General features: G+C 37.9%; 21 protein-coding genes across 54 annotated transcripts; 12 read left to right on the top strand and 9 right to left on the bottom strand.

Annotated features, from left to right (window-relative positions):
- The first annotated feature begins 6,337 nt into the window (after window positions 1-6,337).
- ccdc80 (coiled-coil domain containing 80) lies at window positions 6,338-17,573 on the top strand. Its single transcript, XM_056754084.1, has 7 exons — window positions 6,338-8,604; window positions 8,677-8,833; window positions 12,725-12,861; window positions 13,754-13,905; window positions 14,859-14,962; window positions 16,251-16,334; window positions 17,191-17,573. Exons 1-7 carry the CDS (start codon window positions 6,934-6,936, stop codon window positions 17,493-17,495), a joined length of 2,610 nt encoding a protein of 869 aa, XP_056610062.1. The 5' UTR covers window positions 6,338-6,933; the 3' UTR covers window positions 17,496-17,573.
- A 97-nt stretch (window positions 17,574-17,670) lies between these two features.
- slc35a5 (solute carrier family 35 member A5) lies at window positions 17,671-24,894 on the bottom strand. Of its 2 annotated transcripts, XM_056754087.1 has the most exons (8): window positions 24,865-24,894; window positions 24,025-24,132; window positions 21,312-21,468; window positions 20,691-20,789; window positions 20,454-20,572; window positions 20,242-20,309; window positions 19,384-20,152; window positions 17,671-18,577 (listed from the first exon to the last, which is right to left on the bottom strand). In XM_056754087.1, the coding sequence occupies exons 3-8, from the start codon at window positions 21,451-21,453 to the stop codon at window positions 18,509-18,511; spliced, it is 1,266 nt and encodes a 421-aa protein (XP_056610065.1). In that variant the 5' UTR covers window positions 21,454-21,468; window positions 24,025-24,132; window positions 24,865-24,894; the 3' UTR covers window positions 17,671-18,508. The 2 variants fall into 2 exon arrangements, with proteins under 2 accessions (XP_056610065.1, XP_056610064.1); XM_056754086.1 differs by lacking the exon at window positions 24,865-24,894 and having other exon boundaries at window positions 24,020-24,134.
- A 1,268-nt stretch (window positions 24,895-26,162) lies between these two features.
- f5 (coagulation factor V) lies at window positions 26,163-36,987 on the top strand. Its single transcript, XM_056754085.1, has 25 exons — window positions 26,163-26,406; window positions 26,674-26,756; window positions 26,897-27,019; window positions 27,384-27,596; window positions 27,792-27,953; window positions 28,041-28,262; window positions 28,450-28,615; window positions 28,713-28,893; window positions 28,987-29,083; window positions 29,217-29,422; window positions 29,677-29,827; window positions 30,379-30,591; window positions 30,817-33,448; window positions 33,536-33,704; window positions 33,787-34,023; window positions 34,392-34,608; window positions 34,782-34,961; window positions 35,043-35,159; window positions 35,236-35,307; window positions 35,384-35,469; window positions 35,550-35,705; window positions 35,791-35,935; window positions 36,031-36,182; window positions 36,265-36,447; window positions 36,530-36,987. Exons 1-25 carry the CDS (start codon window positions 26,261-26,263, stop codon window positions 36,671-36,673), a joined length of 6,453 nt encoding a protein of 2,150 aa, XP_056610063.1. The 5' UTR covers window positions 26,163-26,260; the 3' UTR covers window positions 36,674-36,987.
- A 297-nt stretch (window positions 36,988-37,284) lies between these two features.
- gpr161a (G protein-coupled receptor 161a) lies at window positions 37,285-43,723 on the top strand. 2 transcript variants are annotated; one of them, XM_056754997.1, is made up of 6 exons: window positions 37,285-37,641; window positions 38,376-38,784; window positions 40,486-41,204; window positions 41,293-41,400; window positions 42,344-42,463; window positions 42,704-43,723. In XM_056754997.1, exons 2-6 carry the CDS (start codon window positions 38,423-38,425, stop codon window positions 43,144-43,146), a joined length of 1,752 nt encoding a protein of 583 aa, XP_056610975.1. In that variant the 5' UTR covers window positions 37,285-37,641; window positions 38,376-38,422; the 3' UTR covers window positions 43,147-43,723. The 2 variants fall into 2 exon arrangements, with proteins under 2 accessions (XP_056610975.1, XP_056610974.1); XM_056754996.1 differs by having other exon boundaries at window positions 37,285-37,535.
- Window positions 43,724-44,117: 394 nt separating this feature from the next.
- dcaf6 (ddb1 and cul4 associated factor 6) lies at window positions 44,118-64,591 on the bottom strand. 6 transcript variants are annotated; one of them, XM_056754992.1, is made up of 21 exons: window positions 64,173-64,591; window positions 61,544-61,605; window positions 60,290-60,382; window positions 59,193-59,378; window positions 58,930-59,043; window positions 57,811-57,946; window positions 57,376-57,587; window positions 53,577-53,670; window positions 51,922-52,038; window positions 51,481-51,834; window positions 50,044-50,217; window positions 49,170-49,229; window positions 48,400-48,631; window positions 48,129-48,235; window positions 47,722-47,989; window positions 47,247-47,288; window positions 46,169-46,307; window positions 45,848-46,004; window positions 45,508-45,596; window positions 45,047-45,152; window positions 44,118-44,947 (listed from the first exon to the last, which is right to left on the bottom strand). In XM_056754992.1, the coding sequence occupies exons 1-21, from the start codon at window positions 64,258-64,260 to the stop codon at window positions 44,889-44,891; spliced, it is 2,889 nt and encodes a 962-aa protein (XP_056610970.1). In that variant the 5' UTR covers window positions 64,261-64,591; the 3' UTR covers window positions 44,118-44,888. The 6 variants fall into 6 exon arrangements, with proteins under 6 accessions (XP_056610970.1, XP_056610968.1, XP_056610971.1 ...); XM_056754990.1 differs by having other exon boundaries at window positions 47,698-47,989; XM_056754991.1 differs by having other exon boundaries at window positions 44,120-44,947; window positions 47,698-47,986.
- An 891-nt stretch (window positions 64,592-65,482) lies between these two features.
- Window positions 65,483-68,051, top strand: mpc2b (mitochondrial pyruvate carrier 2b). The gene is made up of 5 exons (XM_056754960.1): window positions 65,483-65,814; window positions 66,515-66,555; window positions 66,639-66,723; window positions 66,810-66,921; window positions 67,588-68,051. The coding sequence occupies exons 1-5, from the start codon at window positions 65,715-65,717 to the stop codon at window positions 67,631-67,633; spliced, it is 384 nt and encodes a 127-aa protein (XP_056610938.1). The 5' UTR covers window positions 65,483-65,714; the 3' UTR covers window positions 67,634-68,051.
- Window positions 68,052-69,825: 1,774 nt separating this feature from the next.
- On the top strand, window positions 69,826-77,414 carry nxpe3 (neurexophilin and PC-esterase domain family, member 3). Of its 3 annotated transcripts, XM_056755451.1 has the most exons (8): window positions 69,987-70,098; window positions 70,335-70,373; window positions 71,736-71,897; window positions 71,991-72,760; window positions 73,140-73,243; window positions 73,851-74,051; window positions 74,463-75,023; window positions 76,472-77,414. In XM_056755451.1, the coding sequence occupies exons 3-8, from the start codon at window positions 71,805-71,807 to the stop codon at window positions 76,507-76,509; spliced, it is 1,767 nt and encodes a 588-aa protein (XP_056611429.1). In that variant the 5' UTR covers window positions 69,987-70,098; window positions 70,335-70,373; window positions 71,736-71,804; the 3' UTR covers window positions 76,510-77,414. The 3 variants fall into 3 exon arrangements, with proteins under 3 accessions (XP_056611431.1, XP_056611429.1, XP_056611430.1); XM_056755453.1 differs by lacking the exons at window positions 69,987-70,098; window positions 70,335-70,373 and adding an exon at window positions 69,826-69,900; XM_056755452.1 differs by lacking the exon at window positions 70,335-70,373 and having other exon boundaries at window positions 70,001-70,098.
- A 611-nt stretch (window positions 77,415-78,025) lies between these two features.
- On the bottom strand, window positions 78,026-84,190 carry me3 (malic enzyme 3, NADP(+)-dependent, mitochondrial). The gene is made up of 15 exons (XM_056754839.1): window positions 83,992-84,190; window positions 83,256-83,437; window positions 82,402-82,535; window positions 82,052-82,201; window positions 81,344-81,419; window positions 81,105-81,266; window positions 80,895-80,998; window positions 80,701-80,810; window positions 80,463-80,560; window positions 80,175-80,288; window positions 79,924-80,029; window positions 79,308-79,450; window positions 79,045-79,218; window positions 78,868-78,966; window positions 78,026-78,798 (listed from the first exon to the last, which is right to left on the bottom strand). Exons 2-15 carry the CDS (start codon window positions 83,430-83,432, stop codon window positions 78,637-78,639), a joined length of 1,809 nt encoding a protein of 602 aa, XP_056610817.1. The 5' UTR covers window positions 83,433-83,437; window positions 83,992-84,190; the 3' UTR covers window positions 78,026-78,636.
- Window positions 84,191-85,943: 1,753 nt separating this feature from the next.
- ildr1b (immunoglobulin-like domain containing receptor 1b) lies at window positions 85,944-93,100 on the bottom strand. 2 transcript variants are annotated; one of them, XM_056755832.1, is made up of 9 exons: window positions 92,946-93,100; window positions 92,740-92,866; window positions 91,184-91,354; window positions 89,952-90,101; window positions 89,729-89,848; window positions 89,492-89,638; window positions 89,030-89,155; window positions 88,100-88,935; window positions 85,944-87,053 (listed from the first exon to the last, which is right to left on the bottom strand). In XM_056755832.1, the coding sequence occupies exons 2-9, from the start codon at window positions 92,786-92,788 to the stop codon at window positions 87,015-87,017; spliced, it is 1,638 nt and encodes a 545-aa protein (XP_056611810.1). In that variant the 5' UTR covers window positions 92,789-92,866; window positions 92,946-93,100; the 3' UTR covers window positions 85,944-87,014. The 2 variants fall into 2 exon arrangements, with proteins under 2 accessions (XP_056611810.1, XP_056611809.1); XM_056755831.1 differs by having other exon boundaries at window positions 92,740-93,020.
- Window positions 93,101-93,799: 699 nt separating this feature from the next.
- On the bottom strand, window positions 93,800-107,374 carry ildr2 (immunoglobulin-like domain containing receptor 2). 5 transcript variants are annotated; one of them, XM_056755852.1, is made up of 10 exons: window positions 107,265-107,374; window positions 104,754-105,083; window positions 103,278-103,397; window positions 98,879-98,935; window positions 98,102-98,248; window positions 97,744-97,914; window positions 96,760-96,873; window positions 95,859-96,057; window positions 95,125-95,764; window positions 93,800-94,655 (listed from the first exon to the last, which is right to left on the bottom strand). In XM_056755852.1, exons 1-10 carry the CDS (start codon window positions 107,308-107,310, stop codon window positions 94,620-94,622), a joined length of 1,860 nt encoding a protein of 619 aa, XP_056611830.1. In that variant the 5' UTR covers window positions 107,311-107,374; the 3' UTR covers window positions 93,800-94,619. The 5 variants fall into 5 exon arrangements, with proteins under 5 accessions (XP_056611830.1, XP_056611829.1, XP_056611831.1 ...); XM_056755851.1 differs by having other exon boundaries at window positions 95,859-96,060; XM_056755853.1 differs by lacking the exon at window positions 98,879-98,935 and having other exon boundaries at window positions 95,859-96,060.
- A 460-nt stretch (window positions 107,375-107,834) lies between these two features.
- Window positions 107,835-111,833, bottom strand: gpa33b (glycoprotein A33 (transmembrane), paralog b). The gene is made up of 7 exons (XM_056755642.1): window positions 111,696-111,833; window positions 110,718-110,881; window positions 110,368-110,581; window positions 110,106-110,270; window positions 109,909-110,025; window positions 109,295-109,421; window positions 107,835-109,145 (listed from the first exon to the last, which is right to left on the bottom strand). Exons 1-7 carry the CDS (start codon window positions 111,739-111,741, stop codon window positions 108,524-108,526), a joined length of 1,455 nt encoding a protein of 484 aa, XP_056611620.1. The 5' UTR covers window positions 111,742-111,833; the 3' UTR covers window positions 107,835-108,523.
- A 1,221-nt stretch (window positions 111,834-113,054) lies between these two features.
- Window positions 113,055-130,370, top strand: pou2f1b (POU class 2 homeobox 1b). Of its 14 annotated transcripts, none has more exons than XM_056754367.1 (14): window positions 113,055-113,100; window positions 117,113-117,178; window positions 117,545-117,636; window positions 119,041-119,220; window positions 119,902-120,034; window positions 120,123-120,214; window positions 120,553-120,726; window positions 120,939-121,080; window positions 121,352-121,497; window positions 121,679-121,858; window positions 121,939-122,032; window positions 122,270-122,609; window positions 122,702-122,802; window positions 124,129-130,370. In XM_056754367.1, exons 1-14 carry the CDS (start codon window positions 113,055-113,057, stop codon window positions 124,419-124,421), a joined length of 2,079 nt encoding a protein of 692 aa, XP_056610345.1. In that variant the 3' UTR covers window positions 124,422-130,370. The 14 variants fall into 14 exon arrangements, with proteins under 14 accessions (XP_056610345.1, XP_056610355.1, XP_056610348.1 ...); XM_056754377.1 differs by having other exon boundaries at window positions 122,702-122,790; XM_056754370.1 differs by having other exon boundaries at window positions 121,682-121,858.
- Window positions 130,371-130,422: 52 nt separating this feature from the next.
- Window positions 130,423-137,406, bottom strand: cd247l (CD247 antigen like). Of its 2 annotated transcripts, XM_056754378.1 has the most exons (8): window positions 137,216-137,406; window positions 133,411-133,508; window positions 133,239-133,319; window positions 132,728-132,778; window positions 132,477-132,509; window positions 132,259-132,315; window positions 132,104-132,133; window positions 130,423-130,850 (listed from the first exon to the last, which is right to left on the bottom strand). In XM_056754378.1, the coding sequence occupies exons 1-8, from the start codon at window positions 137,271-137,273 to the stop codon at window positions 130,788-130,790; spliced, it is 471 nt and encodes a 156-aa protein (XP_056610356.1). In that variant the 5' UTR covers window positions 137,274-137,406; the 3' UTR covers window positions 130,423-130,787. The 2 variants fall into 2 exon arrangements, with proteins under 2 accessions (XP_056610356.1, XP_056610357.1); XM_056754379.1 differs by lacking the exon at window positions 133,411-133,508 and having other exon boundaries at window positions 137,216-137,310.
- A 1,395-nt stretch (window positions 137,407-138,801) lies between these two features.
- Window positions 138,802-142,754, top strand: lamp1b (lysosomal associated membrane protein 1b). Its single transcript, XM_056754970.1, has 6 exons — window positions 138,802-139,084; window positions 139,480-139,676; window positions 140,210-140,332; window positions 140,429-140,495; window positions 140,581-140,745; window positions 141,161-142,754. Exons 1-6 carry the CDS (start codon window positions 139,018-139,020, stop codon window positions 141,298-141,300), a joined length of 759 nt encoding a protein of 252 aa, XP_056610948.1. The 5' UTR covers window positions 138,802-139,017; the 3' UTR covers window positions 141,301-142,754.
- Window positions 142,755-143,666: 912 nt separating this feature from the next.
- On the bottom strand, window positions 143,667-147,737 carry grtp1b (growth hormone regulated TBC protein 1b). The gene is made up of 8 exons (XM_056755382.1): window positions 147,428-147,737; window positions 147,080-147,210; window positions 146,804-146,962; window positions 146,552-146,676; window positions 146,177-146,273; window positions 145,317-145,489; window positions 144,983-145,168; window positions 143,667-144,890 (listed from the first exon to the last, which is right to left on the bottom strand). The coding sequence occupies exons 1-8, from the start codon at window positions 147,565-147,567 to the stop codon at window positions 144,795-144,797; spliced, it is 1,107 nt and encodes a 368-aa protein (XP_056611360.1). The 5' UTR covers window positions 147,568-147,737; the 3' UTR covers window positions 143,667-144,794.
- A 798-nt stretch (window positions 147,738-148,535) lies between these two features.
- On the top strand, window positions 148,536-159,793 carry med14 (mediator complex subunit 14). Of its 2 annotated transcripts, XM_056755791.1 has the most exons (30): window positions 148,536-148,933; window positions 149,344-149,370; window positions 149,453-149,558; window positions 149,658-149,831; window positions 149,912-150,041; window positions 150,425-150,553; window positions 150,641-150,748; window positions 151,015-151,147; window positions 151,225-151,375; window positions 151,816-151,927; window positions 152,150-152,275; window positions 152,358-152,436; window positions 152,523-152,682; window positions 153,286-153,480; window positions 153,571-153,705; window positions 153,789-153,865; window positions 153,968-154,128; window positions 154,212-154,358; window positions 154,989-155,080; window positions 155,161-155,313; window positions 155,871-156,140; window positions 156,215-156,431; window positions 156,773-156,898; window positions 157,267-157,449; window positions 157,829-158,067; window positions 158,183-158,362; window positions 158,451-158,558; window positions 158,645-158,770; window positions 158,917-159,106; window positions 159,187-159,793. In XM_056755791.1, the coding sequence occupies exons 1-30, from the start codon at window positions 148,764-148,766 to the stop codon at window positions 159,258-159,260; spliced, it is 4,278 nt and encodes a 1,425-aa protein (XP_056611769.1). In that variant the 5' UTR covers window positions 148,536-148,763; the 3' UTR covers window positions 159,261-159,793. The 2 variants fall into 2 exon arrangements, with proteins under 2 accessions (XP_056611769.1, XP_056611770.1); XM_056755792.1 differs by lacking the exon at window positions 156,773-156,898.
- A 751-nt stretch (window positions 159,794-160,544) lies between these two features.
- Window positions 160,545-163,132, top strand: si:ch211-218d20.15 (uncharacterized). Of its 2 annotated transcripts, none has more exons than XM_056755190.1 (8): window positions 160,545-160,813; window positions 160,927-161,045; window positions 161,355-161,409; window positions 161,495-161,559; window positions 161,655-161,757; window positions 161,927-162,045; window positions 162,222-162,367; window positions 162,448-163,132. In XM_056755190.1, the coding sequence occupies exons 1-8, from the start codon at window positions 160,750-160,752 to the stop codon at window positions 162,554-162,556; spliced, it is 780 nt and encodes a 259-aa protein (XP_056611168.1). In that variant the 5' UTR covers window positions 160,545-160,749; the 3' UTR covers window positions 162,557-163,132. The 2 variants fall into 2 exon arrangements, with proteins under 2 accessions (XP_056611168.1, XP_056611169.1); XM_056755191.1 differs by having other exon boundaries at window positions 161,361-161,409.
- A 93-nt stretch (window positions 163,133-163,225) lies between these two features.
- Window positions 163,226-181,702, top strand: si:ch211-269e2.1 (cohesin subunit SA-2). Its single transcript, XM_056755189.1, has 32 exons — window positions 163,226-163,330; window positions 164,131-164,197; window positions 164,294-164,378; window positions 164,470-164,634; window positions 164,796-164,892; window positions 165,194-165,270; window positions 165,351-165,422; window positions 165,550-165,754; window positions 165,842-165,993; window positions 166,532-166,605; window positions 166,681-166,804; window positions 167,073-167,168; window positions 167,690-167,769; window positions 167,994-168,101; window positions 168,188-168,296; window positions 168,611-168,728; window positions 168,972-169,075; window positions 169,205-169,297; window positions 169,384-169,470; window positions 170,048-170,248; window positions 170,346-170,422; window positions 171,336-171,423; window positions 171,508-171,588; window positions 174,210-174,302; window positions 174,839-175,016; window positions 176,314-176,453; window positions 178,461-178,562; window positions 179,355-179,509; window positions 179,822-179,950; window positions 180,070-180,275; window positions 181,202-181,259; window positions 181,351-181,702. The coding sequence occupies exons 2-32, from the start codon at window positions 164,157-164,159 to the stop codon at window positions 181,463-181,465; spliced, it is 3,510 nt and encodes a 1,169-aa protein (XP_056611167.1). The 5' UTR covers window positions 163,226-163,330; window positions 164,131-164,156; the 3' UTR covers window positions 181,466-181,702.
- Window positions 181,703-183,821: 2,119 nt separating this feature from the next.
- LOC130427102 (endonuclease G, mitochondrial-like) lies at window positions 183,822-184,667 on the top strand. Its single transcript, XM_056754149.1, has one exon. It carries the CDS (start codon window positions 183,822-183,824, stop codon window positions 184,665-184,667), a length of 846 nt encoding a protein of 281 aa, XP_056610127.1.
- A 1,416-nt stretch (window positions 184,668-186,083) lies between these two features.
- Window positions 186,084-223,947, bottom strand: ppp2r3b (protein phosphatase 2, regulatory subunit B'', beta). Of its 4 annotated transcripts, none has more exons than XM_056755824.1 (15): window positions 223,773-223,947; window positions 223,297-223,402; window positions 201,526-201,918; window positions 193,501-193,689; window positions 191,714-191,817; window positions 191,227-191,329; window positions 190,274-190,348; window positions 189,901-189,987; window positions 189,650-189,806; window positions 189,083-189,131; window positions 188,881-188,970; window positions 188,596-188,771; window positions 188,302-188,420; window positions 188,109-188,215; window positions 186,084-186,972 (listed from the first exon to the last, which is right to left on the bottom strand). In XM_056755824.1, the coding sequence occupies exons 3-15, from the start codon at window positions 201,874-201,876 to the stop codon at window positions 186,831-186,833; spliced, it is 1,749 nt and encodes a 582-aa protein (XP_056611802.1). In that variant the 5' UTR covers window positions 201,877-201,918; window positions 223,297-223,402; window positions 223,773-223,947; the 3' UTR covers window positions 186,084-186,830. The 4 variants fall into 4 exon arrangements, with proteins under 4 accessions (XP_056611802.1, XP_056611799.1, XP_056611800.1 ...); XM_056755821.1 differs by having other exon boundaries at window positions 223,282-223,402; XM_056755822.1 differs by lacking the exons at window positions 223,297-223,402; window positions 223,773-223,947 and adding an exon at window positions 202,526-202,645.
- Window positions 223,948-266,680: 42,733 nt separating this feature from the next.
- shox (short stature homeobox) lies at window positions 266,681-274,973 on the top strand. Its single transcript, XM_056755151.1, has 6 exons — window positions 266,681-267,052; window positions 268,393-268,601; window positions 270,857-270,914; window positions 271,117-271,205; window positions 272,692-272,907; window positions 273,197-274,973. The coding sequence occupies exons 1-6, from the start codon at window positions 266,800-266,802 to the stop codon at window positions 273,284-273,286; spliced, it is 915 nt and encodes a 304-aa protein (XP_056611129.1). The 5' UTR covers window positions 266,681-266,799; the 3' UTR covers window positions 273,287-274,973.
- The last annotated feature ends 10,889 nt before the right edge of the window (window positions 274,974-285,862 follow it).

The following is a 285,862-nucleotide window of genomic DNA, read 5'->3' on the forward strand; positions in this document are numbered from 1 at the left end:
TTTTTTATTTTTTAGCGATCAAAAATCTGAGGTGGCCGTACATGAGGGGACTAGGCCCCTCAGGACCCCTCGTGGCGCTATTGGTTAAAAGGATGCAGGTAGTTTACCCAACAACGACATTTCCTTTACACCAATTTGATTCTGTTTGTCTTGGAAATGTAACTTAATTCAGACGTGGACTCCAGAAATCACACATGTATGGAAGCAAATAAGAGACATAATGTTTTGAAATTTAACAGTCTATGAATACTTGATTTTGAATTATTTTACTTTGGAAACCATGTATCTGAATTTATTTGTTTCGAATTTACCTCTAAGAAATTTAAATATGAAAATTCTTGATTTCCAATTTAAAAACCTGAATTTTATGCTCACAAATTCAGATACAAAAAAAAAAACTTACAGAATTTCAGATAAAATACATTCAGATTGATCAAATTCGATTGCTCTTATTTAGATCTCAAATTTCAAGTTAATACTTTTCAAAGAAAACATGTCTAATTCGACTGCTCAAATTCAGATCGAAAAATTCAAGTTAATTATTCACATGGTAACATCCGGGCTACCCAGGATAGGAAAAACAGTTGAGCCCAGAGCCCGTCTGCAATTGAACCGAACCATAGAACCGAACCAATGAACCGAACCGACGTCGGAAAATTATAATAATAATAGTTCCAAAAAATAATTAGCAACAACATACTTTTGTTCTGTAGAGTCTGATTGTACATAAACAGCAAACTTACCGGAGCGCCTTCGTTTTCCCTAGAAGTCATCTTCTTGACAGGTTTTATATCCGTGCCTTGACCTCTTCTTGGATCATGACAGACAGTCAGGTTGTCGTGCTCTGATAGGCCGCCCGACGTCGGTTCATTGGTTCGGTTCAGTGGTTTGGTTCAATTGCAGACGGGCTCTGGGCTCAACTGTTTTTCCTATCCTGGGTAGCCCGGATGTTACCATGTGAATATTTAACTTGAATTTTTCGATCTGAATTTGAGCAGTCGAATTAGACATGTTTTCTTTGAAAAGTATTAACTTGAAATTTGAGATCTGAATAAGAGCAATCAAATTTGATCAATCTGAATGTATTTTATCTGAAATTCTGTAAGTTTTTTTTTTTTTGTATCTGAATTTGTGAGCATTAAATTCAGGTTTTTAAATTGGAAATCAAGAATTTTCATATTTAAATTTCATAGAGGTAAATTCGAAACAAATAAATTCAGATACATGGTTTCCAAAGTAAAATAATTCAAAATCAAGTATTCATAGGCTGTTAAATTTCAAAACATTATGTCTCTTATTTGCTTCCATACACATGCACCATCTTTCCCATTTTGGCTAAAGTGGAAATGAAGAACATCTGTTCCTTAAGGTTTTGTGCATGAGTAATCAATTACACTGGCTCTCGGTTTATTGCCCCACTGATCCAAATATAAGGATGTCTCACCCGTAACTGTGCTATCCTTTAATGTTAGTCTCAATAATTAAGTTTGTTTTTAAAAAGAAATTTGATTAACAATGTTTTTATTAAGGATTTAATATTGTCACCCTGGTCTTTTCAGCGAGGTTGGTTTGGCCGTGTGCTATAGAAGTAAAAGCAAGGTGATGTTGTTTTTCTCAGTGGTGATACTGAGCCCTCGTAAATGCATAACATTTCCACAAAACATTAAACGTGTGAAGTAGATTTTAAAATATTTACAGCTAAGCAAAAATTGATATTCAGTCGTTCAACTTGAATGTTAAACTGTCATGGCATAACACTCATTGTTTCCTTTTCTTTCCAGTTATAGTAACTTGTTGTTGAGGGTTGTCTCACCGCTAATAATAAAACTCAGCTTTGGTCCACCGCACACACACACACACCAACACATAGAGCAAATGCCTGCCTGTCCATCGCAACCACACAGGAAAACACTGCTGATGGTTCTTATTAGAGAACTAAAGCAGACGATGCCTGCTTTTAACAGTTACTTAAAATATTCTACACGTGTCAACATGCGATTTTCTCATAAATTAATTGCATTATGGATTTTAAAAGACATTACTGTAAAGGTATTGTTTGCCCAAAAAAGAAAATACGGTCACCATTTACTCAACCACTTGTAATTTCAAACCTGTATGTTTTTATTTACTCTTCAGAAAACAAAAGAAGATATTTTGAAGAAAGTTGGTAGCCGAACAGTGCTGGCACCCATTCACTTCTATTGTATGGACACAAAACCAATGCAAGTAAATGGGTTCGGTTAACAACATTCTTTAAAATATATTTTGTGTTCTGTCGAACTTAAGAAAGTCATACCGGTTTGAAATGATGGAAACAGATTAGATCATACATTTTTCAATTGCTTCTCCTCAACAGCAGTGGATGAAATGGATAGCATTTATTTGTCCTGCATTTCAGATGATTCTTCTAAAATCAATGTATAGCTACATTGAATGTACAGTACTGTAAGTTTGTTCAGATAAAAGTGTCTGTCAAATAAAGGAAACCCTAAAATATTAATTTTAAAACTGTCAATAAGGAATAGCAAGGTGTTACACCGGTGTTAAACATACTGTTTGGCTTTGTCATTTACTCCACTAACCTATGTGACATGATATAAATAAGTGACCTTGGTAAGTGAAAATGTGCAGACACAGTAAGTTTAAAGTTAACATTACAAGCCGACTGACTGGACCTTTTGTTGCTGTGTCCACAGGTAACCTTGGCCTTTTCTGAATGCTTGTGTGTGCATTTGTATGTGGGCTTACATGTGTGTATTGCAGAAAGGAAGTGGAAAACAGGAGAGCGGTGAATGTGTGTGGGAGAGGAGTGGGCGAGGTAGGTCAGCCCTGCCTTGAGCTCCACACAGAATGTTGTTCTAATGCCTGAATGTGGAATGCCTTATTCAAACACAGTAGTCTGGTCTGGCTCCTTAAAAGTTTATTATAAAATAGCCGGCTGTCCTTCTTTAAACATCATTCTGAGGAAAACATTTGATGTTGTGGCGAAGAGTAAAAGGTACATCAAATAAATAACAAATAACAAAATTTTAATTATTGTTATTAAATAGAGGAAGTGATGTAAACAAGCACCCTTTTGCAAATAAACACCTTCAGATTAATTGAAGAGAAATATTTTATCTAATGTTAATAAACTACTACAGTTACAAATTATCTGACAAGATAGGTCCATATTGTGATTTTTAATTTTCTGTTTGAAGTAGAATAGTTAGTTTGAATTAGAATCGTTGACAAGTCGTGTGAGGTGTTCAAATTGAAAGCCAAGACACTGTTTGTCAGGACAACCCCTGTTATTTAAACCAAAAATAGGTGCTTTATTCAGTAAAACCCAAAATGGTCTGGATCACATTATGTACAGAGAGTGTGGACAAACACAGAGACTGAAAATGGTCTGGAGCAGAGCTGAAATACAGTTCGAAATTTGTGTTCTTACAATCTGGAAGCACATGGACTCACAATTCAAAAGAATTCAGAGTAAGTCGAACATCTATCATTTTAAGTTTCTTGATCAAAAAGACATTACCATGCTAAGTCAAGCATTACATTTACTATAGGGTATGTTAATAGTTCTGTTAATGGAGAGACCTGGGGATGAGCTCAATGATTTGACTTACCAAGTACTTCCAGATATATACACAAACAGTGATTGATGATGGTTTTAATAGAAAACAGATTATTTTCCTGTATAGTCAGTTTAATTATTATTTTGACTTTTATAATACAGGACAGTGGAGAGACAACAAGGGATCATGGGAACAGAAGTTGGGCAAGGACCACTAGCTGGAATTTGGAGTTATGTTACAGGAAACACTACTGTCACCCGAAATGTTGGCATATCCGAACAGATTGTTGACTTTGTTTTGCTTCCTTTTTTAATATTTTTTAAAAAAGTGAACATTACTTCAAATATAGTCAGCATGCTAAGATTAAATGGGGATACAGAACATTAGATCTGCAGCAGTCCTGGCCCCTGTGCATTTTAGACACACTAAATACTGGATCATTTAATGCTGATCGGAGCTTTCACGCATGTGGCAACACTTTGGACCGTTTCATGGCCCATTCACCAGTAGCTTTTCCTCTTGACTTGCAGCATTACACAACCGCATTATCAAGCCTTTAACCAGCAAACATGTAGACAAAAATAAAGCAACTCATTGACCCTAAGAAATTTCTGCACATCCAGGATTGTTGCTTTTAAAAAGAACATAAATTATTATAAGAGTAAATAGTTTGATTTATGCCATAACTTCACAGTCATAAAATTAATTGATTTCTTAATTTTGATTTTTTTTAATGATTTAGTAATGTTGTTATATTCATACATTAGGTGTGCAAATGTGGCCTTTTCTGTGGGAAGTAAGAGATAATTAAAGTCTGGTCTTTTTTGGTCTAGTCAGGGTCAAATAGTTTTCATTTTTTGATTAATGTCTCAAATGCCCTTTTCATGGTGCATGTAACCTTTACCCTCAATTTTACAACATTCAGAGCAGCTGGGCAACTAAGCGCTTTGATCAACCATGTTGAATTTTATGTGTTCATAAATTAAAACGTTCATGACATGCATAATCACATAAAATTATGAAAAACCCCATTGTGGTTTAAATTTAACATCAAACTGTGAATATTTTTTAATATATTGCTCTCTGTGGTAGACACCATTCATCAGATGGTTGAATTTATTGTGTTTGATCTATACAATTTTTAACTAAAGATATTTGAACACTATTATATCACATAATTACAGTAGACTGAATTCAGGCCACGATTACTTTAAATAACAGGCCATTCTAAATGTTTTGTTATCTGTTAAATAACAGAACATTTGTCCACACATACACTTTTGCAAATGTCTTTATCGTTTACATATTTTCATCAACAGACAGCCTAATCCTTCAAATAAATTTATCAATTTCACAATTTTTTCAGAATTCCACAGACTCCCCCCTCACCAAAATCAGTGTATAATATCTATCATGTTGATACCATGATATAAAGCATTATGTTTTCAAGTTTGTTTCTGAGATTTGTAAATTCAACAAGTAACAAAACATTGGCATATTCTCATCATCTTTAGAGCTTTGTATACTTGAAGTGATGGTATTTGTTAACTGTTTACAGAAATACTTTTCATACAGCTTGATGTTCTGTATTAATTGCATCCACATGAAAATGAAATGAAGGATTGTGGGCCAAAACAACAACCCAATGCATCCACTGCGTGGATGATAACATAAAAATGTGACCAACATCCTTTTGGCTGTGCAAGACCACAAATCCTCATTTATCAGTGACCTAGAAAACAATGGTTGAATTGTAAAAAATGTACAAGCTGTAACTATGTCTAAAGTAAATATTTCATGTCTATGGGGTATACTGGTGGAAGCCCTAAGGGTGTTTCATGGTGATATATCTTACCTTGTTTTGAACATGTTAAGAAATAAAAACAAGCATAACGTACCCCTGGATTCTTTTAAGCAGTCATCTAGTTACATCATGCATGCCTAGTATGTCAGGGGCCATTTAAGGGGACTGGGCCAAACATCTGCTCAGTGAATACATGTCAAAGAGGCCTCCACGTGAATTTCATTTTACATTGTAAAGCTCTATTGTTGTATTTGTTTGCAAAATGTGATTAACCAATTAATATTCATTTCACTTTTTAAAAACTAATAATAAATTGGACAGTAGAAGGTAAATAGAATCTATTTTTAATGTTTTGTGATGATGAAAATCTGTTTTTTGGGTGGGGGTGTGAGAAATTTGTAAATACTAACAAATAAGGCCAGTGTGATAGATTAACAGTGGAAACTCTTATTTCGATAAATAAAATGTAACAGATATTAGCAAGTATATTTTCTTTTAACTTTTCTCGGGGTTGCCAGACATCTCTTCGGGACTATAAAACGTCTTAATATATAAGATTTAAATATTATATTTAAAATCTGTGACAACAAAGTCATTTTAACAACTAATGACATCGTGGGTTGTACATTACAAAATGATTTGACAGAAAGACAAAGCCTATACAAACTTCAGACCCGCATACCTCTTTCATCCTTTATTGATCCTTAGAGGCATAATTATTATTAATTGCTTTTGTATGTTTTTTGACATGGAGCGTGATGAAAGATAGAAAGTGTATATATATATATATATATATATATATATATATATATATATATATATATATATATATATATATAATGGTGAAAATCCGTCCAAGATAACGGTACAATTGAACTGCACTAGTAGAGTAAATTATTGCGCACTGGCAACCCGCATCTGCACGGGCTCATTGGGCTGGTCCTCTGTACGCAGAGGTGGCAGTTACTTTCTGACATGTCTGGGAAAGCTTCCAATGATAAGAAGTCGCGCAGAGAGGAGTTTCGGAACTTTCGGAAGTATTTTTGCTCGTTTTCGGGGAGCGCCTCGTGTTAAAGTTGAGCTTGTCAAACCTACTGTAAGACTACAGTATCAAAGATCGCCGTTTTCCAATTGATTGAGGACCACGTCTTAACTTCATGGGCTTTATTTTGAGGTGTTTTTTAAGAGGTCCGTGTAGAAGGGATGAGCTCAGGCGGCACTAAATTGTCTTTTCTTTGAGTCGTGGACCGCGCGCGGTGAATGAACGCTCCAGAAATGCGCTTACAGGTAATTGTGCTAAACGTTTGTTTTTGGCCGAAATCAAAGGCCGATCAAATATGACCGATTAATAAAAGAAACCTCAGTCGCCTGACATATTTTTTTTTATAAGTTGAAAAACGTGTCCAAAAAAATGTAATGATGGTTTTAAAAAACTTACGCACTAATCTAGATTGATCACTAGAATTTTAACTGTTCGCACGTATCAAATTAAATCAGGTCTTACCGCGACTCTTATGCCGCTTGACTGGATTGTGTTACATCTTTGTGTTACTGACGTTTTTCAACATGAGGGGAAGGTACACGCTTGGTTTTGCCGTGTTATGTTTGTTGACATTGGCCGTTTACGTGTCAGAGAGCAGCCCGACCGACAAACAAGCCAAACTCAGACTGATTTCCATAATGCGAGCAAGACTCAATAAATCACGACAGAGCCAGATCTTAAAGACACGACAGGGATCTACAGTGAATAATGACAGACGCCAGCAAATGCAGGCGGATGAAGGTATAAACCCCAGGAAGGCATTGGCACAAAAAAGACCACGGGGTGGGACTAGAAATCCAGTCCAGCAAGATGATGGAACACCTGCATCCAGAGTGTCCCGTATCCCAACCAGTGCGGGTTCTCAAAATGTGTTGGCCTCATTTGGGGGGAAGAATCGCCTGCTGGTCATTTCCGCACCTCACGAATCTGACGGTTACTACAGGTTAATGATGAGTCTGCTCAAACAAGAGGTTTACTGCGAGTTAGCAGACCGCCATGTGCATCAGATTGTGATGTTTCACCAGGATGGGGAGTTGGGTGGGAAAATCAGACGGATTACTAATGAAGGCAAAGTGATGGAGGAACCTTTAGACACCGCTCTTATTCCCAGGCTTATGAACTATCTTAAATTAGAAAAAGGAAAGTTTGGAATGGTCCTGCTTAAAAAGACTCTTCAGGTGGAGGAGCGCTACCCATACCCGGTCAGATTGGAGGCGATGTATGAAGTTATCGATCAGACACCTATGCGTAAGATTGAGAAGGTCCGACAGAAAGGCTTCGTCCAAAAGTGCAGAGGAGCTGGGGTGGAGGGTCAGGTGGTGGAGGGCATCCCGAGCACTGGTTTGGACCCACCAGTAGAAAGGAAACCAGAGAGAAAAGACGTCCGAAAACCGATTCGCAGGCCGTCTCAGACGGCAACTACAGCCGCCCCCGTTCCAACAAGACTGATAACCACTACAACCACCACAACAACTAAAGCAACTACCACAACCACCACGCGGCCCACTACTACGACAACCCGTTCCACTACGACCAAAACAACACGACCGACCACAACAACGCGACCCACCACAACAACAACTCAGAGGACCACCAGAGCTCAGACCACCCCGCAGTGGATCCCGGCCGCCAAAATCACAGCTGATCCACACTACTACAACCGTAGGGGTAGATACCAGACAAAAACGACCACCTCACCCACCACCCTTCCTGTCTATTACAGCAAGGCTGACACGGGGAAATACGGTGAAAACCGCACAGATAGGAAAGAAAACAGTAACAAATATACTAATGTCATACCTACGCAACACAAGCCCTCTAAAGTTAAGCCATCTAAGAAAAGCAACGGCAATAAGGGAGTAAGTATCGCTTACGAGGATAAATATGATGTCAGAGAAACTACCGAAGTCTATCCTGAAGAGAAGGAGGAAGAGATCGTGCCCGCTAAGAAAGGCAAGGGCAGGCAGGACAAAACGGACAAAAAAAAGAAAAAGGACAAGACGGAGAAGTTCGCAAAGAAGGATAAAGCGGAGAGGAAAGGAAAAGGCGGTAAGAAGAATGGGAAGAAGGCTTCAAAACACCACGATAAAGAAGAGTATCAGAAACCAACAAAGAGACCACCGCCTCCCCCACCACCACCTAAAGGAACTCTGGGAACATTTTTGGACTATTTTGAAAACAAAAGAAGACTTATTGTGAGTACTGTATAATACTTTTTTTATGTTTTTGTGTTTGTATTTGGTGTTCACTTCTTCTTTTTTCTGCAGTTGATTACCTCTCCAAAAGAAGAGAGCAACATGTATGTTCAGCAGAGGGATGAATACCTGGAGCATGTGTGTGAGATGGCCATCAGAAAGATCTCCATCATCTCTATCTTTGGCGCATTGACAAACAGCACAATGAAGATAGATCATTACCAGCTTGGTAGGTCACTAAATGCACTCTTTAAAATTAAACATATAGTTTTATAAAGAACCTTTAGCACACACAAAACCTATGGTTCATAGGAGTGATAAAAGGGTTGTCACATTATAAAAAGGTTAGGCATTAATAAATCTTTTTGCTTTGGGGAGCAAAAAGGGATCTCGGATGGCATTGCTGTAAAAAATATTATTATAATATATTAACTTGAAAAATAATACTGTGGAACTGCCTGATATTATGTGTATGTTTGTATTTCATCCACAAACGGCATTTGAAGTAAAACGACTCGAGATTTCTATTGTATTTCTTAAAGGGATAGTTCACCCAAAAATAAAAATTCTGTCACAATTTACTCACCCTGTTATCATTTCAAACCGTTCTTTCAAAGACTTTCGAACAGAAGTGAACAGGTACCGCCATTATTCGGTTTTCTTCAAAATATATTCTTTTGTGATCTGCTGAACAAAGAAAGTCCTACAGGGTTGAATTGACAAGAATGTGAGTAAATGATTAGAGAATTTACATTTTTGAGTGAACTATCACTTTAACTCTCCTAATTTTTTGCTCCATTATCTATCTTGCTTTCTTTTTTGAGCAGCCACTTCTGAGAGTCCATGTCATGTGTAGACATATGGGCATTTAAACACATGTTATAGGGTTTTCGGTCAAAGCATTCCATCCATTCTCACTTTGCCGAAGGGAACTCTGGCATCCCATCGTAAAATCCCGCCGCCTATACAAAATAGAACAACTGTTTCCTGTTCTGTGAGAGTTTTACTAGTTTTCACATGGAGCTATGTATGATTAGACCAAAGTGGCACATTTTCTCTCTGTGTGCTGGAAATTAACAACTTTTAATTACATGGCATACAAAAAGTGCCTTTTTTCTGACAGTTGGCACTCACTTGTGAGTGTGGGAGGACTTTTCCAGAGCTTGACCTCGCATGACATAAAACCTCATAGTGAAGGAACTTGAGAATGAAGTAAATGGTACTTGTTCAAGTGTCACGGAATCCTTCAGGATGAATCAAATGGAACAGTTGGAGCAGAGTCTGCCTTGGCGTGTTATACCCTGAAGTTCTCTATCCAAGACGTGGGACAAAGTCTGTTTCCTTTGTAGCTGATACTCTGACTGGAGAATTTTAGCTCAGCCGTTCTGGGCAGGATGTGTAGTTGAGCATTCATTGCTGCTGGAGTCTGACAAGGACTTACATGTGCTTTTTGATGCTCTGCTTCTGGTTAAGAAAAACAGAAGGGAAGCCTAAGGGATAAATTCCAAAACCTGGAGTGTAAATAATGGATTTGAGATCATGGGTGGAGATCTTAAGATGTTTGATTTAATATACAACATCCAAAAGTCCTCTCTTCCATGCTGAGATAATTCGCAGCAGATTTGTTTAAAAGTCACCTATAAAGGTTCACGTAAATTTTGCTTTTAAAACAGTACTGATTGTTGTCACTGTAACGTCGCCATTTTACGTCACACGATTATATGAGTGTAAAATTGAACAGACGTTGAGACAAAATCTGATGAGTGGGTTTAAAGTTGACATCATCCGGACTGACTCTGAGTGACTCACTGCTTACATTGTTGTTCCATGCACTCATCAGTCTGTGTGTGAGGGGTCCCTTTCACTGGAAAAATGGAAGCAAAACAGTTGCTTAGATGACTTCACTGTCCACGAACACATCAGTTAAGTGAATACACAGCCTCTCTGTGAAGGTGTATATCAGTCCACCATGTTCTGAGCATTTACAGACTGCCAGCTCACTCTGACTGGTAGTAGTACAGCTGAAGATATTAGAAGTACTGGAAAAGGAAACATGACTGACTGTATGTTCGGTGGTTCCTAAACCACAATTAAAGGTCCTGTGGTGTGGCTATGGTAGGCACACTAGCCCATACAGTATATAATTAGGAGCCCGCTAAGGCAAAACCAAATCTCTCTTTTTCCATTTGTTACGCCTATTATGTATCTGCAGGATGGGGATTTTTTTATTTATAGTGAAAATAGTTGTGTTTTGAATTTCATATTGAATAAACATGTATACAGTTTGGGTTTAAAGGAGTAGTTCACCTTCAAAATGAAAATTCTGTCATCATTTACTCACACTCTTGTCATTTCAAACCTGTATGTGTTTCTTTCTACTGTAGGACACATTTTTTTTAAAGGTTGGTAACAGAACAGCAATGCCCCCCATTTCACTTTTATTTAGCCCAGTGCAAGTGAATGGGGGGCTGTTAACAAAATTCCTCAAAATATCTTCTTTTGTGTTCTGCGGAAGAAAGAAAGTCATACAGGTTTGAAATGACAAGTGAGTGAGTAAATGATGACAGAATTTTCATTTTGAAGGTGAAATTGTCCTTTAATGAAAGCATGTACCCATCATTGTGAAGGTGCTTCGACTCGCAAGTGGGCAGGAAAGGGTGATCTTTTAAGAAATATTTATTGGCAATCTCAGTAACAGTCATGAAGTGGCATTATAACTACCATTTATGCAGTACTAGTACTAGATTTTTTAATGTTCAATAGTTATATGTGTTATGTTTCTATTAATGAAACACAAATGAAATATAGTTAAAGTGTCAATTCATGTTTAAGGGGATAGTGAGGTGATCTATTTAGATTTAAGTATATCACAATTTATACAGAAATGAGATTCAGTTCTGTATTATTAATAAATATAAAAATGTATTGACGTTCATCGTGGAGGGGCCCCACACATTACCTTTGCGCAGCGCCTGAGATTCTGTGCTACGCCCCTATCATTGTGCCTCAATGGATAACTTATTGTTAACCCCATTTCTGTGTTACAAATGGTTCATAAACAAGTAATTTACCTCAACATTGGTCCCCGTTGACTCTCCAGAGTCATGTTTATTCCTACAATGGAAAATAAATGGGGACCAATTTTGATCGTAAAGTTCTACTTTAGGTAGGTATGGTTCACCCAAAAGTGGAAATTCTGTCATAATTTACACACGCTCTCGTAATTTCAAATCTGCATGGCTTTCTTCTGCAGAACAGAAAAGAAAATATTTGGAAGAATGTTGGTAACCGAACAACAGAGGTACTCATTGACGTGCATTGACTTTGTGTCCATAAAATAGAAGTGATTGGGTACCTCCATTGTTTGGTTACCTTATTATTAATCAAGAAATGTATCAGAAACATATTTGTTTGTATTTTTTTATTTATATTTTTCCCCTCAGATGTTTGAACCCTGCTGTTTTCTTGTTGTACTTTCAATAAGGTTGAGTTGTGGTTATGAGCCTTGGTACAGAAAAAACTCCATAATATTCACTTCTTGCAGTGAGAGATAAATAAAGACTATATATTTATAGACAGAATTACCGTTTAGCCTCAGCTTTTGGTATTTTTTTCTATAATGACAGTGGATTGCATTTCACAAGGGCCTCCCATGTTGAAGTAGAGCTTTAAACCTTCCTCCCAGCATGTCCGCTGGAGATCAGAGTGAGAAATTCTTTGAATTTTGGGGAAAGGAATTCAAATACTCTGGGTCGACCGTGTTGTCCTGTGCTGTCTCACGAACTTCTTTCACACGAGTCTGCTTTATCAGTATTATTTGAAGCAGAGAAAGCCTTGTTCCCAGAATAAACACACAGAGCTGTGCTAGACCTCATGTCTTGTGACTTTCCATTCAGATAAACCGCAGAACAGCATTGAGATACTCATATAGTGGAGAACTCTGTGTCTTGAGTTGTTCCGTTGACCTCGGCGGATAGGTCACCACGCATTCTATGTTATGAAAGACACATGTCTCGTAGAACTCCAATCAAAACAAAGGCTCTCTAGCTTTCTGTAATCTTCTGCATTTATCTCTCTTGTGGTTGATCAGACTGTGGGATTTTGTGTGGCGTCTTTGCAGAGAATGACAAACCCATGAAAGGTCTGAGACAGGAGGATTTGGAGAACCAGGATCTCATCACGGAACTGAGGAAAGCGTACGGAATGATCTACAATGATTTCTACGTCGTCCTCACAGATGTCGACATGAAAAGAAAGGTAAACATATTACTCACGAATTTGATGGTAGTGAACTGGGATGACTAGTTGAAGGTGTAGGTGTGTTTTGTGTGGGGAAGGATAACATTTAAGCCTTTTAGGGTTTTTCAAACAGTACAGACAATCTCAGAGATCAATGTCTTTGTTTTTTGACCAATCAGATTTGATTCGGTTGATGAGGTTGTCTATGTGACTGCATTTGCATCACATTACATTATATTATTATAACGTGTCACATATTATGCTGGTAAATTGTAATGTCACACATTATATTTTAAAATGTGATACAGTACATTAACAAATCATAACATGTCACACATTACATTTTTCACTGATTTTAAAGCTTTCCTCAACAGTCGTTTGCATGGGTATGTGAGTTGTGCCAGGGTAAAGCCAAGTTCTGTTTGCAGACAGCTGGAATAAACAAAGAGTCTACTGTGCAGTCAGGCTGGATAGGAGTTTATAATCTAATGAAAATCCTCACCCTTCCTTTTAAAAAACTAAAAAGTTCATGCTGTGCAGCTAAAGGGATAGTTTGCTCAAAAACTCAATAAAAAGTCTAAACTGAACTTTCATAATTTTAAAAAGAATGTACTGCTTAATATTTATTATGCTTAATATAATTAAACATGTACTGTAAATATTTTATATTTCAATGTCCCACTGAATCAAGAACGTCATGGAAAATCCATACAGTTTTCCAATATAGTACATATACATGCTTATACATCGTATTCTGGCTTGCAGCTTGTATTTACTGTTGAAAATGTCAGGAATTCTTTACAGCTTTGTCAATTTAACACAATTTAAGGTATAGCACTCTTGTCCGCTCAAAATGTATTTCGAAAATCAAAGGGAATGGTATGATTTTATCTCTTCTCTTTTTATCCAGCAAAACTATGATGTCCCAATTGCAATGAAAGCTGTGTTTGACTATGTCGACACGTTTTCCTCACGGATCAGAGAAATGGAACAACAGAAACGTGACGGGGTGTCGTGTAAAAAAGAGGACAAGCCAAGATCATTGGAGAACTTCCTCTCCAGGTACCTCATAGCCCTCCTCTAGTTCAGGATATTGGTGCTCAGTTAGGGATTCGTTTCCACTGACTTAAAGTGATACTTCACCCAAAAATGACAATTCTGTCATTTACTCACCTTTGAGTTGGTCCAAATGTGAATACATTTCTTTGTTCTGATGAACATTGTGAAAGATATTTGGAAACAATGCTCATAACCAAACAGACCTCAACACCCTTTGACTACCATAGTAGGGAAAATAACTTTATTTAATTTTATCATCTGTTGGCACAGAAGAAGACATTTTGAAGAATGTAGGACAGCAAACAGTTCTGGGGCACTTGTGACTACCGTTGTTTTTTCCCGACTGTGATAGTCAATGAGTGTTGAGATCTGTTTGGTTAAAAGCATTATTCCGAATATCTTTCTTTGTGTTCATCAGAACAAAGATATTTATACACATTTGGAACACCTCGAAGTTGAGTAAATCATGACAGAACTTAAGTTTTGGATGAAGCATCCCTTTAAGACCATCACGGTGGCATCTCATAACCTACCCACAAACAAACATGGCTCATCCTGGCCCTTTTTTATTCAAACATCTAAAGTCATTCAAGTCAGTATATTTATGCCATCACAAGTTAGCTTCCATGTAATGGTCCATATACGTATAATGAATAAAATGTGTTGTGAGTGTATACATTCATTGAGCATCATGTTTGTTTTGAGTTTTTGTTTGGAAAGCTTTACATAAAGAGGCATTCAATGAAAACAGTACCAGCATCTGTTCAGATTTTAAAAGTTGTGTATATTCAAGCTATCAGTTAGATCTTTCAGAAATGTCAACATTTGGATAAAACGTTATCTGTGAAAAGCTTTTTTTAATGATTTTACTGCATTCCTTAATACCTCTGGATAAACAAACCTGTTTCTAGTCTTACAGTCTGGTAATAATTTGACTCTGGGGGATTCTACTGTAGGTTCCGCTGGAGACGCAGGTTGTTTGTCATATCTGCACCAAATGATGAGGAATGGGCTTATCAGCAGCAGCTATACGCACTGACCAGTCAGGCGTGCAACCTGGGTAAGCAAGATAAACCTTAGCATTTCTTTGAAGAGTAACTCTGATATGAATGCCAGATATAATTATTGCATAAATACACAGAATAATTTGGTTTAATGCTTCAGGGACTCTACATGCTAGGTCTACTGACCTCTTTTTTCACAATTCCGTTTTTCTTTTGCATATCTCACGTTCCCCAAAATAATATCTGTGCCATATGAAAAACTCTGACATTGATTTCCTCTTGTCACTCAGCGAAGATTATAACCAGTTAACAACTTTAGTTCATACCAAACCAGATCACATTAGGTCCACAGCGTGAGGGAATTGGGATTTTCTTGGTGTTATTCCAATGAACAATGTCTATTCCAGATGTTGCTTATAGTAGGTAACATTTATAACAAAATACACTTGACACAACAGTGCGGCGCATTTGCCAGATTGAATCTTGTCCCTGAAGTCTTGACAAGCAAATCATTCATTATACAGTTTTTACTGACTGGATTAGCCATTTTTATTGGTAGTAGTTAGTAAACCAGTTCCACACCCATTAGTCATAACTCATAGACTAGACTAGTTAGTGATGATACTTGGTGGTCTCGTAGTAATAGTTGCTTTATCTAAAAGACACAATTTCCACATGCAATGGCTATGGAAATCATAAAGGGCTGAAATATCAGATTTGATGAGACAGCTGAGGTAATGTGATGTCCAAAACTATTGTCACTTTCCTAAAGGTCCACTGTATGAGTTTTTGCGGCCTCTAGTGGTGAGGCCGAGAATTGCAACCAACAGCTCACTGAACCCCTCTCTTATGAAGCACTAAGGTGGCTGACACAGAACTAAGATGTCGTCACCTTACACTTCTTTGCCGAATGAGATAATGTATTCATGAAAGATGCTCTGTAGAGCAGTTTGTCCGTTTAGGGTTACTGTCGAATTCCATGTAAGGGGACCTGCTGTGTATGTAGATAGAAATAGCTCATCCCATGGTAATAAAAGCATAACGCTTCATTGTGTTAGGTCTTTACACATCTCTGAAGACATAGTTATGTATAGTTTATTGCATTTCTATCAACAGATCCTCCAAAAAATGACACACAGCACCTTTAAGATTTGGTGATCAAGATCCTTAAAAGCATTATTGTGAGGCAACAAGAGATGAAGAATTAACAAATGACTTGCTTTCTTATCTATTTAAACTGTTCGTTCTCATATATCAACTGTATTTTCTATCAACAGCCTGAAAATCTTAAACGTGCATTAATGTCAACATGAAAACACAAAAACTCTTGAACTTGATTTTCAGGACTTCGCCACGTATCAGTATTGAAGCTGATGGGGACAGACCTGGCAGACATGGGGGGAGTGTTGGAGCTTTACCCCATCAATGGTAAGAATCCTACCTCAGAAAAACTGGCAGAATAGCTACATTTCTGGCAAATTAGACTTACCAATAAACACCTAAAATGCGGTCTAGACTTTGAGGTGCGAAAAACGCTATTTTTAACTTGTGTACAGATATTTGGAGCAACTAGATTAAAATACCAGTTTGCAGCCTAATAATCTATCATACTGTAGTCTTAGTAGACAAATTATAGAAAGCTTATTCACTATTTTACATTGTGCAGTTTTAACAACATCCATGTAGTCTAAAAATGTGTGTTTTTGTTATGTAAACAGTTTTTTCGTTGTCAATCAAATAGCTTTCTGAATCAGGCCTGTCCTGGTCTGATTCAGCTTCTCCAGCCCAGCAGGGTGCTGAATTGACCAAACAGTTCCCGCAAGAATAATATTTTGCAGGTCAAGAATGAAAGGGGGCTGAGGTGTTTGCATATTTTCCATCAGACAGCTTCCTGTTCACTGCCAGTGAAGCTCCTGTTTGTTTTGAAGGGCTGCATCACCAAATTGGAACAGTTGCCTGTCTGATGCGTTTAGAACAAACGTTGATTTCAATAAACCATGTCTGGAGCACTGACACTAGTCTTTGTGTGCTTCAGTGTAAACAAGTGAATCTTTGTAGCAATCCAGCAGATCCCATATGTACGAAAGAAAAAAGCAAAGTCAATATTTTATGGGATTTACAAAGATAGATTTCTATAAATACGTACCATGACTGTTGTTGTTTGTTAAAAAGGATTTAATTGTGTTTAGCACCCTGTTGATTACATTGGTACACACACACATTCCAGAGAATCATTAAATATGTGCGCGTTGCTTTTTTCTGACTACCACGTGTATGTGTTTAGGGAGTGCAACAGTGGAGCGCGAGGGCTTATCTGCCACTCTGGTCAAAGACATCAGAAACTACTTCCAGATCAGCGCTGAGTACTTCTCCATGCTACTGGTGGGAAAAGATGGAAACGTCAAGTCCTGGTATCCCTCTCCAATGTGGTCCATGGCCATTATCTACGACCTTATCGACTCCATGCAACTACGTAGACAGGAGATGGCCATCCAGCAGTCTCTAGGCATGCGCTGCCCAGAAGACGAGTATGGTGGCTATGGTTACCATCATGGCTATCATGACGGTTACCAGCAGGGCTACCATTAGGGTTATTAGGGTTTATCCATGAACTCTGTGTTTCGGGGTAAGAGAAAACTCTCAGAATATACCTTTAAATGGTTCTATCATTATCTAAAGTTAAAAGATTCATATCTCTGCATTCATGTTTGGTGTATATCATTTCACATCTATGGACAATCTTTTGTAGATACAAAAAAAACAATTGTATTTATTGGATTTTTATTAAGTGATCGTTTTTAAAGGTCATAACTGGCTTTATTTCTTTGTGAAACCATGTTTAAATTTGTCACTCTATTGTAAGGAGCACTGCCACATGCTGAATGTCTTATTTATAAACATTTAAATTGTGCTTTAATATCAGTAAAGTTATATTACCATCATACGTCTGCAACCTGAAAATGAATGTTGGAAACTTTACAAGTCATATTTTAAATACTGGTCCATAAAAAAAGCGTCTGCCAAATGACTAAATAAATCAACGTTTTTAGCTGTGCACTACAAGAATATCTAATATCTATTCATCAAGCTCGACTTTTTTGTTTTGTCCCCCTCTTCTGGTCAGTGATATATTGCCGCTAGATGCAAAACAGTTTTTTGATGGTTTGGGAATCTCAATTAATAACTGTGCAAATATTTCAGCAGATATGATTGAAATGGATTGGTCAAGAATCTAAATATATAACGCTTGCATTTGTAGTATGGCACAATTACCATGTTTTTTTAAATGTGATTGTGTAAAGGCAAATGCTCCCGTAAGAGAACTAAAAAAAAACTAATAAATTCCTCAAAATACCTTATTACACTCTCACATCATGTCCCTTTTATGATGAAGCAATGAAGAAACCAAATAATTCAGAATATGATGACAGAAATACTGTCTTGCAAAAGTTACACATGCTCATAATGGCAATATAATATAATAATATAATGATAACCATATGCAATATGTTTCTTTATAATACATAAAATAATCTGTTTTTATAATACATACAGTATAAAGGCTTATTTTAAAATATGTCAACAATGTACAGAAAACACATTTAGAAAGAGTTATCCTCTGATTCGCTTTCTGTATTGTCCTTGGTTAGTCTCTCCAGCTCTTCTCCATCCTAAAATAAAATGCAATCATGAAGAGTTTCATACCAAACAATAATGTACAAAATAGAACGAGCATTATGCCTCTTTTCACAATGCAAGTCCTTTAGTAGCATTTTTGAGCTTTTTAATATTGTAATTCCATGCAGAATATATTACATTTGATCTAAATAATTTGGTCCCAAAGCTTGCTTTGAATAACTGCATTGTGTTTTCATTATAGTAGTCGAGTGTTCACCCCTCCACACAAAATCAGATTGGTTTGACCTGCTTCACAAAGAGCCCCTTGTTTAAACTGTCAATGTGTACACACTAAGAACTAAGGTGGAAGCATTTCACCCATACATGGTGATTTTGACACTACATCAGAACGAACTGTAGTCTATACTGGTAATGGGTAGTTGACGAATAAATCGTACCTATGTGTCCTATGGTGTGACATAGCAAAATATTGGGAAAAAATACATTGTTTTATCATTTATATTTAGCAAATAAGAGAGATTTATCTTCATTGTTTTTTTCTTCAAAATTTTTGCCATCACACCATGAGACAAATCTGCATATTAGTCTTTCAACTACCCTTACAGACTTCAAATGCATCGCTGAAGTTTAATGTTAGTTTGAGTTTTGTCCTGTGTCCTCACGGGGGCACTCAGTAGTGAGTTTAATGGGAAAATGGTTGTTTATGTTGCTGTTGGAGAAGAAGACTCGCATGTTTTGTGTTAGCTGTGTGTTTGCCGTGGATGGTGGACAATTAAGTATGCAAAAAATGTTTTCTTTGTTGTCATTCGGATTTAACATTTAAAGCCGAGTCCCTTACCCCTCTTGACCTTTCAAAGACTTCGCCATTGAAGACCCTGAGCCTCTCCTCTTGCAAAATGTACTCTGGATCCTTCAATCTGCTGCTGTGGTAGATAAAGATGGCTAGCAGTACTACAGGCGCCTGCAGGAAGAAATCCATCGATGGTTGAAAGTCAAAGAGGAAGAAAGACAGCGCTGTGATTATGACTGTGGTGATCTGGCCCGTCAGCACGTGAAACATGTTATCCCGAAACTTCAGGATGAAAGCCACCGACAGACCCAAAGCGGCGGTGACGAACGCCAACGCAATGGAGAAGATATTGTGGCCATAGAGGAGGCCGCAGTGCAGCGTCAGGTCCCGGTAATCAGAGTGAAGAAGCAGCGTGAGGCTATTGAAGATCAGACCGAAGAGGTATAGCTTGCTGTTCTGGATGAAGATGCTTTCCGCCAGCTGTTCCCCCTCCTTGAGGATCTTCTCATTGTAGATATTGGCCAGAGCAGAGATGAAGCACTGAAGTAGTAGCAGGATGTAACCCAGGCCAAAGCTGTTCAGCTTCTGGATGAGCTGGCTGTCCCACAGCTCATGTGGCAAGTCACTCATCCAGTCTGATGAATTGTGAGGTTTAGGGTGGGTGTATTTCAGACAGCTGTTTGAGGGACTTGAAATGCGGGCCCGGTGGATGATGTGTACGGCATTGGTGTGTTGCTCACTGTTTCCAGTAGTTAAGGAGACAATAGACAGGAACAGGATGATCAAAGATGCCCACTGCACCCAGGACAGATGCCTCCTGCAGGTCAAAGTATGCATAGTCATTAATATAGTATTTCTTTGTAATAGAAAAAGATAGGTTAGCAAAAACGTGGTGTCAGCACTTACTTTAAAACAACCCGGAAAAGAATGGCTGTTGTAAAAATGACAATATTGGAAAATAATACTGCCATGGCCTATTAAAAAAACGAGGAATAAAAAAAAGTGTGATTAAAGAATTAATTGCTCAATTGTCTGTATTCATAAATGGACTAAAAATAATCATATTATATAATAATCAATTAATATTTATTAAAGAATTCCTTTAAAAGTCCACGTACAGGTTGCAAGTAGGTCATCACATAGAAGATTATAAGGTTGTCAATGAAGTAGAGGAATGCAGGAACAAACCATTTCAGGTAACTAAGAAAAGATCCAAAGGCAGTCCTTGAGCGGCCCTCTGAAAGACAAAAAAATATATGTTATTTATGTCATTATTTCAGAATATAACAAGATTGTATGTTTACCAAGCTAATGAGAGATGGTATTTTGGGACTCATACGTTAAAGCTGGCTCACCTCGAATGACCACCCGTGCTGACATCACTAAACAAAGTACTAATTTAATGGCCTCTGCCATTAAATTCACAGATGCAGGAAGAAAGTCATATTTGTTTTCTGCAAGTATAAGAAACAGGCATGAGACAACACACTTGTCTTAAAGCGATCATTCACCCATAAATGAAAATTCTGTAATCATTTAGTCACCTTTAAGTTGTTCCAAATATGTTTATATTTCTTTGTTCTGATGAACACAGAGAAAGATATTTGGTAGAATGCTTATAACCAGACAGATTTTGCCTTCAATAGACTAAAATGGTATGAAAAAATACAATGGTAGTCAAAAGTTCCCCAGACCGGTTTGCTGTCCTACATTCTTCAAAATGTCTTCTTTTGTGTTCAACAGAACAAAACATTTATAAAAGTATTTTTCCTACAATAGTAGTCAATGGGGGCAAAATCTTTCAGGTTAAAAGCATTCTTCCAAATATCTTTGTCTATGTTTATCAGAACAAAGAAATGTATAGAGATTTGGAACAACGTGAAGGCGAGTGAATAAGGACAGAATTTTCATTTTTGGGTGAAGTTTCCCTTTGAGCAGCAAGACAGAGTTCAAGTCGGTCTATTATGGTGCAATACCTTCATTAGCTGAAAATTTTAGTAATAGGATGCGACTAGTTCCCAATGTGATGAATCCCAGTCCCAGAGCCAAAGTGTGGACCGAAGACCTGGAGCACACCCGGGAGATAGGACCGCCACAACAGGAAGATGAAGGGGCCATTATGAATAACACAACCTAGGGTCAATCACAAAATATAGAAAAAATGGCTCAGTTAATTAAATTGCTAAACATAATCACAGAAGATAAATCATCAAGTATGTAATAATGTTTTTATTAATAAAACAGAAATATTTGTGTCTGCCATCTACACTCCCCTAATACCACATTTGCTACACTGAAATTTTAGCCAAAGCCTGCATTGAGAACTGCTCAAAACATTGAGAAGAATGTGTTTGACTAATACAAAGCAGACACTCGGCAAATATAAAGCAGTCAGGACAGTCAGTTACGTTAATGGACTACTTTGGCTTAAAGTTCAGTTGAAAAAGAACATGAACACTGTGTGATATACTTATAGGTGAATGGCTACTGCAGGTGTAATACATACACGTTAAATAATATTTGAACATTAAAGGGATAGTTCACCCAAAGATAAAACGTATCTGTATCGTGACATCCACTATCATGGTAGGAAAAACAATGTTTTATTTTGTTGTTCTGTTGAACACAAAGTGAGATATTTTGAAGAATTTTGGAACACAAACAGTTCTGGGGCACCTTTGATTACCATTCAATTTTTCCTACTATGGTGATCAATGATGTCACAGAATTGAAAATTGCTGACATTCTTCCAAATATCTTTCTCTGTGTTCATCAGAACAATAAAGATAAACAGTCAAATCATATGCAAATATTGTAATGTGTTTCATTGCTGTATGGGATCATACAGAAATATAAAATTTTTACAGCTCAATATCAGTTTATCTTAATAAATATTAATAATTTCAAAGGTGTGCATTATAGCTGAACAATGTACAGTTTTGTGGCTTTAAAGTCATTCCCTTAAAATGCTATTAAAGTTGGAAACGTGTATTTTAATATGCATGTAACTTTAGAGACGGCCCCTAAATTCATGAATATCGAACATTAAACCAACTTTATGCAAGTCCATGTTTCTTACGCACAACCAAACAATCTGTCTTCTGCAAATAGAAGACTTTATTGCAACATATTTTTTTTATAATTTTTTGTAACAATCCATTACGTCTAAAGTTCTGACGAGTCTTGATAAATGAATTTGAAATAAAACTGACCAAGTTTGGATGCTATGCAACATTATAAAATATTTCAGGAGCATGTTTTTGGATGATCATATAAAATATGACATTAAATTGCTTTATAGAAAATTATACTGAATGTTTAATCTAATATTGAATAAAAATATCAAGGGGAATCATTAAAATGAACCTTTATGTTTTTTTTTGCCATTGTGCAGCTCTACGGAGAGCAAATAGTTTCTTCTTTTTCTAATAAAAAGGGGTCCTGACAGTTAAGGTTTGGCACAGATAACGGTGCGTCACAATCTTCCAAAGTCCATTTGTAATGTAAGATCACAAGGACTTGAAGAATAAAACCAAATCAATGTTATAATAAATACAGAAAAGCTCGAAAGACAGAAATCACACATCTTGTTGCGTGGTTCTGCTTCAATATTCCAATGTGAAGCTCAGGCGCATTGACTTGTGTGCGTTGTTTTTGCATGTGCATGTTTTTATTGTTTTAAATAATTGACGATAGACAAATCCGTACAATTTACTAATAATTAATCCAATAAATACTGACATTTAATTAATAAATATTTATTGAATTAATGAACATTAACATTCTTATTTAAGATGTTCATATATTTTAAATGTTTTAGGTCAAATTAAGGTCTAATGGAGAGGCTCAGAGATTACATATTTTTGTAGGCTTTTCAAGAATTAAGTGCCATGCTATGCACTTTCCCCATAGACTTTTGGAAGATAGCATAAAATAAGCTCTGAGATTAACTAGGTTTAAAAAATGTACACATTTTGTCTATCAACATAATCTTTACAAAAGAACACAACATTTGAAAATATACAAACGGCAGAAGTAAAAAGTCACCACCACCAAGCCTCCTACAACTCTTTCGAACTTCATTAAAAATGTGTTCCCTAGTAATAACTCCATGAATGAATCCGCATCTACGTTATAAGAGATTTGTGCCCGTTATTTGTGAGCAATCAATCAACCCTTTGGAGCAATGGAGCCGGAAGTCCTTAAATGCTAACTCGCTTCCGGGATTTGCATACAAAAATACGTCATCTCTGAACCTCTCCATTTGCAAAACTGTGCACACGGTTTATAAATTTGTGGGTTTTTCAAAAATTGAGGGCACCGTTCACTAAACTGAGGGCACAGATTTGAATGTTGTGGGTAAAGCTTATTAATCTGGGAGCACGTTTGGTAAAATGAGGGAACAGTTTTAGAATCTGTGAGTACGTTTTTTTAAACTGAGGGAAGGAATTACAAAATGGCCACAGGTCTGTGGCCGTTTTATAACACAGCCGGTGACCAGGCAGGTTCCACAGGTTTCTATTGTCTTCAGTTAAGTAATTGAATTGGGACTACACCTATCACCTGTGAAAGAATGTCACAAAGGCAGCAAAAGTTAATAAAGAAATAATAAAGAAATAGCTTTGCATTGTTGTCCTGTTCCTTAACAGTGTTGTGAAGCAAAAATACTTAAAGGCAAGTATACTTTACTCAAGTCTTTATATTTCGGCAGACTTCTGCTTTTACTCCACTTCCACTACATTTCCTAAAGAAATGTATACTTTTACTCTGATGCATTTCAGCCAAGCATGTTCGTTCCTAAAAAATAGAAGCATAGAAACAGAACTGTAAATGAATAAAAGTACAATTTATAAAGTAAAGTTATCAAGATGTGGTTTCTGAACTTGTATTTTGATAGTTCCAGATAAAACTACTGAGCTTAAGACAGAGCTTTTTCAAAGTTGTAAACTTCTATGTAAGCACCATTTTTGATCATTATCCTAAAAAAAACATTAAAAAAAAACTTTGCTTGAACTTTACTTTAAATACTTCAGAATATTTTATACAAAAAGTACTTTTTAAGTACTTAAGTACAATATTTATCTGTTACTTCAAGACTTTTACTCAAGTAATTTTCCGGCAAGATATTTGTACTTTTACTCAAGTAATGCTTAAAGGTACTTCATACACCACTGTTCATTAATAGAAATCTTTAGATTTTTCTATTCCTCACAAAATAAAATGTTAAGTGACCAGTTCACAATCACGTCACAGGTCGTCTACATGAGCCTCGCTTATAAACTTACAGGACTCGGAGACACAAGTTTCTGTGAATAACTGCATATGCTGATTGAAGCACATTCATAAAAATATTGCTTGTTCCGTTTATTGTTTCTTTTTTCCCTCACTTGAAGGCTAAGCCTCGATGCTTCGCAAAGCTTGATTTCACTATCACTTAGCCCTAGCCTACTATTTGTTGTTTACGACATGTATTTTAGAAAATGCAGGAAGAAATGCAGAAATAAAGACATTTTAAGTTGTTTTGTTTACCTGTCCATATGTGCTCACGAAAACGTACAACCGGCCCACTGCTTCCGCCTTTTGGCGCATGCGTATTTGCGTTCAACGAAGACGCAACGTCATTGCGTGGCTACGCGGCTATAGGCAGGACCTTCACAATAGTAGAGTTAATCAATTCTACCTGAGAGTTGTTTGTGAGATTGTGTGTTTGACATTAAACACAAACGTTTCTTTTGTTTAGGAAAATAAAAAAGAAGAAAATAAATGCATTGAAAATGAAAACCGTGCTCTTTCGTTTTAAAATATCTTAACTTTTGATGTTTTTTTTTTGTTGGTTCGGTGAGTAGTTTTGAATGAATTACAGAATAATTGAGTGTATTGATGCCTTCGTTTCAGCTCAAACCCAAGACACAATTTCTTGTCACGTGTGCAGTTTGTTTTTATGATATATCAGAGTGTTTTTCTGTAACTGTCTAAAAACAGAAGGAGAATATTCGTCATTCTAGCCAGATCTATTTACCCAAACATCTTTAAGGAAAATGTGCAGTTCACGTGCAATTTGACATAAAGCTCATAATACAATTTTTTATTATTGTGTGCACATCCAGTTTGTGGAGTCAGGCTCATTCTCAAAACAAATAGAAGGAAATAAGGGATTATGTTTAAATCCCTCATAATGAAATTGTTGTCTGCGATTAAAAAAACTGAAGGTCAGTTTCATTTTGTTTATTTTTCACTATCAGTACATTTATCTTAAAAATGTGATCTAAGTGCATCCAATATATATTTATGATTTAATAAAAGCCTGCATATGTTCTACATTCTTTTAGAAAAACTAAGGTGAAACCCCATCACTAACTTTTTTGTAGAAAACAAATGACCTATAAAATATTAGACCACTAATATTGACAGTCATTTCATTCATCTTTTTTAATCTTTTAGTTCAGATGAAAAAAACGATCATGCTTTTAGAAAGCAACAGAACAGAATCTTCCTTTTAAATATCCGACATTCAGCAACTAAGTAGCCTTGCCTGTCTCAAAACAAGTTTTTAATTAAGTCGTCTGCCAGTATTTACAATGGGAGGGATTAAACTGGCTATGACAAATGTGTAAGTGCTAGAGAGGAAATTTTTCTCTTCAACAGAACATCTTGTTACAATTTAAAAAATACAAAAAGATTTTCATTGTCAAAAAAGCTTCATAGTACTAACGACTGTACAAAAACAAGAAGATTACGTTTTATATCATTATAGATAATGATAGAACATTTCCCAGAACAAAGTGTTTAAAAACGTCGCTGCGATGTGTGCGTGTGTTTGTATTTGTGTAAAAGGGAGTGGGGGGAGATAAAGCTCACTCTGCGTTTCTCTGGAAGTTTGTGATGCCCTGCACTTCAGAACAGACCATTACCTGGACTTTCAGATATGCAGCTCTGCTTCTGGCCAGGGGGTCCATGTGGTTTGGCCCTTCTGGCATTTCTGTCTCATTGTTCTGTCTCATGTTTGGAAAGACGCTATCACATTGCAGCTATTAATATTGACTGGGATTACACGTCTGATGTACAGCAAGGGTATGAAAAAGAATACTATGATTATATAGAAATATTTTTCTCAAATAACTAGAAAACTTGATCTGTAACTGAGAAGCAGTACTACCAAAAATGTTTTATTGATTACATGAGCAAGGAAAATATTTTTATATAAAACCTGAAAATGTATATATGAAAAAATGTGCTAATGAAGAAAAAGTTAGGAGTATATCCAACTTTTAAATATTATTTTTTATTAATTATTTTTACATGTTTCACGATACCTGTATGTGTTTTGTTGTATTCCAGGGCTATACCAACATATAGAAAAATTGTATACAGGGAGTATGATGCAGGATTTACAAAGGCTAAAGCACAACCCTTGTCCTCAGGTATTTTAAACATTTTAACACTGAAATCTATGATTTAAGACCTACAGAATGTATTGCATTTTTTCATCTTGTACATAATGTTATAAATCACAATTAAAACAATCCTGTACAAACAGAAGGTTTTATAATGCATTTACTAGGGCTACTTGGGCCAACGTTGCGTGGACAAGAGGGCGACACAATTGTTGTTACATTTAGGAACATGGCCGATCGTCCTTGCAGCATCCACCCACACGGCATTGCTTACGGAAAGCAGTCAGAGGGTGTGTATACTGATGTCATGAATGTGGTAACAGTTTGATTAATGCTACAGCGTGTCTTGTACGGTACAGAAACAAACAGACACTCTTCTGGAGCCTATGATACATTTTATTTCTAAGGGAACATTATGGATTATTTGAGTGTTTGTCATTTAGTTGTGTAAACAACTTGTGCAACACAAACAGCTGTGTTTGATTTCTCTGAAAATATTAACCCAAGGGACAAATGAACCACTGGCTGTACCTAAGTCCAAAGCAGGCTGCTGAATCATCATACCTAAAGTTAACATTTTTGTTAATAAACATTTTGTTTATTTCATATGTTCATGAAACATGAACATTTACAAGAACCTTTTGTTTCCATTAGGAGCTTTATACTTTGACAACACTTCACTGTATGAGAAAGAGGATGATGTCATTTTGCCTGGAAAAGAGCACACGTACTATTGGGAGGTAACATCTGAGGTGGCTCCTCTGGCTGCGGACCCCCCATGCATCACCTACACGTATCTCTCCCACATAGACATCGTCAAAGACTTCAACACAGGGTTGATTGGAACAATGCTGATCTGCAAGAAAGGTTAAGCAAAAGATACATTGTTATGATATCATGAAACAGAAACTATTACTTCTTATAACAAAGATAATTAGAATACGCTCATTTAAATTGTTTGAAATCTTATGAATCTAGTCTTATCTAAAAAATTCGGATTGTTTCACATTATCTTCTTTACGAAGCCCATTTAAGGAATTTAAATCGATATTTTTCTCAAAGGTGCGCTAGATGACTCTGGAAATCAGACTCATTTCCATCAGGAGGCTGTGCTGTTGTTTGGTGTGTTTGATGAAAACAAGAGCTGGTACAGCACTGGCGGCCCTCCACAAGCACAGAACGTGAAATACACCATCAATGGCTATACAAATGGATCTGTACCTGGTTGGTTTATTATATACTTGTAAACAAACACTATTTTCTTCTTTCTAATAGCTGCTTATGTGTCGGACTCTTTCTTGTGTTCTTCAGATCTTGGCATCTGTGCTCACTCTAAAGTCAGCTGGCACCTGCTGGGTATGAGTTCAGAGCCAGAGCTCTTCTCTGTGCACTTCAATGGTCAAGTTCTTTTGCAATATGGACACAAAACCTCAGCCGTTGGCATTATTAGTGGCACTGCCACTAGTGCCAGTATGAATGCTGTCCACCCCGGCCGCTGGCTTTTCTCCTCTTACATTAGCAAGCACTTGGAAGGTAAATCTGCCAGAAACACCACAAGGTTCATGAATGAAACACATAAAATGTCTCTCAGATTGTCAAACCTTTACTGTATAGTATAGGTTTTATTTCATAGCTTTATGCTTAGGTTTCTACTTGTCAAAAGTGAGTGTTGAAAGCCTCAAATGTGAGCATCACTACTAAGAGATTTTGTATTCTGTAGCTGGTTTGCACGGTTACCTGAATATTACGACATGTGAGAAGTTCCCAGCACCTAAAAGAAGGTTAACCATCCAAGAGAGGGCGGAAAGTCAAGAGTGGACTTATTTTATAGCAGCAGAAGAGATCATCTGGGATTATGCACCGAATATGCCAGAAAACATGGACGGGTATCCAGAAAATTCTGTGTCATGATGATTTATCAATAGAAACTGGATGCTTGTGTGAGCTCCATTCTCACGTTTATTTCCAATGTTTTTCACTTAGGGATTTCCGCTTGAAATATTTAAAGCAGGGACCTCATCGCATAGGTAAAAAATACAAAAAAGCTGTGTTTACACAGTACAAAGACGGCACATTTAAAGAAAGAGCAGAAGATAAGAAAAGAAAAAAGGAACTTGGCATTCTGGGCCCTGTGATAAGAGCACAAATCAGAGATGTCATAAAGGTACATTTATCACATTATTATATTTTTAGCTGTCACTTTAGTATTAAAGGTAAACAGACTTTTTAAATGTTGCAGATTTTTATTTTTTCATAGATTGTCTTTAAAAATAAAGCATCGCGTCCATATAGCATCTATCCTCATGGACTGACCATTGATAAATCAGCAGAAGGAGCCAGTTATCCGGAGGGAGGTTAGTCCAAATCAATCTTCACCAAAATATATTTATATCTCATTTTTCCCCCCCAAGTCACCGAATAAAAAGTATGTTTGAATAAATAGAATAAAATCCATTTAGATGAGGTCATTGAACTTTCATTTAAAAGGGAACCAGACGCATGGCATCCAGCCTGGAGAGACCTACACATATGTATGGAATGTGGGGGAGGAGGATGTGCCAACAGATAGTGACTCAAGGTGTCTTACAAGGATGTACCACAGTGCAGTCGATACACCTAGAGACATTGCTTCTGGTCTTGTAGGTCCTCTGCTGATATGTAAGAGTCAGTCTCTCAACAAAAAGAATGTCCAGGTAACTGTTTTCTATTTATATTATATCAGGCCACTGAATTGAAATCAATTTAAAGTTTTAATACAATAGAATTTTATGGCACCCCAGATGTGCTTTTAGTTTAAAGACTGTTTTAAACAGTAGGCAACAAATGTATGGTGGCTCATACTAATGATAAATATTAAAATGATATTGTTTTATAATGTTAACATTGCAAAGTATGTAATTTGTAATATCAGAAATATTCATTGTTAAATTATTCTGTTTTTTTTAAGCTAAAAGCAGACAAAGAACAACATGCCATGTTTTCAGTTTTTGATGAGAACAAGAGTTGGTACATTGAAGAGAATATCAACAACTACAGTAATGATCCTACAAAGGTCAAAAGAGAAGATCCAGAATTCAGCCAATCAAATGTTATGCATAGTGAGTAGAGTATTTTCCTGTATTGACCTTACAAACCAGCGCTTTGTCAAAAAGGGCCGCACCCAATTGACTGGGTTGTTTTAACCCATCATTGGGTCAAATATTACATTTTCCGGGTTTATTTAACCACAATCCGTTTAGGGAAGTCGTGCAACTCCGCTCACATGTTTGCAACGCGCCCCTGGGCAGTTTTTTCATATTTCAAACAAGACATGAATTGGGAATACTGAATTTTTTTACAGTTGCTGCCTTAATCCCAATTTAAAGACATATTTAAAAACTAAGTTAACTGTACCGTAACGTTTGTTTCCAATGACCAAATTGCGCTTAAACAACATTCTTTTTCATATTGCTTTAAATACAACACATGCGCAAAGCTTCGCCAGGGCAGTCATAATGAGCGCTGCATTCCTCCCCATTCATTTTTAATGGCAGTGACGCATCTTGTTAATATTAATATTATATTAATATTTTTCCCTTTTTAACCCAACGGAGTTAAAAATGATCCAGCTTTTTAAGAGTGTATAGATTTATTGCATAATTTTTTACAGCAATCAATGGTTACGTGTATGAAAGTGGCCAAGAACTGGGATTTTGTCATGGTGAAATTGTGACGTGGCATGTGTCCAGTGTTGGGGAACAGGATTATATCCAGACCGCAACCTTTTATGGACATACGTTTGAGCTGAAAAACAGGGAAGAGGACATGCTTGCTCTCTTTCCCATGACTGGAGAAACTATCAGTATGAACATGGTTAATATAGGTGAGTATCTAAATATTACATAAAATGAATAGGCCACAGCAGGCCATGGTGCACAATTATTGTGTTTCGGACTTTTAAAAACACAACAATACATATAATGAAAAATATTAAAAATACTTCCTCTGCTAATGTTTTTTTTAAATCATTATCCTAACTATCAGAAAGTCTGTGGGTTTCTTACATAAAAAAACAATGAATACAACTTTGGCATCCTCTGTTTTATAGGTCTTTGGCTTTTAGCCTCCATGAACTCTCACGATTCCAATAAAGGAATGAGGGTGAAATTCAAGGATGTCGAATGCTTCAGAGATTACGTCATGGAATACGATTATGACATACCCGATAAATTCACCGTATTGAAACCTCAACCCATCAATGAAATTTTTAAAGAAACAGCAAAGCCAACAAACCCTAAGGAGGTTGACGAAGATACCGACTACTTTGCTGGGCTTCTTGGCATTAGGTCGTTTAGAAACCAGAACTCGGCTGTTAATTCATCCATTAATGAAACCACAAAAGAAACAGCAAACTCAATAAACCCCAATGTGGACGACGGAGAAACTGAATACTTTGCTGATCTTCTTGGTCTGAGAACGTTAACAAATCAGGATGTTGAGCCGCTGGATCTTTCGTTTCTAGATCATGATGATGGTTTCTTTCCAACTGCTGAGGAAAAGGATAAATCACATAGTGCTACTTCAGCCACCTCCAATCAGACTGTTACTCCTCATTTATCAGTTTATTCGGCTGGTTTGGATAAGTCACATATTTCAATTCAAAGTATTACGAATGAAAGCACAGCAGATGCATCACAATACATGACCAGTTCTTTTGATTCTGAATCAGAGATCATGGCAAGCAATGGCACAGACAGCATTGAATCAAAAGTAAAGCGAAACATTGCAACAAATGCAATTTATCTTCCACCAATTGTCCGAAATGCCTCTTTAGCAATTTCATCATTCAGTTTTTATGAAAATGTATCACTGGAGATGGTGAATGAAACAGACAGTGTTTCTACTAATACTACTCATCTTCCAAATAATCTAAATAATGCCTCTTTAGCAATTTCATCATTCAGTCTTTATGAAAATGTATCACTGGAGATGGTGAATGAAACAGACAGTGTTTCTACTTATACTACTCATCTTCCAAATAACCTAAATAATGCCTCTTTAGCAATTTCATCATTCAGTCTTTATGAAAATGTATCACTGGAGATGGTGAATGAAACAGACAGTGTTTCTAGTAATACTACTCATCTTCCAAATAACCTAAATAATGCCTCTTTAGCAATTTCATCATTCAGTCTTTATGAAAATGTATCACTGGAGATGGTGAATGAAACAGACAGTGTTTCTACTTATACTACTCATCTTCCAAATAACCTAAATAATGCCTCTTTAGCAATTTCATCATTCAGTCTTTATGAAAATGTATCACTGGAGATGGTGAATGAAACAGACAGTGTTTTTACTAATACCACTCATCTTCCAAATAATCTGAGAAACACAACGCTGGTAGAACCAATGAATGAAACACACAGAGTCTACTTGAACACCAGTGATGGTAAGAGAAACATCACCATAGATGATGGTGGCAGATCTTTGGATTCAACTGAAGAAAAATTATTCAACCTATCCTCAGAACATTTTAAGTTAAATAAAACAGATGTAAATAGCACAGAAATTGCAGATGTTAATAGTGATGCTTCAGGCCACATCTTCACTTACCATGTTCCTAGTTCTGACTCTCTCTCCAACGCCTCAGAACCAGCAGAGTATTTTCTGCTACTAGATAATCAGCAAACGTTGGAAAATTCCATGGACGATACCTCACCTACGTTTCTCAAGAACACCACAATAGAGCTTTTTGAGAACACTGTTGATCCAACTGCAAACAAAACAGGCATTGAGGAACTCGGGACCACACGGGGGAATGATTCCAATGTGGTTTATTCTCTGATGAACTCACTTGAGAGCACTTTTTCTACACCTTACCTCAATGTTTCCATGCCATCCAGAGACAGCCTTGTCAGACCGAACACAACTTCATCAAAAATTCATGAAATGTTGGAATCTACTAGTGAAATTCTCAATAATGCATCATTGCTCTTCCAGGTAGACAATATGAATATTTCCGTCAATGTTTCATATACGAACAGCTCAGAAAGTATTACTGAAGATAGTTTCGAAGAAGTGGTCATCTATCTGAAAAACAACCACAGTGAGGCTTTACTCAGCTCTCCACTCAACCCAGATGAAGAACACTGGGGTTATGAGAGCACACATAAACTGGTTCCTATGGAAATCCCTGATCATGTAAAGAAATACATCACAGATGAGCCGGAAGCAACAACAAATATTGAAGCCCAAAATCCAAAAAAGAAAAAAAAGGTAGTTCACAAGCCAGTGAAGCCCAGAAAGGGTCATGCCATGAAGACAAAGAAGAGGAAAGAGTATAAGCCACAAGCCCTTTCTGAGATGTCTTCATTGGGTCCGTCTCCACGAGGATTTGGACCTGCCGTTTTCAGTCCAAGGGGAACCAGACCTGTTTCAAGTGAGGAGGACCTGTTGAGCAAGCCCATTGTCATAGGAGTGCCAAGACGGGAATTCAACGATTATGAATTATATGTTCCAAAAGAAGAGCAAGAAAATGAAGTTGGTTTTCCTGAAAAGACAGAAGAATATGAATTTGTGGAGTACATGGATCCTTATAGGAAATCGGTAAATTTTCAGAACACGCTGTTTGATACGACATCTCAGCATTTCTTAAAGAAGGCTGAGGACAAGGATACCAGGACCTATTATATCGCAGCAGAGGAGGAGGAATGGGATTATGCTGGCTATGGCCAAAGGTATTCCAAGCATCCAAAAATTCACATTATCACAATGTTACAAGACAATCAAATTGTATTTTTTTTTATTGTTTACCCTTTGTAAAGGAGGCTTTATAAATCAAATCTAAATGAGAGGCCCATGTCTTTTAAAAAAGTGGTGTTCAGGAAGTACTTGGACATCACTTTCAGCATCCGCGACATCCGGGGAGAAATGGACGAACATTTGGGTATTCTGGGTCCGGTCATTAAAGCTGAAGTTGATCAGACTATTATGGTACGCCATCCAATCTGCACACACAAAATATAGTATGTGAAAGTTTGCAACTACATTCCCACTGCTATCTGTGTTATTGTAGATATTTTTCAGGAACCGTGCAAGTCGTCCATACTCTATGCATGCAAATGGAGTGACATATCTAAAACAAATGGAAGGTCTGGGTTACGACGATCAGTCGCCTTACTGGTACAAGCTAGACGATGCAGTTCAACCCAACAGCTCTTTTGTCTACATGTGGACTATAAATCCCAAATCTGGACCACAAAACAATGAATCTGACTGTCGAACATGGACATACTACTCTGGAGTAAACCCTGTAAGCATTCTTCATATCAAAACTTTGAATCTACATATTTTGTGATTTTTATTATTAGTAATCTTTATGTTTGTCACTGGGTTTTGCAAACATCTAACCAATAGAAAATATAAAAAAGTGCTTGTCAACTTGACAACACACATTTAATCACTGAAAAGTACAACGTTTTTTCCATTTTATGAAAAACTGTAAATTTGGACATCCAAGGTTTTGGAAGAACAGAGACAATATGTTTGTATGATGATGGTGATGGTTTAGATCTAGGCATGAATCATCAACGTTGGGTTATTTGTCAAGGCAAAATGATTTTTTGTAATGAGTGTATAAAATGCTATTATGACTGACCTTTAAATTAATTTATTTCATAGGAGAGAGATATCAACTCTGGGCTGATTGGACCTCTTCTTATCTGTAGAAAGGGAACATTGGTTAAACCAGCTATGGATAGAAGAGAGTTTGTCCTTCTCTTTATGACCTTTAATGAGAACAATAGCTGGTACTACGAGGAGAACCAGGCGAGAATCGAGAGGAAAAACAAAAGAACAGCCCTGGATCCAAACTTCCATGACAATTTAAAATTTGACGGTAGGAAAGTTTTTATTTTTTCAAATAGGTCAGTCCTGATGGATAACATCAACAGCCTTTGGTTATGGGTAACATTGAACATTAAAACATGAATTAATACAGAATGTATTTTAGAATTACTTATAGTGTTTCATTATTTGATCAAGCACAAAATAAAACAAATTCTCTTTCAGCCATCAATGGTATTATCTACAGCCTCAAAGGACTCCGGATGTACACCAATCAGGTAGCCAAGTGGCACCTCATCAACATGGGCTCCCCTAAAGACCTCCACAGTGTCCACTTTCATGGTCAAACGTTCATAAATAAGGAATTAAGGGACTACCGTCAGGGTGTTTACCCACTTTTACCAGGTTTGTAGTGATATTAGAAAATAAGCTCTTTAGAGCTGTACGATCTAAAACTCTCATTCACACCAAACTTCTGTTGTTCAGGTGGATTTGCTACACTAGAGATGTTGCCCTCAAAGCCTGGTCTCTGGCAGCTGGAGTCTGAGGTCGGACTCTCGCAGGAGAGAGGAATGCAGACGCTATTTCTTGTGTTAGATAACGGTAACAGATAAAGATCATTTGTAGTGCTACTGTTGTTATTATTTGGTCAGTTGTCAGAATCTTGTCTGTTTCACAGTCTGTGATCACCCACTCGGTCTCATCTCTGGTACTGTGAAAGACAAACAGATTACAGCATCTGACCACACAGGTATGATCTCAATGAATAAAAGCATCTGTCAAATGCATAAAATGTAAATAATTTACATCTATGTTATGTGTCCAAGGACAATGGTATCCTCACTTGGCTAGACTACGTAACACAGGGATATACAATGCATGGAGTACAACAAAGACGGCACAGTATATTCAGGTGACCTGTCAGAATGGTGTGCACTAGATCATAAAATGCTAATGACAAGTTACAAATTGAGACTTTATCCTGCATTCCAGGTGGACTTCCAGAGGCCGGTGGTGATCAGTAAAGTCGCCACGCAAGGAGCCAAGCATTTCATGATTTCGAACTTTGTGCTTAACTACACCATTTCCTACAGCACAGACAAAAATAAGTGGTTCTTCTATAAGGGGGACAGCGATGCTGTCAGAAAGGCAAGTCGATATTTTAGTGCCGTTGTATGTTGAATGCATATTTCAACACATGCAAGCACTAATTTGGCTTTTTTATGTTCAAAAGATTTTTGAAGGAAACAACGAGGCTCATGTGGAGAAGGAGAATATATTTTTCCCACCTTTGATTGGTCGATATGTGAGGCTGCATCCTTTACAATCGTACAACAGTCCAACTGTTCGTTTGGAGTACTTCGGCTGTGAGCTTGATGGTATGGAGGAACAGATTTTATTTTTTACGTCACCTATAAAGACGCAATAAAAATTCCATTCACATATATACCAAAAATCCTTGTTGTGATGGCAGGTTGCTCTGTGCCAATTGGAATGCAAAGTGGCATTATTAAAGACAATCAGATCACGGCAAGTTCTGTGGCTTCAAGTTGGCACTCAGGACCGTGGCATCCCTGGTACGCACGCTTGAATAAACAAGGAACCATTAATGCCTGGCAAGCCAAGGTACAAGACATACTTTATAAATCACACACTTTTAACAATTATTCCATGGACCAAGTCTAAGTTCACAGTCTGTTATTTACAGAATAATGACATGCAGCAATGGATCCAAGTGACACTCCCGGTTGTGAAGAAGATAACTGGGATTATAACACAGGGGGCCAAATCATTCAGGACAGAGATGTTTGTGGAGGAATTTACTCTAGAGTACAGTGATGATGGCAGGAGATGGACAAAGTACACTGATGATAAGGATTATGCGCAAACGGTAAGCATCAAATTTCTACAAATATTTTAAAAGTGTTCTGTACAGTGTTCTTGCGTCTAAAGAATCTCCTGTACTTCCATAGACTTTTAAAGGCAACACCAACAACAATGGCCAGGTGAAAAACTACATCTTCCCACCGATATTTTCCAGATTCATCCGGGTTGTTCCCAAACAATGGAAGAGCTCTATCACTATGAGGATTGAACTGCTTGGCTGTGATGAATAAATACTGTGTCCTCTTTCACTGAAATTACAATATTTTATATTTCGTTTGCGTGGATCAACTTTATTAAATACATTTATTTTAAATGTCATACATGAACGTATAACTGTACTCAGAGTTAAAATGGTTTTACACGAGTTATAAGGGATTTTATAAAAGCGCGACACCTAGTGTTTGTAACGTGTATGTCAACCCAGTCAAATATTTTTAAACGTAATGTAAAGCGTCAATCCTTTTCAAATGTGTCGCTCACATTGAGCAAACCAATGAGAGTTGATATCTTGATATAAATAAAATAAATCTAAATATCTAAGTTACATCTTGAATATTTATTTATCACGTTCTGCTCCGCACTTTCATGTTTTTATCTTGTATTTGTATTCCGCTTCATTTGTTCATTTTTAACTTATCAGTCCTAGGCAACTTTGGTAAACTCTCACTTACATGATAGATAGATAGATAGATAGATAGATAGATAGATAGATAGATAGATAGATAGATAGATAGATAGATAGATAGATAGATAGATAGATAGATAGATAGATAGATAGATAGATAGATAGATAGATAGACAGACAGACAGACAGACAGACAGACATACCCAACTCGTCACGACGGAGACTAACTAAAGTACAGCAGTGTTGTGGTTGAGACCACCCTCTGGATGGCTGTTCCTGTGAGGGATGGAGGGAAGTTTTCAAGACGCCATTGTGACGTCAGTACAGACCCTCTTTCTTCCCCGCCGACCGCAACACATGAACATCGGCGGAATCGTTCTGATATTTTGTATCTTTGTTACTTCAAACGCGCGACTCCTGAATGTGTCTTCTGACATGCGATCGTGAGTTCCAGCATCCTGCAAGAGGTGAGAACGTTTCAGTGGGAAAAGTCGCCGTTCACTAACAAAGGCAGCAGGCGTAGAAAGTTACGAACACACCAACGTACGGGATATTGCCTGGTCTTTAGAGCCGGTATGATATCCCGTGAATCTGTGCTCTTAAATGCAGCTCTGCATTATGCGGTCACTTGTTCCGGTGTATGTTTATTGTGCAATGCAAAAGTGTGGCTGTAGTTGAGAAATTCGGAAATCTGTTTTGTCAGCCGATCGCTTGCTGATCGCATTCGTGTGGTCGTTCATTAGACGTGCATTGTAAACATTTACTGGAGAGACTTGACAAACTCTTATACATTACAGCACAAAGCCAAATTTAAAGATATAAAGTTGCAGCATTAGAAAACGAAAAGCTAAACTAAGTGTTCTCATTTTCTTTTAACATCCATTGGAAGTTTTAGTGTAGCCTACTTACGTTTAGTGGTTGTTTTACCTTTAACACCCAAATGGTGTTCAAATCAAACCAGACGACTTTTTTCTGTGTTGTTTCAAGTGTGCTTGTGCAGTCATTAAAATAAAAGCAATGACACTCATACATTTGTAAGCCAGGCTTACTTTCAAGAGGAGAGCTTACACACTGTAGAACGGTATGTGAAATTTCAAGATTATCTTCTGGTCACATTGTAATAGTGTGAACGTGTAGGTGTTTTATTCATAGGAAAAATCAGAGCCCAACTGGTCTCAGAATTCTTCACGGCTTACATTCTGTACAAATTTGAGTTATCCTTTGGGCTTTTGTAATGAAATCTCAGTTGCGAAGTTCTCGGTTTCCTGGCTGATTTGATGATAAGCTTCTCTTTTATCTCTTTACAGTTTGTCAACATGTCTGTCCAATTCTGCATATTCTGCATCCTCCAATAATGAACAGCAGTAAGAATGGGACAACGCAGGCAAACACCACTAACGGTCCGGATGATGATGGAGCCGTGGCGCTGGAGGCTGTCTCTATCATAATCATAGCCATATTGGCATGTCTGGGGAATCTGGTTATCGTGGTGACGCTGTATAAGAAACCCTACTTATTGACTCCCAGCAACAAGTTCGTCTTCAGCCTGACCTTGTCCAATCTGTTGCTTTCTTTATTAACTTTGCCTTTTGTGGCGGTCAGCTCGGTGCGCAGAGATTGGATGTTTGGGGTGGTGTGGTGTAACTTTACGGCACTGCTTCATCTTCTCGTCAGCTCATCTAGCATGCTGACATTAGGGGCCATTGCTATTGACAGGTTAGTTGTATTTTTCTTATGGCATTGAATACTTGATTCTGATTGGTCGGCTGCAGCATCTGCAGTCAGAAATGTTCGTGAAACAACTGCTAAACTGTCCAGGCTACTGATTTAATATGCTGTGTTAGTTGAACCGTGTTCCTGTAACACTGTATAATCTCTTTCTTTTCGCATTATAAAATCATTTACCAATAAATCAATATTTAATGTCCGTTTAAATTCAGCCTGTGATGATCACAAAATAAACATCTACAGGATCATACAAAACTCAATATTGCATCAAAATAGTCAAGAAAATGTCAACATAACACACTCATGGTCATGAATCACTTCACTGAATGATTGAAATCATTACCTTACATTCCATGTTTTCATATGCACATCATTAGAATATCAAGACATTGATATCTGTCAAAAAGTAATGTGCTTAAAGGTCCAATGTATGCAAACAAACGCTCACTCCACAGCTCGCCCCTCCCATTCGAAGCACTACGGGGGCTGACACAGAACTGAGATGTCATTATGTTTTTGCTTCTTTGCCGAAAAAGATGACGTATTTACAAAACATGCTCTGTAGAGCCGTTTGTCTAAAGATAATCTCGCGTAGGAATTTATCGCCATTTCTTTGACCAAGGCCCGCCCTAGAGGCAATGACTGACAGGTAAAGCAACCAATCACATTTCGTTTTGTGCCGCATCATGTTTAGAGGCGTGGAAATGTCCCCGCAGTAACAGACCGTTACATTTACAGTGTAAATTCACTAACGTGAGTTAACAGAAACAACCAGGATTATAACTTAATGCCATGAACCTCCCATACTTTTAAAAATGAAGCCTTTATTTGATTGTGATGAATTCTTATAGCAACCGTTATAAACACAACGGCTTACTTCTTAGATCAGGTGGCTTCGTGTTGTGTCCAGGCGGACCGTTAAAGAATGAGGCATGCACATCTCCCAGAAATCCTGTAAAATTCAACCAATCAGATGACGACTTCGAACACGCTGAAGTGTTTCCTGAAAAGTATGCATCAGACGTTTAGCCAATGGTCTGTGGGCGTGACATCTGAGGCTGAGACTACTTTAGAAATAACATGGCGAATTCCATGCTAAAGGATCCGGTGCGTATGTTAATAGAAATAGCTCATTCTAAGGTAATAAATAATGCTTAAAAGAGCGCTTGATTATGTAAAGTCTTTATACACCTCTGAAGACATAGTTATGTATATTATAGTGCATTTCTGTCAATAGATCCTCCAAAAAAATTACACTTTGGACCTTTAATACACAGAAGTATTTATAAGCAGCATTTGAAGCATATCTGAGTTAATCTTATAAAAATCTCTTTCAGTTGATTCATGAACATGCTCAAATATTACTTGTTTTGCATGACCATTCTGTACTCAATTGAGATTACATGAGTTAAACATGACATTTAGATATCTAGTCTTTCTTCAACAGTTTCACTGTAATTATAAATTAGACCTACTTTCTTCTAATACACAAACCTAGAAATCACCCTCTCAGGTCAATCCGATAAACTAAAAAAACATTCCGTATAGATGCGGCGTGAACTTTATTTTTTCCAGCCTAAACATCTTGAAGAAAGGCCCCCTTGTTGATTCATTCATACGTCATGTGATTCTCAAGAAGCACTTATGTTTTATTTTTTCAAATGAAGAATGTCTGTCTCTCATTCTTAGGTACTATGCTGTATTGTTTCCCATGATCTACCCCATGAAAATTACTGGAAACCGAGCCGGCCTTGCCATTTTTTACGTGTGGCTCCATTCTTTGGTTGGATGTCTGCCGCCGCTCTTCGGTTGGTCTACTTTCGAATTCGACCGCTTCAAATGGACCTGCACGGCAGCATGGCACAAAGAGATCAGCTACACTGCCTTCTGGGTAACGTGGTGCTGCCTTCTACCGCTGGCGGCAATGCTGGTCTGCTACGGGGTCATCTTTCGCGTGGCCCGCATTAAAGCGCGCAAGGTTTACTGCGGTACCGTGGTGGTACAGCAGGAGGAGTCTGGTTCTCAGAAGAACGGCCGTAAGAACTCCAATACCTCCACCTCGTCGAGCGGTAGCCGGAGGAGCCTTATCTACTCGGGGAGCCAATGCAAGGCCTTTGTAACCATCCTTGTGGTGCTGGGAACATTTCTGACCACATGGGGTCCGTACGTGGTTGTGATTAGTACTGAAGCACTGTGGGGTAAAGACAATGTTTCACCACAGATAGAGACGCTGGTGTCTTGGCTGTCTTTCACCAGTGCCGTGTGTCATCCACTTATTTATGGACTGTGGAACAAAACTGTACGAAAGGAGTTGCTGGGCATGTGCTTCGGCGATCGATATTACAGAGAGTCTTTCGTTATACGACACAGGAACTCTCGTCTGTTTAGCATCTCGAACCGGATAACGGGTGAGACATTTCATCTTTTTTTAGTTTGGTGGATTACTGTAAAGTGCACAACCGTAACCTGATGTTTGGATTGGACATTCTTTAACAGATCTGGGGATGTCTCCTCACCTGACGGCCATGTTTGTTGGCGGTGGGCAGCTCCTGGCACGTGGCAGCAGCACGGGAGACACAGGCTTCAGCTATACACAGGACTCAGGTAGACCTTATTCTGTTTTTTTTTCACATAAGTCAAAAGAAAGAGATAGATCATACAAAATTAAAGTTGTGGTGTCATTGACTCGCCCTAAATGACATTTTCTTCTGTGGAGCTCATAACAAGATGTTTAGCAGATTGTCACATTTGGGGATACATGCTTTACAGTGTCTGTCCTGTCAGACCTGTTTTAAGATTTAAGTTTTGTTTTCAGATTTACTATTTTAAATAAATTAATTAATAGTTTAGATTTTATGTATTTTCAGTTAATGATTTTAGTGCCTCAGTCTTAACTTTTTTCAGTATTGGTAACATTTCTAATTTTCATAAAAAAAATCAAATAATATTTAATTTACAGAAATGTTTTAATAGGGTAACTTTTAATAAACTATACCTAGCCTCTCGCTGCCATCTTAATTCTCACAATAGACTGTTTCAAAGCAACAATGTTAGCTTCCGCTGGACCTCCGGAAAGCATCAATAATGGTTAAGTAGTTTCAAAGTAATTTAATAAAATGAATACACAATAAATATATATATATATATATATAAATTAAAAATGAAATTAAACGCGTCCAATGAAATAGTCTATAAGAGCTTCATAAACATTCTACCAAAAATCTCATTTTGATATTTCATGTAAGAAATTCACATGGCCTTGAAACTACCCAAGGGTGGGTGAGAGACGATCTTACATTTTCAAATTAACAATGCTTCTGAATATTTTGAAGTTATATTAAAAAACATAGTCAACAGTTCCAGCAGAGGTGGATATGTGCCTTGCAGGCTGTTGTTATCAGGTTGTGCCATTTGAGGAAACACAGAACCCGTCACTGAAAATCACAGGCGGCGGCACACCGGCTCCCCCACAGTCCAGACTGGTGTGGGTGGGTGGTGTTAAAATTGATATTTGATTGAAAGATGCCTGCTGTGATTTACCCTCTAGCTACAGACGTCATGCTGTTGGACAACTACACATCAGAACTCTCCCACTCAACCCACTGTGCTGCCAGTAAGAGACGAAGTTCTGTCACATTTGAAGACCAAGTGGATCAAATCCCTAAAGGTATCAAATATGCTCCTGTTTTGCTTCTGACTAATGTCCCTAATTAAAGAGGATCCTCACTTAAATATGTTAATTGTATCTATGTTCATGAACTGCCATATATGTTTGTATAGTATAGTATAGAATGTGACAGTTGTATTGTGTATAAAAGATACAAATGAAGTCGAAGAATAAAGAAAGTGTATGTTTAAGATGAACCATGGGTCAAACTGAGATTTTTATGCTTTGTTTCGTCTGAAGGTGATCCATCAATAGTCCAGGTAACGGCAGACATCCACAAGTCTTTGGACAGCTTTGCCTCATCTCTGGCCAAGGCTATAGAGAACGATGCTAAGATTCAACTGTTTGGGGAATGGACTGATATTCCCATCAGTTTGTTTAGTGTCCGGAACACACAAAGAGGTCCACGTTACATGGATGGCCAGAGACTCAGGATGGAAAGCATCGATGAAGGAATAGTTAAAGATGATGATGACAATGAGGAGGAGATGAGGAAGAAAAGGAGCATCACGAAAAAATATGTGATAGTTCCATGTAGTTCCTTGAACGACAAGATCATTGCGTTATCTGCATCCTTAAGGTACAGAACATCATTAAAGATGTCAACATGTTGGCAAGTGTTTACAAATAATTTGCACACGTTGTTTGTGAGTAATTTACATAAAAGGCAAAGAATGTTTTAGCAGCTGCTGCTATTTGTCAGGGTGAGGCCAAAGATCTCCAGTGTGGATGTCAGGAGGTTTGTTTTCATTTGTAAAGTTGCAAAAGGTACTGTATATTGTACACCTTGTAAGGTCCTCTTATGTTATGTATCTTACCATTCTTGAATATTGTATTGTTTACCTTTATCCACTGTAACCACTTTGCTTTGTGTAATAGTTACATATTTGTTTGCAAGAATGATCCCAGTGAAATGTATTGAATTCTTTACAACGGTTTCACAAAGTTTGAGGAAAAAGTTGAATAATAGTTTAACATTTTGATCGTGGGGGACTTTTTTTTTTACAAAAAACTTGTATTAACACCCTCAGACCCTTAATGTAATAGTTCACCCAAAAAATTAAATTTCATAATTTGCTGACCCTCATGTGATTGTTTAGAATGTTCAAAAGGGTGCATACATGACAGATTTGTCTTTTTCAATTTATGAAAGATTCATATATATATATATATATAAACATGATTAGGATGCTGGACATAACAAACCTTCATGTCAAAAATGGTACAGTATAAATCAATTGTATTATGTTATTGATGTATTTCAGTGGAAAATCTGAACTCTTGTATTTGTGAAAATGACAACATTAGTCCAAATCTGCAGTGGTGATTGAAGATCAAGAACAATATTTATACTATTTTTGCAGTTTCTAAAAAAATAAAACATTTTGGTACTATTGAACTTAAATTTACTGATTACACTACATTTAATCTTTATGTTGAAAACATTTTCAAGCATAATTTAGTGTCCTATTCTACTAGTTTCCTGTGGAATCTCTGGAATGGTTGTTTGTGAAAGTCATTTATATTATATCATTACATTACAACACTGCCTGTTATTTACAATCCACAAGTAATGTTGATGTGACATTAAAGTCTATGAGTACTCAACAGGCTTTCAGTCACTGTTTGTTAAATCACAACACATTTAATGCTTACACCGTCCTCAGGTACATGTTTAAAAAAATTGGAACTCAATAACTTAACACACATTGAAAAAGATGGCTTGCATTCCTTAACAGTTCTGAATGAGGTTAGTGTAGAATGGCACACTAGATTAGATGAAGACATCATCTGAGTGTCTCCAGCAATCGCAAGCCACTTAGCAGAATGCTCAAGCCGACAGCTGCCAAAACAAAGGCCATCTGTGCTGCGAGAAATGCATCCTGCCAACTAACCGTTTGACTAAATAGCTGCAGGTTATATATATGTTGACTGATCAGAGCCAAAACCATATTCATTTGAATAATCCTTTATAAACATTTTCAGTGTAACAGTGCCTGTTTTGAATTGTGAAATATTGCAAGTTGTACCTGTGCAACATCAAGTAATGACCAAAAACACAACAGTTATTAACTAAGTGAATGCAATCATGTTTGACATGCATATTGTCTGGTACAAATATTTGAGTTCTCCTTTTGAGGCTACAATAAGATCCACACCGAAAAACTCAGTTCAAAACTCAACCGTTTGCTTTTAACAAAATTAATATTGCACTTAAATACTCAAACATCAGTCATCATCACTCATCTTACATTTCTCCTTGTTTGCATGAACAGCCCAGATGCAATTTACTCTCATTTAGAGTAATCGGTAAGAAACGTCTTATTAAAAAAAAACAATCCAACAGAACTAATAAGGAAATAGTCTATTTATATGTGTATAAATCTTGAATGCGCCATAGCAAAAACCGCCTCTAGTGAGAGGGCTACTGTTCGTCATCATTGTCTTGACCGGAACCTTCTGAACGGTCCCCTTCCACACGGTCTGAGGAAAAGAAATGTCAACATTACATTCAAGGTCTGACAATGCAATAAATCGTATTTAATCGTATTTACATTTAATTTCTACCTATTGGAATATCACCTGTTCTGATGTGATTTAGTGACGCCAGCATTCTGAGCATGAAGGAAGCCGGGACTGTGATGGTGTTTCTTGTCTCTTCCAGCATTAATTCATTACGAGCAATTACCTACAACAAAGAAACAGATCACAAAGCACATGTATAAGTGAGAATACTCAAATTGAATGCAGAAGGACACCTCCTGATGAGGAGATTAATATTTCCTATCCACATTACATCATAATGTGTCATTGTTTCAAACCGTTCAAAATCCCTAAACATTCTCTTTGTGTCCAGGTTTAAATAAGATTTAGTTTCAGTGTAGACCTCCTCAAGCAGTGTCAACTACTGACAGTAACATGCATGGAGCTCTGGCTCCCTCTACTGGACATTTTAGTTATATCTCACAATAAAGAATGTACTGTTACTGCATGTGCAAATGTATTTTACACAGTTAAACCTCACAGAATCAGGTTTGCATTACCTCTTCAGCGAGTCCTTTGTTGAATGACGTTGACTGCTCTAAAGGAGACCACAGCTTGATGTCATAGTCAATCCCAGATGATGCAAGAACTGCAAAAGAGACGATGTCTATCAACAAAAGCTTTAATCCAAACTTACATTAAACCTATATTGTACATTTTTACTTAAGAGCATTTGTTCTTTGGGAATCGGAATACATGACATTGGCATTGCTAGTGCTACGATCTACCACTTCAGATATTGGAAAGTCAGTTCAAAGGATTTCACAGAGGAGCCTCTTAAAATGCCAACACTGTTGTTGATTTCTATTGTTTTTTTACAAGGTTTTTAATTTTGCTTACTGGGGTCATAAGGGTGTGGCTGTAGGCAGTTGACTACGTGGTTGTCGGCCTCGAGTAGCATCAGGTGTTCTCCTGTATGCCTGTCCCAGATGAAGATGTGGCCACAGTCCGAGCCACTCATCACAAAGTTATTTCCCCAGAAACATGATTCTTTAATCTACATGTACAAACACGTCAACAAGAGAAACATTATGTGAACAATTCAAAAGATGCACTCTCATAAAGAGAGTTATTAACATTTTATTCTGGCCATGTTGGTCAGATACTGCATGTCTTCAACAGTGTTTTGTAAAGTTGTTCTCTTTAATATTGCCAGTGTACCATGGTTCTGGAGTTGCGGTGACCCTTGTACATCATCTTGACCGTTGGTCTTCTGATGTTCTGGGTCTCACTTTCTTCCATCTCACGCCTTTCTTTTCTCCTGCGGAACAGCTCCTGGATGCGAGCCGCGGCTGAGCGTCTATGAAACGGGGAGCACAAGTAACATTGTTTGCGAAAAACAGCAGAACTATTTATGCACAATAACAATAAACACACTACAACTTCACATCAAAACACAACATTAATCCAGAACTCTGCTAGACTGGCAGTATTTTGTGCAGAGACTTTAAATGTCTTTTCTAAGGTTTCTTGGGTAGGGATTGAATGGAGTCAAGATGTTCTGAGGGGACATTGCTAAGTGTTTTACTAAGGTGTTCTTAGTGCTTGCTGAAGTGACAAAAGCTCTCCCCAAAAATGGGATATTCTGGTTTCTACATACAGCTTGGAAGGGACCAAGGCCATTTTAGTTTATCAAAACTAAAACTATCAAAAAATATTTGTTAATTAAAACAAAATAAAATGTAGTCCTAAAAATCTTTCAAAAAGGAAATGTGAATTGTTGCCTTTGCAATAAACTTAAATTAAATATTTATTTATCTATTTACTGAAAATGAACTTAAACTAAATTTAATTATATAGCAATATAAAAAAGACCATCGCACAAATGAATATAGAAACTAAACATCTAATTATTTATGAATATATACAAATAATTTACATAATTCAAAATATTATTGATTCATTTTAAACAATAAATCTAAAAAACTAAAATCTAAGTATGAGTGGGACAAAGAATGGGTTTGCCATTTGTATTATCCACATAAGGTTACTTATAAATGCATGCACAAAATGATTACTCTATTAATTTGTTATGTTAAATAAATGACCCACACATTATACACTCTCAAGCAAAAGTAAATAGGAACTACTAAATAATACAGTTAATGGTATATTTCACAGCCACAGCATTAACCAGTAAAAAGAACACACATTTCTCAATAAGGTTAATATAATAAAATAATTCTGCAACCCTTGCAGTTAAAATATATTAGTAGTCACTGTAGCACTATCACAGTACCTTATCATTCTTTCACCTACTGCTGATCCTCTGAAATTAAATCTAATGGGAAGAGTATTACTTTACTTGAGGTTCTCAAAATCTCCATCTTAACCTTGTGTATAGGTGCACTCAGTTGTCCCTTATTAAAAAGCTATAAAAATCACATTAACATATATGAAATGAACAATCCAGATATATTAGTGACAATATTCGAATTGTTTTACTTTACGTAACCGGGTCCCCTCATGGGAGCACATACAGTATTCAAGTCACATGACTTGCTTGACTACTGCCTCCTTTATCCCAGTATATTCCTTAAATATAAACTATTACTGAGAGGACCTTTTAACATTAACATAATCGTGGACCTTTCCATCTGTCTTAGCCCTTGCTTAGACATGGTGATAATTTGCAACATTCTTGAAACCAAAAACACAAAGTTACATTGTGACATGGCGAGAGTCCATACCTCTGTCCCTGCCCTCGTCTATACCTGGCGGATGGGATGAGGATGGGGTCGTCATCGCTGTCATCCGAGTCCTGATTATTGCGAGAGGGTTGAGTCGAACCCTGACCGCCCGTTCCAGTGGTATCGCTTCTCCTGGTCTCTGATGACCCGGCAGCCTGGATCTCCTCCGAGGCAGAGGGGGCGCTAGCACTAGCTGTGTCTCCAGGAGATGAACCCTCTGCTGACGTCTGAAGCGGTGAGCTTACCGGGGCCTTTTCTGTAGGAGGACTCGCTAAGGCCGGGCTTGACCCTGCTTATTTGAAATAAATTCAATTAAATAATTTAGCTGCATAGGTTTTGGAACAGCCTTTACATTAAAAGTCCATTTCTGATGCATTGAAATGCTGCATAGTGCTATGTTTTTAGCAGTATGCATGGTATTTTTGTCTTACCCTGTTCTAAGCTTTCTCCTGTGGGTTCTTCATTGGCCTGGCTCTCAGCAACCTCCCCAGTCTTATGTCCTCCAACGCTGCTTTTGGTGCTGGATGTCGGATTGCTCCTATCACAGTTACCCACAAAATTAGTCATGTGTTCACATAATGGAAAGTGAAGTCAAGATTGCATTCAAAACGCAGCGGCACTATGATTTAAAAGCGAGGCTGTTTAGACACTTGTCTTAATGATTTGTGTGCTGGAGTTGAGGCCGACTCGTCGCCTACTCACCACTCATCCGTGAAGTCCAATTTAATGGTGCTGGTGGTGGTTCCCTCAGTGCTATAGTGCAGACTAAGGACAGGTTCTGCCGTTCCTGTTCGCCCTGGTGGAGTGTTGCCGCTGTTGGCAGACCTGGTGCCAAGTGAAGGAACTGAGGTGGATGGCACGGATTCTGTGGTCTCTAGGGAAGCTTCGCTGACACCTGGACTCTGAATCACATTTCCTGGCTCCTCTGATCCGCCTAGATAGAAGACGGAGAAAATTGTGTCAGTGAAGAGATAAATAATGCATCGACTTTGGAATGCCATGTTTAATGCTGCACTGAAATTCAGACTGAAGAACACATTCAAAATGTATGTGGCAGGATGAGATGCACACACATGCTTTAAGCAATCAAGATGAAAGCGACAACTGCAGGTTGCAAGTAACTCAATGCAAGCGGTTTTAGTGCAACACGAGGGAAAATAACCAATGTTGTTAAAGCTTTCTTTGGACATCTTGTCGTGAAAGGTAAAACGTGCAAGCAAGATATATGGACATGGAGTAAGGAGGAAATGTGTCCAAATGTTTTTTTTTTTTCAAAGTCTGTCCATGGACTGATGATGCTTCCGAGAAAGCTTCAGTATCTCTCTTAAGGTTCTCTGAGAGATGCATCTGCGGGGTCCTCCTAATGAGACTGAGGTCGAGATGTTTTCCAGTAAGGGATGCAGAGAGAGCACACACAAGGAGGTGCAAGAACGTGAGAAACAGTGGGAGGTATAAAAAGAAAAAAGACGCACCCTGCTCCTCATCCAGAGTCATGGATCCGAGCTGTTTGTTTACCACAGACGAGGGAGAATCTGAAACAAAAATAAGACGTACTGAGCAACCGGTAACAAAGTGCAGATGATTCATCCACAGGAAACACGCCAGAGCGCGGGCGGGGTGAAAGAACCTTCTCACAAACTTTGAAGCCACAAACTCTATAAGTATGAATGTGAGAGGCTTATTCTGAATAAAAGACAAAAGCCAGAGGTTACAAATCCGGTGAGCCATTCATCAAAACCTGTGAAATGACATCCGGAGAGGTGAGCAAATAGAACAAACAGATGCTCTGGCTTCTTTAATGCGGCATTTGCTCTCAAGCAGAATAAACAATCAATTAATTGTACCGTCACAGCAATAGAGAGTATACGAATACTCATGCAGGATAAAGTGTGCCAGCGCAGCAGCCTGTCAAACACTACTCAAGTTAGTCAGACTTTGCTGTAGTTAAATTATTAAAGCCTTATAATCAGAAAGAGGATTAACAGACATTCTCTCAAAGATTTAATTTATTACTTACTGCCATGTCTGACTAGCATTAATGATAAGCATTACCTGTCATCTACAATTTGTATGGCTTAAAACGTCTGTCTGGAAACTCTATTCAAAGGTCGCAATTTCAGTAACACAATGTTTTGAAAGTGATCTCTGCTGTTGATTAAATATTGTACTGTATACTGTAGGAGAGCACTTATCAGGGACCATGTGAGCATGAATGGCCAGCGGATAGATGTGACAGAGGACAAGAGGAACACACTCCACAGTCAGAGGTGCAGTATCAAACCAGAACAGCCGTGAGGTTAGGAGGTTAAAGGATAGCAGGGATGCAGCCTGGCTAAAGATGGTAACCTGCAGGCGGGGCAGAGTCAGAGGAAGCAGCCTGACGGCCTGAGCTCTGTAGGCTAGATGTCACGGGTACACTGGGGACCGTGCGTCTGCCCTGTCCTGGGGGGTCGGATAAGTTAAGTAGCCTCTGCAAACGTCTACACACTAAACTTACCGGCAGCCTGTGAGGACCATATTCTGACAGGGTAGGTCAGAGAGAGAGAGAGAGAGGGAGAGAAAAAGCAGCATGTAGAAATAAATTTGACTGGGTGAAAGAAAAGAGAGGCAAATCATAGATACGAAAGAGGCATGAAAGACGCAAATTAAGGACAAAAGCTAGTGAGGTCAAACACGACTGCACGGTTTCATCACCAAATGCATCAAATGCACGTGTGAGTACACACTCGTTCTTTAGGCAATGATATAACTAATTTACACCATCATGATCAAGTCCAACAACAAAAAACACTAGAAAGGACTAGGATAAAACAGGTTTAACAGATTAAATCACTGAAAACTTTACACACCAATCATATGAACTAAATATTGTTGGTACAATCTTCAACAACTGAAACGTTGTTTCAATTGCCCCCTTCACAAAACCCCGCCCCTCTTCGTTCCTGTTGCTCTGTCCGACAAGCTTTCAATATCAGCCATGCGCTCCGAGTGAAAATTTGTGCATTCTCTGAGGAAATAGCGAAGAATTTCTGGAAAAATGACACGCTGATTTCAAACAGAAAGGTATGCAATGTGCATTCGAGGGATGCATTCAGAATTTGAGATAACTGTAACAATAATTATACAATATTAAGTATTAAAATTATTATTTTTAAACACATTTTGAATGCAATACAATTTTCTAAGAAGTCCTTTTACATGTATGAATTGTTTATTGTTTCTATAACAAAAACCTTAACCAAATATGTCGATCTTGTTCTGCAATTCCAATGTATCATTTATAATATCATTATTTTTTTATTTACTAGCCGTTTTCATAATAAAGCACACGTCAAATTACTATTAACATTTTTTTTACTTTCTCGTATTCTCATTCAACACTAAATAATAATGCAAGTAATCCAGACAGGTGTTGAAAAAGTTTTAAAACACCACTTCCCGAACACTTCCGTCTCTCATGATTCTAACAATATCGTGTCTAGTATCTGTATTGGTATAGTTACGATGTGAACTCCGCTTTTCTCCTTCATTTATAATGATTTTTATAAGTTATAACTTAGTTATAGTATATTGTTATTGTATGAACATCTATTAGAGGTGAGTATATCTCTCTGCTATTTTTTCATATTAATCACCAAAGCTCTACTACGGCAGGTTTGTCAGACTAGTTTGTTTGTCGGTCTAAGTGGCGGTTTGTCATGGGGGCACATAATATAGGCATTATGATTGGTCAGATCGCCTGTCAAACAAACTGCTTCATAGGGTCAATCGTGTCATTCTTACCAGATGAAGCTGCCTCTCTTGAGGGGGTGGGTGTGGCTGAAGGAGTGGGCGTGGCCGAGGGAGTGGGCGTGACCTCATCCTGACTCCTCTGCTCTGTGTCTGGGGAGGAGAGAATAGAGGAGGAGGTAGCACTTCCCATGGAGGAGGTAGAAGGGGGCGGAGCTGTAACAGTGGAGGAGGAGCCTGAGGAGGAGGAGGATGAGATTGATGAGGGGAGAGGGTCTGCAGGAGTAGCAGACGCAGAGAGAGGAACAGACGAGGTTGTTGCCACCTCCATCGCTCCCTCAGCGGGTTCCTGAGCCAGGGCGCGCGTCTCTGATGTCGCTAATACCCCTTCTGGTCGGGCTGCTGTACCTGGGGCCAAATCATCAGAATTTATACTTAAAACTGTTGTGAAAAAATTGTAAATTCACATCCCCAAATAATCCTAATATACCGTACCTCTGGGTCGAGTTTGCGGACGTGCTCTGCTGCTTTGCGCCTCACTGGCCTCCTCAAACCAACGCGACAGCATGTCCGACATCCTTTGCATGAGCGACACGTTCGGACTCTGCTCTCCTGCAAACACAACAAACCACGTCTTCATAATCAATATTACGCCAGATTAAAACCTAAAATCCTTTAACCCATAGAAAGTGAGGCACTAAAAAGCTGCTCACTTAAGGGGAGCCGGCTGCAAAACACAAGGATAAAGTAAAGTAGTTTTTTGACAACAGCTTCATGTAAATTTAATAATCTCCCTTTAGACGGACTAAGTCTTGTTAAAGCTCATAATCAGAAGTACTGTGAAGATTAAAGACTTAAGAAGTGCTAGAGACTAGATGCTAGGGGACTCTAATCATTAAAGGAGACAGTTGTCGATTAAGTGGGTGTGCATATGAGCAGAGCCGATTCTTCCTATATGCAGACTTTGCAAGGTGTGTAGGGCCCCTGCACCACCAGGGGGCCACCTTGAGTATCAAACTCAAAAACACTATTGTAAACAAGACGTTATTTTTATTTGTTGCGGATTTCATTTTAGTGGAATCATTTGGAAATGTCCTTTTTAATACTTACTATATTTAATTAGTGATACAAACTTGGATATCACACTGTGGCCGGCAGGTAATGACTTGCGCATAATGTGCTCATATGCATCTCTTTATATACGACCATATAGCTTTAAAACCGAGCTATTCGTATGGAGCGGGGGAAAAACGGCAACAACAACAGTCTTATTTCGCTCTGCCAAATTAAGCAATGAATTACTAACGAAACAATTCTTCAGTACAGATTTACAAATTCAGTATTTGTCCACTGTGTTTGGTTGCCCATGATAAAAAGTAATTTTTTGTTTGTGCCATCACATTTAGAGAATTAATGATGTGTTTTCGTATGCTCAGCTTTCTTGCGTAAACTGTATTTATTGTGCATGATTGTCATTAGTAAATCACTAATTTGGTTAGAAAAAACACACAGCCTAATTTTTTTTACAGCTAAATGGTTCCAGAATCACACGTTACTTTAGGTAAAGATTTATTTACAGGTCAATCAAATGTTTCATTTAATTTTATACTTGATTGTTTTTACTGTCAGTTTAATGTTATTTTGTATTTCACTTTTTAGGTAAATGTGTTTATTCATTTTGTATTTTAATGTATCAAATGTATTTTACATTTTTTATTTCTTTTATAGTTTACAGTTATGTTTATATACATTTTAACTGTTAGTATAAGGGCCCCCCAGATGTTTGCTTATGGCCCACAGAGATCTAGGATATGCACTGCATATGAGTCATGTTAATTCAAAGAAAGCAGATGTGTTACTTCTTTGAGAAACTCTTAGACAATGAAACATTGAAGTCCAAACACTAATCACTATTTAAAATAGCCAAACAGTCAATCGACTATTCAGGTCTTACAGTTTTTCAGGTTATAGGGGTCCGAATATATTAAATCAAAATAGTGATATTGACAATGATGTTTGCCTCACATTCTGAGCACAAGAATCTATTCATCTTTTTTGGTTGAGTAAGCCCTCTGTGTCTATTTGCTCCTGTGTGTGTACCACCTATTTATGTTGGTGTGTGTTAAATATTTGTGTGATCCTCATCTTACCGTCACGTTCCCTCTCGCTCTCTGGTCGAGCTCGGGGTCCCGTGTCTGACCAGTCCCCCCTCAGACGCAAGCGTTTCACCGGGGGCTGCCTCAGCTGTGGGAACACAGATCAACAGGCTGTCAATCACTGTTTCAGACACCCTAAAAATAACCTATCCGGACATCATATCTTTCTGCTTAGGATGTAATTACACGAAATTATAATCAACAAACAATTAAAGGTCAAGTCAAGTTTATTTATATAGCGCTTTTTACAATGCATTGTTTCAAAGCAGCTTAACATGAAAAAGAAAACACAAAAGAGTTAAATTAGTGTAAGGAGTACAAACAGAGAGGACCATCCTAATAAAAGCAATATTAATCGAATTTGCAACTGGGGGGCAAAAAAACAAATCTCCAATGATGAATAAATGGAGAGAAGATCTCAGAATAAACCAATTTCAGACGGGAGTGCTAGTTCTCCTCTGACATTTTACAGCTGCACTCATTCCCTTTCAGCAGCTGCGGAATAACGGACAGGCTTGCCTTGGCTGCAGCCTAGGGGGCCGCCTGTTTATGGGCCTCTGATTGGCCAGATGTTTTATTTTAAATTTACTTCAGCGTGAACAAAAAATAGACCCTCATTGGCCCATAAGAAATATAACAAAAAATAAGCCAGCGATTGGATAGATGTGATATTTGAGTCACATCTGTCCTATCAGCTGCTGGTGAAATCATGTCAATCATTTTCAATTACGTCACTGCTATTGCTACATTTACATTTACATTTAGGCATTTGGCAGACGCTTTTATCCAAAGCGACTTACAGTGCACTTATCACAGGGACAATCCCCCTGAAGCTTTCCTGTAGCTCAGTGGTAAGAGCAAGGTTGTGGGTTCGATCCCAGGGGATAGCAAATACCTATGTAAAATGTATAGGATAAAGCAATGTAAGTCGCTTTGGATAAAAGCATCTGCCAAATGCATAAATGTGAATGTGTGATGTGGAGCAACGTGGAGTAAAGTGTCTTGCTCAAGGATACACTGGTGGTGGCTGCTGGGATCGAACCGGCAACCTTTTGATTTACCAGTTCAGTACCCACTAGACCACCATCTCCCCTACTAGACGACATAGCGCCAATATGTCTGAAAGAAAGTACAATAGTGTAAAGGGGACTGGCAGCTCAAAGCCATTGGTTAACATGGGTGCTGAAGTTGAAACCACTCAAGTGGTCATCCTCCACAATGACACGCATATTATGCAGGTTGGTTTTTAATTATGGCTTTGTTTTATACACCGTTAACGTAAATGCACAATTGTCTCAGTTAAGATCCATCAAGGCGTTTTTAGGGGCCGTTCATATTTTGCGTATAGTTGTAGAGAAAACACTCCCGTAGTTGCAGTCTTAATGTGTGTGTATCCCAGTGCGATTGTTCCCAACGCACCTTGCAGCGTTGGTTTGGTGTCTGAGATGGATTCTATCTAAATACTTTTAAATCTGGAAACCAAGTATTACCATTCATTTGCGACGATCTGATTCCACTCACAGCACTAAAAAAAAGGAGGCTCACTCTTGCTCAAATCCAAGGTAAATTACCAACGCTACCATCTCTTACGTTTGTTTTATTGAAGTTAATACATTGTAATCTGCTAAAGCGCATGCGCATGGTACCATGGTGTGCATCTAAGTTCGCAAGACGGCTTTTACATTATCGATTGTTCATGCAAACCTTGCCCCATTCCGAACTTAACTGCAAGCGTGAAAGGGCCCCTGAAAGCTACCTAAGGGGGCTCACCCAAAGAGTAGCCTAGGTGCCCCTGACCAGCCTAATCCGTCCCTTTGCTTTTGAGTAATAGTTACTGAGTAAATCTTCATGATTTACAGTGAGTAAGTAAGTACATTTTTATGATTAAGAAGGGTCTAGGCACCTGGGGACATGATCCCCTCAGATTCATTGTGGCCCGTGGCACCCTCACTGTATCTATGAAATGCGACAAACATCGCTAAAACTGAAAGTAAGTCAGGGATTCCGCTATCTAAGTTACATTTACCTAAAAGCCCCTTAATTATTTTGCCGTCAATGCTTCAGAATCGGGTCGGGGCAGACACAGGTTGATGCACAATAATAATCCACAGTCCCCTTTACCTTGTACCCATGTTCTCACATTCTAACGCTATTCTGCCGTCAATAAACACAAACGATGGTGCTGCCACTGACGTTTACGTTCTCTGTTTACGTTGAGGGTGGGTGATTGCCATACTAGACAAATAATACTTTGCTAGTGTTGATCAATTAGGCCTTTGTGCATTGTTGTTAATCCATGACTTCAAATAACAATCCTCCAATGGCTTTTAAGTTCAAAGCATTAGCCCAAAGTACGCAAAGTAACTACTTGAGCACTAGTAAAAGCCCAAATTACACAAAATTATGTTTAAATCATTTGCTGACTGCTTGGTCCCCCCAGTTAAAGAAATCCATCTGCGCCCCTGTGTAGATCATGGGATCAAAGGGAAGATCATGATGGCTAAGAATACAGTAGTTGGGCAATGTAAGTGTGGTTAGGAAGGCGGGACGAGAGCCATGAGGCGGGGCCGATGGCGTGAGTTGGAATCAGCTGTGCGCATACCGGTCCCGCATATCTCCCGGAGGAAACCGGGAGCATAAGAGGACGAGCAACGGGACTGCTGACGAGAGAGGACCGGGCCCGGACATATGTTTAAGTTTGTATTTATGTTCGACCATGAGGTGGCTGCCGGCCTTTTACTTCCATGTTATTGTTTTTGATTAAAATAAACAAACTTGTACTGTCTTACAGTAAGCATCACAAAGTATAAAGCAAGCTATGTAGCAGGGGATTTCCTCTCTATATCCTTGAGTTACATGACTTTAATAATCCCAATATAAGTGATGTTGATGGGATGCACTATAGAGATCTACCTTCCACGTCCTCTCCTTTTACATTTTTACCGACTCTGGTTCAGTCAGGATAGTCTATTCTGGGTGCAAGTGAGGATTAACAAAACAAGCATAAACTCTATCAAGCTTATCTCTACTTTAAGTGGAGGGATAAATTCAGCGATTCTTTTCTTTCTTGGTTGAGATGTTTCTGAGAAGCTGCACTGTGTTGTACTGTAATACAAAGTTGCATTTTTAGCTATCTTAAATGAACTAAACACTGCCGCAGTACTCTGATTGGCTCTCTTTATGCAGTTGGTGAACACTCAGAGAAGACTTTTACATTTAAATGTAAAAATATTTTTTGCATATCAACAGGAGACCCTTCAGTCTTGCTAGCAGTTATTGTGAAGAGCTGGTCTATTTGTGTCTCGGCAGTGGAGGTCTGCGTGCGTCTGCGGCTCTATTTGGAAAGGAATGTGATCGAGGGGATCCAGACACAGCTAATCACACTGTGCGACAGCTGAAGAGAACGGAGCGGTGACCCAGCACATTTCACCCCCTAAAATCCCAACACAACACTCCAGGAGTCTACTGATCGGTTTAAATCGAGGAGACGCAATATTACATTCTTGTTTAGCAAGATTTAGGCACCAGTGTCCAGCAGAAACCATTCACACTTCGTAATCCTTTTTCTAAATTGTAAGATTACAACAGAACTAATGATTCTAAATGTCTAACATTTAACGTCATTTAATAACCTTTAACATTTAAACCTGGTACCCCGGACCACTGGACTGTGGTTCCTTTGCAATTACCGGTGTTTGAAAACAAATTTCCACAAATTTAAATCTGATTCCAAATTGTAATATCTACTCCTAGTATAAAAATGTCCCAAGAGCATCCCTAGATAGTTGCTTACCTCCTCCCTCCGTTCCTCAGAAGGGCCCTTGAGCTCTCTGGCCTGGTCATCTTTGGGGTCAAACAGGTAAATGTAGTCTGAGGAGTAACTGACCAGCACTTCCTGTCCATCTTCACTGTAACACAGAGAGGTGACGCGGCAGGATTTCGTGGACAGGTGGGGAGGGACGAAACGCACACACATGCCTGTCGTCCCTCTTCCCATGTAGTTACCTGGAGAAATAGAAACACAATTTGCAAGACAATGACTTTATGAACTTAACAAATTTGTGAAGTTTTTACTAAACATCTATTTTTTTTGTAGAGAAGCTCAGATCCCATGACAATAGTTCTACTATGTGTTCATTATACACAAAAAGTGTTCATTGTGGACCTCTGGTACATGTTTTTAGTCCTTTATGTTTCTGACACAAAGAAAAAAACATAAAGTTCCCACCCGTAGCTCTTGTTCCAAGCATTCGTCTGTCATAGATCCTCACAGAGCTGTCAGAACAGCCCACAGCAAGATAATATGGGACCATGGGGCAAATGGATATTGAGGTAGCGGCTCTCCGGCAATTAATCAAAATGTCCTGATTAGAGACGGCAGAGAGAGAAAGTTCGAGAGATGAGGATGAGACAAAAAAATATATGTGAAAGGCAACATTTCAAAATCACAACACAGGTTATCAGAAAACCTTAAAAACAAATAGTAGCACGTCAAATAGACAAATAGATGAGCAAGCACTACAGTGTTTTTTAAGGAACATCATCAATTTGCCAAAGTAAACAATTATGCAATAATTCAACATTTTGCTGGTGTCTTCATTTCTCAAAATCTCATAGGTCCAAAATTAGCCTCCAGGTAATTTAAAATCATGCATGTTCTAATTCACTTTATTTGGCGGTTTCACAGAGCATTTGTAAAAAAAAAATTACTTCACTTGACCCACTTGAGTCACATCATGCCATAACCCAGAGCATGTGTCCTTGAAAAACATATGAATAATGCCTCATACAGCCTTTTAAGAGATCCTCAATTGGATTACACTAGACAAACATCAGCCAGATGCAAAAAGCACTTTCAAAAAGTACATTTTCTTTTGCAGGCTTTAAAAAAGAAAGGGATCCTGCCCGTAAGCAAATTTCTCCCTTAGCACACACAATATGTGGATTAAGAAATCAAGGGTGGAGGCTGCTTTCTCATCGTCAGGAATGTTTCTGAGGTGCAGTTCGAGCATCAGTGTAATTCAAAAGCTGTAATGATAATACTGACAGCTGTGGTATGGACACCTGATCTCAGATCAGTACAGCATCCTTTCCCTAGAGCATGATCAGGAAGACATGCTGGCTTCCCTCCGATCGGATTATGTAAATGAGAACCAGAAAATGACTAAAGAAACGAGTAACAGAAGAAATGTAACATAGGTCTAGAAGCCCAAAACCGAATGCATTCGTAAAGACCCTATTTATTATGTATTGCAGAGAGCTGTTATGGAGAACATGAATCAAGGAATCATGTTCTTAGAAAAAACAACCAAGCAAGCACACACACACTGGTTTCTTCGACACTTACATCTTTACAGTCCTCTTTCGTGCAGCTGGTCTTCATGCGCAAGTCAAACCACCTCACCGTACCATCTTCTCCACAGGACAAGAAGGTATAGGGGTCATTTGGCACAGTCATTATCTACAGATGAAAACAGGGACAAATATGTCAAACTCCAATTTCACCAAACAAAAGCCCAAAAACATCAAAAGCTGACGCTAAGAAATGCATTCCTATCGTCCACCGCTATTCTAGTTTTGCACTGCAGTCTGTTTAAACAACCCCTGTACCTCATAAGCAGTGCCATAGTGACAGGTGAACTGGCACTGTCTGTTGATTTCCTGGCTCTTTTCTGTGTGTGTGTAATAAATAATGCCGTCTCCGGAGCAGGACACGATCTGTTGATCGTTAGTATGGGGCATGAACTTTGCGCTGAAGATGTTGGCCCGGTGTCCCGAGCGAATAGTTGTCTTGACCTAAATGAAAAAGTGAGACCATCAAAAAAAGGGACAGTTCAGTAAATGAAGTAAATGAAATGTCTTCATTTACTTTTTACAATTCACTCAAGTTGTTCCAAATCTGTATAAATGTATTTTAGTTATCTATTTTATCTGTATCAAATTTATAAAAAATATTTGGAAGAATGCTTATATCCAAACTGTTCTTGGCCACCATGGACTACTATAGTAGGAAAAATTGCTTTATGAATGTATTTGTTCTGTTGAAAACAAAATATTTTAGGAAGATTGTATGAAAGCAAACAGTTCAGGGGCACTTTTGACTACCATTGTATTTTTTCCTACTCTGTTAGTCAGTTTTGGCCAAGAACTGTTTGGTTACAGCATTCTTCCTTCTTCATCTTTCTCCATGTTCATCAGAAAAAGAAATGTATACAGATTTGGAACAACTCAAAGGTGAGTAAATGAAGACAGAATTTTCATTTTTGGGTGAACTATCCCCTTCAAGCTTTGACAAATGTAGATAATCGGCCTAATAAATGTAATTGATAGCTCAATTGGTAAAATATTGGCCATGGGTTTGATTCCCAGGGAAAACAAATACTGATCAAATGTTTACTTTGAATGAACTGTAATTTGCCTTTTTGGATAAAATGATCTGCCTCATGCATAAATGTAAATGCAAATGCAATGGAAGATGCTTAAAAGCACCTGGCAAAAATTAAATGGACTTGACATTAATTACAACATACTAGAGCAGCAATAATCCGGCACAGTCAGGTTTAATCACAGCGTAATACAAGTACTGCCGTCTGCACCAATAAAAGTGTTTCAGTTCATTCGCTCATCCTACTCCAATGATTCAACAAAAACAGCCTACACTTGTGTGCAGTTTTACTTGATGTGTAGTGTTTCTGTCTTTAACCCACCTTTCTGTTGTAAGGGTTTGTGATAACCAGGTTTGTATCATCTGAACCTGATAATATGTATTCCCCTGTTTCATTCCAAGATATGGTGTTAACCTGTTGAGAAACATAACAAACAAAAGCGTAATCATTACAAATTCTGTGATCATTTACAGTCATAAAATCCTGCTTTGAACAGGAAGATGGACAAAGAAGAAGGACAAAGGTCCCATGTGCGCCTTAGCCTTTAAGAGTGATAGATCAATATTTCATTAACTCAACGCTGATATGCTCTTTCCCTCCTCTTTCTACAGCAGCACAAGCCTCATCACACTGGGTCAATTTATTGTGACCTCTGCTTCTCCACAATAACGTCATCTGTTGGGATTAATCCCTCAATCTCCAGGTTTCAATCGCTCTGCTTTTTATAGTCGAGATATGGAATTAAATGAGGTTTTTAAATGCAGTATAATGTCTCATCGGCACTGAAAGCAGCTTGAGCAGTGTCATCTGTGAACACAGGGAGTCTGGTGTAAATAAAGCAACTGTGTCACATCGGAACAGAACCTGATACGCTTCCTCAGGTGATAAAAGACACCCATCTCTCCTTGCAGCTGGTTTTCAGTGCTTTTGTCCTTGTTTTACACATCCACTGACATCAGTGAAAGAGAGAAAATTGATCAGAAACAAAAACAAACCTTTTCAATGGCCTCCGATGGCACTATTTATAAATAGGATATAAATTGGTGTGTAATATACATTTTTACATTAACCAATTGAGACTGAGATCCAATGGTCTATATGGAAAGAGATATAGTATATGCTTGTTAGATAATGGTTTATATTCAAACAAAACAAGCAATTTGTCAGTTCACAATGACCGATCATGTGTCAAAAATTATCAATCAGAACATTGCTTGGCTTGGCTAACAAAACTAAAATAGAGCACAGCTTTGTTGGATGTCCCAGCAGTAAAGTAGCATTGGCAATGCACAAAATGACATGCCCAGTGGTGGCCTGGCCCCTATCAGCCTCAGAGTTTAAATCACTGACAGATAAAGAACAGGAGCCAAGTGATAAGGGAGTAAAAAGACACACACGACACTCACTCACGAAGCAAGTACAGCCATTCTCCAGAGACAACATAACCCAGACAGAAACATTCTCCCACAGACAAAATAAACTAGAAAAGAAATGACCCCCCCAAAAAAACACGTCTGAGCATCACAGACAGAAATAGATCTTTAGTACAGGTGAAGTTTGTATTAAGCAACTTACGCATCCATCGTGCACATTGAGAACGGCTTCAAGCTTCAGTCGTTGCACAAACTCTCTTCTGCCTGGAGTGAGAGAAAATAATATTTATTGGTGTGACATGTCTGTTTACATTCATCTTCTGCCATAAATTCACAGTTATGTGTCAAAAATGCAAGAGTGTATGCAAACTGTTTACGTTTATCAGGAAAAATCAACTGACAAATAGCTTATGACTGTCACACTTTATCTTATCATAAATTAATATTTAATATTGAAAACAACACACTTAATCATACATTTATACATCAAGCAAAAGCAACTGTGATAACGCCAGAGAGAACAAATTAAGACTTTGATTTTCATTTTGATTTACAGCTGCTGTAATCTAAAGTTGAACGCCTACCCATAAAATTTAAATCTGAGCCGAAGACTCAAATCTGTATTATGTGGGTGAGGCGGGTGAAATGATTGTCAATGACCAGAGATATCCTCATTAGTTTGGAAAAACGTCACAACATTATTACATTACACCCTGACTGTATTTGCTGACTCAAAGCAAACACTCTGTCATGCTGTGATGGAGTAATGTAATGTAATGTCAACCACCCTGATTTTGTTTGTTGATGCTCTTGTTTGTGCTGCCTTCTAATGTATTCGATAAATAGACAGCACAGCAATTCTTGCCCACTACAATGACCGTACCAATACCAGATTATTTATTCAATCCTTAAACATATATGCCCGGTTTCACAGACAAGGTTTAAAACTAGTCCCAGACTAAAATGAAACTTTGAGCTGGCTTAATTGAAAATAGATTCCCCTGACATATCTTAAAATATGTCAGTGACATTGTTTCGTCTCAAGATGCACACCAGTAATGTTTTTATCGAAGGCATTTTAATAAAAGCGACTTAAATATTCTAATATAACTAAGTCGTAGTCCTGGCTTAAGCTAAGCATTGTCTCTGAAACAGGGTCATACAGTTTTATTTAAATGTAGCCTATAATAAAAGTTTCTAATCCTGACATCAAGGACACATTTTGTGCCTGGTAAAAGATAGATCTTTTCCTGCCTGTGTGTTTTCAGCCTGAGTAATAAGGAGCTACAAATAGCAAGTGCCACACTTAGGTCAACCATACGCAATGGTACAAGTTTAGAGAACAGCGGTAGCCGGGGCAGACATTTTTCTGTTCAATGCTTGTTACAACCTCGACAAACTGACCATCGATGATACTGCCAATGGGAATCAAAAGCCAAAATTCAATTGCATAACTCAAAATTTCAGCATTTTCAAAGGAGCTTCATTTTAAATGCTTGGCTAATAAAACATTAACATTGGCATATGTCACATTTCATAAACTATAAAACTCTTGCTCCACTGTTTGTTAACAAATGCATAAAGCGTGTTACTTTTATTTTCCTTAAAGTTTCTAACCATTAGAGCTGAAGCCTGTAGAACATGAAGATGTGAGCTAAATATGGCACACTCTAAATCATATGCTGTCATCACTTCACTATCTGACTGTGAGATTCAGAGTAAAAGCGTACTCACACCAAGAACATTATGATACTTTTAATAAATCTCTTTTAGTGCAGAGAACAAGCGTATTGTCTGGAGGGTGGCTGAATGGCATTTTTTAATTACATCTTAGTGTAAAGGGTGCAGAGGGAAGTGAAGCTACAAATGAAAGTAAAATATCACAAGACTACTGTGGGTAAAAAGACAAGGTGTTACAACTGGTTTTAACTTTAAATTACATTTAGAAAACACTAACAGATAAAAGAAGCCTTGTTGGAATTGTCTTTGCAGCCAAATGCTTACACTAAAGTAGTGTAACATTGAGTTAAAACATCCCTGCTGCTTTTGTCAGTCCTGATATGAGGGAATTCGAGGCTAGATGTCTAAAAGGAAATAAGAGATTTGGCAATAAATCAAGGATGTCAAATAATGTAATTCTGTTTCACCACTGATAGCATTCTGAAAACTAAAATTAAGTTTTGTGCTATTGGCTATCAAGAGATGATGTACTGTTTGTACTGTCAATATAAGAACCTCAAAATAAAGCTGACATAAAATTAAAAAAGTACATAAATACAGGACATTTTGCTCAATTATATACATTTTGTGTATTTGCCACTGAAACAAACAACCACTAAAAAAACACAATGTTTTGTTTACATTGTAATTCTTTACACTACTTGATCAATTCAATCGAGTTTTATCAAACAAAAGCATCTACTGATTATAAAACATGCAATTGTTAATCCCATCATAGCAGTGACACAATTTGTGGCATTTTCTACAACAGGATATAATGGGGATCTATCTTATTTCTGATAAAACACGCCAATGTGTTACTTTTCTGATTTTTGAACCTGCTTAGCATATTTCGAAAGTTTAAATAGCCACAAATAAGGAAGAAAATGTGTAGCCTACAGGACCTTCCCTTTAAATGTGTAAATCAACTCAGGGTCTTTTAAACTAATGCATCATTGTGACTCCGTTACGTGGTTCTCGAAACAGAACAGCATCGAAGTAACAGGTCAGATGATCTTTAACCGGTGGCTAGTGTGCGTGCAAGCTCGGATGACAGCTGTCAACCCAGAAAGTCTTTGTAAACACAGCTGATTTAACCAGCGATTTCTTACCTAAATAATTTGTCCTCAATGAGTATGGATCAGTGCATCCGATGGCGCGTTTTCTCACATCCCAAATGAGGTTGCCAGAGCAGGACATGGTGTTTAAACCTCCACCATGGAAGGGGAAAGGCGAACAGGCGCTTTTCGTGTGTTTCTATTCCTTCCGTGGCGTTTGGTTATTATTATTATTTCACTGCCCAGTGCCTAGTAGTCGCGAAGTTAATCGACAAATGGTACTGCATTAATGAGTTATACATGAATATTAGTCCGTAATAAAGACGCACTTGCGACGATCGGCTTCCGACACTTTGAGCATGGTTGCTTTGAGGTGTATTAAATATATTATGCTTCTTGTTTGGCTTTAGCTTCTGCTGTTGTACGTCAAATTCATCTCGAGTCCAAAGCCAATGAAGAGGCAGACGCGCAGTTTGTTGACGGTAATGAGCAGTTCGGTCTCGAAAGGGTGATGTCTGCGCAGTAGATACGCAGAATGCCCAAGATTGGCTTCATTCAACAAACCTTTTGTTTCATTTGAGAGTTGTGTTCGCTATATGTAGCAATAATAACATTTAAGATATATAAACTAACGTACGAATAAAGGCATTAAACACTATAAAATGTGTATCAATAATCATTTGCATTCACAAAAGACTGCGATTGGTCAATGCTGCCCAGCGCTGAGAAACGAAACGAGAGCAACGTGACCACGCTGTTTCGGAAGCAATCTGGATTTACATTTTTATTGAAAATACATTCGAGGGTTAAAATAGTAGAACTATTATTTACACTACTCGTATACATTTTAGACAATAATTAAGTATACAAGCATAATAAAGCCAAAAAGAAGACTATATTTTATATGCAATGTTTGTATATGCAAATGTTAAAATTTGTGACCCATTGTATCATTGCTCCTGTATGATATATCGTTTATTACTCCCTCAACTCTCTGTAATCTCGCTTTGGATAAAAGTGTCTGCTAAATGAATAAATGTATGTGGTAAATTACATTTTGTGCAGGCTTTTTTAACTGTGCTCTTTATTTTAAGAAATACAAAAAAGGTTCATGAAAATTGTTCTACGTCCTCCACGTCCAACTTTGTCATATTTTTCCACGACAATTATTTTGTGTTGAATGTTTTAGTTCTACCCGAAACAAGTCCGCCCATTTTGTGAAAGAATCACGTTAAAGGGGCAACATTCTCAGTCCCACGTCCCATTCTAACCAATCATTATAAAGGCGTAACAAAATCAACCAATCTCATACCGCAGGCGTTCTTGCGTCATGACGCAGCGTCCTTGCAGCGCTTTGCGGCGTTTCTAGTGAGTGACACTTCCCAAGACAACAGAGTAGGGAACTGTTTTAGCAAGGTCGAAAGTAGGACGGCAATAAAGACTTTGTGCTTTATGCTGGTCCAAAGGTATTGTTTTCTTACTTTCGAGCCCTTGCCTTTTAGAAACCTCACAGGTCAATAAAAGTAGAGTGCTTTGAACGACCTAGCCGTATTTTTGTACGTACATTGATAGCATTTAGCTTGTTTAGCAGTCATCATGGCTATGGTGGGGCTGAGAGCTTCTTACCACAGAATCCTCGACAGGATTGGGCATATGCTGCCGGCTAAACTACAACCTATTTATAATCACCCTGCAGGTAACACAATTGAAATTACCTCGATACCTTATTTGTCACCGATCCATTTAACCTCTTGAAATGGTAACGTCAGCCTGTCTGTGTCCTGAGCGTCTATAGAACTGCTACCTCATTATATGTCTCTATTGTTGTATCATGCATGTGAGTTAAAAATGTTTTTGATATAACATAGAGAAGTAGAAAATAGAATAGAATAATTGTCCAGAAATATGTTTGAGTCCTTCAGGTAAGGTTAACTGCATGGTAATGGAAACTAAAGTTCCAGCTAATAATAACACTGTTTAAATGTTTATTTGGTGCTGCATGAAACCTGGTTCCTGGTACTATATCGCATATGCGTTGTTAACAAAAGTTTCATTTTTTTAAAGCATTTATGCACAGTAGCTCATATTGATTTTTATCCTATAGTACTGTATCTGAAGCGCTGCTTCTTGCAAGTATACTTGTAACATTTATATAATATATACTGATAACATTTCTTATAGTATACAGGCACTTTGAATGTGTGTCTTTATTAATGGAACCGGAGATTACTTTATATCTTAATAACCTGTACTACTGCTTTTTACCTTACCTTACTGAAGGTAAGGTCTCTTAAAGGTCAGCATATAGTTTCCCTTCCCTAAAGGTGGTATAGGTATTGGTGGCAAAATAAATAAAGCAACCATCAGTTCATCAGTATTGATTTTATTTTATTTAGGTCCAAAGACTGTGTTTTTCTGGGCACCAATGTTTAAATGGGTAAGATTCATGACACATTAGAATTTTCTCTGGATATGTTAGTTTTTTCAAAGTGTTTGAGTCATATTTCTGAATTCACACAGGGCCTGGTCATGGCTGGTTTGGCAGATATGACACGTCCAGCTGATAAACTAAGTCTATCCCAGTCTGGTGTATTGACAGCTACAGGTAATTGTCTTTGTTAACATTGTAAAGTTACAAAGATCTGTTCAAAACTGTTCACATCTTAATGTCTCCCACTACTTGTTTTTCAGGTTTAGTTTGGTCCAGGTATTCCCTGGTTATAATTCCCAAGAACTGGAACCTCTTTGCTGTAAACTTATTTGTGGGAAGCGCAGGAGGCTCACAGCTGTACAGAATATGGCAGTGAGTATTTCTTATCAGTTTATGTGTACTGATAAATATAATTTGTGATCTGAGAAATAAAACCGTGAATTAATTTTATAGTTAACTGAACTCAACAGCATGACAGGAAATGCCTAAGGATGAAAATGTCAAAGGAGTTTTGGATGGTGGAGGTGTTTGGATTTGGCTGATTTCCATACAACACTTAAGCCTCTGTGAACCCAACATCATGTTTGCTTCACACTCACAGCCATTCGATATCACAGTAGCTTTAGTGTTCTCACTTAATCCCTGTAACACACATTTTTGGATCTGTCAACAGCTCTGACTGATCAGCAGGGTGGCAACTTAAACTGCGTTGTCTATTTTCAAGTTAAACAACATTTAATAAAGGTTAAAAGATTATCTTTAAAAGGGCTTAGGAAACATGTGATGTTTTCTGTTTTGAAAATCGCAGTTTGAACCTGCAAACAAACGACTTTCACACTGATATTATGTCTGGATTTAACTTGTAGCTTGTTTTTCTACAGGTTAATAAGACCCTCAACAGGGGCCATAAAGCAGACTGGGTCTCCCAGCATATTGTGTAGTTTAGAATCGACTCGGTTGAGAGCAGGACAGTTATGGAAAGCAATAAGAAGATGCGCAGGTGGATTTTTAATACATGCACTGTCCCATTCTCCACAGGTATAATCGGGAACAGAAGGAAAAGGAGAAGGCTGAACAGGCTTGATTGCAGTGCTGCATATAAAGTGCATCCAGAGGACCCAATGGGACTCCCACTGACTGGTACCCTAGAAACTTCACATCATTATCAGTCAGCCTTAGAGCCTCTTCAGTTTTTTTCATAAATAGATAAAACAGTTGTTTAAGAGTTCAGAGCCCTTCATTGTACTGTGCCACTGGCCTCATGGCAACACTTACGGTTGTTAACAATGCACAACATGTTACATCTTCATATTAGTATGATTGAATATTTTTTGAAATGCTTTGTCTTGATTAAGGTGCATTTTCATGTAACATGATTTAAAGCTTGTATACCCAGCCTATAACATACTGTTAAAGAAATGTCTCTGAATACATTTTAAAATGGTAACTTTCGTTACATGTATTTCTTAGGAAATATTTATTAAACAACTGTAACAAATTTATTTTTGTTTTAGTTTTTGACTTCTCAGTCATATCATGAGTACCAATCAATTCACTTAGATCGTTTTTATTTTTTTAAGCCTATAAATCATGAAATACACTGAACTGTACTGTAATTTTTTTAACTGTTTAATTCACGCCAAAATAAAGTAAATGAAAAGTTAGCTTACTGGTTTGAAATAGGTCTGTACATTCACAGTGCATCTCTCTGGTTATTCTTATATATCCTACATTTTAAATAAACAAAATGTGTCTCAAACTTACTTATCATTGGAGGGTATGAGACGACTATTTACAAAATAGCCTACTGCCGTACTATTTTGCTGTATGTGTTGTGCAGGCGTAACACAGAATACACCACTACATTCACAAAATGTCCAGGATAGAGTGCAAAGTCACTGACCTTCGTCTACAAGTGAGCGTTCTCATAGTACACATCTGCCCCCGTGTGGTGATTAAAAAACAGTACACGTAAATGATTTAAGAAAAAATATTTCACGCAAAATTAAATGTGCAAATGTAGTTTGTAACAGGATTTTTTACGCAGACTGAACTGCGTTGTAAATTCAAATTTTTACCAACGTTAAAAACACGTGAGAACCTTACATTTTGACGTCGTTGACGTAAATTATAGATATATATATATATAATTACAAATGTTAAAATACCAGATTTAGTATAGTGTTTATTTAAATATTTCTTAATTATTTAGATATTATAAAAAAAAATATTTTATTTTGATGCGCAATATGTCACATTATAATATCATTTGAAATTATTTTAATTTAAAAATAGACACTGACTTAATATAAGCTGCGTCTGACAGTACTGTCGCGGACATTCGACATTACGGTTATTTTACACCTGTGTGGCTTCATGGATTGGTTAATAAAATGGTAACGTTAGAGTTAATTTTCACCGTATTTGTCTCGTTTTTGTATTAGTTTTTAAAAAGACAACAAAACAATTGTTTGCCACGTTAATTCATTTCAACATTTGGTACAATTATTTAATATATATCAAATAAAGCACCACTGTCTATAACATTAATTTAATCTGGTTATTCTCAAAATCATGAAAAGAACTGTCAACAAGAACAAACACATGCGCATTCGTGGCATTAATTGACACTCTCCTCCATCTAATCAAAGCGGTCGTCGCGTGTTGTATCATGGGATATAGTAAGTGAACATCGAACGTACACTCAAAATCAGAGTGCATTGTGGGTAAAAAGGGTGAACGAATGTAGGGATTCAAGTAGTTCACTCAGGTTCAGACGCCACTAAATATAGCGAAAGTAAAAATCTCAATTCTGCACAGTGTCAGCACCCACCAGAGAGAAGCATTTGAAGACCGCACTTAGCATGATATTCGCAGTTTGTATGTACTAACAATGTTTCCAAGAACTATTTACTTATTGACCTTGTTTGAGCATTTGATTACGAAACGTGATGAAGCGCCATGACTATAGACGTGTAAACATGAACACAGACGGATTTTAGCTGTTCAATGAACATTGCTGGTGTGTAGTTTAAAGGGGTTGAATTCACTCACTATTACATAGTTTTTGTTGCCTGCCAACAGAACACACAAAAATATAACTTAAGAACCTATTCATAGAATATTGTTTTAATATAATACTATATACGATAGCTCAGAGAGTAGAGATGTGATGCAGAACTGAAGACCTTAGCTTGTCAGATACTACGTGATGACGTCGCTGATATGCAAATTAACGTGTGACGTCATCTGGTGACGTTTAGGCTTTAGGAGCTAAGCAACGGTAACATTTCTAAAGTTAATCAAATAAAGATATCGGGGAACCCCAATGCGGTGTTTTTTTGTCTAAACGTAAGTACAGATTAATTAATTTCTCATGAATATATAACGTTTGTACCGACGCCTAGAGACAGGTTTATGTTGACACGTCATAGGTCAAGGAGAATACGAGTCACATGACATTAACACAAGCGGATGCAGTACGCCTGAAATCTATTCTTACTACCTCCACACATACTATAAAGAACGTACTGTTTCAACGGTCAATAGGTAGGTACTACCTGTAAGGGATAGAGCTACCGCCGAGTTTATCTCATTTGTTGAAATTTGATGGCGAGATTTTGCACCATTTCTGAACGTAACGTTAGCGGTATTCCGTCTTGCCTAAACCTCGTGCCTGTTCTTCTCGGAGTAGCTGCTCTGTAACTCGGTCATTTCGTATTTTACCATATTTGATCTGAATGTTTTATTTTTGTTCCCAAAATTTTTATTTAAAAAACCTGCAGGATCGGCTGCAGCATGCCAGGACTGAATCATCGGTGCAGGTAACTTAAGCTAGATTCGCATGTTTTTTAATTCATCCAAATCCTCGATAAGACACAAATAAGTGAATAACATTTTATTGTGTTTGTGTGTATCCGTTTAGATCCGTAACGGCAATGCGTATTGTATACTAATCAAAACATTTCTTAATAAAACCGGGTACATTTCCTAGTTAAATGGTTAAAATATCATTTAAATCTCATTTGTTGTAATCGATCAGTTGGGGACAAACATTTTGTCTTTTTTTATGCACATAATTATTACGTTTTTTTACTATAAATTACAATCGTGTACTATTGTTTGCAATAAAGTTGACCAAAACTCGATGAAAAAAAATTGTCACTGTAGAAATAGTAAATATTGCAAATGAGCAAAACAGTATTGGATGCATTAACCCAAAATTCAATTACACTATAACAAATATGAAAACATATGACAAATAATACTTTAGTTACCGTTTTTAACATTCTCTAATTGTTTTTTATATTTCCATTTTCACAAACTGTATACAGTCGTTGCAACCAGTAACCAGTAATTAAAACTTAAAATAACTTTCAATGTTTGTGCTCTTGGAAATGGAGTTTACATTTATGCTTTTTATTTGCATTAAGGCTCATTTTGAGCACATGAGCACATGTCTTTCTGCGAATGATCATGAATTAAATGGTTGTCAGTGTTATTGCTATTGCTCAGACACATTTTTGTTTGTTTGTTTACTCCGCTGTGTACTTTCACGAACGTATGTGTGTATATTGTGACGACCGAAAATTATGTGCAAAACAATCCAGCTCCCTGGCCTGACACTGTTATGTAACACATACAAACAGTTTAACTTGAATTTAACACAAGTAGTTAATACCTTGAGTCTAGTCTTTTGATTTTCAACAATCACATTATTTGATCGTAGCGTTTGCTATTGTCAGCATCGATAAACTTCTACAAATCGTTGGCGTTCAGGCCATCAAGACCAAAGTGCTTTTTAACGCCTTGGTTTATATTGAAAGCTCATATGTAGTGTCTTTGTAGTCAGACATTGATCTGAGAACTAGTTCAAGCTGGCGACACTACACTGAATCCAGTGATTTCAGGTTTTGGGCGAAAATTGAACCCTCATTCCCCGTCGTGGTAAGATTTAGGAATACCGTGGGTGCTGTATTTTGTTTTGATAATTTGTTGACCAAATTTAAGGTTACAGGAGTAGTTTTGAGTTGACAATTTGCCATGTTTTGCATGAATGTTTTGCGATTATTGATAAAACAAAAGAAACAAGAGAACTGTTGGATGAAAAATAATAAAATGAAAAGAACCATAAAAAATATTGTTTGTATTTTCCTATTTTGTTCTATTCTGTTCTTATTTATAAGTGTGTGGTAATGGCCAGCCATGGACCAATGTAGTGCCGGTCAGGAGGATGACAGAGACGAACGGAAACCATGGATAAACACCTGTCCAAATATGTCCTTTACTTCGCCCTGTTGGCACTGTCAGGACTTGTATTACTGCTGTGGAATATCACCACAGTGGAAGTAGGTAGAAGTAACCTGTGTTTAAGCTTTTGACAGTCTTTCTGTAAGTTTCAAAGTTTTGTGTAATAAAACCTTGTCCTGTCCACCGTGCAGAACTGGAACTGTCAGACAGCATCTACTTTCTATCAGCTTCAAAACAACATACAGTCAGTCTTGAAGACCTCTGAAAGGTTGCTTCCTGTGGCATTGAACTACTCGTACTGTTCACGCTTTGGCCAGCAGCCCATCAAAGAGGAGGCCGTAGAGGAACGTTATCTTCTCAAATTCATCTCCTGGCCAGAGGCACCAGTTTTGGGACTTCCATTGCCTCAAAGCAGCGATCCTGCACAAAGCTATTTTATAATCCAAGACTCTTTGGATCTGCATGTTGGTGCGCAGCTGGTAGTAAAGGTGTATGTCAACAATTTTTTGGGTCAGCCTAAGAAACACGGAGGGGACTTCCTAGTAGCACGACTTCATACACCAGAACTGGGGGCAGGTGTAGTGGGGCTGGTACGCGACCACCGAAATGGAAGCTACACTGTGTTTTTTCGACTGCTTTGGCCCGGTGTGGTAACGGTGGAATTGACAATGGTGCACCCCAGTGAAGCTGTGATGGTCCTCAGGCGACTGAGAGAGGAACAGTCGGACCGAGTATTCTTCAAGAGCCTCTTCCGTTCCGGATATCTCTCGGAGACCACCGTTTGTAATTTGTGTCTGCCGGTTAAACAGCAACCGCTTTGTAACTACACAGACCCCCAGACCGGAGAACCTTGGTACTGTTATAAGCCCAAATTGTTGGATTGTGACACACGAATCAACCATTCAAAAGGAGGGTATAAAAAGTACCTGCTTAAGCTATATGAGTCACAGTACTTTCAAAGGTAAGTGAGAAATGTAACCTTTATTATATATATATATATATTATTATCAAGCATTATGCAAAGCTGGGTGAGTGTCTTGTCATCAATGTGTTGCCAATATGTTATTAATGATACAGTTCAGTGATCACAATGGAAACTTTATTCAATTTCATTTTTTTATTTTCACAATATTTATATCATTCACAAAAACATGAGAATTATTCAAACAGCACTGAATTTTCTCAGTTTTGTGTCATCTATATACGTATTGATTACTTTTTCTGTACTGTTTAAGTGACCTTTTTAGAAAAAAAACACAACATACAATGCAACATAAACAACAAATGATGCACGCAATTTAAGATTGCTTTTCAGTTATTCATATTCTGTTTTGTTCTAGTGATGTAAATATAAAAATTCCAATACGCGCTGCAGGGATAGAGAGTGTGACAGTTCTTCCTGCTGTCAAAAGTACTGTGACACGTGGAATCCCATACACATATGGTATGTATGTTATGTTATCACGTCGTCATACAAAGTTTCAGTTACCCTTATCCAACCACAATTCTAAGCGTTCTGTTTTAACAAATTTTTTGTATATACAAAATATTCTTAATGCGTCACCGTGATTTAAAAAAATGTGCTCTAGGCAATATAAGGTGTTATTTGTAAACGTGGGCAGTTGTGTGTATATATTTGCGGAAGCTTTGAATAAACTGGTTCTGTAGCATGGTTTTAATAGTAAAGAGGTTCTAAAATGTTTATTAAATCACCTCCTGTTCTGACCAGAAAAAATTGTTTCATTATTAAAAGATCATTGGCCCTGTTTCACAGACAATGCTTAAGGCTAGTCCCAGACTGAAATTAATATGTGACCTGTCTTAACTGAATATAACTTGCCAAGAAATATCTTAAAATATATCAGTGCTATTGTTTTGTCTCAAGAAGCACACCAGTGATGTATTCTTCTAAGGCATTTTTATAAAAGCGACTTAAATATCTTAAATCAACTAAGGCATAGTCCTGTCTTAAACTAAGCCGATTGTGAAACCGGGCCATAATGTTGACGTTGTACCTGTAGTACACTTAAGCTTTTTCTGTTTGCTTTCAGTAAAAACTAAAAAGAGACGACTTGAATATAATCCCTCTGGTTTCTACCTCCGGGGGTTATGGAGGCCTATGAATGGCGTTGTCATGCGTCAGTTTAATGACTCTTCTGCTATAACTCAATGTCTTCGAGGGAAGAATGTGTACATGTTTGGAGACTCCACTGTGCGACAGTGGTTCGAGTATCTTGTTGCCCGCGTCTCAGGTCAGCAATATTTTCTTTTAACCACACTCAAAGTTGCTGAAAGGGATTTTAGCCATTTGATTTTCGGCTTCCACCATTGTGCATTTTTCTGAGTAGGTTTTATGATAAAATATGAGCTTGAGTTTGGCTGTGTATTAGAGGGTGACATGGGAGTGGAGTTTCAAACCTCTCCCGTCCCAGCATGGGAAAGTGACGTCAATGCATATCCTATATTGTCTAGTGAGTGAGTGCACGGGGAAGCTGTCTTGTTATTTTTTAAGGTGATTTTGTTTCCCATGCCTCGAGATTCCCTTGACCGGCGGTAATCCTAATAAAATGTCAGCCTCTACTGTGTATGATTGATATAAAAAATCACTTCTATCACAAATAATCACTTTTTTATCTAATCTCTCTCTCTCATAAACACTACAGAGTTTAAGGAGCTCAATTTTCACAGCCCAAAAAATGTTGGTCCATACATGGCAGTGGACACCGACCACAACATCGTGTTGCGGTACAGCTGTCACGGTCCACCGATCCGGTTCACATCTGTTTCCTCAGCTGAACTGCACTACATCTCTAACGAGCTGGACAGTTTACGAGGGGGATCGGACACTGTGGTCATGATTAGCATCTGGTCACATTTCAGCACTTTCCCGGTACAGGTGTACATACGTCGGCTGAGACACATCCGCAGAGCAGTGATGCGGCTGGTAAACCGTGAACCAGCGACTTTGGTACTGATTCGCACAGCCAACCCCCAGGAATTGGACCCAGAGTCTAGCCTGTACAACAGCGACTGGTTCTCCCAACAGCTGGATGTGGTCCTGCGGGTTATGTTTAAAGGTCTAAATGTCCGTTTCGTGGATGCCTGGGAGATGACACTAGCCCACCACCACCCTCATCAGTTACACCCTCCACCTGCCATCATATCAAACATGGTTCACTTCATCCTGTCACACATCTGCCCGGTTAGGAAAAAGAGAAGGCGGGGTAAGCTAATCCAGGGCTAAATTTCTCTTGCAGATTTTGGGAAGTGCTTCTTGCTTCTGGCAAACAAGGCAGAATATAATATTTTGAGTTATGCAATAATATGGATTATTTTGAGCTATTGCCGTAGTTTTGGTCTTGCAAAAGAAACCGAACGCAGTGTAAAACGTCTGTTTTGGTATGTAATGTACATGTAGACACATTTGAGAGTTGTAGTTTTTAATTTGAGAGTATTCTTTATATGTATATGTGTGTGTATATACACATACATACACTCACATAAAGGATTATTAGGAACACCTGTTCAATTTTTCATTAATGTAATGTTGCAATTAATGTAATTATGGTGGTGGTGTAATGGTGTGGGGGATGTCTTCTTGGCACTCTTTAGGCCCCTTAGTGCCAATTGGGCATCGTTTAAATGCCACGGCCTACCTGAGCATTGTTTCTGACCATGTCCATCCCTTTATGACCACCATGTACCCATCCTCTGATGGCTACTTCCAGCAGGATAATGCACCATGTCACAAAGCTCGAATCATTTCAAATCGGTTTCTTGAACATGACAATGAGTTCACTGAACTAAAATGGCCCCCACAGACATCAGATCTCAACCAAATAGAGAATCTTTGGAATGTGGTGGAACGGGAGCTTTGTGCATCCCACAAATCTCCAACAACTGCAAGATGCTGCAAGATTGATTCACCTTGTTGAATCAATGCCACGTAGAATTAAGGCAGTTCTGAAGGCGAAAGGGGGTCAAACACAGTATGGTTTTCCTAATAATCCTTTAGGTGAGAGTATATATATATATATATATGTATATATGTATATGTATATTTATATATGTATGTATATATATATTTATAAAAAACGGTTTATACATTTAGATTGGGTCAGTTTTATCGGTACGCCTAAATGTCTACTCACGGTCAGGCAAGTCATTTTTATAAATTGTCGCACTGCGTAGAGTCTTGTGTTGGTTATGATATGCATCCTTAAAACATTATCATAAGGAAGCTTTTCAAGCACTTTTATGACGGTTAACGGATTGTGGCAGACCTCTTAATATAATAGCCCTTTTACTCTGCAACAAATGGATTTTAAATTGAAAGGATTCTGCACATTGAGTTACCAGGAAAAAGGCACAATTAAAAAATGGTAAGAGAGAGAGAGTTTAACAAAAGATTACGGTAAACACTAATCATTGTTCAAATTGTAAATGCAGATTACTTTATGGCTAGATAGTTTCACATCATCTCAAATTTAAAGGCAATAAGCAGATCAACATGGGATATGTGCACACAGAACTTGACATGGAGGTCGACAGAGTTGGAACGCACAATCATTCATACGTCCGGACATCTTTCACCTCTTGTGCTTTTGTTCTTAAATTTATTTTGCTTAACCTATTTTTCTTCATCTAACACCATGTTTCATCCATTCTGCAGATTTCCTCCCAAAGGCCAACTTCGAAAGTATCTCATGATTAAGAAATCCGAGCCATCAACACTAATTTACAGATGTATATGAAAAGCATCTTTACATAAAAAAACTGAAATTCCATATGTATAGAGAGAAATGATTAATAAATGGAGAGTGTGCTATGTAGAGTATTACAATATCTACTGTATGTGCAAAAGGAGATTTTTTCTTTGCCTTGCTAAACAAGTATTGCTTTGTTGTAATGCTGCATAAGCTTGTGGCTGTACAGCTAAATATGTACTCGCATGTCACTGTATGTTTGGAAGTTTGTTAATTTCAAACAACTATATTTGAAAACTTTTGCAGGTATTCTTTTAGATTCATTTTTCTTTGCAGATATCTCATTCTGTGTTTACCTCTGTGTCATGCAAAATATGTGATTATTATGTGAAAATGTGAAAATCGTGAATATGTGAAAATTATTATACTATATTGTTTTAAAATGCTATGTACAAAATAAGCAATTCACACTCTGAATAAGTGAGATCATTCAGATCTGTGATATTCTGAAAGCATTTTTGTTCACAATCAGTTTCATGTGCCTTATTTAACATGTTTTTAATTTAATTTGTCCACTCTGTTGAGTGATTTACAGAACAGTATTGACGGAATGTAGGAAATACTTGAGACTTTCAGCTTTCCTGTGGCTAAGTGGTTAGAGCATGGCACAAATAAATCCAAGGTTATGGGTTCGATTCCAGGGGATTGCACCTAGTCAGAAATAATTTAATGCAATGCAAGTCGCTTTGGATAAAAGCATCTGCCAAATGTGTAAATGTCTCACATTTGAATGAAATTTTATAGTCTCTTAATCTTGTATCTTAAATTTACATATCTAACACATTGTTAACACACTAATAACAAATTTATGTGTATTTATTTCAAGAAAATAAATCATTCTCAAGCATCTATCCTTTATTTTTTATCTGACTTTGATATACCAGTTTTTAAATACCAGGTTTTCTTCCAAAACCATGTTTAGGAAGCGCACAATTGAAGTAATTTTAACTTAACTTTGGGAGTCACAGTCCAGTCTTGGTGCAAAAGCGTATTTGTTTAGGGAAATATGTTTGACAGGTGCTCAACTTCCTGTCTGTAAGCAGACTCATCACCATCCTGGATGAGGCAAGGATCCTGGGCACTGCAGTCATTTGTGTACAGGGAGAAGAGTGTAGTTCACTTACTACATGAACATTAACAACTTATTTTAAACTCAATATCTGAGCTACTCAATATCAGAGCTGTATTTTCTCTAAAATAAATAAATACACAACATTTATAAATTGTGTATTTTTTGCACTGTTTTAAGATTGATATTTTCATATAAGACCCATCAAGGAGATGCATAGGCAACAGCTATTTTGTGTGTGATCAGGCAAGTTACAGTATAAATGACAATAACATTTCAATAAGTTTCTAAAGAATTCCGTTCACTTAAGAACGAGTCGAGTAATGTCGTAACCATCAAGGGGTAAAGATAACAAAATCTCCAATACAGTCTCATTGCAAGAAAATGAGACGCAGCACTTTTTTTAAAATTGTTTATTTAAAAGTAAATGTCCCTTCAAAATCTGCTTGAATATCTGAAAATAGAAATCCAATTGTGCGTTACTCAAAAGCAAAGCATATTTCTAAACACGGCATTAAACACACATATATCTTGCGTCTCCTTTCTCATTAAATAAAATAACAATGTCCAGTTTTCTGCTTGACAATACATTTAAAACAAAGATAAGCTTTGGCATAACACAACAGGGAAAAATTAATACAAAAAAACATCATAAAAGCACTCTATTTGCATGGTGGTCAACTGGATAACAACCCTACATGCCTAATTGAGGAAAAATCCCCTTTATGCAAACATTCAGTTTTGGCTGAACTGACACTCCCATGTAAGATTCACTGTAATAAGATAAGTAGGAGTGCTGAATTTCTGGAGTGGATAACTGGTTAAAAAGCAATTGCTAAAAAGAGCTATTATAAAAAGAAAGCCCGCTGGGGAAATGCATTATGGGAAAAATGAATGAACAGTGTTGGCTTTCAGCTCTTAGACCTGGGGCGCAGTGTAAACGGATGATTATGACCCAAGAAATAAGCCATGTGACTGATATGAGGCTGAACGTTGAATGATCTACACATCCTGGACATCCATGGCCTCTTTTGGCCAGCTGTATGAATCCAGGTTGAAGGAGTCGTAGTCAGAGTTGTAGACTTTGGATAAAACAAATGCTTCTTTATCTTTGGGTTCAGGGTACCAGGAAGCAGTGCCTTGCTTGTAGGCGTGGTCAACAATCTGAAAGAGAAAGAGTAGTTTTGGATTGAAAGTACGGGGGGAGTTTACAATACGGAAACTGATACTCACCTTAACAGCTATTTTAAAGGACACTTCTCTGATGGTTTTCAGAGGAGGGTACAGGCGACCCTCAGCCAGATGTTCCTCAGTAACCATGTCAGAAATAGCCTGAAAGAGAAAAAAACATGTATTATATAAGCTGTTAAAAGAAACTCATATGCACATTTACGCTACAAGCATCTTCACCTCTGCTGTGGTGAGGAAAATTTCGTCCGAGATGTGGCGCACTCCACAGGCGATGACTCCTAATGCTACACCGGGAAACACATAAGCGTTGTTTCCCTGACCAGGGTAGAAGGTGCGACCATCTGCCAAAGTCACCTTTGTAAAGGGGCTTCCACTGGCAAATATTCCTCTTCCCTGTAAGACAAAAACTGTTTTTTTTTTCATCTGTCACACACGTATGGGTATATTGCTGTGTGATTTTGATGCATATGAGGGAGTTTTACCTCAGTGAGCGTATAACATTGCTCTGCTGTGCACTCAGCTTTGCTTGTAGGATTGCTGAGGGCAAAAATGATTGGCCGTTCATTGTAAGCTGCCATGTTCTTGATGATTTTCTCAGTAAACGCACCACTTATAGCAGCCACACCTGTATATGGAATCACAGACACCAAACTTTAGAACTTTTAAAAATACGTTTTTTCATTTATTTATCCTCATGTCATTCACAAAAGCCCATGTCATACTCATGTCTTTCTTCTGCGAAACACAAAATAATATATTTTGAAGAACAATACTTGCCCATACGGACTTTTATTGTATGAACACAACATTTCTCAAAATATCTTTTTTGGTCTTCCACAAAAAAAAAAAAGAGTCATACCCAAGGACATGATAGTAAATAAATGATGACAGGATTTCAGTTTTTTAGTGAACCATTTCTTTAACATGCGCTTATGTAAAAGTAATAAAATAAGTCAATACTGCTCTCTAGTGGCCTAACTGCGTAAAAGTTTGCAAACGAAAACCACATTTGAATGGGGAAGTGAATTCAGTTTGTGTTTGTATTACACTGGCATAAATAACCAAACGGTTGTGCTAGGAACAGGGTTTAACTCTTACCAATGATAGCTGTGGGCTTCACGGTTTCCACTACTTCCTCCAGAGTCATTATGTGTGGATGATCCTGAGCAAATTCCTGCTTCTCGTGATTAATATGACTTCTACCCTAAAGGGCAAAGAAATACAAATGCAACTTTTAAAAACAATTTATTTGTTAAACTTAAGGGATTTTTGCTTTGACATTGTCATGTTGGAGGATAAAAAAACAGTTTGACAAAAAATAGCGTGTACGGAGGTGGGATGATTGTTACCTTAACAATCAGGCCTTTGGAATCCACCATCCAAATTCTTTTCACGGCCTCAGCATGTGGTATACCCTCCTTGGCCATGGCCATTATGAGTAAGTGAGCAATTCCCAAGGCAGCCTGGTCATGTGACAATCAATGGAGTAACCAAAAATCATATCAGTTTTATTGTTTGCTTTTCAGCACTTCAGACTTATCTAATACTTCTCATTACTAAGAACATGGGAAAATATTCTGATTAATTATAACTGGATTTTCCAAGTTTGTAAAAGGTTTTAATTGAATCTGCATTACCTCTCCTGCTCCTTGAAATACAAACTTATGGTCAGAAAGTTTGTTCTTTGTGATTTTTAGAGTAGAGAGGATCCCAGCCACAGCAACTGAAGCTGTGCCTAAAATGGAAGAAATTTGCTTTCAGTTTTAAGACTCAAATAATAAAAAAACAATTGCATCACGTGTGAAATAGTCATTAGATGATATGTCTGTGCTGACCTTTGCATTGTCATTTCTTATTATACGTGTGTATACTTACCCTGGATATCATCATTAAATGTGCAGAATCGGTTACGGTATTTATTGAGAATACGAAATGCATTGCTGTTGGCAAAATCTTCAAACTGAATCAGACAATTCATCCCGTACCTAAAACAAACACACACAAAAATTAACAATTTTGAAAATGTGTTTATTTTGCATGCCTGTATTTCACACCCCTAAATAACATACTTGTCAGTGACGGCTTGCATGAACTCATCAATGAGGTCATCATATTCTTTGCCCCTCACTCTTTTGTGCTTCAAACCAATGTACAAGGGATCATCCAAGAGGGTCTGACCAAAAACAGATTTTTTTTATTTAATAAGGTTAAATCATGTAAACATAACAGCAAACATTAAAGTCACACATTTTATATTACAATTATAATTTGTCTTATACCTGATTATCAGTGCCCACATCTAGCAGTACAGGCAGGCACTGCTGGGGTGGCACTCCTCCACAAGCTGTATACAGAGCCAGTTTGCCCACTGGGATGCCCATCCCATAACCTCCCAAGTCTCCTAATCCCAGGATTCTCTCTCCGTCCGTCACCACTATGGCCTTTTAATGCACAAATAATTCAGATCTATAACATTTAGTAGCACTGGATTACATAAAGATTGTTGTCCTCCACAAACCTTAATGTTCTCCTCCGGCCATGAGTTTAACATGCTGGCAATATGACCCTTGTCATGGATTGTGATAAACAGCCCTCTAGATAAAAACACAAATAATCATGTGAACTAATCAAAACTAAAATGAACTAATCAATTCACGCTACAAGTCTAAAGCTGGCTGCGGTGTTATTTTTTTAATGGTCCATCCATTTTTAATGATGTTATATAAAGGACCATTGTATGAACTTTTGTGGTGAGGTTGTGAATTGCAACCAACGGCTAACTCCACCCCTCCCTTTCGAAGCGCTACAGCGGCTGACAGAGGACTAAGATGTCACCCCGTTTTCGCTTCTTTCCCGATGGGGATAACGTATTCACGAAACACGCTCTGTAGAGCAGTTTGTCCGTTTAGGGCTACTGTAGAAACAACAAGGCCAATTCCATGCAAGGGGACCAGCGTTGTTGATAGAAATTTTGATAGATACAAGTCATTCTTAGGTAATAAAAACATAACGCTTCAATATGTGAGGTCTTTATACATCTCTGAAGACATAGTTATGTTGAATTTCTGTCAAAAAATACACATTGGACCTTTAAGGTGGAGTCTTTCAATGCTATACATGTACAATGAAAACAGGTTGGACTACTCTAGGTGTTTATAATGCACTTGCTTTAGCATTGCGCTGCGTAAACTAGTCAAACCAGGAACAGAGTGTGCAAACAGCTCACCTCGGTCTTCGGAAAGCCAGGCCGTACTGTTGGCAGGCCAGGCCCACAGTCGGAGTGTACACGATAGGCATAAATTCCTCAATGTCAGAGGTCAACACACGATAAAAAAGTTTTTCATTCCTGTCCTGCAGGGTCATCAGCAGTATGTATCTAAAGGGCGAGATTAGAAAGCAAAATTGGAGAGTACAAAATGTGCTTTTTGAATGCCTTAAATCGTGTATACACATTGCATTACATCTAAATCGAACCATAATATTTGTTTTAGCCGTGTCCTATCATACGACCCCTTAAGGCATTTGGATACGGTTAAGATGAGTAAAGCAGGACAGTTTTGATCAAAGTGTGTTTACTTGTCGAGAGCGCTGCTGCGTGTCTCGTAACTCTTCATGACTCGAAGCACTTGTACATCCTGAGACAGGAAACAGGGAGGAAGCAGGCCGTGGATACCCAGCTGTAACCTCTCTTCCAGAGTGAACGCCATGCCCTGTTAACATACAATATAACGCGGTTAACACCACGTGACAGCTGTTCATTCCAAAAAAAGACATCTCCGCTCATTCTACAGCCTGGTTTGAATATAAACGATCTCCCTGCTAACTCGGCCTGCCTCTGGGCAAGTTCCCAGCTTAGGGTGGGCATATCACATGCTAGGTCTATTTATTTCTGACCAATGGGAGGGATGCATGGCCACCCTCCCCTGTAAGATTCTCCACTCACTGTGTTTACGTCTTACAGTTTCCATCCATGATGGCCTCCATAGGCAAGTTTATAAAGTACTTTTATGGCCTGTAATACTTACTCATACTTAATCTCAGTTTATAAATGTTTGCAAATAGGACATAGATTGTGAAAGTAACATTCAAATAGGCAAATTTCTGCAACCCATCCAAAACTAAAAATGTTCAGTCCACATGGAACCCAACCTTAGAACATACATCATCCATTCCAACCTGAGGATATCACTAAGCTACATCTTCAAGTATGTTGCACGCAAAGATATTATTAAACTTACTGTACATACTCTCTTATCTGTGGGGACTTTGGCATTAAGGCATGCTATAAAATCATATTAAACAGAATATGATGACAACGCATTACCATTGTCACGTAGGGCGTGAATTTTGAACATCATTTTGGACAGAAATCAAACATTAAATGACTCTCCCCCTCCCAGCATCCACGTTTTGGACCTAACTGTGTTTACCTTGTTCAAGTGGGGGTTCCTGGTGATATCATAGCCTCGCTTTTTAGTGAAGACGACTTTGGAACTCTCGCCTGCATGACAGACCCTCACTGCCCCTACAAGAGCGGCTGGAAGACATGGTGGACCGGAAAAAACCCTGCATAGGGACAGCACACCTTTACCTGTGAGAGAGTTCATGATTCCTGCAATCAAAAGAAATCAGGTTTAAAGGCAGACTCCATGAAAATGTTTTTCTATGGTACCAAAACGCCATTTACTTCAGTCATCACATTAAAACATTAAAACTGTGTCATAAAAAGGACATAAAAACTAAGATGACAAAAATTAGTTTAGTTTATTATTTGAAAGCCAGTGAAAGGTTTAACCAGAAATGATCGTGGTTTTTATATTGAAAACTATTAGAAAACAAATCAGCATGAGTGCATTATGTATTGATGAATTATGCATTTACAAAAGTAACCATAATTGCCGCAAAAGCCATGGCAATTCGTGGTTGTATTGTTAAAGGGTGTCACGTTGCAACAAAGGAACAAATATGACTACAGCTATGTAAGTTCAGCAAGTTCGTCCCGTAAACAAGGCCTTTGGGTGGGACACAAATAGCTGCGACAAATGATCGGTAAACTCATAATGAATTGCAATGTGTAGATATTTATAAAGCTTTTCAAACTTTGCGTTCAAGGCCAACAGCACATTACGGATTTTAATAGTCATAGTTGTTGTTTTGTGTACGTACCTGAGAACAGCCCGACTCTGTGCTGATCTGTCCGCCGGCAGGTTCTGCTTCACTGGGTTAATACAAACGCTGGCCTGCTCCTACCTGTCTCACGGACGAGCGTTATCTGGGGATGAGGATGATGTTGCAATCGGTTGATACAAACGATCCAGGTTTGTATGACATTGCCACTTTCGCTGCCAAACGCTCTTGCTTTAAACCCTCCCCTTTTTTGTGTGAACGGGCCAATAGGGTGACGCGCTGCGAGTGACGGGGTGTACATATAAAAAGAAGATTTGAAGGCCTGTGTGCTGCACAGAGTAAGTAATACCAAGAAGCGAACCTCAATTGAACAAAGGTTCCATGCAATTCTCGTTCCCAGTAGCAGCCCTGAGTTTCCGCCATTTTGGAGTGAATGAGCTGCAGTGTTGGGTGTAACTAGTTACTAAGTAATTAGTTACTGTAATTTAATTACTTTTCCCTTGAAAAAGTAAAGTAAGGGATTACTCATATTTTTTCTGTAATTTAAATACATTTACTTTTGATGTAATTAAACTAAATACTTTATTAAATATATGCGTGTGCAATAGCGTAATTGACTTCAAAATTCAAAGTCTTACTTTAAAATATGTGCTTTATTGTATAATTCTCACATTTGTAATACTTTGGTCAGTTAATAATATTATTTGAATGAATTCAATAAGCCGTTTCATGTATATTCTTGAATCACTTTACTAATCAAGGTTGATGTAGGATATAGAAAGTAATTAGTAATGAGTAACTAAATACTTTTTGGACAGAGTAATTTGGACAGTAATCTAATTACACTTTTGAATATGTAATGAGTAACTAGTAATTAATTACTTTTTCAGAGTAACTTACCCAACAGTGATGAGCTGATTTGTTTGAAAAAAATAAAGCTGAAATCCAACCTGAATGATGAAAATACACAATGATAAATGATTTGCTCTCTAGAAAACATGTGAATTATCAAGTATTAGCATTTTAAACACGTTATACATACCAAGAAATTAAGGAAATGCTTCAGAATAATCGCTATTGTTGAACCATAAATGGGTGGTTGATGTATAAATCGTGTAATACGGTGACACATCAAACAAACTGTTCATGTTATATTTTATATTATAAACATTTATGTTTGTGATATAAAATATTATTAGAACGAATTTTCTTCATTGTTTTTCCTACATTTGAGCTGTCATACCATATGACTATTTTGTATATTTAGTCATATACCAAAATTTTAATGGAAAAAGTTAATTGTTCATAATTGTATTTTAATGGAAACCGATAGTATAGGGTTTCTATTGTTTTCTCAGCAATGCATCCTTGCAAAAAAAACTATAGAAAGCATCACAGAAATTCTAATGGTTACCTATACGAACCATTACCATAACCATTATAAAATACCTTATTGTAGGTTTGTTTTTGGATTTAACATTAATACCATTAAATCCATTATTATTCTTTTCAGTGTGGTTCTAGAAGATCATCATGTTTGTAGAGTTCTTTTGAGCACTATTCATTTCAGACATAGTGGAGTAATATTAACTAATAATAGTAAGTGAATGTGTAAAGTTGCATAAAATGAAAATAGCTCAATAAAGTAGGCTAAATGGTTGGATTCCACAACTGAAAACATAAAACAATGCAAAATTTACTGTAGGTGTCAAAAAACTACTCATGACTTAATTTGAGGATATTTCTATTGCGCTATTATTTATGTCTGTGCTATTGTCCAGCTGGCATTTTCACTCCAAAATGGCGGCCGCGCTACCGAAGCGCCACCTAGTGGCTCATTACCAAAAAGCACAAGAGTTTCGCCTCTTGGTATTCTATACTCTTTGTCTGCTGCGCTCCCCCACATGAGCGCCCCTTTGTTTCGTAAAACATTTAAGTAGCTTGTTATAAAAAGTAACATTCAAACTGTTTTATTTATTAACATTGTAGCACATGTAGAGGGAAATATTCCAAAAATGTTCCAGGACAAAAATTGAAAGCATTCAAAGAAACTTTATTGCAATTTCTATCCAAGGTCTTTACGTTACACCAATTTCAGCATGACAGTACAAAGACCATGAATGCTCAGATTGAACAGCAAACAACAAAATAATGAGTCTGTTGTTTCTGAAAATGCACTGCAGTATAAAACCCAACAAAAACTAAACAGGACAAACACCAAACATAGGTAAACTAAAGGATTTTTAATACACTGTACAGCCTTCAATAAAGTGCCATCTTTTCAAGTTGGCATTAAATCAAAATTGACCCCGTTTATTTTTATAATGCATGTTACATGGGATTTTAAGATATATGTATATTTGAATGTATGCTTTAAAATATTTCTTTTTCTGCAGCAAGTGTTGTTTTTTCTTCTGAACTGCAGTTATGGACATCACATTTCTTTTATTCTTTTTAGTCCGTATGAAATACCCGCTTTTCACAAGGGATAAAATCAAGTCCAGTCCTATAAACCACTGCGTAATGTAAGCACTGGTCCAAAGTTTTATAATTAAAACTGTGTTAAACATGATTTGGTCATACATGTCATACATGTTCTGTTGGTTGTATTCTGTTCAAATGTTTGTGCAGTGTTAAAAACTTAAAAAAGGATTTTTTTATGGACCAGCATTGTTTTTGTCTTCAGACTTGGTCTATATATTGTTTTTCTTGTTTGATAACTCTTTTCACTTTGAAGTATGTAACAAAACAAAAGTTACAACACCTGTGCAATTCCATTTGTCATGTTTGGAAATTAATCAAATACTACAAAACTCATTGCTAATATGTGAGGAAGGAATGGTAAAAAACGTTGCAGTATAAAATAAAGAAATGATCGCAATCTCAAACTTCTCAAAATACGTAAAATAAAAACAAAGCTGCATTAACTGTGTTTCAGAGGCAGTTGCGCAATAGTGCACCATTAGTCCCAATGATAACTGTCTGCTCCTGTAGATATTCAAATGCAGAGGAGTAGTAGAAATAAAGTGGGTTGGAAATGAAGGACGAAGAAGGGTAAGAATTCAGATCACAACGCTTCTACCACTGCGAGAACTCTTTTCCTGTAAGAGCGAGATAAATTATCATTGGACAATCAATAACATTTATTTAACAGACACTTATCAAAATTAACTTAACAGTAAGTAATTGTAAACTTAAAGGTCCAATGTGTAATTTTTTGGAGGATCTATTGACAGAAAACAATAATTGACAATAAAATAAACATCACTATGTATTCAGAGCTGTATAAAGATCTTGCATAATGAAGCGTTATGTTTTTTTTACCTTACAATGAGCAAGTTCTATCTACATACACAGCGTGTTCCCTTGCATGGAATTCACCAAGTTGTCTCTACAGAAGCCCTAAACAGACAAAAATGCTCTACAGAGCGCATTTCCTAAATACGTTATCTCCTTCGGCAGAGTCAAAACATGACGACATCATAACCCTGTGTCAGCCACCGCAGTGCTTCGAAAGGAAGAGGTGGAGTGAACCGTTGGTTGCCATTCGCAACCTCATCACTAGATGCTACTAAATTTCGACACGTGACCTTTAAAATATTTTCTATATATTCAGTTTATGTAAAAAAGAGTTACTAGAAAAAAAGTAAATGGAAATCAAATAAAATGGGACAAGATTATAAAATAGATCCAAATTAGTTCATCTTCGGATACAGTGTTTCTGAAAAGTATTTGGACACCAAAGTCACAATTAAAAAGAATTATTTTATAGGATATTAATGCTACTTCTAACCATCAGGTCGCATGATTTTTTTTGTGGATGTCAAGATCACAGAACTAAGGCTAAACGATATAAAAGATAAATACAATATGTGAGAAATCGCTAAATAATGCAATATACAAGATAAAATATGTTTTTTTCTTTGAGTTTAAGCTTAAAACTTTTTTCCCTGCTATCTGCATTGACCTAACACTTTAAAAACTTTAAGAATTAAAATGATTTAGTTTTTGCAAATCTTTGTGATGTGCAATATTTTGATCATGTCTATATACTTGGAACCTTAAGCATGCATATTTTAACTGTCCAAATACTTCACTGGTCAATGCATTTAATCACAGCATTTAAATCATGGATCTATATTCTTACAGAAAATTGGTCGTTCCTTCTGCTGTGGCCAGGCAAAATGTCAATAGTAGAGTAATCTGGTGGTTTCTCAACCAACTTCCCTTGAGATCGCGTTTCTTTCCTATAATTGTCCTCATCTGAACTCCAGGAGTTTCTGCGTGGAGCAGGTGAATAGCTCCTGTCCCTCCAATTAGCACGCTCCAACTCCTCCAGCAGCTCCCCTTTACTGCGAGCCTGTGGACGAGACCACTCTGAACCTGATCCTCCCCTGCGTCCCGAGGAACCTCGACTTCCACGCCTTTCACCCCAGTCTGACTCATCACTGTAGCTGCGGGGGATCTCTCTACGTGAAGTAGCCGGTCCCCTCCAGGAGTCATCACGATGATTACCGTTGCGATTAGAGCTACCGCTGGACTGTCTAGACTGCCTGGGTTTCCCACGGGCACCGTCATTGGCCCGCCGTGAGCTCTGTCTTGCTCGTCCCACGATTGGAGGAAGCTGGATGACCCTGCGCTCCACACCTTGGACGCCCATTTCATCCAGGGCTGACAGCATGCTGGGTGCCCTGGCTGGATAGGATACAGCCTGGGATGGCTGATGCATATATTGAGGTTGATGGTTCTGAAGCGGGACTACTGTGTGATGCTGAGGCTGGAGCATCGGGGCTGCCACTTCCATTCCTCTAACCTGGTTTTCTAGATATTCTAACATCTGCTTATTTCCATGTCCACTCCCATTCACGCTGGCGTTGGTATGGTATCCATGGGGAGGCATGAAGTGTTGGCCAGTCTGAGGGGGAGGCATGGCCATCGGGCCCATGGGATAGTTGTGTTTGGATGGAGGTTCAGAAAAAGAGCCTGTTGGAGGTAAGAGACACATTAGTGTTGTTCCATCGTTCATTATTAAAGCGTATATATGTATTAGCAGATGATTAGAAATAGTCATCTTAACCCGAATACAGTAGAGGGTTTCCTTGAGAAGATGGATTGGAGGCAATAGGAGCATAGATGGGCTGACCATTAAACCATGGCACCATTGCCTTCTTAGCATCACGCATCATCCTGTGGTGCATGACAGCTAAAGACACAACGAACATAAACAATTATAGAAAAGATGAAAATCTGCACAATTTCTTTCTGCAGCAGAATAACAAAAAATATATATTTTAAATGTTGGTAACCAAACACAATTGCCCTCCAGTGACTTCCGTTGTATGGACACAAAACCACTGACACATGTTTCAAAATATATATAACATATAAAGGTTTCGAACAACATAAGGGAGGATAAATGATGAGTTTTTTATTTTTGGGGTAAACAAGAGTAATAGTCAAACAGTCTTGGAGTCAATAAAATTTTACACATTCATACACAAACAGACACAACAAGGACAGAGTTACTGGAAAAAAATACCCTCTTCCGGACAGCAGCAGGTTCGAGGACAACACGGGCAGCGCACATAGCAGCAGCAGTTCTGAGGACAGCACTGGCAGCAGCACACCCCAAACAATATGATCAGAAGCAAAGCTCCAAGAATGATTAACATCACCGTCAGCCAGTCTGAGAAACAGGAAATGTGACCTCATTATCATCTACATGTAAAAGTTTCTCTGGGCCTACAATATTAAAGTTCAATCTGCTAATACTTACGATACACAATGAGCCTGATTTCCTTGTCGGAGTCCCCCACAACATCACCCGCTGCATCGATTGAGCAAAAATACATGCCGTTGTCCCACCACATGACCTCATTGATAACTAGGTCTGCATCTGTAATTCACACACATACAAAATCGTTTTAAATCTATATATAAATTCAGTAGATTATACTGTAATTAAAACATCATGTTCAATGTTCAAGGTCCGGACTCACTGTTTTGTATGTAGATCTTGCGATCTCGATACTCGGGTCCCAGCGTAGCTTCATTCATTCCCCTCTTCTGAATCACTGTGCGCACAGTCCGCTGACTGTCTTGACAATCATTGGCTGGGTCCTGCTTCAGGGCCAGAGCTGCTTGGTACGCTGAAGGAATAAAGAAACGTATAAAAGTCACATAGACTGTCGCGTTCATTTACAGTTGATGTCAAAGGTTTACAAACACCTTTGTAGAATCTTGAAAATGCTGAAAATTTTGGAAAGCTTAAGAGATTTTTTTTAATTAACGTTCATTTTCAGTTTAGTCCTGCCCTGAACAAGTTATTTTACGAAAGAAATGTTAACATGAAGTTCACACCAAAAAGAATTTCTAAAATTAGCTGAGGTCAAAAGTTTACATCAACCTGATTATTAATACTGTATGGTGTTATCTGCACATTCAATGACATTTTTTATGTTTTGTCATAATGTTGTTTAATGGTTTCTTGTTTGTGCGTGGTCATTAAACTATCCACTGATCTTCAAAAAAATTATCCAGCTCCTCCAGAATCTTTTTCAGCATTTCTGTATATTTGACTCATGTCCATCAGTAACAGTTTGATGTTGAGATTCATCTGTTTACATGGAGGACAATCAAGAGACTCATACACAACTATTACAATAGATAGAAACATTCAGTGATGCTCATGAAGGCAACACAATTCATTTAAAGTCAGGTGGGTATAAAACTTACAAAAAATTGTGTGTAAATTGTTATTGTTTTGTTAATATATTTATTTTTTCATTTAGTAGTGTTTTTTAAAACCTATCAAATATACACGTTTCTCAGGAAATTAAATATTATCCATTTACACCAAAAAAACATTTTCAGAGGTATACATCCACCCGACTTTAAACGAATCGTGTTGCCTTCATGAGCATCACACCAACGATGACAAAACATAAACACTGTCATTGATTGTGCATGTTACATCATACAGTCTTAATAATCAGGGGGATGTAAACTTTGCACCTGGAATATTTTTAGAAGTTATGTCATTACTTTTTGGTGTGAACTTTATGTTAACACTTCTTTCGTAAACTTCGTAATTCCTCTTATTTTCCCAAAATTTTCAGCATTTTCCAGATTCTGCAAAGGTGATTGTAAACTTTTGACTTCAACTGTAAGTGTAAGCTTTGCAGGTATATTTTTGATGCATTGAAGCATACAGTACAGGTGTAGCTCTTACCAGTGGAGTAATACTCCAGCACTGGATCCAAACAGAAGGACTTAAATCGCCATGTGACCAGAACATCTTGTGTGTTCGCAGTTGTTGAGTAATCACACCGCAGAAGAACTGAAGCAAACAGAGTTGTGCGTCTCTCTGTCTCAGGAACTGAGACTTGAATAGACAACAGCTCTGAGAGAAGAGAGACAGAGATTGAAATAAACACAGTTTGGATGAAGATTACCTTTTGACCAATTCTTTTTGATGACTTTTCCAAATTATTTGTCATTTTAGGTAGTTCGGACATGTGATCCTAGGGGAGGTATCTATTGGGGCAGAGACCCCACGGCAGACCCAGGGCACGCTGGAGAGATATCAGAATCCCCCAAGTGGAGCTGGAAGATATGGCCAGGAAAAGGACTTGTGGCCCTTCCTAACCTGTTGTCTTCACGAATTGGTCCATAATAAATCAGATGGAGAATGGATGGACAGATGATTGGACTTTTTTGGTGATTTCATGAAGCTTGCACTTGCAAAGAACAATTTTTAGCCATATCTTTTAGCACTAGAACATAGCAAATATAATTGATTTAAGGTTTAATCCATCTTAAATTGGTAATCCTTAACATTGATTCAACATTAAATAAACAATTTATCTACTTTTATCTGGTGAAAATAGACATTTTAATTACACACTTTATTTTAAGAATTAGACGAAAAGGATGTTGATTCTACTTTATCCTCTCTATTACATATTGAATATGTTGCAAATCCGAGTTTATGTTTTCTTAATGTTTTCTCTGATCTTGACGTAGGTCCAATAAAAAAGAAAATGCTGTTTGCTGGTTTCACATCTGCTAGAAAAGCAATGACACAGAATTGGTTCACACCAACTATGTGTAAAAAAACATATTGGATTCACAATCTTGTGAATATAATGTCCTTTGAATATACAACAGCACGTCTTAATAAGGTTAAACCTGTTACTATTGATACCCGGCACCATTTTTGGTCCGATATACTAGAATATATGAATAAATTATAGTCACTTATTTTTTCTTTCTTCTTTCATCACAAAGCAGAAAGCAGGTCTGTTTCCCCCTTTTTATGTCTGGATGTTTTCTTATTTATTTTTATTTATATTTTGCGGGGGGGGTTCGTTGCATTTTGAACAAATAAAAAATGTTGATCACACACACAAAAAAATCCCATTCATGGAAATTTCCTGATATTTCCAGCTTTTTCATGAACGTGGGAACCTGCTGATTGAGTCAATACATTAATCTCTGAACAGAGAGATACCAGATACAAATTATTTGTGTAGATGTCTCTCTCACTACATCCTACAACCCGATAGAAAATGCACACAAGTGACAGAATTTTAGTCAACACAATACTTCATAAACTTGTAAAGTTAATCCAGTTTAAACATTTGTATTTGGTCACGTGATCTGCTTTTTGGCCTCATGTTTGCACCTGTTGCCCATTAGGTACAATTAACAGTAAATACATTCGCCAACTCAGACAGACCATAATAGAAACAAGCCTCCTGTTAGTAACCTTAAATGACATCTTACCTATAGGAAATACGACGAGCACGAGCGCGATCGCCTGGAGCTGCGGCATGTCTCTTCCTTACACGGAAGTTTTTTTGCCGTCTGTTTTCCACCAAAACGCAACAAAATCCACAGTACCATTCAAACGCTAAAACAGGCATACGTTAGTACAATAGCCGTCATGTCATCGTAAAAGGTCTAACGCTACCCAAATATATTCTTCTTACCTATCTTTATAGGAACTCAATGTAAATACACCTTTGCTCTATAGAAGTCGGATTCCCTTCCCCCATCCCAAGATGATGTCACCCAGGATCACACCCCTGAACAGGTGCATCACACACAACAACAGAGGTGTGTCTAGAACAGTACGTGTCAATAAATGCTTCTTTATAAAATATTCGTTTTGTGTGTCCCCTTCGTCCTCTTGCAAATGTAAGTCATCGTTTTAAAGGAATATTGCATTGTTTATTTTGAAGCGTCAAAATGTAGTTTGTCAATAATCCAGTAGAGGGCGGCATTTCTACAAACAGTAAACTTTGTATCTCTGCTTTTATCATTTTATTGTGCAGTGGGTAGTGTTTGCTTGCTATGGTGAGACATTTAGAAAAAAACTGTTAGTATTACATTGTTTTATAATTTTCTTATTAATATGTATCATATAAAATAGCACAAGAAAGATATATCTTCATTGTTAGTTTTTTTTTAACACACCAGTGGACAAAATTGCATATTAGTGTGTCAACTACCCAATAACAAACGGTTAATGCAAGCTTACCCATATTCTTAGATGAGCATTTTTAACTCTAAAAAGTCATATAGTAAACTTTACTAAGGCCATTTTAATTCTTATACATTGTTCCAACTACAATTTCTGAGATTATTATCCGAGATTGAAATCTTGCACATAAATAACGAACAAAATGAGAATAAAGTTGCGGCATTAGCCTACTTATTAAAACAAACGGTCTACAGTAACGTTATTGAACTTGAATTGCTTAGTTATTATTAATAATAATTTCAGTTTAATTCCAATTCCAGTTATTATTAATAAAAAAATGTGCACCGAATAACTATTAATTACACTGTGAGAGTGTGTTGAAAAAAGGGAAATGCAGATGATAGAGCAAAACAGTTTGACCACTAAACACCTGTGATGCCTTGTATGCTATAGTTTCCTTGTATTGTAATCTCATCCTGGCAAGAAGCATCCTTTCCTTTACTTTGTCCTGTCCAGTTTCCTGCAGGGGCTCTGTCTGGTCATTATTGCTGGAAAAATCTCTTATTTGTTGTTTTAAACAGGTTGAAGCAAGAGTAAAGAGTCTTTGTAGTTTGACTTAAACTTGAGTGATAAGGAGCACAGACAAGTTATCATGAATACACAGAGGTTATCAACCGTACTAAAGAAAACATACAGAGAGAAAAGGTTTGTATCAAAATCATTATTTTAAATCATGGAATACAAATGAATGGCACATATTCCCTTGAAAAGCTAAAAGTAGACAGAGTCATTTATGGTACAGTGCAAACAAATACGGAAATATCAGAGACAGTGTCCAGTTACAGTACTTAAGGCATACAAAACATCAAGGAATGTTTACAACACAAACGAGCAAAATAATAAAAACATTATTTGAATATTTTGGAGTCTTTATGTAAAATGTAGTTCACAAAATTCAAGTGCATTGGTAGAGAAGACTACTTTTTACCTAATAAAGTATGAAATGTAAAATTGTAATTCAGGTAAACACAAACACGTTCATACAATAAGTCCCTCCCCTTGATTCTCCATGTCTTTGTAATCCTGTATAATGTGTCCTGATAGATTCTTGGTGTCTGGTGCATTTCTCTTCAGCTTGATGGTGATGTTAACAGTATGATGTCAGTTCAGTCTGATGATGTCACACAATTAAAGTGTCTCTGCTTAGGTGAGTGGTCTGTTAAAAAACATTAAGAGCCACACATTAGACACCCATTAGCATGAAGCGTTTGCTGATGCGTTGTTAGTGCGGCAGTCTTGTGCAGTAATGCAAGCCCATTAGAGTTAGTATGTCAGTCAGAAGATGCCTGAGACGTTAACAACCGTTTTCATAATTCAATGTGGACTTTGACTTACATACATTCTTGTAAAGATGGTATTTACATATCAAAATAAAAAGATGAAAAGTACAAAAATAGGCGGGTAGAATATTTTAATTCCATCATTTAAATAAACATACTAACTTTACTACTGAAACATTTTTACGTTTTCTACTTTGTCACTGCACAGTTGGTTGAAATGGGACCACATGGTGGCATCTCAGTAAACTCTTTTCTTCCTTCCAATGAAATTTTCTCTCTTTCGTCCCCCCTTTAAAGTACAAAAACACCATACACCAACAGGGCAGAAGTTCACAAATAACTCACCAGTTTCCTGGGTTTGTCTCTTTCCTCCCTGCGCTCCTGCAACGTATGGGCAAGCCCGTGAGCCGGCCGTGTGTACGAAAAAGGGCGCATGGCAGGGTCAGCTGTCCTGTACCTTCCATTTTTAAACCTCTCTGCCTCTCTTTCAGAGTACGGAGGTAAAGGATCATCCTCCTCGGGCCGGTTGCTAGGTGACCTGCTATTGTAACAGTCACTGCTCTTCTTGGAACTGCCTTTTGAGGGCGTGTCACTGTCATTGTCAGCCCTCCCACCTCGCTCTCCTCGCTCGCCCCTGGCCTTGCGCTCCAGCAGACTGTTCAGGTAGGTGTCATCATACGACCTCTGACGGGCAGCGTAACGCTCGCTGGCACCGCGCCTTTTAGGCGGTGACGGCGGAGAGTCTTGCCGACGCCAGTCATCGTCGTCTGCATCACGGGAACAACGAGGGCCGTCTCGATAGGATGTGTAATGGTCGCGTGACCTCGGGGCCATTTCGAAGTCTCGCTTAGGTCCTCGAAAGTCACCTCGCTGGCGACTATGTGGGCCGTATGACATGGCAAACTCTTCAAGTTCATCTAGCGACCCCGTACGGCCTCTGGTGTCAAAGGCTTTGCGAGGCAGGTACTCGGAGCGACAGTTCCATCTGGAAAAACAGCCATTATGTTACCATCATAGCCATCATTATGGTTAAGTGTTAAAATATTAGAGCATATTTTGTTCACACACTCAAATTGTACCTGCTGTCATGCTCATCCAAAGAATTATTGCTTTGATAATGTGAGGGGCGAAGCCCATAGCCAATTGATGCAGTTCGGAGGCGTGGCTCATCGCCATGGTCACTGATGGGTGGCAGTGCTTTCCTCTGGATCTGCCTATAGGTCTGCCTGAAGTCTACATCAGCATCATGCAGAGAGCTCAGTTCTGATAGGCTGCCAGCTGCTGACACAATGACATCATTTTAAAGACTTTGAGACTCTTAGCCATTCTGGTACAATAACACCCATGTAAATAACACAAACTCACTGTCATCACCCAGAAAAAATATGTGTCAAGTAAGAAGTTTGGCACTTGGTTAGCATATTTTGAATTCACATGGGCAAGTAACATTTCACTGAAGATGTTCATTCTATATGAATGGAAGGCAATTACATTTACATGCTAAAAAACGACAGCTCCAGGGCATGTTCTCAAGAATGTCATGCCATGTTTAAGTTCAGACCTGGAAGTGCAGCTTTCATCTAGAACGTAGCGGAAGCAAAGGTCGATATCAGGCTTTTCGAATCACTTCACAAACAGTTGGCATTGATAAATTATATACTGTACTATTACAAAATCAAACGTTTCTGATTTGTACTTATGCAACGATTTTATTTCATCTGACTGCACAGCTACTTTAAAAAGCAGAGGAAGGCTACTTTATTCAGTTACAGTATCTACCAGCAGGGGGTCACAAAGAACTATTTGAAAAAACATTCGCATTTGCAATTCTGCAGAAATGACACACTTCCCCTTTACTGGAACATAGATGATAGTCATCATGATGTTATTTCAGATGACCATTGTTTAAGGGTCCCACTAACTGAACTTCACAAATGCCTCCATTCACACACGGTATACAAAAACTGCATACAGGCTTACATGGATGACTGGCCCCCTTGGCAGGGTGGAACTGCGCCAGGTCTCTCTCTACGTAGTACACAACCTTCATAGCGTCCTGACCCTGACTGGCATGGAGTCGATAGCCACTGCGCACTGTGGACACACACAGGTGATCTGTGTGTTGTAGCTATGTCCGTGTTATCACACATCATTCAAAGTTAGTGTACTGTACATTTAGGACACCTACATAGCTTAACCTTACACAGTGCTTGGTTACATAATTATGTGCAAACACTACTGTATACTGAATACTACATAATGTATCAGTAATGAACTTTAAAATAGCCAGGGAAGAATTACACTACCCACAATCTCAATGTGAAATACACCAAATTGCAGAAAACATTTAACAGATTGAGATGTGTTTGCCTACTCTTTCTACACTCTTAAAGGTACTGTGTATGAATTTTAAACCAAATTGCAACTGCAACAACTCCACCTCTCCACCTTTCCTTTCGAAGCACTACATTAGCTGACACAGGGCTAAAATGTCGTCACGTTTTCGCTTCTCCGCCGAAGGCGATAATGTATTTATGAAACGTGCTCCGTAGAGCGGTTTGTCCATTTAGGGCTTCTGTAGAAACAACATGGCGGATTACATGCAAGGGGAGGAATCTGGTGGGTGCCTTTTTAAAATTACGTTTACCAACATAAATGCACAAAAAAGGCTCTCTCTTATCCGACCACAATGACAACCTGATTCTTTTCAAAACCAAGGTGTATGTTACCAGCTGAATGTGAATGTTTAATTTTTTAAGAATGTTGGAAGACTTTGATAATGCATTTCTATAAAACTTCTGTATAATGCCAAAATACTTTCGCATTTGAGAGACGGGGAGGCCAAGATAAAAAAATAAGCCAAGGCATTCCAATAATTTTTGGCATAACATTAAATACATATTGTTATAAAGATGAACAGGACAACGAGCATGTAAAAATGTTAAAATCGCTGTTATCTCTTACCTCCGGCTATATTGTTTTCTACAGAAGGAGGGACAGCAGTTGGTATCAGCTTGGGATCAATGAGAGATGGTGCAGCTGAAGGAACCACAGGAATACCAGGAACGTAATAAGGTTGATACATGGCAATCTGAGGAGCTTGGCTACTCTTTGCCATCTTCCCTGCTTCATATACTGAAAAAAATACATTTTAAAGTTGTATTATTATTTAAGAAATGTGTGTTTCTTGAGGAAAACAGTTGGAGAAAAACAGCAGATGGATTCTTAAGGCTCATTGGGCTTAAAATGACGCTTTGTAATTGCATCACTGAAACTACGTATTGAGATATTGCAGACATGTCATTTGTTTTTTATTACTTACAGTGTTTTGGACAACAGCATGTATCAGGACAGCAGCAGCAGCGGATGTAACAACAACAGGAATGAGGGCAACACTGACACCAGCAGATCCCAACCAGCAACAGAAAAAGGATGCTACCGAGGACGACAACTCCCACAAACACCCATTCTAAGACAAAGACAAGACAGACAGAAGTCCATGTAAAAAAACGTATTTATTCAGACATGAATGCCATGATGACATAAGAAATATCAGGATGTGATGCATCTGAGAGTGACACATAAAACGCATCAGGAAGCTTGGTTTCTGTAGCGACAAAAAGCAGATCCTAAAAGGAAATGCTGACCTGAAATCATTTTTGCCGACAGGATGTAAAGCCTATGATCGTGACCAACCGCAAGGGAGCGTGTGTATGATTAAGACCCCGCTTATCAGGACTTTATACAAAACAAATGACAAACTTCCTCTAGGTGTGGTCTTAAAATTCCAAAAGCATACATTGCAGATAACTTTCTTAGTAAACAGACACATTCTTAATTCACAAGAATGTCTCACAGTGCTTATGGAAACTTCAAAGTATACATTTTGGGAGTATACTGTATATAAATGTTGCACATGTACATTTCCAAGCAAGCTGTGTCCTCAAAATGAACGATATAATTTTGCTGTTTTTTAAATGTTCGGTTATGTGTGGTCGGAGCAGAGGATGAAGCAAGTGAGTTAAAGAGGACCCATGTGAGAGGACCCACTGGAAAGAAAAGAGAGAGAAAAGGGAAAGAACTGGTATGGCAGGCGTACCTGGCATAATCTCCAAATCAAACTCAGGCAGGATGTCATCCAGCACACCTGTCCTACCTGGAAAAGGGAGAAGATCAGACATAAACAGAAGCAGTGGACAGAGCGAGAAAGTTTAAAGAGTCGTGGGCCAAAGCACGTGTGTTATGTGTTAAGAGTTACTCTGTTAGTGGCTGGGATTTTCGCAAAAGTGTAAGCTGAAAGCTGATTTAACACTTGCATGATTTCTGGTTTTAAACTTTGATCTGCCTTTTTGCCTGTTTAGACTAAATCAGGCGCAACGTAAGTTTATCTCATCTCATTGAGGAATGTTACAGCTAAACAAAGAGTGCATGCTGAAACACTATCGGACAAATGGTGTCCACACCTAAATGTAAATTGTATAAAAAAATATTTCTTAATCTAATTGTCGTGAATTGTTTTGTCAATCTCTTTTTATTTATAAACGAATTCTTTATATAGCTCAACGACAGAAACTAATGATATTCTGACATTGCAGATTCCCAGAACATGATTTTGTTGATGTATGCATACAGTATTTATATCTGCCCTGAGCAACAGATCAGGTTCTCCAATATGTACGAAGGGAAGTCGAGGTGCACGGGGGTTTAAAGCAGGGAGACAGCGGAGAAATATGGGAGACTAGACTAATTAATCACACGGCCTCATTGGCCATCCTGAAAGGGGGGAAGGGTTACGGCATCACCACGGAGACAGTGTTGGCATTGTTTGGCATTAAAGAACTGTCCAATCGGCTTCCAACAAAGATCCTCCCTGAGAGAGAAATGAGGGGGTGTCCACAGACGTACAGTCTATTTTACAGAGTATACTTTGTCAATGCCTGAAACGCTGCCAAAAGTAAAGTGCATTCTCACCACCTACCTGACCTTCATTTTCAGTATAAAGCTTGAAACTCAAGAATAAAGACAAATGCTTGGAGCTTGTTGCATTCCAAAATGTGCCAGAACACCACATCCAGAAAAACATTTTCTAAATATGTGCAAACCAAAGAAGAATTTTGTTTTCAACATGTCCCTCCCTGAACAAGAGTGTCACACACAAATATGACCACAGTCAGGGAAGATGTATCCCTGAGTGACAGGAAGTGCTGAGCTGGCAGACAGGAAGAGGAAAAATAGTATCCACGTCTCTGTGCTGTGTGTGGGTTGCCATCGGCTTCTCTACTCTGCTGTTACCTTTAATTAAAGCAACTGTAACCTGAGAGTAGCCTAGAGGAAACCTCACACTGATTCTGAGAGGTACAGGGAATGGGAACAGATAAAGAGACATATATAAAGATCCCTTGGGAGAACATTCAGAATTAGTTTATTTATTTTTCTGAAACATGTGCAGAAGCTGTGTGGTGCATGCCCCTTTAAAACTCACTGCCTTATTTTTTGGGTGATGTGGGAGGTTGCGTGGATGTTCATTATGAGTCTCAAGAGTTTCTCCTCCATGTCCCTAATGATGACCTTCAATGTAATTAAGCTATTTTTTGTCTGACAGCTAAAAATCCCAAATCCAATCATTTAAAAAGTAACAGAACGATTTAAAGGGATAGTTCATCATCATTTATTCACCGTTGTGTCATTCCAAACCTGTATGATTTTTTTCTACTGTAGAAGACAAAAGAAGATCTTTTGAAGAACGTTGGTAACCAAATACCATTGTACCTCATTGACTTCAATTGTATAGACACAAATCCTTTTCTGACATTTCTCAGAATATCTTATTTTGTGTTCAACAGAAGAAAGAGTCATCTACAGGTTTTAAATGACATGAGGGTGAGTTAATTATGACAGAATTTACATTTTTGGTTTAACTGTCCCTTTTAAGGACCCAGTCTTTGGCTGTTTTATAGGCTTTTATTATGTTTTTTTTAACAATGGATTTGGATGTTTCTAATTTAAAAAACTCACATATTTCAATTCTTTTGTTCATCGCTGTCCCACTTCAACCACTTCCCACTTCTTCCAGTTATATAAAGTCCCTCCTTCCAAAACGCTCTGAATGGTAAAGCTGACCGGATCTTTCGTGATTGGCTTGCGCTTCTCAGGCTGTTGTGATTGTTGGTCCCCCTCTCAGTGCACGTGAATTCATAAGCCTTGGTTTTCAGCAATAAACAGCAACAATGCCGTCAACATCACTTTATCAGTTTAAAACTAGTGCATGTGCAAACGTCTATCTTTGTTAGCACATTTTCTTCCTACTATGGTGAGGGAATGACACCGGACCGAATGGCGTCAGACCGGTTATATTAATTTACACCAATAACAGAAGCTTTAGTTTTGCTTTTTTATATCAGACCCGAGTTGGATAATAAAACAAGAAGATTGACTAGGAGACTGCAAACAGGATTTCAGGGGACGTTTCATAGAAGTGTTTTGGACAGAGGTATCAGTGTAATGCACAGAACAGCTTTCACAGCCGATGTTAAAAATTGGTTATTTGACCGTTGGTTATCTTAGAATGTGTGTTGCATAATTTCTTATTACCAGCTGTAGGACTGTGTTGAAAGTGAAAGTAGTTTTGCGCACAGCTCAGTCAAATGTTTACATTTCTGATAATTGAACACTACTCCAGCGGCTCTTCTTCTCCTTTAAGGAAGGCCCCGCCCCTTTTTTGGCGTATTCCTTTGGGCAGAAGTAATTAAAAGCACTCGGTATAGTGACATCATGTACCCAGGAAGTGGAAGGCTCTAGTCAATTCCAGCCGTTCTCTGTTGTCATTGACAAGCAAATTCTGTTAAAGACAATATCTCGCTTGGCACTGAACTTAGAGCTTTGTCATTTTGCAGGTATTGTTTATTCTCTAGCAGCAACATTAAACATTAACTAAAGGTTGAAAAATGGGATCGCAGGGAACGTGCTCTTTAAGGAAAATTCGATCGAGCACGTGATGAATTACATATTACTTATATTACATATAACTGGCACTAGGTATGCATCTTCTATAAATGAAATAATATCTACGGTAAACCATAATTTATTCTGAAACAGGGAATAGTTGATAAATTGTAATCTTACATTCTGCAGACAAACCTTAGAAAATAGACAAACTACATGGTCTGTTTGGAATCCATCTAGATGTAATGAACATTTAATACTTTTATTTACACATATAAGTGTCAAAGTGACAAACCTCTCCATTTATTTGTTTATTTTATTAACTAGCGTGTTTTAAAGCACGCCTGATTCATGGCTGATTGTCTTTAGTAATATTTAAAGATTTGCTTGAAACAAATGATACGTTGAAGATGTTAACTTTTATTTTTAAGCATGTAACAATTACATTTTTAAACAAAGGATCTATTTGCAACCACAGAGCTCTGGACTTCGCTTCCAACATCCCCTAAACTAAGAACCGCCCCTGGTTATTTCTGAATTCAAAGGGGTGTGTTCAAATCCCTAACCCTCATTTTGAGAAACACCCTTATTGTGCAAAATTGCGTAAGCGAATGATTTAAAAGCTCAGCATCAGGGCAAACTGTAAGCAAAAGCAAAACTGAAAGTAGTGACTGGTTGGAATGTATGATAGATATAATAGGGAGTGTCTGATTTAAAGTCTACAGCAGCTCACACTCAATACACCAGATTTATTTTAACCCACGGAGATCCATTGATATTCCTCCACTCCATAAACCAATTAAATTTTGATTACTCAGTGTACACAAGTGGCTTGCTGCACTTCTAAGTATAAACAAAACACTCTCGTTGATCCTCCTGTCTAAGATTAGCTCTAACCCTCTCTCCGTCTCTCTCTCTCTTTGTTATTGTATTTTTCTTTTTTTCTACACCACACAGGGCTGTACTAGAGGCCCCTGCATCTTCCGTCCCTTGAAAACCCCTTTGCTACCATGGTAACGGCTTAAGACGCAGCTTATATTGCTCACGTCAATAACTGCCAGTTATTTACTCTATGTCTGGCATGAGGCATCTGACTTTCCTTTGTCTAGGTGACACAGAAATAACTTAAGCAGTTTGGGTCAGTCACACGGCACCAAACACACAGTTTCTCTCTGCAGTGGTCCTGTCCAGGATGTGTAGAATATGTGAGGCTGTCCCAAACTACCGGGGCTCAGATGAACAATAGAGTCTCTTATTAAGAAAGTGAGGCCTGTTGAGAGGCATGCGCCGTTCAGTCATCACCATGGTAGCGCTTGTAAGTGCACTTCGGAATTCAGACAGGGATTGCTATTAACAATCATTCAGCCACAATAACCAAGCATACACACACAAACAAACATGTTTTGTGATCTACAAAGCTCCTAAATGTTCTTTTTAATTGAAAATCCTTTGATCACAAGTATTAAAAGCATGCGCCTGCCGACTGTTGTTTGAACACTAAGTCATGTTAGACATTTTTGTGTTTGCAGAAGAGGATGTGCTCTTAGAAGACTGACCTTGCACCAGTAGCTCCACCTGGTCTTCATTTATTCCTTCCAAATCATTAGCAATGATAACTTTACAAAAGTATACCCCGCTGTCACCCCACTGCAATTGTCCAATCCGCAGATCTGCTTCTGAAAGAACAGAACATAATACTTATGAAATATTAATACTCCACAAAAATAATTATGAATATATAATTATGTAAATGAATCATTAAAGTCCCTGTGAACCGGAAGTTACGAATGTTTTCTTCCCTATTTTGACACATTTCCGAGTGAAACGGATTATCAAATAGTGGGCGTGGCTTGTTTTCACTGTGATTTGATTGGATGTATAAAAACAGCCGTTTGCATTTGGAACTGGGAGTAGACTGACAGTTGAAGGGTAGGAGTTAACGTAAGCTCGTCCAAGCCATCTAACTTACAATATTTGAAATGGATGGTCACTAGAGGGTGGAAGTACATTTTCAGATTTTAATTGAAGATTTTGAGGGTATATGAATATTAAAAGAGAATGACCCACATTGGTAAGCTATTTACAATTAATGATGCAAGATTTCATGAAAAAATAGGAATTGTAATATTTAATTTCACTGGGACTTTAAACTTGACCAAAAACGACTTTATCTGGGTTTCACAGGCAGGGTCACATTTTATTCAAATCCATTCTACCTGTTTGTATCCCAAACTATAACTTCCAATAAATGTATTTAGTTAGAACTACAGCAGTTGCCTTTGGCACTCACCGGTAATGCGATAAGAACAACACATCATTCATTCTCATTATCTATCTGTAATAATTTGTCTCAACAGTTGAAGTCATTGCTGGAGATGTGTGTGGAGGAGGGAGAACTCTGTTAGCTAAAGTCAGAGGAGAGAGTGTTTGTGTTTGATAAGGAAAGCAGCGGGGGTGTTTTGTGAGACCTTTATGAGGTCCACCCCCCTGACCATTGTGCGACCTAGAAAAAAGCCCTATTAAAGGAACAGGAAAACACAGCACAATCGGCCGGGTTTCCTAAGAGGAACATTACGCACGAGAGTGCTTATGAGGCATCTCAAAATTCAACAAAAGTGTAATAAAATTTTATTTTGTTATACAGGGCCCCAGAACGTATTTGTACCCTCAAGCTACACTTAAAAATGCCTGAAAGGATGCATCTGAAAGCTAATGCTAACTTTTTAAAGTGATGCTATTAAAACGACTTCCATGTCAACTAATTGACCTTTGTTCCGTGTCATTCTGTGTTTGGGATCTGCTAAAGTCACTAGTTAATAAATGAACAGGAACCCCCCTACGTTAGGTTAGGTATTTCCACGTTCCAAATGACAAACACTATCATTTTACGATCATGTTTTACCCCTTGCGTTAACCGTTTCATAAAGTTATAATCAGAGTCAATAAACTATTCTGCCCTATTTACAATACACTTCCACCACAAAACTTCCTCCAGCTAAAAGCAGTTATAAAATACATCAGAGAAGCATTACTGTTTATGATGGAGATGTCTCTTTCTTTGTAATGTTCCGCTAAGGTCACTGAAGCCCCCTGTGCAGAGGCCACTATGCGGACAGTCCGGCTCTTGTCTGAACAGTCCAGATGAGAGGTGCCTCGCACATCAGAGACATGGACCCCCAGGTTCTCTGGAAATGTGAAAGAATCCCGTGTTCGGTCCGTACAGAAGGACTTATACCACCATTGCACCACTGCATTTTGAGTGGAATGGGTGGTGTAATGACACGGAAGGACGATGGGGGAGAACAGCATGGCAAACTTCTTCTCATCTTTCACGATCACTTGTACACCATTAACACTTTGCACTATGAAAACAATAGAGAGAGATTAATAGTGAATGGCAATATATAAACATACAAAAACAATTGGTTTCTATAAACCCTAATAAACACATCAAATTTAGTACCGAAACACGGATTTGGTTGCACCAGTTTATCAGAATTTGCAAAAGCTACATTTTTTATTTAAATGTTTAAAAGTATTTGATTCAGAAATGTTTAAAACTACTTTTCATGCTACATTTTTGTATTAAACACACTATTATGACATAAGTAAAAGTTCTCATAGTATAAGATATTTGTGCTGTACAACTGCTCAAAAGCCAAAAAATGTAAAGTGTCCCATATGTGGGCAACACCCATCAGTAAAGGGAGTGATGTCATTGGGTGTTTCAACATATAATGACTACTGACCTGTTCATGATTAGTATTATGGTGTTTGAGAACCGTAAGTGTAATGGTACAGACAGATATGTGCTCATTACCCAAAGCCCTTTCTCAGACTTTGCTTGACCAACCAGCGGATCAAACAAACCCTAAATTTGCACAGTGCCTCTCTTTAAGAATGCTTAGTCACACCATTCCAAAGGCTATTCACTTTATCAGCTAGAGATTACGAGGTAAGACCACTTGAAAGCACAAACGACTGAAAACATCTGGATCTAGTCAGTCTGAGCATTCGAGTGTGTGTGCCTAACCATGAAAGAGTGTGTTTGTCCAGCCGTGTGTGGGAGATTATGGAACAACAAGATGGACAAAATCAGAGAAGCATCCAAGAGAGAGGGAGAGAGAGAGGGTGAGGTGGGGTGGTTGAGTTAAACTAGAGAAAAGTTAGATTCCATGCTGTGTGGGGTGCATAGGGTGGGGCTGTCATTTTAGAAGAGACATCACAGCCTGTATCTCTGGAGTCTCTGACTGTTTGATCGGGGTGGGGTTGTGCAACCCAAATATTCAGGGAAATTCTTAGAATGGAGAAAGAGTTGTTTAGTCCAAGTAGGGAGGTGTCGTCTCCCACAGATGGATAAGTTTGTTTCAGCCCAACTTCTCATCAAAGGGTGGAGCGCAGCAAGAAAAAATATACAACAGCCTGTCATCACAGATCTCTACGAGAACCGTGTTCATGCATTGTTGCCTGACAGGAAATAGAGCAACTTCCTGAGCATTTTCCTGGTGTACTTTTGGAATGATCATGTTAGTGAGGGGAATACATTTGAGATTTCTGCATTTCATTCTATAATACTTGGTTGAGGGTTCGGGGGTCCTCCTTTTGTCCTCTCTGTTGCCTGTTCGACTCATTGTTTGGCATTAAAGTGAACCCCCACCCACCAGAACCCAGTGCAGGAGGGGGAAGTTGAGGTCCCACCAATAATATACACTCAGTCATCCACGAACGCCCAATTAGGTTCAGGAGATTTAAACCAAGCCGTTACTATCCCTCCACTTGATCTCCACCATGTTAATATGTATTAATAAATAAATAACTGATGCTATTTATAAAAGTATTGTATAATAATTATAAGGAGGTATTATTGTTAATAGTATTGGGCTGCAAACCAACTTTTCCCAACAACATTTAAACACAGTTTATCTATAATGAGCTTTATCTATTTGGTTTACCTTTAACTTTTATGTTTATGTAAATAAAAAATGCAAAGTTAGCCAATGAGCTTCCGATTTAACAGCCATCACATATGTTGTATTGTGACTGTTTCATGCACACTTCAAAAACTGATATAATGCAGATTTACAGGCTGACAACACATTCCCACAAATCTTTTCCACAACAATAACTCGGGGGTTTATATTTACTGGTGCAGAATATCACGAAATACAAGTAAAATTAAATATTACTTATGCAGACAGACATTCAATCAACAATAATCGAATGCTGAACACAAGTACACATTCCTTTCCGTCTGTTTTAAGTTAAATTATTAGATTTCATTCTTTGATTCTTTAACAATAAAAAGATCATATTGAAGTTTCTTTTTCAAACGATTCTTTAACATATGCATAATTTTAATTTGTAAATAGTAACAGTTATTTTATTTTATTTTCTTGTTGAAAACCTCGCGCCGTCCCGTGATCTAAAAATAAAACCGGTGTCTGAAACTCGCAACCTGTTGCACTTTATAGATGCGTGTAGTTTGTTGCGGCATGTCTCATATTTCTATACAGAAATAAAATGTAAAGCAGATTGAAACTCACGTGAAAACAGTATAAATAGAATCCAATGATCGTGTAAGAAAAGCATGATGTAGTTTGTAGCGGTTCAGTTGTTTAGATATCTAGTCCATCTTCCCCGGACTGTTATTCGCTTCATCTATGCTGCGCCGCTCAGAGTGAACGGACTGTACCACAAACAGAACGGGTGGGGACAACTCTGAATAACAACTGACACCCTGAAACACCTAAATCTGCTGAACGGCTTTTGCTGTGTCGATCATATATATTGATTTAATGCTTTGTACATAATGAAAGCGATCGAAACGATTATCGAAAATTACTTTGCATGACACTCAGTTAAAGCAGTTCACCTATCATCAAACATGGATGCATCTACCAGGAAAATGTATAAAAACTACATAAAACATTGAAAAAGAAATTATAAATGAAAAAGGAAATGTTATATAAAGCAAAGAACAGTGCATTTCAAATAAAAAGTATGGTCAAAGGTAAAATAAGAGGCTACAAATATTGGTTGATGTTTCAAAAACACATTTTATTAAAAACACTAATAACATAAATGAACATGATTAGGACTTTATGATGGCATAACGTTTTCTAAAGTTATTTATTTATCTTACACATGGGATAAAATGTATCATATATACGCATTTGTGAACACATTTTAATCATTTTGATAAATCACAATTCCAATATGTAGAATGAGCTTTTAACTAATTTGACATTTTTACAATTTGATTCACAAATCAAATTCTGCAACATTAAGATGATTACAAAAAAGCACCATAGTAAGCTAATTTATCAAGCTGGTAACGTGTAGAAAAAAAATTAAAAGCTGTTTATGAAGTGAATAAAAAGAGACGTTATGAAAACAAATTCCAAATATAAAATGTACGTTATAACATTTTAAATTTTAAAAAGATTTTATACATTTACAAATGACGACTACAAAACACTACCACTTTGATTTAGAAATATGAGTGATGATATTATACTCTTTTCAATCCAGCATTGGGTAAAAAAGGGACAAACCCAGCCACTGGTTTAAATTGACCCAGATTTTTTTTTGACCCAACTATGGTTTAAAACATCCCAGCATTTTGCATTGAAACAACCCAGCAGGCCAGAACAGATTAATTGACCCAAAGGTTGGGTTTGTCCATTTTTGAGACAAGCATTTTTAGAGTTTATATAACATATTATTGCTATCTAGCCAAAAAAGTAGATTGAGGATTTCATGGTTATGAGCTATTACCAGTATTGTTGTTCGTCATACTCACTCAATTATACCCATGGCGTTCTCTTTTATCATCATACCTATTGCTGAGGTCATCACGACTACCTCTACGGTCATCATAGTGATCTCTAAGGTCATCCCGACTACCTCTGCGTTCATCGTAACGTTCTCTGAGCTCATCACGGCTACCTCTGCGTTCATCGTAACGCTCTCTGAGCTCATCACGACTACCTCTGCTTTCATCATATCGTTCTCTGAGCTCATCACGACTACCTCTGCGTTCATCATATCGTTCTCTGAGCTCATCGCGGCTACCTCTGCGGTCATCATTCCGATCTCTGAGGTCATCACGGCTTCCTTTGCGGTCATCGTACCGAACCCTGAGCTCATCACGACTACCTCTTTGGTCATCATAACGGTTAATGAGGTCATCACGAATGCCCTTGCGGTCTTCATCCCGATTACTGAGGTCATCACGAATACCCTTGCGGTCTTCATCCCGATTGCTGAGGTCATCACGAATACCCTTGGGGTCATCATAGTTATTTCTGACGTCAACATAGTTGACTTTCTCACTTTGCTCGTCAATGTTTTTCATCCCTTGCCCTTTGTAGTCTTCTTCTACTACTGCTAATGGTTTGTCAGGACATTCCATTAAAACATTTCTGAAATGAGAAATAAACATTCACATTAATTGTCCATTATACTGTTTGTTTGTTCCGTGACACAACAAACATTACTTTTGTGTTGTGATTGACCAACACTCTCTTTATGTCAGCTATATATTACTTCTAGAGCATCAATACAGACTCACCCCTCTTCATACTGCTCCGGTTTCTGTTTACGTTTGCGACAACAGCAGAAAATGATTACTATAAGCAATGCAACTCCAGCAATACAACCACCAACAATGCCTAATGTGGACGCAATATTCATAGAGGCTGCAAAGAAAGAAAGACTTAAAAATCTAAGTCAACATAAAATGTTATTCACCACCCATTTCACTTGTTTAATGTGACATTTTTACAGAGTTAAACAGAGACTTGAATTTGTTTCCAAGTTATAAAGGTCAAACATCATGTTGAGCCTCGAGAGCATCTCAAGCATCCAAATATTATGGGTTTTTCAAGATCTATCAAAATCTGTTGTCCTAATTTTGTCAGAGACATCAAATTATTTCCCCAAAGATTACCAAATCCTGTACCTACAACAGTGCTCTAAAACAATACTTCAATAGATCTTTGGCTATTGCTTAACATTATCTTCAATCATGGTGCAAAGAAAAGTCAGTTCTGTCATTATATTTTATGAAAATAGGGTCTAGTCAGTGATGTTTTCTAAGTTTTTCAAGAAAACATAAAATAACTAAAAGAGCATAAATCTGAGAAAATACATAAAGTGAAAGTAAGCAAAGGTGCCAATACTCACGAGGGATTACAGACAAGGTGAAGTTACATTTTTCTGATCCAATCTTATTGCTTGACTGGCAGACATAGAAACCTGACGTCTCGATGGATACATTGAACAGAGACAAAACTCCATCCTCTGTTACTCAAAACGATGTGCAAATTATAGCAAATAATGATATAATCATAAAATATAGCAAATTCTCACAGATAACATACTTTCAGTGGTTTTGGGTGGAAATTGTCGCAGGACGTTTTTGACATCATATGCCTCCCATTTGTAAGTAGGGGTTGGAGAGCCCTCTTCAGAGACACAGGTTAGGCTAATATTCTGTCCGTATTCTGCTGTGCCTAATAACTTACAGATCGGTTTTGATGGTAAAACTGTAAAACAATGTTTATTTATTCAAAGTGTACGTGATTTTACTCTTTACAAAAATATCTGGTGATACAGACAACTATTTAGTTGTAGAACTCTTACCCTGAACCAAAAGGAAGGTAGTGGCAGAGGTCTGACCCTCGTTGTCCCCAGGAATCTGAATATAGCATCTAATTTTTCTGCTTTCTTTCATTGATACTTGTTTTAGTGTCAGCATAGACTTTAGAGCAGCAAGGTCAGTCACTATGGAGGCTTTACCTTCATACTCTGGTCCGATGTCTACTAAATTATTTCGGTAGGAGGTTCCAAAAATAACCTGTTTAGAAGGAAACTTATGCTCTTATAGCTTCTGTTTAAAAATTTTGAACTTCTTAAGAGTTATTACAGTACACTGTTTTTAACATTATTATTTATGCAAATTATTGAAGAAAATGATGCAAGGCGTACTGTACCTTCTTTGCAGTCCCATCACCATCACCACTCCATGTGATGATGGTTAGAGGATTGTTTGGATTTTTAGGTTTAAAATCACATGTAAGGGTGACATCATCACCCCGGGCAACCTCAAGGGATTCTTGACTCATAGTCACTTCCAATCCAAAACCAGCAGAGATCACTAAAAGGCAAAGAGAGAGTCCTATAGCAAAAGGTATACTCTAGAACGGGGGTTTTCAATCTGTGGGTTGGGACCCACTTGTGGGTCGCACAGTTGCATTAGGTGGGTTATGGAAAGTCACTTGGCTGTTAAAAAATTTACCATAAAATAATTTGGTATTTCATCTTAAATTTCATTTATTCTATTTAGAAAAATAAAAACTACTCTATTTTAAGAGAATGAATGTGTAATTTTTCCCCATATTTGTTTTTTAAATATTTTGGAGTATCTCAAGATTTTACCGGTGGGTCCTGGAATGAAAAAATTGCTGCTCTAGACTACAAGAACAAAGTTTTACAGGACAAAGCAAGTGAGGCAAAATTTTAATTTAACAACTAAATTTACGAGAATACGACTTCCAAACATTTTGTATGAAGTCCAAGTAACTTTTACCCTCATTCACAGTATTTAATTGCACCACACCTTTCTATAAATCCCTACCTTCCATTTTTTCATACATTCATTAATCTTGCATGAACTGGCTACTATTGATCAATATTTTTCATTTAAGTATTTAAGAATAAATGAATACGTGATTTGTAAAAATGACTACTGAATTAGGTACATTGTGTTATCTGAATAAATTATAGATCAATGAAAGACACCATTTGAGAGCTTGTGAAAATACAGAGAAACGGAACTTAAACAATATAATTTATAAACATTTTATATAAACATATAAACAATAAAGAAGAATACAAGTGACCTTTTTAACCACACTAAGTTATCGTACATAAAATGTCTTTCATCTGATCTAGCAGGAAAACAATCTCACCTGATACTAAATGAAAGCAGCAAAAAATCAGTTTCCAGCTCGTCATTTTAATGAAGAACGTGGTCTGCTGGCAAATGTATATAGAAAGATATTCCTGATTTATACTTATCTATTGTCTTCCTGTGTGCTCATTGAAACAGTTTTCTCTTCTGCACCTGTATCTACCACACCCTTATGTGCCCTTTGGACTCTTTACCCAGCTATTCCTCTTCCTCAAAGTTTAACTAGTAAGGTTGTAAACAAAAGGCAGGTGTGAAGTGATCATGCTACACAGGAGGTAATACACACTTTATCATGCCTTATCACTGGATAAAACATTCAGTTTGTTTGACTGTATGTTTGTTGCTATTTCAGTATTACAGTATTACATATTGATTAAATTATTATTTTATTTTAATTATTACTGGAATCTTGAAGTAATATATGTATCCATCAACCACAAAGTAATGATTGAGCTAAATAACAGTGACCAGCAGATGGTGCTCTTGTCTTGGAGACCGAATTGAGTTTGCATGCGCTTTGTGAACAGGTTTATTTTAGCTTTGTTGATGAACTTCATACAAAAAATGATTACAACGCATCAGTTATATTACTTCCACATCCAGACTTGTTCTTAATTTCGCTCCGTCCACATTTAGCCGCAGAGACGTTCCAGTGGCCTTAATATAAAGACATGTGGGACACAATTAAGAATAACATTTTACAATATTTGTGAAATAAACAATTGCACGTCGCCTATTTTACTTATAAACTCAGATATTATACAGTATACTGTACAATACACGGCACTTCAAGTATTTTATGTAAGCGTTTACTGTTCTTGCTTAATCAAGTTCAGCTTATTTGTTTGATAGACAAGTACACATTTATAAATTGTGGATTTGCTTCAGTTATCTCCGTTAAGCCGTAAGAACGGTGTTAAATGCAAATTAAACTTCCTAATAACATCGAAAGTTGAACCACTGAAGTCTCCATCTTCTTGATGAAAAGATGCACACGTTTTTTCTTTTGCCAACAAAGAGAAGCATAACGAATTTAATGACCCGTGAACATTATACAAATGTCCATTCACTTTTCTTTCATTTAACTTTCACTCCAATGGCCACATAAGGATTTAATCTTTTGAGCATGTTCTTTCTTTATTTGCTTTTTTATGCAATTTCATGACTTGATATACAAATGTCCAAAATAAAAAAAAAATCGGTTTATGATCGGAGGAAACTCTTCTAGGCATGTTCTAAGGCGCTGCTTTAAACTCTCAAATCTGCCATGCTGATGCTGCAGTGTGTGGATCGGGATTCGGGAAGCCGCGCTGTGTTTTCGCATTAAGGTTTAAGGATTCGGGCTTAAATATTCAAAATGGCGGACGGAGGAGCAGCGAGTCAAGATGAGAGTTCAGGACCAGGTAATCATTACTGCATTTTACATATTCATATTCATATTCAAACGCTCTTTCTCTCGACCCAGAAATGCACGATGGAGAAAGCGTAAACAAAATACTCAGGCCTGATGTTGCATTCATATGCACTCTTAAAATAAACGTCTCGCGCAACAATTCACAGTCAGTGCGACGGTGAAACTGGCGATGCGGTGCGACGGCAAATTAAAGGAAAAATGCCTCCTTTGTGTGATTACAGCCGCCGCGTTACATATTCATACCGCGGCCGAGCAAACGCCGCTTAGCATATTTTATTAATAATAATCGGCGCCTTCATGTGGGCTTTTGCATTGTCCTCGGTTAGAGGTTGTAGGAAATGTACAGTTAATCTTATCTAAAGGTTGCTGTATGCATGCTAGGTGGCTAATGCTACTCCGGCGGCTTTGTGTTTGTGTTTTGTGCCGTGAACCAATCCCACATATAAAGGTTTGAATATTCATTCGCTCGCAATCAGCCGGCGTCTGCGCAACGTGTTTACGATCAAAATATGAAACGGCAGAGCCGCCGAGGTTTGCTTGGTATACAGTTGGGACACGGATTTTAGCGCAGCGTGATTTTTTTTAATGCCCATTCCCCTGTCTTTTGTGCCCATTGCAGGCGTGTAGCCCTGTTGTGTTATTCATGTGGGCCTTTCACAGCTCAGAATGCGGTGTTCAGCACGTTCTATCAGAATGAATTCGTTTCATTGTTGAAGGATGATGGAACGTTCCAAAATTTCAACTCTGTGAAAAATGATACACTGTATCCATTAGAAATGATGTTCGTTTTTTAACAAATTGCTACTTTGTTGCAATTTGGCTTTTGTTTACTCTTCGCACAAGCATGTGTTACCGTAACATTGTATCGGTTGCTTTACGAGATGTCATGCAGGCATTGTGCCAGGTTTATTTGCTAGTATAATAAGCGCTGTCTGCGGGGTAATCCTTGTTTGGAGCCCATCTTCTCCATTATTGTTCCAGCAGCTGTATGCGTGTGTATTTAACCATTTTACGCTTAACTGGATTTCATTATCCGTGAACAGCCGAAAAAATATCTTCTTTCTGTTTCTTTTATTTAACCGTGACAACAAGGCGAAGTCATAAATTGGCTGTCAGTATGCTTCAGATGATTTGACCAAAGATGATTTGTCTAAACTAAAGCAACGGTATAAATATAAATAGCGTATCCCCCTTACACCCTTATCTATGGGAGATGACTTAAAAGTAAAAAAAAAATTGGGGTGTGTATGTGACTTATCATCAGACCGACTAGGTAGACGTTATTTGATTTACATATTATATATATATTTTTTAAAAGTCAGGTGTTACATTTGTAGGTCTTTTAGTCAGAAAGCATTTTTTCTCTCTTGAGCAGGGTGTTGGGTTTAGAGAGCAAAGGCATGCCATGACACGTTTGTTTCCTGCATCCACAGCTCATACATAAAGTTTAAATTACCTGAATGAATACTGCTTTTATTTTTATGGTTGCTGACTCTTCAAACGTGTGTGTCGACTGGCAAAACATCACAGCACTTTGCATATCGGTCAATCCTTTTTCCTCTTGTTCTGATGATGAGGCCATGAAGTACATTTCTAAAGGTTAACAGTAAATGATTGTAGATAGGGCTGTCACGATTATGAAATTTGGTCGACAATTGTTTGTTTTATTCATCTATTAATTTTCTGTTTTAGGGCTTTGACGATTATGACGGTTAATTGTCTGCTTTAGAGTTTTGACATTTAATTCTCATACAATTTTTATTCAGCTCTGAAACGACTATATTGTTCGGGATATAGGAGTCGTCATATATTTAAGGGTTAGACTTTTACTTGTCAAAAATACAACTGCCAAATACTTGTAAATTAAGGAACTTGATTGAAACCCACCTTTAAAATACTATCAGTCATAGAAATGCTTCTAGTCAGATTTTATCTCACTTGCAAGATTACAATAAATTTGTACTTCCATGTTAATAAAATTTTGGTAGACTGGTTTTCAAAATGAGATTACCTTGTATCAAATTAAATTGTAGGGCAGGTTATTTTTATGGTATGTGCTTTAGTTTTATTTTAAGTGATTGTATTTTGGTGGTACATTTCACAAGTTTGACCATGCTTTAGTTTCAATATATACACTAAAATATGCAGTACAGCTCCCCCATAGTGTCTTCTATGAAGATGTGCAACAATTGCGATGATCTGAAACCATCGCGATGAGGTCAAACAATCGCAATGAGACGATTATATAATAATCGTGACAGCCCTAATTGTAGCTCTAAAATAAAACGTATAAAATATATAGTCAAGGCCTTTTAAGTGCGTCTAGCTCTCCACGGATTGTTTTTCATGTTTTTCTGCTTGTTTTCCATTGCAAAGGTTTTTATCATATGAGATGCAAATATATGGCTGGCAGGATTTTTTTTTCTTCATATTATCACGCATTCCTTAGAGGCCTGCACTGAATGTGGCTTTAATGTTTTATAAAAGCCTCTCTAAAAATCGCATTGTTGTCAAATTTAAATTTTAAATGTGACTAATGTTCTGTGTTCATGGTCATTCATGAAATATTGAAATGTTTTCTCTGTACTGCGTTTAATCATCTTTTTCCATTAATATACCCTTAATGATTTGCTTGTGTTACATTTGCATATAACCACTGCAAAATATATTTCTGCCTGTTTGAGTGTTGCTCTCCAGGATAATTACCTAAATTGTTTAATGGTTTTTAAAAAATCACGGCTGTGGATAAGTAAACATCTGGAAAATGAATAACACAAGTTTTGTCACATTCGTCTAGTCTGGTTATTCATGAAATCCTTTTGCTTCATTCCTCCTCTGAGGGGAAAGTTCAAAACTTTAAAATATCAGCAAAAGTTTCTTTTGGATAAGCTGATTTCTTTATGCATACTTTGTCAGATCTTTGTTCTAAAATGTAAATCCCTGTTGTAATTAGGCTGAGCCTGAACCTACCAGCTAATGAGGTGCACAGTTAATCTGGGTATGCAAAGCAGTCTCCATGTTCTTTGGATAACAATATGGCTTCAGAAGTCACCGAATTTGATCTGTGAAGTGCAATGAGGAGGTTCTTTGAATAGGATGGAGGAGAAGCAATCTCTGGTGCATATAACGTGTCTATAAGTTTTTTGTGTTTTGATCACATTGAAGCAAACCTCACCTGTTTTACCTCATTTAACCAGCACTTTGCAAATAATTGGTTTTGTGCCTTGAAACCCTAGTCTAGCACAACACCGTAGACTCTTTTTGTACCCTGTTTCTTTTTACCCTCCAAAAGCGATCCAATTAATATGCTAATGAGATTATAAATATTTATGAACATTTAAATTAGGGAAAAAGCTCTCAGAGCGCTGTGTGAAATGAATTGCTTGCAGGACTTCAAAGCATCGCTCGGCTAATGAATTGAGGGAGATTTGCATATGGCTTTAATCAGCTGCATACTGATTACACTTCATTACGGGCGCTGTCAGCCACTCCGCTTCTGTTCCGTTATAGAAGGGATACGAACTTCTTCTTACTGTAGTTGTTATGACAATCATGGCACAGAGAAAGTGAGAGAGCGAGAGAAACTCCAACTAAGCCGGAGAGATTGCGAGAGGAGCAACCACAGTGTCAGCGAGCTCAGCTGTGCTCTACACATGTGCTGTGCTTCTGTGTTGACTTACTGAAAACCGTTTAGTCAAACAGAGACGTCTTTGCTTTGAGCGCTTTGTGTGAAAGGGGTACCGAGCTTGTTGTGATGCTCGTGGATACGCCTGAGAAAGCAGGTGCCACAGCTGCTGGTGAGTGATCGTTTGGAGTCACCAACAAGGTGTTGAGATGTTTTTGCTTTTGTAGCGATGAGTTTCTGTTACGTTAAGTGTGATTTTTTTTTTTTTAGTTCAGTGTTAAAGTTACTGTTGATACTGTTAAGATCATTTTTTTTTCTTTTGGTTTATTTATTTAGCGTTGAGTCTGAAAGTCAGATCTTTCTCTCTCCGTTCCAGATTCTAGAATGAGTAATCCATCGGAAACGAGTAAATGTGCAATGGAGAGCGGGGACGAAAACACTGGTGAGTCACTTGGTTTTGTCTCAGTCCATCTCTTGTGGAACTCTCGGCTCTTTGGAGATGTCTGGCTTGCATATCAAGGCTTTCCTGCATTTGAATTCAATCGAGTCCCTGCAGATCTTTCTGCCCCAATCTTTCCAACGGTGCTTTCCTTTGCATTTTGATAAGCGAATAAATAACACGTTCTGAAGGGTCACTTGTGGAGCTCTGACTGAGCTTAAACAAGCCGCACAATACGTCTCTCGATATGTATTGCAGAGCTTTTTTAACATTCAAAATAAGAAAGGCCACAGAACCGAGTAAGTTATTTGAAAAGACCTTTTGTGCAGTTCTGATCTATTGTGGCATTGACTGCTTTTCTTCTTCCAGGTGCCCAAACAAATGGTCTGGACTTTCAGAGACAGACTGTGCAAACAACAAGCGCAATCACCAACGCACACGCACAGGCCCTGCTCCAACAGGTATATTCATTCTGTCTGAATTGCACACTTACTTGTGGTCTGTGTGTCATGACACACAGACGCACTGGATAAAAGAGTTTTAGGAATTTAAAGATGTCCCCAGGGACATGTTTCTCTTCTGTCTGAGTAACTGCCACTGTATTGACCTGCACGTGTAATTATCATGTCTCTCTGAGTGACTCTCTCAGAGTCTTTCCCCCTTGTTATGGAGAGAATATGGAAAGGGGATAATTGTCATTTGTTTTTGACTATAATGTGTGAGATATGTCGCTACGCCGAAGATTAGAGACAGGCAGGCGTGCAAAAACAGAACAACATTCTATCTCCTAGTTACAGGGGAAATTATTGGGCCCCATATGCTAATTAGCTGCTCTGCAGTTGCTCGGAAACAGATGGTTGAGAATATGCAAATCTATGCAGAATTTACATGTGCTGCATAACCGTTTCATTAATTAGCATACCCGCTTGAAGCCTCGGAAGGCTGCAGTATTTTTATCACCGCAAATCACCACAGAGACGAATCATGTTTGTATTTTGTAAAGGAAATTTCTGATTGTGTTCTAGCTTTTTACTGTGAACTTGTATTTGGCTCCGTTCTGCTACCTTTTAAACCAGAGACATGAACGACCACACGGATTCTGTTATCCATTCATGACAAAACGTGTGTGCATCCTTACCTGTCTTATCAGGGGCCACAAACTGACCCCACCCTGTGCTCTGTCCGTAGTCTTAATCTGAACTCTAGCCAGTAGGGTGTGCTGCCTCATTCTCAGCTACTGTAGGCAGGGGGCAGATCGCTGGTTTAAGTTGCATGCTGCTTGATCTGGCCCATCGTCCCCATCTCCAACATGTTTTAAGGTCTTCTGGAACTGTTTTTGGTAAACTGCTGGAGGCCATTATTGAGTCCTAACCAGATTTTTTTTTCATGATCGAATTATTATTACGGTTATTAAATGTGTATGAGCATGCATAATTAAAGGGAGAGTTCACCCCCCCAAAATTCTGTCAACAGTTACTCACCCTCGAGTTGTTCCAAATCTTTATAAATGTATTTGTTCTGATGAACACGGAGAAAGATATTTGGAAGAATGCTTGTAACAAAACAGTTCTTGACCACCTTATTAAGAAAAATTAAAATGGTGGTAAAAAAGTGCTCCAGAACTGTTTGCTTTCCCACGTTCTTCAAAATATCTTCTTTTATGTTCAACAGAACAAAGACTTATAATGCACTTTCCTACTATGGTCATTAGAACGTAGAAATGTATGCAGATTTGGATCAATTCGAGGGTGGCTAAAATCCAGAGCACAGATTTGTGTGTGGACTTTGTGATAATCTGATGATGACTTTTTGTATTTCTCTCTCTCTCTCTCTCTCTCTCTCTCTCTCTCTTTCTTTGATTCCAGTTGACTTTGACTCCAGCGCAGCAGCAGTTATTGCTGCAGCAGGCCCAGGCTCAGCTATTTGCAGCAGCCGTGCAGCATTCGGCCGGCCAGCAGAGCAGCACTACAGGAGCCAGCATCTCCGCCTCCGCTGCCACGCCCATCACCCACATCCCCCTCTCCCAACCCATCCAGATCACACCTGTAAGAGAGCCGTGTGTTGATTCCTAGTCATTCCCATACTGTGGCAGGCTTGTTTAAATGTTAATTTAAAAAGTTTTTTATTTTAATTATATTATTAATTTACAAGCAAAAATTGTGATAGCCTATCATATAGTGGGTTTTTATTGGTGTAGTGTAGTTCTATTCAATAGAGAATCATTATTTTTATGTAATAGGTTAATTTGAATATATGAGATTTGAGGAAACGCTATCACTGCACATATGGACTACAAACATTAATCTGTTTTCAAAAATATACTTTAAATAGATTTCGAGGCGGTCAAATGTATCCAAAATAAAAGTATTTAAGAAAAATGTCAAATATGAAAATTTATATGTGTATGTTTTTGTGTTTATGAAATCAAAATTAATATGCACTTTACACATTATTTAAACAGAAACTTGTAATTCTGGATGCGATTAATAGTTTGACAGCCCTAGTGTGTATACTTAAAAGTACTTTCTACCTTTATAGTTTTCTAATCTTTACATTTTAAACTATATTCAGGATTCAGGCTTTTCTAAATGACAATAATTAAAATACACTATTATATTTCTATGGTGATTTTTCAGTCATTTTTCTGGTGATTTTGATAATCCTTTATTGTACTCTGGTACTGTGACGTCTATTAACATTCTTCTCCATATCTGGACCATGTTCAGCAGTTACAGCAGCTGCAACAGCAGCAGAATCTCAACCTGCAGCAGTTTGTGCTGGTCCAGCCGGGCCACCACATCGCAACCCAGCTGCAGCCTGCGCAATTTATCATCTCCCAGACGCCACATGGTCAGCAGAGTGAGTCTGGTGTTTTATCACCCTCCTCTAATTTTCTCAGTCCTCATGCTTTTTTCTGTATGATTTTCGTTTCTCTTGCACTTAACAGGTCTCATGCAAGCCCAGAACCTTCTTAATCAACTACCTCAAAGCCAAGCCAACCTCCTGCAGACCCAGCCAAGCATCACACTTGCCACACAGGTCAGGGGCAAACCGATCTCTTCAACACGAGATGTATTTTTCAGCCAACCCAGATAGCAAACATACCACCATGTTTACAATTTGAATGTCAAACCTGTTGCGTATTTGCTGCATAAGTAGTCGCAAGCATTTTTAGCAGTTTTCCTAGGCTGTAACTTGAAGGGGAATGTTGTATTGTGATTTTAAAGTCCTCATGAAATCACAGTTTAAGTTTTGGGCTTGTAGTTTATGTTAGGCTTCAAATGGAACGTTGCGTTTGACAGTTTACACAATTTTGTTTCTTCAAATATCAATTTGATGGTTTGCCTTTTTCATGAATCTTTCCCTACATCTCACAGCCTGCCACGCCCACTCGTACGATAGCAGCTACCCCCATCCAAGCCCTCCCTCACACCCAGACGACACCAAAGCACATTGACACGCCCACTCTGGAGGAGCCGAGCGACTTGGAGGAGCTAGAGCAGTTTGCCAAGACCTTCAAACAGAGACGTATCAAACTGGGCTTCACGCAGGTACAGTTACAGTATATACAAAAGTTCATACACAGGATTTGTTAATGGTGTTTACTAATTTAAATGCTCTGTTCAAAAGTATATGATGACCATTGTTCAAAATCATGACAGATATTCATTTGCGTGATCTTAATTTATACATTTTTCGTTGTTACAAGTGACATCATCACATCAACCTCTCTAGACTAATGCTGATGTGTTGCTTGCACCAGGGGGATGTTGGCCTTGCCATGGGAAAACTTTACGGGAATGACTTCAGCCAAACCACCATTTCTCGATTTGAGGCCTTGAACCTGAGCTTTAAAAACATGTGCAAACTGAAGCCACTGCTTGAGAAATGGCTCAATGATGCAGGTATGTATTTTCCCTGATCTGAGACATTTTTGCATTCTGTCTATCCTATGTTGACATTGCATACCATAAGGATGATGGAAAGGATATGGAAGTTCCTGTTCGCATTCCTCTTTAGATTTAAAGCTCCTCTCAGGCAACTTCAGGTCTCTCTTCTGTGAGAATGCAGACTGTGGTTTCTCACATAGAGTAAACTTTTTACATAACAAATAGTAAAGTTTGAGACAGGTGCTTATATTACTCCCTTGTGCTTTTGTACGCGCTGTTTGTGCAGAGAATCAGACGTCTGATCAGGGCCTGTCCAGTCCCAGCTCTCTTGGCTCGCCTGGGCTGGGCTTGGAGGGCCTGAACCGTCGCCGCAAGAAGAGGACAAGCATCGAGACCAACATCAGAGTGGCCTTAGAAAAGAGCTTTCTGGAGGTGTGCGGCATCTCAAATCAGAGAGTATTGCAAGACAATGCTGTAGTTCCTATAGAACATTTTGAATGTCTCACAACCCTGGTAAACTTAGTAAAATGGACAAAATGCTTTAAACTGCAAGCTAAACTTTTTAGCGAGTGTTTTGCCATAAGTGCGTTTCTGTGCATTTGCCATTTTCAAGCAGAACCAAAAACCTACCTCTGAGGAGATCACCATGATCGCGGACCAGCTCAACATGGAAAAAGAGGTGATCCGAGTATGGTTCTGTAACCGCAGGCAGAAAGAGAAGAGGATCAACCCACCCAGCAGTGGCAGTGCCGCCAGCACCCCCATCAAAGCGATCTTCCCTCCTACCACTCTGGTACGATAGATCTGTAAGCGCTTCTTTTTTCATACTGGTTAAAGTTCTTATTTATGTCTTCCTTCTGTTTTGTTTGTTAGGCCAGTCTTGTGACCAGTAACGTGCCGACTACAATGACTGTAAACCCTATTTTGCCTCTCACCAGCACTAGTGTCTCCAGCGTCAGTTTCACTGGTAAGCAAGGCTCACCCAAAATCCAGTGCATTTGCAGCTAACAAATGTTAAGATCATGGGTCCCAGGGTACATGCAAACTGGTCAAAATGAGTTAAGAATGATAGATCTCCCATTCTGTGTTATGAATGCTAGCATTGGTTGGCATAATTTACTCTCTACAATTTGGTTGCTAGGCGATGACATTGTTGACAATCGAACAACTCCAAAAATAACATGTGCATTGCTGTTTCCTCCAGGTTCGACTATTGGCTCGGCCACCACTAACACTGCGTCCGTCATCTCCACTGCACCTGTGATCACTACCGCAGCATCCTCTCCGTCACTCAGCCCTTCTCCCACGGTGCCACAGACGACCTCAGCGGAGCAGTTGTCGCCTCAGGAGATTGTGACTGCGGTTAGTCAGGCACCTTCCTCCCTGGCATCCACTTTCGGCACCGGTCAGGTGATGGTGGCCTCCAGCCTCTCTGCGGCTTTGCAAGGTGCTGGCCAGCTGCCCACCAGTGCCAGCCTTGCCGCTATGGCTGCTGCCGCGGGGCTCAATCCTGGGCTCATGGCATCCTCGCAATTTGCTCCTGGGTGAGTTTCTCTTTATGTGGGACTGTTATGCAGTAGGTTGATGATGCACTCTTTTGTTAAGTGTTATGTTTACTATGGTGTTTCATGTGCAGTGGGGCTCTTCTAAGTTTGGCACCTGGTGGTCTCGGGAGCGGTCTGAGTCCAGCACTATTGAGCAACAGCACCTTGGCCACAATCCAAGGTGTGTGGAGCGGCAAGTACCCTTGTATTTACAATATGGCTTTGCATGCGCTTGTTTAATCTTGGCGTCACCATTATGCACTTTTCTGTTTAAAGGGATACTTCACCTAAAAATAAAAAATCTTGAATGTATTTACCCTGTCATTCTAAACCTGTATATGACTCTCTTAGTGGGAGCACAAAAGGTATTTAGCCTTTTTTTACTAAATATTTGTGTCAGTTTTGTGTCCATACAATGGGAGTTGTTGCCATTGTTGCTTGGTTACCAGTAGGGTTTGGCTTATAGACGACGCTTTCGACCATCGCCGATGGCTGATAGACATGACGATGTTGAGCCCACATCGTGATTCCAACAAATGTTTCACTTTCGTCACGTGACTGTCCTGCGGGCTGGAAATCGCGTTGTAAACAAATAGGAACAAGCTTAAGGGACATAAAACCCTGCACTATACAGATCAGACTGGCCTGACTTATAACTGTGGAGCCCGCACTGTACAAAGAGGACGCACAGTTTGCGCAGAACCGCCTGATTTTATAACTGTATAAGAAAGATGTGTGTCTGCGCAGCCCACATTGCATAAATAACTATTTTATTGAATATAACATCCAAATAACAATACAATCAATCCTCACTTTATAACTGTGAAGCTCGCGCTGGTCAGATGACATACGCCTAAATTGGTAACTGCTCAGCTCGAGCTGTATAAAGATGTGTCTGCAGGACGAGCATCACTTTAAATGCACCACAGCTTTAGATGTCATCGTCCATCGCGATGTATGCCTGTAGCCATCGTCCGCCTAGTAACCAGCATTCTCCAAATTTTTTCATATTCTGCAGAAAAAAGGATTTACTGGTTTGGAATGACATGAGTGTGAATAATGAAAGAACTTTATATTTTAGGATGAACTGGACTTTTAATGCACATGGTCGCATTTCGTTTGGCATGGCAATATGTAGTTTAATGACGAGAAACATACATTAAAAACAAAATGTTGATTTATGACTTAATAGTTAATGTTTAAAAACTGGAATCTGTAACTTTTTGTTAAAAATGAACAAGCTTATACTAATGACTGGAAGCTCATACTAATGTTTTATCATTTGAGCTGTCTGGTTTGACATTTCAAAACCTGCAGTTTGAAACCTGCAATTTTACATTTCGAACAGAGATAGTGATATAGAAGCAAAATTGACAAATTTCAGCTTTAAACGATTAGAATTTGTCATATTTAGCCTATATTGGAAACAGGTAAATTCAGGGCGAATATTTTTCCAATTCTTTATATACCAAGTTTTGAAACGTCAGATCTAATTTTTATAATTTTTTTCCATCTTTAGCTCTGGCGTCTAGTGGCTCTCTGCCTATTACATCTCTGGATGGGAGCGGGAATCTGCTGTTTGCGAACACCTGCGCAGGCAGTACCCCAAATCTTATGACGACGCCCCTGTTTCTGAACCCTCAGAACCTGTCACTGCTGGCCAGTAACCCGGTCAGCCTGGTTTCTGCAGGTGGGGCATCGGGTGCCTCTGGGGCCCTCAATCTGCACATAAGCGCTGATGCCCACCAGAATGCAGTTACCACGGCAACTATGCCCGCCTCCACCATCACCACAGCCTCAAAGGCCCAGTGAAAGCTTTACCCACTCTTCTCCTCTTCTTTACGCTTACTCTTCATCAACTCTCTTGCTACCACCAAAAACAAACCCACATAGACTTAATGTCGATGTTTTAACTTTTAATGGTTACGTTTGTATCTTCTTTTCACATATCTTTTACACCTTAATGATGTTATGGACCTCACTTTTTAGCAACTATAAGCGAATGTTGGCATCTCCATAGGGCTTGCATCAGGAGAGAGGAAACCTCCCTGGACATTGTGCCAAGTCTCTCTGTGCGATGGAAAGACATATTCGGCTCATTCTTCGCTCCCATTCTCACATTATACCTGCAACTCTCTTCAGAAGATCTTCTGAAATGCTTTAAACCAAAAAACTTTGTTTACTCTGTTGAATGATACCTTCTTAACCCCAAGAGTAGCCCACATCTTCCTCACATAGATAAAGAACACCTTATGTTCTTGTATAGACGTTCTAGTCTCTTTCCACTGGAGATCCTGCTTTACAGGCTTTTTTACAAGTTTTCCTTTAAATGCACCGTTTTTTTGTATCAAGCAGTTGGTTAGCTTTATGTCCTGTATCTTACTAACTTGTGGTTACAAGGCTTTAACGGAGTAATAAGCGGCTGTGATGCGGTTTCATTGCTTTAAGGAATCGTTTGACAGGCCTTTCTTTCTAGAAACACTTCTAGATTCTGTTTTTTTGTAGTTTACTCTGTAGTGGCAGACTGTAAGTCTGGGTCTGAATCCAGTCACAGGCTAACTTAACACTAAAAGCTTTAAGGAATCGTGTGATTATCTATCGAGGGGGATTTGTTGGGCCGTAGCGTTTATTCTCTGTAATTGTAAAACGTAAGGAACGTGTGTACTGAGATCTCACAAACCTTACGTGGCTTTACTTTGCAGGACTGTGTAACCCCGTAAGGTAAACCTCCTCAAGGTCTTCCTAGCAAGGGATGTACTTTTGGTAAAGCGAAAGTGTAGGTCATGTGAGAGAGTTAAGGTGGATGATGTTCTTTTTTTTTTTAAGTGTTTGATTTTCTACTTGTGCACAGTATCTGTACCAAAAAAACTGGATTTGAGAACTGCATTCTGCTGAGTTGGAGCAGAACTCCTGTCACGCTTTAAGAGGTCTTTATTTCAGAGGTCTTTGTATTGCCTCTCTTTGAAGATATACCAAAAATCTTTGTTATACCTGTTGCTGTATATTGCTGTTGTAGCGTAGTTGACGCCTAAATATTTATGAGCGATGGCTCTCGGTAGACCACAGGAATTATAATGCAATATTTTAAAAGTTTTTCCAAAGACTACAATTTTTTTTTTTCTTTTCATTCCTTTCATTTTCTAATATTATTTTTAAAACGATGGCTGTCCTTCCTCAATTTTGTATAGTGTCAGTGGAACTAACTAGATCTGGGGTGCCACAGCAAGATCATGGAGTACCAGCATGAGAACAGGAATTGTCCCTTTCACTGATCATTTGAGTGGGCCAAATATAGACCGAAAATTGAGTCTGTCCAGTTAAATATAAAAAAAAAACAGAGATGGGTTCTTGAAACTAATGCCATTATGTTCAGGCCTCGCAGGCTTTTAAATATTTTCCCTTATTTGTAATCAAAAGGTGGCAGACTCGGTCCTCAGTAATCTTAAATCAGGGCCATCGCTTCAATTTACGGGCACTATATATATTTTTTTATAGGTGTCCCTTCCTGGGGCCCAATGAGAAGGTTATACCATATAAAACATTAGTTGGTCCCTTTCGTCACTGGGGGCGGATTTTTTTTTCAGTCGTCTGGAAGCAGAATTGAATTTTAGCCGAATGTTTTTTTTCCCGACCAATGAAATGCAGCCATGATGTAAAGCTTGAACCAAAGTCGTATTCTCGCTAGCTGCTGTGCCTGTGTGGACCAGCGCAGATCTGACCACACTTTCACTACTCACTACTGACAAAACTTTGCCATCTATTACACTTCTTTTACACAAATTGTCCAACGGATGGCATTTGGCTTCATAAAGAAAAATAGCGCAGCGTTAACTTATTTTAGCTCTTGATATCGACGCATTTAATGATCCAAAGAGAAACTAAAGGGCCTTGTGTTTAAGTGCTGTTGTGATTTCGGGAGTCCTTGGTCCTTCATTTCATTTTTCTCCCTTCTTTGTAATCTAGGTTTTGGAAGAACCCAGATGCTTCAGTGGTGCTGCCTAGCCAAAACATTTTCACGAGTGTATAGCAATAGAAATAATACCACCAAGTCTAAGGAGAACCTGTGGATGTGCTAAAGGCTCAGGAGCTTTAGTTGGCATGCATGACAAGAAGGTGAATTTTAAGCATAGCATTGGTACATTCTTTAAATATGTTTTTGTTAAAGAAAAGTAGAGCTAGGTGTATTGTGAGAATTACATTAGTATTTCATCTGTAGCATTCCTGTTAACTTTCTTGAATTGTCACAGAGAAGTCGGCATCTCTCCCGTTGTCCCTATTATTGTGGCCCTGTCTGTCAGTTCTTTACACATGGTGTTTATTTGTGTTGTTTATATAATTTGAAATACCTCAACAGCACTTACATGAAAGGTTCACTTTGCGCAAGACACCAGTAAACTTCAGAATGTACAGAAGCTGTTTGTAACAGTGTACAACTACAAACGTAATAGAAGTGAAAAATCTGTAATAATAATGTCTCACAAGTCTACTACTGCTATTTCAAGTACTACTACTTAAAGGGTATTTCCAGGTTAACTTGTAATGAATATTTTGTTATCCTACTTGCCAAAGTAAAAAAAGCCTTCGTCTTTGCGGCTGGGTCTTGTTGCTGCTCATTACGCTGGTTCTGTCCGGAGGTTTCAACGTAGCCTCTCTGGACATGTCGATTTTTGTTGTTTTTTCGCAGTAGTGTCATGACCCGGTAGTGCCGGGACTGTGGGGAGTTACTGATATATTTATCTGAGGTATGACTCAAAAGATTAGAGAACTTCTTTTCTAATTTCTATATATATTCACTTATGTAAGATGCTCATATTTTATATTTGAACTAATATCTAGTTTGAATGTAGTGTTTTTGTCATGCTTATTCACTAAAAAGAAAACGTAACAAAAAAAACTTCATTTATATTATAGCTATTCTTAAAAAATAAAAAACAAAGTCTAGACCAAAAATTTAAACCACACCCTTGTGATATGGGAGGGGCTGTCATGTTCCCCATCCACATTGAGGTGTGGTTTGTTCGAGTGGGAGGGGCTTGCGATGGTGCTCCTAAAGAAAGCTCCCAGCTTTTGTTGACGCTAGGGAAAAAGACTTGATAGCACCAAACTACTTTTACTTTTTTCTTTGCTTTTATGAGTTTATTTTGCCATTGTTGCTTTTTAACAATCTTTAACAATCATTTAAATTTACTTTATGCCTTTGTTTGTTTGTTTGTTTGTTTATATCATAAGGGAGCAACGTCACTGGCTTTCTTAGTTTGATGACAAAACTCAAATTTATCATTTATGCCTTATTATTATTTCAGACGTTTGACACGTTGTAGCAATTTGTAGTGCGTGTGGTTGATGTGAAAGGTGGTTTTGTTCTGAATGCGTGTGCGCATGTGAAAGATGATGCAACCAAGCATGCACCAATGTCAAAACTCACGGTGCATATCGACCATGAAAATAACGCTGTGAGTTTAATTTGTGTGTTGTGATATTTTGGAAGTGTTCAGCTACCTATTATGGTAGGTATAATTCAAGCCGGTTGGATACCTGTTGAAAAGCTTTACTAATAACTCCAGCTGGTTTGTGGGGTGTCGGCGTTTATTACTGGTGATGCATTTCTTTTGAAAGGTTAGGGTCTTTCTGACAAAATAATTCGGGAATACAGATCACGTATGGCGTGTTTTGAAAGTAAAGCATTTTTAGCATCATTATCGTTGGATGTAATTGACCACTTGCCTGTAAATTTGAACCTGTGATCACGAGATGTTTCAGGTGAGATGTAGAACCTGGCCAACAGCCTCCTGTTTTTTGGCACTTGATTTTGGCTCGTGTGGATGCTCTGACTTGTGATTGGGTAGTTTCTCGATTGTAGTGGGGTTCACTGCTGACCCTTAGTCTAGTGACAAAATGGGATAGTTGCAGAAGAGGTCATGCACCAGAAACGCGTGAGAGAGGAGGTCTGAGTAAAGGAGCTGTTGTATACCTCATTTATAACTCGAAACTGAGTAAAACCTGCTTTAGTCTACTTCTAAAGATAAAAGGAAATAATGAACTGTTCCAAAACAGAAGCCTGCAGATGTCCGTTTATTGATTGGAGTGAGGAACCATGCGGATACCCAGAAAGCACACAAACTCGCAAACCCTAATTCCAGACATTAGTTGCGCATCCCACTTTTATTGTATATTTTGCTTTATGCTAATTTAAGTTCACACTGTAGCCATTTTGTACCAAAGCTTGTTTATGATTTGACAATCGTCGTCCTTATAAACCCCTTGATCCTCTGGTGCGGGTTTTGTGCGTTTGTGTGTTTTGCTTTCTTCTGGGTTGATGGTCTGCTTGTTTCTCACCTTCCCTGTGGTAACCAAAGACTTTCATAGTGATTGTATGGACTAAACTCTTCTCGTAACCCTGCCTCAACCATCAGCATGGGATTTGAGATTGTCGGTCACACGTTTGCTGTGTGGGCGGGGCTTAGTAGAAAGAGGAAGAAAAACAGCTCTGCTGGCTTCTTGAAAGGATTTCTTAAAAGTAACCCCTCATGGGCTGGGTGATGTTTTTTAATACACGCTGAAGGATGTCCTGAGCTCACTGCAAACTGCTCAGGATAAACTGTTCTCTGGAGTTACACTTTCTGTGGCTACAGCAAGGCAACACTGTTTTTGTCTACACACAATACATGCAATGTCTCTCCATAGTTAAATCTTTTAGATGCTGTCATCCTGTGGTTTCTGTGTCTGTGTAGTTTTTTTTAGCTTTGCTGTTTCCACTCTCATGATTTCAATTGGTTTGATCGATCAGCCGTGGAACTATGCATCCTTGTTCTCCATCCTGCAGGGGTGGCGTCAGATCGACACGTCTTTTCAGACGGGTCTCATCGTTTTATGCTGAGTAAAAGAAACTATAAGCTCTATCCCAAAGCAAAAATCCAAATATGAAATGTTTTACAAATGCAGATACCAAAGAATACTGTTCATTTTTCTTCTTCCTCACCAAACCCTTCAGCTTGTGTGTTAAGAAACAGAACCCAGCTCTGGCAGTAGTCCTAACCTCAGTAATTCCAAAGCTTAGATGTATATTTTGGTATTTTTCTGAGATGCTTATTGGGAAAAAACGTTTGTCGTTTAAATTTTCTTGTTTGTTGGATCTGTTGCTCTTTTTCTGTCACAGCATGGAATTAACTGCAAAACTGTCTTACTGTAGGTTAAAGAAATAGTATTTTTGTATGTTTTTGGATGTGTCGATGTATGTGATATCAGTTTCACTGCCCAAGTTATCATTGTTTTTAAAACAAAAGACAGAAAATAGTTAAGTAAAAATGTGTACATAAAACTTCTAGTCAAAGATTTCAAAAGAAATCTCTCTATACTCTCATTTTCAGATTTCCTACAGCTGAAGTTCAAGGAATTTCATTAACACCCTGTCACATACTGTAGATTGTTTTCTGATATCTTTCTTCAGGACCTGTAACTCACTGTTGTCATAGTGATGATTGGTTAGGTTATGGTTATCACTACAAACCAGAACACTTATGCCACTCGTGGCAGGTTAGCAAGTGAACATACCCAAAACTGAACGCTAAATGGCTACATTACTGTAGCTAAGAATGATTGTGTAGATTACAAGTATGTGAATCAGGATTACATGGTAGATTTGATGCATTTGTCTGCTGTATTTTTTTTTATATATATAAAGATAATCTTTTACTGTATATGTACAGTTCCTTTTTGTTGTAAACATCATTAAACCATTTTCCAAGTGTTTTAATATTCTAACTTTGGTCTTTTAATATCAGACTTTTTTTGTATAATTTAATGTCGGAGCACCTTATGTTAAATTAAAGTTTATTTTAACTGTATGTTTGACCATAATTGCAGTACAAAATGTATTTAATCTCATGCTGTTGAATGAGACATGGACTATTTTACACATACAAATATGTAGAAACGAAAACAGACTGTGCTGCTAGACACAGACCAGTATACATTATTTGTGCTTGTGTGTGGAAGCATTCAAGAACCTCTTGGTCCAAAAGGTTGCATATACACACACATACAAGATACCAAAAAGTATTGACTAATTAACAAATACACACAAAATACATAAATTCTTTCAATAGAGATGCATGGTGATTTAGCTGTTAGTTTGTTGATCATCCGTCCTTTTTGAATTCACACTATATTAGTGTGATGTTATTGGGGAAGCTTGTACATTTCCACAGCCTCAGCTGCATCCCTTCTCCTTCCCGTTCGAGCCTTTAAAGTAACAAACCAATTGTTATAAGTGATTTAATATTTCCACGCGCACACACACACACACACACACACACACTATCCGTTCATAAGTTTAGTATTACTTACAATATTTTCCACAAAGAATAATAGCAAACTTTGGGTAGCTATATTCTTGTTTTTAAATATATTACAACTTGGGAATCATGTTGTCACTACAGAAAACGATTTTATTTGACCATTTTCAAAATATAAAAAACAATGATAAAAATTTGTACAAATGTACAAGCTTCTTAAGGTTTGACCCTGAGAACCATTTAACCCTCTGGGACTCTACTCTACATTTCGAAATGTTAAAAATCGTAGCTTCATCGAAATGAGATGACACTAGAAGACCTTTGTCACATTAGCAATGTGATCACAAAACAAAATGTCACACTTGGCTCCTTCGTGGTCAAAAATGAGTACAAATGAAGGGAAATATGAAAACATATGAAAAATCTTTTGGTGGTACAAAATACAAATCGACTACTGCCCAGAAAGAAGTGTAAAGCAATCAATGGTGACGCTCTAAAATATCAAGAGTGCAATAAAGTCACACACAGACTCACACTCAAAAAAAAAAGAACTGCTAAGTCTGCAACAGAGAAAATTTTGAGAAGTTAAATTAAATCAATAAATTAAATAAAATACAAAAGAGTCTCTCTCTGAAAGACACATGCACGCACAAACACACTCACACACAGGAACCTAAAAGTTACATCATGCCATCAAAAAGGATTTCCATGCGTTCCCTCTATAACAAAATGATAATGTTTGACTGTAAGTTATATTTTTAGGCTTCGGTCATCTTTCACCGCGAAGGAGCCAAGTGTGACCCATAAACGAAGAGTCCCACTCTATTGAACATGTTCACTTCTATTCTAAAATTTTATTAGCAAAAATGTTGACTATTATTTCATTGTCTACAAAACTATACGTTTAAGCACAAAGATCATTAGACATTTTTATGGGCATTAAATGTATTAAACATTTGTTAGTGCATTAAACTACATTTCTAACCAAGCACACCATTAAGCAAAACGAGTTTTTCATGTTCTAAAAAAGTATTGACTCACTTACTATTGATTGTTAATGAAACATGTGGTTAAAGTCTAATGACATTTGTTTTCAGATGAAGTACAGTGATGTATTTTTTTTACATACTAGCATGCTTATTTGGACCACTATATATAGTTTATAGGGTGTGTGAAATAAATTAGAAGAAGGCACATTACCTCATTAGATTTTTTCTTGGATTTGCGAGGCTGCAAAAGAATAAGAGTTCATAGAAATTGTTTATTAAATATAAACAACATTAATTCAGTTATTAACTTATAACATTAAGACTTGAGTCTCCATGTCACAATAAAACTTTTTTCTATAATCTTACTTTGCGTCCTGCAGGATTTATTCGCTGGTATTCATCATTTGATTGTCCTCTCAGTTCCTAGAAAATACACAGACAAGGATTCAAACATCAAGGAGACTAATGTAAGTGCACAACTACATACAACCACAGTGGGGCAGTATGGCTCCATCATTATGAATTAAAGATAAAAATAGCCCATAATTCATATCATTTGTTTCATTTCCATGTGAGGCACTGACCTGATATTGAGTCTCTTCCTCTCGTCTTCTAATCTACAGTGTGTAGATATGTACATATTAGAGATTAGAAACCATAATAAATGTATTAAATGTTGATTATTCATTGTATCGTAAATGACAGACATAACCGGATATGACGGCAGTATGTAGGCCTATAGCGATCTTTATCATAATTTTCTCAAGCTCGTTTTCCCTTTACGTGTTATTGTGTTTATTTAAATAAACGTTAAATTATCAGAAAATTATCTCACCGGTCTGTTCAATTGCTGATAATCCGAATCCATCTGAGGTAGATCCAAATCCTGAGAAATACAGCACACACTTTGCATGACGTCACATTCTTGTTAAACCCATTTAACTTAGAAATGTAGGTCCTTAAACCTTAATTAAAAGTTATTTATTATAACATTGGAAAAAATACAAAAATGTAATATAGAAACATTTCAAATGTAAATGTATAGAGGGATTATTATTATTATTAATAATAATAATATAAATTAACGTATTCAAGTTATACATTGACACCATGTTTACTCACATATTTTGATACAAAATAAGTGATTTACGTTAAAAAAACTATTTCAAGTTAAAGTTTAACAAATATTAAATATAAGAATAAAAGATTAGAAATAATAGAGTGCTACTCATAACAGAAATAACCCATTCATTGTGAGGAATTATGAACCTCAAACATAATCCTTAACCCAGCCAGGTTTGTTTTCAAACAGATGTTGTATTAATAATGCATTTATGATAACTAACTGTATAAACAGGCTCATTTGGGTCACGGGTAGGGGCTGCAGGGTCTGATGGGTCTTCAGGAACGGGCCCTTTCCTCAGAAACTAAACCATACATGCCAAAACAGGTTAACGGTTAAATGTTGGTTAAATGTCATCAGTGAAAACAAAATGTTTGTGCTAGAGCTCAACTTACCTTCTCTCTGAAGTAGAGAGCAGTAAAAATTATAGAATACAGCAGCAGAATTACATCTAAAATATAACAATACACTGGGTCGCTCAGTTGCATAGCCTCTGTGAACAGAACAAAAGTTTTACACCTTGTGAAGTAAATACTGAACAAAAACATGATTGGCTTATTTATGGATGTTTTGTAATGTGTTTATGTAATCAGTTATGCCTTTTTCGGACTTGTTGGTTTTTGTGTCTAGGTGTTGAACAGCAATTAAGTTAATTAATTTATTAAATAAATAAAATGTAAACGGATATAATAAAGAAATAAAATTAGGTGAGACGCACATGAGCGTATAAATCAGTCTTCTGATTAATCATTGAAGTTTTTCCGTTACATTAAGCTTTGTTTGTTTCTCGGCCTTGAAGTAGTAACAGTTGTGGATTTAAATTATGTTTTATTAAAAAATACAATATAACAATAAACATAATCAGATTTGCATTTGAATTTGCACATCGCAATAGCATCGCTTTAATAATCAAAATGTTTTTTTGTTTTTCTTACTCCTGTAAGAACCGGAGTCTACAACTAGATAAGCCTATAAACAAGTTAAAAATGCACTCCCTCAAAAATGTTAGAATGAATTTTACATCATGTATATTGGTTTAACATTTAAATGATTGTTCAGCTAAATAGAGATGCACAAACCTAAGAACAGTATCTGATAATGCAGATTGTTTGAGTTACGTGTAAATATTAAAATGTCTTGAATGTGGACAAAACTAGTTCTAAATATAACTTTCCTAGAAATACTCAATAAAGAGTTTGATTCGAAAGTGAATGAACATGCCAAGTTTTCACAAGACATGAACAACGCAAACATATCTTACACATAAAACATATCTTGCATTTATTTCTGTTGCTCTTTACTAGAGGTAGGACATTGCTATACTGTGAGCTCATTGCATTGTGATTTCTTAATTTAGCAGATTTTATTTGAAAGATTTGTGACAAGAATCATTTTAAAGTTAAACATCTCAAACTGATGAAAACTGATGAAAGTGTTTTATTTTGATGTACTTCACACAGAGCATGATTTCCTATGAGGTACCATCAGAATAATTTAAAAACAAAATTATTGTGAAAATGATAATTAAGTATGTATTGAAAGCAGGATTGTCCGATCAAACAACCTCTATAGTTTTGCTGAGATATAAATGTGATAAGATAAATGCATAAAATAATAGAAGAAAACTGCAGAATTCTGTATACACAAAGCTCTGTGGTCTTGGCAAACTGGCACTCCATCTTAAACATGAAAAATCAATGCATAAATGAGCAATTATCAATTTAGATACAGTTTACCAGTGTTCCAGCTGCCCAAAGTTTGTGGGTTCAATCACACATACTGAATAAATGTACTCTGAATGCAAATTTAGGTCGCTTTGGATAAAAGTACTTGCAACATAAGTAAAGGTAAAATTTTCTTTTTTGGCCCCGAATTGTGGTGTATTAGCCAATGCTTGCATAACTAACCCTGGAAGGCAGAACATCACTTCCTCTTTTCTAAGTTAAGTAGTCCTAAATTAAGAACTTTTGTAGTTTTGCAACCCAGTCCTTCATGAAAAAAACTCCACTCATGCCTTCCTGTTCAGGGGCCGGTGCACTTCTACCTGTGTCTCTGTTATCTTTGTAGAAATGTTTGTTTAATGTAGTTCAGTGGTTTCTTTGCATGGGACGTGGGAGTTAAAATAAGCATGCAAGAATGAGCTCAGAGCAGTGAAGACCCGGTGCATCACAGATCAGAAGGGTGTTAATGGGTGCTGGTGGTTGATGGTTAAAACTTGACCACACACCTTTTTACGCGTCAAAGTGACACAAACACATTACTTTCTGCATTACTATTACTCATAGAATTAAGGACCTGGTCAAAATAATACACAGTATTTAAACCTATACACAGGCAACCATTATAGGGATGCGCCATGTTATGCAATTCCAACAAGCTTGCAACCAACAGAATAAGTACTAACGCTTTGTAGTTGATTTGTATTTAAGGACAATATACAAACACTAAAAATGCTTCAACTAGATTACAAACTGAAATTGCTCTAGGATTGGGTTTTTACAAATTTGGTCTCATGACGGCCAAGTAAAAACAATTTACAAACCTTTAATAAGTTAAAGGGATTGTTCACCCCAAAATGAATATGAAATATTCATCATACTCACCCTCAAACCTTTCTTTCAAAGACTTTGTTCCTTCTCAGAACACAAAAGTAGATATTTTGAAGAACGCCGGTAACCCAATAATAGCGGTACCCATTTACTTGCATTGGTTTCGTGTCTATACAATAGAAGTGAATAGGTACCGTTGTTCAGTTACATACATTCTTCAAAATATCTTCTTTTGTGTCCTGAGGTAGAAATAAAGTCATACAGGTTTGAAATGACAAGGGGGTGAGTCAATGGCAAAAGTAAAAATTTTGTGTGAACTGTCAGTTTAATGTCACATAGTCAAATATTCAGGAATATGCTTTGGAAATACCTAATGGATTGAGCTAAATCTGTGAGTGACCTGGGCTGTATTTCCTGAAACCGTGTATAAATGACCTGGGCTGTGTTTCCCAAAACCTTATCGTAGTTCTTAATTCTATATTCACTACCACTCTTAACTTCTAAATTTAAGATTGATGTAGAGTAAGAAAGGTTTCAAAAAGCGCAGCCCTGTACATTCCAAATAAATTATATAAATGGTTATGCTGTCAATTTACTTTTATCATTTTGTCTGTTGCTTCAATCTGGATGAAGTTAATTTCCAGATCTTACAGTGCTAAAATAAAAGTTAGAAAACTATTTTATGTTTTAATCTTTTTAACATGTTGTATAACCAGCATAGATTTTATACGTATGTTTATCTAATAAATCTGAAAAATCTGATATGTTACTAAAACATCACTCCATTCACACTCAAAGGCTTGGTTTTAACAGATAAGGCTTTAACTAATCTCAGACTAACTTGCACTGACATGTGTTAAAATAAACCATGACCCATGTCTCAAGATGCACGTGTCAGTAATGATTTTCTAATACTAATTATGTTTAGAAAAAAAATTTGCCATCAGTTTTTGCACCGCACAGTTAATAAGTGTTGACCAACTACGGTTAAATGTGCATGTTGAATTGAAACCTGTACTGAAACCCACTGAATTCACCTGGAAATAGCAGCGTTTGTGCTTTCATTCCATCATTGTTTAACTATAATTACAACCACCTCAATTGTTGTTGTTGTTGTTATTTATTTTACAACAATATTTTATACAAATAAAAAATTATGTAATGAGCTTGTCTAAGTGATGGAAAACAACTGACTTATCTTTTAAGAGTTTAATTGTTTTTACAAAAGATAAGGCTGGGTTTTACTTGCTTTATTTTATCTTCTTTCTCTGGAAACAACATTCAAACATGTGTTAAGTGTTAAGTTGTAAAAGATGGCATGTGTGCCATAAACAACATAACAATGCTGCAAACCCTTCATCTTTCGGTTCTTCTGCATCATGTAACTGACAAAAGAAGGCATTTTGCAGTCATCACGTAAGGTCTTACTGGTTAACGGAAACTAAAATGGTCACCTAAAAAGGCCCTGATGTTCGATGAAAATATTCACAGGTGAAAAAACCTAACTGGCAGCAAAACGGCACCAGAAATTCATATTAATTCCTAAAATGTTTAATCAACACAATAAAACCATAGAGTAATAACCATCAAAACTCTATTGCTTAAGTGTATGGTACCCTCTGCATTAAGAATAAGAGTAGAATTGATTTACCTGCATCGGTTATATGTGTGGCCAAAAACAATATAGTCGCTGTCCCTCTCATTCCCATTACATTCCCTGAGATTACAGTTTCTGTGGATGTTGTTGCTTTGTGTTGCCTGGCCTGGTAAATGATGTGCAATTTTTTTACCTTTCTCTTTTTACTGCTTATAGCCTACAGTGGCAACCCTCAACTAACAGGAAGTGGCCCTCGCCTTGAGTCTGTTCTAGTGAATGACAACCACTTGCTTAGGTCTTTCGTCCTCTCATCTCAAGAAAGTCTAACCAGCATTTCCTGTATATTTTTAGACAAAGACCCTTATGTGCTAACAATAAACTTTTTACCATAGCAAGAATTTCGCATAGCTTCTTTCTGTTTCATGTCTTGCTTTTATAAATTGCATATATTTGTACATATACAATTAGTTAAATGTTTTAATACTTCATGGCAATATGCAATATTGAAAACTGAATATAGACATTTTTGTTTACATTTACAAACAGTTCAGGTAAAACATAATTAGGTCATAACTTCAGACCAGAGGTTGTAAACCGAACACAAAAATGAAGTGGAAGTTACAATGCCCCCAAAAGCCACTTTGTGTACCTTCTGCCCCCTGCTGTTATGTATTTGTTGCTGCTGATATTATTTTCCTGGCCAAATACAGCCGAGAATCAGGGCTGTCCACTTACATTCCTAAAATAAAGGTACTAAGAGGTTTTCACAGTCATGTCACAAATAAGTATTATTGGTTGCTCAAAGAACCACAAAGGTTCTTAAAATAACTATTTATTTTGTATGGTGTATAGAATTGATTTAATAATAACATTTCTGAAGAAATTCTGTGTTTATAGAAATAATGTTTTTAAAACATTACAAATGTTTTTGACTGCCATGCTACTTTCATGACCAGAAGTCAATTTTATGAAGTATTTCAAAGTACAGAAGTATTTTAAAACGGTTGACAGGAAAAGGACTGTATGTCTAAAAATTGAAATAGAAATGTTGCACAACATTCCCCCAGTTATAGATTAGTTAGATATGATTGACAGCAAAATACTAATTTAGTTTAACGGGTTGAAGGTCAGGTGTCACATTTTTGTGATGGTATGTTTAAAAGGTCCTAAAATGTTTAGCCTTCTTGTAAATTGTCTTGCTATGTGAAGGTCACGAGAATTCACGTCACATCCTCATTCCATTCCCTTTACATCATTCATTTAGGGTACCTTAGGTTCTATACATTAAGCACCTTTACGTTGTATTTATTACAATTTTGTCACTTGAATCACATTTTCTGAATTTGTCACAAATGTAATAGGGCTTTAATTCCATACCATTCCAAAGTTTATCCAAGAAGAACATCCGTCTAAAACATTATATTTTATGACTAAAATATGACAAAATGTATAGAAAATCGTTTTCATATAAAAGTCCTTTACTTATTTTTATTATTAAATATATTTATTCTGTGTTTATTTTTCCGTACAAATAAATATTACACTGTACGCAGTTTGTTTATGTGTTCTTTAAGTTGTTAAAAGGGAGATAAATACAAAATAAAACCATAGAATAGAACCGCGCATGCGCATCCCTCACATGACAGTTGCGTTTTCTTCTGCGGTTACGAACTAAACAAATCTGACTTGCGGCACCAAACAGAGAAACAATTCGCACATCGGTGGCTTAAACCGACATCATACCTGTGGATATAAAAACAACGGATACCATTTTAAGCCCTTTTATGCGCGATTTGCATAGTAAGCCATCCGCTGTTATCGTGTCGACTGTGTTTTGATTCACTTTGCCAAGAAACATGATCCTCATCATCAGCCGCAAACAAAACATGCCCGCCGGTGGAGCGATATTTAGCTTGCTGTTAGGTAATTTTGTATTTATTATAGTGCACCATTGCAATATCGCATGGCTATTTGATCTAGATGTATTATGCTATTAATTTATATTAAAAACGGGTCTTTGTTATTAGGGATGACGCTTTATTTTTTAATATCGTTATAAATGTAACGCTACTTTTATTCCAATTATTATTTATTTATCATGTAACGCCTTGGCCAAACTAGGCCTGCTTAGTTTTAAGAGTTTAAGTTACACCTGAGAGAAAATGTTATTAACAGATTGACTTGCAAAGCTAAACTATGGTTAATGTTTCTACTATTGGATACCATTGCTTTGACTTCCTACCTTCTATATATTTAACCTAAAGTATAAGTGGCACAGCTCTACAGTCTTTGAAATATTGCTGATGTCATCATTACAGCGGTGTCTATACATCAGTGTTTTACCAATGAAGTTCAACCCACTGTGACTGCTTCTGCAACCAGCCCTCCTCCGGTAACCCCTGGCCCTCCTGAGCGGGGCAACTACAATGTCACCAATGCCACTGGCACTGTCTGTCTCTTGGCACGAATGGGCCTGCAGCTCAACATCAGCTATCTTTCAAGCTCTCATGGAAAGGTATTTACACACTTAAAACGCATCTTGCATGTGCCAAATGTTTACTAAAGAATTTACAGAATTTACTTAAAGGGTGTCTCATCCAAGAAAGAACATTGTTGTCTGTACTTTACATACCACGTTGGGGTATAACGCTGACACAAAGCTATTTTAACTATTTGAAGTTAAAAGCATTTTTTTCTGCCTGCTTATCACTTTGATGTTTTTATGATCAAAGATTCCTAAACATTCTGATACTCTTGTGTTAATGGGAAAAATACACTGTTGTGTTCCATGGGTAAAAAAACACAAGCATGTATCAAATTACAGCAGTGCAGGTATATGAAAGAATTTTCATTTTTGGGTGAACAGTCCTTGTCATTTTTGCTTGTTTCAGCAAGTAAAACTAGACTTTTATTTTATAAATAACATTTGCATTATCATTTGTAAAATGCTTTGAGAAGTTACATCTGTATTCAGGGATTTGCAAGTATTAAAACCCATGGTCATTATTTGTAAATGTAATTTAAATGTGAACATGCCTTGCTGCTCAGACAGTTCAGGAGCTTATGAACCTGCATCCAAACATAACTAAGACTTCTGGATCCTGTGAGCCAGACAATGCAACGCTCATACTCACTGAAAACAACATTACTCTGACGTTAATTTTCACCTTGGTAAGTTTTATCTCCCTCCTGTTATGTTGATAGTGCCTTCTTTTATTGTCTGTTCCCCTCATCATAACACAAGTAATAATCTTTTAAACATTTTAGAATTCCACATTGAACAAGTACCATCTTAGTGGTTTGGAGCTGTTAGCTGCATTACCAAACATGTCAAGTAAGTCAAAGTAACCCATGTAGGTTGGAAATTAAAGTCATTGTTTGTTCAATCAAATACGTGAAGAACCTTTTGTTATGCACAGAGAAGCTTTTTGTGAGTAACACCAGTCTGAATTACTGGGTGGGAACACTGGGCCAATCTTACATGTGTCGGAAGGAACAGTCCCTGAACGTTACGCAGGATTTCTCGCTCAACACCTTCGAGCTGCAAGTGCAACCTTTTGATGTGAATGGAGACTTTGGATCAGGTACATTTTTTCTTTATTACACTTTCCTAGAAAAAATCATCTTTATATTTTAAGGTAAGAATCTGTGACTTTCAGAACTAATGCATTAACTACAGTATGATTGTTTTTGGACACTTCCGATGACAAAATATTTGTACATAATCTCTTAATAGATATATATGGAAATGGCACTTCATTGTCATGATGGTTACATTACAAACATATTTAACTAATCATTCCTGCTATTCAAAGTCATAACGGTACATAACATTTTTAACATAAGATTTAATACATAAAACCTTTTATGCTTTTACATTATAAAAGTTCTAAAATGTATTATATCATTATTAACATGCGATACCACCATAGTACATTTACGTTTATTGTTTTGCATAATACTTTCTCATTTTTCTTCTGTTCCCTCTTGCTGTTGTAGCTGTGGAGTGTGGGCTTGATGAGGATGATATGTTGATTCCGATCATTGTGGGAGCTGCTCTGGCTGTTCTAGTGCTCATAGTGATCATGGCCTACCTCATTGGCCGGAACAGAAGCCACGCTGGCTACCAGACCATCTAAACCCTGTATTTTAAAGCTAGGACATGCAGGCGCCACCAATTTCTCCTCTAAACTGGACTAAACTCTATACTACTAAACCTATAGCACTAAAAAAGTACAGCTGCATAGTTTAACCTGCCCTGACCCCTGCTGGTGTCTCACTGCCACAACTAAGGTGGACCTGCATTTCCTGGACTTTGTTGCATTTTGTTAAGTGTGGGGAATATAGTATAAAATAATAAATTCATACTCGCTTAAAGGAATAGTTCATCTTGAAAATAAAAATCCTGTCATCATTTACTCATCATCTTGTCATTTCAAACCTGTATGACTTTCTTCTCACAACACAAAAGATATTTTGAAAAATGTTAGTGATGGAAAACCATTGGTCACCATCTTTTTAACCATACAATAGAAGTAAAAAGTGGACGGACAGTATTTGGTTAGAAACATTTTTCTTCTTATGTGTTTGGCAGAAGAAAGAAAAATCACAGGTTTAAATGACAACAGGGTGGGTAAATGATGATAGAATTTTCCTTTTGAAGGCAAACTATTCCTTTAAGGTGCAGGGCGAGTTCTAACATGTGTTTAAAGCTCTAGGTCATCCTCAAATGTTTGTTTACAATGACCCCTTTTATGCCATATTAGGATGATCAGTATACGGTCTGGTCTTTGTTACTGAGGCATATTACGGGTCTTAGAAAACATACAATCTGTATTTGGTACCTCATATGCTTAGATTTAAAGTCATACGTTTATATAACTAGGAGTATATAGGGAAATTGTTGCTAATGTTGTAAAAGGGACTACATATTTAACCTATTTAACACTTTTCTGATTCTGATATCCAAATACTTTTTGTGATTTGAGCTATTCTTGTTTAGGGAGAACATGCTGAGATTCACCAGATAAATGCTGTGAACAAAGCCTTACATTTTGAGTCTGATGTTAATACATTTTAAAGAAAAATTCCAGAGTGCAGAAATCTGAGATACAAACAGTTTGTTAAATAAAGGGAATGTCTTATCTAGCATAGAAACTCCTTCTGTACTTTCTAAGAGTTCCTTCTCTCCCATATTACATATCAAAGATGTGAGAGAATTATGTTGCCTGCTTGCTTCTTTTTACCACTTATTGGATTTGCACTCATTAACAAGAATTAAAAAGGAAGTACTATTCTGTAAAGGAACGAAATATAATGGTATTGCACTACTGGGATGAAAAAGGGTACGATTCATGTTAACATAAAGAATAACTTAGAATATTATAGACACCAGGTTAAACTTTTACAAATGCAAAGTGCACTGAATGCTTATTATGCCTCTACAAATATGGGTGATATATAGAGGTCTGTAAATGAAACAACTGCATGAATGGAGTTGATGTGGATATTGATGTGTTGCCTTCAATTGCTTTAACTTTCATATTGTTTTAGGGAATGCCAGTCAATTTTCTAAATAAAAAAATAAAAAGTTTGGTTGCATCTTTGTGTGAACAAACCACCCAGACAACACCACTATACATCCATAATAGAGAAAATGTCTTTATTTGGTTAAGCATTATTTAACCGAAAGAGCCGCTGGAGTAGTGTTTGGTTATCATAGATTGTAAACATTTGATTGAGCTACGCGCTAAACTAATTTCACTTTCATCACAGTCCTACAGCTGGTAATACGAATCCAGCTTCACGCATTCTAAGGTAACCAACGATCAAATAAGAGCTTCCATGACTTTAACATCGGCTGTGAAAGCTGTTCTGTGTAATACACTGATATTGTGTGTGCGCGCTTACCTCTTAAACACTTATATGAAACATCCTTTGAAGTCCTCAAATCCATTAATCTGCTTGTTTTTTTATCAAACTCAGGTCCAATATAAAAAGTCAAAACTAACGCTACATGCTATTACTGTTAATTAATATAACCGGTCTTACGCCATTCGGTCCAGTGTCATTTCCCTCACCATAGTAGAAAAGCAATTTGTGATCTCTAACAAAGATTGAAGTTTGCACATGCATTAATAGACCTCATTTACACTTTGATGGATCTGAATGTTTTTAACTGATAAAGTGAAGTTGACGCAATTGTTTCTGTTTATTGCTCAGGCCAAAGTTTATGAATACACGTATACTGAAAGGGGCACCGACCATTCACAACAGCTTGAGAAGCAGAAGCTCACTGATATGGTATGGGTGGGACATCTTCTCAAACACACTCTATGCGGGGAACCAATCACAGCAGACAGGGTCAGCTTTACCAATCAGAGTGTTTCGAAAGAAGGGACTATATATATACACCGGAAGAAACCCATTCGTTTTGTGAGAAGAGGGAAAAGGTTAAAAAAAAAAAAGAAGAGGGAAAAGGGGTATACAACAGACTTGAAATAGGTGAAATATAAAGCTTTTTTTTATTAGAAACATGAACATCAATAGATAAACACCCACAGATCTTAATCTAAAACTCAAAAACAACAAAGACTGGCTCCTTTAAAAGTAAATAGGAAGTTGTTTTCTTTGTGGTATTTCAGGTCTGAAAAAATACAGAGCATCTTTTCTGTTATTTTGACTTGCTAAACCAGATAAATGTGAATAGAAACCAGATTTTTATTTGAAATTTTAGTTTACAGAATGAAACAAAAATGATAATTTCATCTAAACACCTACCAATAAATAGTAAATTCAGAAAAATTAAAAATGGTCTTAAAGTTCCAGTCAGTGAAATCTAGCAGCAAAATAGGCCATTTTCACATGACATCGTGCATATTCTGTTCTGCCACGAAGTAGTGTATCGTTACTTCTGCTAGCGCCTCAGAAAGTAGTTAACTAAAGTCCCTTGCACAACTGCTGCATATACGGCTAGATGATTTACAAAATGTTGCGGACAAATTTTCACTTAAGACAAGATCACAGCTAGATAAAGGATACAAATTCTTCGTTGAACACTATCTGTTTGATTATGCAGGTAAGTGTTTTGTTTTTCCTTTTGTGTTAGCGAAGGTGTTAGGATAAGTACTTCAATACGTGTTCTGTAAAAAAATCACTGTTGTTAAATTCCAGCGCGACAGCAACACAGAAGTTCTTCTTCTTCTTGTTTGTCACAAGACGGATGTTATGATACACTGCTTTGCGAAAAAGGCGGAAGTTAAGTTAAGTCATTGTGGAAAGAGCCTATTGCAACCAACCGCTCACTCCACCCCTTCCCCTCCCATTCGAAAAATTGCGACGGCTGACAGAACAGGGCGAAATATATGCAAGGGGACCCACGGTGTATGTATATAGAAATAGCTCATTCTAAGGTAATAAAACATGACGCTTATTTATGCAAGCTGTAATACCCCCGAAGACAGTTATGTATATTATATTGCATTTCTGTCAATAGAATCTCCAGAAAATTACACACTGGACCTTTAAATTGTTACCACTCTTTAAATAGTAGTTTTTAACTCAAATAGTCATATTTAGCTAAATCTGTTTTTGAACTATACATACAGTTCATGTGATATACATGTCTACAGAATCAGCTTTTCTTTGCAGTAGTAATGCGATTCCTACACGCCTCCCTGAGTTTACTGATTGTTGCCATAGAGAGACCTCCAGGCTCCATAAAGATTTTCTGATATTGGAGGACAAAAAGGTAATTTATTTCAAGCATAGTTTCGAAAGTATTATCAGTGCTTCTGTATCAAAACAAGCCACAGAATTTACCTGCATGAAGCTATGGCAGTCCTCCACAAACTCCCCGTGGGTGATCTGTTTAAATCGTTCACATATTTCCGGGAGACTCTGAGCCTGAGAGATGAGGTTCTGGTGATGATGGATTAGTGTCAAAGCCACACGGAACAAGATCTTGGATCCCTCATAGAACAGGCAGTCCCATATTCTAAGCACTGTCTAAAAATGCCATTGACGATTATTTATTTCAATACTCAATTCACACAAAATAATAACATTTGTCACAATAATAAGATTGACAACCGCTCAACGACAGCAAACATTGATTTAATTTTACAAGATACTAATAAACTTGTGTCGTTCTCACCTCAACTGGAAGGATGTCGATGTAAAGGCAGATGAACCACCTTGAGACCACCAAAGTCCACATTACATTGTGCTGATTCAAAACCTTCCAGACGGTAGGAACTTTTAACCTAATAAGCTCTCCAAGCACCTCTTGATCCATTTGAAGGCCCAGCATATTTGGTGTGTAATAATCTAAAAACAACAACATGAACGTCAAATACATTAAATAATGGAGATATGAAGAATTGATGTTAATCCCAAAGCAAATTAAATTGTCTTGGTATAACTGATCAGGATGAATCTTAATTAATAAAACCAATTTTCTCAGATTTTATTGACTTTAGTGGTTTTCAGTCTTCTGCTATTTCCCTAAAGTATGCTTGCAAATGTTTTTAGTAAACAAAAATGTTGTGGGTGAAAGACATTAATGTTTCATTCATAGTATAAACTTTATTTAACAACAACAGAATCTAACTTATACACAAGGGTCTACAATTAGATCTTTTATTTAACTTCATTTACAGGCGTTTGACCAGCAGATGGCATTACCATGGGGTGTTTATTTAATTTAACAAAAACAGAACTTATACATGAGGGTCTACATAGTCTACTGTTGGATCTGTGTATTTCAGTCTGTATTAAGATCTGTATATTTCTGAGTATTTTTTTATTTAACTTCAATTACAAGTCTTTAACCAGCAGATGGCATTACCATGTGGTGTTTATCCACTTTAAAATGTTATACTTTTGTTAAACAAAAATTCATTTGGCGATATAGAGAGTAATTTTATTTCTTTTCTTTCACAAGCCAGTTATTTCAAGGACCTTTAAAGACTGTTCTAGGAAGGTGGTTATGTTAGTAGTTAAAACAAGACTAACCTGGCAGGATCTTGCCAAGTAAAGCATCCATTAACCAGAAAGACTTCTCCTCATCTTTGGTGATAATGAGGAGGTATCCAGCAACAAAGTTCATTCCCTAACATGTCAACAAGAAGTACTAGTTCAGATGATGTATAGTTTTTTATGTTGATTTACTAAATGCTGACTGGTACAGCAGGTTTTAGACATAATATTGACAAGGTAAACAATACCAAATTACAGTCTTATTATGTAACACTTCCTCATTTGTTACACTTGACCAGTCATATCTTTGCAACACAATAGCTCGATTAAATTCTAAACAGTGGGAAGTCCAAGCATCATGAATTCATCTAACATTTTAGGCACAATGTGGTAAAATAGTCAAACTAATACCTGACAGTACCCAACATCCTTATTGTGATGTCCGTATGCTAGAAGCACATTAAACAAGGCTTTTTGTAAACATGGATGGGAAGAGTCACGGAACTGAATGTTGTCAGGGAAGGTTCTGTGAATATCTGAAAAGAAGACACTTTATACATTGTATAAATTTCTTGGTTTCCAATATGATTAATCTGGATTCAAGCAGGATCATAGTAAAAGAATGAATATACAGAATGATTCCATTGGATGAATAAAACTTACCAGCACGTACAGCATCTTCTACCTCATGATCATGTTGAGCGTTTAATAAAGAGTGATAATGGCCCGGATTTCTCCCCATCTGATCATGGGCTCCGCTGGCTGCCATCCACATCTGAGCCCGATGTTCACACGGAACTCCCTTCCTCACATACCGCTTCACTGCAAAACAATTTTTGTTTATAAATATATAAATATTATTTTGTTGTTAGACTTTATTTCAAACAAAAGAAAAAAATCAGTGGGTAGGGTTGATTGGTGAATGCATAATAGACATGCCTTTCAGAGTCTTCTCTACATTACCAGTGCCCTGCAAAAGTTTAGACCACTTCTTTGATCTTCTGGTAAGAACAGTTAAATGCTCATTGGACTCATGTTCTTCTGATCTCTCGAATCCATATTGGTCTACCCTACAGACGAATATTAAGATATCTATTAGATGTTAGAATAAGAAGAATAAAAGGCAAAATTATAACACAAAATTACGAAGTTAAAAAACGATCATTTTCAGTGTCATGCTATTGCGCATATGTCACATGACTCACAGGTGATTTGAACATCCCCATATCAAAGCAAGAATTTTATAAAAACATCACTATCGTCGAAATAATGAAAGTGCATTCATACCGCAGACAGGTGCTTTTAGAGGCAACGGGCGTGCTTTTATCATTAAGGTGAATCTCCATTTTAGAAAGGTGCTTCTCTTTCCAACGGGTCGGGTTTTTGACTCCAGCTGAGGTCAGTTCACATAAACTCCACCCCCACATAAACTTACCTTTGCTTTTGCTTAAACGTCAAGTTTGGGTATATTGTAATTTTACAGTCCAGTCTACTGCTAAACTATATTGCTAGTAGGTTATATTGCTATACAATGCCGTTTCAATAAAATTATTTATAATAGATCTAAGTTGTTGCTTTGCTCTAATAAAGCGACGTTTGGATGGTTGGAACGAGGACTATCAAAATAGTGGGACTAACGTTAAACATTTAGTCTATTTTAGTATTTGTTACAGTAACTTATATTTCTGCTTTTTTTATTAATGCATGCAATATAATACAAGAGAAAACGCAACAACTATATTATGTAATAACTATATTATTTATAAATTAGGCATAGGTTAAGTATTGTATAGTAGTAAGAATATTAGGTATACATATTTATAAACATAAATACTTTAAGAATTTATTCAAATGTGCCAATGACGAAAAATGTTTCATTTTCAGAACAGTATTCACAATATTATTAAATTAAATTTCTTTTATACGTGGCCTTCCTTCATACAAGTGTAACTTGCTGACCCTACTACTACTCCTTGTAATATTTTTAAATAAAGTAATTAATTAAATCGTTGCACTTTTTTGTTTTTATTTTTTTCAGTAGTATTGTCTAGAACTTTCGAAAATGAGTTGACTTTTTTTAAATGGTCAAAATTGTTGCTAGGTATTTTTTATACAATAAATCGTATAATTAAAAATACAATAAAATATGTAAAAATACTGACCGGAAGCTGTGCTTGATCGTTTACTGCAGCAGAATAAAAGTCCCCCAGCTTTCTCTTTTTCTACAGCTAATGTTTCTTAAGATGCTATTTATCCACAAATGCACAAAATAAATATTTTTTAATTAAGTTAGAGTCCAAAGTATATGTGCTGTGATACAAATGAATCGTATTAAATTGCACTTTTAAAACTTTTACTTTAAAATAATTTATCCAGCGGCCATTTAGGGAAATACGAGTTTTGTTTCCTGCTTCAGCTCCTGAGTGGGTGATGGCGGGGCTCCATCTATACCCTACCAGCACGCTATCGATGTATTTTCTTGCTTCTCAGTGGGGTGAAATCGTTCTACTTTCACATCAGCTTAAAAATTAAGCCGGTATAATATTCCCTCAGCCCGTTTACGGTAAACGCAAGGGGAACGGGTCGGAACCGTACCCGCACATCGCTCCAGTTGTATTTTAAGATGGCCCCGGTTCAGATCGGTTCGGACGGGCAGCTGGTCCCCGCCGGGGGTCCGACATCAGCCCCGCAGCCCCCGCTAGGAGCGCCGGCCACGCAAGGGGTCCGACTGAGCCTCCTGATCGAGTTTCTACTGCAGCGGACCTATCATGAGATCACTCTGCTGGCTGAGCTGTGAGTTTATAAGAGATCGGATTGTTTTGAATGATCAGGTTTGGTTAAATGAAGATGATGTCAAGTTCAACTTCAGGTCGTTTGCTAGATATTAGTCTCATATGTTTCCTTAATATTGCTTTGCAGGTTATCTCTGATTATTCACTGTCGAACTTGATAGTAGATTGGCAGTATAGTATCTGTAACATTGCTTTTCCTCCAGCAGATGTCTCTAAAGTATATTGTATAGTAACCACCATTATACTAATATTATACCAATCAAAGCTCCACATCTACTCTGCTTTCATTGTTCATGTTTCATTTGTGAATAATTGTTTCTATGTTATCCTATTGTTTATTCCAATTTTATATGTAAAATGCTTCATGCCATGATTTGACATTATGTAACTGTAACATTACTATTTTTACAGACTCCCACGAAAAACAGATATGGAACGGTAAGAAAATTCACATTTTCCAAGATTGTGATGTCGGTTACATTATCCTCACATCTAAACCTTTCTGAATTGTTTTTGACAGAAAAATTGAAATCGTTCAGTTTGCGAGTCGAACGCGGCAGCTTTTCGTTCGTCTGCTTGGTCTTGTGAAATGGGCAAGTAATGCTGGAAAGGTGGAGAAATGTGCGGTATGTTATTTGTTTTTCTCACTTCCAATCTGGGTATTAATTGCCTGAAAGTATTTTCACCCTTGTTGATTTAAGAACTCTTTTTTGCTCTGTTTGTAGATGATTTCATCCTTTCTGGATCAACAAGCTTACTTGTTTGTTGATGCGGCTGACCGACTCGCATCACTGGCCAGGGACGCCTTGGTACATGCTCGTTTGCCTAGCTTTGCCATCCCGTTTGCCATTGATGTGCTTACCACTGGTTCTTACCCACGCCTGCCCACATGTATCCGGGTGAGTTATTGATCTTAAGCATTCAACAGCTCAAATTGAACAAACCTTAAACATTTAGATAAACACTGTTTTTCTTGCAGGACAAAATTATTCCTCCAGACCCTATAACCAAAGTTGAGAAGCAGACTACACTAAATCAACTGAATCAAATCTTGCGGCATCGACTGGTCACAACGGATTTGCCTCCACAGCTGGCCAACTTAACAGTGGGTATGTTCCAAGCCCTATACACTAGGGGCTGTGTCCATCGAGGTGTTTTTACGCGGCTTAAAACGTCAGGCGCTTGGCTGATTCGCGTTCTGCCCCATGTTGAACATATTTCAACTCTGGTCGATCGCCTGTATATTTGGAGCTGACTGTGGTAAAAAACGCCAGCTGCTCGTGTTTTCATAAAACGTGGCATTTCAGTTGTAAACAATTGAATAAACATGGCAGAAATGCCATTTATTTCTTTTTTTTTCCAGAAGGTTGTTTATAATTACAAAAGATATACTGTAGGTGTTCATGATGTGTAAGGATAACATTTTTACCATTAAAAAAGCAATTTATGCTCAATATTTACTTTAACGCATGTCATTATCTTGCATCTCAAGCCAACGGACGGGTGAAGTTTCGAGTTGAAGGGGAATTTGAGGCCACACTTACAGTGATGGGAGATGATCCTGATATCCCCTGGAGACTGCTGAAACTGGAGATACTAGTGGAAGACAAGGAGACTGGAGGTAAGAAAGAATTTGTGTAAGTTTTCATTTAACATACACTGAGGTGGTCTTGTACGTGTATTTACACTTTCTGTGTCTTTCCTTAAGATGGACGGTCGTTGGTCCACAGTATGCAGATAAATTATATCCATGAGCTGGTACAGTCCAGGCTGTTTGGAGATGACAAGCCTCTTCAGGACATGTACAACTGCCTTCGTATCCTTTCAGCACAAGACTTAGAAAGGTCTTTGTGTTTTAGCAGATCATACAGTTTAAAATTATGCTGTAAAGTTGTTATACCATGACTGAGTTTGCCATGAATAGCCTATAGTACTGGTATGGCGTCAAAAGTAAATAAAAAAGATATTTTTAATTATTTTAGTTGCCAACGCTAATGAGTGACCACATTTGATTTATGAAACATAATTCATTTCAAACCCAGTTTGTATAAATTGTAATAAGTCCTTGATGAATGGTGTCAGATTCGTTCTGCCTGTCGCTGCAGCTAGAAGTGCTTCATTCACAGACTCTCATGTTGGTCAGAGAGCGATGGGGTGATCTAGTGCAGGTGGAGCGCTACCTCCCTGCAAAGTACCTCACGCTGTCCGTCTGGAAGTAGGTTTTTAAAGTTATGTCGCTACAATATGTTCAGTTTCCTTCAATTTTGCCGCTAATTTTTTTGTGTTATTTAGTCAACAGGTCCTGGGTAGAAAGACTGGCACGGCATCAGTGCACAAGGTCACCATCAGAATCGATGAGACCGATGGTTCCAAGCCTTTACAGATCTCGCATGAGCCTCCCCTGCCGGCATGTGATTCCAAGTTAATGGAAAGGGCCATGAAGGTGAGCGTCATAATTCCTTAAAGGGACAGTTCACACCAAAATAAAATTTCTGTCATCATTTACTCACCCTCAGATCGCATAAAACCTGTATACATTTCTTTGTTCGGCTAAACACAAAGGAAGAAATCTGTAACCAAACAGATCTCATCCCCCATTTACTGCCATAGTAGGGAAAATAAATACTATAGTAGTCAAAGTGGAATGAGATCTGTTGGGTTACAAAAATTCTTCAAAATAGCTTCCTTTGTGTTTAGCAGAATAATGTTAACACAGGTTTGGAACAATCTTAAGGTTGAGTAAATAATGATATCATTTTTATTTGTGGGTGGAGTATCGCTTTAAAAGCGATTTGTTGTATGGAGAATAGTTTATAAATAACAAAATGAGTATGAAAACTGGTAATGTATTATTGGGCCCTGTTTTTTGTTTTGTTTTTGCAGATTGATCATCTTTCGGTGGAAAAGCTTTTGATCGATAGTGTTCATGCTCGCTCGCATCAAAAGTTGCAGGAACTCAAAGCCATTCTGAAAACCCGCAACCCCAATGATAACTGTGAGTCTTTTATGCATAGAGAACATTCAACGCAACCAATGTTTTATGGTGTTGTTGTTTTAATTAATACACCTTCATAGTTCTGTTTTATTTATTCTTTTATATGCCACATGGACCAATTAGCATCCAGCACCATCCATCTCATAATCTGGATAACCAAATCTGTTCCTAATTATAAAGTACACCACCTGGTTTATACCTAATTTTCTGTGTTTGTTCCAGCATTCATTGAGACTGCCTTACCCACACTGGTCATTCCAATACTCGAGCCCTGTGGCCGATCGGAATGCCTCCATATATTTGTCGATTTACACTCTGGGATGTTTCAGCCGATGCTTTACGGAGTCGGTTAGTCACAGATATATCAGACCCACCTAAAATCATGATATGAATGACTGAGTCAGATTTAACCTGTCTCGACTCTTTCCAGATCAGTCTTTGATAGACGAAATTGAGAAGAGCATCAACGATGACATGAAACGCATCATCACATGGCTACAGCAGCTTAAGTAAGCTTTGATTGTCCTACTCTTGATCTGTTTCAGACCTTGACTGTAAAATTGGTGGATATAAACGTGATTTGTGTTTTAAACAGGTTCTGGCTAGGAGAGCAGAGGTGTCGACAGTCTGTAAAACATCTGCCTACGCTGTGCACAGACACTCTTCATCTGTCGAATTTAACCGATCATCCTGTGGGCAACCTGTCAAAACATCGCCTTTTCATCAAACTCACCCGCCTTCCACAGTACTATATTGTAAATATCTTAATCTCCTTCTTAAAGGAACATTCATCTTTATTTTCAATTTAAAGGGATAGTTCAAAATCTGTTATCATTTACTCACTTCCTTTGTCATTTCAAGCCTGTATGACTTTTTTTCCTCGGCAGAACTCAAAAGAAGATATTTTGAAAAATGCCGTTAACTTGACCCCTTTCACTTGTTGTTGGTTTTGTGTCTATACAATAGATGTGAATGGGTTCAAGTGCTGTTCAGTTACCAACTTAAATATGAATATTTTGTTTCCAAAATGAGAGGATTTTTTCAATTGTTTTAGTTAGCTGTTTTTTTTTAGTTATGGCTTAAGTTTGATTTATATTATTTTGAAAGGACAATAAAAAAAAACAAGACATTTGGAAAAACCTTAAAACATTGTAACGTTTTTAAAAAATATCTCACCTTGGAAATAAACTCTAGATATCTTTTGTGTTTTGCTGAAAAAAGAAAATCGTAAAGGTTTGAAATGGGATTAACTTTCACTTTAAGTACATGTTTATTTATTTTTGCTAAATAAAAACGAGCTGGAAGCTTGTTAACAGTAAGGCAGTTACTTTACTATAACATCCCTTATCTTTTCTCAGGTGGTGGAGATGTTTGACATGGCCAGCAATCCGACAGAGCTGCAGTATAAGTATTACTTCCTGTCTGTGAGTCAGGTGGAGGGAGAGGACGGGCTTCCTTGTGCCCTGCTGCTGCAGCAGTTTAAGCCCAACCTGGAGGAACTTGTGCAGGACATTTCCTCTGGTCGAATAGCTCGCCCCGGAGCCAAGAGGAAGGTGCGATACCCAACACAATATGCTTTAATATGTCATTGCATACTCTACAATGCATCTCTGGTACCTGAATATCTTTTGATCTGTCCACAGTTGTCAGGAGAGCAAAATGCAGTTGAACCGAAGAAACCCAAGAGGTCAGGAGAGATGTGTGCCTTTAATAAAGAACTGGCCCACCTAGTGGCCATGTGTGACACCAATATGCCCCTCATTGGACTCCGTTGTGAGGTACTATACACATTTAATGAGATTTGTTTGTGCTTTGTTTTTCCATCGATCTTTATTCTTTTTCTCACTCTTTTCCAATACAGCTGTCCAATACGGAGATTCCTCATCAGGGTGTTCAGGTGGAGGGAGACGGCTGTAGCCATGCCATACGTATTTTAAAGTAAGATTTATCTTATTACAGCGTAGAAGGGCACATATACTAGATTTGAACTATAGTTTGATTTCATTGTTAAATATACTGAACACTTTCCTCTTCTCTCAGAATTCCACCTTGTAAGGCAGTAGGTGAAGAAACGAGAAAGGCACTAGAGCGCACCCTTCTGGACTGCACCTTCAGATTACAGGGCCGAAATAATCGCACTTGGGTGGCCGAATTAATTTTCGCCAGTTGCCCTCTTAACGGTACATCTAATAAAGAGCAAGGTAAATTCTGTGCATTACAGTGCAAGAATATGCATTTGTAATACATGCTTTTTTAATAATATTTGCTGTGCGTTTCGATACAGCTTCCATGCGGCATGTCTACCTGACGTATGAGAGCCCGCTGTCCGAGCCAGTGGGTGGCAGGAAGGTGGTGGAGATGTTCTTAAATGACTGGAACAGCATAAGTAAACTGTATGAATGTGTGCTGGAATTTTCACGCTCCTTAACCGGTTAGTGCAACTTTTACACTGACTTGTAGCTTTTTGTTATTAAAGTCATGTCACACTGGGTAGTCCCACCCACTATAAGATCTCATTGGTTCAAATTTTATCCAAGTTTCTTGTGTTAAGGTTCTTTTATGGCAAAGTAAATTTGTTACCCAGACAACAAAACCACTCTTATGGGTCAATTGTTTTAAATTTAGATTTTTACATCATCTTGAAGTTTAATAATTAAGCTTTCTATTGATGTTAGGGTTGTCAAGATAGGACAAAACTCTGCAATCTGATGGTGCAAAAAATCTAAATACTGAGAAAATTTCCTTTAAAGTTGTTAATCAAAGGCACCGTAGCGGGCCTTCCAATTACAAAAATAAAGCTTTTATATATTTACTATGGCAAATTTACAAAATGTCTTCATGGAACATGATCTTTACTTGATATCCTAATGATTTTAGGCGTAAAATAAAAATATTTACTTTTGATCCATTCAAACTTAATTTTGGCTTTTACTAAAAATGTTCCTGTGCTACTTAAGACTGGTTTTGTGATTGCATTTGAGAATAAGTATTTCATTGTTTAATTTTCTATAACTGTCTAACTACTGCATTATTCATTATTAATCGTCAATTTGCTTTACAGAAATGCCATCGTATTTAAGCCTGTTCTCAGAGATACGGCTGTATAATTATCGGAAACTGGTCCTGTGTTACGGCAACACAAAAGGGAGCTCGGTAAACACCTTCGCATCATCCAAAATTTTTAGGTGCTTTCAGCTTTATTTCATAGCTTTGATTATGCTTTTTATTTGAAGGTTACAATACAGTGGAACTCAGTGACCCAGCGCTATCATCTGTCCCTGGGGACTGTGGGGCCAAATTCAGGATGTAGCAACTGTCACAACATCATTCTTCACCAACTTCAAGAGATGTTCAACAAAACACCCAATGTAGTACAACTTCTACAGGTATCTATAGCTTGGCCATCTGGTATCTAATATTATGTCTTTTCAAAAATGCAGGAGTACAGTAATGGTACTAAAATTGGTGGTTGTGCATTGTAGTGTTTCTTTAAAATAATTCCAACTGTTACACAAGATAATCACCTATACACATGTGACGCAGTGTAAAATGGCCAAATATGTGACCCTGGACCACAAAACCAGTCCTCAGGGTTTATTTAAAACTATTGAGATAATCGGCTTCAAACTTGAGTGAGTATTTCCCAAGAACTGGCAGCAGCGAGTGAAGTTTGTATGTGTGTTTCCCGCTATTTTTGTTCACGATTTTGCTGTATCCACTTGCAGAAATAGTTTTTTTTATCATTTACGGTAGGAAATGTACAAAGTAACTTCATGGAACATCATCTCTTAATATACTTTTTGGCAAAAAATCTATAATTTTGACCCATACAATGTATTGCTACAAATATACCCGTGCTACTTCTGAGTGGTTTTGCGGTCCAGTCAGTAGACTGTCACTATTAGTCGTGTTGTATGTTAAACTCGCATACTTCTATTCTCAGGTGCTCTCAGATACTCAAGCTCCTCTGAATGCCATCAACAAGCTACCCACCGTGCCCATGCTGGGCCTCACCCAAAGGACCAACACAGCTTATCAATGCTTCTCCATCCTGCCCCAGTCGCCCACTCATATCCGCCTGGCCTTCCGCAACATGTACTGCATTGACATATATTGCCGTAGCAGAGGTGTGGTGGCCATCCGCGATGGCGCATACAGTCTCTTTGACAACACCAAGATAGTGGAAGGTTTCTATCCTGCCCCTGGACTAAAGGTGGGTGGAAAATTATCATAACGATTTGATCACTAAATTGCAGCACTATTTAATTTTCCCATGCTTTTCCGCAGACGTTCTTGAACATGTTTGTGGACAGTAACCAGGATGCCCGCAGACGGTCTGTCAATGAGGACGACAACCCTCCCTCCCCCATAAGCATGGAGGACAACTTCATGCCCCACACACAGACGCAGCCTCCGGGCAGAGGTGTATACCCGCCCCTCACATCTCCCCCCAACCCGTACCACGTTCCTCCCTCGCCTTCCATGATGGCAACACAATCTCCAGGTATATATAAGCATCTAGTTAATGTAGATGCTTTTGTTTGCTCTGCTTGTGCCGGAAATGCTAGTCATCCTTGGTGGCAGAAAGGAGGTTAAAGCATTCATCGGTGTCCCACCCATTGCTGAACGCAGACCTTTCTTTGCGCATTCACATTGTCACCATGCTCATACGCCCAGAAGAGTTGACCTTGCGACAAACTCAAGAGTCATGCCCAAAGTCATATACCCCTCTACCCATCTCCACATGGGGCCTGCAGCTCCTGGCCTGCTTTAGAGTGTGTGAACGAGAGCGTGAAAGAACGGGAGAGCTGTTGATAAGGCCATTAATTGGTTAATTGTGTGCAGGGAACATCCATGCAGCCAATTCCCCTAGCGGAGCTCTGCGGGCCCCTTCTCCCTTCGGGCCCACCCCTTCTCCCTCCTCCCTGGGCATTTCTATGGGGCAGACCTCCAACTTTGCAAGCCCGCATGGTAAGTTTTCGGGAGGCCTGGATCCAGGGCTTGTTGATCGGCTTTCCTTCCTACCTCTGCGGTCCTGGGCTTTCCGACTTTGCGCTGTGTTGAAGATGGTGAAAGATTTGTGATCTTTAATTATCATCTCTTAAACTACCGCATGGGGTGGGGGTGTAGTCAGCAGATACGGGCACTTGTTAGTTCTGCATTCTCTTGCTTATAATTTCCTGCTTCTTCCTGGGAGGACAAAAGCGTCTGAATCATACACATGATTATATGCTGGATTTCGACACAGATGAAAAGTAAACTTGGTACTGTTTTAAAATCGATTGCTGGGTCTACCTGTGTACTATAAAAATATACAAAACAATTCATCCGTCTTTCAGGAACTCTTGATCCCAGTTCACCATACACAATGGTGTCTGCTAGCCCAAGGGTTGGCAACTGGCCGTTGTCCCCGCAGGTCTCCGGACCATCCCCTGGGGCACGGATCCCGGGCATGTCACCAGGCAACCCTTCTTTGCACTCACCCATTCCAGATGCATCCCACTCGCCAAGAGCTGGAACCAGTAAGTCCATAGACTATTTGTCAGGACATGTTCAAGTCTGCATATTAGTTTATTTTATAACTGATTTAAATTACTGAGTTATTTCAGTGAAATATAAAAGATTTGTAATTAATGACTTACCCGCATTCCCATCTAATCTAAAGAGTTTATCCTGCATTCAAAAATTGGGGTTTGGAGAGGGAAAAGTCCTAAATTTTTTTAAATTGTTAAAGTGCAAACGTATTAATGAATATAAATTAGACATTATTTGTTAGAATCTTAGTGTGAATAGTTGTGATTCACATGTTGACCGACATTTTTGCTTTTTGAAGAAAAAATCCTTTAACAATATGTTGTAAATGGAATAGTTTATTCAATAACTATGTATGTGTGCTCACAGGTTCCCAGGGCATGCCAACCAATATGCCTCCACCCCGCAAACTACCCCAGCGTTCCTGGGCCGCATCTATTCCAACCATCCTTACCCACAGTAAACTGCATGTGCTGCTTCTGCCTTCACCCATGCCGTGCCCAGTGCCAGGGCTGGCGGGCAGCTACCTCTGCTCACCTTTGGAACGCTTCCTGGGTTCTGTCATCATGAGACGTCACCTACAGAGAATCATCCAATTAGAACCAAATGTGAGTCTGAAACTGTCCCGTTCTCTGGTCCGAACCCATCCAGAAACAAAGAAATTTACTTTTAATGTATGCCAACATACCGCAACTAACCTTAATATCCCTATGGTCTCTGCAGCTCACTATCGTAAACTCCAACGAACCAGGTGTGATCATGTTTAAAACAGAAGTGCTTAAGTGTAGAGTGGCTTTAAACCCCAAGTCCTACCAGACGCTGCAGCTGAAGGTCACCCCAGAAAACACTGGACCCTGGTCACAAGAGGAACTGCAGGTTCTAGAGAAGTTCTTTGAAACCAGGGTAGGAAATCAATTCTCTACTGTGTAACATGTTGGGCATTTTTTTTTTGTTGTTGTTTTTTTAGTTTTTTTATTCATTGTTATCTTAGGTTGCTGGACCACCATTTAAATACAACACACTAAACGCCTTCACAAAGTTGTTGGGGGCTCCTACAAATATACTCCGAGACTGTGTTCGAATTATGAAACTGGAGTTGGTAAGCACATCTATGTTTGTTTGTTTGTTTACGTGTTCTGCAAACATAGATTTGGTAATGTAACCAAACCAACATTTTTCTTTTAGTTCCCAGACCAGGCTACTCAGCTGAATTGGAATGTGCAGTTTTGTCTGACTATCCCACCCAGCGCTCCTCCCATTGCCCCACCAGGAACCATCGCTGTCGTACTCAAGACCAAAATGCTGTTCTTTGTAAGTGAATTGGTATTTTCCATATACTTGCCATTCATGACCATCAATCATTGTGTGGTATTATGTGATGAACCAAAGCCTGTGTTTTTCCCTGGGACTGTAACTACTGTGATTTTAATGAACTGTTGATCATATGCTGTTTACAGCTCCAGTTGACCCAAAGGATGCCAGGACCACAGGAGCCCATCAACATCATAGTGCCCATTGTGTATGATATGGCCACTGGACTGACCCAACAGGCCGATATTCCCCGTCAGCATAGCTCATCTGGGGCCGCGGCCCTGATGGTCAGCTCCATCCTCAGGAGGTTCAATGAGCACCATCCTCCACGAGCAGGTTTGTTGTCTTTATATAGTTACCTTTACTGTTCAAATTCCAACGTACACCCTATTCTAACCTGTTATCCTTTCCTTTAGGAGAGTGCACAATATTTGCAGCGGTTCATGAACTCATGGCTAATCTCACACTGAACCCAGGTGGACGGCCATAACTCCGTATCTTACATCAGGAAACTCTCCCCCGGACTTATCAGTGAATAAATGATCTCCTTAACGTCCAGGGAGATTCAGGTTACCTACTACAGCCAATAAACTCTTCCTCTGGTGTATAATATTGCTATAAAAAGGAGCGGAAATACGATGGAACTTTTTTACTGTATTGTTACGAAGCATGTAAATGAACAAATGGAGCAAAAGCAGGACTTTCTTTTTATAGCTTGGCTTAGTTCTGCTGACGGAGTTATTTTTGTCAGATGCACTTCTTAAGGAAAGGGTTGTGATAGAAAAAATGTTTAACTACAGCTGTATTTTTTTAATCAAATTTTGCAGAAAAATTGTTGTCTCTTGTATTACAAGATATCAATACTGTGTAGGTATTGTATGTTTTCTTTATCAGCACACTATTTAAATGTTTTTTTCGTTTCATTACTTTGACTTAATACACCTGTCACTTTGAATATAGTGACCATCTAAAGTCGTGTTTTATTGTTGTTCGTTGGAATCATTGAAGAGATCTAAGACTTTTTTTCGTCTCTGTTTATTTCTATTTAATAAACATTAGAAACAACTCCATCAGTTCATTAATAAACCCTCATTTGACGGCTGAGGTGAAATGTTTTGAAGAGAAAGATTTTAAAAAGGTATTTTCTGTTTGCCATGACATTCAACCATTTGTTTAGAAAAGTTCCTTTAATCAAAAGTTAAACTATTTTAGTTCAAACATGGTATTAATTTGAACAGAATCTTGATCGATCGGGTACCATTTGGGTGGAGAATGTAATAGCACTTTCTTTGTAACACATTGCTATCTTCCTCAAGGGGGCGCAAGGCGGCTCAGAATGCCAGACTCTCCTTGAACAGTATTTACAACCCTTTTTTGTTTTACTTGATATATCTACCCACATATTTATGTTTATATATTTTTTAATATATCAACGGCAAACATTTTAATGAATTGAATTCGGCTCCAACGGGTATTTTAGCACGTCTTAAAAACAAGGCATGATCGGTCCATCCTGACCTTCGCTCTAAAATGTATCGGAAACAGCACACGATGACGTCATCCCTGCCATGAACATACATTTTTACGACTAACGATTCAATGTAACATATATGGCGAATAGATGAACAGGTTTCAATACGGTGAAAGTCACATCCTACATGGAAACAACGTCCGGACCATTAAGCCCCGCCCACTTCAGATCTAAAGAAAAATGCCGTTTTACATCCGTTGATTCTATTTCTATATCAGGTAGAGCAGATTCACAAAACACGGACGCATCTCTCTCATCTCATCATTGTCCTCTCAGCTTAGACCACGCCTTTTACTTGCATCTGATGCCGATGAATGAACACTATGGAGGGAGAATATGAGGATGCTCTTCTGCCAGTTGAAAGAGTGACAACGCCATCAATAAATAAATGATCCAGTTAATTCTGTATTCTGTATTAATTATATGAGTCGGTGTAGCTTGTGGGATAATGGCAGCTGTAAGTCTGACGGATCCGCTTTGCAAACCTTGTTCATACAATTCATATTTTAAAGGTAATGATGATATCTTCAATCCTTTTTTAAATAAAATGCGTCTGAGTGAAGGAATTTATGTGTGTAATTTAACCACATATGGCATGTGTTTTGTTGTTGTTGATTGTTTACAGTTGAGGTGTATGTGAGGAAGCCCTTGATGCCCATCCATCTGAGCAGTGATCAGGTGGGGCTGGAGATGCTGTGTCTCTGCAGCCAACTGGACCTTCTGATTAGAGCTCAGGTCCATCAGGTGAGGTTCACCCACAGTCCAGAGAAATCAGACTGCTAGAGAAAATCCTTTCATTTGCATTTTTCTAATTTATTGCAACAATTTAAACGAAAATAGCCAACATAAGGACATGTGGTGGAAACATTTGATTGGTGAATTAGATTTGATTAGAAATTTGATCGGTGAATTAGAAATGCGTATAATAACTACATAATAAATGCGTAATATTTTTTTTATTAATGGAGTTGTTTGTTGTGTTTATTTTCCATGTTTTAAAGATTTCCCATTGTATTGTACTTGTGCAGATGTCTAATCTTTTTGTTGTTTCAGGAGCAGCTCAAACAAGACACAAGCCCAGAGGACTTTCCTTGTTTTCAAAAGGAAGGTAAACTCTATTAAAAAGCTGTTTTTACCTGGAAGACATTGGTGGGAAACACGTATATGACCTTTGAATTGTGTTTCGTCAAAAGGGGCTGAATTGATATATCAGATGAATCAGTGTCTTGAGCATCTTTCTGAACCTGTTCTTCTTGAGGTAGTTCAATATATTTTAAATATTTTATTCATGAATAATTTAATCATTTTAAAAGTTATTAATTTGCCTGCTAATGTTCCCATTTATTTATTAAGGATTATCTGGATGCTGTAGGATTATCCACCCTGTTTCCTCGAGTGGAAGTTTATATCATACATGGCAGCTCTGTTGACATGTTGGAAAGACCACCATCAGATGGTGAGACCTCCGAAATAGAATAACTAGCAATTATCTTAAACTGGGGGCATAAAAATGGTAGGGCTCTATTTATTTATTAACTCTTTATTATGAAAAGTGATTATAATAATATTAATTTTTGAAATAATTTGATTGCTAAATTTGGATGGGGAATGTGTCATAATTCCAGAATATTTTCCACACATTGGGAAATTGAACCAGCTCTTGGTACTCAGTCAGCAGTTAGATGAAGACATCAAGCATCTGGGCAGTCATAAATATGTAGCACATCAGCTGTCAGCAATTTATGTGAGTTTGTTTTAGTTTTTCCATTTGATCGCTCCTCTATTGTGTGTTGTATTGAAGATTAAATATGATAAATAAATATACTATAAAATATTTGAAAAGGGCCTTTTTCATTTTGTTTTATTTAAACTGACATGATTTTGTTGAGATTTTTTTTGTCGCTTTTGCATCTCTTACAGCAAGTGCTCAACACTATCAAAAACATTTTACCATTATGCACCATAAGAAAGGATATTGAGGCAAACTTCAAGCAATTGAAGATGGCTCTTATTAAAGAGGAGGGCTCTAAGCTGGAGCCTCAGTTGCCAGCACAGTATGCAAGCTGGTGAGTATGAAATTGTTTATTCTGTTTGTTAGAATCAAAAGAGGAGTCACCACAATAATTTATAATCCTAATCTTCACAGGGTGTCCGATTTAACACGAAATTTAATATCAACAGTGTTATCACTCTCAGAAGAACTCACAGGAGACCTCAGTCCTGTCATGGAATTCATCTCTAACATTTCTTCATAACAGAATCCATAGTGGCCGAAGTAAATGAATCTCAGAATGAATAATTTTCTTTAAATATGTTTAAGAGATGCATTTTAATGTAATTATTCATTCAGCTGCATAAAACAGAGATGAGAGTGTAATTGATGCGAATGTCTTAAAGATCTTATTTACTACCAGGCATTTTAAAATGCTGTACATACATAAATGTTTACAAACATTTTTGAGTAGTAGGACTCAATCCTCAATTACTGTAATTCAAGACATCTAGAGATTTCATTCCTAGTAACTGCAATAATGCTTTTCGTTAATGCATTAGTAAATCTGAAGTGACTGTTACACATTCTTACCATTCTGTACATGATGGTGCTAGCATTGGTCATCACACATGTTGATCACAATTAGAATGATTCATTTTTATAGATCCATCCCTTCCTGAGCCAGATGTAATTTATTATGTTCTGTATTCTGAAATAAAATGGTTTTGATTTGTCAAATATCAACTTTATGTATTAAACATATACATACACAGGGTTTTATTCATTATATAATATTATAACATATTATACAATATGTAATAAATGAAATGTATTGTTACACTTGTTTTGAAACTGTAGTGAAACCTTCGAACTGATTTGCTCCTGTTATGTAATATATACCTCCCCTCATGCTGACGTCAGAGTAACAGCGCGCTCTCGGTTGGCGTGCACGCGGGTATGTTGAACTGGGAGTCGACAAATCTATTCTTGCAGTCAGTGTGCTTACATTCATCAGTCCAGATGAGGATTGTTACTGGTAAGAATCTGAGGGCAGACATTTCATTTGCACAGTTGTATGTCTTATTAAAGATCGTCTTTAATAAAACATTAATGTCACGAGAGTATTAATATCCGAACCAACTGTTGTGTTGATGACAAACAGCATGCGAGTGGTGTTTTTAACACGGCACTATCGATAGTGGTTTGCAAATGCTTATCAATGAAACTGAGCCTTTTGTTTCAAAATGACACTGGGAAAGAGAAAAGACCGATTCTGATTGACACTCGAAGAAGCCAATCACGTGCTTGGTTTTGTTTTTGACGTGCATTTAAGCCAATGGGGTCAAATATGGCTGTTTGTTGTTCCTGAGTGTACTTACATGTGCATGTCTGCAGGCAGCCTCTTTAAGTGCAATAGACTCGTTTTTGATCGATTTTGTCATGCAGATTTATACTTAAGGCAATAAAGTGTCTACTGGGAATTATTACATTACACTAAAAATCCCAGCAGGACTACACAATGTATTATCTGTGACTAGTTGAAATCATCAGATCCTCATCAGTCTATTGCCAATAGATTTGCCTGTGTATGCGTTTTAATTGTACATTTCTATCTAAAAATGTAGTTTTAATCTAAATACAATGTGAAAGCACGTAACCTCTTTGTATGTGCATCTTGTTTACATTTGTTAAAGGGATAGTTCACCCAATGATAAAAATTGCTCACCCTCTCATAAATTCTATATTTTAGGTGAACTACCTCTATAATTATAAGAATTATTAACACACTTAAATTTATAAAATTGGAGACTCTCAAAAGTGTATTTTGTCCTTCAGAAGTGCATCTAGTCTCAATCTGAGAGATGATAGCAGAACCAACTTTACTGTCCAGATCCGTTCAAAAGTAAGACCCAGTCCGATTTAAATATATAGATACGTTATTAAGACCAGCGGATTATATGTTCAAACAAACAATTGCGCTTGCATATTGTTTTTTTAGAGAGAACTCAGCGGCCGACGCCTCTTCCTGTGCATCAGTCCGTCACGTCTCAAGTGAGAGGAATGAAAACAGACAGAAGACTGTGGTAGGCTGGACAACATCTCATATAACTCCACGATAATATAACAAACAGATAGTCACAAGTTAAATATTTTGAGTGTGTTTGTCCTGTGCAGAGAGGAAAGAGGAAAGCACGGGAATGCTCTGAAAATGCTAAACGTAAGCGTTCGAAGGGCAGTAATGGCAGTCTGGGAAGAGCAGAGAAGGACCAGCTGAAAAATGGAGATGTGGAAGCCGTCACCTTGTTTGAGGTGGTCAGCATGGGCCGGAGTGCCATGCAGGTACATCCTGTTGATAAACGTTTGATAAAGTCCTATGTAGCCCAACTATGAATAATAATAGCTAACTAAATACGGTTAGCAGGTTGCAAAGTTATTTTTACGTTGTAGTTTGCACAAGACTTTGACATTAATAAATGAATCATGGTTTTGTTCTGTGAAAGGCTGTGGTGGATGACTGGATTGATGCATATACCATAGACAGAGACACAGCGCTGCTGGATCTCATCAGCTTCTTTATCCAGTGCTGTGGATGTAGAGGTGAATATCACATTATCAATATTTCCTGTCATAATAGATTGATGTACACCGATACAAACATTATAATGAAACAAATAGTCAATTTGCATTGTGATCCATGTTGTATGCTTTACATTTCTTTGTGAGCAATTTAAATATTTATGGAATTCAAGGTGAATGCCTCTATGCGATCCTGATTTAACAGATATGAATATGTAATGTCAATCTTTAACAGCAAAACTGTTTGAAAAGTCTAAAATTCATTAATATATATTTATTTAATAAATTAAAATTTAGTTCAGGATATGATTTTTTTTTGTAGGTATGGTAACGGCAGAAATGTTTCAGAGCAAACAGGGTACTGACGTCTTGAGTAAAATGGTGGAAGATCTGGATGAGGTACTACAATCATTCAACACTTCTTCACATTTCTATGTCTAACAAATGTTTTTAATCACCTGTTTGTTTTTTAATTACAGGACACAGGTTTACAATATAAGAAGTTTCTTGCATTTCCATGGATTTTAACTGTCACGTGGCCTCTTGACATTGTATGGTTCAATCAATCTTCCTTCCACTTTTATTTAATAGAACAATACCCAGATTATTTTTGAAAATCTTCTTAAAATAAGTTAAAATCAAAATGTTTCATCACGCTCCTTTCTTCACCCGTCTTAGGACAGTGGCGAGTATCCACTCATCATGTCCGGCCTTTACTGGAAAAGGTTCCGGTCACACTTCTGTGAATTTGTATCGGTGCTAGTGGCCCAGTGTCAGAACTGCGTCATCTTTGACGGCTACCTCCTGAACACGCTCATCTCACTCCTGACAGAGCTCTCCGACTCCAAAGTTCGTGCTTTTAGACACACCTGTACACTTGCAGGTAAGTTGTCCTCGTAATCTAATTTTCGTTGATTTATGGACACACATTCTGAAAGCTGCGTATGATGTTGTGTGTGTGTCTCTGCAGCAGTTAAACTACTCGGGGCTCTGGTGAATGTGGCTCTCAGCCTTAGTATTGGTGTTGATAACAGTCAGCGGCTGTGTGAGGTTGAAATGGCCAAAATGCCCAGCAAAAGGGCTTCTTCGAGGTTGGACAGGATGCAGAAAAAGATTACTGAGGTTAGACTTTGACAGCATTTTGGTTTACATGACTTGTTTATGTTTAAAGAGCATGACATTCAGCGGCATCTAGCGGTGAGGTTGCAAATTGCAACCAATGGCTCACTCCACCCCCTCCCTTTCGAAGTTCTATGGTGGCTGCCACAAGATTAAGATGTTGTCACGTTTTTGCTTTTTCTGTAGGAGATAACATATTTACGGAACACACTCTGTAGACCAGTTTGTACATTAAGGGCTGCTTTAGAAACAACAAGACAAATTCTATGTAAGGGGACATGCGGTGTATGTAAATAGTGTAGCTCATTTTAAGGTTATAAAAAATCCTCTTCTTCACATAATTTCTTTATACACCTCTTAAGACATAGTTATGTATATTATATCGCATTTCTGTCAATAGATCCTCCATAAAATTACACACTGGACCTTAAACATGTGGAGTTTGCATATAAAAGAAATTTGATACATATGTGAGAAATTCGATAGTAATATGAGTAAATGTATGAGTAAATATGAAACTAAACAGGAATTCACTTCTCAGTTACAGGAAAGGAAATTCGAAATAGAGAACATGATGGATGCCATTTTTAAAGGGGTTTTCTTGAAGAGATACAGGTAATTATTTTTTAAAACCACAGCTATTGGTCTCCTTAATAGACTATATTACCTTAACTGTGTGATGTTCTGCAGAGACGTGATTCCTGAGATCAGGGCCATCTGTATGGAGGAGCTGACAATGTGGATGAAGCAGTACAGTTCTGTGTTTTTGAACGACAGCTATCTGAAGTATGTGGGATGGATGATGCATGACAAGGTGGGTCACCAGTCACTTTGACTTCATCAGACATCAAGTTACCTGTGTTTTTTTAGTTGTGTACTAAGAAAGCATTTAGAAGTTTATCATCTGTTTGCCAACCAACTTGGAATGTGATGAGTAAACGTTAATATATTTAATTGTTGTTTAACAAAGAAAATAAATGGTTACCATAAAGGAGCAGTTTCTGGATTCACGTAGGCTTTAATGTATGTCGCTGTTTTTTTCTGTACCTTATATTTGAATTCATTTTTCTATTAATTCACAGCAACCTGACGTGCGTCTGAAATGTGTACTGGGTCTGCAGGCACTTTATCAGGATGAAATCAGTCCTAAAATGGACCTCTTCACTATACGGTTTAAGGTAAAACTCACATTCTCCCCTTTATATTCATTCACTGATATTTACTAAACTGGAGTAATCATAGCAAGCTTTTTTCAGCAGGTGCTCAAAGTTTTAAGCAAATGCAGGAGTGAAAAGTGCAAAAAGTTTATGAAGGGTGGACAGTTATTGTTTGTGACGTTGCCCTCAAACTTTTGCGGTCTATTTGTTTTTACCCAAAGTTCACAATGGCAGCATTTAAGTTCAGGTTTAGTGAATCTACGAGTGGGAGCATGAGGACATGATTGATGATTGACAGTCTGAAAAGCCCCTCAGGTTCGCCTTGGGCTCAGTATCCCCACACAGGCCTGATAGCTTCCCACAGGACCCCACCCTCACCGCGTCCTCACTGCCGGCAGTAAACACAATTTAAAGAGCTATTTAGGTGCTCGGTGGGTCTCTGACCTGCAATTCATATTGTAGGTTTAAAGATCAGATTGCTCTCACAGTGGGTAGTTAAAGTGTTTGTTTACGTGAGAGATTTAATACTTTTTTTGTTGAAGGAGAGAATGATCTCAATGACGCTGGATAAAGATCATGAAGTTGCTATACAGGCCGTGAGATTGCTGATGGTCATCTCCCAGTGAGTATCTCTCCCTTGTGCTTCATATTGACTAGATAAAGTTGAACACAAATGCAGTATTTTTGACAATCTAAACTCTGGCCTGGTTAACACATCCTGGGTCTTCACAAATAGGATAATCAATTTAATATAATTTATTTATCAATAAGATGCAGATGTCCAATGTCTTTGTAAATGATATCCAGGTCACTTATGTATCTGCTGTTTTTTATCTTGTTTGTTAGATCCTGCGAGGATGTTTTGGGTCCTGATGACTACAAGAACATCTTCCAGTTTGTGTACTGCTCCCACAGGCCTCTAGCTACCGTTGCTGGTGAATTCCTCTACACCAGGTTGGTTGCTTGTGTTAAACTTTCTGTAACTGGTATTATAATGTTCATTTGTGGATTCAAAATTGGTGTCATGTCTGGACTTTTAGGCTGCTCTGTAACCCTGAATTACCAAGGTCCAGGGACGAACGGGACAGGCACAGAGAGCTTATTTTAGCAAGAATTCAAGTCCTTATCCGCTTCCACACTGAGAGTCAGGTATGTGTTACAAGGCACCTCTTTGTGTTACAATGTATTAGCGCATGTATCATTTTGAAGGCATGATCTCATGGGTAGTGCGCACGCATGGACAACCCAAGTTTGAATCTGATTTAATAACAAAAACAAATGTTATAAATAAAAGAATGTCATTAAGATGCTGAATTAACCGAGGCGATCATGATCATCTTATGCATGCATGCTTTAACCAGCAAATAAAAAATTGGACAGATGAAAGACAAGAACAGGTCTTGTGTCTAAGCGGCATTAGCCACTAATCGTGTGTTGGAATATGATGATTGTGGTTGTCATAGCTGCATCAGCACGTGCTGTATCTCGTGGACAGTCTGTGGGACAGTGCAGGTGTTCTGCTGAAGGACTGGACTGGTCTTACCTCACTGCTCCTACCTCACACTTCTTGTCAGGAGCAAGGTTTGTATAGTCTGACTATAACCTGAGTACACAATTCCGTCATTGTCAGGAGCTTTTATTAGATGCTGTCCAGTAACAAACTTTACAAATATTTTACAATATGGAAAGTTAGATTGCAGGTCATTCTTCCGACCACAAATATTATTTACAATTCTATATAAAATATGGTTTTAGCATTTAAATGACATTACATTGTTTTGCCTATATGTGATATATATTTAATTTATGATTATTTTATGTCAGATTTGAGCAGTGATGAGGAGACGTTTGTGATCGAGCTCTTGCTGGCATCATTGAGACAGGCTGCAGAGGGTCCTTCATTATCAGGGAGAGGAACAGGTAAAAAGGTGAGACCGCAACATCCTCTTAATTCGTCATTAACAGCGTCATTTACATTGTAACGGATTTAAACTGTTTACATACTGAAAATGTACTGTTACAAGTTGTAAATACTGTACATGTTTGTATGTGTTCAGGTGATAAGCGCTAAAGAGAAAAAGGTTCAAACTGATGACTGCTCAAAACTCACTCAACATTTTGTTAAAGTGCTGCCTGAGCTTTTATCCAAGGTAAACCATGTGACCAGTTTTTCCTTAGAATGCTTATTCATATGTCGCCCTTAACTAGTCATGTGATGTGCAATCTTATCTTCTAGTACTCAGAGGATGCTGAAAAACTGATCTCCTTCCTAAGAATACCTCAGTATTTCCATATGGACACCTGTGATCAAGAAAACTCACAGGTAAGTGTTTGCGTGGCAGCTAATGCACTGCTTCTTTTGGACATTACACACTGTTTAATGAATAAAATTGACAATGCAGTGCTATACAAATATATTTGACACGCTCTTAATTACTGTAAAGACATAGTTTGTAAAAACACACACTTCCAAAAAATTATAGTTATTTATTTACTGTACATAAAGTTCCATGGGGCAGGGCATTGCACCAGGATACATATTAATATATACCATATTTATGTAAATAGGACAACGATCTCACAAATAAAAGGTCAGTTTAGACACATTTTTTGCTTGAACACTTACACAAAAGAGTCACTTTTTGTATTTTAATAAACCAAATAGCTTTGAATATTGTTTAACTCTCTGGAATGTATGCCTCATAGACTTCCACTTTGTTTTCCCCAAAAAAACTTTTGTCAAATTAATTAAAATCATGTTTTCAGCACAATCATTTGGCAAGATTCTCAATTTTTTACCAGCCCCATAATTAAAATTCCATAAACATCATGTCCATAAGAAACCTGATGTGTTCTTGAGCATCCTCTGGTGGTTGTAATATGTCAATACATTGCCATAGTTTGTGCAGTCATTGCTGGCTGAGCTGGAGGCTGTGGTGGACAGACACACAGACACGGGGCTTCTGGAGACAGCTGCTCGCTCTTACCAGAGCATCTGTACTCAGGATTCCCCCTGGTACTCTCTGACCCGGTCCACCTTCGACCAGCTTGTTCAACGCTCGACCCAAACACTGGAAACATGGTTGGAAGAATCATTAAGTGTGAGTACCATTTAAACTCTTTAGGATGTTCTTTAAACTTGTATCAGATACTATGGTATAATGGTGTAAAACTGAAAACTCTTCCATTTATGTATAGGATGGTTGTTTCACTGCAAATGAGGACAACACGTTGGAAATTCTGTCCACTCTGAAGAAACTTACTGTATTCAACAAGTAAGCTTGGATTCTGTTAGTTTTTTCTTGCCAAAATCTTGGGAGAAGCTACTTACAGATAACTCGCAAGTCAAATATTTAATCCAGTTTGAGCTGTAGTGTTTACATACGTGTCTTAGTTGTGTAATCATTTATTTTATGCAATTCAATATGTTTAATCTAACAAGCATGGAAAAAGTAAGAGACCATTGCAAGTTTTTAGTAAATCAGCATTTCTAGATATATTGTGGCCATTCCAGTGAGTGTCTGTTGAATTGCTTAAAGTCCCTGTGAACTGGAAGTTGTGATCATTTTTACTTCCGCATTCTGACACATTTCCGAGTGAAAAGGAATTTCAAAGGAGAAAATGAGTGGGCGTGGCTTGCGTTTTTCCATGCGAATTGATTAGATTTGTAAAAACAGCCGTTTTGTTTTGAAATGAAACTGGCAACAGACTGATAGTTTATGTCATTTGGGATGAGAAGTCATTTCGGAGCGGAAGTGGATTTTCCAAATCAAGATTTTGAGGGTTCATGAATATTAAAAGGAAAATGACCCACATTAATAAGCTATTTAATAATAAACGCTACAATATTTCATGGGAAATAAAAATTGTCATTTTTAATTTCACTGGGACTTTAATCTTTACTTTGCAGTATTTGAGGTCTGAAAGAATACAGAGCACCTTTTCTGTTATGTTGAACTGCTTCTCCAGTTTATTTTCTGGAAATAAATGCAAATAGAAACCATATTTTTATTTGAAATTTGAGAGAAATGTTGTAGTAGTTCACAGAATAAAACAAAAATGATCATTTTACCAAACATATACCTAAAAATACTTCAGAAAAAGTCGAAAATGGTTTTGAAATGGTCTCTTATTTTTTTTCCGCGGCTGTATAATATGAGCGTGTTTTACTTCATCAAATCTGTCTAGTGCTCAGGATCTGTCTAAATGGAGCCTGTCTGAGCTGGGCAGCAGACTTATAGAGGCAGAGATAAAACATGGTGGTCTACCCATAGAGGTAACATTATTAATGCATCAGCCCCTTAAGATTATCAGTCACTTTTCCATCAAATCATTTATCTCTCATCTATGATTCTCGTAGATAACAATTGAGGCTCTGCGCTGCATGTGTAGCTGCATCCTCTGGAAGCTCAACACCTCCGGAGAAGGTCTGACCTCCAGGGTGAGTCTTTCTGTGCCACTCTGTCTCTGATTATTGCATGACCCTTGTGTCGTAGACGGATGACATCATGCTTAGAATGCTAATGTGTATGAGTACATATGTTTCCCTTGGGTGATTAATTAAACCAGGGTTTTTTGGTATGCACGTCTGTTCGTCTACAGAAATGCTTTATGATCCATCATGGAGAACCATGTCCTTTAAACTTGACACATTACATTTCAAATATCACCACAGAGGCTCCTCTATGCCTAAGGTTATGTTCATTGGAATTTAATAATAAGTGATAGAAAGCGATTGATCGTGAGTCCTTAGGAAAAATAGGTACAGGTGATGGATTGGAGGGGGCGTAATGGTTGGATTTTTCTGTAGATGATTCGTTACTGTCTGGACCTCTTATTAGGCCTGTGTTTCCATGCAGCGCATGAGGTAATCATATTTCCCCACCTCTAACCTTTATGCGCTGAAAGATTGACGGCCATTAAGACCGCTGTAGGTGAAAGGCGTTCAGTTCGGCAGTATAGAGGAGTTTAGGGATTGGCCGCTTCCTCCTCTGGCCTCCCATCAATAACTGACAGTGCAGGCGGCAATTTTTGGCCTACAGATGGCAACTCGACTCAATCTGCAATTCTAATGTCAGCGGCGACCCGAGGTGAAGTTGAAAAAAGCCGTGTTCAGCATAAAATTGGAATAAATGTCCGATTCAAATGACATTGCAGCTGCGCAGAAGGGGAAGACCGTTCCAGCACGTCCACTCCGGAGCCCCCCACGCACATAATTATGAAAGAATATTGTACACTAGAGACTGGCAGATCAGAACGTTGCTTTTATCAGTCCACATCAGTTAGAGCGCTTCTATGGCCTTCTTTCAGCTTCTATTATTTAGTGTAATTATGCTCTCATTTCTGTCTGTGGTGTGTACAGAACTCAACTCCCACACCACATTACTGAAGAATTTCCTGCATATTTTATATCAGGCACGGCAAATCTGTTAGGTTGTGTCTGAAGTTGAAAGCCGTAGAATTTGTCATTTGCAATTAAAATGTCACTGATTCAGTTTTGTCCCAAAACTTTTGTTTAACGAACATCAAGTTTATAGGATAAAGCTATATGACACACTGTAAAATGTGCTGATGTAGATTTGTTATATTTTACTCCTTTTTATTTCCCTTTTAACCCTGTGTTATTTACAACTGCACTAATCTGCTGTTTATGGACAAATTTTGGCACTTTTTGATTACATTTATATTTTACATAAATGTCATAAAACTAGTTACTTTTTACTATAAATGCAAAATCTTTTAAGTTATATATTTATTAAGTGATTTTTTTACCTCAATTAGTCCTTTTTATTTGAATGGAAATTAATCCGTTTTTGTGTTTTTTCACCCAAAATTCACACGAAAACAAGATTCTTTGGTAAAAACTTAATTCCAATAATGGTAAAAAATCCTTTAAAATAATTCACGCTTTGGTTTTTTGTGACATCTGATGGACTCAAAGTAGCAAATATATGAATTATCCATGTTAATGTAAAATATGCATTTTAAATGTTATTTATTTTCCTAAAATTCACTTAAAACACAATAAATATGTGTGTAATGAAAACCCCTAAAATATGTCCCACTTTTATTTTTTAGTGACATCTGATTAAAAAAAAGAAAAAATTCAATGGCAGTACTATTCACTGGTTGCATTAATAAAACCTATGTTGTAACAAACTTAATGTCTCAAGTTCTAGATTTTCAAGTTAAAATTGTTGAATAAAAAAATGTTGGGTACCACTGTGCAACGATGCCGTTATGTGCTTACAGACAAATCTAATCGTGTTATAAGAAAAAAACAAAGTAGGAGAAAGTACTCACTTATTTGCAGCAACAACATCACATTTCAAGTAAGAGGTCCAGGGTCTTTGCGACAGTAAACCTCTTTTGGCCATTGTGGTGTTACAAAATTACTTGAAAACTTAACTTTAAATAAGGTTTTATCTTGAAGCATCATCAAATCTTGCAATGGGAACTCTCTTTGAAGCGTGTGTGTGTATATGTGTGTGTGTTCTGCACAGTGGCTGATTGGCTCATACCTTTTTATGTTTATGTATGTGTGAGTAGCTGTTTTTATTTGACAAATTGATAAAAAAACACTCTGTTAGAGCCTTTTCAGATCTATGTTTGTGGATGTGTATGTATTTGGGTGTGCATGGTTGTGTGTGCATATGTGTGAATGTTGGTCACATTGATTATGTTGTATAGGCTCAACCCTTCATTTATGTGTATGTATGATCTTTATTGTGATGGACATTTTCATGCTTATTGAACAAATGAAACAAAATTCCTCTGAATTTTAATAATTTCCTATTAATTTCCTATTGGGGCCCAAAAATGGGCTCTAACAGCTGATTAAGGAGTTTTTATTTTCACCAACTTAACATTAAATTTTTCTTACAGCAAATCAATTTCCCACATTTGTCCCCAACACCACTTTAGGGTTCATTTTAGCTATTTTAATCTCTTATTATAGTCCATGTGGTGTGACTGTGCTAATTTTGAAAACTACAAATATTGAGTAAACCACTTCAAATGTAGTGTAAATCAAATTCGTTTGTCGTTTGTGTGTTTTTATAGGAGTCTGCCCTCCACCATAGAAACCAGCTGCGTGTCTTCTGTGAGAAATGCCACCGCTGTTTGTCGCACGCCCAGCAGCTCATAAGAGAGCAAGTGAGTATTGTTTTTCTCTCTGTTTACAATAGATTACTCAAACAATTGCATGTGGGCCAAGAGGTCAACAGTAGCAACATTGAAGGGATTGTTCATCCAAAAATTCACTCAACCTTTTGTCAATTCAAAGTCACCCGTATGGTTTTCCTTCTACTAACTACAGAATAAAAAAAGAAGATATTTTAAAGATTGTTGCTAACCGAACAACGACGGTCCCCATTGACTTGAATTTGTTTTGTGTCGATACAATAGAAGTGAATGAGTAACACTATTGTTCATCTACCAACATTCTTCAAAATACCTTATTTTTTCTGCAAACGAATTAAAAGCATTTAGGTTATGACGAGAAGATGACAGTTGATCACAATTTTCTTTTTTGGGAGAATTATCCCTTTAAGGGAAAAATTTATGTTGGACCCTGTGATGTACTGGAAACAATCGTATTCGCTTTTTGAAACAAAAAATGCAGGCTTAACTTTTAATATTTGTTTTACGTGAACTACTTCATATCACACATGTGTTTATTTTCCATTAAGGCCTTCATGTGTCTGAGTGACGTTCTCATAGCTCATAACTACCAGCTTCAGATGTGGGATTCTTCAGCCGGCTCTCCAGTACTGTACACCCCTGATCCAAGACTCCAAAAAGCGTTGCTGTCGTTCATCCTGGAGCACGTCTTCACCAGCCCTGAGCTTGACACCCATAGCAGTAAAGGTTCTCTCTTCTATTCATGATAATAATAAGCTTCTCATTTCGCCTGTGTTATACACTGGGGCAAGTTGTAGGGTGTATCCTAAAAATATTTGGAGAGTTAATGACATGTTTTTGACAGTTAACTTTAATTTATTTATTTACTTACTTGGCATAATTTCCTGGTACAATTCTTCCCATAAGTTTACACACGTGTGCAGAAATACAATTTGACTGTGGGTGCAGTTTCGTGATACTTAATAGCATTGAAGAGGTAATAGCTGTCTTTATTGTGAATAAACCAGAGCTATTGACCAATCAGAATCTAGGATTGGAGATATCCTTTTATGAGTTATTCATATTTTTATGATGACAAATATACTTCAAGTGTGTGTAACCTTGAGCACAATTGTAAAAAAATAAAATTCGACACAGATTTTCACCAGCAGATGGCAGTCTGCCTCTACGCTTGCCAACGTCAGGGGCTAAATAACATCCCATAAAGAAACACAATCGGCCTGATCTTCACCCTATTAGTAGCACATTACTCTAGCAGAACCCAGCAATTGTTTGTGGTTACTTAATCTAATTGCTTGCCACCTTCTCTGACCTATGAAACATGCCTTTGAATCAAGGAGGAGTATTACTCCAACACATAATCCATTATCATAATAATCCGTTATGATGTTATTGTTTGAGATCTCACAGAAAGTCTCAATGAACAGATAATGAGATCAACAGAGACCCTACAGAATTATAATTACAAACCCACCCGAGAGTAAAGCAAGCTTTGGTAGGCATATACAAAATCTCAATATATGCAGCAAAATCAATGTTAGAGCTCTCGCAAACTAGTTTTTCCGTTGTTTTTGGTCTTTGTGTTGCTTTCTACACACGCAACCGTCCAAGATAACATCAGATTTTGGGATATTTGATTAGAAATCAAAAATGACTGAAGCAAATCATATCAATTTTATAAATATTTCAGCGCGTCGTCGATTTGTGCTGGCACGGACTCCTCACCTCTTGAAAAATGCAATATAGGCTTTTGCTGGTAACATGTAATAAAAAGCAATTTAGTTATTGGATTGTCTTCTCGTCACTAATGCTGTTATGAAACATCTCTATTAAGTGATGGCTCCGGGACCAGGCAGGGGACGATAGATACGTTCTGTTTTCAGAGCGAAAATGTTGTTAACTTTCGCTCACCTCAGGAAAGCATTTCATTTATAAGATTTGAGTATCATAATTATACCGCTCGCTTATTGAATCTCCACTTCTCCGTTTCGACCTGTCTCTCTCTCTCTGTCTGTCTGCGCAGTCGGTGAGAGCGAGTGTGGAGAGGGTCGGCTGGAAGACTTGCACAAGCGGAGAAATCTTCTGGCTGCGTACTGCAAGCTGATAGTGCATGGAGTGCTTGAGATGAGCACGGCTGCTGAGGTTTTCAAGCAGTATGTGAAGGTACGACCCTCGCTGCTCATGTTTCTTGCTTCCGAACTCTCAAAATGACACTGTTACCGCTCCTACCTTGGTAAACAGCAGCTCCTACCCAAACAAATAAGAGCACTTCACTGCATGAAATACATTTATTTTTGTCCAGTGTGACGCAAGGTGTTACTAAGATGTTTCACTGCAAAAATTGAATTTCATACTTTCATGTTTGTCCTGTTTTCTAGTGACATTTCAAAACATTCTTAGATCAAGAAACATTTTCTTGATTATAAAAGTGACCTAAGATATTTCGTCTCATTTTATGAAAGACAATATAAGAGTTATGTGAGATTATTATTAAAACAAGCAAATCTGCCAATGGGGTGAGTTTTACTTTTTCTTAAGGACCTGTTTCAAGTTTATTTTTCTCAACCCATTGGCAGATTTTTGTGCTTGTTTTATGTGCATAAACTTACTAAATTCTTATATTTTTTTTTCATCAAAAAAGACAAAATATCACTTTTCTTGTGAAAAAAATGTATCTTGATTTAAAAAATGTTTAGATATATGTAATATAAAACAAGGCAAAAGCGCTTAATAAGAAATTCATTTTTTTGCAGTCATGTTCTAACTGGATCTAAAATGCAAACTTATTGAGAGTCAAGTTGCATTTATATTGCGAGGAAAAAATATTTAGCTAAAATTCTATAAAATGAGCACATTTATGTGTCAGTTTTGCTCAGACTCCAGTCGTATTCGAGTGCAGATAATTTACTTTATTCTTTAAGTTTCTGCCACCTTTTATTTTCCTGAAAGGAAGGTGAAAGGAAAAACTTAAACTGTCACATTGACGAAATGGCATGTTTCTGCTTCATTTTATAATGTGAAGTGATTCACTGACTGAATTGACTACACTCCTGCTCATATCTGGAGGTGTTAGGCTTTAAATTTATGACCTGATAGGTGGGATTTATCTGTGTGTGTTTGTGTATGTGTTTGGCACGTGACATGTTTGGAATGCCTGCTTAGATGGACCAGCGCGGAGCTGCCAACAGTCTCTTAGCAACATTCTTCCTAAACTGGCATTCAAAGAGTGTTTTACACTCAAACACATACACACACACACACACAAACTCTCTCACACTCAAATCAAAATTGTGGCAAATGACCCAAAGTTGGTAAGTGATGCAAACTTATTATATCCACAGCAACAAGTAGTCCCTTTTCTGAACTCCGACATTTACAAATTTCATGACCAATTTAAAGCCTAATTTAAATAAATCAAGCCTGTTTTTTGGTAATCGGTGGCCCAACAGCTGGGATAATGCAGAGCCTCACCTACAGCGAATAGATTTGACAAAAGGGACAGCTAGAACTGGCAGAAGCTTCAAAGTCCATGTAGGAGTGAATGGATTTATCTGAAGTACCTGGGATTTCAATCACAGAGATGTGACAACGTGCACTACAGTTTAATACAACTTTGGCTCTATGTTAAAAAATCTGTTTGAAAAAACAACATTAAATAAAACTCTACAGTGTATGTGGTCTATGAAATCTACATTAATGGAAAAGTTCACCCAAAAATTTTAAATCCCAATTTACTAAACCCCATGCGTTCACATCCTTTATTCATAAACACCATATATATATATATACATATATCAATCACTTTATGTCTATGTATTGTATAATTCTCACTACAAGACTTTTAAATCTTTTTTTAAAAGATTTTTTTTAAACTAGACATCATACACTTACAGACCTTTTGAATGTTTTAGATAGAAACACAATAACTGATCAAGTCTGCAGACTGGCACAAACTTCTGCAACAAGTCCAGACTGAAAATCTGGGCAAAAGTCTTTGTATTTTAGCCTTAAGGAAACTCTTTATATTTTGAACTTATTTAGTAAGCAAAACAAGCATAGAATTTTTGAAGATTCTATGACAACTTGACATATTAGAACTATTCCTTTAAAAACAGCATCATAGATAATGTGCTCTTGCATGCATACATGTGATATGTCGTATCTCTGCAGTATTACAATGACTTCGGCGACATCATCAAAGAGACCCTGAACAGGACAAGGCAGATGGACAAGATAGAAAGTGCACGCACGCTAATGCTGTGCCTTCAGCAGGTATGAAGGGTGCATTCCTTCACACATGCTCTTTGTCTCTCTCATATCACAATCCTTCGCGTGGCACATCTGCTCAGCCGATTGTCCCGCTCTCTGCTGTGTGATGGGACCCTGCAGCTGTCGACACCTCAGAAACCGCACCACCATCATCACTATGCTCTGAGTGGAATGTTCTAGAAGGTTTTGCCCTCCTTTAATAGCTTAAGGGTAGAAGCTGTTTGTTAGGGGGTGATGGAAACATTTCTCACACACTTTTACTCATTCTGTGCCACAAAACTAAATGGCAATGTATTTATTTGAAGTATTGGTATTTGTAATTAATTTATATGAGTTGACATAACGCTTAAAGGTGCAGTTTGTAAAGAAATTGTAGTAAAATATCCAAAAACCTCTAGGCTAGTGTCATATACAGTAATTTGTTCAGCTACTTACAATATCTCAAATGTTTCCAACTACTTGTAAATTGCCATTCCAAACAGTGACGAGGCGCTGTACAATGGCGTCATATCCATGGTTACCCTTTGTCACCGGCTTTCATGTCTCTTTCCTGTCGGATTGATGGCCATCAGCAGGGGAGTTGAAGACAACAGATCCCATCATTCCACGCTCCCCTAGAGAGTCATCAAGCTCGCGTTGTTGTTGTTTTGATCGTGCGCCCTCTAACGGAGGTTTTCACAAACTGCACCTTTAAATTAGTTATAATTGATCACATATGATTAAAATTTATGACAGATTTATGTAAACTGCAAATTCACCTCTTAAATGAAACTGTATCTTCACCTTAATGTTCAGCTGTACCTGAGGTTGAAACAAGAGCAGGACAGAGGGAACACGTGCAGTTCCAGGGTTCAGACGTACAGCACCATAAAAGAGCTGGCCAGACGCTTCTCACTCACCTTCGGTTGGGACCAGATCAAATCCCGCGAGTCTCTGGCCATGATCCACAGGTACTGCTGTCCGCTCGGCTTATTCTGCAGTTTTTCAATGACTTGACATTAGATGTCTTGAAACTAAATGAACGGCCTATTTTTGCATCAATAAAAATAGTTAGATTAAGACGTGCAAGGCTTCATTTGGCCTGCGCACAAGAGTCCTGTCTTTGGTTATTTGAGGGCTGTGGAATTAATTTTGTCAACGGCTGTTCTGATCTCACATTAGGATACAAATATAGATGGAGGGGTAAAGAAATATTTTAGACGTAAAAGGAAATGTGTGAATGGATCTGTGATTCTGAGTGACATCTGGATTCCTTATTGCAGGGATGGCATTGAGTTTGTTTTCAAAGGATTCATTCAGCAGTCTGAGAAACACTCACCGCCACACACTTCATACCTCACCATCCTCAGCGAGTTCTCCAGCAAGCTGCTCAAACCTGACAAGAAGACTGTGTATGTTAAAACAAACATTTTGGGCTTAGATTAAGGATATGCTTTATTTTTGCACATCTTGTGTCTTGCATATTTGCAAAATTAGCTGTTAAACATACTTACGTTTGATTTTCCCATAGCTACAGTTATTTGCAGAAGTTTGCAGGTGAGCAGGTTATCAACAACCGAGAGGAGAGCTGGATGCCTCTTATTTACTACAGAGCATCTCTGATGGGCACGGCCGAGGGGGAAGATGCCGTCTCCTTCATCAGTTCTGACACCAACAAACAGCCCTCCTTCACCAATCTCTCAAGGTCACCCTCTATAAAACAAGTCAATCTTGAAGGTCAGTGTGTATACTGTGGTCAAATTAAGGTCTTGTTCTTAAATTATGTACAAGGTAGTTGACTGTTGTGGAAAATTATATTTAACCTAATACTGGTGATGCTGAAATTGATAGTTGTAATAACCTATGTGTATACCCTGCCGGATACCACACCTAAAACCTAAAGTCTCTTACTAAACATTCTAACAACCAGTTCTAACTGACTCTAATAAAAAAATAGACATAAGTTCAAAGAACATCATGTACTGAATAGACACAGTTCTCACCTCTTGTGTATGCAAGAAAGTACGTAAACATGTGCACTTACTCAATAACTTTCCATCTTCCACCAGTACAAAGCACTTTTTTTTATGCATAAGAAAAATAAAGTAAAGAGATAAAATGAAATCAAAATTACCATAAGAAGGAATAAATCAAATCACATTGACAAAAGCGTGTAAAAATGAAAGCACACGGAAATGATGTTTAATCATTTTTATTCATCTTTAATTGTGCCGTGTCTACAGTTTATTTGTAAAAGAAGAATTATTCAGTGCTGTATTTAATAGGAGGTCTTTACCGCATATGTAATAATTTTGCAAAAATTTGATAAATGAGTGAAAGTATAGGTCACTCGAAAATCAAATGAAGAATGTTGGAATCCAACCTACACTGGCCCTAACATTGACTTCAACTTTATGGACACAAAACCACTCAAACATTTCTCAAAATGTCTTTTTTTGAGTTATACAAAAGTCATGTAGAGGTTTCAAATGATATGACGGTTTATAAATTATGACTTTTTGGGTGAGTAATCCCTTTAAGGTTAACATAGGACATCGCCATTTAGTCAATATTTTTTTAATGAAATGGCGCCACACAATATGAAGCCATATGTCTGTGTTTTGCATTAATTTTAACAATGGTTTATACATTCATTTTTGCAGGAGATCAACGGTTCCTTTCACCATCTACAGAATCAAAAGGAAACAAGCTTGTGAAAAGGTGAAGTCAACAAAAGTTCTTGATGACAGACTTATGTCAAGAAAAGTCAATCATGTGTCACATGTTTTTTCTGTTTTTCATCTCTGGGCAGTTCTGAAGAAGCAAAGGTCTCACAAACCCCACTGACCGGCAGTCTTCTAGTTGATGATGGTCCACGGGGCAGTGAGGATGTGGATGATGATGACACCGTAGATATTGATGTTTAATACTGTAGTTCACACCAGACATTGGACTGTTTTCTTTTTGTTTAGGACAACTAGCTTGCATTCCCTTTCTACACAAACTACTGTAAATACAAATACATTTTAAGTTGTACATTTTAACATCGTATCAACGGAATTTGTGATTTAGCAGAAAAGTGTATGTTTACAGTTCTTGATTCTTGTACCATGTTCTCCTTCATAACATTTATTCAATCAATAAAACACAAACATCCTGCTGAATGTGTGTAGAGGTTTTTTACTTAATTGAAGCAAAGACAAATAGAAAGTAGTTTCTTTTTTTCAATATAAGTACACTGTTAATGAAGCACTTCTATAGAACTGATACAAACCCAATTTATTGAAAGCTGATCTTAAAAATGATTGTTCCTTGAATGCCCACTATATTCTCAGTATAGCTATTGCTGTCATTCTGATATGATTTTGCACCATGCCTGTTACATGATGTACAGATTATGTTTCAAAGAACTGTAAACATTATGTAATTAATATGTAATCATGTATGTTTATGTATAAAAGAGTAAAATTATTCCACCTAAAATTTTAAAAACAAAAAAAGCAGTGGTTGTGAAATTGATTATGATGTTACAGAAATGAGAGGGTAAATAGGAAGGAAGCACATTTTATTCATGTTAAAGCTGCTGTGTGTAAATTGTTTTGGAGGACTTTTATTTAATAACTAAGAAAATGCTTTTTATTGGGGGATGGTGGAAAATGACTGATAGCCAGACAGCAACATATCAGGTATGTATACAATCTAGTCCATTTCTCCTTTACTGGAACTAGATAAAACTGGTTTCTTGGGTGTAGCGACTTTTGCTTTCAAAGTGACATCCGGCTCTCTCTGAGCAGGGTATAAAATGCCTTTTGTTTTCTCACTGCAGGACTTTCTGTATGTCAGATCAAAGACAATTCTCAGACTCGATTCTCATTTTAGCCTATCCTGAAATAATTTTCCAGAACAACTATATAGATCTAAATTCTATTAGTTCTTAGTTTCTTTAAATAGCTAAAGGAACAGCTCATCCTGACGGTGACCTTAAACTTGAAATTGATTCAATGTCTAAAACTGAGACTCATAATTCTGTGTACACTGTACAGAAATTTCAGATATAATTTGGACCCTGTACAAGCACGCAGAAGTCTGCATGATTTTCTGAGCTTCTACAAAAGACAAGGTAAGGCAATGCTACAATGACACCGTTAAATTAGAACACTTGTTTAAACAATAAAACAAATACTGAATGTTTACTGTTGTCAAAATGATAGTGGCACTTTCTTTAAAGAAGCTAGCGCAAGGTGTTTGGAGAGGTCACATGTTTGCTCTGCATGCTTTGATTGGACGAATGATTATTCTCTTTAACAATGACAGAAAAAAATTATAAAATATTTCAGCAGCGGCAGATGGGGGGGAAATAGGGCAGTAAAGGTACCATAACAGCACTTACAGTATATGAGTAAATTACGTATAAAAGTGATTAATTAAAAAACAATTTCTTAGGAAAGTAAGAGTATTTGTAATTCGTTACTTTACACCTCTGCGCCCTTCATCATTCAATACGATCACCAAATGCTTTGAGACATCAGATCGTCGCTCAAATTTTAGAATTATTTCCCCCACATGAACTTTAAGTGTTGGGCGTACTGCAGCAGACAACTAGCAACTGTCTTTTGGCCTTGTGCTGATACAATGTTCTTAATAAAAGTCTTGATATTGTTCTGTTTTAGTACATCAGAGTATGAAATAAAACATGTGTTGGTTGTATTCAGAGTCTAACAAAACCTGAATTAAGAATGTTGACGCAAAGTTTGTTTGTTTTATTATAGTCAGACCTGAAAAGAACATCCTTGGTTGAGAAGCTTTAAGAAGTAATAACACCAGATTTACAAGCCAAGGGGGATTTCTTTCTAACCTGTGTTCCTTTGTTGCATCAAGATGAATTGTTTTAGGCGATCTTCTTTACGAGATGAAAACTCATCTGATATTTCTGAAGACATAGTTGAGGAATTGCTATACTATGTTAGTGGGCTTAAGTCCATTAAAGAAGTTAAAGCAAAGATTGAAAAGAATTGTGGCATTAAGAAGAAAGTTACCTGGTCAGTTGAAGATATCAAACAAGCTTGGAGAGAATCAGAACTGATAACTTCAAGCAAAAGAAAAAACTGGTCTTGTGTGATAGTATTGGAGGAGTTAAAAAGAAGGGTGCTTGATGACAAGAATAATAAAAGAAAGGAAGCAGAGCCTGATCTGAAGGTAAATGAAGATATGCAAGCTTTTGGAACTGCACAGAGAAAAGAAAACACAGGTAGCCGGTTATTCGTAAGTAACACTGAACTGAAGATGATGGGTGATGCCTCGCAAGAAGCTGAACACTTGCAAAACACATTGATCACTGAGGAGAAGATTGAACAAAATTTCTGTAAACAACCACAGTACATACGGATCCCATTCTCAGACATGTCAGAAGAAAACCCAGAAAAGGGTGAAATAGTATCTACCAACACCCCCTATAAATTAATAAATGGTTATCCTTCAGAAAATGAGATAAGGAAAAGAAAGTCATATGTAATGTCCTACAACAATGTCACAAATAATGCTGATTGGGTTTATGAGATATTTAACGCGAGCACTTTAGCTGACAATTGTGAAAAAGAGTTAAAGTTAGGTGATACAAATTATCACAAAGGTCATCTTGCTGCTGCTGCCAATCATAAGTGGTGTCTTGAAGCCTTAAATGATGCTTCTTTGTTTAGCAACAAGGCACCGCAGCAAAAAAACTTAAACCAAAGCACTTGTAAAAAGTTGGAGAATAATTGTCGAGAAATAGCTAAATACGAAACAGTTCGTAACCTCCATGTGTACACTGGACCACTTTATCCTGAAGAACTAACCATGAAGGGAGTGAAAGCTTTGCCAAGTCACTTCTTTAAGGTGATAATTGTCGAGGATCATAATGGGACAGTAATACAGCCATTTTGCTTTCTGGTTCCCAATGAACAACCAACATCTGATAATTGTTATGTAAATCAATGTTCAATTGAACACATTGAGCATCACTCTGGTTTGATCTTCATATGCACCCCTCTTGGAGTAACACAGGACAGGATTAAAACTATAAAGTGGCAGGGAAAGAACGAAGCTGGAGAGATATGTTATGCTGATATAAAAGTCAGAATAAGCTCATAACTGATGCTGATAATAAGATGATTACTTGTATCAATGATTGTCTCAGTTTGATGTGTGCGTAGTTCAGTAAATGACTGTGTAACCTTGAGAATGTTTGATCTTCACTTAAATAAGAAAAATAAGTTTGTTTGATAAGCGTACAGTTGTATCAATATTAGGTAATAATCCCATGCTGCATGTACAACAATCAAAAATGCCTTCTCATGCTTTCAAAATGGCTCTCATGATCTTAAAAACATATCGGTATAAATGATTACACAGTAGTTTCAGGTTGACACAATCCTAACAGTATTTTCTTAAACTCATCCCGTTTGGAAACATTTTCAAGTTCAGGAGGAAATGTAGTGTTTGTTTAACACTGATATCTGGGGTCTCATTTATAAAACGTGCACATGCAGATTATCACAGAGAGTGCATATGCAAAACCCCACAGCAACATTCATATTTATAAAACGATCCTTGATGTGGAAAATAGATTTGAGCCATAAGGGTCTGAATGGACGTACACACATTTGCTTGTCTGAGTGCAGCCTGTTTTTGGAATATGAGCCATTCTTGCTGCTCATAAAGTATTTGGACTTTTACAGGCGCTAGCTTTAATGTGTCAATGACATTAATTAGCAGGTAGAAATATCTGACTTAAAACCATTTTTGAGCTGGTGAACATACTTGTGTTATAAAATGTTTGGCCACCACTGTAAAAGTGCAAATCAATATTTTTAATTGTAGTGTTTATCTGTTTCTTCTATTTGTTGACATTGATTTTAACTGTGCTATAATCCTGTGCTTTATAAAATGTTAATTTTGAAAGGGGTCATGGTGTTGCAAGTTTAATGGTTTACAATTTAGTTAACTTGGTGGTACATTACATTAGTGCCCGCCCCCCTTTTTAGTAATGCTAGAAAACATAAAATGCATCATGTGACCCCTTCAGTTATTTTAATACAATTTTAAATATTTACTTTTTACTTTAAATTTCTATATTTTTTATTGGATCAGGAGCCATGTGCATAAAGCTGTATAAGTGTGATTCATAAAAGGTTCCTAAGGCTAAGCTCCTTAAACATTTCAGTGCTGGAAAGTTAACATGTTATATATTGAGGTTATATGATGACAAAGAGTTGATGAAACTGTACAAAAGTTAACTGGGTGTACAAGGTAGTTGAGAAAAACCGAAAGTATATGGAACATATTTCATCATCCTTAGTTTTGTAAAAGTATAATTTTTTAGTGCTTGTACTTGTCACAATTTTCTTTTATATTTTTTTAATGTATCAGTACAGTGAGGGGGAAGGTCAACAAACATCTTTTCTTGTGACTGCCGAAAAGCAGCAATTAAAGATCCTGATTCTTCTACCATGTTTATGCTTTAAAACATGTTTTCAATCAATAAAATCCAAACATCGTGCTAATAAGTGTGAACATTTTTTTATCTTAATACTTTATTAAACTTAAGACAAATGGAAAATAGTTCATTTTTACAATAAAAGTACACTGTTAAGAAGCACTTCTATAGAAATCGTACAAACTTAATTTGTTGAAAACATTTAGCTGACTGAGCCAAAAGGTTCTGAACAAACAAGAGTCAGGCACAACATAAATATGTACATTGATAAATACATTATAATTTAGAAACACCTCTCACACAGACAGTAAAATGTCAGACTGATTATTGCATTATTTCATTTAAGCGTGACTCAAATAAATAAGGCATGTAGACAGAGGTCCATGAGAAATAAGCCACCCATGAAATCAAGCTGTTGGACTGAAATCATTTTTGTTAATCTCTGGAATGTCTGATTAGCCAATCCTAAATGTAAAAACTATATATAAAAACAGTGCACATTCAACATTTGAAGTGTACTTTGAAGTCCAATGTAGTTACTTGAAAACTATAGTGCATCTTCTAGAAACCTGGTTGTACACAGATGTCAACCTGACAAAAATACTGCCTGCTAGCACACATCTTGCTAAACACAGGCAGGAGTCCCCAGAATGCTGGTTTATGGCTTGGCATATATAGGCTGAGATACATTTTATAAGCTCTCAAGCATTGGTTTGCTAACCAGGCATAACTGTGAGAGCAGGATCGGTCTATTTACTGTTCTACATCCTACCAGATGGTAGCTTTGGTTACTTATGGTATTTTGTTTTCAGGGGCCGTCATTCAAAATCGTCCTCGTATTCATATTCATCCAGGTCCAGGTTACAGTGAGGACTGGGGATCTCAAACAGAGGTCTCTTCTCATTACGTAGGTCAAAAGCACATGAAATGTGGTCAACTGGGTCGAGAAGATTTTCATAGCTGAAAAGGGAGGGAATAATTGTTAACACAGTCATTGCTATGAAGACTACGCTTGCTATAATACAGAGTGAAAGAAAAAAAGAAAAACAGCAACTAAAGTATAAATAATGATATGCTTCTGTAGCGGGCCCAAAAGCTTTTTCTAAAAAAGAAATCATGTTTGACTATTTCCCGGTGAAGAACATTAAGTATAAACCTAATGAGAGATCCATCAGTGAAATCTGTTTTGATACGTCCAAAAATGACAATGGAGTCGCTCTACACTCTCAAATCAAAGCATTTCATAAGCTAACATGGCCAAAAAAAGGGTAATACAAAACAGGCAAAGAATTTACAATTGGATGAATCACTGGAAAATAATTGTGAGACTATCACAGGGACTAGGTGAACCCACAAGGAACAGATGTGAGAAGAACATGGAAAGAACCTCACCCTGCACATAGTGTGTCTTACCTGTGTGTTTTAACTCTACTCATCTCGCCATGAGAAATCTGTGCTGATCCTAAAACCATCACATAATATCTCATCAGCCCTTTAACCACTGATCTCAGTGCAGAGACAAATGTGACCATAAACCAGTCTTTTGGGTCAATTTTTCAAAATTGAGATTTTTACATCATCTGAAAGCTAAATAAACAAGCTTTCTTTTTGATGTATGTTTAGGCTAGGATAATATCTGGCAGAGAAGCAGTTTTTTAAAACTCTGGAATCTAAGGGTGCAAAGAAATCTAAATTTTGAGAAGATTGCCTTTCATGATGTTAATCAGTGGCACCACTAGTAGCCCATCCACTCAAAAAAATAAAGTTTTTATATATTTAGGGTAGGATATTCACAAAATATCTTCATGGAACATGATCTTTACTTAATTCCTAGTGATTTTTGGCCTAAAATAAAAATTGACAATTTTTAACCATACAATGTATTTTTGGTTTTTTCTAAAAATGTTCCTGTGCTTTTAATCCAGGTTCACAAATGACAAAACTGGACTTTTTTTTCTTCTATTTTGTCTCGTCCAGAGTCTACTGGATATATTCCTTAGTCACCTCAAAAATTGCTGATATGCTGCATGTGATGTTATAGTACTCATACAGTAATAAAGATGTGGTGGATGTGTAAATGGGAAATGTGACCGTACCCATCATTGTACTGCTCGTCGGTAGTTTCTTCAGCCACCAAGTGATCGTATTCCTCGGCAGCATATCTCTCCCAGTCAGAAATCTCTTGTCCCATTGTCTCTGCATCCTGCACATGCAAACGGAATTGTATTACATCAGCCAAATGACCATAATGGAAATAAAACGAGAAAATGGGGAAAAGCCATTCGTTACCCTTGCAGCCATCAATGGATCCCTTTGTTCATGGTCCAGGTATTTCTCAATGTTAAATAATGTGTCAAAGAATATATTGGAAAGTTTACATCTCTTCAAGTCTCTGAGGGTGATCTTTCCTGAGGAGACATTAGAGCGCTTTGTAAAAGGTGCTGAAAGAAAACTTTATCAAGTTCAAAAAGTGACTACTCCGCATGAATCCTAAAAATCAGCAAACTGCTTCAAGATGTACAGCAGGTTTGAGTGTTTTTACAAAACATCATATCAAATGATTTACTGTATTGGTTAAAATACCTGGAATTTCTGGCTTAACTAGGTCTAACATTTGGCACAAGCAGTCCTCAAATGGAAGTGGCTCGATGCCCATAGTCTCAAGCTTCTGACACTGTTCATGGTAGAAATACTGCAACTCGTACATGGACAGCACCCCGTCCCCATCCAGATCCATACAGCGGAACCAGTACACTATGCTACACAGACAACAACAGACAGCATCAGTTCCACAACCCCTCAAATTGAGCACAAGCCAATGATGAACACATTAAAGGCACAAAAACAGATTATGAAGATATCAGTTACCTAGTGTCAGTTTTTTTGTCCTCCTCAGATATAAGGAACCACACAAAGTCTGCATAGCTCAATTTACCCTCTTTATGAACCTTTCTGTCCCTGAGGATCAGAATAAAATGAGCCACAGCACTCACTGAACATCTAAAACAACCAGTTTCATGACACACAATTAAAAACGATTAAAAACCCCATAACAAATGAAAGACTGTACCTGGTTACAGCTCCTGAAAATATTCTCTCAATCATTCTGTTGGAGATGGCTGTCAAAGAGAGCAGACAAATCACATGACACACAGCAAATGCTCGAAGATGGAAAAAAGAAGCTGTCAAAAGGTTGTAAATCACATAAATAGCAACAGCAAGACAGCAATTTAATGCTCCCATTTTATCATTGTAAAAAGACAGTGATTATTAAACAGCCAGAGAAAAGATAAAACTATAGCAGTGCCAGACATGCCGTCATGCTAGAGGAAATTGATATTAAAACTTCACTCAATTCACTAAACTCATACTGCACCAAACAGAAACATGCGCAATGAAGTGCTGCTGAAGGAGATGGATTTCACTTCACTGCCAGCTTTAAATATCATTTTTGCTTCATAATGCATGCCACAGAGAAAGTGTGTAGTACACATTTTCTGCGCAGAACAGACCACTTTAGTACAGTGTAATACAATTAAATAACAGTGTCTCATTTCTGTTCATGAAATTGTTTTATTTATCTATTGCATCCAAAGCCATAAAGATATATGCCACACAATGGGTTAAGGGGACATACCTTGGTCATTATGTCGGGCTAGGTCCCTCTGGTCTATGTACAAGTCGTGGTCTGTGTCCAGCTCCCAGAATTTACAGTAGATGACGTAGAAATGTTCGTAAGAGAAGAACTCTGTCAGCTGGTTAATCTCTTCATCTTCTTCAAGCAATGCCACATTCTATTGGGAATTTTCAGATTTTACACCAGAAATAAATAACTAAGTAATGAAGCAATGATTTAAAATATAAAAGTGATGCTTGCAAGATTATTACCTGAAGAAAACTACTTCTCCTGAGTTCTGAACATGTTATTTTTCCTGTCCATGAGCGGTTTACATTATAAAATATCCTCTGGACCACCTGTTGGCAGAAGTTGCACTTTCTTTACAATGTCGAGTTCTTACATTTATCCAATTAGCAGATGGTTTTATCCAAAGCGACTTACGTTGTATTATCCTATACATTTGCTTCTAAGTATGTGCAATCCTCTAGAATCCAACCCATGACCTTGCATTGTTAACGCATTGCTCTTACCACTGAGATACAGGAAGGCTAAACGTTCTTATTCATAAACAATGCTCATAACATTGCATAGTTCACATGTTTTAAAGGTTGAAGAAAAAGAAAACCCCTGAGTCATCCTTACTGTGGTAATGTAGCGAGAATGAAAGTCTGAAGCCTCCTTTAAAAACGCCAGGCCTGTGTGTGAATCCACCACATCCTTAAGAAAGAAAAAAGCTTCAAAAATGATTCACACACCAATCTAAGAAAGTCATCATATTATAGGAAAATGTTCAATCCATTAGTGTGCGAAGAGGCTCTGGATTAGATTACAGAGAAAAGGCGAATCATTTCAATGTGTCCACTTGCACTTCAAGACGTGTGGAAATGTTAAAGGTATTAAAATTGTGCCTTTGTTCTTAGAAGTTTAAGGCCAAATTCAAAACTGAGCTTTTGTTTCCGTTTCATCCAGTGTCACTCTATGCATACATATGACCCGCTCAATTTTTTCATTTTGTGTGTTTTTTAGCTCACAAGCAGTGGGATTTCTTTCATGTTCCCTAGTCAAATATCTTGTGCATGCATAGAAGGCGGTAAAATGACAGCGACTTATTTTAGGCGAGGGGCTCCTTGACCTATTCCCATGTGAAATTAAACAATAGAAAAACACATAAATCACTGCTGTAAAAGTGCGGGCAAGGACAGGCCAATCTACTCCACAGCAATACTTTTTTCATTCATCAAAACGGTCAAAACAATCGCTAAAGCTACACAATACAAATTAAACTGTGGATGCCAGAACGCATCTCCTCTACTGTGCAACTGCTTGCCCGGGCGGCTTGGCCAATCCCGCCAGTGTGAATATAAATGACATGCCAATAACCGGCTTAGCAAATCACAGCTCACTTAAAAGGACTCAAAGAATAATAGCAGTCCATATGACTGCACTTCGGTTACACTTTAGCAGCACATTTTAAATTCTCCATTCGCACAAAGCACTGGATGCAATGCAAATAAACGGCAAGACTATTAATGCTCCTGTGCGGTGTGTGTGTGTCTGTGTTCTCAGTGGTGGGTCTCTGTTCCAGCACACTGTACCTGCAGGAATGGAATAAAGTCCTCTTGTTCCAAATAATTGCAGCCAGGCTTGGCCAGAAGGTGAAGAAATTTGGATGCGTCGTCATGACAGGTCAGAAGCACTCTGTGGGGAGGTAGCAGATGGTTTCAGGGTTTCTTCCACCCTTTCAAAGACGATATGATCTCCGAAACCCCTCACTTTAAATATGCAGCATCAGTCAATGGAACCTACAAATGAGGCTTCGTAATTTACACTCATTTATGACCTTCTTTACGAAGACGGTAGAATAATGACTTCAAGACAGGACTATATTCAAGTGAGCCACTTAGAGATCATGACGCTTTACAAGGGCACCGGAAACCAAGAAGTATTGCGGTACAACATAATCATGCTACCAAAACTGCTCACTGCACTCTTGATAGGACGCTGCACACTTGTTAAAATGCACTGCATGTTGTGCAGACATTAATATAAAAAAGGCCACTGTGAAGAGAGCTATTGTCTTACTTTCTCCACATTGCCACAAACTTGTGTACGGACACATGTCCCCTCCTGTCTCCTCCAGCAGCGTGGAACAATGGAGCTTTCCAATAGAGTGGGCACTCGCAGGCCTGCAGTGAAACAAAAGCGTTACACACAGATGGAGTGTTATTCAGGGCTGTATGTTAACGTTTTTGCACGTAGCACCGGTGATAGAGTTTTTAAGTTTTGTAGCACAGGCCAAACATTTGTGGCACAAGTATAGGTCTGTTATCATCATCTTTAATAAAAACACAAGTGCAGGTCATCATATAAATTACTGAATGTAACTGAAAAAGGACATTAACATTATGCAAATGGATAAATTAGTGCCATATAAGTTTTTGCTTTTACCAAATTCGTTTTTCCTTAAAAAAAAATTTGGAGTTCTGTATTTTCATAAAATTACTGTATACTATAGCTTTTCCTACAGTAAAATTATTGTGTACTATAGTATATTGGAACCTTCCTATAGTAAATATTAAAGTATACTCTAGTGTTTACTACAGTTTATAAATTTACTACAAGTTAATTCTTTTATCAACTGGTTCAAATTTAAGGGACTTTTATTTTGGAGGGTCATCACACGGATGCTTGAATTTCAGTTTGGTTGACAGTAGCTTCACTTAAACAGTGAAATGCTAGTAAAATAAACTTAAAACAACTTGAAGTTTATGTCCTCACAAGTGTCATGCTTGTAACATGTTAAAGTGTGCAGCTCATTCCCTCATAGAGACGCAGAACAAGTAGAGGAGATATTCAATAGTAGAATTCCGCTTTCGTTAATCTTTCCATGTTTTCCCAGATCACAGGGCATAGATCAATGGACTTGATGCAGCCGGAAAACAAGTTTTATTTGAAAAATCAAAAAAAAAAAAATAGTGGTGCGCCATTACTTAACCTCACACACGAACAAGCACAATGACAATCGCACTTCACACATACAAGCGGCTACGTCTAATGCACCTGCCAAACTGTATTGCACGAATTTATTTGCAGCCGACCGTTTTTTTCATAGTATGTGTGACATATATGTCACACTGTTCAGCCCTGTTGTTGCGTACTTAGGGTGTCAAAATACATTAAAATTGTCAGATATACAGCATTAGCTCTTATTTTAATAAAGAGACACACATTAACAGGGTCAAATCACTAAACAAAAACTTTGTTCACTTGCCATGCTAATAAAACTTCAAAAACAGCAATTATTTTAGAAAATGACCAGGTCTTACAAGGGGGAAAACAAAACTTCATAAATACCATTCATTTTTAATGTTGACATTACTTTGAAGGGCCGTGTTTCTGATGTTTTAATGTTTCTAATGAATTTAATTTTCTGATATAAGAAATGGACGGATTTCAGGACTAGATTAGATTAGTCTTTCGTAGCACATGGTTTCATTCTTTAAGTGAGAAAAGGGGGGAATCAAGCAATTTAAGCACTCCACTATTCTCTCGCAGACAACAAAAGAGCAATTCAGCATATTCTGAGATTTCTAAGTGTTTGGATATTCTGACTACATCTTTCACGTGTGCTCTAGGAACTATAAATTGGGCTAAATTGGCGATGATATATTTATAAACCATTCTGTTTAAAGTTCTGAATCCTGTGATTTACCTAGACAGATTCTCCTACAGATGTTTTTTAACATAAAGTGGATACATATTTTCCATCAACTACATGAAAAGTCAAACCCTCAAACATACAAAAGTAAATTACACAAATGAACAATTTGGTAGGCGGGTAATGGTGGCACGCTACAAATCACACTTACCTTGGCAACTAGACCCATGTCTTTAATAGTGACTCTTTCATCAGGGAACTGAGAAAATATTTTCTCTATCTTGGAAATGAGATTGTCGATGTTGATATTGGCCGGGGGCTGTCCTCGAGGAAAGTAGAACTTTGGAATGCTTTCACTTAAGGCTGGTGTAACGGGCTCCTCTCTCTTAGCCTGCGCTTGCTGAAACCGACAGAAATAACAACAGTTAGCCACAAGACTGAGAATGCAATTTACTTTTGCCAGCGCTACATGTGAGCGATGCATGGGTGCTTTGAAAACGGCACCACAATTATCGTTTCAGGGTGACGGCATAATAAGGACATATGGTCCCATGATGCCCAACGGAGAACAATTCTGACAGATGCCCACCCTTAAGGAAGCTTGCAATATCTTTTGGACCCACATCTTGTGATGGATCCATGAACGTGAGAAAAAAGAATATTTTAAGTGTGGGGGGAAAATACTAATAACTTTAACTGTTGGAACCAGACTGTTAACATAGAAGGGTTAAGTGATATCGTACTAGGTCCGTTAATAGTTTGAGCAGCTTGGGTACTGATATCATGAAATTTATTATTTCAAACACAAACGATTAGAACAGATTAATTGTAGATAAACAAAGCACAAAAAAGACAAAGGATTGGTTACACTTTTAAGAAGTATTGAAGTTTGTCCAAGCTTTATGTACAGTACTTTAAATGCTTTAAGACTGGGGTTTAAACTAAGGGTTAGATAACGGATAGACAAACAAAGAGACATTATTAAGCAGGTTAAAGGCCTTGTACTGTATGTTTTTACTAGTGGTGGGCATAGATTAATTTTTTTAATCTAGATTAATCTAGATTAATTTTGGAATTAATCTAGATTAATCTAGATTAAAATGGCTCATTTGAATTCTGCCGAAGGCATTCAGAATATGTGTGCTACCCAAATAATGACTAAATGTAAGTCTTTTTTAATAATGGGTTTCTCAAGCCAGGTGGCGCATTAGACCAGGGGCTCATCTCCTGTTTCCAAAATGCATCTCAAATTGCTTGAGAAAGTTGTTCTACTATGATAATTGGTGATGAAAATTAAATTATGTTCAATAAGATGAATTTGTGTTTACTTCCGCATTAGCTAAGGGATGATTTGTGTTTAGGTGTTTAGAGCTCCTACAGTACATTTACATTTAGTCATTTAGCAGACGCTTTTATCCAAAGCAACTTACAAAGAGTGAGGGAGCAACAAGCGATATGTCATACAGGAGCCATAATACATTAGATCTCAATACAAAGTTACTGGTTTCAACTAAAGCTAGACCACTACCTGTTGAGAGAAAGTGTTTTTTTTTAAACCGATTCCACATTGCACAAGGTGCAAACAACCTTAGTCTTGTCGATGTTTCTATTGGGAAGCTTCTTAAAAATGAATATTCCCTGAAGCAAACCCGGCAGCTTCATAGCTGATTCCATGTTAGCACGTCACGTTTGATGCGGTAATTTCACAGTAACGTTATGTTGTGTTCAGACCAAACGCGAATGGCGCGTCAAGCGCGAGTGATTAATGTGTTAATGCAAAGAGGCAATAGACCTACTTGCTGCGCGAATCGCGCGAATGAAGCCCTGGTTAAGAGATGATGAGGCGGCTTCTGCTTCCGCGAATCACGCGAATCACGCGAGTTGAAAAATCTCGTTCTCGCCCCGTACAGTGCAGTTAAGCTGGTATACATCCGCGCTAAAATATCAAGGTGAAAGTCATCATAGCTTGCGTAGTATAGACCCAGCTGCCAACCCAACTTTGAGAATAGATTAACGGCGACATTTTTTTTATCGCGCGATAAGAGTCTCACTGCGTTAACGGCGTTAAGTTTTACATTTGCCCTCATGGCAAAAGCATGGGCATTTAGAAACACTATTCACATGGCAAGAACAATCAATTTAAGTAAACACGCAATAAATAATCTTTCCATGTTCCATGTAATAATCTTACAATAATCTTTGTATGTATAAAGACTTTAAACATACTAGTTTGTGATCAATCTTTCTGATGACACCTTTCTAAACTAAACATACACTAAAGAAACTGCAAAAACATTACAAGCATAACAGTAAATTTCTACAAAAGTGGTTATCATCCTAAAACAACTTGACTTTTTCTGCTACATCAAGTCGAAAATAAAGCCTATTTTTAAAAAAGCATACCATGTCTAAACATTCTAATTGACTACAGAAAATACATCATACCCAAACACTTGTGGTTATATTCCTCTTACTAGCGATTTTCCAAAGGCTCAGTTTCCCACTGTAACATAAAACCTCAACTATTTAAGTGTCAGGCTGCAGCTGTGAAGATCTTGACCCCCTCGAACGTCCACACAGGACAAACCATCAGAACCCAATCTCTGTAATAAGCAATGTCACGCTCAACAAGATCCAACTAGCAATTCAGTTTAACACAAACACATTAACATGTAGACTTTAGCAACCTCGACCTTCTCTGTACTACTGTTTAATCCTCAGAGAGCTGGCAGACCTTGAAGATTTGACAAGGATCCCCCAAGGGGAACAAACCTACACCTCAAAACGATAGTAGATATTCATAAACATTATTACAAGGCTGCATGTCTAGGTGAAAAACATTGCAATTTAACCTGTAAACTTAAACACTCCGTATTGCTGTTGCTTGCATAAGTCATTTGCAGCTTGATAGTTTGTAGTTTCTGCAGTTTAAGTCATTTCTCCTATGTATACTCTCAATAAGAGTTTGTCATCAAGGGTGTTTACATATAAGAAAGTATTTCCTTTTCCCAAAGAGATTTATATAATTTTATCAAATGAAAAATAACTTTATACTGTCCCTAGGTAGTCCACTTCAGCTGTAATACAGTAAAGTTTTACAGTAGGTCTGGTTGGTGGAGCATCCTATAGAAATTTGAGCATTTTATAGTTTATTCTTTACAGCAATTTTTTTTAATAACATTCAAAGACTTGTGGCTTCTACTGATACTATTTAAGTTTACACATTCATTTGTTAAAAAATAATCTATGTTTTTCCCTAGGATGCAACTGTTACACTCCATCGAGGAAGAGATTATTTAACCAGAATTGAATCTCCAAAGATTAAGATATCATTACAAAGCAGTATTCCTGGTGATTAAATCACAGCTTCCTAAAAAAAATATTTATTTCGAGACCACGTGTGTGAATCATAGCAATGCTTAGTGCAGGTTATAAACTGTGGCCTATTAGTAATTGCACATAAACAACAAGAGAGATGATTACCTTTAAAAGCCACAACTTTATAAGACCTTGTATGGAAGATGAGCATGTACAAAAACTCTCTTTGATGTGGCATTCAGGGATTCTACTCGGTGTGAGAGATGAACACGTTTAATCTTGCCTTCGCTAGCCAGCGTCAGCCATGTCTATAAAAGGGAATGGCCATCATCGACCTCCAGCACAGGGCTGACAGATGCTGCTCCAGCACAATAATAAACATTTGCTTCTAAAACCTGCAAACGCTTATTCCTTAAATGAAAAACAAGAGACAATCTTGCTCAACGCAATGGCTAATAACTGCAAAATATCACTTCAGACTGTGACATCATACACCAATAAGCAAACGGGAGCAGTCTGACAGCTTCACACGGAACACTTTAAGACAACCTGCCTGTCCTTGTTGGAAAGCTTTGAGCCTCTTTTTAAAGCGAGAGGGTAGCACAAAATCACACCCGCGGGCCAGCAGTGCCAACTCCTTCCTCAGATCAGGGTCCTGCCGTAAAGAGATCTCCTTCATTCTCATGCTGCTGCCAGCTAATGGAGCCAGCGTGACGGACAGTATTCAGCCCAGGGTCAGAATAATCTCGCTTCGTGAGGACACTCCTCTGCGTGTCTGTATCAAAGCGCCAGTGAGTGGCAGCTGCTCTCCTTAGCCGTGCAGTAGCCCAAGTTGCAGCCCTGCCTGCTGCTCCATGCATCCAATATTGGCTGGCAGAGGTCACTCAGTGCTATCCTGAAAAGTCACTGGGGAGATAGGACGAGGGTGTCTGTGTGAGAGTGCTAGAGGTGGGGGGATGTGACGGTCAGAGGGGGTGTGGATCTGCCCTTTTCAGTGTGCATTCCACAGCTCTCATAGAGGTTTTGTAAAGACACAAACCTGTTCTTGTGGAACACTGTGGGATACAGAAGATATACAGAGCAACACTGTGATAGTACACAATAATTGTAAAATATAGACATGTTTCCACATACTGTATATACAGTATTACAAATGACAGTGGTCTAAACCAAAGCCAATCAGTTTGGACTGGAAGCATAAAGCATAAACAAACCAATGATGTCTCATCCAAATCATGTCCTCTAGTGCTCTGTGGTCGGCAAAAACACAGACCACAAGGTCTGAATGAGGTGTGGAAAAAACGACATGTATTGCCGCCCATGGGCTGTGTTTATTTTGCTTTCCAAGGCTACAGCTTCCAGCCATTCCACAGCTTATTATAGATGACAGACCCTAGTCAGTAGTACAGTGGGGACGCGTTGAACTCAAAGAATGATGGCTGAAACAGTCGAGGACTATTAAAAGACGTAACATGCTCCGTTTGGGCAACCCCACGTAACAAATGTATATTTAGTCCTTTAGCAAACATCTGCTCCCAGACTGACAGCAATTGAATCAATACCTTTTCAGTGCGCAGATCCCCCAAAAAGTGCAGTCTAGGCACCGTGCATCTGAAAACCCCTTTCTCGTGCCCACCGCTGTTATGAAAACGAATCAACAGACGCAATTTAGTGACATCTGACCTGCCATGAAAATAACAGATAATGCAGCAAAAGATTTGGCGGCAGTGTCTCTACCAAACAAGGTAGTGCAAAAATAAAGCCCACCTGGCTTAAACAAGTATTTTTAAATGTCAGATCATCAAGTTCACATTCTTCCACTAATTCTTGTAAAAACACAGTTCCTGTTGTTGTCCAATGGCAGGATACTGGACACATTTGATAAGCTTAATTTCCTCACTAACTGCACGTGTGGTCCTCACCCATTAGTGCATTACAGAAATACAGAAAATCAAAGGGCCAAAGTAAACAAACTGGTGAACTTGATAATATTTTTGTTTGCCGTTCGGATTTATCAGAAAGTTTCTCCCCAACAAGATTTTCCCCTCTGTTTGGCTCAATCTGTGTACTATATGTAAAAACATCTCTCCACTGTCAGAGTGAACTGGTACTAACAGAACGAGGAAAAGCTCTGCCCGAACAAGAGATGGCAGCTGTCTAGGCCGAAAGTGCCAATTTACAAACAAAGCTCTGTGTCCAGTCAGTAGGGCCAACTGGTTGAAGTGAAGCTGACAGGCAAAGCAAAAATAGGGAGAGATAACCAACGAGCATAAATTGAAGTGCTGGAGAGGAGAAACAATACTTAATAAATGTTCAGATGGCAGCCTATAAGAGTTAAACAGAGTTCACAAACTTTTAAACAAAAGCTTCAAGAACTAAATTCATGCACAGCTGAATAAAATTTGTGGGTGTGAGAGCCAAAATGAAGTGCTAGAGAGTTTTCTTTATACTTCCACAAAATGGGATTTGAAGGCAGTTATGAGTTACCCAGAGCACAAAACACTGATTTGAAGCATGTATCTGGATTTGTAACTGCTGGAGAAATAGAGGGTATGGACGTGTCGTCGCTTTACCACGTGAACACCACGTAAGCACGCCGGAGCACACCCCGTGGGTGGCAAAACACTCAGCAAAATGACTGCTTACAATATCAGGAAACACAATTCCATGACACATTTCAGTGTCTAGGAACATCCGATTCCTTTGTAAGTTGAAGGGAAGTCGTAAGGATCACCATCGAGTCCAGCTGCTTGTAATTTCAGCAAAACATTTTGTGTTTAAGTCCCGGTTGCTATTCTCCTAAGGGATTACCTCAGGGGAGCGTGTCCCAAAATGTTCACGTGGGAATTCAATAGAATTCAGTGACCTCCTCTGAATTCCATACACTTACTGTGGGGTGGCACTCAACAGTGCTCACCACCACTATTTGTAGTGGATAAGGAGGATTTAATACATAGGTCAAGTTCATGCATGGACAGTTAGACAACTGAATGAGACTTTACCCAAATTCCAGGAGGACACACAAATATAACACGACATATAGAAAAAATGGAATGGCCAAAGATGTGTCTGACGCATGTAACCCACTCCCTTCACTAACCACAATCAACGTTTGTTCTAGGGTTGAACATAACACATTTAATTGTAAAATTACACTTGGCCTTGCAACCAGATCCAGACGTGACAAACTCACAATAATGTTGACAATTAACAGCATCTAACAGAGTATATACATACTGTATTACACCATACACAAATATGCAAACTGCCTATGAAGTGCAGCCAAATTCTCAGTAGTTAATTCCCGCACAGGGGAACCAAGGCTATCTTTATCTGTGTCCTGTGTCAAAGCTGGACCAGTTGTTCCTAACAGCATCAGCATGACGTTAATTGAATTTTTAGCTAATACTTTAGAGAATGTATTTGTATTCTAGAATTCCTTGAGGCCTCTTAAAATAGAATGTACAGGATCAGAATCCCTTTAATACATTGTGACAAGTTGTGGGCACATGCTGATTGTACATGCCAGAAAATATAAAATATCCAACAGTTGGCAACTTGTTCCATCGTCTGAAAAGCGCTTGGGGATCACCAAAGCATCTGAGAATAACTGGACATAGAAATCAAAGCCTCCACACATCTGCTTAGCATTTTACTGTAAAAAATCACACCGGACAGATAATGTCCCTTCTCATGATTTAAATTCACTGCAAACAGATGTCTTGCCTGAAAATGGATCATTATTTGTAATCCTTCAAGATATAAGGAGGGGAAAAACTATGATGTGTGTTCTATTCTGTTTCTGGTTTTTAGATTTTTCAATATAATCCTTCCCTTCCCTAAACTTTGAACAGATTTAGATCTATAGTGCTTTTCCCACATTACAGGCACTTCTTGCATTTTGATGCAGTAATATATCTCATAATCTTGACATTTCAAGGAGAGCATCACTATAATTTCTTTCATACCATCTTTCTCTTATTGGTGTCACGATAATGTGGTACTGACAGGAGTGGAGGATACAATTTAAAACATGCCTACATAATCCAACTCATAGGCCTCAGGAGCCCCAGAAACACTAGCAGCAAAGTCCGCTGGCATCACTGGACATCATACCATGACAGAGTCGTTACCATTCCAGGGATTGACAGCATTCAGATTCAACTACCTCTGGCTAGGAACGCATGAAGTATTTTTCTCTACACCAAAGACCAAAGCTCATCTGACCAGAACAGAACTGACCAGCAGCAACCAAAGCAATTCAGCAGCATCCTCTGGTGGCAAAACCAGGTACAGTAGTACAACTGTTAATAAACTGACCTCCTGCTTTTGATAAACGTCTGATATTATACAATTATGCTGAAGTATTTGTGGACTGCCCTATGACACGTTAAACATTTGTTTTTGATTCATGGTGTACACAAAACCCACACAAACGGCATATGATAATTGATGATGTGAATATTATGAAAGACCTACTACACTACACTACAACACAACTGGTAGCTATGCTCTGCTTGCATATACATCACAAATACTAAGTTTACATTTAATGTGGATTCATATACACTCAATGTTAAAACAGTAATAGTATCAAACAGTTTATATTTAGGACTTAGATTGAATAGTGCTAACTTAAACACAAACACACCAAAGAGAACTATTATAAAATAAGAGTAACTGGGTTATGGACAGTTCAGTCCCCATTGCTCTCATCGCTAGTGTAAACAGAGGGATTCAAGATAAGATAGGGAATCACATCTGAATACACAAATGCGGGTGGAACATGAAGAGGAGTATTTTTTTAGACTGACCAGGCTTGCATGAGTCTAGTTGTAACGTGATTAAAAAACCAATGATCAGCTATATTTTGGGTGGTGTGTTGCATTATAAAGAGTGCTGAGCACAGGTGCTTTACCTTCTTAGTGCTGACAGAGCGTCGTAGGGCCCGAGCGTTTAGTCCCGCTCTGTTATTGCTGCCACTCGCAGAAGGGAGCGTGGCTGAGGGGGGGCTACACGGTGCGCCAAGGGACGCACACATTCTCTCCGTCGCATTAATCTTTGATGCATGGTTGTTGTTGTTTTCTGTTAACACCAGAGTGTTCCTGCTCTTGAAATCCTCCTGGCAAAGATCTATTTCATCTCCGTTCTTGATCTTGTTGAGGTAGTCTTTTAGCATTGCCTGAGTGCTTGGCTCACTCAACCAAAAGAGGAAGAGCTCGTCGACCTTCATCTTCAGGACCGGCTGAAGTGTTTGTGGTGATGCCATTTCTGAGTTGCTGCATCCGGGCACGATTCCCTCTAAGACCACCTAAAGTGGAAAAGAGGACAATTAAACATTGTGCGAAATAAAGCTGAACATTAAGTGTAAAATGACATGAAAAAATGATAACTCGCCATCTACTTTTTAGGCAACACTATACAAATAAACAAATAAATGGTTATTGTACGTGAGGTTAGTGGGGTATCAAGTTAAAATTGAATCTTCTCAGATAGAATATAAACACCTTGCTGTTTTTGTTAACATAAGTTTAAAGATATCTTAAAGTGTTTTATAAATGTCGCATATTATGACAGCAGACGGTTTCTGTTGTACACTATGGTTACCGTGGTAAACATGCACATGCCACATCCCACCACGTACTCTAAAAACAAGAAGCACTCTGCAGATATATATAATCAACTTTATTTTTTGACTTCATCCCAAGCTCACCCAAAACTCAAACAAATAATGTAAAGGTATGGGTTCATAAACGTGTTTTGTTTTAACGAGAGCGCTATGAGCAGCTTTGCTGTTGTTGCTAACTCACTCAGTGCACGCAGATAACGCATACAGCCCTTGTAAACATCGCTAGCATTTCATAAGGTAAGTACATAAATTATATACAATGAAAGGAAACTATGTATTATTACTCTACCTGTTATTACTGAGCTGTGTTTTGAGTTTAATCGTTCATTCAGATTGTAGTACACTTTGAATCAAACTCTCGTCTCCTCAAGTCGCCGGGATTTTTTCTCTCGCGAGAGTTTATTGCGCCTTACGCGAACCGACTGATTCTTTTTAAGCAGTTCTTTTAATGAATCAGAAACGAATCGACTCACAAGAACAATAGATTCGATTTCGTTTGAGTTGCCATTTGAATGAATACCAGAGTTGAACACGACTCATTTGGTGAATCGAGCGTCTTGTTAGACTCCTAAATGAATTGTTGTTATTAAAAACTCTGAATAGTTAAATTGGTGAAAGATTGCTATTAATAATTACAAAAACGTTGTTTTGAATAACCAAATGCTAACTGGTTATGTATATAAAACATGGTGAAAATGTTATGTGGTTATATTTCTGCTTGTAATTTACACTCTGTTTTGTTTTTAAATGATGAAACAGAAAGACACCTCATGTTAGTCAGTTTTTTATAGTTTATATTGTCTAAACTAGGCTACTGCTGTGATAACATTGTGCTTAAGAAAGCACAGACAACCATGTAATTTACATAGGCTACGATCTGAAATCCTTTAATATTTATTTGACCCAGTACTTTTTGATTTTTAACAAAAGCACAACAGAACTCTCTTTATTCGGCATTTAGATTTGTAATTCAGATTTTAAATCAATGCTTGGCAAGAAGAACTGGTTTCAAAATAAATTTCAATTGCTCTCAGTTTGCATTCTTTATTTGAGAAAGGCACAAAGTTCTTGTCATTGAAAATCCATGGCGGTATTAATGTTAGCAGTATGCAAGCATTGTTCAGTATAATAATAAGAAGTGATAATGCAACATACAAATGCCATTATTTTCTATTTGCCGCAATAGTCAGTAGTGCAATAGTGCATGACCTGGTGTATGACCTGTAGGGGTCATACTTCACCAGAATACACAAGAAAGTTCCACCTTAACACATTGAGAACATTAGATTTGGAATCTTTTATCAGTTGCTCAGCCTTAAACATCAAGGTAAGACTGCAAATCTTTGTCCATTTGAGCAATTAATGTGTTTTCTAATCATGGTGGATGAATATTGCACTGAAATTTCAATGTTGAGTTCACAGAGAAGTTTTATTTGTTTAAACGTGAGGTTCAAACATAACACAAACATAATTATGTGCATATTAATTCTATTGCTTTATTTAATCACATTAAAGTTCCCAGGTCAAGTATCGCCATCAATACTAAAGAACATCATGGCATTTAAGGCTATTTGTTTGTTCATGTGCTATTAACTGTATTTAAAGGCAGATAAGCCTGTTTCCTTTCAAGATAAAACAGAATGGACATTACATCATGGCGTGAATTATTTCATGCATTAACTAAATTGCCTCCTTAATGGGTCCTACAAAAATGAGTAACCTATTTTACAAAAATGTGTTTCATCTATTAATTGACTTAAGATTTCAATCTAGGTTTTTCTTTTTCCTCGAACATGAGAAGAAAAGTTCCCCCCAATGCTGCTGATGTCTGGGTGGACAAAGGCCGTTTCTTTCCCTGACGTGCTCACACGCCTCTTGCATGAAATTGGTTTTGGTTAATTTCGCCAAAGATATTACAACATTTTCATCCCTCGTTAATAAAGGTAAAAGAGGCACGTTGAACCCCTAGAGACTTGGGGACCCGGACCCCACCTTTGAACACACACCACATCAGTCTTTCATTTCGTCTCCCAGAATTTCATCATTCATTTCACATTATCTGAAGCTCTCTCATAGGGGGCTTTGCTCGCTGTCGAGACGCCGCTGTTGCTTCAAGATCTATTTTAATAATTCAGAAAAAGCAGGCGAAGATTAGAAGGCATTGGATTTGACTGTGTAAAGAATCAGTCTAACAACTCCTATCATGTTTATCAGTGAGAGCATACTTAGCCAGATACATTTATTGTGATGTAATATCTCATTGATGTAGCTGACAAGGGCATAGATAAAGAATTTATCTCACCTCAGAATTGTAAAATTTTAAAGGAACTTAAGAATTCGAGAAGAGCTCAGGAACGTTCAGTAGCCTGTAATGACCAACCTAAAAAAGGATGCAATGGTTTACATTTCAAATTTGCAATTGAACAGCCATGGAGGGTTAACCATGACTTCAAAAACATTGTTATACATTACAAACAGCTTTTAGACGGTAGAGTATGCATTCGAAAGGTAGTTACCTAATGCATTTCATGCATATTAAAAGTATAACCATTTAATTTGGGAAATTGTTATTTTAAATGCAAACACATTGAAAATATTTTTTAAAGAGGTCATATGACACAGCTAAAACTAATATTATCGTTATGCAATATGTATACACGATTTAAGGTATTTTCGACATACCGGCCATGTTTGTATCTCCTCTTTGCCCCGCCTCTCTGAAACGCAGGGATTTTGAACAAAGCTCATCGCCCTGAAAAGCGAGGTGTGCTGTGATTGCCCAGTAAACCAGTGTGTAGTGATTGGTCGAATACCACGAACTGACGTAGATTTTTGGGGGTGTGAATACACAAGGCATTTCAGGCAGGTCTGGCCGAGCATTCGCTTTTAGATAATGCATCTTTTCTTCCGACACTTAAATTTTTGCAATTTTACGTGTCTTACACATGCATGGGCAACTTATAAAACAATAAAGACACAAAAAAACTTGTATTCACGCAATATGACCCCTTAAATGAGCATTAAAATACAGTTAAATCTTATCAAAGACAGCTTACCGCTTGATCTTCCAAATGAGACAACATTCTCTTAATCTTTGCCAAAGCATGTCTCCTTTGGCTACAGCAGCATCCTTGTTTGTGAACATCACTAATATGACAAAATTTCAGAATTGCATCATGTTTCTAAATTCACCCATATGTAATTCTAGACGTGTGTCCTCAAATGATGCATTATCAGTGGAACATCACAATTAAATGGTAACCAAAATATTCATGTTGGCCAAAAAGGGCTAATGATGAAGCTGCAGAGGCCCCATGTCTGCCAAGCAACACTGGCACACACTTCACATCACTCAGATCACATGATCTCATGAAAGCGTTTTCTGTCTTATTCACATTACTTTGCCGACCTGATATGCTGTCTTGACATCTGGGATGTAAAGATCTAGTTCTTATAATTAGGCTACAAGTCAATCCATCCCAAGCAGTTCTGTTAACACTTTTATGGTGCCATGGCAACAGATATGGCTGACAACATGGATGTAATTTGAGATTACAATTTTTTTTTACATTTTTCGTAAGGAAAGTATTCCTTTTGCAGTTTACTGTATAGGAGGTATGCCATGTAGCATAAGGAAGTATTTGTTTGATTTGTGCTTTTACACAAAAGAGGCCTTAGTTTTGTGAGAGGACCCAAGTGTAAAGCAATTGTATTACAGAACCAGAAAGTGTGTATCTGTGCAACTATAACTGCCTTTCTTGTGATTGAATGGCACCTGTACAAACCTGCACCTTTGTCATTTACCAATTTTACACAAATCTGTATTAAAAACCCTGGTCCGCACATAGGATGCACAGAACACTGTGCAAAAATGTGTTTACATGCATCTGAGAGTTTATGTACCTAAATGCACGTCTGATAGTGTGTGAGCCCTCCGTCTGAAATTACATCCCTAGTCTGTTTTATTGCTGATCACTGACAGAGCACGTTGTTCACAGCAGGGAAAAAGAGGGCCATCCGGAGCTAGTCTGATTGATTCCAACTGAGTTAGTGCTTGCAGGATATTTGATTAAATCCCCCTATTTGCATGCTTGATTTATAACATCTTTTGCTTGTTTTTGCTGTTCTTTGTTCTTGTTTACTTAAAGGGCACAACAGATAGCTTAAACAATGTAGGCTTTTTGTAATTGTTTTAAGCGAAGGTTAAAGTGATTAAACAAGAGCAACAGATCATCACTCTTAACATGTTACAATCTGAGAATGTGTGTTTATTGTTTAAATATCATCGGAAATGTCTGAAACCGCTAGTCAAAATATAAATTATTAGTACAGTACACACTCGATAGAAATGCTATTACATAAATGTTACGCTAGATAGCAGCACATGCTATTCATTGCTTCAAACAGAATACTGAGTTTACACTGTATTAAAACGATTCTACTTAATAATGCATCGAGACAGCGAGGTTATGAGAATAAACCAACAAAGAAATTGCACCTGCCAAAATATTTTGATATTTGAATTAGCCTGGTATCCTTAAAATTTCTTTGTACATTTTATGGCAATTGTCAGTCATAAACCGACACAGGGTTGTAAGTGCATCCAAAAAGGCTTAAAAATAAACTTGCATAAAATATCAAAGCCTAGTAAAAGTCTTAAAATATTAGGTAAAAGAGAAGTCGGAAAAGTACCATCGGTACAGATAACAGTAGTTTCAACATTAATATCAAACAAAAGGCATCTCTGTCAAAGTCATTATTAGACAGGGTCATTGCTTGTTTTTGTATTCATATTAAAATTTAGGCTATATATAGTAGGTGAAATCAGGGCTACTTGTCACACTTTTTAGTCCAGTGAATATTACTCAAGGTAGGTTTATTTTTCAAAGTCAATTTCTACAGCTATACATTAAAAAAACAGTCACTGTCAATGCCTAGAAAGATAACATTAATTGAACCTAAAGTTAATCTCATAGCAGGGCATGTTGGAACAATATGGGGTCTATTGGCCATTACAATAATTCATGAACAATATGTAAAAGATGACCAAACTATTGTTTTAAATAAAATGTTTAAGATACTGTACATAACAATTTAAACATGTATAAATTAACTTTAAACATGACAATCCTACCAAATGTAAAAAAAAAAAAAAATTGCCCAACTTGAAATAAAAAAATCTTACAGGACAATTGAAATTTTTCTTACAGCACAGTTAAAATTGCTCAATCTTAAATAGTTTACATTATATTTTGTTGATTATTCCCTTAGTGTATCCCAGTATGTTTTTTGGGGTTTACTTACAGATTATAAATTATAAAGATGGAATTGTACTTTGGAAGTTAAATTATCAAAAACGATAGAAGAAACTTCAAGGTTTTGAACAAAATGTTTAAATCAACATTCAATACCACTGCTTGAAAAAAACAAACTTTTGTCCTATACAGTATAATTTCTTCTTAGTGACAAATTGCCATTTTATATATGTTAATGTATACTGGACCAAAAAGCTGAAACAGATTTAATACACATTTACAATTTCCTATGCAATTTGTCTGTGCAATCATGGACAGAACAGTAGATCTACGAACAAAAGTGTGACCTGACATATTTTGCAAACATTTGATATAAAATTACCTATATGATCCATATAAAAGTCTTAAAAAGTACATATTGGAAAACAAAAGCATGTTTACAAAGCATACAAGTATAATACATTCTGCCGGGACGGAATGTCCACACGGCCAGACTGCTCATCGCTGCCTTCTATTATGATGTCAGCGCTTGGCTTGAATAGCATTCAATATCTCAAGGACGGCTGTTAGTGAAACATCAATAGAATAATACAGGGCAACACTAAACAGTCATTGCTCATAGTTGCCCAGTTCATTTGCCCATTGATTTATTGATATCTCACTGCTTAATGCAATTAAAGTGCAGCAATTAGGGGTGCTGAAAAACAGGTTGTTTGTGTTATTATGTTGCCCTGAAAGCATCTATCTACCCTGAGGCTGTGCCTCTCTCTAGATGTCATCTCTCAATATGATTATGATATATGTTGACCATATCATATCATTGAAACTATGATTCTTATGCAGCCAGCAGTAGAGCTCTTTTCAAGAAATCATCCATCTGCCCATGGAGCATTATTAAAGTTGAAATCTATAGTGGCCAATGCGGAATAAATATACCAATAATGCAGGTTATTATAAACATAACCGTTATTAAGGTTATATTTATTTTACATTGGCCACTGTAGATTTAGAAATGAAGGATGTCATCCATTTAAATTATATCTATGTTCGTTCATTCACTCACTTACTCCCTACGACTCGCTTGGTTTCAAATCAAAATAAAGCGCAAGGAACGATTGTGGAATGACAAAAAGTGAAACTGTTCTCCACAGCCGGCGTAGGTCTGCTGGGGTTTCAGCTATCGAGGTACTCAGCTGTCAGAGCGGTAGATATAGAGAGATTTGAGAGCAGATTAATAGACTGCTTTGTGGCCTCTCTCACATATTTCTGCTCCCATCCTGCTTTTTAATTCATGCAAAATGGAATAAAAACCTTTGTAGCAACATGCAGATTCTTATGCAAAGCAGATTTACCTATGGTGCACGGACCGCAGCGTTTGCCTTTGATCTGTGTTCCTGACAATCTCCAACTATAAAGAAGAAAAATAACTTAAAATCTGTAAAGGGTCTTAATTGAACTGAACATAAAAGAAGATACATGGTGTTAATTGGTCTATGCTAAGAATAATTCAGGCCTTAGAGACCGCTGTCCCTTACCCCCCACCACCAACACCACCCCACAAAAGTGTCAAGATTTACATCTTTAATTCAAGATTTCCCTGTATTAATTACCTCTCAGCAAGATGTGAATCAGTTCATTATAAAGTATAATAAATGCCAAATATATTTTTTCTTGTCTTTGAATATAAGTTTTTAACACTGAGCACAGATACATTACCATTCATTTTTAGGAGTTTATTTTTCATACTTGCAATAGGAACACGATCACACACTGAAAGCAGATTTTGTAGCGAAAATGCTTTTTGTGTTGTCTTAAAAATATACTTTGTGTACCCTAAGACTGAAATATCACAAATGTGCATTTTGCTGGCATGTCATGTCTCTTGCTGGAAAGTGAATAACAAATAGCAAACCTCTATTATTGCCTTTTAAAAAATAAAACATAAATATTATCATATAAATATTTAACATAATATATATTTTGTGAATGCCATAAGCACCAGACAGAATTTCACTAAATCAATTTCCTGCACGATGTTACAAAAACCTAACAGCCAAGTCTTTTGACCCAGTAAAAAATTATGAAATACAACCAATACAAAAAATCAATGCAAATCCAATTAACAAAACCTTTTCACTTATGAAAAATACCCCAAAAATGTGACAACACATAGGGAAAGATCCATGTGAATGTGTAATGAGTTTGGCGACTTCCATTGCAGCACAATGCTGAAAACAAATCTATTACCCCAGCGGCTGAGACCATTTGAAATTCTACCTCTGCTTTCCTCGGGGAAGGCACCGGTCGGACTGAGCATGTTTCATTGTAAAGTAAAGCAATTTCAACACTCCACCCCCTTTGTGACCTTTCATTATCACAACCCAGAATGTGGCTCCTCTATCCCAGAATCCTTGGCTCACCGCTGAAGATGATAGATGGGACAGTAGAAGCCCCTGGACAACACTAGCATTTAGGGAGGCAAAACAGCACACATTACCACTAATATCCCACAATGCAAACGCTTATCACACCTCTTTCGTAACCTCAGCAAGTGTGCGCTGACTTAGTAGTAGAGATTGAAACGTCAGGTTTGATTTTGGAGTGATCCTGAAAAATCACAACGCAGAATAATATATGCAGTATATGAATGCAACGATACGCTGTTTTTGTAAACACATTTAAAGCGCACAGTGCGCTCTTTTACCTTAGATTTTTATTGTTTTGGATGTAATTTTATTTGGAGTATTTTTACGCTAATTTATTGACTCGAAGTGCATGATCCGCTGTTAAAAAATGATTTGATAAGGAAACCTGCAGGGATGTATTAATTAAAAAAAGAGAGAATCTAATTAACATTCCGCAGTGACTTAAAAGCTGAATATTATTAGAGCTGCAACCGTCAGTGTGATGAAAAGAGAAACATGACAGTGAAATTTAAATTCAAAGAGCAGCGAATAATGTACACACAGATCAAAAGAATAAACAGTGGGAAAAAAATAACATCGCAAAGTTTAATTTCCCTGCCACGCAAGAACAAGTACAAAAGCGTTAGCAGAGCGCTCTCACAAACAACAGTCTCCTTGATGAGCTCTAATGCTGCCAATTAAAAGGTGTCACAAACATACACGCGCTAGAAGCGCCACTTCCCCAGAATCGTCTGCTCTCACAGGGACTAAATTCTCGACATCAATGGGTCGTCTGCATTCGGCGTCACAGAAAAACAAACCAATATGCTCGTAATTTCTTGCGAGAGAAACGTTTCATCCTTCACCTTGAGTTTCCACGGGCCCTTTGGCTAATCTGCCGCATGTTGAACCCGCTAGTCACTCCTAGCGGTGTACATTTAAAGCGTATTAGCATTTGTCCCCGCTGTGCGTCTGGGTGCCAAAGAGCCTGTAATTATTATTCATTAGTATTCATTAGTGCGGGGTCCTGCCCGGTGTGTAGCTCATGTTGAATCATCTCTTGTGTTACATTTCAGACGAAGTCTGAGTATGCAGGTCAGAGAGGATTCCTTAATTAGGCGTACAAGTCACAAGTTATTTTCCTCGCTCTAAACGCAAGGTTAAGATAGTAGCAGTGCTGTCGCTATGCTAGGACGAGAGAAAAAAATGAATGATGAAAAGTAGCCTATCTCTCGCTTCCACCGGACAGAGAGCTGAACATGATCTCTACTAGCCTATTAGTTGAGCAGCCTACATTTATTATGCATGTGGTCAGATGAGACGGTTTTTATTGTTTACTATCTCTACATTCCATTCACATTCTTATAGGAATGCAAATTGCCTTTTCTTTTAATCAGCTTTTATTCAAAATGGATGTTCAACTTCTTCAACATCCAGGCTGTAACAAAAGCCGTTAGGCCTACCCTGCGTGTGAGTCGGGAACGGCTTGTGAGCTCATAGTACGTTGCTCACAACTCTGGCTCGACTACAGAGAGTTTATATCAAACCACTCAGCAAAACAAAGAGATGTTAATGCTCCAGAGAGACAAGGGATCAAGTACGTTGTGGAGGTCCACAGCTGGCACCGTCTGCAAAAATCCAAAGAATATTTTAGATTTTTAGCAGTTATTTGTGTCAGAAACGCTTTTTTAAATGACCAAGTTCAAAGTTGAGATTCCTGCAAAAACCTTGTGGATTAAAGGGATAGTTCACCCAAAACTTCTGTCAAGATTTATTCACCCTCAAGTTGTTCCAAACCAGTATAAATTCCTTTTTCTGTTGAACACAAAGATCGATATTTCGAAAATTGTTAGCAACTGAGATTTCTGAGAACCATAGTAGAAAAAAATGTAATACTTGTGTTTAACCAAAGAAAGAAATTCATACAGTTTGGAACAACTTGAGGGTAAGTAAATCATGACAAAATTTTCATTTCGGGTGAATTATTCTGTTAAGCACATCTGGGCGCATTTTAATTACTGTAAATATTACATCATCATAATTGCGTCATTGTTGAATTAAAGTTCACAAATATATAAACAAACAAACATACAGTTTAACAGAGTGACGCTCAGACAAACAACAGTTGTGCAGATTACTGATATGATTCAGTAACACCTGTCTATTCATTTAGCACTGTAAAGATATTTCTGAGTAATAAGATCTGAAAGTGAAAAAATCTAGCTGTTCTTGACCGTTTGCACAATGTGCCCCTGTAGACAATCGATGCTCAAAACTACAAAGCATTAAAAAAAGGATATTCTGAATTCAATTACGCTGCCTCTAATGGTAATGATCGTTCATCAGAGTGAATTGTTTGTCATTGAGGTTATCGAGACGTTTACGGTATTCACATTAGAGCAGAAATAATGAGTGAGGAGTGGGCGGGTTAAATGCCAGGGTAAACTTGCATTATTCCAACCCCCATCAGCATCAGAGAACCATAAAGCCCTACAAATGATAATTATTATGGTCCATGCGTGTAGGAGGGTGGATTGTTAGCTGGAGCTATATTTCCCTGCATGGTTTACGCTGCACGGCTAATTGTGTAATTGTTAGCATGACTGAGTGAGTTTCTTCTAGGCACGCCAATGGCTCTGGAAAGGACCAAAGTATAACCGAATTAATCTAATCAGAAAATAATTATGCTTGCCCCAGAGAGAATTGGCTCAAATTGATCAAGGTCTTTTTTTACTAACCAGGCAGCAGAGATGGGATTTACCCATCAAGTCCAGGTCCCAGGCGTTTCGGAATCTCAGAGCGGGCAGGAAGATCCCCATCACGAGCTAAAAGCACGCTGGGGGGGGTCACGTTCGCTGCTCATAACTGCTCATGATTGGTATACCTTCACATTCCCATCAGACATAATCACTTATGTTTGATATGTGATACACGTGCAGACATCGTGACGCAACGATATACCCCACCCACAAGCTCAACTCTATCTCAAAGTCCCCCGTCAACAATCCCCAAACGCAACTGAATGGATGACACCGTCCCATGTCTCAAATTTTCACGTCTTCCTTTAGATAAATGCCACTGTTATAGGTGCATTTGACATGTCTCAGATTGAAAGAACCAAAAGTTTTTAAGTGAAATGGGTTATCTGGGTAAATCTATCAAGGGCCTGTCCTGGGAGGAGGGTGGTAGAAGGGGCTATGAAGAGCCCCGCTGAGCAGCAAGCTTCCATGCTGCGCACATCCTCGGATGCCTGACAGTTGTGTTCAGCCTTCACTGTAATAATGAATAAAAGGAAACTCCCAGAAGATTACAGATCTTCCATGTTTTGACATTGACCTTAATACATAATTTAACCACAAAGACTGAAAATTGTGTAAGAACATAGGATAATATGAGAAGAATACCGGCTAACAGTGGTGATGCTGGGTTGCCAAGTGGCGGACCTCGGTTCGATCCAAAAGGACACAACTTTTAAATGAGAAGAGGAACAAGTGCTTAGAAAAAAAGTGCATGTTTGTGTGAGAAGAGCGATGCTCCAGAGGGCCGCCTCGAAAATATGTCTTGAGTTCCTTAAAGAGCTTAGGGATCTGTTCAACATAGAGCGCTCTCAATGCCACCTAGTTAATAATTGCTGAGATTGGCTGCTCTGAGCATAGACAAGCTGCCGGCATCTGTATTCCCACGAACACCAGAGAGAAGATCCACAATTTCACCTCTTTCTAAAATTCCCAGTGGCCCGATGAGTGGTTTGTCTTAATGGTACTGTGTTTGTACTGTGTATCCACAGAATGTAGGTTTGTCTCCATGTGTGCTTGCGTTTTTAAATGGTTTAAATTTGTTGTCAAGCCTCTTTTTCAATGCTACAGGGCAGGCAGATGCATTTGCTCGTGCAGATGCATGTGTGGCTATATGTGAGTGATAAGACAGCCCCTTTGGAGCGCTTGTTCATCTCTTGTATCTGCTGTGCATGCAGTATATGACAGGAAAGGGACAGTTGTAAAGAGCCATCATGTCAAATTGGCATCATCGCATGACAATGGAGTCTGACACGCTCCGTAAATTTGAGAAAAATGTCACACGGCGCTATCTATTGACCTTTCTTTAGCATGAAACTGTTCCTCTGGAACAGAATGCTTTCTTTTTTAAGGGAACAAAATGTCAATATTTTAAATCGAGTCTATGGTGCACACTAAGTGGACAAATAACTATTATTAGTTTAATTTTTGTCATGCATTATCTCCACTATATATTTTTTCTTTTTTTCATAGAGGAACTGATTACTTATACATACTGTAGTTTCAGCACCAATGCAGTCACACATCAAAACATTAGGTGGCAGTACGAAATATCCCAGAATTCAATGCTGTCTGACATGCTAACGCTTGACACAGACTATGCAAATGAGAAGCGCACTTTCTCTTCCTATTACTTTTTAAGCACGCCATTACCTTTATGTTGGTCTGTGATAATTAAGAGAACCTAATTGCAAACCTGATTTGTTGCAAGTGAAAACAAATTCCTCAGCGGTTCCCCTTTAGGGCACAGCAAACAGCATAAGAATCAGTGGTGATGCAAGTCATATGCTTCTTAAGATCTCCACGCCTTATGCATCGCATGTGAACTGGAATCCTCATTACGCTGATGGTAGTGATGAATATGAAGATAGTTGAAAAATGAGAGCCCCAGATCTCCCCTACAGCTGGACAGTGACCCCCCCCCCCCTCAGCTCACAGCAGGGAGCCTGGCTGAGAAGCTCCCCCCTCCCCTAAACTCAGCCAGCTTCACTCCACAGCGGCATTTGAAGTCCTGGAGCCCACTCTGCATATTAACTAACTACAGCAAATGCGAGCTGAGCAGGCCGATAAATAAAAGATTTGTGAGTCTCTGTAAGGCAGTCAGGTTTGTGTGGGATCTCTTCCCTTTCTTTCTGTCATACTCTGTCAGCCAAGCCCCAGAGCCTGGCCTTCCACACCAGATGGAAGACCCTTGAGACCCTAACTTGGCTGCATTACAACTGGCTCTGATGCTGCTCCAAACAGCTCCAGCTGTGCTGGGGGACCTAACCGTGTGCCATTGGGGATGTTAGCTGGTGGTTAGATGGTGGCCGGGGCTCCGAAGCCAAGGACGGAGAGAGGCTTTCTCTGGAGAGGGAGGGGCACTGTCTGAATAGCGCTCATCCAATCAGCCTGTAAAAAGACTCATTTGACACCAGTAATTGGAGGGAGATCAGAAGACTTCAGCCAGTGGAGGGGGTGATCCTATCAGAAAATGTTCTGGTAGATCAAAGATTTGCGCTCTCAAATCCTTGATTATGTGACATGGAGACGCATTAGATGCATTTTTCTGTGCAATGCAGGCAGGGAGAGCTGAGCTGTGTGGACAGTGCCAGAAAATCCAGCTGATCAGTCACATTCGTTGGCATCATGCAACGTCTGATTGAGGGGAGGAATCAGAAATTGCACAATCAGCATTAGAGGAGAATTGTTTTGTCAGCAATTTCCAAAAACGAAACGTTATTTAGACACCTTCATGCCATTCTAAATTACTGTTGTTTTGTTTAACGTCTTTACGATATGGTGTAAATTTTTAAAACAGTGTATTTAGTATAACTCATTAGAAATGTGTTTCAGTGGTCACTGTAATTGTTGTACCAAAAAGTTGTAACCAGTCATAAGGGTACATTTTTCGAAATTGAGATTAAAACATCTTCTGGAAGCTGAATAAATATACTTTCCATTGATGTATAGTGTGTTAGGATAGGACAATATTTGGGAGAGATACAACTACTTGAAAACCTGGAATCTGCGGGTGCAAAAAAATATTGAGAAAATCGCTTTAAAGTTGTCGATTAGGGTTGCTGTAGCAAGCTGTTGCTAAGAAGAAACAGGTTTCTTTTAACGCTCTCTTTTGGGTTACTGCTGAAATGATGTAGAGGAACCAGAAAGCAGGAATTCTAAATTTTGCATACCAAACTTGAGTGCTTAATTCCTAAAGAGCGGGTAGCAGCGAGCGATCTTTAGGCCCGATTCTGGCCATTTTTGTTTGCAATTTTGCTACATCCAAAAGTAAAGTTTTGATATATTTACGGTAGAAAATGTACACAATATATACACATCCTACCTATGACTGGTATTGTGTTCCAGGTTCACATATTGTCACTGTCCTTATGAAATCTCGGATTTCCAAATTCACTTTTTCAGGAAATGTTAAAAACACTACTTTTGTATTGTTGACAAGAACTATTTTTATCTTTTTATTGGTTAGATATTGGCAAAACCCATCAAGGTAAAAAATAAAAATCACAAAAATGGAGACTTTAGAACAAACAAAAGGTTTTAGAAGGAAAGCAGCGATATGATGGTGGATAAATAATAAAATGTAAATTTTGGGCAAGCTGCTTCATTAATGGGAAATCAAGTACAAAAACCAAACGGCAGATCAATACATTGCTGTTCAATTGGTATTAAGCTTTCCAATTTTGTTTGGCTGTGAATATTGTTATACAGGATGGCCTCTATATTATTTTGTGGATTATATATGGTAGCTAGTCTACCATCTAAACTCCTGATACATGCGTATATCAGAACATTTTGCATCTCACAAAAAAAGAATGATCAACCACCTGCACAATGGAGATTCGTTGCCCTATTAGCTTTCATGTCTGAAGCTCCAGACTCAACTTCCTCGTCTGCTTTATTCTTCATGGACACACTCATCTTCTTGTTTTGGACTTGAATGGGAGCTAGTTTGCAAAGAACTCATTTTTTGTGGAGAGAGGCAAATGTTATGAAGATTTAACTTTCTCCCTTTGATTCCTTCCTGACACTCATCCTTCAGCCATTCTTTAAAGTCCCACTTTCAAACCCTAATGGCTGTCATGTCATTTTGTTCCCTAGACTCTTACTCAAAGTGTCATTGGCATAATGGTCGTCCGCCGTTGGCCTCTTTTGATCATCCATGCTGTGTGCGAGAGGTTTCGGAGTGGATACTGGGGGGTAGAGAGGGGCACTCGACAATCGCCGCTCCCCACACCCATTCTTGAGAAAGAGCGCTTTGACCGGAAATCTAAAATTCACTTTCAAATGGTTCATTTCGTTTAATAGCTTCACAGAAGCGGTACACTCATTAAAATGCGGGAGGAAGACGCACGTCAGAATCTTCCTGTATCAGCATCTCAGAGAGAGAGAGAGAGGGTGGGAGGGAGGGAGGGAGGGAGGGAGAGGGAGAGAGAGAGAGAGAGAGAGACCCAACCTTTCCTCACTGTTTCCTCTTCCATCACTCTCATCTGATCAATCACACCTGCACATGTAGGCCATGTTTCTGTACCCAGATCAGTCTTGAGAAGCAGTATCCAGAGCCTACACATTTGTACGGATCTAGTTTTCTTCTTCCCATCTGCGGTTATAGAGTGAGGCCTTAGTCTACAGTAAAAGTGAACCCAATAGACAGATAAAATAGAACCCATTAGAACCAATTATAATTTAATAATTTATACTTTAATTTTTTCTTTTATGTCAAAAATAATTAGGATATTATGTAAAGACAATAATATTTAAGGTAATGTTGCTTCTGAAGTGTATATATCTTGGCTTAAGAATTATTTGAAATATTTATCGGAAAACTATAATAATAATAAAACAATTAAATGCTATCAATGGCTCACTGAAGGGAAGGTAGACTGAGCATTGTTTTACTCATGAATACTTGTTTGGAACGTATTTACATATCAAAAACAAATATAAACAAAGAAACCTCTGGAATGATGTTATAATCACATGATAAAACAGGGTCTGGATATTATCAACACCTCAGAACAACAGATGTGAACTCTATACTGAAAGAAGTCAACTTTAAAGCATATACTTTATCAATCAGTTTGTTTTTTTGTATATATTTTTTATCAGAGCAAGTCTGTAGAATCTGCCCTCCCCCCTGCAGAGAACAATGATCAGAGCAAGTGGCCAAGCGAATGATGCAAGGGCTAAAGAATAAAAGACGTCTCTTTCAATAACACACTTTCAGCCTGCATCGAAAGGCATGTCAGTTTCACTTACACAAAGTGCTATAGTGTTGGAAGAGAACAAGTTTTTCCATCATAAACCCATTGCCATCCAAGTTACTGCTTAGGATTGCCTAACCTGTATGACTGATACTTAAAACAGAAGAAAACAGCATGGGGCACTAGAAGATGAGCATTCAAAGCTCAGAAACATCTCAAGAAACGAAGCAACACAACCAACAGCTGGGAAACAAAACACACACAGGAATTCACCAGGAAACATGCACAAAATGCAACGCTATCATATCTTTTCCTACACTGCATATACAGTAAACTTCACTAGGCGTTCACATGGGGAAAAAAATCAATCATATAGTCACATAACTAATGTGAAAAATACATTTGACAAATGCAAGAGGAAAATACATACAACAAGAGGATGATCATGTTTGAAAGCGAAGATCTCGCAGCGTTTCAAGTGCTCATGTGCTAGCCTGCAGAAAAGAATCTCCAGAATTGAAACCTACAACCTCGCACATAAATCTGACAGAACTGCCATAGTCTTGCACTGTTGCACGAAATTAATTCAGACATGTGATAGGACAACTTAGTCAAACCTGAAATCATGTGGGGGCAAACTCCATAGAGACGAATCGCCTTTGTTCACCGTTGGACACATTTTTCCTTCCATTTGGGAATCTGACAAAAGTCATGTTCTGCCCTCTGACTGCTCCCAGGAACTCATCAGCTTTCTACCTCAGTTCCTCCCGACTACGCCAAGACTACCCTGATTTTACCCCTCCAGACACATGATTGCTTAGCAAGGCACCAGAACTGAGGAGAGCAGCTTTTTGCGCCACATTCTATTATTAAAAAGCAGAAAAACTGTAAAAGCTGCACGGTTTTGAACTACAATGGGCTTTAAATATGCTTACAATGGACCACAGTAAGCTGAATATTGAATAAGGACAAAGCTGATCTATATTGATCGGTTTTATACCGAGGCTAAGGCTGAGTTTTCCACGGCAGCATATTTTGTCAGTTTTCAGCTGTAAAACACATCCTTATCTGCTATGTACTGTGGTAATTGGCAGACATTATTTCAGTGGTAGACCTCTATTTTTTCTTCACTTACTTGAACAACTGGGAATACATGCTAATGGTTGAACAGAGCCTCTGGCTCATACTTCAGCATCACCCTCCTGAATGTATGTTTGTTAAATGGCCTCAATTAGGAGTCTGGCAGGAAGACCTCCCTCTCTCCCTATAAAACACATGTTGTCCATCTCGCTCGAGCCATCAGTTTATGCCCTTCATTCTTTTCAATGAGAAAGTGTGTCTGTCAGCTGTATACCGGGGAAGAAACGGCGTAAACTAACAACAATTTAAAATAATGATTTTCATAGTGCATTATTAAGCGTTCCTCGCTTATTAACAAGGCTGTGATTATCAAAAAAATGAGCATCAAATATTTATCCGATTTTAATTACGCTGCACTACTGATGATTTAAGCCTAATTAATGATAACCCACAGCTATCTACATTAATCCACACATTAGTTCACAAACCAGCCAGGTTCACAAAAACAGGCACTTACTTTTAGTCAATAACACAGCCTCCATTTGGTTACAAATACACATGATTGATAGTTTAGACTCAAAACATAAGATAGCAATGATACCAAGACGCGAAGCCAAGAGCTAAAGAGTCTGGCCTCGCCTCTGAGAGGCTACGATGCCAGTCAGTGGCATGGAGCTGCCCATGCAGTCGGACTTGTTGGCTAGTCAGCCTTAATGCCAAACCATGTCAAGAGCGAAGCCGTCAGCCATCATGCAGACAGCTGTGTAAACACTGCCAGACTGACCCTCTGAGAGGTGCTCCGCAATGGACACTTGTGCAGAGAAGTGTCCAAACAAACACAAAAATACAAGTGCATAAACTGAAAATAAACTTTCCGGCCAGCCGCGGCCTGAATACCATTAGACATAATAAACCGGTGGGAGACAGTATCAAAATGGCGTCATGTCACTGACTCCGACATGTATCTTGGTGCTCATTATTATCCTTGAACAGCACCAATTTACATCTAATGCAATGACTAATTCAGATCCAGTGTTGTCAAGAGGCATAGGAAATGCCCTGGCAGAGATGACAGTGTTCCTGTCAGGAGGTGCAGGATGGAAGATTCCTTGGGGCAATGATTTAATGCCCATGTCAAGTATTGCTGTCAGGCTTTCTTAGGCGACCATTAGGATTCAGTATACGCTGCAATGGACTTGGGCCCTGGCTAGTTGAGATTCATACTTGCATGGAAAGAACGCCCTATTCTGAAGTTATTACCCTTTGGCTGTAAACTAGCATTAAGACTGGAAAAAAAGGGGGCGAGGAGACATAATCGTGTGACCTTGCAGGGCAACATGCAAACCAAGAGCTGTTCATCATCATTTTTGTTTTCCCTGTTAATTTTTTCCGCACAATATCAAAACAACTTATGCAGCGTTTGCATAGCTACATCGCAACAACTAAATTTAAACGAGCCTTTCGTAGCACCTCGATTGAGAGAATGGATGTTGCTTCATGAGAAAACAGCAAGGAATACATTTTATTATACATACAAATAAGTGCTTATTTAAAATATCCCGTGTGTCCCCCTTGCACACACTCCGGTTAATACTGACACATCCGACGTAGATGTGAACCTGACAGCCTCCAACATTATAATTGCCTGTGCTGTAAAAGTACTCTAAAGCTCTCCATAGAGTAAGCTCAACCTCAACAAACCAGTAATCTGTTTGAGATACAGTCCATATGGACATTCCTGTGACATGACAACTTCTTACTGGACCGAGCAGGACCCGCTCAAACATGTGGTAGAAGCAAATCTAAAGTATGTCATCACACTTGCGCGGTGCTGCAAGCGGGCCAGGTGCGTCTGGATTGGCCATCAGTGGGCTGATCCTGTGGCTTGCTGGAGTTCCCTATTTCCTTCATTAACCTGTGAGCCCCGTTTGGTTCCCCCCGGAGTCTTGGCCATGGGTGTGAAGCCTTCTCAAATGGGCCTATGATGAATGACCTCTGTTAGTGCTACCTAATGAGTTTGTGGAACATGTGCTTTGTTATGTTTTCATGTGGTTTCACTAACTACAGAGCATTCGTGGGAATTCGCAGGATGGGAAGCTGCTTAACTGTATTACTTTATCAGCACCAAGCCAACCAATTACCACCTTTACAGTGGCACCGTTGCTCCACCTTTTGTGTTGTGCGTGTGCACTGCATTGCCAAATAAATCCAACAGGACACCTCTTGATCTTGCCCACCCTAGTAGGTCCCCTTACAGACCTCATTATAACTCCGTAACATAAACACCAGGGCTTTACATGGAGAGATTTGTGTCACTTGTTAAATATGCATTGCTAGAAAAATATAGCGCACAAAGGAAACTGTACAACCTAAAGGAATATTATGGAGTATGAGTCCCAAGGAGCGTCAGAGTAAAATTTATTAGGCCTTAGTCTAAATCTGACAATTTGGTAAAAATGAAAATTCCAAAGTAGCATAATCGCACGCTGTTCTGCAGGGTTGTGCTTGGTGTACAAACCCATTCGTGGATAAATAATCATTCAAAATAGCCTGATATCCTGGCATAAGTATTCTAGTCAGTGCCAAGATTATTGCACAGAGCAACCTGACTATTTTTCTTCCTGGAAGCCATAATGAACATTAATTGCCGGTGGAATGCGGTGTGCACGTAAAGGCGGATTTTCTCTACCCATATTAACTGGAGCCGAACGCAGCTGATTACAACATTCGCAACGCTTGAGCTGCAAAAGAAAGGACACATTCAATTTACTGCACCACATGGACGCAGGAACCGGAAACCAATTAGGACTCGAGAATGATAAATGGCCATTTTAATAAGCAGTTTGCTTGATTTCTCTATTAAATAGGACCCAGTGCATTTTCCACGTCAGACTCAACAAGGGATTCACTTAAAACTGAAAAACTCAAGGGTCTCACGCAGGCTCTCAAAATGTCTTTTACAGCTTTAAGCAACCTATCCTGCCAAAACAGACAATCATAAGTTCCAATGTCTTTTTTGGTTACTTTTTCTTGGCATGTCCCCAAAACCATGGATCTAGGGTGTGAATTAGACTTTTTGCAACATATGTGGAAATGGGACAATTTACCAGCCATAAAGATTTATTTTCAGGCCATGAACCTTTATACAATCATCTTATTGACAATGTTTTTATTATTACAAGTGACAAACTGTGAAGAAACAATAAGCCTTCTTACAATACTACAATTCCTACAAATATCAATTAAAAGCAGAGTGAATATTTACCTAGAAATTGATTTACAATGTGAGCTTATGTTTTATAAATGAGGCCAACTGTGTTTTTATTTTGTCTGCTATATTTTTATTTGGGTGGTTTATACAACCGAATGTGTCATTGCATGAATTGCTGGCAAAAAATCCTACTTACTGTATTTACATATTTTTATAATTGTACTGTATCTAAGTGTTTTTTTATTTCATAAGGAATGTTAACTATTATTTGTAAAACTGAAAAAAGGTAAGTAAAGTCATTATATTACAAAAACATTTCTTGTAATGTTGTTGGTTTGAAATAAAATAAATTATTATAGAAATGATTTAATTTAAGCATCTCAACACATATGCCTTGGATCATGAAGATTTTAGGATTCTAAAAACATTTAAGTAATTGTCATGTACCATGTATCTTTTTTTCCCTCCATACATTTTTCATGATATTAATGATTAATTAATTAATTTATGAATCCTTTTTATTAAAAACAATTAACAATACTGCTGAAAATATATATCCCTATATTCTATGCGTAAGTCTATCCGATGCTGAACAGGATTCTGACACTTACATGGAACTCTGCATGGTATCAACATGTCAATACGGCCTCTCCCATCATGCATCGCTGTCAGGAAATTCAGCGTCTACTCAGCATCTCTAGCTCCCACTGTTATCCCTTTTCCTCCTCTCCAGCATGGGAATGAGGAGGAGACAGGAGACAGGGAGAGCACAGGAGCTGACAGCCACATAAAACAATCTCCATTTTTTACAATGGGGCCATTTCTAAACGGCATTGAACATGGAAAACCCATAAAACACTTGAATGGACATAAAAGAGGGATGACAACTATTTTTTGTTTGTTTATTAAAGATTGGTTATGTATAGGCGTAGACTATAACTACACTAAAACAGGAAATTAGTAATATTATGAGGAAAATCTTTATTACAACAGGGCAAGACACAATAAGAGCCCCCCTAGTGGCCAGCAGCCAGAGTAGAAATTATTTCCCCATTAAACGTGAATTATTGTACTAACTCTATGCATGACAATTACCTGTACAAGTAATACCTGTAAACATTGGAGTGTTAAGGTATTTTTTTCTTCAATTGGGAATTCAGTCTAACACCCCACTTCTGTCTTGCTTCTTAAACTTTGCTGCTTTCACACATGTTATCTGCAAATGAATACAATTAAAGGGAAGGTTATGCACTGTATCGACAACAACTATACATGTGTGCGCGCGTGTGTGTATTAAAGGAAGGCGAAAACACAATGCTTTGTTGCTGACGTCAAATGTCATGCATTAGATCAAAATTTAAGCAAAAATAAGCTTTACATCACTCCGCAATGTGCCTAACAGTGAGAAATAGCATGCGAATTAGGTTAGTACATTTTTTGGTTAAGACATTTTTAATATGATCATTTTTCATATTTAACCTGTGTCATTTCATCGTATTGTTAGGTCTATACAGCTCATTGTAAATTCAATGTTTGATTTAAAGGACACTGTATGCACTGTATGATAAACAATACTGGTACTTTACCTCAGTATTGATTACTGCGGAAATAAGCACCTTGTTCCACGCTGCCAAATGACAGGATTAAGTCGCAGGCTTTGTTTTAGTTACCTTTAGATATCCATTCAATTAAAAAACGCCAGTTTTGTTCAAGTTTTACTTCACTGTTCTACGAGTGAGACACCGTACGAAAGACTGAATCGCGAAACCTTCTCTTGTCAGGTGTGGGCGGGCTTTCGGAAGGCAGACCAATCGCATAGCAGATTCCTTCGTGTTAACCAGTCACATGTAGAGAAGTAAAATCAAGGAGGGGACAATGGCGTTTTCTTACTTAACACATCTTTAACAGTTGGTGAAAAATCCCCTTAGTTCTATGAGAGCGGAAGTGACCTAGCTGGCAGAGATTTAGCTTTAGTACGTCATCTTCCCTTGTGTATATACCTCAGAGCCATTAAACCGTGTCTACACCGGACGTGACAGGCGCGATCATGACAACCTGCTTGTTCTAAATGGGTTTGTCGCGTTGCACTGCTCCGCATCCAGTGTGGACTAAAATTAAATACTAATGGGTTCTTATGCGTTTCTAATGTCTTTTGTCGTGTAGCGTCGCGAGACTGTTTGTTTTTCTTGTTTAATTAGTAAATATAACTATGGTGTAGGTCGGTCTTACGGTGTTAAAAAACTGCAATAGCATTACGCAGAGTCGTCCAGGAAAAGCCCATGGTTCTTTCACTTTTTTCCACATATCAAACAAAATAAGGAACTGGTCATATCAAAATAATAATAGCATTGGAGTATTTTCCTCCCAAGATGGCGGCGCCACATCAACATGCAACATAGGGCGTGATGCCAGTTTTGCATTCTCTATTGGTAACTTTGCCTCACACATTCTGTACGACTTACTGACCAATAAGTGAATCCAAACAGCAGCACCGTTATTTGTCATGCTGTTCAGGTCCAATGCCTGATCAACAAATGGAGACCGAATACAAAGCCACAGCCAATCAATAATTCCCTTTGTGAAGGACTAGAATGTTCTATGTATCCATCAGTCTGAAAAAATCCAATATCTCATCCCTCTCAGTGGGTCACGGTCTGACAGTGAAATATGACATAATACCGTATCTGTGAATCTGATGTTAATTCAGTTTAGGCCCGGTTGAACACTTCCATTTCATATTGTCAGACCGCTCACTGTATGCCAATACAAACAATTTTACATAAATGCCACAGACGACTTGGTCTGGCATGCAGCAGATTCCCTCTAGAGAAATAATTATAAAAATAAAAACAGTGGAGCCTGTAGCTGTTGTGCGTAAATGTGTGATTGTTGACAGTCAGAGTGTAGTTTAACATGCATGGTGAGGGGCCTTTCCGAAGGGAACTCTGTGTATGTTGGAAAGGAGGGAGGATCCGGATCAGGCAAAAATTGCACTTATGTCTGCACAAGACTTAGGTCTTGTTTTTTGCACTCCTGTAGACACCACAATTTTAAGACAATATCCTTATCCTCATGAGGGCCCTAAGGAAAATAATTGCATTTCAAAATCACATAATCTGACTTTGTAGCATAATAAGAATTTCTGAAGTCATGTTAACCCTGCGTGTACCTACCTATTTGCTAAGATCTAAAAGGGCATATTACGTTTATTTTAAAGCCTACTGTATATAGCCTATATCTAGCATATTAAGAAATGCAGGTTCATGGGTCATATATGGAATACCAAAGGAAGACTGAAAATAATGTTTATAAATAATGTCTTTAATTGTAAATTAAATTTGACTTCATAAGCTCTGGGTTGCCATAGGTTTAAGTGAGTTGAAATTTGACATATAGTACAAGTTAATTTTAACAATTGTAGCCAAAATAATTTATTTTCTATTTTTTGTTAAATGGTTAATAAATTATAAAATTGTAAACCTGTCTTTTTACCTACCAACCTTTATTTGTTTTACCGCCCAGGCTGAAGCAGATGTTTCATAAACTTGTCTCCCAAGCCTGGCCATCTGAAAGATGCACAAAACCACGTGAAAACAATCAAAACAGAATCAAACCAGCATTTCCCCTTAGGCAAGTTAAAGCTTTTTTACAAGTAGACTTTTAGTCTTGCAGTCATTAAAAAAAGCAATTGATTTGTTTTGGTTGTTGTAATTATGGAAATGTTCCTCTTCGTCATTTGAATTAAACCACATAACAAAATCGGAGAGTTGAACTATGAAAAGCAGCATATTCTTTTGAGATTATATAAACAATACAGACAGTTGGGACAATACACTGTAAATTTTTTTGAAAAAAAGTTTTTTTAGCAGGTTTGCCAGTAACTTACTGTAGATTTGATGTACAACTTTGTTTTAAACATAAACTTACCTAGTTCTTATATTTTTTCTTTTATAAAACAATGCTAAACATCTTAGGTCACTTTAATTGTTATGTAAATGTAATCGTTATTTAAGAATTTTTGCAGTGTTGCTGTGCTAATGCCAGTAATGACAAGTCTCTACTTGCTCATTTTGAATCTCAAAAGTCAAAGTGTTATTAGTGTAATTACATTTAGACATTTACATTTAGACATTTAGCAGACGCTTTTATCCAAAGCGACTTACAAAGAGTTAAGGAGCAATAAGCGTTAGTTGATTAGTTAATTAAACTGAAAACAGTAGTAACAGTAAAGTAGTAATTCAATCTACAGTAAGTTACTGGGCAACCTGCTAAAAAACTACAGCAAAGTTTTATTATCTAGAAAATCACTTTTATTAAGATATAAAAAAATGTTTGTACACATTGAATAATTGATCATTTTAAAAGCAAAAGCTGTGTTACAATGATTGTTAAAGCCTGCTGTGTCAGACAACATGTGAACTTCAATCAACATTTCGATCAGTAAAGACAAACAAGCTGTGTTTTGATACGAGTGATTAAGATCAAACAAGGCAAAATATTGTAGGTTTAGTTGGAGTTTAGATTTAGCACTAGAGCACTAGAATGTAGAAAAGTTTCTTGGGCTCTGTAGAAAGTAGAATCAAGGAAAGCTTTGGGGCATGTTCAACTCAAGTCAATAACAGATGAAGGAAAGAGATAGTCGTTAAGGGACTGAAACTAAACGAAGCTCCTTAATGGTCCTAAACTTTGAATGGACTTCTGGGTTCAATTACGACATCAATATTACATGTTTCAGAACTAATAGACGAGACCCTTATAACCCTAAAAAAATCAGCCATATGAGTTTGGCGAGAACAAGCTTTGAGGTCGTACATCAGTAGAATATATCAGAAGGCTTTGTATTAGATGAGATTAGACCTGCCAGATCCGACCCACTTCGTTATAGCGGTCCCATACAGAAGGACCGATTGATCAGTTTGTTTAAGGAATTGTAAATAATGAATTCCCAGGGATTAATTGTGGCCTGGTTGGTAATTGCTGGAGATCACAGCGCCCAATTGGAAACTTCAAACCGCAAGTGGGAGACATAAGAGTGAATAATGATGATTTTGAAAGAAAGAAAAGGAATCGGAAAATGTAAAGAGGCAGGTAGGGAAGGCGAACCCCCCTCCAAACTAATGAGGTACAAAGACCTAACGAGTTTGGTGGGGAAAATCAAGTGTTTCCAAAGTCATCTTTAAACTTGGAGAGATGAAACCGGGGCACGGCAGTTGTTTTTGACAGCTTGGGATGAGGGGGACCACAACTATGGGACTCGGAGACAGGGTTATTCCCTATTCCTTTTTTATTCTGTCTCTCTGCTGGGAGCCCCCTAGTCACTTCCCTGGTCCCAACATTGATTCTTGAATAAGATGGTTTTATTGAATAATTAATATCGCGCTCCTTGTGATTGATGATTTGCATGGCTTGAATATTAGCTTTTCAATCAAACGCTGCTTGTTCTAATGTAATCATATTGAAAACATGTCAAGAAGTGTTTACCCACTTTGCGTGTGATGTCATCTTTTGTAGCTCAACGGCTGCTGTACAATGCTCTTCAGCGGGGAATAGCCATGTCGAGCATGCACGCGCTGGTGATTACATGAATCTTCAGCTCTGGCAGCTCAGAAAAGGGCTGATGGATTTTTTTTCCATTCGCTGAGAGACATCCTTTCCTCTAAGAGCAGACGGAGAGAGGCAGGGCTCATATTGAGTGGCAGGCCTGTATGACTGGGAATACCGAGTTTGTGATGCATGCAGATAACGGCACGCCAAAACAAGCATGAAATGCATCAATAAATCTATTAAGATCCTGCTGTAATTTGGGTACGATTGAAGTGGCGGGATGTTTGTTTGTTGTTGGAGTCCATTTCTGAAAGCGTGTCTGCTCTCAGCTGGGGCTTGAAAGCACTTTGCCTAGTTGAGTGTCGTCCATGTTTAGAATTCGCCAAAACATGTGCACAGCTAAATAATTTACGCCAAATACACTAATGACATGGAGGGATCGTGTAGAGCACAGGAAGTGGGGATGAGTGATGATGAGGGACTCTGCCCGTCTGTTTGACTAATGCTCACATCCACGGCCGGCATATCCTCTCCTTGCTCACACTCAAAATAGTCCCATCCTGTCCCATCAGGAATTCTTGACACTGTGAGGGTGCCATTTCTACTAAATTTCTAAAAGCCATTAATATGACCAAACTTCTAATTTCTGTAAGCAACAGTGATTTCATGGAATGAAATGGCATCATTAATAATGCTTGTAGTGTCTGCATTTCAGTTTATTCAGTTTCATTAGCAAATGGCCATAAGTTGTGTTATTTTCACGTCAATTTTGTATGTCATAGCATATTGTTTTCATGTCATATCATGTTAGTTTCGATTCGGAGAAATAGAAAGGCCTCACGTTAATACAAAGCTCACTTACGTTAAAGGCACCTTGAAGATAGCTTCTGCTCCCTGGAGCTTACTACATATCTGTTATATTATGCAAGAAATCATTAGGCTAAATTAAAAAGCTGTTTGAGAGTAACCAGATCCTTTAATGAGGCCAAAGAGGGAAAAAAGCAACATTAAAACAGAACCCTAGAACAGAAACACAATACAGGCAGAGCAGGGAGCTATCGATTATCACTCGGACTGGTCACTATCTCACTTTCTTTGGACACTGCTGCTGAGTCCATGATAGGATGAGAGAGAGGGCAGTTAATACCCCACAATCTGAACACTGTTCCAGACCTTTTCATTATCAGACTCATATTGGCATAGAACTGCAGGAGGCAATCGATATTAGCATTCAGCTGCCCTGAGGAATAGAAACAGATGAACAGATAAATGAGGAAAGAAACATTTCTAGATATTAAAAATAGCCTGGATTGGATAACGGCAGGCATTAGTTATGTTGTTAAAACATGCAGTTGTTACATTCATTGTTGTGGTAATGACATCTTCTGTATATGCATAACATTAATAAGAACTTTGCAGTCAATTTGAAATTGCACATATTGTGCATTTAGTAAACAATGAAACAGTGTTACTTTTATAATGTAATTTGTAAATGGTGTAAAGTTTCTTGTACCAAAAGGAGTTGTAATTTACTTTTTCATGACAATTTTCCACCCTCTCTCTGAATTTAATGGGCTGTATTTTTAAAGACCATACACCGTTTGAATTTAAAAGAGGTGCAATTCTTACTCACCGGTTGTAAATGTTTTCTGCCAAACCTGGCACTGAGGGTTCTATTCAGCATCCTCATACTTCAGCACATCTGGGCAGACCGGAAATTCATGAACAACAAATAAGGGTTAATTATTTTTAAAAGTGAGATCCATTTATTGGTATGCTTCTGATATCTTGTACATTTTACATCTAAAACTGAAGGATTTTCTAAATTCCGCTGCTTTGTTTCCATAAATAGTCTTTATGGACTGGGAATAAAGTTTTCAGTTGTAAATATATATTTAATCACAGTACACAGTACATTAAACTCAATGATTCCTATATACAATTATATTTTTTATGATATGACATACCCTTAACAAATTGTTTTATATTTTCTTATATATTTCTCTTCATATGTAGTGGCAAGAAGTGCGGTCCAGAGGGTATATCTAAGTGCACCTTATTTATTTTAAAGTCCCAGTGAAATAAAAGATTACGATGCCTATTTTTTCATGAAAATTTAGAATGGTTTATCAATGGGGGTCATTCTCTTTAAAAAAATTGTCTGGGCTCATAATCTTAAATTCAAATATGAAAATGTACGTCCGCCCTGTTATGACTATCCATCTTAAACTCTACTCTGATGGTAATTGTTTCTCAAAGGGATGTAAGATTTAAATGGTGATTTTATTGCTATCCGAATCCAGAATGTCTGTGCTTTCTCCCCCCACCCGTGGAAAAATCCCGAATTACCTACTGTTTTTTGACAAACACCAAGGTCGTACGGTAATTTAGTTGCCGTCCAAATCCGCGTCTCTGAGTTTATTACAAGTGTTAAAACATTGTGTTGCTCGTTAGAAGGTTCAGGGATTATAATGTCTGATGCATTTAAAATATCTTAAATAGCAGCATAAAATGCACAACATGACCCGCGTAACGGCCTCTGCGAACGGAGGGAAACAGTTCACCGATGGATATAATTCATGAGTTTTATCACCAAGGAGCCATGCAGATTTTTTTTATTTTGTCCTAATGAGAAAAAATTACCATCGAACAGGGTTCCATTTTGGATAACATATGTTAGACTTGGGCGGAGCATCTGTTAACTCCTTCGCTTCAACTGTCGGTCTTCTGCCAGTTTCAAAATGCAATGTCTGTTTTTAACATCCGATCAAATCGCAGAGAAAGACTAAGGCCACGCCCACTTTCCCCTAATTTAAATGTTTCCTTGGAAATGTTTAAAAATACATAGGATGGATACTGTAAAAAATGTGACACAACATGCTTTGAAATATATAAAAAAAAAAAAATACTCCTTACAAACTTAGATAAAGACGGTTTCATCAGCAACAACATTGACAAATGTTATGTGGCCCAAACGTAACTTCCGGTAGACCTCTGCAAAGTAACAATAACTGCTGAGTAGTTTTAATTTAATTTAGAACAATTAATATACAATAAAATATTAATATTAACATAATTTAAATCTTAAATAAATTGTTATGTTATAATAACCTATCCTAGACCATAAGTTAACTTCTTGCTTCTAATCAAACCATCTACAGTATATTTAGATGTTATTAGTAGTTCATGTAAAGGACTAGTCAAGGCTTGCCAAATTGGTGGCAGGACAGACAGACAAGCAGACAGACATATAAATATATAGGTTTATTTTGATGTTGTGCTAACAGCCACATTCAGCACAGATTTGTCTCTTTTTGGGGAACATTAAATCTCGTTCAACCATTACAATTTTTTTAGCATAATGGTCAATACTGATTACACTTGTGATTGCACAACCCATTATAAACAGACAAGAGACTTAAACCTAAGGTGAATTTACAGCATTGAGTCCACACATAACTAAGGCAAAGGCAGGTGACTGCGGATGGCTGTTACATGTCATTGATGGCTAAAAAAACACACAGGCCAGTTGGGACTGTACACACTGCTGAAGGTAATGGGCAAGGGAGAGAAAATAAAAAGTGTGAGGGAGAGAGTGTCGATCCAGGGGTTACAGATGTAACATGAACGCTGCGTGACATTCTGGTTTGGCTAACCCTGGCTGGAGGTGAAACCCGCTTTGCAGTTTTAGTAAGTGGTGTAGTTGTCTCTTTATGGCTATTCTGTCAGAGGGATCATCTCTTATTTGTCATATTGGGTCAGCAGAGGTGGCCTTGCAAAGCTTGCTGACACAAAGTGCACCGTCACTGTGAAGTGTGATGTCAAACTGTTGCTGTCTTCCAAACATTATGCTTTTCGAGACAACAAGTTATGACATCTTTACATACTGTACTTACTCTGACAATGAATCTCTGAAAATTATTTTTTTAAATGGGGAAAAGTTGATATATTGTAATGACAAAACAACACCAGCTGTGAAGTTTGGGCAGATAGCAATTGTCATGGTCAATGTCTTAATTTCATGGTTTTATGCACTGTAAAAACAAACTATGGGATACAGAAAAAAAAATCGTTTTGAATTACAGCAAATAAAGATTACAAAGACAACAATAATAGAAATACAACTAAATAAAGAAATAAAGACAACAATGCCTTTTGGCGTCAAAATACAGCCATTGCTATATCCATATCAGTGCTTACAGTTCTTGTATGGCTCCGTAGGACGTTCCTGTCAGCGTTTGTTTAAATTCAGTGAAATAAATGGAAAGCCATGCTGCCAGAGTTATAAGGTTATTGCATCACATACACGTTAAAAACAGCATCATGCTCCTAATGGCACAGTGCATTACACTTGCTTTTGAATATATTGAACCTTTTTCTCTCTTTAGGAAAGAGATACTGTTTCAGCTGTGGGAGGGAGGCCTTCAGCCGCAGTTAATTTAAGCTCAATGTCATCCTTCATAACTGGCACATTGCACTTGTTTTAAGTCAGTCACGGGCACGCGGTGCCACAGCAGGTAGTGAGTGGAGGGATTAACACTGAAAATAACCCCGCTGCTGATTTGTCCAATCAATCACTGAGCCGCCCACCCGCTGACCCTGCTCAGTGCTCCCGTGAGGCCGTGCTGCCGTCCCCTGGTCCTGCTCAGGGGGGAAATCACACACCTGCCACCAGAGTTGAACTCTGACCCACTTCCTGTGCCAGAGCTGCCTAACTGGGCCGCTATCAAACAGGACTTTCGGCGCGGTTCAGTCAGATGTGATTACGGGCCTTGATCGCACCACTGTCAACAGAAAGTAAGGCAGAGAGCAGAGTTGTGAATTATGGAGGAGCTCTGATTCATACGAGACGTAACCTAAACGTGGGGTCTAGGCCCTCGTGCCCCCTTGTCGTGCTTGTTATGCGGCACGGCGGCGAGTATGCTTTTGAAAGGTTGTTTTAAGGCTGCCGCGGAGACGGATTGGCAGATTAATATCTGATGACCGCGTCTGAACACGCGCACGTGCGGAGGTGTCATATTTATGGTGGGGATGATGAAAACACAATGTCTTCATCAGAGAATAGAGGGGTCGTATGAAAGCAACAGTTGCCGGTTGATCTAACGCCGCTGAATTCGGCACCTGCTTCACTTGTGCGGGAGCTGGGCTAAGGGCCTCGGACGTAGCGAACACCCGTTTCACATATGTGTCTTACTCTGCGTCTTAATCACTGCGGGGAGAGCTTTTGGGTTCCGTGAGCTATTCCGTTTGGTCTTTTTCAGGCAGAAGAAATGGACAACCCGGGCCAATTAAATACCATCCCTGACACAGTTACCACGGCGACAGGGAAAACACGTCTGGACCGTCATATTTCTATTCTCAAAATAGCTATATCAAGGAGCAATTTGGCAGGTGTATGATTGTGGGACGGGATGCAAGAAATTTAAGAGGAGCTGATGTCTTGTGCTGGCTGGGTGTCTGGGTGTTGAGGACACATACGCTCGGTCGGGCGGGACACAGAGTGGGCCGATGTTTGATCCTGGGGCCCCTCCTCGTTAGGTGGAAAGGCCTGCCAATTCTTCCAGCCCTCCTCTTACGGTGGTGGTGTGATGATTGTGAGTAAAGGCTTAGTTGTACATGGAAGAGCATGACTGGGTTTCTCTGCAGCCCCGTGGCTAGTCTGAGCATTGTTGGACTGAGTGGGATGGGAATCTGCCAGTTAGTGATGTCACACAGTAAGCGGGAGACTAGGAGTGGCTGCCGCTCTGGGAATGCATTAATGAAGCATGCTGCACATAGCCTGGCTCTGAGCTAACTTTTTCCCCAGACGTCTCCCTTGTGTACATAGTCATGTACCGTGCTGGGATAACACATTACAAGCGGTGCATGATGGGTAAACAGATGACTTTATTTAGTAAGCAAAAAAGAAAACATGACTTTTGAGTAATTATTTCATTTACTCCTAAATGTAAATAGGAAACCTGGTACTGGTTTAAAAAATTGGATGGTATTGATGTTGTTGCTTGGGCATGATGGGTATTGTAGTTCTAGAGAGAAATCTCTTAAAAATAAGGGTGCTTCAGAGGAACCATGTAGTAGAGTAGGCGGGGCGAGACCGTGGTTCGATTCCGGTGAGTAATTGTGAATTAGCGCCAGCTGTGCGCACACCGGCCTCGAATCACGTAGGAGATGGGAGCATATAAAAGGAACGAGCGACCGGACCGTCGAAGAGAGAGGACCGGGCCCGAACTTATGTTATGTTTGTATTTATATTTATGTTCATGTTTTGTTCGCCGGCGGTCGTCCGTGAGGGGCCGCCGGCTGTTATATTAATTTATTAAATGTTTAAATGTTTGCCGGTTCCCAACTCCTTCCTTCCATTTTATTGAGATTTGTTACAAACCATTTCGGTGAATGATTCAATTAAGAACCTTTAACATCTTATTTTTTACACAAAGGCTTGTTGTGGAGAACAACAACCCTCCTCAGGTTTTTGTAGGCCACCTGTTATAAACATTAATCACTCTAGATATTCTCCATTAGAATCCGGTTTATTATTTGTAATGGAAAAGAAACCGGTGTATCAAAACAGTGGTTGATTTGCTCTGCCCCAGAGATGCACTTAATAAAAGAGGATATGGCAACCTTGGCATCTATATCATTGGAGAAAGCATAATGGTCAACTTGGATTACATCCGCCTTGTAAGCCAATCATATAATGGACTTGATGTCACTGAATCACTTTCAGTTTTAAAACAGTCAGTCACCATTTTTAGAAGCCATAGTGCTTTAAAATCAATCATACCTGTCACAAAAGGTATTCTATTTCTTTCAGTGAGCTCCAAATATAGTGCACTCCAAAATAAATGTCACGTCAGGCCAAACATGCTGAAGATTAATGGACAGTCAATTTATTATGTGACAAGTTGTTTTCATACAAAAGCAATACTTACTGTACTGGGGACTCTTCCATTGACTTCCAACGAAAAAATCTAGTCTCCCTCTGTGTCTCATGCCATGCTATGGATTTTTTAAGCTAACCCTGAAGGCTACCCTTGGGAAAGGGGCTGTGCCCTGAAGCACACAGGTGGGACCCCGTAATCTGCTGTTGCCATCAAAATGAATTCTGAAAAAAACAATTTAGCATGTTACCTTCCATTAAAATAAATATATGCATTACGTTTGTTTTTACAATTATGAACTCAATATTCAAACGTGTTACTGTACTTTCAGAAGTAACTAACTCCAGTTAAGGGAAATATCCGCCTATACTGTTACAGCTATCCCAGGCCTCTGCAGGATCAAGCATTTCAGCATGTGGTGTCTGTGTGTGCGTGCGTATATGTGTGTACTTTCCAATGAAACTCCAGCTAATGATCTACTAAGTGCCGGAGCTCGGTACTGAGCCAACGATCCGGCCCCGCTCTCCCACACTCTTCAGATCCTCTTAATACGGCACAGTAGGAAGCAACCTTGCCACTGCGTGATCCCGCTTTCATGCAGCTGTGTAAAGTGATTTGTTGGCCAAACACTTGTAACGAGTGGAACTCTGACATGGGCCTTTTTTGAGCTACAAATACAGCAACGGCAAACGTCACTTTATTTTTTTGGGTGCAGCTCCTCTAACTGCGAGAGCCATGTCGTAATTAGCCACTGGAGAATTTTGCTGTTATAAATAAAGTGACTTGATAGGTGCAATATTAAGCGGAGCTACAACAATGCGGGGGTGTTAAATCAACAAAAAAGATTTTTTTACAAAGGAAGTAGTGCAGTTCAGATTCGTGTTGGCTTTTGAAGTCATTCAGAGGCGTTGCTTTTCTGAGGTGTTCCTTACAAAGCGCGTATAAATGAAAACACATGTTCATTAGCCTATAATAAACTCAAACGGTCGTATATAAGTCATAAGAGCCCGGGATGGAAGATGAAGAGCTATGTTCATGTACTTTGTTCCATTGAGCTTCCTCGTGTCTCTCATCTGTCTCGTGCATCCGCACGCCCCCACATCACCCGTTCGATACATGCGTCAGTCTGAACTTCAACCGGTTGTTAAAACACGGCACCCTTGTGGTTGCATGTGGCTTTGAAATTCTCGTCTTTGAAAGGAACGGGGAGAGTATAGTTTTTAGCAGCAGTCAACCCTACCACAGACAAACAAACAAACAAAAAAACAAACAAATAAAGAGTAAAACAACAGACAGATGCACTAATACACATTTTGTTTTTCATTTTGAAATCAAAAGGTTTCGGTTCACTGTTTGCCCCAAAGCATCACGCAACTGCTTTGGCGCAAGACTGCAGGGGTGTAAACCCACACTCTTTCCGCAAAATGCTGTGCATCTTTTTTGTAGAAGAAAGGAAGTTCTATGGAGAGAGGATGGCATTTCTTCATTTGATCTGTTTTGGAGTTCATGTACCCTCACAGAAGCGGCGCTTTAATCTCATCTCTTGTAACGTAAATATTGCGGAGCTGTGATCTCGTAAACGACATCTCATTGCCGTAGCGCGTGCCCCATTCTCATCGCGCTTACCACCTGTCCCGGTTAGATCAAAACACTCACCACGATACAGGTGTCAACTTCTTAAAGGAGACAATCAGGGTCATGTTTCACTTTAAGTGATACACAAGTCATGCAAGACCACACAGAAGGGCCCCACAGGGTCATTTCAACAGCTTAAAATCACACTCATCTGATCTATCGTAGAAAAATCTGATCTTCAGACACCCTTTAAATTGATTACATATTAATAGCGAGAAAGCCATATAAGCTCATTTGTGTTTCACAATGTGGAAGAATGTTTGACAGGTTACATGAAATCCTTGAGTTTGTAGGCCATTTACGGGCTACTTTCAGGACCACTCGTTTTGCACGATATTTCATCATCATAGTTTGTGTTCATACAACACACTGGCCTGCATTACCAACAATTCAGTGTGACATGTAAGTTTGATGAAGTGGAGACGAATCGGCCGACATTGAAATCACTTCTGATAAACAGAATCATTAAACATATATTGGCAAGGTTAATAATAACACGCTGCAGCAGTTTTGATCAAAATGAAGCTGCTTTGCCAGTTTCTAAACAGTTCATAAACAATGAGAATTTGATTAAGTAAAACACACACACACATAGAATGAGAGCAGTTGGAAACAGGGACTGGATTCCGCACCAGAGCTCCGCCGTGGGTGCGTTTTTCATTTCGAAGAAAGTTGAAAAGATCAAGTAATTGAAAAAGAGAAGACAATCCCGACAGCTTGTTCTCTGCAGATGCCAATGAAAAGCTTGAGGGGTATTAAAGCATTACACTTTGGGGCCTTTCTTTGGGGTTTCTTTCAGCCGGGCTATGGAGAAATGGCTTTTTAATGACAACACCTGAAAAGTGTTTTTCATCCCGCCATGCATCATTGTCAGCTGAGGAGATTAAACCTTATTGTTTCCTTTTGGAGGGCCGACAGAGAGGTGGAGAGCAGGACAGCCAAATGCAAAGTGCACAGAGATGAAATAAAGCAGAGAACAGACCCCCCCACCACAACCCCAACCCAGGCACACCACGCTGAATCCCATCGCACCATTACACATCTGCCAAAGTGTGTTATTACCAGATCTTGGAGAAATTCAATTATCAAATCCAGCCAAGTTATCCAGAGCGCGCGGATTTCGCCAGTGTACGTTACAATACATGGAATTTACCAAATGCTTAAATTGTAATCAATTAAAAATCCATATTTTAATACTTTAATATTTAAATATAATAACAGGCATTGTTGTATAATGTAAACTATAAACTGTAAGATCAATAAAACAATCATATTTAATGACTGAATCAAACTGCCTTCATTACAGGTAACATCGATTAAGTTATTTTTAAAAATCATCAGATGAAAACCCCTCACATATCCAATTTCTACAAAAAAACGAATTTCTAAACTGACTGACCGTTTTGTCCTTTCTAGCACAATTGGTCATATTCCTCTTTTGCAATTCAAATGTGGATTAGGTTGAGAAAAGTGAAGCAATTTTAACCTGATATTTCATAAGAGGAGATATATGACATCATATGCCGATAATACATCTTCCACGTTTTACTTTCCAACCCATATTTCTTGCACCCTATCAGAAGGCACATCATTCCTTTGGACCTGCATCTGTCTGTTATTAATAGCTTTATGATTTATAGGCTGAGGGTGGATGCGGCTCTGCACAGCCACATATACAATTATCCAATGCTCGGCCTATATGAATGCCATTTTCCTGCTGATCCCCCTAAAAAGACAACACCATTTGTCTCTGGTTCTCCTCAGGTCTGCTAATAATAAGCCATCTGGTGGATCTAAACATGAAAGATTAAAATGATATACAGTATGAAAGCTCTCTATTCAGTTGCTAATGTCCAAGATTCAGGATCCAGAGGCCAAAGCTGTCAGAGAGAGAGAGAGAGAGAGAGAGAGAGAGAGAGGGGTAATTATAAGAATTCCTCACCGAGATTTCCCGACTTTGGCCCATGCCACATGCGACTGGCGAAACTCATTTACGGGCCGCAGAACAATGCCTTCCAAATGTCTTATGGGCTAATCCCCTCGATCCTTTGTATTCATTGACGCCTGCTTGCGTGAGCTTTGGGAGAGGGTTGACTCCAGGGCTCAGAGGGTCAACATCAAGCCCCAATGCCACGGGCTAGCTGCGCTCCAGCGTAATTATTTCACTTTCCATCGTTAAATCTTTACGTGGGCCGCCGAGGGAGGGGGTATTCATAAACAGAGAGATTTAAAAGACAGAGGGTGAAAGTGAGGGAAACCGGGAGATGGGGGAGAGTTTGATCTCCATCTAAGCTGTGGATAAAGCGGGACTAAATTGGCCACGCTGTCTGAGTGGACAAACACTTATTTCGGCAAGCATGTAGATTAAACTGACCCTTGCTGAGGGACGGTCAACAAAGCGCTAGATGTCGAGTCCGGTCAAAGAAACAAGCACAGAGGCTGGAGATGGACGTGGGCCGTGGGTGCTGCGGAAAATGTAACAAATGACGTTTTTTAAGAAACGAAAAAAGATCTTTAGAGGACCTGAGTGATTGGTTTAACTTTAATTCATAAAGAAATGTCTTTAAAATACATCGAAATACATTAAATCTGTAAAATGCACTCAGAATAGAATATTGTTGTCAATTAGCAGAATCATAGTAAACAAAGTATTGTGATCAAATTCTTCATTGACTTTACAAAGCTGGTTAACCGCAGAAACCCTTGACCCTTCGCCCGGCATTATCTTGAGTTAAATCAAACTTTGACACAGCAGGAACCAACATGCGTGAGACGGGGGAAATGAATCATTGGAGAGAAATAGGTTAGAAAGAAAATAATTCATTCTGGAAGTTTTTATTTTTTCTGATTTTCATTGAGATCAAAGCCTTGTTTCAGCTCTAATTAACAAAACTAATGCAGATTCCAGACCTTCTGGCACTGGGTAAGGCCTTGGAGGAATAGAGCTGGAAATTTTCTGCAGATTTAAATAATTAATATGACACCTTGAGCTCCGCGAAGAAAGAGCAGTGCCGTGTTCGTATTTAGAACAATGTCATTGCCAAGTGTAATGCCATTTGTTCAGATGAAAATGAGCTGGGTGGACCGCGGCAAGTTCATTGTCTGCCATTCTGGCGCACGGGTGAATTGCTGGCTCCTTTGTCATGGTAAGAAGGGCCTTTGAGAGAAACTTTGTAAACCACCCTCAGGTCCATCCCTGGATGGGGGGGCGCTGGGTAGACCCTGGGCATCTCGGGGAGTTTGCGCTTGGTCATTTTCTGGTGTCTAATCCCCTTAATCCCCGTTAGAAGGGGGCTTGCGAGAGACAAATCCGCTCCCTGAGGTCCTTAGGATTCAAACGCTGTGCTTGAGCAACTGTATCATTTGATAACAACAAGAGCTGAGGAGTATACGGATAAATGGACTCGTGTATATCTCACAATCACGCGTGTATCATTTATCTTTTTTAATATCTCATGTTCCAGCAGTTTAATCTTGTAGCATAGTTTAAGTTTTACTGAGTGGAGGTGATTGGTACAATGTGGATGGGAAACCTACAGACGTACACACAAATGGTCTGACCTTTATGCAAATGGTCCTTATGTTCATTTTTAGCCGGTTGAGTCCCCATTCGGGGAAAAGTCTATCCTAATCCACCCGGTTTTATTGAAATTAATGCACCTCTGGTGGAATAATCTCCAGCGGGTCACTATATCAGCACTTAATTATTACTGCATATGAACAGGCAGACCAGACGGGTCTGAGACCCAAAGTTTACTGTTTGGAGACCCAAACCAACAGGGGAATAATAGGGGGCTTTAATTCAGGCTAATGTAGATTGATATGGGTTAAATGAGACTTTAAACGTCTCATTGCTCAGTCTCAATTTCATTAATGATAAAGTGTTTAAAGTGAATGAGCCAACTTCTAGGAGCCTGGTTTAGAAATGGAAGCTAGTCTAGTCATTTATGAAAAGAAATGTACCCAACATGGCTATGAAAAATCTTATCTGCTTGTTCCAGATCATGGTCATCTATCAATAGCCATCATGGCCATTTTTATAAAATAAAGGTCAGTAAAAATAAATCATGAAACCCATTTTCTTTCATTGATGACACAAGACAACCTAGAATTAAGTTCGCCATGTGGAGCCCAGACAAAAGTTCACAGCAGATGTTATGATCCCAGGAGTTAACCCCCATTTGTAGACAATTTTGCATTACGTAAACAATACTGGTCCAGGAGCACTTCATATTTCAGTTTTTTACTTTTTTACTACAAAATATCACCAACAGAACACTTGAGTGTTGTTTACGTCTTGCAAAATGGTGTATAGCTGCCCTCATTGAGAGCCTCTGACAAAATTACATGTGATGCAACCAGAGCTGGATGTGGTCAAGAACATCTGCGGTTTACAAAATCTTTCACAAATCGACTTGCAAGTTAAAATCAGCAAATACTTGCCGTCTATAGGATGCCAGTGATGATTAGTAGTTTGATGCATATGGGACGTAAGGACAAGTCGCTGTCATCTTGGAAAGAGTACGAAATTTTGCCATAAGGAATTTGAGCAAATCGGTAAAATAATCATTCTTTTCTTTTGTCATTGTGCCACACTCAAGTCTACCGTGAAAAGAATCTCTTCACACTGCTCTGTTCCATAAACCAACCTTTACAACCCTAGATTTGGTCTAAACTCAGTCTTCCCACGACACGAAGCGGAGTGCCTAAATTCCCCTTAGCTGTTATAAAATGCACTGCTGGCCACTGCTTTGTGGGGCTTATTGCTTTTATAAAACGGTTATTCCATATGCATCGAAAGGTTTTATAAAATAAAGTAAATTAAGTGATATTTATGCTATGTAACCCTGATTTATAACGGCTTAGAAATCGGCTCAGCCAATCAGAATCAAGGACAAAAACTGACCTTTTATAATATGAATTTTACGGTAATGTGCAGAAACTGTGCCAAGACTGCAAGCACTCTCCTATAGCGCTGGCTAAATTTAAGTCCATAATCCAATAAAAACATGGGTTAATATCCTCTTTTTATTTTTGTATCATTACTTAAATATATTAAGTACTTAGCTTTGAAACTCGATGCCTTTAAGTTGTATTTATGTACCCTTATTTTATTGTTGACTGTTTATTTGAATACTTGAAAACTTTATCTTCAATTTTAAAATAATGTTTACCAAATTGAGAAATACTTAAAGGCTTGCCATTATTTTAATAAAATAAAATCACTTTCTTAAATAAAAGAGAGTGTTCATATGCATATAAACTTTTGTTGTGGTACTGAATTTATAACTGAGAATAGTGTAATTGGCTTTTGACTAGGCATGATATTGTGACATTTTGGGAACACCCTGACAGTTACTTTTCCTTGGCTATTCTCCTCCAAACAAGATCAACACAGAGATAATAAAGTACATAATGAGCATTGTGTTAACCCATGTGCGTTTCAACCGCTCAACCTTTACAGGGAGCGCAACCGAGAGCAAACCAGCAGTGTTTTTGTTGACAGCCTTTGAGCCAGGCGCTGCCTTCAAGAAAATGCTCAGGGCACAAAGGAATCTTCCCCTCGCTCGTGTGCGCGTGCCCCGTTCTGAAGTCTGTCAGGAGCTGAAGGTAAATTCAAAAGACATCCTGACACATACTGAGAAAAGCGGTTTTGATGGGGGAAAAATGGACCGCTTTGCAGTATACAAATAACAGGAAAAATGTCAACAGAACAGGCAAGTCCAATGGGGAAAGACAAACAAGCAAGTTTCAGATTAAATTACGAGAAACAGAACATGAGCCTGTGTTACTTGAACCCCCCTCGTTTCCTCCGTAACTCAAACACCTCAGCAAAACACAGTAAAAAAAACACAGTGAATTCTTACTTAAACGGGTGAGATATCAGATGAAACAGTTCGTTTGTTTTACAAATAAACCTTAACAATCGACATCATTTCAGCCTTGGATCTGCTGGGATGAAATCGTCCATGTTTTGCAGGCAATCACAGCAATGCCTGTGAGCTCCAAACACATTCTAATTCAGGCACCAGCAGCAGGGGTCATGCCCAGTGATCCTCGGGGCGATGAATTTATTCACTTAATCTGGGCTACACCTGTAGGTCACGCCAGGGGAATGCTAATCGCTCGGAGGGGAGGGCTGTCCAGCTCCTAATAGTGATCATCTGCATCTGAGGCCCATTCCCTAGGGTCCGGGGGGCTGGGGCTATCAGCAACAGCCCTGTCAACAGGGAGGCCAGGTAACTGGTGGCTGCCGCTGCGTGTCTTTGGTGGCTAATGGGGAAAGAGGCATTTCTTGATCGTTTTTGCTGCAGCAAACACTCCATTCTCAGACAGAATAATTTGTTCCCAATTTGCATGGTCAGATGTTCTGGAGAAAAGCTCAGGGACTTGTTGGAGCAGGTGGCACTCAGAACCTCTTCCAGATGCAGCTCGGTTTGGCTCGTTCTCGTTCTCTGTCCTCGGTATTCAACCACAACGTTGCCGCTTTACATAGAAGCACTTCCAACATGTTTTATGTTTTTCTGTGAAACAGGAATTGAAATCGCAACTGTTTAGGACTTTGCCAGACACCCCGGCCTGCTCTGCTGGTTATTTTGCATGCAAAATTGATCATGAAGACAAAAAGAGGTTCTCACCATGGGTCCCAAATCAACATTAAAGAAGAAAAAAATAATAATACATATTTAAATATGCATTCAGAATTTATGTGAAAATCATGCAAATCATGTTAAGACTCTTTCAATTCACTTGACAAGTTCGTTCTTTTTTGTGTTGGTGTCTTTCCTTTTACAAAAAAACAGGGCATCAAGAATTATTCCTTTTTTTAAATAGCTCACAGTATTCAGTTAAAACTACATGAACTGTGCTTTACTCCATGACAGGCGGTGTGGGGGACATGTGATTATTCAAAAATCTGTGCAGTGTCAGAATGAGTCATAAAGTTTTTGCTCTTTTTCCCCGAAAGACAAAGACTCTTTTATTTAAGTGTTAATGGACACAGGACTACAGGACACATAAGGGTCATTGTGAGTTCAAAGGGTCGTAAAAAAGTGTATAGCTTAAATTCACTAGACAAAAGTGTGTGCAAAATGCATACGTAAATGTATATATTACCTCTAAATCTTTGTAGAGATGACAGTGTTGTTTTCTGTCAGTGTCAAGGCACAAAACCTGTAGACAGACTGTTAGAAACGGTGACACGTGTCTATAAAGCGCCTCACATATTCATCAGAGGTGTACCGGTCTGGACAGCCACAAATGGTTTGAGCGTAGCACAAATGACATCAAGCCCTCAAATCCTCAACAAGGTGCCCAATAACTTGTGAGCGAGAGCCAAATGACTACAGTATATGGCAGAAGAATAAACATTCTCTCTTTAGCCCGAGGTCCCACTTTTCATCTGTCAAGCATGTTTTAATAATTAATCTGTTTAATACACTCTCAAGCATCTGCCGGAGACGACTTGAAGCCCTCCACTCTAACCAGCAGCCTCCCACTGAGGACTGCTCTGAGTTAAAGCATACAGGCTGAATTTCACAAACTGGATTCTGCCTCCCAAAACATTTTCCACTAACCCAACGAATCCTTAGCATGTTGGACACACATATGGATACCTCCCGCGTGTGTACTGTATGAGTCCAATGGACAAAGGGTAAATTGAATGCGTTTCTTTCCCGGCAGCACAAAAACGTTGCAAGATTAAGCCCATGAATATATACATGGGCCAGCGGTGACCTGTCTGGAGATTGCTGATTTCCCAATGGGCCCGGCTGACACGACGGGGCTCGGGCCTTGACGGAGGTGGGGAAATCCAAGCGCGAATCCAAATTGAACTTAATCTCATCACTCATTGTGCTAAGGAAGACATGAAATTACACAATAGCCTTAATCGAGCAGGAGCCGTCGTTTACTCTGTGGAGCTTCTTGAGCTCACGTTGACGGTCTTTGCGTCCAAGGGAGAGATAATTACGATTGCAATTTTTCTCTCAGGAAGCCTTTAATAATGTCTTCTTGAACAATCAGAGGGTTAATGTGGTATGGGATGAAACAATCATAAACCAATAAGGCTCATCCGGTGTGCGCGTCCAAGGGTAATCCAGGAAGATCCCGCTCCGGCGGGCCTGGGATGAGCAAGGATTGCGCTGAAGCGCGTCTCCACCGTCTGAAGGAAGGATTCAATCAGTCCCCCGGGGTTGATTACAGCCTTCTCAAAGTTTGGCCGCCCCCACTAAGAGGTGATTCTTATTACGTCGAGAGGAAGCCGTCAGTGAAATGGTCATTAGCCATGTGACTGACATGGGCCTTGCTGAGCTGGCTGAGCTTGGAAACCTCATCCTCTGTGATTGAATGCCCACAGGCGTCCGTCATAGACATCAGTTTCACTATGCATTCTGCCTCTCAAAAACACGTTTAGAATTAAAATGACCACGTTCCCCAGTTGAAGCTATTTTCATCATGAGTTTGGAATGCACGCTTTGCCAAATCACCCAATATAGACATATTTAGGAACCACAAAGAACTACGTGGTAAAAATATTCCTATCTAGAATATAAAGGAGTTTTTTGTGCTAAACAAATAATTATGTGCACTACCATATTTTTAACCCACAATAAAAATAAATGTCATTCAAACAATTTAATTCAGGTTTATGGTCCACTGATTTTCTGTGATTTATGTGCTCAATATAGTACATGATCACCACAAAGCACCATTGTACAGCATCTACGAATCGTATGAGTTACACAGATATAAATAACAGAATTCTGATTCACGGTGAACTGTCCCTTTAAAAGAACATTCCACTTTTTGGAAAATATGCAAATTTTCAAACTCCCCAAGTAGACCAGTAGCATCACGTTCAAAAATGACCAGAGTTTCGATATTTTTCCTATTTAAAACTTGGAAGTTTGCTGCCGTAACATGGCCGCAGCAGGCGCATAACATGTTATCACGCAACACCTGAAATTAGTCCCAAGCTTGGATTACTTGTATTATGTTGGCTGAAGTTAGCTTAATTCCACATGCACTGCCTGATAAAACTGCACCTGCTGCGGCCATGTTACAGCAGCAAACTTTCTTGATTATTACGCCGGAATGATAATATTGTTCCTAATCAAATCGGCCTAGAATATCGCAACTTTTCATTTTTCCGCATGTCCTACTACACACTATAACTACAGAAGAGACAAGTTTTAAATAGGAAAAATATCAAAACTCTTTGGTCATTTTTGAATTTCATTCAATGATCTATGCTAAGCTGTGCTAAAAGTGCTATCGCCAGACTCAGAGATTGGCAGAATACATTCCAAAACGGGAAAACTCAATGGAAAAAATTCTATATTTCCCAAAAAAGTGGAATGTCCCTTTAAGACATTATACGCAGAAAAAGAGCTCTTCAAAATCTAAAGAATGGTCTGGCAACTCAGACTTGAGTTATATTTCCACTCTGAATGGGCCTTGGGTACCTTTGATATGTCCAACCAACAGTTGGGGCTTCATGTCTCAAAGCAACATAGAAATGTTTGGAATTTAGAAAAACATGGAGGCACGAGTACACCAGAGGTTCTATAGGCGATCGTGTACCAAGAATGTCCTCATTATGGGTGGCAATTATGGGTTTGCTTACTGCGTGCATCTTTTCAGGAAACCAATGAAACCGTTGTGACCTACAACGCGTCGGCCACAACAAGGCTGTCAAGTCCAAAAATAATTAGGCATCAAGATGAGGCCTATTCTTATTCATGTCAAGAAGCTCGGGAGACTTTGTAATGTAGTTAACATGCACGCATCATGAATTTTCATCACAGAACATGGATACAAGCGCACACAGCAGAACAGAGCAACAAAGCTACAGAGAGGGCATATCTTCTGTACACATCGCACCGGAGCTTCACAATTACACGTATACGCATCGCAGCTACAGTACCCATTGCCCAAAAGGAAACTATTTGTGTTACGAAAGGACTGTTGATTCATAATTAACATAGTTGTAGTTGCAGGTTGTTTTACAGCTTCCCTAGATTGCTTGCTTCTATTTTTTTCTACTATGGTTAATACAGACACATTATACACAAATCTATTTTTTCATGTCTCAACTTTTAGGATGTTTTGCACTTTTAATGAATCAGACGTTGTACATTAAGGAGATAATTTATGTTGTTCAAAACCTGTATGACTTACTGTCTTCTGTAGAGCACAAAAGGAGATATTTGGAGAAATGTCTCAGCGTTCATACAATGGAAGTCAACAGTGTCCAATGAAGTTTGTTACCAACATTTTTAAAAATCTTAATTTGTTTACTGCAGAAACAAGAAAGTCATACAGGGTTTGATTGACATGAGGTCGGGCAAAAGAAATCACTTTCATTTTTGGGTGAACTCACCTCCCCTAACCCTGACATTCCATGCAACAAAGTGTCTTATATAAAAAAGACTGCTTTCGTGCCTACCTAAGTAATATCATATGCTTCACATCAGAGCATGCTTCGACTAACTCAATTCCCACTGTATGCCAACTCAACTGACTGTAAGCATGCATGACTGTGGTCCACTTTCTCTCTTTTACACGCACACATAAATACACATGCTTCTTGCTCACATAATCACTCTCAACACTGACAGCACAACACGCTTTGTGTTTCCAGTAATGGCTGTGAGAAATCTGGTCATTTGATTCTCACTTTTCACCATTTGCTGTCATATTTTTTGTATTTCGTAGATGATCACATCTCTGCTGTCAATACATCAAAATCGTTTTTTTATCGATCTGTAATGAAATCTGTAGTTTTTGAACAAGATGTCCAGTGCTGAATTTGACTATCACTCTGCAGGCTCACGCGGCCCACAGAGCAAAAAATACTGCAGCACAGATAGTATTATCACCCAGTTAAAAGGTCTTTATATTGCTGCAGTGAACATGCTCAATTACCCAAACTCCCCTGGGGCGTGGGGAAAACACACATCAGCTGGGCCTGATTTATTTCACTGTCCCACTGCATCCCCAAATTAACAGACACCCTCTGTGAGCAGCTAAGGAACGCTAGTATACCATTCAAGGTGATGTCATTATTATCTACATTAAATATTGACTAGCATGATACAATTCACACTTACAGCGCAGGCTTGAATTGTTTTTAAATGTAAGATTCTATTTATTGAATGACCTTCAACACCAGATTTTGGTGATTTTGTTTCCACCAGAGACCACCAAAAACCAGTCAGTTTAAAGCCTTGTTACTTTAAGTCAAATGTTTGTAAGTATCAAGGCTAGAAGTGTTCTATTTGAATGCATATGCAAGTACTCCGGCATATGATCGCGAAACAAAAGTGTACGTTGTTGCATACAGTTCAACTTTCTTTAGTCATCATTTCTTATGTAATATTGTACTACGCTACTGTATATAATTTAATTTATTCCTTCAGTAACACTTTAAAATAAGGCTGCATTTGTTCATATTAACGTATTAGCTAACATGAACTAATAACAAAAAAAGCTTACAGCATTTATTAATCGTAAGTATGCAATTCATGTAAATTTAAACATTTATACATTTCTAAAATAAAGTTTACCGTTAACATTAGTCAAGGCACAATGAACTAACAACAAGTTTATTGCTATTAACTAACATTAAGGATTACTTACAGCTGAAACTACATTGCTCATTGCTAGTTCATGTTAGCTAATGGATTTACTAATGTTAACAAATACAACCATTTCGTAAAGTGTTACAACAATTCAGTGAAGCATTACGTATTTTATTTTATTTATTAATTCAATGTAGCATGACTAAATGTTAACCTAATGTCAATAACCATAATATCCGTTTTTTACATAAAATAGTAGATGAAAACAAAAGCCAATCCAGTTATGACTCATCCTGCACAATTCAACTTTTTGTCCATTCAGATACTTTGTAGAATGTCCCTCCCGCTAAAAGTTGAATATAAGAACAGGCTCTTGTGTCTCTTTCTAGCTTTTTGCCACTAAAAACATGACTTCAGTAGCAAGAATGCTAAGATTAAGGATCGTTCCAACAATTATCACAAAGAATCTTTAAAGTTTGAAAGATGTGGGTTGACAAAGAGGAGGTGAGTTGTGCAAGATTTCTTGATGTGCTTTGTAACGTGTGGCCTCAAGAATGAGCAGTTCAATTTCTCACCGTGTTAGCTTGCCAAGCACCTGCAGCTTCTTGCCATTCCTGCCTTCATTACAATGCACCGGTGTCTGCTGTCATCTTCTGCATCTCTTATGGCATATTTATTGATTCTTATTAATAGACTCTTGACTTAAAGTGTGACCCCATTAGATCATTCTATCTAAAGGCAGTCATGAGACTGCTCTGGTTCCCAGGAGAGATGCCAGGACCCGTCAGTGCTAATCAGCTGAAGTCCACAGCCAGCCAAAAGGGGAAGGGGCGAGAAAGAGAAGAACACAGATGTGGATCAATGAGAGCTCAGTGGACGCAGGAACCTGCGGAGAAAAGTTGAGAAATTAGACCTGTTTCATGATCACAATGAGACAGGAGATGTGCGGGCTGCTAAATAATGCTACTAAGAAAATGTTTGTATTTAGAATTGCACAGTTTGCAGTTCTAAGAGATGTCTGACACGGCTTCACCTCTTTTCCTTTGAACTAAAGTAAATGACATAAATATTTAAATAGAAAATATATAACATAATACCATAATACAACTGAAATATGATTATGTGCACATTCACATGGTTAAAGTTTTACATAAAAAGATAATAGAAGGTGCAAAATAAATAATAAAAATCACACTTGTATTCCATTCATATACAACTATAATACTTTTTTAATTGTAATAGATTTTCTGCTGTTCTGTTTAAACTCACTGGAGACTAACCATGAAAACATGTTATTTTAAGTGCATCAACGAGAAAGAGTAGCTTTCTGCAAAAATGTGGTTTTCTTTTTTCTTGTGTATGTCAGTGTGTGTGGGGTAAACTGACCTGTAATGTGGTACCTCAATGTAGTTGACTGGCTTTGTTGAATCTCTCTGGTGATCGTGTCACATCAAATGTTTTCATTAGCTCCTGCTGTCATTATTATTCAGCGCTGGTACTTTAAAACACTGTGCTCTCTGTCAGTGGCTCAACAATATGGAATAACAATTCCTCCCCTCTCGTTCTTCTTCAAACGCTCCCCTCTTTGAATAACAGATGTCTCACCTGAAGGAGGACGATAGAAGAAAGACCCTCTCAAGACTAATGAATGCCTTCATAATTTGTCAGATGAGACAGACCACCTAAAACGCCATACCTACATAATTCTCAGCTGGACTGAATTCTTGATCATCTTGGCCCATTCAGACATGGCATTAAGCAACATTCTGTTAGCTGATTATCAGGACCAGGAGATATGTTGAGGGGTACGCCATGCATTTATTTATTCTTTTATTTTTCCTGAGGGGAAAGTATTGATAGTCCTGGCTTACTCAGAGGTCTAGTTGAGATATAATAAAGAAAACTTTTTATAATTTTGCAAGATAAAAAGACAGCACAGACATAATATATCCTTTTGAAACCTTGTATCCACGTATTTTGTGATCTCTATTTTTTCCATAAAATATTATTTTTAGCCACCCTTTATGGTTGCCCCACTGGGTTTTGCAAACACACCTAAGTGTCAGAAGGACAGCGACGATATACAATCCATATACCGTATATGTTGTATAGAAAAAGTGCAACATTTGATTTATTTTGCATATGTTTGTCTTCGTAATCTTCCGTGTAGTCACTCTTTGTCTACAAATTTCATGTTTAATGAAATGTTTTTTTAAATCATTTTATTTTGTAATGTTGGCACAATTAATGTCTACTAATTTCATTCATAAAAACTAACGCCGTTACATCAAAGTCTAGTGTGTGTACAGTATTTGTAACAGTTTTTCAGAGTATGGAAATAGTGACGGTATCAAAGAATTTGAGTTTAAATTAAAAAAAGAAATGTGGAAGGGCAAACACACCGGTTCGAGTGAGCAAATTCAACCAAATGGGGGAATTTGACCAGTTTTAGACGGACACATTCCTAATCAACAATATTTGTGAAAATATTGAAGAATAATGATGATCTTATTAAAATATTTTTGAAATATTTATTTTGTGTTATCTTGCTGCATTTAAAAACCACTTCGCTTAAAAAATTGGAGGGACCGTTTATTAGTCCACGACACTTCTTAGTGTGCTATAAGTTATTTCTCTATGTCACAACCTGCTGTTGAAAGTATCAGAGAACTCTTTCTCAGACCACTTCATCACCAATACAGGAAATTATCTCAACCACTGACCACTGCAGAGTCACAGGCCATGACTCTTTCCTCATTAAAGGCCTAGCACTCTCTCTCACACACGCACACACAGAACCTGTTAGCTAGAATCCAGGTGTTGAACAGCATTTCCAGCTCTCAGCACATGCATCATGTGCAGCTGTAGATGTTGAGAAGAACGCAGCCGTCTCAAGAGGACGTAAAGCACCGCGGAACGTTCCCAAGAACCGCAGGAGGGAAGACAGATTTTACGAAGGGGCAGGTCTTCCCCTCCATTCCTTCTGACGATGGGGCACAGAGAAGCATTCTCCTCCCTCGATCGCTCAGAGAGGATAGAAATGTTGGCGGTGAAGGTGATAACCCTTTTGTTTTGTCTGTAATCCATCACACGAGCTGTCAGGCTCAACAGCCATGCCGGGCTCCACAACAGCCCTTAATCTGACAGCATCATGCAGCAGATAGCAAAGCGCGGAATTAGATCAAAGGCGAGAGAGTCAGCGGCGGATTGATGCGCTTTGCCATCTTGTTTGTATCTTCATACTGGCTGTGACGTGTGGCACGGCTGGAACTTTAAAAGTGAGGTGGCTATGGGGAGGCTGCTTCTGGGACTGCCTCTGACTGACGTTAATGCATGTTACCTTTGTAAAGGTAGAGGCTGAGTGACATGCCAGATTAGGGTAAAGAATATTTAACGGGGTGTGTTTATGTGTTTGTGTTGAGATGTTTCGGGAGTTGACAGCTGCTTTTCTCTACGTATATGTGGATGCATCATGGGTAGGATGCATGAAAGGGGCTGCGGGGGGCATCGATGGCGAAATCAAGCTCTGGGAGGATTTCAACGGCCAACGATGATATCTACAGTAGGTACAATATGCTGCGTATGCATGCAAGCACAAGATTCTTGTACACTGTATGCTAAAACTTAATCTCCTGGATGATTGCAACAACACCTTAATTCATTTAAAGCAATACGTCTACATGCCCAGACACACATATCGATACAATGAAATTACCCTCTAATTACGACTTAACACAAAACACATCCCAGCACTGCGCCTCCGGGTCAGGCCAGCATGCCTGCGCGACCGGTTAAAAATATTCCAGAAAGATTAATCTTAATCACAGGTTCGGACCATGTGCGGCTCAGCATAACCCTCTCATTACCGAGCGCGGATGGCTGCTACCTGACTCCTCAGACACAATGTTCCCTGCACCCGCTTTCAAAGCGAAACACAGGCGCTAGATTCGTAATAAAGCACAAACCTGTTATTCCAATTGACCTTCTTCACATCAAGCTGTCAATGATCTCAGTCTAGGACTCAAAGTTTCGCTCATTGAGGCAGACTTCATGGTAATGGGCATTTGTTTTAGTATATAGCCTTTAGGAAATGGCTGCAGCATTTGGCAAAAACGCAAATGATGTGACAGGGCATTTAGCCCAAGTGCATTTAAAAATAGTAATGGCGAGACAGCCGCGAGCGCTTATGGAAATGCCCGAATGCCGAGGCATCCGCTTGTGCTGCGACTGTTAAATCCCATTCAAAATTATAACAGCGGCTGATGGTCCAGCTCGTTCCCATTGCATGTCATTTGACCTTTAATTGCAATGAATGTTGCTGAACCTGTCAAACGTCCTGACATCCCTGTACGTTTATGCGGAAACAAATGCAGCGAAAATGGTCAAATGAGGCACCTTCGCCGAAGCATACCAAACAATGCCCTAAACAAACAATGATCAAAATATAGTGTTTTGAAACTGCCTCTACAGCAAAAAAAATGTATGCATTTTTAGCAAAGGCCTCGAAGGCTCATGAAGTGAACATTTTTCAGCTTTAGTATCGTCGTATCTCTGGAGTTTTCTCATTATGTTAATGTCTAATGTCGATGAGAGTTACACCGGATTGACTTATTTACTTATACACTACTGCAATATGAATACTTGCCAACGTGGACTATTGAGGCTGAGCTGTTTATGTGATGGACTGAGAATGTTACAGTTTAGATAAATGATTTTTTTTGATTTAATACCATAATTATCCAATAGGGCTACATAAAAAAGTTCACTTTGTAAGTACTTCCATAATGTACTTAAAGTGCTGCATTGTGGTAAATTAATTTTGTACTTAATACAACCAAAATATAGTTTTTGTACTTTTTGACTTATATAGTGTCTCTAAATAGCACAGTTTAGTACACTCGGTACTAAAAACATTTTTTTGTGTATTAAGTAAAAAATGAGTGGGTACAAATACAGTGCTTTAATTACATTTAAGTGTATTATAATGCACTTTTTTTTACCTGGGGTGTCACTAGATATAGGGTGCAAGCACAAAAGTCTAAAAAAATGATTTTAGGAATGTGGTGGATTATGCATTTTTATATTTCTTAAAAAAAGAAGAAAAAACTTTCAAAAGATATATTGAAGTCTATAACTTTTCTAAACCTGTATAAAAGAATTGTTGCTGAAAACAAAGAAAGATATTTGGAAGAATGTCAGTAACAAAACAGATCTCATCTCCCATTTACTGCCATAGTATGGAAAATAAATACCATGGGAGTCAGTGGGGGATAAAATCGGCATGGTTACAGGCATTTTCAAAATATCTTTCTTTGGCCCGGTTTCACAGACATGGCTTTGCTTAAGACAGGACTATGCCTTAGTTGAATGTTTCATGTCGCTTTTATAAAATTTCTTGCAACTGGTGTGCATTTTGTAACAATTTTTCTTAGTCCCTTATTGGACAATTCTCACGTGGCAGCATGGAGAGCAGGAGAAAGAGCATGCCCAGACGTCACTTAACTTGTGTGCAGGAGATAGCATATGTTCGCAAAGTTCAGGTGTTTGTTTGTTCACTGCATTTGGGTGTTGATGCTTTATAGACTGTGAATATAACGCTGGATTTGGAGATCTTTTGATATATGGAGCCCTCCCAGCGATAAAAGATGCCGGACATGAACCTTATGCGGTGAGTGAAACTGATGTCTGTGTTTTTTTGACAATGTGCTTTAGTTCAGTCTACCCCTCCCCCCTCCGCATGCGCCGTATGATTTTGGAAGTATTCGTACAGCTGTATCTATCTTTTATAAATGTGATCAAACTAAATACTCTTTGAAGATATGACATGTGCAATGCTACTCTATAGGCACTCAAGATTTGTATGAGATTGGCAGAAACCCCATGTGCTAGGGCCGCTTTAAGCCTTGTGTGTGAAACCGGGCCTTTGTGTTCAGCAGAACAAAGACATTTGTACAGGTTTGGAACTATCTGAGGGCAAGTAAATTATGACAGAATTTTCATTTTTGAGTGAACTGTGCCATCAAAACATTTAAATTACTCACATACCCACACGATCTAATATCCAACGGTTTATCAATTCAGAAAAAGTTAAAAGGGGTGAATTGTTGTTTAACAACCTTGACAGTAACCTCACTGAGTCTGATAGCAAACACTTGAGTCTGTCATTAGTCCTTGTTAACAGAGTGTTAATATCCCTGCTGTTTCAAAGGTTTGCTCACTCCATTTGGTAAAAACATTAAGAAGGTATTGGCTATGCCCCACTCAGAAAGCGATGTTTAAAGACACAGCCACAGCCAATAAATAAACCATCCAGAAAGCTCAGCTCACAGGCTCACAGCTTGAGCAGGAGGTGTTAAGCCACCTCTCGAAAGTGTGAATCTGCTACAGGTTGTTTGTTGTTTTTCTTAAACCCTGTAAACGGCACAGCGCCTTTCTTTCCTATACACAATAATTCTAGTTGCATGGAGTCCTGAACGGCAGTTGCGTTTTGGGAGTTTGCCGCTTTAAAAAAGTCTAAAAAACTTTTTTATATACAAATAACTATAATGTCTAATAGAGAACACTAAACAGCAAATAAAGGTTACATACTTGATTTTACTGTATATACATTTAAGAGTATGTTCTGTCCACCTTGCACCAAGCTAAAAAAAATAAAACAAATTCGTTCTGTATGGAGCCAGTAGTACTCTAGGCACAAAAATCACAGAGTTCACATTTAAATGAGTTGTGCACAAAGTTACTGCATAAACTATACAGCTTAATACTAGATCCCACTGTGCGCTGGACCTTTTTTTTGACTCCTTTTCACAGGATGCTGAACACCAGTGATCCGCCTTGATCCTGGTAAGTGGAGGAGAAGGGAGATAGACAAGCACAAACACAGAATGTCGGAGTTAAAAGCAAGCAGACAGTGCTCTGCTGGTGGTGCCTTAGTGTCGGGTCTGGTTGCCCGAGTCTTTATGAAATTTAAATGATGCATCACAAGGCCACGAGAGTTTATTTGATAGTGAACTGTGGCTAAAAAATACGTCAGTCACAGTCTTTGCGATGTGAGCCGAGTGCCACAAAGCAAGCACACACGCGCAGACAGTCGTCGCACAGCCTGTCTTCCACACCCCATGTGTCTGAAGACAGGCTTATAGAGCTCCCTCGTGTCATTTCCAATTGCCGTGATCTAAATGTATAAGAATTGATGGTGCCTTCCACCAAATGCTGTTATAGGGAACCTGGTTTGTTTATTTAATGAAGACTGTGTCATGGTGAATCTGCATCCTTGTGTTTGAAACAGTGGCAGGTGTTGGTGGCAGATTTTTCTGAGACAGGGGCACTGAATTAACAAATTCAATTTACATAATACTTGCAGGGAGGACTGGCCTCTTCCAGGCAAAGTGTTCGTCTTTGCAGTGCGTGTGTGTGGGAGAGAGTGCATATTTGTGAACTTGTGAGTATGTCTTGCTGAGCCCAGATGTCCAGACCCCAGCAGGCTGAACCAATAGAAAAACAAGACTTACCTTAGTTTTTAACATTGAGGTAAGAAATGAAGAAAAAGTCTTCCTGGAGGAAACGACTGTGGACAACTGTACAGAATTTCTATAAAACACAAAAACAAAAATCTACACTTTATACACCTACAATAGTGGTTTTGGGGTGACATTTATTGAGAGCAAAATTGATAGTCAACCGCTGAAGAAACAGGTGAATGATGAGACATCTCCCCACCTGTGAGACCTACAAAAATGTTGCCTATTTACATTTATCAATAAAGTTTCCTAAAAACGGCCTGCATATTGCAAATTTCATTTTTTAAAGTTTAACATTTGTGCACACATAAGCACTCTTGCAAGTATACACACACACGCCTCAGCTGCCACATTGGCTGCTTGAAAGCCCTACTGTGTACATGTCAAATGATTCACTCAGATGAATGAACATATGCTCACCCCTGAATCATAAGTTAAATTATGCAAGGCGTAATTTAATTGAATCCAGTTTATCGAGTTTGAAATGGAGCAAAACGCAATATGAAACAGACTTTTAATTTATGACCTTTCCTTCACAATTTGTTGGCAAGGGTCAATTAGGATGAATCATCTGTTCAAGTCAGAGCATTTTGAATGAAGCCAATAAAGCTTTCCAAAGTTCGCAGACTGGTTTCTTTACCCTGATCATGTTGTGAATGATTTGCAATTTGATGAACTTCATATCCAAAGCTCGCCCGAACCGGAATCATGCTAACTGAATCCAACACAAATCATACTCCTAAACGAACACTTTAGCACACAATAATATATGCCCTTATGTTGCAACTACAAAATACATGGCTAAAAATGTTGTCAATCATTCAAAGCAGTTCATCACAACATGCAGAGCTGTTGACAGGTTTTTACCCACAATGCACTGCCATGCCACACATTCATCTGCCACATTGTGATGCACGTTTGTGATGTTTACCACTAAATATTGATAGACATCTGGTGTTCCATTCATCCCCAATCAAAAACGAGCGTCTCTGTGAAAACCCTCCATCTTTCTCTCTCGCTTTTCTATACGAGAGTGAGTCACTTGGCTTCGCTATAAATCAACACACTGGCTACAACATACTCCTGCCCTCATTTCCAAGAATAAATGCCTTGAAGGCATGCTTTTTTGGCGTGTCACTAGACACATATTAGCCGGACTACTGGGAGAGGACGAATGTATGCTTGACCGACATATTTGTTAATTCACAAGTGTGCGGAGAGAGAAGTTCTCATGGAGTGCAACAATAATGACCTTGTTTGGTCTAGGGTCTAAAATAGCTAGCACTCAACACCTTGGCTTTCAGAGGAAAGGCTTTTGGAAAAAGAGTCTAGTGGTGACCATTGAGAGACCAAGTGGTTTAAAACGCAGGAGATAAAAACCATAAAAGCCGCACGTGGATTTCCAAGTTTTAGTTACACAGAAACATTTAAAACAGAATCCTCAGTGGTTTGTAAAATGATGAAAGGCAAAGCCGTGTTGTTTATAAAGTTCATTTATTGCAAACGAACAAAAGACACATTCAATGAACATTGTGTTTGCTCATGTTTGGCTCTACTATCAACCAAAAAGTGTTTATTAACCAAAGAGTGTGAAAACGTGGGTATTCCAGATGCACGAAAAACAGTTTGTCTATTTAAATTAGGCCTTGCGGACAGGAATACAGCGACTTTTGTAGTGAAACGACATATTTATAAGTGAAATAAATACAGACAGTGTGTGTGTACATTTGTGACACAGCCCCAGCTGTGGAGCAGAAAGCGTTTTTTTTTTGCAGGGGGAAAATCAAAGTGACGAAGAGCACAATAACCCACAGGTTTGAAATGATGAGGCTCTTTAGATTAGTTGGAAAAAAACACACCAGTGTATCGGCGACCCTGCACATGGCTCTAATCGCTTCAAATGAAGTAATGAAGGAGACACCGGCGTTGCCAGATCTCCTCTCCTGTTCTGCAAGGTGCAGCGCTTGTTTGTGTGAATGTCTGGCAATTAAAAATAATTGGGAAGCAGGTTTGCCTCTAAATCTTCCAAGAGTGCCAGTTATGATCTAATGAAGCTTCATTAGCCATGCTGAAAGCTGAGAGCTCCGTATGACAACGGCAATTAGACCGGATCATAGGCAAAATCATTAAAAAATACCCTGGCTAAGATTAGCTTTTCACTTAATGACCAATTCATTAGCTAATTGATTTCTTATTAGTTACAGGCAAAAAAAGCCTGCTCGGGCTTCTGTACAGCTAATTAACAGCATTTTGCACCATTAGTCAATTGCCTAATTTTCAGGAAAACAACTTTTGAAAGGAGCATGGCTGAAAGGCACCGGGCCATTTGCTTCCATGTTATTTTCCTCCAGCATTGCTGGGCAACTCATTAATGTTACTAATATTAAATGATAACATATGGGATCACATGTGTACACTGTCCAGTGGCTCAGTCTACAGGGAGGATGCTGATAATGAGTTTTTCATGTGTATCGCTAGCCAACTTGTTATCCATGCAGGAAAAAAGTCACTGTGTTTTATTCAAATGTCTGCTCGCTTACAGAGTACGATATAAAATTGAGATTTGATAAATTGTTGAACGTAGCGGCATACTTAGATTGTTCTGGGGGCTTTTTCAGTCGTTGGCCTTTTCTATAGGGATGTAATCAACCTTTTTAAAATAGGTTTCTGATCCAAGATTTATAGTTCTTCTTACTACACTGAGACTGCCAGAGCTACCATAAATGTCAACTTTTGTTATAAACACACTTAAAATGAATCGCCTTATGACAGTTTGAGTGTAAACAGCTTCCAGACAACAACCGCATGTATGTTGACAGGTGGGCTGATGGAGGGACAGTTGTATCCTTTGTCACTTAACAAGGTTGTCCAGTCTACATCGTATTGATCTCAAAAAGTAAAGAATTCATTGGTCTCTAACGCATTGGTTAAGCTGGAGACATGTTGGAGATGAGAGGCAGACATTTGACCCTTCAAAACCAGTGTCCTCTCCAGCAGACACCGCCTAGAGTGCTTCCTTATTGTTGGTAGTGTTATAATAAGGTGCATGCATGTGCACAAAAGGACGCACATGCACGAACACACAGTAAATAAAGACGTACCAAATTTTTCTGAATATTCGATAGTCCACAACTCATTCAATGGGGGAAATAAAATTGTAACACCAAGGTCATTAAAGGCATATTTCACCCCAAAATGAACATTCTCTCACTATTTATACACCCTGTGTGACTTTCTTCTGTAGAACACAAAAGAAGATTTTTTTTAAATGTCAGGAACAGGAAACGATTGGTCCCCATTAACTTTCACTTGTTTTTTTTGTTCATATGTTAACTCCAAAATTTAGCATTTGTGTTTTTGAATCTGTATGTGAAATAAGACATTCAGCAAATGGGAAGGTGTATACCTCTAAGTTGCTGTTTCACATGGCTTCAGAGAACTTGAAATATAGCATACAAGTTGCTTGACAAGTATGCTTGACAGCCATGATCCCTATTGACTGACCACATATAGTAAAAAGCTTTACAATAAAAAAAGAGGGTAACTAAAACACTAAATTAAATTAGATTTTTTTTATATGTTGGTCTTCACTATTCCTTACATTTCCTTAAGGTTTGTATGGCAGCCTATTTCCCACCCCAGCTTAAGGTCTGTTGTACTGAAGGGTCGGCATTTGAGCTGGAGAGCTCCTGATCTTTGTCCAGTGCTGGTTCTGTTAGTGGTTGAATAGCTTGGCCCAAGGGGACGGAGGGACACAGCGTGACAGATGGGGGTGACTGGTAACTCTGCTGAGGGACTTGTCTACAGATGGTGTGTCCCCCCTTACTCTTCCATACTCAGTCCCTCCCCCTTCCATCACAACCCTCCGGCTGCTGCAACGAAGAGAGAGAGGAGAGAGGGAGAGCCCTAAGAGCAGGTTGCCTCACCTTGGCAGTGCTGGTCTTCTTCAGCGCCTCTTCATCAGCCAGACCGCTCTACATCCCGTCACTAATTATTCTTAATGAGTCTGCAGATCAGTGACTTCTTCTTAAGATGAGTGCATAAATCACCCCCTACAAATGGACGCAGCACGAGTCTTTAGCTAAAGCCGAATAAAATAAAAAAACGCTGCATTTGAAACAGCTTTTAATTGCATGATTGAGCATGTGCAGGATGCGGCATAAAAGCTTGTCTGAATTCATGGTAAATGAGTCGGACCCGCAGTCTGAAATAATGGTGCGGATGGCATGCATTTAACCACTTATTTACTGTAAACGGAATCCCGCCGGTCTATTTTGCAAGTGTATCAGGGGGATGGTTGAGCAAGATGAAAATGATACATGTCCACATTAGGGCAAATTAATGTGTGCTATCAGCGACTACAAGCTTGCAAGGTCTTCAGCTTTGACCACAAGATGCAACCATCTCCGGCTCCCCTCATAGATTATATTCTCAACACGTGCAGTAAATCGAGCTACTAAACTAGACTGCGGGCAGAATGACCTCATAAACAAGAGGAACAAATGTATGAGTTAGACAGAAGAGCCTAATTAAGATTGTTTGCTGAGGGAATATGTGTCCAGGGATAACGTCTAGCTGTTTTAAGACATGCTTTGTTTAAAATGGTATATATAGTTTGAGCAGAAAATGAACAGGAGTACTTTGAGAATTTGCTAATTAATATTGTGATTTAGACTGTAAACACAAGGGTTTTTAACCCTATCCTTTGCCTAGAATCTCAACAATCTAGACTATCTAATATAAAAACAGTTTTTTTAGTAACGCTGTATAATATATCTTCTGTTAATTTGCAAACTATATTTTATATTTTTACTTGGCTTCTCTATTACACAGTCTATTTTTACATTCTTCACCATTTCCTCACTGTACTGTCCGACAGAGACCATCTTAGATTTGGTTGATGATGGCTTTCCGCACTGCATAATCTTCCAAACCAGCAAAAAGATAAAGGCATTGTTAGTTTTTAGCAAAATATTTTAAATAGAGCTGTAAAACTAATCAACCATACTGTATTTAAAATATTATTATTTTTAAATAAAGGGTTTTTAAAAATTAACTCAGGGGAGTTTAAAGGGCCGCAAACTAGCCCTTATACACAATGTAATATAAATCTTAGGAGTCCACAGAAGGTGTTCAGATTCAGTTCAAAATACACCATAGATCCTTTATTATACTGTGCCCTATGTGTCCATTTCTGCATGTGAGGATAAACAGGCTGTTTTGGTGTGTGTCTCTTTAAATGCAAATGAGATGCTGGTCTCCGCCCCTTTCCAGCAGAAAGCGCAGGGCTGTGTGACTAGGTACTTCCAGTAACAACAAAACTGAAGAGAATAGTCAAATAAAGCGAATGTGAAACACTTCTTTTCTCTAAAAACCAAACACATTGTTCCGTATAAGTGAGAGTACACAAGAAAACGCGTTATTTGTTTAAAAACTTAGCACGCTGTTTTCTGTGTGAATGCAATAAACGAGTTACGTCTTTGAATCCGTCACATTTGCTCTTACAAGTGATAGTTATCATGATAAAAGCATCATATCTATAAAAACTTAAAACATGCTCTATGAGTGAATACACAAACGCGTTATGTATTTACAACGTGCAAATTGTTTTTATACGTGACAATACACAGGAGAAATGCGTCATATGTTTAAAAACTGAAAACATGACCCATTATGAATCTAGCATTTTACTTTCATTCGTTTGTGAAGCATCCTGATTTAAAGTGACTTCACCTGATGTCTTGTGCACGTTTCATTGAAAAATAAAATTAATCCCCTTCAGCGGCTCAGATGTCAGGAGTTAATGAAGACTTATGTTCAGTCTTGCATCCAGCAAAAAAACACCTTGTTTGTTTAAAAACATTCCTGTAGCTTACTGTAAATAGCTAGTCCAGTGTGAAAACAATGGCAGACAGTGTACAACTCAATGAGGGCGGAGACAGCAGAGTCCATCAGCAGTAACTGGTAGGGCTTAAGCAATGTGACGTCAGTTTACTGAGAGGATGCCAACAGCTCGTTCAAGAGGACTGTTGAGATTTATTGGGGATTTAAAAAAAAATGAATGGGTGGATTTTGATCATTCTAGGGTGGGTTTTACACAGACTTCTGACACACAGTTATGTTTAAACAACATTTAAAAGTTCCATTATCTGGATAAGCGGACCTTTAACTGCAGTTTTCAAAATCATTTAATTGTTAAACCTGCTATGTCCAGTCTGCATAATTTGGCACTGCATTAGTGTTTAAATGCAGTTTCAAATGTTTATACGTTTTCAATGTTTTAATCACCATCATCAGTTTATTAGTAAGGGTTTGTTAAACCTGCTAACTCCAGTCTGCAACATTTGGCACTGTATTAGCTTATCAGGAAAAAAACTATTACTGTTAATCTGAAAAAATATTGTTTAATGGGATACTTCTTATTTTTGGAAGATTTTTGGGTAAAGTATCCCTTTTACTTGTATAGACTTGATTAAGCAAAACACAACACATGCTGTACTTGTGAGCAGCTATGCTGGTCTTTTTTAAGAAGCGTCATTATTAATTTTCCATCAAAATGTTCATTCCAACATCTCTAGACTTCCACCACTGCGCTTTCTCAGGTGACAGTCAGCATGCTTCTTATCTGTGAATGGAAGGATGAAATACCACATTGTGCATCTTTCATAAATTATTTTTCACAGTATTGATTTGAGCTTATTGTGCCGAGGCATTTTATTTCCCACGAGTCCAGGGCTATTAACTCTGATATGATCAGGAAAGATCCTCTTACTCAAATTCCCCCGTCACATCTCAGCTACATGCACGCTTGACCTCGGACAGATACAACATGGTTGTTGCTGTGTAGATCATGGTTTATCAATTACTGTAGGATGGTGTATACTTGGAGATCTACTTTGTGGTAAGTTGTGTCTGCAGTGTATCCTCCAAGTGTTTGTTGGAAAGGACAGAAAATACTCAAGAGAGTCACATTACTGGCCACCATACAGTACTTGTCCATTTTATATCAACAAAATGTTACAGTTTTTTTGCTTCCAACATAAGGGTATTTCCTATAAAGCAACTTAAACCTGGCTGTCCATTCAATCTTGAGTCTCTCGAGTAGACCCACTCCATACTATTGTACTTGAAATTGCTAAACGCTCTAAAATGTAGCTGCCTGATATGAATTGAAATCTCCAAAAACGTTCAGATTTTTCACCCCCCGCTCATCTCTCCAAGCTTCGGGGAGATGGCGGAATCAAATTTAAAACAGTGTCTCTGACCTACAATACTGCCAATAGTTTGGCTCCTTGTTAACAGCAAACAATGATAAAAAAGACGTACACCTCAACCTTGCTGCAACAATCAGCTGCATACAGAAAGAAAGAACCAGAAAGAGTTTGTTCGGGGAGAGATTGGGAGGTGGAGGGCTCGGGGCGGTAGGTTTGTCAGAGTACTCTGTGGATTATTATGTTTCAAGGATAAAGTCAATTTAATACCATCAGCCTATGGGTAGAAGGCAGTGGAGGGAAAAGTAGGAGAAGAATGTGGTCTCATGCTTCCGGGTTTTAACACTCGGGACTTTTGGCTCTTCGCCATAATTTTGTTGATAATCAATATTCTTTTAGAGGTTTTAAACACAGAAACTGTAGTAGACTGAAATAAGAAATAAGACATTATATCCATAGAACGGAGCTTCAGTAGGCCTATAGGTCAGATCTTTCCTAATATATAATGCATAATCATTTCTATACAAAAGAACAAGAAGTTTATTAGACGCAGGATAATGTGTTAACACACATCCACATTTGCACTCAATTTACATTTAACCTTGTATATCTGTTCTACTGAGGTTAAATGTAAAATACAGAAAGCGTAACAAGAGACAGGAGGAAGCCTGTTAGGGTTAACTACACCTCATTATCTTTCCTACACGCATGCCTGTGCATAACATTCAAAACTGTCTGCCACTGGGGGCACGCTGTTGCACTTAATTGGGGGTTTAAACCCTGAGGTAATCACTATGGCTCAAAACAACAGCAAATAGCCACCATTTTAAATATGAATTTAGAACGCATTGGTCTCGCGAACATAAGGGATTCATCTAAGTGAATGAACAAGTTCAAACGCTGTTATGGCATTTGTCAGACTTAGCCTTGACTTCTCGAAAAAAGGTCTCTTTTCCCCTTTATTAACAAGCTGCCTAACCCCAAGAATGAGTGCTGCTTGAAGTTTCGCGACATATATATGCAGAGCCTGGAACGCTGGTTAAATGGCTTCCTGCCAAAATAGACACAAATTCGACATCAGAGTTCCGCGCTGTACTGTTAAAGGGCCACATGGTCCGGGCCCCTCGCAAATGACATCTAACTTAATAAAGCTGTTAATTTGCTTATAATGTGCCAAATGCTAATCAAAGGTAGGAAAGGATGATGAACTTTAGTATCACACAATTATGAGCAGTAAGCCATAATTACATTTACATTTTGCATAACTTGAACAAGGACCCTGCCTGCTGTCTCTACCGAGTGATTAAGGGGATGCAAATAATCCGGAGCAATAATTTCTTAAAGCGGCAGTATGCAGCCACGTGCCTGTTTTATACAGGCTCCGAGTGAGAATTAATTCGATTCGACCAAATAAAAATATAGGTGTAATTTTGTGCTACAACCATGCAAATCGTAATTTAAATTGACAATTATAGATTTATTTATAAACGCGTGCTTGTGTTGATCCATATATTTAAATGTTGAATTAAGCTATTTGTGTTGTTGTCTGACTGCACTGAAGACAACGATGTCATACATTTTCATGCACATTGCCCGTGGCTTTAGATGTAATATTGTTATCGACATTTCACTTGACGATTTATTTATTTCTTTACAGCCTAGATATAGACTGTAATCCATCAACCTGTCCGATCTTAATTCGGTCACTTCCAGTGAAACCCTTTAGACCTTAATTGTGATTTGATTGTGTCTGCTTACCCCTTAAAGCCAAAACAGAAAAATGTGGACCAGAGAGATCATTAGAAATGTGCTGCATATTATGAGATATGTTCGTGTGAAAAAAAAAATGTTGCACTATTTAATACATTTAAATTGATCACTTCACCGAACAAAACGTCACAATTTGTCTGAAATTATTATTTGTAACTATTTATTTGTCAATACTCTTTATTCTGATATTTTATTATATATTATTGTGTAGGCCAGTGCAGGCAATATATAGGCTATTTTATAATGCATTATATTGTAAATTGTATTAATGCTGGAAGCAAAACAAATAGAGCGTAATCGTACTTGGAGAAAGGAGAGAGAGAAAAGTAGACAGAGAGGGAGGGAGAGAATTGGAAATTAAATTCATGTGTCTTTAAGAAATATTCGCCATTAAACTCCGGCGACACTAGTGAGGCAGAGTACAAGAAGATTCAGACGTGCCGATTTAACCACGTGCATATTTCCATCCCATTGAGACTGTTTGTTGATTGGGCACCACATGAGGATCATCTGCCGAATCTATGATTCGCTATCTATGCACTTTATAAACGTCTACAACGGCCCCATTGAAGTCCTAAAGCTGAGCTACAATTTTAAAACAGTGCAAAAAGATATCACAACAGAAACGGTGAAAAAAATGAAGGCCTACACACCTGCCCTAAGGTGTAATAAAAAACAACTGAGGAACAAGTAATCCAACTTCATAACCAGAGGTTTTTCAGAGACCTACGAAATCTCCTGGAATCAAAGGTGCACCTGTCCTGACACACTTTATCCTTCCCTCACGCGGTGACCCTATAAATGTCACAGCTTCCATCCAGCATCAGTGTTTAAATAGCCTATAGCTGAAACCATTGTGACCGCGTTGAATTCTATTTTTGACGTAAGTCAAATAACGCACAGTAAAAACATTAAAGTAAAAATATGTATTTCTTTTGAAGGGGCGTAAAAATAGACAACAAAATTTGACAACATAAAACACATGGTCATATGTAAGATATTCAAATAAGCTGCTGCAGTTTTAAATTATGAATTTAATAAATAAAGCGCCCATCAAACACGTCATCTGTGAGCTTTACATGAGAGATTTTACACCACGGAGCTCAATATACACAGGGGATCATAACAGCCTTTTGATTCTGCCCTTTTTATGCTCGCCCTGCACTGATCCGTGCACGCAATAATATCATAGAGCCATATCCGAGCTTTTATGCATTTTTAAAATAACCATACTATGAAACTGAAATAAACGTTCTTGGTTATGTGACTGATGGATTTATCGATTCCCTCTCCCACTTAAATAGATATAGATTTTTTTTCATATAAAAATATTTAATATAAAAATAGCCTACCTCATCTCTTTTATTTAAAATGGGTACTCATAAAAGAACTCCTCTAAATTGTTGTGATAAATTACCGCCTTGCAAAATCACACAATATAGGATATCATCATGAAGCGTTAACGTACAGTTTTTTTTCCAGACACATTTAAATCATAACTAATAATCTTCTGAACTCTATCACTCACACTTAACTTGACATAAGAAAGCAGCGCAAAGGTGTTTGGCCACACCATATGGAATAGTCCAACTGAACCATGTTTTGTTTGTCTTTTTGTCAATAAACTAAAAGCAAATTATTTGAATAGAATAAGTACACAAGTAAAACTTCACTTTCTTTCAAATAAGATAACAGCTCAGCAATAGGACACAGGTTTATCCAGCTCCAATATCAACTGTTTAAAAGCGGCCAATTTACGAAACAATGTAAACTCATAATCAAACGAATCATCCAAAAATATAATGAATATTATACCTAATGTATAAAATTACATCGTATTTCTTTTTTTATCTAAATATGTTTGACATTTGTTTTAAATTTAAATTTTAAATTATTTCAAATTTGAGATCTATGTCATTGAAATAAATCAAGCACACAAAATAATGAATGGCTGAGCATCGAAAGAGTTTACTAAACAAATTAAACGATCGTGGCCACAGTCTATTTTACGCAAATAAACGTGAACCATTTTCCACGTAAACGTCTATATAACAAAATGCACCACAACCATAATGGCATGCTTTAATATTAATTTCCTCTAATTTCGTCAATGGAATTATCACAGAATTAATTAAACAAGCTTCCCATTTCCAATTGACCACACATCACCGTAGGAATCCTAATTAATTATAATGAAATTAACGGGACTTCATCCAGTATAGCAGCATTGATTTGAGGAAAAGCCGCTGAAAGTTGAATTCAGAACCGCCTGTAATGACTCCAGACATGATGGCGATGGGGGCCGGGCTGAGGTGGCCGTGTATAAATAGTGTGATCTGAAAAACACAGACATAACAGCAGGAGTGATCTAAACCTTCTACACGCCAACATACCGCCGAATCCACTGTTGAGCAGACACACAGATTTCGCGTTAGGGTTATTTTAAAGTGGATTTCTGTAATCAGCCATGGAAGAACTCACGGCGTTCGTGTCGAAATCCTTCGATCAGAAAACCAAGGAAAGCAGCAAGGAGAGCATCACGTACAGGGAAGTTTTGGAGAGTGGTTTAGCCCGAGCCAGAGAGCTGGGAAACTCGGAGACCAGCCTTCAGGAGATTACGGAAACCAACAACAACCATTGTCCGGTACATCTTTACAAGGAGCACGCTGAGCTGGAAAAGGAGAAATTGAAGGAGTTTAACGTGACAAGGGCTACTGACGGTAAGTTACAGTTACGCAAACTAATGTGTCCTTTCGGAGACGTTTACACGATTACGTGCAAAGTTATTGTTCGCGCAAGACCTGCTACGTTAGACGTTGTTAAAATACCAATACATTCTGAAAGGTTACATAGCCTATACTGTGGTTATTTGCATTATCTAACGCAGTGATTTCGATCGTCGTGGAAAGCATGTGTGTGGAGAAATTCAGCTGTATTGAAGTGATGCAATGAGCACTTGTTCGTTGTTTTCCGTGTCGTACATATACTATTTCTTTGTTTTAAATAATAGAAAAACACGTTAAGTAAAAATGATCGCAATAAGAGTCGTGTGTGCTATGTACTCTCGTTTAAATAATTGTATAGTCAAGACAACAGAGGGCCCTTGTCCTGTCGTGTTTGAAAATACGATCTATCAATTTATTTCTTGTAGTAACAGAAAGTGGCTAAAAACACATAGTTTTTATTTACACAAAACTTTAAACTGACATTTAAACAGATCAATTGACTATATCGTTCTGAAAGAGAACTTTAAGGTAAAATGAATAAACAGTCTTTACTTTAAAAACTGCAAGAAACGCGTTTTTACGCTTGTCATTCCCTATGGTTTTAATCATAGCAGGCCCATGGCACTTTGTTTTACAGTACAGCACTTTGATAATAGCAACAACAACAATATTATTTATCTTATATTTAAATGCTGGTGATAATATAATAAATATATATATATATAAAAAGTAACAACAACAAGGATCATTGGAAAATATCAAAATATTGCAGTTTTGACGAGGCTTTGCAAATAAAATTGGATTTCAAAATTACACAATACTGCTTGACGTAAGGCAAACTCCTTGATTTTTTTAAAAAGTACAAAATTATATTGGCTTTGTAAAAGTCTAATTAATCACTATCTTTGAATTTAATGATATGATAACCCATTGGTCTATTCTTTTAATGCCTCCAATCTGAAAAAATAATTTTATACAAAATTTGCAAAGGCTTTTCTTTTCTTTTAATTAATTAATTTTATTTAAGTTATTTACAATATTATTTCAAAGCTGAATTTGTCACAGGCCTAACAGAGATAGTAAAAACCTACTGGTGAGCTTTCAAATGTCAAAGATTTTTAAAGCAGTGTTTTGTGTTGACATGGATTATGCGTTATACAATTCTTTCCAAGTCTGATTATCTAGTTTTACAAAGTAATTTGGTTAAAGATAACATCTATTTATCTGTTTATCTATATTAAACTTTAAAAATGGAGGGATTGATGCATTTAAATGGAAACGACGATTTAAACGAACGACATGTTTAATGTTTTAATGTTGGTGTTTTCACAAAGGTATTTATGAATGCAAAGACAAGAAGGAGGACGTTAAATCAGAGGACGAAGACGCACAGAGTAAACTGAAGCAGAGACGGAGCAGGACAAATTTTACCTTAGAGCAGCTGAATGAACTCGAGCGGCTTTTTGACGAGACGCATTACCCAGACGCTTTCATGCGGGAGGAGTTGAGTCAGAGGCTGGGGCTCTCTGAGGCCCGTGTGCAGGTAAACCTAACATTTAAAACACACCATATGTAGATTTTTTTCTTTTAATCAAGTTAAGATTTGTGATGCATTTTTAAGATATGTTAAATATAAAATACAACGACAATGAAAAACTAAAATTTAACAATACTGACAGAGGTAGATTCGTTTATGTGCATTTACGGTACATCCTTTAAATGTTAATGCCCTAAACATCAGAGCTAAAACATTCACAAATATTTAATTGTCTTACCAACACTGTCTTGATGTATAGGTTAAACAGTGCTTGTGTGTAAAAATACATCGGAAACACAGTACCTAACAAGGTTATTTTGTTTATTACTGTGATAATATTGCCATTAGCAATGCAAGAAATTGCAGGCCTTTTGTTTTTGTTGTCTGGGTTAATGTTACAATTCTAACAACTTGATTTACATATTAAAATATTTTTTTGTTAATAGTTTATATATATGATTAGAAATAATGGGTAAATCTATTTACAAAACACTGTTATATCTCATATAGAAAAAATGGTTTATAATAAAAATAGCTGGCAAGCGAAAGGGAGTAAATAATAGAAAGTGTGACCGGTAGGCCTGCATCCCATTTACACGTTTTAAAACCGTTAGATTAAATTGGAAAATTACACCATATATGCGCTAAAGAGGTGTTATACATTTTGAGACGTTTGTTGGTCTATTCACGCAAACACAAAGACTTTGTTATCTCCCCGTTTATGGGGGTTGAGTTACAGTAGTGGGTGTGTATGAAATACCCTTTCAGGTCCTGCAGCAGCTATATTCAAAGGCAAACTTGCTTATGTGCTGCAGAAAGATCTAACCACATCATTAAAATTAATGAAGAGATTGAACCGCTGCTGCAGGGGATACCTTCTTATGTCACTCACCTCATTTTCTCCAACCTTATCTTTGTAATATCTGCCATTGGCTTGATATACTGTTCCTATAAAAATGTATTAGGAATAATTCAATTCTGTTTTAACTCCTACAGTCACATACCCCCGCGTTACACAATTTAATGGGAAAATAAGTAACATTGTTTGCCAGTGTGACAGCTTGCAAGCACGACATTTCTAATGTTTTAGAGGCGGGGGCGAAATCCGATTAAAGAGCAGAACAAAGAATAGCTCGTTTTGCAAAAGCTGTGATTTGATTTAGCCAAAAAACGCATACGGCGTAAAAACTGAAAGAGAACAGTGCATGCTTTATGACATTTGATCACCGCTATCAAAATTTTATTGTGCATAAAAGTCAACTGTAGACGCTATAAGGTAGACACAGTAGATATTAACCTGTTACTATAGTGTTCTATAGAAACCCCACACCGACCAGCTGTCAAGAATCTAATTGAAAGTTATGAGACCTCAGTGAGGAGAAGGCAGTAATTCAATTATGACTAATATCTTTCGGTTTTTTGGTGCAGGGCTAAATTAAATGTCATTATTCACTGTCTCTAATAAAAATCAAAAGGAAATCAGATTAGGGTATTTGTGAACCGCATCATTGAGTGGTCCTTAATGAAGAAATAACTGTCGAAACCAGTGTAGCTCACTTTCCCCATAGCATTCAACTGGATAATTACAATCGATCAGAGATTGGAAAATGATGCATTAATTTGGCAAACTACAAGCCATGTATTGAACAACAGCAAAATAACATTAATAACAATGTTTTTTATAAACTGAAGTACACGTGTCTTACAAAGCACACGCTGACACAAATGTTTTGCTTTTAAATTTTAATGAGCGACTCTGTTTTGTTAGTCTTGATTTAAAACAGCCTGATCTAGCTTATACTGACCAACGCGCTTTATTGAGAAGCTGTACATGTATTTGACACCTAAGCAAATAGACTAGAAGGACTATTAAAGACATTTAAAAAAATACAAAAAAGTCATAAAAAGATCATTGTCGGATGCAGATATTTTTTAAAACACGATTGCGTTTAGAAAAAACAAAAAAAAACAATGTATTCATTTAAACCCAGCCACAGAGTATATTTATAATAATATAATCATAATTATTACAATGATTATTATTTTTGCAAACACTGCTCTTTTAAGCAAGATTGAAGGAACAATTAATATCAGAAACTCGTTTGTCAAATTGAAGCGTCTCATAAAAAATGTCCTGTCATTTAGAATATAATAATTCATAATACAATTGTAATAAACGTTTTTCTATTAATGAGTATAAGTGAAAAAGATACGAATACTCCCTAAGACAGAAAGTTAACGTGACATATTTCTGTTTTTAGGTATGGTTTCAGAACAGAAGGGCGAAATGCCGAAAACAGGAAAATCAAATGCACAAAGGTAAACCCCTTTACATGACCTTTATTAATAACCTTGCTATCAAACTTATTTTTGTGTACTATGAAATTGTAAATAATTAACTAATTTCAAAAGTTTTAAAACACAATACTATAAATGCAATAGATGGCGAAATTAAGCATTTACAGGAAATTTAATTTGCAATACCACTAATTTTGCTGATTTATTTCTCTGTTCTGTTCAGGCGTTATTTTGGGCACCGCGAGTCACCTGGACGCGTGCAGGGTCGCTCCTTACGTCAACATGGGTGCACTCAGAATGCCATTTCAACAGGTAGGACAATATAACAAATCGACTATAAGCTATTACTTATTTTTCTATTTGAGCTTGAGGTGTAGTTTAATGCTTGAAATGCAACGAAACAGTGACTAAAAGTAAAGATATCTTCTCACAAATCGCCCGATCTAAATCAACGTCCCCAGATGACCAAAAATGCCATGATCTGACGTGATGCATTGTGGGACGTGCGTAAGTGAACCTTTCACCTCTGGGTCTCGATGAGAGACAAGCAAGATTAGAGAGACCGACGAGAGACATTTCATCTGGTGTCCGTTTCAGAAACGGCGGCGAAGAAGTGTCTGCATCGCCCAGACGAGAGAGCAGCAATAATTAAGCTAATAGCACAGCAAGGGAAGGCAGATAAAAGAGATTATGAAAGAGAGAAATAACTCGCTGATGGTTATTGGCACTGAGCAGCATTGGCAGGGCCGAGGCGTGAGGACTGCATACTGAACACACAAATGTCCACCACCTGTTGTTCTGACTGCCCCGTAGAAGCGGTGCACAGTCCAATTTGACTGATCTGCGGGGACTTATGAGCAATAGGCTGCTTTAATTTTTATGAATATTTTCACACAGAGTTAATTAAAATGAGTTGAACTGCCAAAGATAAAGAGTGAGGGCCTGTGGTTAGAAATTGCCAGTACCAAAGCAACTCGGATGAGGCAGGCTGTATTCATGCCTTATTATTTTCCAAAAATAACAGACTACCGACTTTGACATTATTTATCCTCTTTTCAAAGTAATCTCCCTATGCTTCGCAAGCTAGTGCAAAGCAGAAAAAGAAACATTGGTAAAACATTCTTTCCCGTGTCAAAAAAAAAAAAACTTGTGCTGCTTGTCAGATGTTGTATTTTAGTTGGACTGCAAAATGTAAGGCTTTGAAATATTTATGATCCCTGTGCAGAGTAAGATACATGAGAAGAATACTAAAAAAGAAAATAAAAAATAAGTCACTTTTTAAGTCAGCAGATGTCTAATTTTCACCTCATATTGCTGAAATAATTGCTAAGAATCCGCAACCTGATATTTTATGCTGCCTGCTTACATCTCTTTTCCCTTAGGAAAGATCTGAATAAATATTTATACATGTGAGAATGAATATTTTGGGTGCGAAATTGTTTATTTATGCCATTGAATATATAATTAAGATTACATGATGTTGCAGCTTAAAAGGTTGTATGGAAACTTTCTATGTGGATCAAACTAATATGCTGAGATTTTCAACTGACGGAACTTCTTGGACTATTAAGCCGTCTGTGCACACTGCATAATTCAGCTGAAGACCAGATGAAAAGAATGCACCGAGTGAGCTGGCACTCAACTATTTTCATAGAAAAAATACAGTTAGCAAAACCCTTCGTCCGGTGGTTAGGGGGGACAGAATGGTGTACGAGCCCCGAAATCATATCTCTGGCACTCATCGAGCTGACCCCATGGCCGGTGACTAACTCTGTGTTTGTTTTTGCTCGACCCACAGGTCCAAGCACAGTTACAGTTGGAGGGGGTTGGAACTCACTCTCATCATCACCTGCACCCACACCTCGCCGCCCACGCTCCCTATCTGATGTTCCCGCCCCCACCCTTTGGATTACCAATCGCGTCGTTGGCAGACTCGGCCTCCGCGGCCGCCGCCGTGGTTGCGGCTGCCAAGAGCAACAGCAAAAACTCAAGCATCGCTGACCTGCGACTCAAGGCAAGAAAACACGCCGAGGCGCTGGGACTCTGACCCCCATGGGCTTCTCTGCTGCTCTGAACTGATAATTGCTTCTAACACAAGACTAAAGCCTGTGAAAGGGCTGTGACACTCACAGTTAAAACAAAACAAAATAAAAACAAAAGAGAAAAAAAAGTACTGACGAGGGGTGTAAGGGGAGAGAGAATGAGAGAGAAAAAAGTCACAAAAAACCAGCTGCCAAAACAAACCACTTGTAGAGAAAGGTAATTAAATACCAATGAATCACCTTTTACTTTTCGCCCAACAGGCAGGACTTCTTGGAGGCCACTGGCTCAGCCCTTTCCAGGCACAGATCACAGCCCAAGGACCATACAAAAATGTCTGGATGTCTGTCTGAAAACCAGCGTTTAGGAGAGAAGACTTTTTTTAAAAAGAAAAAGCAAAGGCAGACACAAAGTGAGGCTAGAGGTTGAACAAGTGTTTTATGGACAGACACTGACACTTTGGAATTTCGACCTCAAAGAAAAGAAAAAAGACGGCCATATTTGCCTCCGACCACTGTGCCACTGCCTAGTGCACATGTTCAGTTGAAGGATAGACCTATTGGGGCTGGCCTCCATTGTAACTGACATACATCTATGTTGATCACTGCCATGATAAGCCACCACTACAAATCATATCTAAAGCCGTTGTTTGCATTTTTCCTTTTTTCAATCTGCTGTGGACAAAGACTGGAAACAGCAATAACATCATTGGTACAACCGCCTGGTTTTTAGGGGAATTCTTATGATTATTTCTGTTTTGGGAGACGGGAAATGTTGTTTTCTCTGGGCATGTGTATGGATTTTAGCTTTCATTCCCATAATATTTTGTGCTTTGTGTGATGTGTCCTGGATTAGAAGTGAACCTAGCTTTTGCACTTCAGGTCTTGTTTTAAGGCGTTTACAATCCTTAACGCAAGATATACTACTTTTACGTAAGGGGGGAAACTATTGAATTAATTTGGCTCTCGTTTCACTGAAACACGATGAAATGACTTTCTTCTTTCGAAATGATACAGTAACTGCAAAGTTTTAAGAAACATCAGTTTAACTGAAATGCAATTATGTGCAGTTAAGTGCAATACTGTAAATATGGAAAACTTAATATAGCGGTTAATGTTTGCTAATTAAACGAACAATGATTTTAAGTTGTCAGGTTTTTTGGCACTGATGTTGACATGTTAAAACTCTGCAAACGCATCTTTAAAAGTTGTGTAAAGGATAATTTGCTAATTCATTTGCAATGTGCCATAACTCCAGGAGGTTCAGTGGTATTAAAATATAGTTTTGTACGCGTGCATTTAAAGAGATATAAATTGATATCACACAAGGAAAATTCATTTGAAATTGAATGCTCTAGGTTCATGGGTCATATGTGTCTGGTTTTTATTAGAAAACAATCCACCAAAGACAACAATTTGATAACATGATAGAGGTAGAATTATTTAATTTAAGGTTCAATGATTATTTACAATAATACATGCATTTCAGAAACTGCATCAACAGTATTTTTTCCATGTAAAGAGAAGCTAGTTATTATCTACAGTTTCCAGAAAATATTCAATTTAATGTACTACACTCAAATTTGTTACCGAACCAGTATTATTTTTATGACCCCAGTTGCCAGTTCAGACATCAATTGTCTTTGAATGAACTGGTCAGGTACACCTCTAACAATAAATGCTACATTGTGAGCCGTTTTTGTTGTTCTGCATCATTCTTTTTTTGAAATGTTTCCGTTTCTTCAAGTCACAGGTGCTTTTATTTATTATTCTTTCTGAAAGTTTATCAAATTTCAAGTGTACATATTTACATGGCTTTGCATTTATTTTTATATATTTTTTAAATGTTAACATTTGCGATAGTTTTAAGCGAACGTGTGACTGCAGTACATTTGTTTGACTAATATGTAGCGTGTTTGAGTTTACAAACATTTCAGGGATGGTGGATGAAACCATAATACTTTGTGTTGACATTTTCTTGATGCTCAAAGGAATTCGTTGTATCCCATAATATTGCATATGCAAGCATGCCCAAACATGATTCGCCATTGAGTTTTCTTTCTGTTGTTTCACAAAAAAGAATGTACATCTTGTACAAGTAATCTATCAATAAAAGTTATAAATATTTGTAAGAGTTTTCAAAGATTTGTGGCCCTCTGAAATATATGAATAAAGGTTGCTCGGTTCAGAGCAACAAGTTCAAGTGCAAAAATTGGTTATCATTTAAAATGTGTGTGTAACTTTTATGTAGGAATTTCATAATTGAAAAAACGTTATAGAGGTGCCACGTTTGATTAAGACATTAGGAATAAATACGGTATGAAAGCAACAGGGTAGATTCACATGAACAAAGAATAAAAAAACACAAATAGATATCTTCTAACATTATGTATCCTAACGCTTCCAGTTTTTTATTCGCAAGTGCAATCAAACCAATTATGTTTATTTGTTGAATAAACAAGTGTATAAGGTGCAGCATGCATTTGTACCTTCCATCCATCTAAACTAACATCACGGTCACATCTGACTCACTGACATTACCGAGCCTTTTTTGGACGGCTTGTTGCATCTGGAAACCCAAACCCAGATGTGTGTACACAAAGTAATTACAGCAGGCAACATAGTGGCTTTTTGTCTAAATCGCATAGAGAAATTAGCCCAAATGGCATCCTGTTGAGAAAGTAGGCCTACCCCCTAAAAGGTCAGAACACGTTTAATTTGTACCTTAGCACTCATACATCAAGATGGAGTGATATAGGCCGAGGTTGATACCCCCATATTTAGGCACTGACCTCTAGCTGGGGTCTGCTGAATAAAGCAGAACATAACAGCATCCCTTTACGTGCACAAATAATTGGCAAAATAGTTGCGCCATCAATCAACCCACACGGAGCCACAGTTTCTTTTTTAACATGCGCAAACACACAAAGGTATTTATATTGGCCGCAAGTCACAAATAAAGACCAAAAGCAATCAAGCGGCCTATGAAAAAGGCTTAATTAAAGTAAACTAAGCCTTTTTTATTGAATCAAATGTTATTGCTTGCATTAAAAGTGACTTGTTATTGCAATAACATGGCTGGGGCTACAACTGACAACACCAGAGTAGACGTACCTCTTCATTTTTTTGGTAGAATTGAACTGTAATGGATTAGCATTTGCTAATCATAGAGAGAGAACAATGTCAGCAAGTATTGACAGTCTGGAACATCTGAAATGAAAACATTGTACAAAAGTAATACAAAAGTATTGGAGCATTAGATAAATTAAGAAATGTTGAATTCAAGTCCAGTGAAATATATTCACAGGCTGTCGTTTCATAATAAACAGCAAAAATATGAAAACGTTTAAATGCCATCTTCAGAGCATAATGGTCCAGCCATTCCTCCCTGTTGTGTGCCATCCATGTCAAATTAAGTAAACAAGTTTAAGTATTTTCCTCTGTAAGAAAATTTGCAACTATCATCTCTCCTCAATCTTTTTAATGCAGTTCAAAAGAAGAAAGAGGACCTATAAACGGTGTTGGGAATGCTGGTTTGAGAAGTTCCAAGCTTCTGCTTTTTGGTCTTCTTTGGGAGCTTGAGTGCAGTTTTTATTTTAAGACATAAAATCAGTTTTTAACATCCTCTTTCATCAGCAATTGGCAAAATGAACAAGGAGCAGGGCTGGAAAACATCATCTGTCATTCTTCTGCTTTGAAATATTAATGAGTGAATAAAGTAAGGACTCTAGCTTAAAAAGCTTTTAAAAGCTTGAACGTTCACAATTCCTTAATCTAGTTCAAGGAGAGAAACAGTTATTAAAGAAAAAATACAAGAAACACTGCCACCTCTAGCCTGGTCCTCAGTAATGGTGTGAGATCATGCTACATGTTCTGAGAATACTTACAATCGCAAAAAAAAGGTCTGATGGACATCCGGGGAAAAGTCAGATCACTCGATCGCTTAAAAGGAACATTAAAACAAGGTCGTTTTAAAGATATCAATGAATTCAACAATAAAGACGAACTTAAAATCCTGAAGCAAAGGCTGACAGCAATTTCTAAGTCTGAGGCTATTTTGTTGTTGTTTTCAAGCCCTTAAGTCAAAAACCACTAAGCTAACCACTTTCTTGAACCGATTTTTCTTTCTTTCTCGGCCTAAATCAGTTGCATTTTGAAGCATCAAACCAAACCCCTACAAGACCTGGATCTAACAGAATTGAAGAGTGGGAAGACTCTTTAAGTGCCATTTCTTTCACAGCATAAAAGTTACAGTTCAAACTCTGTCAGCCTCCAATTTGAGACATGTTACAGTACTGTACCTTGGTGGTTTACCTGTATGAAGTGAGAAACCATTTGAAAAGTTCAAGAACCTGATCTTCTCATATCGTTCAGAAAGTGTTCAGAGGGGCTTTTGGTGAACATTAACTTCTGTGGATCTATGAGAATGCAAAACACACCGTAATTGAAAATAAATCATCCCGTAAATAAAATATAGCAATATCAGGACAGTCCAAACACTAATGGTAGTTTACTGTGATGTATTTTAACTTGATCATTACTTGTTTTGTTGGCTAATACATCAAATAAATTGAGATTAAAACAAAAAAATATTTAACAAAAAAAATGTTTCTGTTTAAAGGGAAATGTGTTTGATTCACTTTTACAACAAAACTAAGCGTCATGGTTTAAATGGATTGCTTTGTATACTTTGTGAAAGCTTTTATTGTATAAATTAAATCATGCCTTCAGTTGAACATACAGTAACTAAAATATATTGATTCTGAGATCATGCCCTTCCAGACAGAAAATCAGATAAAACCAAATATTTATCTTTTGGTAAGAGTGATCGTTTTTAATGTTGATTATTGTAAAATATTATACTCGCTGACATTTAAGTGAGAATCTATTTTAGGAGTTATCGGAATGCTTTGATTGGAATTACTGTTATCCCTCGTCATGTCACAACACTTTATTACTGTTTTGGCTGGTGGCCAGTGCTGCTTTCTTTTCTACTTACAAGAAGCAATAAACATAAACAATCAGAGTCTTTCTGCTATTCCCATGGCTTTCTGATAAGCTTTGTGGGTGAATGGCCGGCAACAGAGTGAAAATCTTTTCTAGTGGTTGTAAATATCATTGAAATCAAAGTCTGATGGTTCAGAACGCATCTGTCGTGCTCTACTGAGAAATAAAAACATTATTCCTATGCGAATGGTGATGAAATATTAAATGATGAAAATTTTGAAACCCATTTCACAGTTTACAACATTTATGTCACCATTTCACCATAATAAAAACATCATTCATGTTTCACTGTGTCTGCATATAAAGTATTTGCCATTCAAGATGTTAACAGACCATAACGTTTGAACTGACTCAGTAGTGTAAACTGCAGTATACTTCTACAACAAATTAAAAAGTTGGGTTTTATTATAAGTATTTGACAAATACAAGAGGCAGGCAAAAAGTTAATATTAATAAATCCAAACAATTTGAATCAGCAAAAGTATAACTTTACCAAATAACCTCAGTGACTTTAGGTCAACCAATTTGTGAAGGATTTTGATAGATGTTTACTTTTTGCAACAGCAGGATTTGTTTAATGTCAATTCCCAAGCTAGTAGGTGTACACAAATTATCATAGTAATGGAATTAATAAACACAATTGATCCTAAATGTTTCATAACCCTTGTCACAACCCTTTCATTTTTTACCAGCACCTGTATTGAGACACTGTTTGTTCAGACATCCCACTGTTTACAGCTGTTTGTTCATACTGGCTAAACTGTGTTTGTCTAACAGTTTTTGGATAATCTACTATGACTTTTACTGTTTACAATCTACGCCCCACTCTAAGCTTTTTGTAAACCATGACCTGGTCCTTTAGTTTCTCTGATGTCACGGTCAATTTGACTCAAAAGTCCAATATGGAAAACTGCATTTTGCCAAAATGACTTCTTCAGCCCTTACAGTCGCGATATAAAGAAGTCAGATTTATGGAAGTCAAAGAAAGACCCCAGGAAGAAAAGGCAATTAAATGCCTATTTTGAAAAAATAACAGTAACATTAAACATGGGCAAAATACATGAATATTGTTTGGCAAATACCAAGCCACTATAAAAAGTATGGGAACCCAAATTACCTTTAACATTTATTTAGATGAGAGGTCGACCTGCCAAGTGGATGCGGATGAAAATTAACCTATAGGCTAAGTGTAATACATCTAATGGAATCATTTATGTCAAATATTGTACATGGTGCCTTTCCAAGTAACTACAGTACATTAACTAAATATATAAATAAATATTAAATCCACAGTGAGTTAACATGTGCATATCAAATTGAAAATATTTATTTCTACACTGTGGGACGTTTTAGCTTAGATAAGTAGCCAACAAAACTTTACATAGTACATCATAGCAAGCATTCCACCTCGGCAATTTTTATGGTGTAGTATTGCTGTGAGTCATGCTAAAGCTTTCCCTCTGCACCTACAAATCAAAGCATCTGAGAGAACATAATCATATGCCAATTCCTGACTTGGGGTCAAATGCATTTTAATGCATGTAAATGCAAACATTTTCCTATGTTTTTTATTTTAGAGGGCAGCGCCTGAAACAATGTGAAGAGCTGATTAATATTAACAGTTGAAAGTTTAACAAATAAGGCAGAAATTGGTATTCATGCATTCACATGACATGAAGCTAATGTGAAATTTCACATTTAGATTGTGGGTATTCACAGGATTGCCAAGGCGTCAAAGGATTTCTTACGGGATTACCACAGGGCTACTGGGCTAAGCCACAGTTCCACACCCTACATTCTAAGTGCAGGAGGTCAAAGTGGGCTGAATATATTTCAATGCTGTCCTGAGGGGAGCTTTGAAATCAAGCATCCAGAAAAACAAAAAATGTATTGTTGCTAGCTATTGTGTACGGTTATGACTGAAACTCGAAATACTGCTAGTTAAATGTCTTATAAAGCATTATCAAAATACTTTTTGGTTTTTATGAGACATTCTGATACTTATAACAAAGTCATAATTATCATTGTACACAATACATATTGCATAACACAGGGGTGAATATGGTGATTGAATAAATTCAAAAAGTATTATGAAAAGGAATAAAAGGGAAAATCTAAACTTTCTATGGCAAATATGTGGACCTCTAATGTTGCTGCAATATCGATAAGGTTCATAATAAAACAATGCAATAATCCAAACCAAAGCACGCACAATTAATCATAGTTAGCTGGGGGCTCTTCCAAGAAAAATGATTTCATTTCTAAGGGCAGTCTCAAGCGCTCTCTAATGAGATTGACTTCTCAAGCTGTTCATTTTGCTGTAAATTGGCCATTTCGAACAGCTTAGACGTTTATGAGTGCTGTGAGAAAATGGCTGATGAAAGACAAAACAAGATTTCAGATTCTGCTAACATTAGCCGCCAGTTCGGGTTCTTTCCCACAACTCAACCACATCAATTTAGACCAAAACCAATCCACTAGCACATCGCTCTTTTTCCAATTTAACACCATTCCTGCAAATATCCCAACATTACGTTGCGTTATAAGGTAATATATTACAAGAACAAAAAAAACGGCAAGAATTTATGACAAAAGACAGCCTTAACAATATTCAATTCTGTCAGATAAAAAATAAAACCGCACTGTAAGTCAACTGAAGAGATGATCTTTGGCCAGTCGATATGAAAAGCGGCCCTTTCCAGAACCCTGATGGTGCCCACCAGCTCACATTTACTGTAGAGCTCAGAGATGCTTCAGAGGCAGAAATGTTAACTTTCTTAAGGCTGAGGGCACCTGGGTCTGTAAATAGCCGGAGGGAATGTAAGATAGTCTGATTATAGCCCATCTCTCCATTTCCCATATGTTTTACAGTTCCTGACCATTAATCAATAACACAAAAAAAGCTGCTCCAGCTAGTGCTACTGCGGTGGTGGTTTTCTAAGAGTTGTTAAAAGTTCAAGATCTAACTGTGACCAAATCAAGACTTCAGAATGCAGCCGTATAATATTTCACAATGGATGTTAACGTGCGTTTATTGAGAGCAGCTATAATCACACATAAATCTTTATAAATTAGGCAGAATTCACCCGTATATGAGCAATTTCAGCGAAATGGAAGTGACATTTTGTGTCAATACTTGAAATATAAATTCCCCAAAAATGTATTTATTACCAATATATTGAATCATCTGTTTGTATGCTACCACCCTCTGATGACAGAGTCCAGACATCAGTTAAATTTCAGTCTATGCATGAGTTTTCTATTTTAAAAAAAGGGAGTGTGTTACAGAGGTGACAATGCAAGTTTTTTGAGACACGACATGCTTTGTAGGATTTCTGTCAGTTAAAATGTGTCAAACAGTAGCAATGATATCCAACAAATGGAGAATGGATGGCACTTCATAGACCACAAAACAGTTATTATATTCAAATTTTCATTTAATTTCCATATACGAGGAACGTTATGTAGGTGACAGCCAACCAAACATTGACATCTGATCTATCAGTATGGTGAAAAAATTTGCTTTCTCAAGGATAACATTTGCATGGAATTGCCCATATGATAAATTGCTGGTGATGTTTCTCATTTGTAAACCTCTTTGGTTGAAAGCATCTACCAAATGTTTTAATGTAAATCCAACAGATAAGCAACCAATATGTTTGAAAAATCCCTTTTAATTAGCGTTTAAATTCAACAAATAAATAAAGCTATAACAAAGCTTCAAACAACAAATTCCTTTGGCCTTCAGTCAGCTGTTAATAATAAATCAGACTTTTCAAGATCCAATTAAATCAAATCAAGATTATCTTCTGCTGTAGTAACTTGTAATCAAAGGAAGACAGCCCAGCCCTTTGAAGCTTGCCCGCTGAAGTCTATTGTGTTCTCAGCGAATTGGCAAAGTAGGATAATATTGATGCCTTTAAACCCACAGGGATAACAGAAAAAGGAGAATCTTCACAGGGCATAATAAACATTAACTCTCAGCAAAGTCTCCGCGACCGTGCGCAACTGTATGTGCGATAACAGACTCTCTGCTTTAGCGCCCTCGTAGTAAAGCTAATAAATGTCATAGGTACATAATCCCCTACATGTTTATGGAAACAGATCTCTCCTGTTAAGTTCTTCTTTGTCCCCCGGGGGCCAGATACACTATATTGACGAACAGATTAAGAAAGCATGATTTGACTAGAGAAACGCCTGTATTAGATGAAGCCGTGAAAGATGAATTCAATTGTAATTTGAATAACGCAGCCGGGCCCAGATTACTCAAAATAGGTGGCGGGGAATCATCTGCTGGGAAATTGAGTTGCGCTTGTTAAGCGCTCGTCACCGAAAATAGCATTCATATCTAGTGTTAATACAAAGCCTCATTGATAAACCACTTTAGAGCCAAATCCTGTTTGCATGGCTAACCTCTTTAAACCCTCTTAATTTCATCCTCTCATTTATCATTGTGCCACGCAGCACATTTTCAATAACTATGTCAGATAGCTCATAAGAGCCTTGCTACAGCCTTTGTAGCGCACCGCTGAAGGGCTACAGACAATAGCGCACTTAGCATTTCAAATTGCGTCCTGATGAACACGCGGTTGCATTTGCAACAAAGCACTCCAGTCTGACCGAGTTTCTGACAGCTGTTTTCTGCATGCATATCTGTATTAAATCCCCTATTACTTCGGAGACGTTGAAAAGACAATGCTGTCAGAACATCTTAAGGAATTTATAGCGTACATACAACAGATACACCAGCATGGCTGACAAACAGCATTTTATAAGTGCTAAGGGGTAAACCACGACTGGGCCTCATCCAAGATGGCTGATTAATGGGGGTCTGCCTTGTGTAAATACTCATGCGCAGTGGGTGAATGACATGGCAGACTTGAAATGTAATTCATTAGGAGTGATCAGACCTCACGATAGACTTTTTTTGGTTTAGTGATAGCATCCTTAAACCTTCATTCAGTTTGAATGATGCATTTAAAGTCTTTGGCTTCAGTCTAACTCATAACATCTTGCAATACTGAGCAATAAATATTGAAATTCTCTCCATAATAGTTCTTGTCACTTTCAAATGCCTGCGCCTTGCAGATACACGCAAACGTTGACATTGTGCAACTTTCTCGGTCCTGTGTAGCATCCAATTATAGAGCCGCTCTGTTCTCCATGCCAAAGTTGAGGGTCAAAAAGCCCAGCCACATCCACAGCTGAAGTGTGTGGGAGAAAATACCGTCTCCCGCACCAATCCCTCGCTGTTCATTTCAATATACAGACACTAGCTCCAGGTATTCTTACACAGATCTGAGGAAGATCAGCGCAAAGGTTGTTTCATCTTTTTATGGATCCTGTTTGAAATAAGAAATTGCGTCGGAAAGTGCGAACGGAGGACAAAAAGGTTTAGGGAGAGGCGGCGGCTGTCGAGCAACACTGCTCGCTATGAGGCACCGCTCTTTTGAAATTGTTTATATGGGAATAGATCCCCATGGCCGAGCTAATCGTATGGTTTTAGCAATCCCCGCGGAGGCCTGGGCTTTGTGAAGCTTCTCTTGTTTGCGATAGACTCTGTGATATTGCCCAACAGGCTTGTGTACTGAGGAGTAATTTTCTGGATAGATGGTGTCATAACAGCAGACAATTATCAGACAGCCAGTGAGGTCTCTTAGGGTTATGCTTTTAGTCAGATTATTTGTTTTATGTACTTTTTGAAGTATTAGCTTTTTAGTTAAACAGCTTAAGGGTCCCTTCTTTCTGCACACACTGTAGGGAAAACGTTATGGTAATCATTAGCTGTATGTGGGCACTTACAAACTATTTTTTTCCAACATACAGTTTTACTCACAGATAGGGCTCGGTCCATGTCTTTATGTGCATAAAAAACATAGGGCTCTACTGCTGCACTACACATAACCCACCAAAAACAGAGCAGACAGAACAAAGGAGATGCTCCAGAATCTCAATTAGCAAGCATCTAGGGAATTAAGCGTTCCCCCGGCTGGTGATTGTTGTCGATCAATAGAACAACAAGTCCTCAGGAACAGACTGGAACAGATATTATTGCTTAAGGACTTTCCATAAATCAAACACACTAATAAAAGTCAGCCGAATTAGACAATTGGTAAAACAAAACATTACTTCATTGTCATTGGCATTTTTTTGTTCATCCATGCTAGTTGCTTTGAATAAAGCACAAAAAGTAAAACATATAATTAAAAAAATTACCCAGGAAATAAATCCATTTAAATATATAATTAAAAAGAACTCATGTGCTTATTGACCGGTTTTAAGCCACAGCAACATTGTGCAAATTACAAGTTTTTGATGGTCTGTTAAAAAAGGTCCATCAGCTGCACAAAACGTTTTTTTTATTTCAGTTTTAGAGGTCATGTATTAAGAAGCAATATGACAACTTTGATGATTCCAAAACTACATTTAAATGAAAAATATTTATAAAAGATTTAATGTTAGGAAAGTAGTATGAGAGTTTCTGCTTTGTTTCAGCTTCTTTGATGCCGTGATCGATGAACACGCCGGGCGCAGATTGTGCAACATGTACATACAATAATTAGTAAAAAATTGCCAATGAAATAGTTGCTGTAAATGCCTAAAGGCCATAGGAGGCCAGTTGAGTTTTTGCATTAAAGTCTAGCTTAAAGGGAACCGGCAGAGCTTTATTGATTATGAAAATGCATTTATTTCTTTGAACTACAAAAACACACGGATGATATACAGTATGACCCATGTGAAGTCAGAGACTAGCGCTATTCCACTCACTTGAGTAAATGAATGATATCATTTACCACAATCATGGAGGAGGAAAATCAATCAATCTAGGTAATTATATTCAAATTGTGGCCCTCTGGATCTTGTATGGATTTAATATGTTTTTTTGGCTGGGTGGATTCTTAATAAATGCAGTGACTTGCTTCCAGTTAAGCTTTGGGAATAATAACATTTCCTGTGCAATCAGCATAGTAACTTTCTCTGTGAGTGCCTGATGTCCACCGCAATTACTGCGTCTCTCTATAATACGCATTTCCACAGAAATGGAATCAAGCTGAATAATTCGCCGGAGATGCAGAAAAATGAAGAAATATAATGGAGGAAATCCAGTTTGCTTCAACATTTTTAACAGCAAACAGCCACGAGCAACACTTCCCGGCATTGTTGTGCCCTGATAATGATATTTACCAACTGCTGTGCATATGAAGAGCAAAGCTGGCCGTAATGCAACAAAAAGATGATAATGACAATCTCTAATGTTAACCTGATTGCAGAAATTCATTCTGGAAGGCACGCGTTTTACATCTGGATAGCTGACTACTTGTGACGGACCCTTATTAAATTTATTCAAAATCAAGACCTGCACACACAAAAACTAAACACCCTGTTCGCTTAAGCACAGACATCTAGGTAAATAATTACTATCATATGGTAAAATAATAGGCTCAAAAATTATACCGCTCAGGGTGGTGCCGAAATCTGACAGGCTCTCTTCTCAAATTGAGTTTGTACTAGTGCCTGCTAACTGAAATGCCCCATCAGTCTATTCCATTAAAGCCCCGGGGATAGCTAAACAGGCCTACTGAAACATAAGTGCTAATTTAAATCTGATACAGCAGATTTATGAAGATTTATAGATAAGCAAGCCTAGAAAACAGTTCAGTACGATTACACACAAATAATCTTTTCTCATTGACCAATGACCTTTTAAATTACATCATGCTAGGCTAGTAGAAATTTTACTACAGTTGTGGCGGTGATGATGGATTGGGCATGTTATTTTTGGATTAGTACAATAGCAGCTTATAAAAGTGCAATAATGAGCCTAGTGGTATATTCTGCTGCATGTGAAATCTCTCACACTGTACACAATTTATCCCCCTAAAATGCTCCCCTGTAAACCAAGACATCTAACATGGTTTTATC

The sequence above is a fragment of the Triplophysa dalaica genome, chromosome 8, assembly GCF_015846415.1.
Source record: "Triplophysa dalaica isolate WHDGS20190420 chromosome 8, ASM1584641v1, whole genome shotgun sequence".
NCBI lineage: Eukaryota > Metazoa > Chordata > Actinopteri > Cypriniformes > Nemacheilidae > Triplophysa > Triplophysa dalaica.

Excerpts from the sequence above, each read along its gene's own strand:
- ccdc80 (XM_056754084.1), top strand. The coding sequence starts at position 6,934 with ATGAGGGGAAGGTACACGCTTGGTTTTGCCGTGTTATGTTTGTTGACA. Across the intron at positions 8,834-12,724 it reads GATAGATCATTACCAGCTTG|AGAATGACAAACCCATGAAA; the intron begins GTAGGTCACTAA and ends GCGTCTTTGCAG. Across the intron at positions 14,963-16,250 it reads CAGTCAGGCGTGCAACCTGG|GACTTCGCCACGTATCAGTA; the intron begins GTAAGCAAGATA and ends CTTGATTTTCAG.
- slc35a5 (XM_056754087.1), bottom strand. The coding sequence starts at position 21,453 with ATGGCCCCTTCATCTTCCTGTTGTGGCGGTCCTATCTCCCGGGTGTGC. Across the intron at positions 20,153-20,241 it reads CTTTTCCGGGTTGTTTTAAA|GAGGCATCTGTCCTGGGTGC; the intron begins GTAAGTGCTGAC and ends TTTGACCTGCAG. Across the intron at positions 18,578-19,383 it reads TCTTTGAAAGGTCAAGAGGG|GATGGAGAAGAGCTGGAGAG; the intron begins GTAAGGGACTCG and ends ATTTTATTTTAG.
- f5 (XM_056754085.1), top strand. The coding sequence starts at position 26,261 with ATGCAGCTCTGCTTCTGGCCAGGGGGTCCATGTGGTTTGGCCCTTCTG. Across the intron at positions 33,449-33,535 it reads TATGCTGGCTATGGCCAAAG|GAGGCTTTATAAATCAAATC; the intron begins GTATTCCAAGCA and ends CCCTTTGTAAAG. Across the intron at positions 33,705-33,786 it reads AAGTTGATCAGACTATTATG|ATATTTTTCAGGAACCGTGC; the intron begins GTACGCCATCCA and ends GTGTTATTGTAG.
- gpr161a (XM_056754996.1), top strand. The coding sequence starts at position 37,490 with ATGTGTCTTCTGACATGCGATCGTGAGTTCCAGCATCCTGCAAGAG. Across the intron at positions 41,205-41,292 it reads CATCTCGAACCGGATAACGG|ATCTGGGGATGTCTCCTCAC; the intron begins GTGAGACATTTC and ends ATTCTTTAACAG. Across the intron at positions 41,401-42,343 it reads CAGCTATACACAGGACTCAG|CTACAGACGTCATGCTGTTG; the intron begins GTAGACCTTATT and ends TTTACCCTCTAG.
- dcaf6 (XM_056754990.1), bottom strand. The coding sequence starts at position 64,260 with ATGTCCTGCTCTGGCAACCTCATTTGGGATGTGAGAAAACGCGCCATC. Across the intron at positions 57,588-57,810 it reads GCTTGGAACAAGAGCTACGG|GTAACTACATGGGAAGAGGG; the intron begins GTGGGAACTTTA and ends CTATTTCTCCAG. Across the intron at positions 47,990-48,128 it reads AGGAGAAAGCTTAGAACAGG|CAGGGTCAAGCCCGGCCTTA; the intron begins GTAAGACAAAAA and ends ATTTCAAATAAG.
- mpc2b (XM_056754960.1), top strand. The coding sequence starts at position 65,715 with ATGGCTATGGTGGGGCTGAGAGCTTCTTACCACAGAATCCTCGACAGG. Across the intron at positions 65,815-66,514 it reads TATTTATAATCACCCTGCAG|GTCCAAAGACTGTGTTTTTC; the intron begins GTAACACAATTG and ends TATTTTATTTAG. Across the intron at positions 66,724-66,809 it reads TGGTGTATTGACAGCTACAG|GTTTAGTTTGGTCCAGGTAT; the intron begins GTAATTGTCTTT and ends CTTGTTTTTCAG.
- nxpe3 (XM_056755453.1), top strand. The coding sequence starts at position 71,805 with ATGGATAAACACCTGTCCAAATATGTCCTTTACTTCGCCCTGTTGGCA. Across the intron at positions 71,898-71,990 it reads GGAATATCACCACAGTGGAA|AACTGGAACTGTCAGACAGC; the intron begins GTAGGTAGAAGT and ends TCCACCGTGCAG. Across the intron at positions 75,024-76,471 it reads TAGGAAAAAGAGAAGGCGGG|ATTTCCTCCCAAAGGCCAAC; the intron begins GTAAGCTAATCC and ends TCCATTCTGCAG.
- me3 (XM_056754839.1), bottom strand. The coding sequence starts at position 83,432 with ATGAACTCTCTCACAGGTAAAGGTGTGCTGTCCCTATGCAGGGTTTTT. Across the intron at positions 81,420-82,051 it reads CTGGCTTTCCGAAGACCGAG|AGGGCTGTTTATCACAATCC; the intron begins GTGAGCTGTTTG and ends GTTTTTATCTAG. Across the intron at positions 80,030-80,174 it reads CCAAAGGCCTGATTGTTAAG|GGTAGAAGTCATATTAATCA; the intron begins GTAACAATCATC and ends TTTGCCCTTTAG.
- ildr1b (XM_056755832.1), bottom strand. The coding sequence starts at position 92,788 with ATGCCGCAGCTCCAGGCGATCGCGCTCGTGCTCGTCGTATTTCCTATA. Across the intron at positions 90,102-91,183 it reads GCTGGAGTATTACTCCACTG|CGTACCAAGCAGCTCTGGCC; the intron begins GTAAGAGCTACA and ends TTATTCCTTCAG. Across the intron at positions 88,936-89,029 it reads AAACCCTCTACTGTATTCGG|GCTCTTTTTCTGAACCTCCA; the intron begins GTTAAGATGACT and ends TACCTCCAACAG.
- ildr2 (XM_056755851.1), bottom strand. The coding sequence starts at position 107,310 with ATGCTTTTCTTACACGATCATTGGATTCTATTTATACTGTTTTCAC. Across the intron at positions 98,936-103,277 it reads GGTGGAGCTACTGGTGCAAG|GTAGGACAGGTGTGCTGGAT; the intron begins GTCAGTCTTCTA and ends TCCCTTTTCCAG. Across the intron at positions 96,061-96,759 it reads CAAGGGGGCCAGTCATCCAT|CAGCTGGCAGCCTATCAGAA; the intron begins GTAAGCCTGTAT and ends TCATTGTGTCAG.
- gpa33b (XM_056755642.1), bottom strand. The coding sequence starts at position 111,741 with ATGACGAGCTGGAAACTGATTTTTTGCTGCTTTCATTTAGTATCAG. Across the intron at positions 110,026-110,105 it reads TCCACCCAAAACCACTGAAA|AGGATGGAGTTTTGTCTCTG; the intron begins GTATGTTATCTG and ends TTTGAGTAACAG. Across the intron at positions 109,146-109,294 it reads CCGGAGCAGTATGAAGAGGG|AAATGTTTTAATGGAATGTC; the intron begins GTGAGTCTGTAT and ends TTCTCATTTCAG.
- pou2f1b (XM_056754362.1), top strand. The coding sequence starts at position 113,055 with ATGGCGGACGGAGGAGCAGCGAGTCAAGATGAGAGTTCAGGACCAG. Across the intron at positions 120,035-120,122 it reads GACGCCACATGGTCAGCAGA|GTCTCATGCAAGCCCAGAAC; the intron begins GTGAGTCTGGTG and ends TGCACTTAACAG. Across the intron at positions 122,803-124,128 it reads AATCCAAGGTGTGTGGAGCG|CTCTGGCGTCTAGTGGCTCT; the intron begins GCAAGTACCCTT and ends TTCCATCTTTAG.
- cd247l (XM_056754378.1), bottom strand. The coding sequence starts at position 137,273 with ATGGGAATGAGAGGGACAGCGACTATATTGTTTTTGGCCACACATATA. Across the intron at positions 133,509-137,215 it reads CACACATATAACCGATGCAG|AGGCTATGCAACTGAGCGAC; the intron begins GTAAATCAATTC and ends TTCTGTTCACAG. Across the intron at positions 132,779-133,238 it reads CAAATGAGCCTGTTTATACA|GATTTGGATCTACCTCAGAT; the intron begins GTTAGTTATCAT and ends TGTATTTCTCAG.
- lamp1b (XM_056754970.1), top strand. The coding sequence starts at position 139,018 with ATGATCCTCATCATCAGCCGCAAACAAAACATGCCCGCCGGTGGAGCG. Across the intron at positions 140,333-140,428 it reads TGACGTTAATTTTCACCTTG|AATTCCACATTGAACAAGTA; the intron begins GTAAGTTTTATC and ends TAAACATTTTAG. Across the intron at positions 140,496-140,580 it reads TGCATTACCAAACATGTCAA|AGAAGCTTTTTGTGAGTAAC; the intron begins GTAAGTCAAAGT and ends TGTTATGCACAG.
- grtp1b (XM_056755382.1), bottom strand. The coding sequence starts at position 147,567 with ATGTGGGGGTGGAGTTTATGTGAACTGACCTCAGCTGGAGTCAAAAAC. Across the intron at positions 146,677-146,803 it reads AGAAGATGCTGTACGTGCTG|ATATTCACAGAACCTTCCCT; the intron begins GTAAGTTTTATT and ends TCTTCTTTTCAG. Across the intron at positions 145,490-146,176 it reads ACTTGGCAAGATCCTGCCAG|ATTATTACACACCAAATATG; the intron begins GTTAGTCTTGTT and ends TGTTGTTTTTAG.
- med14 (XM_056755791.1), top strand. The coding sequence starts at position 148,764 with ATGGCCCCGGTTCAGATCGGTTCGGACGGGCAGCTGGTCCCCGCCGGG. Across the intron at positions 149,832-149,911 it reads GCCTGCCCACATGTATCCGG|GACAAAATTATTCCTCCAGA; the intron begins GTGAGTTATTGA and ends TTTTTCTTGCAG. Across the intron at positions 158,363-158,450 it reads AGAAGTTCTTTGAAACCAGG|GTTGCTGGACCACCATTTAA; the intron begins GTAGGAAATCAA and ends TTGTTATCTTAG.
- si:ch211-218d20.15 (XM_056755190.1), top strand. The coding sequence starts at position 160,750 with ATGGCAGCTGTAAGTCTGACGGATCCGCTTTGCAAACCTTGTTCATAC. Across the intron at positions 161,410-161,494 it reads TCCTTGTTTTCAAAAGGAAG|GGGCTGAATTGATATATCAG; the intron begins GTAAACTCTATT and ends TTTCGTCAAAAG. Across the intron at positions 161,758-161,926 it reads GGAAAGACCACCATCAGATG|AATATTTTCCACACATTGGG; the intron begins GTGAGACCTCCG and ends TCATAATTCCAG.
- si:ch211-269e2.1 (XM_056755189.1), top strand. The coding sequence starts at position 164,157 with ATGATAGCAGAACCAACTTTACTGTCCAGATCCGTTCAAAA. Across the intron at positions 165,755-165,841 it reads ACACACCTGTACACTTGCAG|CAGTTAAACTACTCGGGGCT; the intron begins GTAAGTTGTCCT and ends GTGTCTCTGCAG. Across the intron at positions 171,589-174,209 it reads GAGAAGGTCTGACCTCCAGG|GAGTCTGCCCTCCACCATAG; the intron begins GTGAGTCTTTCT and ends GTGTTTTTATAG.
- LOC130427102 (XM_056754149.1), top strand. The coding sequence starts at position 183,822 with ATGATGGGTGATGCCTCGCAAGAAGCTGAACACTTGCAAAACACATTG.
- ppp2r3b (XM_056755824.1), bottom strand. The coding sequence starts at position 201,876 with ATGGCATCACCACAAACACTTCAGCCGGTCCTGAAGATGAAGGTCGAC. Across the intron at positions 188,971-189,082 it reads TTTTCAGGAGCTGTAACCAG|GGACAGAAAGGTTCATAAAG; the intron begins GTACAGTCTTTC and ends TCTGATCCTCAG. Across the intron at positions 188,216-188,301 it reads ATCCATTGATGGCTGCAAGG|GATGCAGAGACAATGGGACA; the intron begins GTAACGAATGGC and ends TTGCATGTGCAG.
- shox (XM_056755151.1), top strand. The coding sequence starts at position 266,800 with ATGGAAGAACTCACGGCGTTCGTGTCGAAATCCTTCGATCAGAAAACC. Across the intron at positions 270,915-271,116 it reads GGAAAATCAAATGCACAAAG|GCGTTATTTTGGGCACCGCG; the intron begins GTAAACCCCTTT and ends TGTTCTGTTCAG. Across the intron at positions 271,206-272,691 it reads TCAGAATGCCATTTCAACAG|GTCCAAGCACAGTTACAGTT; the intron begins GTAGGACAATAT and ends CTCGACCCACAG.